The sequence below is a fragment of the Taurulus bubalis genome, assembly GCF_910589615.1.
Source record: "Taurulus bubalis genome assembly, chromosome: 2".
Classification (NCBI taxonomy): Eukaryota; Metazoa; Chordata; class Actinopteri; order Perciformes; family Cottidae; genus Taurulus; species Taurulus bubalis.
Window position 1 is genome coordinate 3,469,637 of NC_136590.1, and position 288,358 is coordinate 3,757,994.

General features: G+C 43.1%; 2 protein-coding genes across 3 annotated transcripts; one reads left to right on the forward strand and one right to left on the reverse strand.

Moving 5' to 3' along the window:
- Positions 1-47,899: 47,899 nt before the first annotated feature.
- On the forward strand, positions 47,900-165,028 carry dnah9 (dynein, axonemal, heavy chain 9; the record flags this gene model as incomplete). Of its 2 annotated transcripts, none has more annotated exons than XM_079235727.1 (78): positions 47,900-48,250; positions 49,908-50,101; positions 50,194-50,352; positions 51,975-52,105; positions 52,202-52,413; positions 55,292-55,525; positions 55,664-55,831; positions 56,218-56,334; positions 56,425-56,575; positions 57,505-57,619; positions 57,805-57,873; positions 59,626-59,752; positions 60,184-60,330; positions 62,978-63,086; positions 65,437-65,678; positions 65,788-65,923; positions 66,803-66,999; positions 67,558-67,814; positions 67,965-68,126; positions 69,081-69,303; positions 69,526-69,692; positions 70,518-70,661; positions 70,827-70,986; positions 71,677-71,832; positions 72,799-72,931; positions 73,022-73,299; positions 73,638-73,768; positions 73,886-74,012; positions 74,421-74,573; positions 75,030-75,155; positions 76,408-76,647; positions 76,849-77,009; positions 84,736-84,892; positions 85,852-85,956; positions 89,827-89,984; positions 90,937-91,075; positions 92,496-92,783; positions 95,198-95,408; positions 95,497-95,624; positions 96,392-96,500; positions 96,795-96,942; positions 97,361-97,535; positions 98,365-98,538; positions 98,974-99,181; positions 99,357-99,522; positions 100,998-101,100; positions 103,707-103,946; positions 109,503-109,664; positions 110,509-110,702; positions 112,034-112,196; positions 112,491-112,614; positions 113,864-114,006; positions 115,622-115,783; positions 115,990-116,223; positions 121,565-121,645; positions 121,924-122,103; positions 122,632-122,862; positions 123,603-123,797; positions 124,789-124,908; positions 126,131-126,319; positions 127,081-127,316; positions 127,397-127,519; positions 128,508-128,712; positions 133,141-133,305; positions 134,894-135,034; positions 135,866-136,036; positions 136,216-136,338; positions 137,942-138,135; positions 139,232-139,380; positions 141,540-141,667; positions 149,933-150,160; positions 152,197-152,388; positions 152,518-152,709; positions 154,805-154,975; positions 159,096-159,278; positions 162,819-163,072; positions 163,157-163,292; positions 164,801-165,028. In XM_079235727.1, 78 exons carry the CDS (start codon positions 47,900-47,902, stop codon positions 165,026-165,028), a joined length of 13,383 nt encoding a protein of 4,460 aa, XP_079091853.1. The 2 variants fall into 2 exon arrangements, with proteins under 2 accessions (XP_079091853.1, XP_079091854.1); XM_079235728.1 differs by having other exon boundaries at positions 48,179-48,250; positions 49,905-50,101; positions 57,517-57,619.
- A 13,991-nt stretch (positions 165,029-179,019) lies between these two features.
- On the reverse strand, positions 179,020-233,064 carry LOC306732869 (shisa family member 6; the record flags this gene model as incomplete). The annotated part of the gene is made up of 9 exons (XM_079214044.1): positions 179,020-179,871; positions 180,091-180,188; positions 182,324-182,476; positions 186,269-186,289; positions 187,432-187,494; positions 197,244-197,282; positions 225,148-225,249; positions 230,455-230,615; positions 232,538-233,064. 9 exons carry the CDS (start codon positions 233,062-233,064, stop codon positions 179,020-179,022), a joined length of 2,016 nt encoding a protein of 671 aa, XP_079070170.1.
- Between the last annotated feature and the right edge of the window lie 55,294 nt (positions 233,065-288,358).

Here is a 288,358-nt window from a genome sequence, read left to right on the forward strand (position 1 = left end):
TATGAAATGGTGAAATGTTTATGCAAATGTAATTAGCAAACTAATGGGCTCTCACATCAACAAATATTGATTGAGAACATCTGCTTGATGTGTGAGATCATTACATTCTTGGGGAAAGGTTGCATTACAACACCCATCGTCTAATCAGGCACAGTCAGCGATGTTCTGCCAAGTCAGAGCGAAAAACTCTTTCAGAAAATAATAGCTTGTCACCTTCTTTTCAGAGCAACTCTGAATCTGATTAGTGAGATCAGTGAGGTCTAAACTCAGGTTCACTCAGTGGCGGGCCGTGGATTTTCTACCTGGGCTTTCAGTGGATCAGCTGTTTGCGGCGCTAATAGGGGAAAATGATTATAATACATGTAGTGTATGTGTGAAAAACAATTAAATTATGAAATAGATATAACTTTTAATTATAAAAATATATATATATATTAAATTAAATAATGAAATAGATATCACTTTGTGATTCTGTTTAGGCCAGCAGAGGCTTAGCAGGCCCTGATGGCCCGCCACTGGTTTCATTCACTATCCAATTAAAACCTACTCCACAAACGTGTACCTTATGTGTATTTGCAGCCTTTGTGATCGCGGTCCACGGAGTCCCTTTAACAGTGGCCAGATGGGTGGGCACATTCCTATGGCGGCTCATTTTAAACTCTCACGATCACAAGTACAAGTGCATTAGAGGGGAACGCCAATAACTCCTCACTGATTTACTCTCATGTTATAGAAAGTCATAGCCATTTAATCATTATGCCAAATATGCTTTTAGTCACTGTTAACGCAGTCTGGTTCATTCAAAGACCCTGCAAAGGAATAACAGGGGAACCTTGTTGGATCAAAAAGATGAATCCATTCTGGGGCTAGATCCGATCCCAGAGGAGGCAGAGGTCACAATGGACAGGTCGCATAGAGACACACAATGAGCCTGGGGGACAGCATGCTACCTCCACACCGAGGGGCCCAACCCGGGGTTGAATGCAGGCCCCTCTGGATGTGAGGGGACAGTGCTACCAACACACCACTGTATGATATATATATATATATACAAAGTGAATGGCTATTGCTAAAACATACAAAAAAAGCTTCAAGACAGGAAAGAGAAAAATGTGTCCAAAATCCTCACCTAACAATGTTTCATGTTGTTGTTACGTAATTGAAATATTCCAAATAGTTGGAATAACTGTCTGTAGAAAACTAACCACATGATGTGTTGACTGATCCATCATCCAACACCATGTCCATGTCCCTGCACACCAGCTGCACCGGCTTCATTACACTGTCAGCTTGATATTATTGTATGGCTTGTGATGATCAGTGGCTGGATCTAGATAAGAAAAATAAAATCTAATGAAGTCTTTCGACAAATAGTGTCTGTTCTTTGATAGTGTGATTGATTGGAGAGTAAATGTAGCTGACTGCATTGATGTTTTCATACAAACTATTTCCTAAACCAAACCGGATCCTGTCAACCAAAGCGCAACATTGTTCCACATCCGAGCCTTTGAAGTCCGAGCGAGCCAGAGGCAGATGCTTTGCACAGGTATGAATATGAAAGTCAGGGAGAGATGGGCACTCAATGAAAGGTTAAAGAGACGAGAGCATCTCATTCTGAACATGGATTAAGTCTCATGAAGTCAATCCCTTTAAGCCATGTCACAGACCCACCAAAGTATTAGACAGATTCCGCCTCAAGAATTCATAATGACATCTAAAAAACATTTGTGCACAGCAGCAGAATAAACTCATTAAAGTTTGCCAAGGTGTTAACCTGCCAGATCTGTCGGTAATTCTATCTCCGGTCTTTTTGATGCCTCAGTCCAATTTTTGTATTCGGTACATCAAAATCTGACCTCCTCCATTGAAGGTTAGTGCCCATATTAGGAACTAGTGCTCCTCCTGGGCGTAATTTAAGCTTTAATTGCATGCTTTGACAGAGAAACGAGTAGAAACAAAAACACGTGTAGCGTGTAGGATAAGCTGAAAAAGCTGAAGACATACCTGTGTTGTTGCAGAAGCTTAGCTCAAGTCAGTTGCCGGCCTGTGTGGATTACCTCTAGTTTGATATCATGACTCTCCCTCACTTTCCTGATGCTGGATCCCTAGATGTCCGTCCGGTCTGCAGTCTCCTTGTTTCTTTGCTTTAGCCGCCCTGCTGTTCATCATGGGGATCATCCTGATGTTTGTACTTGACTGAGCAGGTGGCATTCTCCCATGTGTTGGTTGGTACGAGACATGTAAAGCAAAGGTTCCCTGATAACGTGCTGACTCAATGAGAGATCCAAAGGCCTCCTCTCTTCTAAAAGCCTTGTGGTTATCACACAGTACAATAATGCTACTGTGTGACTCCATCCTGCCAACACGCCAAAAGCACTCCCTGCTTTACATGGGACAACGCAATATATTTCACTTTGAATTTACAATATGTACAGAAGGTAGAAGAGATATGTGGCTATTAGCACATGCATATACTCTTCCAGGCTGAAATTTAAATAAGAGATGAACGAACTTGACAGCAGCTCTCACAATACCATGTAAAGTAACAAAAGCACAACTGCAGGATCAAAACAGATGTTCTACATCTGGACGGACTTCTGCATAATCTGAACACATTACTTATTATTGCAATTACTCGTGTCTTACAATGTAATTAGAAATCATAGGAAACCCATAGGCTGCATTTCAGCAACCCAAATTATGTACGATGCGTGTGCCAATTTAGTTTACTGGAACTCTAATTGGACACATGTGTAAAATGGTTCCAAGTGCTAATTCATGAGCAAACTCGTAACATGCAGCCGGTCTGGGTGGCATTCAGCTGCATGAACAGTCAATGAGAGGTTAAATAAAGGGCCCAACATAACCACAGGCTGACTAATATTGATTTTGCTATTTGTACAAATCATCTTAAATGGTGAGTTTACCTCTGGTGGTTTCTGTGCACATGCTTTTGGTTGTATCGCTCCACGTTGAGACATACTTGTCTCTTTGACAGTGAATGGAATTTAGAGAGAAAAACTTTGAGGCAATGTGTTTCTTTCTGTTAACTAGAGGTCTATTATCACTCAACGCAACCACATGCAAGTTTGTTCCCCTTCACGTCACACTGTTTGGCCTAATGCTATTTTTCTGATCAAATTACTTGGACCAACATACAATTCGCAAATAGTTTAAGTCAACAGTTTTTGGTCACAGTCTAGACATCACAAAGGTGACGACAGTCTGACTGTTACACAGATCAGTGCCACGTTGTTTGCATGTCCCTGATCACACAGTGGACTAATGACCGGGACATCAACACGTGAGTGTTCAGGGAATATGAGTGTTTCGAGGGAAGCCAAAGAGAGTGTTATCAGAGGGAGATAACAGGACGCACTACAGAGCAGCTGTTCCACAATTCAAATTACAACCCTTAATGTAAGGGCACTCATCAAGATCAACAGGGAAATAAATAAGACGCCATAATTAGCAGGTTAATTAGCAGGTTGAGATGACCGCCAGGCTGTGGACCAGAGTGGTACAGCCTTTTAATGCCAGGTCATCCAATAGATAGTGATTATGAAAACCAGTTCAGAGAAGAGAGCTCTTTGAAATACGAGCACAGCACTCAGGCTAAGCTCTAACGACTGACAATATAACCAGTCTATTTAAATGATTTGTGTCCTGCCATTTGAATGATTTGTCTCCTCGTGAAACTGGACACTGTGACTGCTGCCTGCTTTTATCTACGGTAGGTCACAACATGAGAGCAGCGGAGAACCTTACGCAGCTCGAGGCTGCTTCTCAGATATAACCGCAGTGTAAAAACTCCTCGTGAATTAGCTAAGAGACAAATGAGCTAAATCAAGAGTCTCCCAGGTCTCCTCTGGTTTTGAGAAGAGAAACATGAAGCATAACATTATTGTTACTTCAACTCAGAGGAACGAACAGACTCTAAATCAAGAAGACAAACCCAGAGAGAATGGTCCGGCCGTGAGGAGTCCTCCTGAACAAGCAAGCACACAGATACACACACAGACTGTGAAGCTTGTACACACTAAGAATAAATAAATACATGACAACATGACAAACTAGAGGGAAAATAAGTTGAAAAAGCACTTGGAAATGAAATTTACGATGAATTGCATAAAATAATAGTTGAATAAAAAGCTGAGTGATAATGTAACAGAAGACAAATTAACTTGTTTTATTGCTTTAGTACCAGGCCAACTGTGTATTTGACCTAATTTAATTTCTCTGCCTCTCAAAGTCACTAATCTGTTTCAACTATGGATTTAGCCAAGTGAATTACATTGCAGACTTATGATGACAACTGTTCAGTGAACTCTGAACAACTGAATACTGCCTCCTCTCCTGCAGAGGACAGATAGGACACATGTTCCTTGGAGTGCCATAACAATAGGAGGGTTTACAGCCGAGCGCGATAGATCATTTTTCTGGTTAGGAACAGGCTTATTGATGCCAAAATGCATCATTTGATTCATATTCAAGCCTCACTAAAAACTCTAGGCACATTACTCTGCCAGCTACTAAGTATTTATGGAATAAATCAAACTTAAAACTAGAACGGAAGCAGCTACAATGATCCATGGCACTGAGTGTGAAGCTGTACTACCGATGGACCCGGTGGACACAGCTGTGAGAATACACTCTGGGTGGTAGAAAGCCGTGACCATGAGGCTCTGAACGCCTCGGGGTTCATAGTGAAAACACCAACGGAACATGGAGGTCTCCTCGTAAATGACAATATATTTTAAATATAGACTCGTCTGTGCTTATTATTCACCGACCATTTAAGCAAATTACTACGAGCAACCACAGACCCATTTGGATGAAAGGCACCAGAACCCTTCATCAGGAGCTCTTCCTCACTCTCCAAGTCCTTGTACTCCCATAAATCGATACCAAAGCCACTGATGTGACAAAGCAAAAAAAACTGCAAAGCCTGGCCTTACAAGAGCATATGCGTCCATTATACATGTTTATAACACAATTCAACCATAAGTATTAACATAAATCATAAATATGACTCGAGAGGACTCGAAAGTGACTCGAAAGAGCTCCCCAAGTTATGGAAAAAGCGATTTTCAAAGCTTACGACCTACAGAATCCGGCAATTGCCCCCAAACCACTGTCAGACAAAGCCTCAGCGAAATACCAACTACGTTCCATCCAAAAAACTGAAGTATAACTTGCTTATGGATGAAACAATATTCCACACGGCTTTGCTTGGTATGTATTGGTGCATCTGCTTGAGCAGAGGTCATCTGTGTTCGAACCAGAGGCATTCAAGGTCAAGGAAGAAAGTTAGGGCATTTTTGCTTTCAGCGGATATTTAACTTCACTTAATCAAATTCAAACTTTGCAGGGATACTGTTAACACATAGTGCTATTTTATGGAAGAAAAAAAAGTGATGATGCATAATTAAAAAGAGGAAATACATCCTGGAATACATCCTTTTCCTTTTTTTCTTTCCTGTGTTCTATCATCAACCAATAAACCAGTAACACATCTACTGCTATATGAACCGCTTACCTAGTTTCACAAGTGTTTTCTGTATATTATACCTTTTGAAATTATTCAAATAGCCCTAAGAGATATTCTATATTCAGTATGGGTATGCAAAACAATTCTGAATTTTTGAGAACAATGTCTGGGGCTGAACTGGGGTTAAACGAGTTAACACGGCCACTCGTTACGCTCAAACCCGTGTTGCTCTGAAACGCTCACGATCCTGTCGGCTCTGTAGAACTTCTGTTGGGATATCGCTCCTGACCACGGGACATGAGAGACAACATTTGAATGTTGTGACAGATTTCAATGAGTGCGTGTAGCATTAAAGGCGACAGTTGCAGCCTCAGAATGCTTGAGACTAATATTTCTGAGAACATCTCTACTTCAACAATAGTTAAATGATTAAAATGTGACAAACATCCCATGTGTTGATTGTTCATTGTGCGCGCCACATGTAGCACTGCTCCCCACATGCTGTCCTAAACGGTGCTCTGGAGGAGGAGAAAGACACTTCTCAAGAGCCTGTACTCAAACTTTGCACCGTAGTTGAGGCCTATAAATAGAGCATCATGCACTGAAGTGTTTTATCTGTAAAGTAACACACTGCTTACGTTTCCTCAATGCACAGTGCTGCAGTTATCAGGAACACAAAAGCTTTTCCTCACAGCGACTGCGCTGACCTGCAAACGGCCGAAGCAAGTGAGAATTATTTTATTTTCTGGAAAAATCACACGGGTAATGTTTGTTTTCAGTTGGGCTACAGCAGGCTGTGGAACCAGGACACTTCCTCACAGATCTCTTAAAACTCCAAAACGTAAACTGTATCATTACTTTAAATTGGCTTTTGCCTCATGCCCATAATAGTAAGTAAACAAGTTCCAAATCCACGAAAATATATGAAAACGCTGCGGCCTTAGCTCGCACTGCCATGCCGCAATCATGTTATTAATGGAAGAATCCAGATTGTTTGGATATCATATCCCCATGATAATTAAATCCAAATGTTTTGAAACGAAAGCTTATCCAGTACATGACTGTTGGCTGTATCACAGATGAATTGATTCAGTGTCCGTAAATAAACACACGGATAAGAGGGTTTGTTCGCGACTAACCTTGTTTTTCTGTAAATCCACAGAGGCGAGTTATCGTGTTGTTATGATATCAGAATACCCTCATGGAGCATGAGTTAACCAAGACAAAAAAAAAGAAAGACAATCAGATGTAGGCCTCCGACGTTACTATTACTCCCAAACACAACACGCCACGAGCTTTTTCAGTCTTCTGGCTTGTCGATGTGTATTTGTGCACACATGAAAGACTCAAATAACCATTGTGTTGTACAGACCTCCGCATTGGCTTCATGCTTCTACCCAACAAATGCTGCTCGGCCAGCTGCTTTCCATAAACAGTAATTGGATTCACTTGTTTTAATTTACTTCACTACTGTGGGCTCGATCCATAACTCACCTCAGATTTGTGATTATTCTAACATTTTTCGTCCAAATTGCTGTGCAGTAATTCCTCAGAGCAGAGAGTCCACACCGGCTGCTCGCATGTCCAACACTTGCTCAGCATGCAAAGCTCTCAGCCGGCCTCCTGTCTGGTTTGCATAATGCAGATCTGACATGGACTTCCTTCCTGTTACTGGTATCATAGCTAAATGTCTCTTGGAATATTGCTGGCTGACATAATCATGTGGCAGCAGGGGCAATAGTTTAGCATTGAGAAAGTCTTTGGGTTATGACTTTTACTTACAATGAGCTTCCTGATTATAAGTGACTTCCACACGTTCTGTTTTTCTATCTAGAGAGGCCTCAGGCCAGAAGCCTGTAAATGGTTTTAAATACCACTCTATGGTTCCAGCCAACTGAAGGCCTAACCAGGGTTTCAGAAATAGGATTAGGAAGTTCACTCAAAACCTGGAGAATACCGTGTGCTTGTAAAAACAAGAATGCAGCACTTAATACATTGTGGATAGGTGTCAGTTTGCATGCAATGTGTATGTAGTAAAATGAGTATGGTGAAGGCTACGATGACAAGATCACATGATGAGGTTGATGTAGACATTTGCATAAAAACATAACTGGACATACGTTCACTGTTGCCTTTGAGAGTTGTCAGATACATTATTAACATTTGTGTTATTGTCTATGACGTGACAGGACTCCTTCTTCAGGCCTTCAGTTGGGTTGGTGACTCTGATTATGATTCACATAATATTCATTATTCATAATTATTGATTTAACATCCTCCTTCATACAGTAACCTGTACTAGTTATTCATTGTAACACTTCATCACTTTTGGACACTTGGTCACTTTATTCACTGTGGACACTTTAATTGCACTCACCTGGTGAAATATAAATACGTTTAAGTACTTCTATATACTCTCATTCCGTCTGTATATTTAATTGAACGTTGATACTGTATTCTTCTTACTGTTTTACTACTGTTTATTGTTATTTTATTTATATTACTTGATTGTTCTACTATGTGTCTCTATTGTGTACAAGGCTGCTGTAATCGCGCAATTTCCCCATTGAGGGACTAATAAAGGATTATCTTATCTTACCTTATCTTAACATCCACAGCGATTCACACAGCGAGCTGAGCCTGTGACGTTTGTGTCGAGCTCCGCCTTTCACCGTGATTTGTCGATTTGTGTGTCCGTCAACATTTTCTGTGAAACTAACCAATGAACACTACCTACCTTACACCGCAAAAAGAAACTGCAGTTTTCAGTCAGAGAGACGACAGACCTACCCACCTTACACTGCAAAACAACACTGGCTTTCAGTCAGAGACAACTGTCCCTCTCACATTTTGGTGAAAGTAGTGACAGACAATACTCATATACTCATAAAAAATACTCATAAATACAATCAATACTCATAAAACAATAATACCAAATTTGGTATTAGACATGTATTACATCTACCATTCTTTTCATATATTCCACTGCTTTTATGAACCTAAGACCAATTACCAGTAAACCAATTTTAACCACTAAAACAGTTCGTAAAAGAAAAAAGGTATGTTTTCACAAGAGATTTGAAGAATTTCACAAATCAAGCTTAAATCTTTCAGCTTTAGAGCCATATTATCTCTTTACACTTGTGTGTTAGGACAATGGTGGCTCATTATATAGAGCTGAGATTGTTCTGCACAGTTTGATATACAACACATGAGTATGTATCATATGCCTTTAAAAAGGTGAATTTAAGAAATTGTGTAAAATTGAGAAAATGACCTCAGACCTCAGAGGGTTTTAAGTCATATCAAAGGTAATCTCTCCCCGACACAACCAATACAATAAATGCACGATGACGTCACCAAAACGTAAATGTGCATTACATCACACGCCGACTTTTAGTGGCTTTTGGAGTTGGTGTGCTCTATTTTCATTGGAAAGAGTTGGAAAGAGAGTCCAAACACTCAGCAGTCTGATAGCTTGTTGCTCTTGCTACCAGTCTAACATCAACAATGACTGAAAAAAGTGCATGCGGGTTGAAAATCAACCTCAACGTTCTGTTACAAAGAGCTGAGCTAGGGAAAAGTCAGCTAGATGCTAAGTTAATTCTATAGTGTAAAATGCTCTAGATTGAAAAGAAAAATGATAATTTGTACATCCATTACTCGCCCTTTGTTACCTTGGATTCTTGAAGGTTTTTTCTTGTGCCTCCACAGTGAATAGATCATCAAAAAACAGGGAAAAGTCTTGATGAATTAAATTAAATGGAGGGCAGGTAGGCTCAGTTCTTCCCAAAATAAAACCAAACTATTTAAAGAAATACTTCACCCACAAAATGACCAGTCATACATCAACTACTCGCCTCTCGTTACAATGAAACTACTTCAACAAGTAAAATGAAAACAAGGTTCAGTCCCAACAATAAATACAGATGACATGAAAACGCCCCGTAGCATCTGATATCGACCCACAAGTCACGCTCTAGTGCTCGCTTGAGTAGCTGCAATGTAAACCCATCCGTGTCCTTATTAGACATATACAGGCAATATCTGAACCAAACTGTCAGATGCACAGACAAGTGGAGCTCCTACCTGAGCTTCCCTGACTGACATGTTTACCATGGTTTACCCGCTGTCAGCAACCCTGTGTCAAATCAAGCGCACCATGTCTGTTTCACTGGAGAGGCGGTTTGCACCTGCAGACGTCATCAGCGCTCACAAGGATCATCGCATCCTTCTTGGACCCAAGACACAAACGCTTGAGTCTCACAACCGGTGGAGGTAAACTGACTGTGCAGGCAAATAGAAGCAATCTCCTATCGAGCGGCTGCAGATTAAACTGAGCTGTTGGCCAAAAGAACATGAACTGATGCTGTCTCTGCCGCCACAGTCCTGTTTGATGAGGGTTACGACGTGGAAACAACGGACACGGCTGCCAAACTAAACCAGTACTGCCAGAGATGTCAGAGAGGGTGTTGTCATCCGCCGCAGGACTTTTTGTAAACAGACTCGTCTCGACCATTTAACTAAATGAGTATATGGAACCGGTTTAGGCTGGCCTGAATAGTTGCTCCGATTAGCCTTTATGAACACAACAGGTTGAAAACGTAATCACCTATGTATGTTATGTTCAGAATTCAATTTACACCTTCAAAATCATTATCAGTATATATCGACTTCATTGAGGACGAGGCCAGCTGAGGTCTTGAGCCCCATCATCAGGAGGTCTTCCTCACTGTCCAAGTCCTCGTACTCAGCGGACCTAAACCTACGAAATGTGCACTAAATGAATTACTAAAAAGATTTAACTTCACTTAATCAAAGTCAAACTTTGCAGAGATACTGTTAACACATAGTGCTATTTTATAGTAGGAAAAGTGATGATATGCATAATTAAAAGAGAAAATACATCCTGGAAGTTTTTTTTTTTCTTTCCTGTGTTCTATCATCAACCAATAAACCAGTAACACATAAAATGCTATATGACCCTCTTAACTAGTCTCACAAGTGTTTTCTGTATATTATACTTTTTGAAATTATTGAAATAGCCCTTGTGGTTGAGGAGATATTCTGTATTTAGTATGGGTATGCAAACCATTCAGAATTCTTTAGAAAAATGGCTGTGGCTTAAAAAGGTTAAATGTTTGTTGTGATACTGACTGAAAAAGTAAACTTGCATGCTGCATGAAATAAATAAGTCATACATAATTTTCTCTGCTGTGCCGCTAGCACATTTTGTTATATTTGGTCAGGCCTGAAGAGTGAGGTTCATGTTGCCTTACTGCCTCCAGTAAACTGCCCTGTGGAGGGGAAATGATCCATTTGTCTGTTTCATGGAGAAGGAGGTGCAGTTCATGATACTCTGTTTCTCTAAAGGGCTTCAGGTTTTAACAATGTATTTGATTATGTTGTGAATTCTATCTCGTTCATAAAAAACATTGTATAACAAAAGAAAATGGCATGAGTTCCTAACCTGAACGGCCAGATGGTCGTTGGAAATGTTGTTGGAAAAGGGCAGGCGCGTTAAAAAAAGATGTGGAAGGTGATTGGATGAGCCATCTGTCAATCAAACTCTTACTGAAGACTTTGTGAGAAGAGAGAACACATTTTCTGTCTAGAAAAGGCTTCAGTGTCGTTCTCTTCTCTCTTTCAATGTAGAAATACTCTCCAGTTCTTAAGAACTGATGCTATAGCAGCAGCTACGCTAACCTCTTCAGGAGCCTAAGCCCCGCCCCTAGCTGCCATCAGCTCCTCGAATCTGAAGAGCAGGCGGCACTGTGCCTGGTTTTTGAAGATATTAAGATATAGTATTTCCAAAGCTGTCATTTTATGGTCAAAAATGGTCCTGTGTCTTCTCACTCAAATTATTGACGAGATAAAAATTTGATTGCCATGAGTTGTATTCAATCGTCTTATGGAAATGGAAGGACCTACTTACCTTGACATCCATCATCATCATCGACATCTCCATTGGTTGTATTTACGTGATACAGCCATCGCAATCAGTTAATCCCCGTAGACTGTATGCAAGAAGTGGACGCCACCCATTGGTTTGTGGACTGATGTTATGAAGTCAAATGGAAAGCGAAGGAGTGACGTATGTCGCTGGTAGTGGAAGAGACCTGTCAATCACAGTAAACCCCGCCCTAAAGCATCCTCTGCTTTAAGGTCTGGTTTGTCTCTTAATGACCATCAGTCATGGTATATTGAAGAAGACTTGAAACTAGAGATTGAGTCATAAACTCATGTTTACAATGTTTACTGAGGGAATAAATCAAGAGAAGTAGAGTCATTCATATAGACTTCTATACAACCAGACTTATTTTTGCAACCAGAAGAGTCGCCTCCTGCTGGCCAATGAGGATGCAAACGTGAAGGCATTTCTGCATTGGCTTCACTCTGCAGAACTGGAGGTTGCTGCCTAGTTAATCCCCCTCGAGGCTCCGCCTCCTGGGGTTAGAGTTCACGGTTGGCAGCATGCTACGCTGAAGCTGCGGTCTGCAGACCACAGAAAGACTCCGTTTCTGCTCAAGCTGGGAGTTAGCTAGTTAGATAGCATCCTGCCAAAGTAGGGAAGTCCAAGAAATTGTCCAGGATGGAAATGGGATACTGATTCTGAGCTAAACATCTCCTCTGTCCCAAATGAAAGCTTGAATGCTCGTTGCCAGTATTTGAACACAGACATCAGAGCACAACATGGATGCACAAAAAGCACAAGCCCCGCTGAGCGCCCAGGGCCAAGTCTGTTCACAACAAAAATGTTGTGAATTTAGGATTGCAACCTACGTTGTGTGACATCAGCGCCGTAGAAGACTTACTCCAAGATGAGATGGGAGTGTTCGTAATGCACAGGACCAAGAGTACGGCATTTATAAAGTTTGTTCTGGCACCTCACTCCAAGAGGAGGAAAAGGAAGATATCGGTGATTGCCCTCATTGTCTTAGTTTACTACCCCAGACATATGGATGGAGGCCTGCAGACGCTACACGTTGCTGCCATAAGAGCTTCAAATGGGGAAGTCATTATCATCTTTTATTGCACATCTTCAAACACATGTTATCGTCTTGTCTTTGATTCTGTCTTTTACCTCATTTTATTTAACATATCTTTTTTAAATCTCCTTGTAATCCCCTTTTGTATCCATCTTCCATTATTTGTACAGTTTTACGATGTCCTCTAAAAACATTTTGTAAACTAGGACTTTAGAGATGTATTACATAAAAACAATTCCCTATTAAGTGAGCATTGTCATGATTCTTTGGTCCTCCTGTTGTTTATTAGCAGTGCTTTGCCTCATGGAGATCACCGACCTCGGCTGGGAGATTACCCACCTCTTCATTTCAAACTACATCACTAGTTGGACCAAACACTTGAAGAAATTGGAAGCATGTGTTTTTCTGCATGTTTCATTATGTCTCCGCCTGGCATACCAACCACCACATTATCCTGTTATATGTACGCGCTACTTTTCACTCATGTGCAAACAAATGTTAAAGACGTGCTGTCAAGAGCTGGGGAAAGGCATGGAGCTGGTCCACGAGGGGCCAAAGTAAAACAAAGACATCTGAACGACGAGGAATTCTGATCAGACTGCTCAGCTTCACCTGCAGGACGGTAATATCAAACCATCTGTTTTAACGAGAAGCAGATTTATGTGGATGCTAAGAGTTCCCCCCTTTGATTGAATCAGGTCAATGAGCTGCAGATCAGATTTTTGATGAGAACATAGGGGTGGATAGTATGGGGTAACGTCACTGCATACTTTGTGGTGAGTCATAGGCTGGAGGGTAGAGGGATAAAAGAGGGGGTAAGGAGTGACCTTATGATGTTGTAATTCAACGTAGAGCATGTCACTTTTTTTCTAAAAATAATAGCCTGTTCGGACCAAAATAGCAGCTCTATTTCTGTGTGGTGTTTCTGTTGGACGCCTCTGGTGCGCTCTCCTCTGGGGTGTGCATGTGAGTGGGAGGAAGGGAGAGAATGTGTTGTTTTGTTTTTCATTCTTTCCCCCCTAAAAGAGGAGGAGAGCTCTGGAAGAAGGCCGAAACCTTTTTAATCATCGCTGCAAACTACCTGCAGTTGTCTCTAAACCATTAAACTCCCAGTCTTCCCTTTCAGTGACAAACACGGAGGAGATCCTTTTGTGGTAAAGCTGGTCATTTGATTTAAGACTGGGGTCCCAGAGATCTTGGCTCGACAGCATCCCAGTCAACAATGTGCTCTAATGACTGGGAGCAAATTGATACCAGTCGTCTGGGAAAGCTCCCCTCGGCCTGGAACAGCAGGTTTAAGCTTACAGCTAAGCTCTCGGTGTGTTACATGATTACAATGGAGGTCAAGAATTATATCATTTTTCATTATGATTCTTTTTGGGCAGTCCAGTTGGAGACGGAGGGCTGCATTATGAATCATTGCAATGAGAATATATTGCTCATTCTCCTTAAACTGACTCCCCCCCCCATCCGCTCTGGTCCACATGCAGCTGATGTGCTTTTCTTCAAGGAACCCCTGTTTAGGTTGACTTGCCTTTTAAAAGCCTCGCAGCTATAACAACTTCCTCGAGCCTTTTTCTGTCCCAAACACAGACGGAGGAATGTGTGTTTTACAAAAACAGACTAAGTCCACCATGCAGGATACCATGCCACAACATGGATGTGTTGTATGGGCAGTACAACAACCGCATGTTTCCATATGTGAATATGCAACACTGCTTCCTGAAAGCCATGTTCATATATAATGGATTACATTTTTTAACCTTAAAAAATGACCACCAACGCGAAATGCTCATTCTGAAGAAACATGCAAACATCCCCCGTTACATTTCTCCTTTGTTTTCCCTGGAATATCTGCTCCTGGACTTTAATAAAGCACAATACATATGTTATGGTTATGTTCGGGATCCCAGAGTCAATGCTGATTTGACGCATCTCAATCTAACTCTGAACTTAAAGCTGCACTGCTCGATTTCTTTGTCCACTTGGGGGCAGCAAAACTAAATTGAACATGTTGCCTTTGATGTCATTTAGCAGCTTAATAATGTCTTTTGTTTGTATTTTCAAATATGTCACTTCATTGTTTTTAGAACAAGGAGCCACGGCTGAAAATGATTCTCTTTCTGCATTTTTATGTAATGTCATGAAATGTACTCTCGGTGTGTAATTTGCAGGATCTTATGTGTTTGTTTGTGTTAACAGGAAAATGTTTTCCAATTGAACATTCATTCAATTTTCTGACGCTCTTCCTAAAGTGACTGAGCACCTCCTTCAGCACCTTTGACAGAACACTTGAGTGGTGAGACTTAAAGAGCTTCAGTGGCCTAAATGAACAACAAGTCAAAGTCATATATATATGTGTGTGTGTGTTTTGTAGGAGGGTTAGAATATGGTGGGCATTCCAGGGATTATGGTTACAACAATGTCAAACACGTTCAGAAGGCAATAGTGCAGAGTTTATTTTCAGCTGAGGCTTAATTTGTTTTCTTTCATGAGTCAAATAACCAGCTGAAGGATCTGCACCGGCCTGCTTGTTAAGCACTGTATATGTATCTTATGCAATCTCACCTTCACGCGGGCAGAACTTCTCATCCATTTCACAACAGTCCTTTCTCAAATCCTCTCGTTCTCTCCCTCTATATCTTCCTAGACATCTCTTCATTAATAAAAGTGTCAGGTGAGAAAATAAAGTCGATTTTTTGTTAGCTGTAACACCATCCGTGTGTAAAAATTGTGCAGAAAAATCAGCGCTAAGTGATTATTTAGTCTATATTATGAGAAATATTGATGTGAAACTCCATCACCTGGTTTAATTATGAGCCACTTCCTCTGCCAGTGCTGGTCTGAAAGAGAACCTTCAGATGCCAATTGAGTGAGGGACTCCGTCATGGGATGGTGACAGGATTAGATCGGCCTGATCTCCACCATCGCTTAAAAACGCATTATGTGGTGGTGGCACGTAATCACCGCCAAGGAAACAATGCCAATGGAAAGGAAACTCAGACCCTTTGTTGTGGTGGAATCACAAATCCCAGAAGTATGTTTTAATCGAGAAGGGAGGAGGTGACCTGTTGTTGGTGTTCATGTGATTCATTTTAAATGACGTAAGTTCATTTAAAATGACCTAATAAAGGTATTTATTTCAACACAAACTATGACAGGGTTCTTACAGTCATGGAAAACCTAGAAAAGTCATGGAATTTTAAAATGGTTATTTGCAGGCCTGTAAAAGTCCTTGAAACAAACAAAGTCTCAAAAGTTGACATGTGTTCATGTGTTCATTTACGCTGAGTTTGAAATAATTAATATGCTTTTAAAAGAAAGATGCTCCAAATATAAGCAGGCATACATACAGGCATCTATATAAATGTTTATTCTTTTAATCAAACTATTGTCTCATTCATTTGTGTCATTTAAGGTTTACTGTATGCTTTGTATTCTCATTGTTAGTTTAAATCCTACATTTACTCACTTTTTACTGTTTACACCCAGATTTCACAACATGTTTGGTCATGGAAATTTGGTTTAAAGTCATGGAAAAGTCAACATGTGTATGAACCCTGTGTGACCTTTTCTCTCCTAAACCAAGTAGTGTTGCCTAAAGCACATTTAACCCCTGTTAGAGGTCGTGGTTGTTTCACGTGTAAAAGTGAGATGGCGCTGGACTAGATTGACTTGAGAGCTTGGAGAGGTTCATGTCTGACTTCATGTGTGCCAAAACGCACTATTGCCAGACGTGTAATCACTGTATGGATGTTGCATTGTGGGAGAAATGGTGCAGTGCACCAGGTCAGCGTTGAAAAGTCGGATTGGAACAACTCAATGGTGGCTCATCGTTCTCTAGAGCGAGATCCCTCTGTGATCTCATCGCTAAGGATAACTGACTCCACTCCAAACACGAGCCGGGTGAGAGATTAAACCGCTACGAGCACCTCCATGCAGCTACAGTGAGCCATGATGTAACTCCTCTCAGAAGCAGCAGGGTGGGGTCTAAACACATGAAAGTCCAGGGCCAATTGGAAACAGATTGGACCTGACAAGTGTGATTGTGGCCTGTTGTTCCAAGACCGACCAGTGTGTGTGTGTGTGCGTGTGTGAGAGAGGAGAGATAACGCTGGGAGTTAGGTGGCGGGCCTCAAATTTCTTTTTACCATCTATGAAATCCACAAACACGGCGCAGCCAGGGAGTCTTAAGAGATGGAGACGAGCCTCGAGGTGCAGCTGATGAACGCGCGGAACCGGCCAAGCAACATAAAACGAGAGATCTGTGAAGCCATTGAAGTGAATTTCAACCAGTTGTTTCTAATTAGGTCCGGCTCCTGGGATCAGCCCAGAAGATACGTTGCTCCTGAACGTCTCTGCTTCTATAAACAACCCTCCTCTGGCTCTTGAGCTGCCGGGGCCTCAGACCGGGCCCCCGACGCTCGCCGAGGCCAACAAGTCTACATGGCCTCGCTGCTGGCTGCTCTTTGGACTAATAATATTCACATTTGGAATACTTGTTGATGTCATACAGTAACAATTCTGTTCACCTTAACCGATCCGTGTTCATTCTGGCCACTGACTTTGGCTCAGTCTAATCACATCTCAGTCATGTGATGTTTGTACGTTTTCGTCTGGTTTTTGAAGCTCACCGGCGTTACCACAGCCGTGCGGCGTGCGGTCCTTCAGCACTTTGTTCACTGAAACACTTTCCCCCGTCTGGGCTGGAGCTGCTCGTAGCCACACAACGGGGAGCCAGCTGGAGCTAACGTTAGCCTTACTTCCACGTCCACGGCTCACTTGTTTAGCTGCTTCTTGCCGATGTTTCAGAAGAATTAAAGAACAACGGAGCCCATGAAGCTGTTTGTTCTTTCCTCAAAGAACAACAGATAACATTGACTGACTGAAACTGAATTTCGTTGTATCTTTTTACGATGACAGTAAACATCCTTATACTGAAATGTAAGTGCAACAGGTGAAGAAGCTACATCTTCTAGCGAGCAGAAACTGTTTAAATTAAACTAAGGAGCCACGGTGACACAGGTCCTTTAAATGTTCTGGAAAGTTCCATATACAGCTTTATCCTTGATTATAACTCATAAAGTCCCTGAGTGACGCCTACTGAACATCTTGGTGGGTCATGTGACAGGTCATGTGATTTTGTGTTCCCATAACAACCTTTCCAAGATGGCTGCTCCAGGTTGTGACAGATCTGAAGGAAATGCTCAATTTAAAAAGCTTGTTTTTCGTTGTTAAAGGTAAGATTCACCCGTTTAATAATTATAATGCTTAATCAACATGTCCTTTAATTTATTGAACCTGCTGTGAGCACATTTCTTAAAGAAACTGATATAAAACAAATCAGATAAAAATCGTTGTGACACATACGTGACATCGGGAATTGAACCTAAAAATACAAAAATGATGATCTGCTCAGTTAATTTGGCTTATTCAATGATATTTAGCTAACATATTTATATTGTTCAATCCAAAGCATATTAAAACAAATGCAAACCAAAAAATCATGTTATAATTATTTAATTATGAATACAATTTTGTTACCATTAACTCCCAATGTGACATATATGTAACATTTCAAATATTTGACACTATATTGAAAACAATATCAGAAATGTGGTCTATTTAGTCTGTATTATGTCCCCCATAATGTTCCTTGAAGGAGAAATGGTTCCGTGTTCTTATGGGTTGCACTAACTGAAAGAATTTGCATTAAAATGTAACATGCAGTTATTATTTTGTTTATCCATCTTACTTTTCATTGTGAAGCTCCTACATATTTTCTGTGTGAAAAAGAACAGTTTGACAATGAATATGTTTCCTTGACCGGATGAGCAGCAGCTGTAAGCAGCATGCAGTGTTTCTGAGATTGAGACAGAAGTGCTGCATCATCACAGCAGGCTGCTGCTGCCATCGGTCATCTCTCTATGTTTCACTCCTCTACCAACCTAAAGCACCGCTGTGTCTTTATTCCTCCTCATCCCTTGGTTTCACTGCTGCCTTTCGGTCCTCTACAGACTAACGGACACCTCTCCCTTCGTGTTACAAAAGCAAGTTCACCTTTGCATTATCACCCCAAACGTCTGCTCAAGTTGTTATCGCCTCCTTGAGTTCCACAGTTATGAATCTTAATAGTGCATCCCTTTGAAGCCAGAACCACAATGCATGCTGAAGTGAAATATCTCCCCTCACTTTGATCACCAAGTAGGAGTGAAGCACAACAACTGTTACAAGAAGGAGCAGAGGACCGGCCGTGCAATCCTTTATGAATGACACGGTGCAATATTGTTTCCCTGTTATTTATGTTTTACCTTTGCTATTCCAGATTGCTTCACTTTATTTAGCTGAAGCTGTGAATTAAAAATAACCCGCAGAGTATTGTAATTCTGTTATGATTTAGCCTCAGTCCGCTCCTGAAGGGAAGATGAAAGAAGATATATTGCATAACTCACACGGACCCGTTGGTGGAAGCTTGATTCAGCTGCGGGGTAATCCTGATCCAGAGAGGGGGGTGTCCTCACCGGACCCTGCTGCTGCACATGGACAACTCTCACCGAGTGTGTGTGTATGTGTGTGTGTGTGTTCTCTCCTCCCAGCAGTCTGAAGCAGTCTTTAAAGCTATTTATATTCAAGGTTTTTGTTTGCAGACTGGGTTGTTACCACCATTGCTTATCTTGCTATTTAAGTTATTTGATAGAGTATAGAGTGACTTCTCCGAGACCAGTGTGCAGAAACTGGGAATTGATGAGTTCCAGTGGCTCTGTGATCATCCAGAGAGGCTTAACCACTTCTTCATTCCATCTTCCTTGATCTCACCCAGCCACCGTACTGGACTCATGAGGGAAAGATGCTCGGTGTCCTCATGAAACTCTGTGATCACCTTTTAAAGAATTCATAGTGTGGCGTTCACACTGCAAGATGTTTCCCTCATCTGTCACATGAAGAGAATTATAAATAGTAAAGTCCTCGTTTTTAGATTGTGTATATTGACTGGAATCATAATATAAAGATTTACTTTTTTAACAGGAGAAAAACTCCCTTGAGATTTCTAAAAACCTACAAATGTCATGAAGAGCGTGGCGCTGCTTTCCTCCTCATTTGTGATTTACAAGATGGTTGTTTGAACAGTACAATGTCCCTTTGTGATTCATTTCACACTATATATGCATCTGTCTGTCTATTTATTTGTATTCGCTTGTTTTGGATATCATATCATTTTCTATAATGTCAAACTTGGAGTCTTATGCAATTATTTTATAAAATCTTTTTTTTTTTTTATCGGTTTGACAGACAGTCCGGCTCCTGGGAAAAGTGGCATTGCGGCAAGGTGGAAGGCATTAAGAGCTTTCCGCGACGCCCCGAGGCCGGCTCATGTGATCCCCTGTGAGAGAAGGGCTAATATTTTACAGTCAGCTCGGTATTTAGCAGAAGCTCGTAACGTTCACCTCAGATCAAGAGCGAAGTATCAAAACATTCTGAGGATGAGCACTGAAGCAGCTCCCCGGCTCTCTTCCGAGGACCGGGGCTCCTGTGCTTATCTACCGGTGGTCAGCCGCTGGTCGCCTGGAGCACAAAGAGAACCCCGGACGGCCAACATGACGTGGAAGTTAGGCATCTCAATGATGACACCACACAACTGTTGGCCCGTAAGCCGTGATACATAGCTGTAAAATGTAGAAAATCCGCTTTTGTAAAACACGAGAGGGAGAAGTCAGACAGTTTGATTGATGGAATTGTTACAGAGTCTACTTAACAATCCTCTAAATTTAGATGTGATTTGGTTTCCCTGTTGGCCTGCGACCAGGCATTACCTCAGCGTGAGTGCGGTGTGCTTGAAGACTGGGCAGAGAGGCTGCTGTCATCCAGTCGAAATAGCAAGCATTGGTATGTTTCACTGAGCTCAGCCTGGAGTGTAATGGCAAAACAAGCACAGTTGTTCACATCCACATATATTCTTCCTGCTGCTGCAAACTGAAAACATGCTCATGTTAGTGCCTGTTCACGCAGGGAGGTACAGAGGTGGTCTGGGTTTCCTCAAAGCGGCTTTCACTCGTATATCTTTATTTGCATTTTGACAAATGTTCCTGTTGTTGGGAATAAAGAGTGCACCGGGTCCACGTTATGAGCTGGAGGTTGATGGAAGTGAAGAGAGAAAGGAGAGATGATGACATGTGCACCTTCATTGGGCTTTGATTTGAGTTAAAGGATACGGACAGGGACTCAAACGTCAAGAGCAGTTGTTCACGTTGATTATGGAACCAGGATAAGAAGGATAAAAATACTAAATATCAGTTTGTCCCACGACGACTTCTGTTTAGCTAGAAAAGGCCTTTTGCATGCAGTACCTTAAATTAAACATATGAGGCTGCAGGAATCCTTGTTTAGCAGCTAAAATATATTTTTTTCTCAGGTGAGACCAGATGAATATTGGACTATTTGGACCAGGACATCTGTAAATAAGTAACTGTTAGCTTGTTATGCAAAACAAATCTACTATTCCAGGTTAATCTTTCTTCCCATCATTCCTCTCAGTAACAATAAGTGTGCACTCACCAGGGCCGTTGGGTCTGGGAAGGGGAAGCCAGTGGAAGATCAAACAAAGCTAAGCTTTGGAAACGTCCATCCCAGTGTCCACGTCTTCATGGTTCAGCTCCCTGGGGTTGGAGCATACGCATTAGTTTTGTGCGATGAGAATGAATGAAGTGGTTTTGATAATCTGGTTAAACTGTTAGCTCATTTACAGCTCTGACTTCTCATGGGATTGGCCCTGGTGGACTTTCCAGACCTCAGCCGTTACTTTGGTGAGTACAGCGCTGTCTCGGTAGGAAAAATGGCCATAACTATGTAAATGAGACCAAAGTTGTAATAAATCTGAATTATCCTTTAACCGTGTGGATTTGGACCCCTCATGTTCCTCCTTCCACTGACTGAACCGCGCTGCCTCCCACAAACTCAACCCAACCCCACTAACTAAATACAGATGCAGAGTAATACCTTCAGCAGGGGCCCAACACCAGCGCCCGTAGAAGCAAGGAGAGAATGGAGCAAAGGACTAGGGCCACATTATCAGGAGTTCTCTGCTCTCTTTCTCAGGCCTCGCTCAACGAATAAGTGACACTGCAAAGTTGTATAGAGTATTGCCGTTCCCCGTCAGAATGCACCTGATCTCCAGAGTGTTCACTCTGTGTCGAAGCTGCAGAGCGAGCAGCTCGCCGTGTGCTCGAGCAGCTCAAAGGAAGTGCCTTTCATCCTCACGGGACATGCATGCACAGGAGGTGTATCCAATAAAGAAGCGCATGTTTCAGGTTATAGCCAGTGTCATGAAATGAGATTAACGAGTGTGGTAATTCATGCATTGTCAACATGTACCACTTTCAACATAGGTATGCGGTCTTGTTCTGTCAGACCTGCTGTTGTTCCATGGTTCCTTTCTATCACTTTTACTGCACACATTCACACTTCAAACAGATGAAAGAATTCAGTGTTAACACGTACAGAGACTCCATGTAAGGAATACTTCTTTTTCTATAATGTGCATATTTCAGGCTGTTTCATGTCAGGAGAGGCAAGTCTTTTATTTTTAGAACAGCAAACAGATCGTTCACACGTTCCATAAATGACATGAATATTGCATGACCTGACTCGTGTAATGAACACATTTCATCACGCTTCTTGATTTGAGCCGCACGTGAAACGCAGGAGGCACAATGTGCTACTTACATCAGGCAGGACTTTCAAAATAAGCACGCTTCCATTTCCCATGAAACAGGGTTTTGGGGCTTGAACAGCTCAAACACAGGATTTTTACGGGTTATCTAACAGCAGCGCTGGCGGCCAAAGGATTACTCATCTGAATGTTCCTGATAATATGACAAAGACGGAGAAAATTATCAAATTACCAATAAATTAATCCTTGTTTTGGCTAAGCATTCAGGAGATACAGTAAGTCGTTCTGTTTTATAACATTGGTTTGACCTTCAGTTAGAAAAGAAATGCAGAGTAGACACAAGGGTCCATGGGAAATCAAAGGACACAATGTTATGAACTCTCTCAGACATTTCAAAGCCCATTTTCCATCGAAATATCAAAAATATGATATTGAAAGATTCCACAAACCCCAAACGTAAAATATCTTATCTTTATTTGAGATTTTTTGCCTTTAAAGCACTGACATCAAACCAGGAGAAAAAGGGATTTGATCCACCGAGCTTTCACCTGCGTGTGTAAACAGCCCAGCAGTGTCTTTAATACATCAAATGAAGTTTGATGCATATTCTTTTTCAGCCAACATAAACATTACGCTGTTGCTTTTAAATGGAGGAGCATCTCTTGGGACAGCCAGCCAGGGTGTAGAGATTACAGGGAAACTAATTTATGATGCCTTTCTGGTCTGACTCGGTAGCTTCAGGCCCGAAGAGAAGCCTCAGCCAGCAGGTAGTTACAGTCGCTGTTCTTTTCGGAACCATTGGGATGAATTTAAAGTCAACATGAACGTGTGCTCAACTTACAGATGGTCAACCTTCTGTCTGTACTCCATGACACTTCTCTCTCAATCCTTTATCTGATGATGTGGTCATGATATGACATGATATCAGTCTGTTGCTGCTGCTCGTCCCAACACCTTTCACACCACAAGTGTAATGCTGGATAATATATAATATACATAATGTAGAAAAGCATGCCGTCATCTGTACTGTAGATTTGGGTTTACCTGGTACTGGGTCGTCCTTCACACAGAGGACCGGCGGTTTGATCCCCGGCTCCGCTAGCCTATGTTGATGTGTCCTTGGGGAAGACACTTAACCCCAAAGAGCTCCCGTAGCTACGCCTGCTGTGTATGAATGTGTGTATTCATGTTAGATACTCCTGATGGGCAGGTGGAACCTTAGCCCCTCCCATCAGTGTGTGAATGATGACAAGTAGTGTGAAAGCGCTTTGAGTGGTTGGAAAACGAGAAAAGATTGATACAAGTACAGATCCATCCATTCTGAGATCTTTTGAGTAATTCTGAAATATGAATTTGATCAAAAGTGAGAAGGCCTGGGTGGAGCTGATGGTGGACGGGTGGCTGCCACCTCAGGGAGAACACATCCTAAAGCATACCTAATCTCACTCTATGTTGGCTGCTGAGGAGAAGAACTAGCTTGCTAGCTGGCTAACGTGTTCACAAACAACATCCGGCGGACAGGAAGCAACACTTTGAGTTTCTGTGGTGCTTCTGGCCACCTCACCAATGTTTGTTTAACATGTACTGCTTCTAGCTCGGCTTTGGTCTCCACCAGCTTCTCATGGAATCACGTGAGGCTTCCTTCACAAGCTCACTGCTAACATTGTCTGCCATCACATTGGCATTGCATCCAGTGACAATATGAAAATACTTGATTGCAGTAATTAACACAATTGTGATGTGAATGTGGTCGAGCTTCAGCAGGCTGATGAGGTAACACGTGCTGATGGGAGCGTAGCCCTTTATCCCTAACCCTAACCCCTATTCCTATTTATTGTTTGAGTTGTGTTTAGAGGTTGTACATCGGGATTATATATTATTGTAGCCCTGATTTTTATGTTTAATTTGATACCTAACATGTTTGTTTTTTTTTGGGGGGGGGAGGGATTTATACCATGATTTTTTCTTGATTTTCCTGATATAACTCAACAGGCTCAACAGGTTAACTGACTTGCACATCGGAAGAAAAAACTTTTATTGGTATTGCGTGACTTTGAGTCTTTATTGAAGTCGTATAGACGCTCGCTATAGATTATAATACTTTGTTTTGATCCATCATCATCCATATTGTGTGTTAAGGGAACACATAACACGCTCATGCAGTCCAACACATCCTCAACACCACGGACCAAAAGGTGGTTAGATTGTACCAACGCTCATGAAGTTCATGAAGACCGAGGAAGAGGATGAGCTTTGAGTCCTTCGGGGCCAGACATAGCACTGATTGTAACGGTGTGGTAATGAAATAAGACATCTGTCACGGTCTCTGCTGCCATTATCTCCAGCCATGGATACCCGACACACACATGCACCTTTAAGACGAGCACGCGCCATCCAGCGGGTTTTTAGTGAGTGGAGAGGGCTGAAGGAAATGATCCATCACTCAGAGTAAACTCTAAACAGCCTAATGACACGTGGCAATATAAAATGGAAAATTCAAATAAACACCAGTGGGCCTGTTTGGAGGCACTCGTGGTACAATAGCCCAAACACTGGGCATTTGAGTAATCATTACTAGTCATAACTCAGCACAGTGGAGATGTTAAATAAACAGTATACTTCTGTAAGGCATATACAACAAGGCCCACATTTACTTTAGCCGTATCACAGGAATCTGTGAGGTAAAGGACACTCACCAGCCATGCCAGAGACAGTATCTTTTAATGTCATGTCACGTCCTTTCATCAACAGCGAGCCGTCCTGTTAGCCTCAGAAGATCCTAATGCTGGATGCCTTGGTGGCCTCTGAGCTGATTTGTGGCCGTTGCATGACATAACAAGAAACCCACACTGTCTGTACATAGTCTGATTTATAACACATCTGGGCCTCAAACAGCGCTATAGGACATATTGTATCACCATTTTCCACCACTCTTGTTTTGCCAGCACTACCACTATGCTTCAGTTCAACTGGAGAAAAAACAAGTCGAAAATCATTTTCCTTATAAGCGAGCTTGTTCGGAGCCCAGAAATAAGTTATAAAACCATAATCTGGTAAACATCCAGGACTGAAGTGGACGCTGACCTCATAGGTGAAAACCTGCCTCTAATTGGCTCCTAATTGGACTTGATTACATGCTATTAGGAAGGTTCTCTGAACCCGACCAGGCCGAGCCCCATGGCGGGTTCACACTGCTGCCAGACACCGTTATGAAGCCCAGGTAAGGTGTCAGTGCAGGGCTAAAACCCAGTGGGCCCACAGTTAGAGCTCAAATTGAGGCTATTACATTACTGCTATTCATGAGTACAATTTTATGCAATTTAAATACAGACGAAGAGTAATAATCGCTCAATAAATGATGTTCTTAAAGGATTACAGAGTGGTTACTGAAAACGACCTCATGCTGCAGAACAGTAGTCTGTAACTCTGTGGACTCTTTGCTTATGTCTTCATCACTGAAAATCTTCCAGATGTGAAAGATATACGTGAACACACAGTTTTGCCTCTCTGGAGTTAATCTCTCTATAACATAACTTTTCCTTCCAAGATAACAGAACATGTTCTTTTGCCAAGTGATTAATCATAATTATTATCCTGCGAAGTCTGTTATCTAGAGAAAGGTCAGGCATGATACAACAAGTATTAGCTGTGATGTGTCACATTAATAACTTTCTTTGCTTTTGCATTGAGGACAGTTTCAGGAATTATCTTTGGAAATCACACCCTACTTCATGTAAAATGTATAAATAGAAATATCTGGATGCATAGAGAAGAGCATGTCCAGTGTCTTCATCTCCATTTTTCGTGCCAAGGTGCATTTACCACACTTTAAACAACAATTTGAAAGAATACCCTTTTTACAATTGACTGAGGTGGCAGTCATCACCGCAGCCTCCTGATTTATTTTGCTTTCAGGGTTCAAGATACGAGGCTGGGAGCCTTTCGATCGCTTCTCAACATGGCCACGGCGAGCTAGCAGCTCACAGCTAACGATGCTAACAGTGTTCAGCTGACGGGGAACAGCAGGGTTGCTGCGCTGTGGGTCGAGAAGCCGTTCGTGTTCAGCGGCTTTTTAGAGCTTTTTCTTTGAAAACAGCCGAAGACATCGCTATGAGAGGTGAGGGGGAACCAACAGGGCCGGAGCGCTAAATAGTGAGCTCAAGCTAGCTATAAGGCTCAGGAAAGCTGAGAGGAGCTCCGATTCTGGTGACATGCTCTGTATGTTCATCACCATAAGCGACCCCTGACCTCACCGCTCACCTGCTGTTATACAGTATGTTCTTCTGCCAAGGTTTAATGTCAGATGGCTGGAGAACCTACTAATGTTGTCAATGCACCAACTCCTAGCATTCACGTTGTGGATAGAGATGCACGTCAAGTCACTTCTTCTTTTGTTGTTTTTCAGAAAATTCGGTTAAACATTCAATTCAAATTTGAAATACTTTTAAAACTCCATATTGGGAAAGAAGCAGTTCTATAGTGTGCAAGGTCAAAACATGTGATCAATGTGTTCAATCCTGCACTAACTGCCCTATTCCATACATGCTAAAACGTCTGATCGCTCTCGATGCATGTGTGAAAAAAGCCTTACATGTATGTCATCCTGCGGTCCCCTGACAGCCATCACTAACCCAATATCCTGTTTCAGAGAGAGCGAGCCTCCAGCATGTTGCTTTTGGCCTCCCACCAAATCCCGAAAGTATGAAAATGACCCATCCAGTCATGGCCTGCAGCTCTTTAAAAGCCATCAGCGTTCCTTTTGACAAACCTCCACACGGCTCAGAGGCCAGACCTGACAGAACACAACTCTGCCCACCGACCACAAAGCCAAGTAAGCGGGGTCATTCCAAACCGTTTGTGAGGCCACATAATTCAACGACCGCGAGGCCTGGCGATTACAGCTCTGCAGAGAGCCCAGATAAACAGCATCGGCTTCCTCTCGGCTCGTTATCAGCTTTCTCATACGCTGGCTGGCCTGAGCTCTCTCCCGCCTCGCTCAACGTGTCACATCCCTCTGAGTGTCGGGGCCCAGAAATAGCTTGACGTGATGTCCCTGGGTGTGCGCTCCCTCTCTTTTTGTTAGGATGTGACTAGTATGCTGCTCGCATGCATTTCCATCATTGTAGTGGCTTCCAAATGTGTAAACTCAGACAGGCACGGTAGGACCACTTGTGCTTCGAGTGCTGCATAATAATACGTTGTCAACCAAGTTCAGAAAGGCTTTCAAGAGAAGCAGCATTGCGTCACAACGGACAAATACGAGAAAAACAGCCAAAGTTATGAATAGTTATTTAGTTCTGGATAGACCGAGTCCAGTATGATTAATGCTGCTGCTGTTGACATGAAGTGAACAAATGAATCACGCTCCATCCAAACCAAGAAGGAAAGGCATCTTTCAGAAGCCGTCGGGATTACCGGCATTCCCACGAGGCCGAGGTATTTGCCAGATTCCTCAAATACATTCATGCACAGACAGCGTCAGGTGTCAGGTGCTGCTCTCCGTCCTGCCAGTGTCAGGTTAGGATCGTTAAGAACGTCAGGCTCGGAGCGGCAACTGGCACGGTACCAGGCAGCCGGCTTTCTCTGAAACAGATGCTCGCCTTCATGAACTGTGACTTATCCCCGGTACCAGACTTTGCGTCACATTTCTGGGTCGGCCAGCTTCGCCAGGACTAGAACTTGACTTGGAACGGCTGTATGAAAGCAATCCTGCTACATAACTCATGCACAGTGTGCGCGTGGTGTGTGTGTGTGTGTGTGTGTGTGTGTGGGATGGTTCACATGCAGAGTGACAGTGTGCACATGAATGAAAGATGGACTTAGAAAAGTATTTAGCTCCAGAGTTCTGATCTGACAAATAAGTGAGTCCAGACGCATCAAACTTCAAGGATAACGCCGCATAATAACTTGGTTGTGATTATGTTTTGCTCATTATGAAACATACTGGTCAGACCTGGGGAGACGCCAAGCAACGTGAAGTGGTTTAGCACTCACACTGTTGCAGGCAGGTGCTGGACCAAAAGAAGGCAGCGATGGAAAAAAGCTAGGGTTGGTAATCAAAAACATTTCATCAATCAATGAATCAAATGCTCTGACAAAAAGGAAAATACATCTAGTTTCTGTGGCTGTCGCAGGACTGTAATAAGGTACACGCATAATTCATGTTGAGAGAAAGAACACAATACTTCTTCCAGTGAGTAGCCAGCTCACCACAGGCAAAGCATCCCTATGGACCCATGTTACCCTGCGACCAGAGCCAATGTATTATTTAAAGCACTTTATTTGGAGCTTAACAGTTTAGAGTGACAGCGCCACACTCGGAATGATGTCGCAAAGGTTGCAATAAAACAGAGCTATCCTTGAACATGTTTAATACAGCGGTTAATGTCTGCACACAGGCCTCACCGTCTTCATAACTCATAACTGTGAAGACATGCTGTTGTCTTTCATACCTGAAATCATCAAGAGAGATTTGGACGTGGATCATTTGGAAACTTCAGTTCGACACGGAGGAATGTCTGCAGGCCCAGATTGTTGATATTGTATGAGTAAGTTAACTTGTGGTAATACATAAGTGACTCACATTTTCTTCATGTAGACCCTTTTGATGCCTGGCCGTGTTCCAACCTGTGAACTCAGGCTAGCTGTAGTGGAGACGATGAGGATGTGTCGATGGATAGTTTACGGCAAATACCGTAATTCTCCTCCCTCACTCTGGTGCTGTTGCACATCTGAAAGTAATACAACAAGGAAGAGATTGGTGAATAAAGAGTTTGAACTAGTTAAAATACCTTGTTATACTCTACCTGTGACTCCTATACTAGACTCTACCTCTAGACTGTGTCGGCCGACAGTTGTGTCAGATGGTTCAGTCAAACTTCTTCTCTTTTGTTTCATAACTTAATAAAGGAAAATGTTTTCACTTTTAACAATAAAATAAAAAGGCTTTCTCCTAATCCGTGCCGTCATGATACTATTTGTCGAAAGTCTCACAGAAGCATGACATATTATAAGAACTTGACTGACCTCTGCTGGTGAGAGTAAGGAAGTACAATAGCAAGAATCTCATGTTCTGACTTTATTTCGGCCATATTAAATATCATAAGTATAATATTTTGTCCACTTCCCATTGGTATAAATGTGGTGGACAAAATATTAGAAAAATCTCTCAGTGGCAGGAAGAAGAACATTTTAGAAGGGACATTTTAAACCATTTTTTTCAAGACATGTCTAGTTGACTGCGGCTTTGTTAAACTTTGCTGTCTTTTCTAACAGTCTTTCTTTAATCCTGCAGCTGATCTAAAGATCTTTTGGAGGTCGACATTCCAGGTTTAAGCGTCTCGGTGTCCAGCTTGTTTGAGTCTGAAATGGAAAGTCTTTGTTCTGTCATGTATTAATGACCACTGGCTCCTTTCAGATTTCAGATATCAGCACAACACACATCAATTACATGGCTGTGGATCACAGGTAGAGCATCCAGCCGTTTTGATGCAGACTTCATAAATATTTTACCACTTGAGGCCTTCCGATATGTCTCGTCAAATGTAAGTCTGGGCAGCTGAATTCTAGATGTGTTGTCGTTTGTTGATGGTCGTGGTGGATGTGCCGTACAGGATGCTGCAGTGGTCCAGTCCAGAGGTGATGAAGGCGAGTATGAGTGTTTCAGCGGGGAAAGAGGAGAGGGAGGGGCTTAGACGGGCGATGCTTTCAGAAAGAAAGGTGTTTTTTTTGTGGTGTGCTTGACGTGGCGTTCAAAGCTGTCGGGCAGGACCAGAGTCCAGATATGGCCACGACTCATGGAAACCTGTGAGGCGAGAAAGCTCAGAGACTACGGGGAAGAAGCAGAGTTATGATATTTATTGATGGGACATGAATTCATAAAAGGAGAGAGAGAAGAGAGAGGAGCTCAGTGTATCCTATGATGGCGCCAGCAGTCTCGGCCTGTAGCAGCATCTCTAGAGACCAACACAGTTGTTACATATTTTGCTCCGCAAACATAAAAATGACATCATCAGCAGTCTTTTCTCGCTGTTGATAATTGTGTTTTGGTGAGTGGACTCGTTTTTGCAGCATGTCAAGCAGCGTTTTTTTCTCTGTCTATTAATGGTGTCAGTTTTAATAAGAGCCTCATAACAGCTTTACAATCATTTGGCCCATTGACACTATTAGACGTCTTTTCAAAGGCTGTTCTGACTACTTCTGTGTTATTTGGCCGTTTGATAATCGAGAGCAACAGCTGGTATTTACTAAATTATTAATTTATATGAATGAAAATCGAATATGATAAATCATCTTTCTCCCAACATTAAAAAGATTAAATTAAATTAATGAAACTATATTTCTGAATTCCTAGAATTATTCAAATCATCACAAAATAACACACGCTTTGTTTTCTGCAGAATCTGAACTTCCATTTCAGCTCATAAAACCTTGTCAGAAAGACTCTAAAGGAACAACATGGAAACATCAAAGTGACAGAAGGTGAGACGGTCACTGTTGCAGCTCAACACAGTTCACTTACTGACAGTTTGATCCAAACTGGTTTCATTTATTTTAAGAATGATAATATGATCTGAAGTGAACGCTGCTGTTCCTTTCCTGCTAGTTACATTTCGTAACCAGACTTCTGTCACTTTGTTTTTCAAAAATACTTGAGAATCCATCGGTGCAAGTTCAAACCAGAGTTTGACATTTGACCTATAAAGTCTCACTAATATCTTTCACCATAGCTTCATGTTTGCAGGTTTTTAATTAGTGAGCCGTAGAGATGACTTTGATGAAAGTATTTCTCTGAATGCTTCTTAATAGTGTTGACTCAGGTTATTTATGTTGGATATGAGCTGCTCTACACAATGAATTTACATTTAATTTACTTGTATTATCTTGTTAATTGTGTATAATAGCTAAGAAATGGTCTTAACCCTTAGAAATCTGCAATCACGGATCCGCGCTATACAATTTTTACGTTTTGAAAATATTAATTTCTTCGCGGTAATTCTGCACAAAAATAAAAATAAAATTCTCAAAGATTCAGTAGAATTTCCGCTTCCGGTGCCTTCCTCCCGCAAGATCCTACGAGATTAGCAACGTTAGCAGGTAACTCGTGTCGGATGTCGTCTTACGTGTCTAAGACTGAACGGTGCATAATCAACTTTTGTCCCTAACACCGTTAACTTTCTTTCAGTGAACTTAGTCTGTCTAGTACTAAGTTCTACAGGGTACAGGGTGTCTATAAGACTGATAGGCGGGTAATCACATATTGTGGCTATCCTCGTTAACTTTCTTTCAGTGAATTTAGTACGCCTAGTAGTGTTGGATCTCCGTTAATCCTTACTACCATAGTATTTATGTACGTTAGCATTTTTAGCTCATGCAATGAGCATAGCTGGATCTCTGTTAGCTCAGCAACGTAGATCATCATCCAGTGTCTTGAACATAGTCAGTGTTGGATCTCTCTTAGGTGTCGGTGTGTAATCGTTACTTTCTTTCAGTGAACTTATACTGACGAGTAGTAATGTATTTTACAGAGAGGATTCATAGCTGCGAGGGTCCAGAGGACAACATGCAGCATCGCTGCAGCAGCATCCCAGTCCGTCTGCCTGCCAACAGATCACCACCGCCGGCCACAACGACAGCCACAGCACATCATCCCCACCATTTAATAATAACTTTGGGTTTTTGTGAACCTAAGACCTTCGATAAACCAATGTCAAGCACCAAAATGTTTCTTCCACATGATAAAAGTTATGTTTTCACAAGAGATATGAAGAATTTCCAAAATCGAGATTACATTTTTCAGCTTTAGTCATATTTTCTCTTTACACTTTTGCCTTAGGACAATGGTGCCTCTTTATATAGAGCTGAGATTGTTCTGCAATTTTAGATATCATATGCAAGTGCCTTTAACACTTACCCCGCTGCGAGACATAAGCGTTGCAAATATATTAGACAAGTTAAATGCGTCAGTGTTGGGAAAATGTATCGGCTAATTTGAAGTGCTTCATCCCCCAAATCAATCAGATTATATTTATTTAAATGTACCTGCTGACAGTAGTAGATGAATAAATATATATATATATATATATATATATATATATATATATATATATATATATGAGGATGTATGTATTGTATGTGTCTATGTATCATGTACTATATATATGTATATACATGTATGTGTAGATTATCATATAACTTGGAGTTTGAATATGTGTATGGGTGGATCAGTATGTATGTATTATTCATAATCAGAAATTCAATCAATTGAAGCAGTGAAAAGAAATTGTGTATTCTTCTTACCAATTGGCGAGCTTATCCAATGAATTTCAGTTAGTCTGCGCTGGAGCAAGTTCAAACTATGGAGATTTTTAATTGATATTGCTAAGATTACTGTACTTAATATTTGTAACTGTCCATTGACAAGGGGTTCTGAATACAAGGCGCGCTGACCGATTGCGCCAATGGAGCTTACTTTCATATTTCTAGCATATGAAAATTAAGCTAAATCTGTGATAACTTTGAGTGTGTGATGGTGAGGTTGCTGCTGGTTTGATAATGGGTTGTGTTTTGTCCGTAGTGGGAGGAATGGCTTACTATCTCCTCCCATTTCCATTAAAAACCAAGTGTGCCTGCACCTGGAACATTGATGTTTCAATAAGAGATTTGGCAAATTGAAGTCACGAGTGACTTTTTTACTGTGAAAATTGTATTTTTGAAATGCTAAACGGCAACAAATAGGAGTTGAATTAAATTGATCTGTAACTGTCCAGGAATACATACTTCAACCATAATGTATATGAATGTAAAGATTAAAGCAGTAAACCAAAATAAAGGAATAATGCAAACTATTCTCTAACGTCTGAGAATGAATTGATATAGCTAAATTTTACATGGGGTTTACTATACTTAGTATTTGTAACTGTCCATTGACAAGGGGTTCTGAACACAACTATTGCTGGACAACACACTAATTATTCAACAAATTATAGAATTGCTCCAGGTGAGGCTTGAACTCACAACCTCAGCATGGCTCTGCAGTGAACTGTCTTATAAGTACCGTACACTGACCGATTGCACCACTGAAGAGCTGTTTCATATTTCTTACATATGAAAGTGAAGCTACATCTGTGATAACTTTGAGTGTGTGAGGTTGCTGCTGGTTTGATACATTGTTGTGTTTTGTCCGTAGTGGGAGGAATGGCTTACTGTCACCTCCCATTTCCATTAAAAATCAGGTGTACCTGCACCTGGAACATTGATGATTAATAAGGGATTTGGCAAATTGAAGTAACAAATTACTTTTATACTGTGAACATTTTTTTTTTGAAATGCTAAACGGCAACAAATATGAGTTGAATTAAATTCATCTGCAACTGTCCAGGAAGACAGACTTCAACCATAATTCATATAAATGTAAAGATTAAAGCAGTAAACTAACATAAAGAAGGAAGCATCCAAATATTCTCTAAAATCTGAGAATGATTTGATATTGCTGAGTTTTACAATACTTAGTATTTGTAACTGTCCATTGACAAGGGATTCTGAATACAACTATTGCTGGATAACAATGTATTGTTCAACAAATTATAGAAATGCTCCAGGTGAGGCTTGAACTCACAACCTCGGCATGGCTCTGCAGTGAACTGTCTTATAAGTACCGCGCGCTGACCGATTGCGCCACTGGAGCTCTTTTTCATGTTTCTTATATATGAAAATGAAGCTAAATCTGTGATAACTTTGAGTGTGTGACGGTGAGGTTGCTGCTGGTTTGATAATGGGTTGTGTTTTGTCCGTAGTGGGAGGAATGGCTTACTTTCTCCTCCCATTTCCATAAAAAATCAGGTGTACCTGCACCTGGAACATTGATGTTTCAATCAGGGATTTGGAAAATTGAAGTCACAAGTGACTTTTTTACAGTGTAAATTGTATTTTTTAAACGCTAAACGCCAACAAATATTGAATTAAATTGATCTGCAACTGTCCAGGAAGGCAGACTTCAACCATAATTCATATGAATGTAAAGATTAATGCAGTAAACTAACATAAAGAAAGAAGCATCCAAATATTCTTTAAAATCTGAGAATGGTTTGATATTGCTGAGTTTTACATGGTGTTAACTGTACTTAGTATTTGTAACTGCCCATTGACAAGGGGTTCTGAATACAACTATTGCTAGACAACGCACTAATTATTAACAATGTATACACATTTAAGTTTCTTACATATGAAAATGAAGCTAAATCTGTGATAACTGAGTGTGTGATGGTGAGGTTGCTGCTGGTTTGATACTGGGTTGTGTTTTGTCCATAGTGGGAGGAAAGACTTACTATCTCCTCCCATTTCCAATAAAAAACAGGTGTGCCTGCACCTGGAACATTGATGTTTTAATAAGGGATTTGACAAATTGACGTCGCAGTGACTTTTTTACAGTGTCACTTGTATTTTTGAAATGCTAAACAGTAACAAATATGAATTGTATTAAATTGATCTGCAACGGTCCAGGAATACAGACTTCAACCATAATTAATATTAATGTAAAGATTAAAGCAGTAAACTAACATAAAGTAAGAAGCTACAAAATATTCATTAAAATCGCAGAATGATTTCATATTGCTGAGTTTTACATGGTGTTAACTGTACTTAGTATTTGTAACTGCCCATTGACAAGGGGTTCTGAATACAACTATTGCTGGACAACGCACAAATTATTAACAATGTATACACATTTAAGTTTCTTACATATGGAAATTAAGCTAAATCTGTGATAACTTTGAGTGTGTGATGGTGAGGTTGCTGCTGGTTTCATGCTGGGTTGTGTTTTGGACGTAGTGGGAGGAATGGGAAAGTGACAGTTTAGTTTTTGAAAGGCTAAACGCTAACAAATATATTGAAGTAAAATATTCTATCAGCTAAATTCTTTTTGTGATCTTTTGACATTTTTCCATCTTACTTCTTCATGAATGTTGTATTTTTGTATTTTACAAAGCTCTGGAGTTATTGAATATGTTTCAATACTTCTTATCAGAACCAAGTCTGAAACAATCCAACAAAGCCACCACTGGAATCACATTCTACAAATACTATAAAACATGTAAAATATCAACACTTTGTATGAAGCTTCAACTATTCAGGAACAATCCATAATTGTTTTATTCTGGTGAGTTTCATGTTATTGTTACTTTATTTACTATTTATCACTGACCTTTGATAGGTTGCTGAATAGAGTGGTGGCTTTCCAGAGCAGGGGCGTATTGTTCGTACGTGGTTCAACAAAATTGAGCAAATGTCCTATTATCCAGCTTTAATTAGCGAGATGATTAACATCAGGCTAATTCGGTTTCTCTACGGAAGATCCGTGCTGAAACGGTCTCGTTAATTCTAACCAGACGTCAGTCATCTGGATAAATGTTCGCGCCCGATCCTCTTCAGAAGGGATAATAATCAAGCACTGACACCATGATGTTCTAACAGTACGATGGCTAATAAACTCAGAGGAACCTTTTTTTTCCTCTCCGCTGAGAAGCAGGAGATGATCATGAACGCATATGAGGAAGTCAATCTTAATTAAGTCAACCTTAATCATTCACAGCAAAAACGTTGCGAACATTCGCAACCTTTTTGCAACGTTTTTGGTGTAAACGCAGCTTAACACCGCCGCGGCTGCGAGACACAGGCAATGCAAATATATCAGACAATTTAAATGCGTCAGTGTTGGGAAAATGTATCGGCTAATTTTAAGGGCTTCATCACCCAAATCAATCAGATTATATTTATTTAAATGTGCCTGCTGGCAGTAGTGTACAAATAAATATATACTTATGAGGATATATGTACTGTATGCGCAATACATGCACAATATATGTGTATATTCATGTAGGTGTAGATTAGCATATAACTAGGAGTTTGAATATGTGTATGAACGGATCGGTATGTATATATTTTTCATAATCAGAAATACAATCAATTGAAGCAGTGAAAAGATATTGTGTGTGATTCGCTGTATTCTTATCACGATCACCTTGATCATTTTCTACAATAATGATATGTACGGTGTACTAATAACACTGTCATATGAATATGAGTACTTTCAACACATCCATAAGTTTCTTAAGCGCTAAATAAACTTAAGAACAGCGGGACATGCAGCGGATGATGGTCTCTTCTAAACAGCCTGTGAGACGGTTAATCGCGCGCTGACCGATTGCGCCACTGGAGCTCTTTTTCATGTTTCTTACATATGAAAATGAAGCTAAATCTGTGATAACTTTGAGTATGTGATGGTAAGGTTGCTGCTTGTTTGATACTGGGTTGTGTTTTGTCCGTAGTGGGAGGAATGGCTTACTGTCTCCTCCCATTTGCATTAAAAATCAGGTGTGCCTGCACCTGGAACATTGATGTTTAAATGGGGGATTTGGCAAGTTGAAGTCGCAAGTGACCTTTATCAGTGTAAATTGTATTTTTGAAATGCTAAACGCCAACAAATATGAAGTGAATTAAATTCATCTGCAATGGTCCAGGAATACAGACTTCAAACATAATTCATATCAATGTAAAGATTAAAGCAGTAAACTAACATAAAGGAAGAATCCAAATAATACCTACCATCTGAGAATGATTTGATATTGCTGAGTTTTACATTACTTAGTATTTTTAACTGTCCATTGACAAGGGATTCTGAATGCAACTATTGCTGAACAAACACACTCATTATTTGCAATGTATTGTTCAACAAATTATAGAAATGCTCCAGGTGAGGCTTGAACTCACAACCTCAGCATGGCTCTGCATTGAACTGTCTTATAAGTACCGCGCGCTGACCGATTGCGCCACTGGAGCTCTTTTTCATGTTTCTTACATATGAAAATGAAGCTAAATCTGTGATAACTTTGAGTGTGTGAGGTTGCTGCTGGTTTGATACTGGGTTGTGTTTTGTCCGTAGTGGGAGGAATGGCTTACTGTCTCCTCCCATTTGCATTAAAAATCAGGTGTGCCTGCACCTGGAACATTGATGTTTAAATGGGGGATTTGGCAAGTTGAAGTCGCAAGTGACCTTTATCAGTGTAAATTGTATTTTTGAAATGCTAAACGCCAACAAATATGAAGTGAATTAAATTCATCTGCAATGGTCCAGGAATACAGACTTCAAACATAATTCATATCAATGTAAAGATTAAAGCAGTAAACTAACATAAAGGAAGAATCCAAATAATACCTACCATCTGAGAATGATTTGATATTGCTGAGTTTTACATTACTTAGTATTTTTAACTGTCCATTGACAAGGGATTCTGAATGCAACTATTGCTGAACAAACACACTCATTATTTGCAATGTATTGTTCAACAAATTATAGAAATGCTCCAGGTGAGGCTTGAACTCACAACCTCGGCATGGCTCTGCAGTGAACTGTCTTATAAGTACCGCGCGCTGACCAATTGCGCCACTGGAGCTCTTTTTCATGTTTCTTACATATGAAAATGAAGCTAAATCTGTGATAACTTTAAGTGTGTGATGGTAAGGTTGCTGCTGGTTTGATACTGGGTTGTGTTTTGTCCGTAGTGGGAGGAATGGCACAGTGACAGTTTAGTTTTTAAAAGGGTAAACGCTAACAAATATATTGAAGTAAAATATTCTATCAGCTAAATTCTCTTTCATGATTTTTGGACATCTTTAAATCTTACTTCTTCATGAATGATGTATTTTTGTATTTTACAAAGCTCTGGAGTTATTGAATATGTTTCAATAATTCTTATCAGAACCAAGTCTGAAACAATTCAACAAAGCCACCACTGGAATCACATTCTACAAATACTATAAAACATGTAAAACTCCAAGACTTTGTGTGAAGCTTCAACTATTCAGGAACAATCCATAATTGTCTTATTCTGGTGAGTTTCATGTTATTGTTCCTGTATTTACTATTTATCACTGACCTTTGATGGGGTGCTGAATAGAGTGGTGGCTTTCCAGAGCAGGTAACATTAACAATGTATTGTTCAACAAATTATAGAAATGCTCCAGGTGAGGCTTGAACTCACAACCTTGGCATGGCTCTGCAGTGAACTGTCTTATAAGTACCGAGCGCTGACCTATTGCACCACTGGAGCTCACTTTCATGTTTCTTACATATGAAAATGAAGCTAAATCTGTGATAACTTTGAGTGTGTGTTGGTGAGGTTGCTGCTGGTTTGATACTGGGTTGTGTTTTGTCCGTAGTGGGAGGAATGGCTTACTGTCTCCTCCCATTTGCATTAAAAATCAGGTGTACCTGCACCTGGAACATTGATGTTTAAATGGGGGATTTGGCAAGTTGAAGTCGCAAGTGACCTTAATCAGTGTAAATTGTATTTTTGAAATGCTAAACGCCAACAAATATGAGTTGAATTAAATTCATCTGCAATGGTCCAGGAATACAGACTTCAAACATAATTCATATCAATGTAAAGATTAAAGCAGTAAACTAACATAAAGGAAGAATCCAAATAATACCTACCATATGAGAATGATTTGATATTGCTGAGTTTTACATTACTTAGTATTTTTAACTGTCCATTGACAAGGGATTCTGAATACAACTATTGCTGGACAACACACAAATTATAGAAATGCTCCAGGTGAGGCTTGAACTCACAACCTCGGCATGGCTCTGCAGTGAACTGTCTTATAAGTACCGCGCGCTGACCGATTGCGCCACTGGAGCTCTTTTTCATGTTTCTTACATATGAAAATGAAGCTAAATCTGTGATAACTTTGAGTGTGTGAGGTTGCTGCTGGTTTAAAACTGGGTTGTGTTTTGTCCGTAGTGGGAGGAATGGCTTACTTTCTCCTCCCATTTCCATAAAAATTCAGGTGTACCTGCACCTGGAACATTGATGTTTCAATCAGGGATTTGGCAAGTTGAAGTCGCAAGTGACCTTTATCAGTGTAAATTGTATTTTTGAAATGCTAAACGCCAACAAATATGAGTTGAATTAAATTCATCTGCAATGGTCCAGGAATACAGACTTCAAACATAATTCATATCAATGTAAAGATTAAAGCAGTAAACTAACATAAAGGAAGAATCCAAATAATACCTACCATCTGAGAATGATTTGATATTGCTGAGTTTTACATTACTTAGTATTTTTAACTGTCCATTGACAAGGGATTCTGAATGCAACTATTGCTGAACAAACACACTCATTATTTGCAATGTATTGTTCAACAAATTATAGAAATGCTCCAGGTGAGGCTTGAACTCACAACCTCGGCATGGCTCTGCAGTGAACTGTCTTATAAGTACCGCGCGCTGACCGATTGCACCACTGGAGCTCTTTTTCATGTTTCTTACATATGAAAATGAAGCTAAATCTGTGATAACTTTAAGTGTGTGATGGTGAGGTTGCTGCTGGTTTGATACTGGGTTGTGTTTTGTCCGTAGTGGGAGGAATGGCACGGTGACAGTTTAGTTTTTGAAAGGGTAAACGCTAACAAATATATTGAAGTAAAATATTCTATCAGCTAAATTCTTTTTCATGATTTTTGGACATCTTTAAATCTTACTTCTTCATGAATGATGTATTTTTGTATTTTACAAAGCTCTGGAGTTATTGAATATGTTTCAATAATTCTTATCAGAACCAAGTCTGAAACAATTCAACAAAGCCACCACTGGAATCACATTCTACAAATACTATAAAACATGTAAAACTCCAAGACTTTGTGTGAAGCTTCAACTATTCAGGAACAATCCATAATTGTCTTATTCTGGTGAGTTTCATGTTATTGTTCCTGTATTTACTATTTATCACTGACCTTTGATGGGGTGCTGAATAGAGTGGTGGCTTTCCAGAGCAGGTAACATTAACAATGTATTGTTCAACAAATTATAGAAATGCTCCAGGTGAGGCTTGAACTCACAACCTTGGCATGGCTCTGCAGTGAACTGTCTCATAAGTACCTCACGCTGACCGATTGCACCACTGGAGCTCACTTTCATGTTTCTTACATATGAAAATGAAACTAAATCTGTGATAACTTTGAGCGTGTGATGGTGAGGTTGCTGCTGGTTTTATACTGGGTTGTGTTTTGTCCGTAGTGGGAGGAAAGACTTACTATCTCCTCCCATTTCCATTAAAAATCAGGTGTGCCTGCACCTGGAACATTGATGTTTTAATAAGGGATTTGGAAAATTGAAGTCACAAGTGACTTTTTTACAGTGTAAATTGTATTTTTGAAACGCTAAACGCCAATAAATATGAGTTAAATGAAATTGATCTGTAACTGTCCAGGAAGACAAACTTCAACCATAATTCATATAAATGTAAAGATTAATGCAGTAAACTAACATAAAGAAAGAAACATCCAAATATTTTTTTAATCTGAGAATGATTTGATATTGCTGAGTTTTACATGGTGTTAACTGTACTTAGTATTTGTAACTGTCCATTGACAAGGGATTCTGAATACGACTATTGCTGGACAACACACTAATTATAGAAATGCTCCAGGTGAGGCTTGAACTCACAACCTCGGCATGGCTCTGCAGTGAACTGTCTTATAAGTACCGCGCGCTGACCGATTGCGCCACTGGAGCTCTTTTTCATGTTTCTTACATATGAAAATGAAGCTAAATCTGTGATCACTTTGAGTGTGTGATGGTAAGGTTGCTGCTGGTTTGATACTGGGTTGTGTTTTGTCCGTAGTGGGAGGAATGGCACAGTGACAGTTTAGTTTTTGAAAGGCTAAACGCCAACAAATATATTGAAGTAAAATATTCTATCAGCTAAATTCTTTTTCATGATTTTTGGACATCTTTAAATCTTACTTCTTCATGAATGTTGTATTTTTGTATTTTACAATGCTCTGGAGTTATTGAATATGTTTCAATAATTCTTATCAGAACCAAGTCTGAAACAATTCAACAAAGCCACCACTGGAATCACATTCTACAAATACTATAAAACATGTAAAACTCCAAGACTTTGTGTGAAGCTTCAACTATTCAGGAACAATCCATAATTGTCTTATTCTGGTGAGTTTCATGTTATTGTTCCTGTATTTACTATTTATCACTGACCTTTGATGGGGTGCTGAATAGAGTGGTGGCTTTCCAGAGCAGGTAAAATTAACAATGTATTGTTCAACAAATTATAGAAATGCTCCAGGTGAGGCTTGAACTCACAACCTCGGCATGGCTCTGCAGTGAACTGTCTTATAAGTACCACGCGCTGACCGATTGCGCCACTGGAGCTCTTTTTCATGTTTCTTACAAATGAAAATGAAGCTAAATCTGTGATCACTTTGAGTGCGTGATGGTGAGGTTGCTGCTGGTTTGATACTGGGTTGTGTTTTGTCCATAGTGGGAGGAAAGACTTACTATCTCTTCCCATTTCCATTGAAAATCAGGTGTGCCTGCATCTGGAACATTGATGTTTTCATAAAGGATTTGGAAAATTGAAGTCACAAGGGACTTTTTTACAGTGTAAATTGTATTTTTTTAAACGCTAAACGCCAATAAATATGAGTTAAATGAAATTGATCTGTAACTGTCCAGGAAGACAGACTTCAACCATAATTCATATAAATGTAAAGATTAATGCAGTAAACTAACATAAAGAAAGAAACATCCAAATATTTTTTACAGTGTAAATTGTATTTTTGAAATGCTAAACGCCAACACATATGGATTGAATTAAATTGATCTGCAACTGTCGAGGAATATAGACTTCAACCATAATTCATATAAATGTAAAGCAGTATTAAAGCAGCATTAAAGCAGTAAACTAACATAAAGAAAAAAGCATCCAAATATTTATTAAAATCAGAGAATGATTTGATATTGCTGAGTTTTACATGACCTAGTACATAGTATTTTTAACTGTCCATTGACAAGGGGTTCTGAATACAACTATTGCTGGATAACACACTAATTATTAACAATGTATTGTTCAACAAATTACAGGTGAGGCTTGAACTCACAACCTTGGCATGGCTTTGCAGTGAACTGTCTTATAAGTATCGCGTGCTGACCGACTGCGCCACTGGAGCTCTTTTTCATGTTTTTAAACGCTAACAAATATATTGAAGTAAAATATTCTAACAGCTAAATAATTTTTGTGACCTTTGTACATTTGTACATCTTACTTCTTCATGAATGTTGTCTTTTTGTATTTTACAAAGCTCTGGAGTTATTGAATATGTTTCAATAATTCATATCAGAACCAAGTCTGAAACAATCAAATGGGTTACTATCGCCCCCATTTCCATTAAAAAGCAGGTGTTCCTGCACCTTGAACATTGATGTTTTTGTTGAGGATTGGGTTATGTAAAATACAAGTTCTTTCTCTTTTCTTTTCTTTTCTAAGTACTTTTCATTCTAAGTTCTTTTCATTTTCTCTTCATGCATTATAACTAAATTGTTTTGAGTGAAATAGTCTTTTATCACGATGCATTATAACTAGAATGTTTTGAGTAAATTAGTCTTTTATCTTTATGCATTATAACCAGAATGTTTTGAGTGAAATAGTCTTTTGTCACGGTGCATTATAACTAAATTGTTTCGAGTGAATGAGTCTTTTATCCCGATGCATTATAACTAAACTGTTTTGAGCGAAATAGTTTTTTATCACCTTGCATTATGCTAATTGTTTTGAGTGAAATTGTCTTCCATCACGCTTAATACGCTGTAGTACATTCCTGTTTATTATGACATTTATATATCACATGACACAAGTCTAAATATGGTCATAAGTAGATCCTATGCCTTGCAGCTGACCTTTGTGTTATTTTTATCGGTATTCTTGTAGCTGTGGCTACGTACACTGTTGAACCTGTGATCAGGTTCAGGGGATGTTGAACCACAGACACCGATTAATCACAATGTCTCAAGTACACGTAATCTGTCTGATACCTGTTCAGCTAAACACGACCCCATGACCCCCAGACAGCATCGGCAGGTCCCACCTGTCAAATCCGCGTACAAGGCGCCAGTTAGTCCCACCAAAATGTTTCTAGGATACATAAATCTGTCTGACACTTGTCTTGAAGTTGCTCTGAAACGATAACTACAAACACTTTTGAACGTGTGACCGAAGTCAAAGCATGTTGTAATCACACGCCCCTGCTACTCAGTCACTCCCACTGTCTTGATAGGGATCTTCCCACACACTTGCCTATATATACTGTGATAAACTGGGCACACTTCAGTTCCTCTTGGGCTGTGTCTCTGAGATGGAACCACTTTTATTTGAGAAATCAATGTAATTACTGGTAACTGTTTCTAAGCACTGAGGGGCCATCCTCCAAGACAAAAAAGAAACGGTTGATGAATTACAATGTGACTTTTACTCGTAAAGCTTTTTAAACATATGGTACTGGTGAACTGACTCTTAGCTACTGAGGGGATTTTCTCCAACTAAAGACAAATACTCAGTTATGGTACTGTGTGTATAATAACTCTTGTTGAAATACAATATATACTCTAAAATAAGAGTGTAGAACTCTACTCAATGGGGACTCCCGTTCAATGGAATAAGATAACTTCCAGGTTTTTCGAGACGAAGAAGGTAACACCGGGCCGAGGCCATTGGCCAGGGAACACAATCCAGCACGATCCTACCTCGTTTCCAGATCCAGACAAATGTAAGTAATCGTTTGGGTTGCACTGTGTGTGAAATGGTTCATTTTCCGTTTCTAATAGAGAAGACAGTTCAGTGGAGACCTGGCTCAATAGTACAGGTAGGCCACAGGGAAACTGAACGAATGGTGTTTTTAACATCCGTCATTGTCTCTATAAATTGTAATCGAAAGCAAACTGAGAGGGAAACCTCAGGGTTCTAAAACGGGCCCTCCTTACACGGCTGGCGTAAGGAGTAGGCGCTCTCCCTAAGTTCTGACCAGGTCAGGGCTGGTCCCGTTACATCTTAATAAGGGATTTGGCAAATTAAAGTTGCAAATTACTTTTTTACAGTGTCAATTGTATTTTTGAAATGCTAAACGCCAACGCATATGGATTGAATTAAATTGATCTGCCACTGTCAAGGAAGACAGACTTCAACCATAATTCATATAAATGTAAAGATTAAAGCAGTAAACTAACATGAAGAAAGGACCATCCAAATATTCACAAAAATCAGAGAACGATTTGATATTGCTGAGTTTTACATGGTGTTAACTGTACTTAGTATTTGTAACTGTCCATTGACAAGGGGGTTCTGAAGACAACTATTGCTGAACAAACACACTCATTATTTGCAATGTATTGTTCAACAAATTATAGAAATGCTCCAGGTGAGGCTTGAACTCACAACCTCGGCATGGCTCTGCAGTGAACTGTCTTATAAGTACCACGCGCTGACCAATTGCGCCACTGGAGCTCACTTTCATATTTCTTCCATATGAAAATGAAGCTAAATCTGTGATAACTTTGAGTGCGTGATGGTGAGGTTGCTGCTGGTTTGATAGGGCCCTATTTCTCGTACGTGGTTCAACAAAGTCAATCAATTGTCCTATTATCCAGCTGAAATTAGCGAGATGATTGACGTCAACGGCAGATCCGTGGTGAAACGGTCTCGTTAATTCTAACCAGACATCAGTCATCTGGATAAGTGCGCACGCCCGCTCCTCTTCAGAAGGGATAAAAATCGAGCACTGACACCACGATGTTCTAACAGTACAATGGCAAATAAACTCAGAGGAACCTTCTTTTTTTTCTACGCTGAGAAGCAGGAGGTGATCATGAACGCATATGAGAAAGTCAAGACCATAATAAGTCTAATGTTGCATTCACAGCAAACACCATAATAAGTCTAATGTTGCATTCACAGCAAACGCGTTGCGAATGTTCGTTTTTGGTGTGAACGCAGCTTAAAAGGTGAATTTAAGAAATTATGTAAAATTGAGAAAATGACCCCGACTCCAGAGGGTTGAAAATGGTCCTAAACTTAAATTCATACTTGAGCCCATTCAGACAGGATGTATTATGCCTTTTTTTTTCATCTAATCCGTCTGTGATCTCTCCACATTAATAAAGCCTGCAGTTATTCAGAGACACTTTGCATTTTAAAGGTCTTCATACATAGATTATGTTTACTGAGTTTCATCATTTTAGGTCTCAGTAAGACAACTGAAGTAATATAAAAAGACGTTAGGGATCAACTCGTTATCAGTCAACTCACACAATGGGGGAAATAGAAATTACTGGTGAATAATGCTACTATAAAAACTATTTTTAAACCCCTCATTGATGAAGATTACATGTTTTTTTTTACTGTAGAATATAATTGTTTATTATAGAACCAGCTCCTGTTGTTAACCTAAAATACCATTTGGAACTTCTTTTATGACGTAACATTGATCATTTTATTGATCAGCTTCAGTTTAGTTAAAATCACAACTAAACAGATATCAGATATTTCTTCTTTTTAGTCACCATCATGTCATGCAATTGTATTAATACAATATATATATATATATATATATATATATATATATATATATATATATATATATATATATATATATATATATTAATTGAAGCAGAGAGGCAGAAACATTCATTTGATTTTGCATTCATTTAATTTGATTTTGTGTTTGAAAAGGATACACATGATCATCAGGATAAACCCTTTCATGATTTATTAAAATTGATAATTTAGAGTTTCCAATTAGCCAAAAGTGAACATATATATATATATATATATATATATATATATATATATATGTATATATATATATATATACATATATATATATATATATATATATATATATATATATATATATATATGTATATATATATATATATATATATATATATATATATATATATATATATATATATGTTCTTTTTGTGGGAGGAAACCTGAGTACCAGGGGAAAACCCACACAGACACAGAGAATACACAAACTCCAGACAGACAGAAAGAGGAAAGAATCTGGGTATGGAGCCAGATCCAGGCAAAAGTTTTGAACCTGAAAAGTTCAAGTTTTGGTCTTAAAATTCATCAAAAAAGTTGAAAAGTTGTTTAATATAGTTGTAAGTATACCCAAAACAACTTTTCAACTTGTTCATTCAATATATGCGTGTATAAATGAAGAGAGACTCTTTATTCATACATATCAAATAATTTAAATTTTCAAAATTATTTTCTAACAGTTTGAGAAATACTGTCCAGAGCCCAATTAAGATACTGGAGTAAATCATATTCAGAAAAAAAGTACAAAAGAATATCTGCATTTTTAGCTTAATTTTACTTAGTGAGAGGGGTTTGCCAGGCCTTCAGAACCCAGACGCTCTTAAACTGGAGGTCGTCCCGTTTGAGACGGAGTCTTCCAACTGAGTGTGAACCCTGAGCAGGTATCATGGATCAGAGGAAACCTTTCAGGTCAGGTATGATATCTTTGTCAAGAAAAAAAACATCAAATGTGAATCATGTACTGAACCCTGTTCTACAAAGTCACTGCTGCTCAATGGAACAGTGGAGTACTGCCACCTTGTGGCCAACTATGGCACTCACATCTTTCTGAATCTACCAAAACTACATGGATACAAATAAAAGTTATCATAAAACCATTCAAATAAAAGGTTATTATATGGCTAATATTTACTTAAACAATGTTTTAGTAGAATTATCTGGCCCATTGTGCTGATGATGAAGGTAATAATGTTGATTTTAGCCTGGTAGTGTTAAACCCATTCAGATTTCTTGAGCTAATAATAGTTCTCAGTCTTACTAAAGGGATATTTTTCATTGAAATATATCCTCATCAACATGCCTCTAAAATTATAATACAGAATTAGTTTGAAAACACAAGTTGAATACCTACTTTTTAGAATCAGAATCAGCTTTATTTAGCTGGACAATAATTGTATTCAAATAAAGGTAATTGTATTGCCGTACAATTTTTCACAAAATAGCATGTTTGCTTATAATCTATATGAAATAACCACATGTTACATACCCTTGTATTCATTCTTGATGGTTTGTGTCTGAAGGAGTTTGTGTGGTTTATCATCCGGCAGTAAAACACATGCAGGTCCTGTCTCAGGGCCGGTCTGCTAGCTGCTGATGTCATAGGCCTCTCCACAGAGATGCAGGTCCAGGTCTGACACCTCTGCTCCTCTGCTCTCCTCCGTCAGGGTTCTCCTGGTTCACAGGAGTCTGGCCCTCCTGATGGAGGCCGAGTTGATGAAGCTGCCTGAGTTTTGCAGTACAGCAGAGTTTATTGTTTCTGTATGTGCAGAGGGTTTTGATGGAAGATGTCACAGTGCCAGCTGCAGCCAATCAGCAGTCTATCACTATTAAAGTGACACAAATGTTGGCTAGGGGAATAAAAGCTTTTAATTGATTTAAAACCAAATGTAATCCATTTGCTCTTGAACTTTCCTCCTTTTTTAATTTAATATTTTATTTCATGTCACTTCTCTTTTCTCCTCTCTCCTGAGCAGTGTCCTTGTCATGGTCATTTATTTATTTGGAAGAACATGAGCTGCATATTTCACATGATGAAGAGCTGCAGTTAAGATGTGGTGTGAACACAATGCGTCGTTAGTGGACACACACGTTGACAACAACTCCCCCCTGACAGACACACAGAGACCGCAGGGGAACCCCGGGGCCAGCTTGAGGCCCTGGTCCCGGGTCGGCTCCTGGTCGCTCATGTCCCCTCAGCAACGGCCTGATTAAAGCAAACACCGCGTTACTATGGAGGCCGGGACACAATCAGTTCAGCGCCCAGTGACCCGGGACCGCAGAGCGACCTGCCGCCATGGAGGAGCCGCCAGCCGAGGACCGACGACTGGACTTCATAGCGGGCTACGTGCGCAGGACTCTGAACGTGAAGCAGGGCACGTGGCTGAAATGTGTGTCCTGCGAGGAGAACCGGCAGCTGCTGCAGGAGTTCCTGGACGGCGCCGAGCGGAGGACCCTGGTGCTGTCCGTGACCGCGGCCGGACTGCTGCAGCCCGCCGCCGCCTTCACGGCCGGCTCCCGCAGCAAGGCGGTGTACTTCGTGAAGCCCGGCAGGACCGCGCTGCGGGCGGACTCCATGAAGGAGGACCTGGTCTACGGGGACCTGTCCTCCGCGCCGCTGGACCAGTTCTCCGCTCTGGTGGAGGAGGTGAGCGGGGCAGCCGGTGCTTATTGTCGGCGGCATGGGGGACGTGCGCAGCGCGCGCGCAGACTCACTTTAAGGACTTTCACTTTGTCTGAATGGCATTTACACTAAATCACTGTCGAGCATTCTTATGTACTTTACTCGAATACTTAACTGTAGATAGACCTCTTCCCCCTGTGTTTGAGTAGAACCCCAAATTAATTCCAATACTTGTGTTTATTGGATGTATTTGTTCAGCAAAGTCTTGGGAAAAAAAATCTATAAAAAAAAAAAGATATTTTGATCATAACTATAAACATCATCCAGCATGAGTATGAGCAAGGTGTATCAAAAAGGACTATTGTCCAACATAACAACATCCCACAGACTAATAGTGCACCTTTTTTTTAGAAAGATTAAGAGGTTAAGATCTAAAGCATCGACATCTGCAAATGCTGAACTCTGTTCTCCACCAGGGTCACCATGAGCCGTGACCCTGGTGACCCCTCCCCCTCTCATTTGCCTACAGTAGGCCTGTTTACTTCATTACATGTCAGAGCAGCATCTCCACATGTATTCCACAGGTGTGGTTACCAGCAAGACAATGAGGTTCATCGTGACCAGGTTAGACGTTGAGACACAGAAGTGACCGGATGTACCTTCGTACCACATTGTGATACATTACCTTGGCTGATAATACTTCAGTAGATCTGTATTTGACAGTGTTCTTACTTCACCACTGGTGAAGTTTGTAGTAACTCCATTGTTAACATTATTATTGTCTTAGTATAAACTTATGAGATGGATTAGGCACAGATGTATTCAGTGAAAAGTGTTTCCCTTCTTTTTTGTCCTCTAGGGCCTCTGGTAATAACCCAGTACTCCTCTTTAGTACATTACAGTGAGCTACTACTGAAGATATGTTATCTATCAAAGTGTGTCCACCTGAACTACACAGCACAGATAACTGAGGTAGCATGCTGTAAGCATAATATATACTAAAACAATAAAAGCTTTAAATAGGTTCTTAATAGGGCCGCTCTGAAAGAGGGATTGATGGCCTGAAAGCCCCCTAACTGTTAATGGTGCATAAAGTACTTTGAAAAATGTCCGGATACATCCGTCTGTGCGTCTGTGCCTTTTGACACACGTCAATAATTCAGCGTAATGTGGAGTTTTTTCTTTTTTTATGTACTTTATATTTGTTTTTTTGCCGGTCGTATCATTTTATTTCGTCATATGTATCCACTACACCGGGAACATATTGTCTTACACCAAACCGGTCCGTGACACACACACACACACACACACACACACACACACACACACACACACACACACACACACACACACACACACACACACACACACACACAGTTCTGCAATACAGTTCTCCTAATTGGAACTTCTGGACTGTTGGGATCTGACTCGTCACTTCAGTGGTGGGTGATCATTTTCTGGAAGAGTTTGAGAGAAGCCACGGTCAGCCATCCTCTTTATTTGACTCATAATCTAATAAAATAGGATATTTCCTTACATAACACCAACATGGATCATTGCAGTATAATGGGTACTTTGCAAAAGTTTCACTTGGACCTTCACTGAGGTGGAAGACGTGCACACTTCCTCCACTACTCAAATGTTTCCTCCAAAGCAAACATGTTTCCTTCTCCTCCAGGTTGTGGCCCCTCTGCTGTCTAACAGCAGGAACCACTCTGAATGGCCCCAGGTCGTGACTCAGGACGTCAGGCGCCACGTCCACTCCCTCAGGACCGATGTGTTCGTGGTGTCCGGCCAAGTCCAGGGCAAGACGCTGCTGCCTCTCCCCGCAGGCTCCGAGACACTGGAGCAGGCTGCCTTGGAGACAGATAAAAGGCAAACGAGCTCAGGAGACGGAGAGGTTGGTGTCAATGCGTCCTTGTTTCTCCCACGGTGAAAGTAATCGGTTCCCTTGTGAAACTTCACAGGGGGGAAGTGGTGGATCAGAGCATCATCCACTCCTTGGAGTCAGCAGTGATCGAGTGGAGCCATCAGATTCGTGGCGTCCTGAAGAAAGACTCCTCTGAGGCTCTGCTGGAGGGCAGAAACCCCACACCGCACACCGAGCTGCTCTTCTGGAAGAACAGGTTACACACTCTGAATATCCAGCGGCAGCTTCGGAGAAGCACTCGCTCCAGTGCCGTGATTGTGTGAACGTAACACGGCCCCACAGGGCCTCAAAGTCCAATTGTTTTAGAAGTTTTTGCTGGTGAAACTAATTATTTCAGATCCAGAACACCTGTGCTATCAAGTGAAAAATGTAATTTGGAGCCCAGTGCTCTCTTTTAACTTTTCTGTTGTACTTACGCAGCAGAATGATGTCTTAAGAGGCCAATATCCTCTCCTTTTATCATTAGTTTTTCCTCTGCACTAATGTGATGAAAGCGTGTTACTTCTCTGTTTTCTACTTTAACATGTGCGCTTACGGACTGCATCCACTCCGGTTGCACAAACGCTGGATAATATGTTGTAATTGACTCATGTTTAATCACTGAATTAAACTGACACATGCTAAATAAATTACTCCCAGAGATTTCTAACAGCTCTCAAAGTGGACAGTTTTATACGGATGTTTGATCAGAAGTACATGTTGCCATGAAAATAGTAGATGGGTAATTCTGTGGATTTTCTGTTCAGATTCATTGTATTGGGTATGGATTCTCCAAAGAGATGTTGCCTTTTAAATGCTCTTTTAAAGTGCTGTGAGCATCACACATTAATATTCATTCATGTACAGAACATAACATAGACCTGGAGGAGAGAGGCCGCAGTGTATTTGAGGGGGAAAAGTTCATCTCCATAAGGAATGAAGTCCCACAATACAACAGTTCTACCTGCCAAGTCACATTTAGTTATAACAAAACAATCCAACAAAACTAAAACACTGCACACACACACAGACACACACACACAAGACATCTCAGCGCAGAGGGGAGAGAAAATAAGCTAATAGGGAAAAATAATTATAATACATGTAGTGTATTTGTGAAAAGTAATTCAATTATAAAATAGCTATAACTTTGTGATTCTGTTCAGGCCAGCAGTAAAGGCTTAGACGGCCATGATGGCCCACCATTGCAACACAATAATACCTCAAATAATGAATATGCATAATTGAAATTATGGCGTCTGTGTTGATACAATCTTTTCACTCGACGAATTCATCATTTTAATTCACAGAAACAGAGAAAAACCCTGTCCATGCATAAAGATCCTCCATCTACTAAAGTCAAATGTTTTTGTTGTTACATCCTGTCGACATATTTTGTTATTTTCTTTAATGAATATATGATTGGCTGTATATGAGAAGTCATCCATGTTCACAATAATGCCTTTTCTGGTGATACTGTGAAACGTCCCCGTGAGAATAAAGGTGACATGGCAGAAGAAAGTACTTTAGACTTTCCAGAGTAAACAGATCCCCACTGACCACTGTGTGCCAGATGAGTTGACTGTAGCCTTTACAGTAAGTGGTACAACACATAACTGTACACTTGTGTGACAGCTTACCTGTCGGAAGTGTAGAAAAATACAAAATGTAATTTTTCGTTTGATCCTGACTGACCCAGTCCACATGTCGGGAATACTCTGTTAATACATAACACAGGAGGTTAAAACAGCTTGTGGTTTAGAACTCACTGTAGGAAGGACTTCACACAAACCAGTGGCCTCTACAAATGTGACATAAATCGTTCTTTCTCCCTTGAAGATATGCAGATCTTGAGTGCATCCACGGCCAGCTCAAAGCCTCCAAGGTGAGGAAGATGGCGATGCTGTTGGAGGCTGTGGAGAGCAGCTATTCCCCTGCGTTTACTAGCATGCAGCAGGATGTGCAAGCAGGTGATGACAGCATCTATGCACCTGACCATGTTTGACCACTTTTTTCACACGTAGTATTTTGGGGTTGCATTGATGTCATCACATTTCCCTCCCCAGCCCTGGAGGAGGCAAAGGACACCTGCACCTACCTGAGGCCGCTGCAGCGTCTGTTTGAGGACATGGAGAGCGCAGACTTCCCTGATGTGCGGCGTCAGATCGTCCCTCTGATGCACACAGTGTGCTTGGTGTGGGTCAACTCCAGATACTACAACACCCCAGCGCGCCTCCTGGTTCTGCTGCAGGAGACCTCCAACCTCCTCATACAGCAGGTCCACTGCAGTCTCAATCTATTCCAAGAGCTTGTTTCCCTTTAGTTTGATGTTTGTGGTTACCATCTTTGTTTCTAAGAAGTCATTCATTCAATTCAATTCAGTTTATTTTGTATCGCCCCAAAGACATAAATTACAAGTTTGCCTGTGAAAGCTTTACAATCTGAACCATTCGACATCCTCTGACCTTTGACCCTCACAACAGTTCAGGAAAAACTCCCCCAAAAAAACCTTTAAGAGGAGAAAAAGGGAAGAAACCTTCAGGAGAGCAACAGAGGAGGATCCTCTATCAGGATGGACAGAAGCAACAGATGTCATGTGTACAGAATGAACAACGTAACAGAGTTACAGCACATTACATGAAATGACATTCATATAATGTAGTAGGCATGATGAAACAAATTACAACTACCAACTACTATGACAGTGGTTATAGTAGAATAATAATGCTAATAAAAGCACTATCAGTAATGCTAATTACAATGTCATTTAAATAATAATAATAATAATAGCAGTAGGTGTCGAGCAGGACCAGGGTCCAGATAAAACCACAATCCATGTGAACCTGTGAGACGAGAGAGTACAAAGACTCCGGGGGAGAAGTAGAGTTAGTAATGTGCATGAATGGAGCATGAATTCATAGAGAAGGAGAGGGGAGAGTGGGCGTTGGTAGGGCCATGGCAGGCAGCAGGAGGCAGGAGGCAGGAGGCAGGAGGCAGAAAGCGGAAGGAAGGAAGCGGGAGGCAGGAAGCAGGAGGCGTGACGGCAGGAAGCAGGAGGCGTGACGGCAGGAAGCAGGAGGCAGAAAGCAGGAAGCAGGAGGCAGAAAGCAGGAAGCAGGAGGCAGAAAGCAGTATGCAGGAAGCATAATGCAGGAAGCAGAAGGCAGAAAGCAGTAGGCAGGAAGCAGGAGCCAGGAAGCAGGAGGCAGAAAGCAGGAGGCAGGAAGCAGGAGGCAGAAAGCAGAGGCAGGAAGCAGGAGGCAAGAGGCAGGAAGCAGGAGGCGGGAGGCAAGAAGCAGGAGGCAGGGGGCAGGAAGCAGGAAGCAGAAAGCAGGAAGCAGAAAGCAGGAGACAGGAAGCAGGCGGCAGGAAGCAGGAGGCAGGAAGCTGGAGGCAAGAGGCAGGAAGCAGGAGGCAAGAGGCAGGAAGCAGGAGGCGGGAGGCAAGAAGCAGGAGGCAGGGGGCAGGAAGCAGGAGGCAGGAGGCAGGAGGAAGAAAGCAGGAGGCAGAAAGCGGAAGGAAGGAAGCGGGAGGCAGGAAGCAGGAGGCGTGACGGCAGGAAGCAGGAGGCAGAAAGCAGGAAGCAGGAGGCAGAAAGCAGGAAGCAGGAGGCAGAAAGCAGTATGCAGGAAGCAGAAAGCAGAAGGCAGAAAGCAGTAGGCAGGAAGCAGGAGGCAAGAAGCAGGAGGCAGAAAGCAGGAGGCAGGAAGCAGGAGGCAGAAAGCAGGAGGCAAGAGGCAGGAAGCAAGAGGCAGAAAGCAGAGGCAGGAAGCAGGAGGAAAGAGGCAGGAAGCAGGAGGCAGGAAGCAAGAAGCAGGAGGCAGGGGGCAGGAAGCAGGATGCAGGAAGCAGGAAGCAGAAAGCAGGAGGCAGGAAGCAGGCGGCAGGGAGCAGGGGGCAGGAAGCAGGAGGCAAGAGGCAGGAAGCAGGAGGCGGGAGGCAAGAAGCAGGAGGCAGGGGGCAGGAAGCAGGAAGCAGGAGGCAGGAGGAAGGAAGCAGGAGGCAGAAAGCGGAAGGAAGGAAGCGGGAGGCAGGAAGCAGGAGGCGTGACGGCAGGAAGCAGGAGACAAAAAGCAGGGAGCAGGAGGCAGAAAGCAGTATGCAGGAAGCAGAAAGCAGGAAGCAGAAGGCAGAAAGCAGTAGGCAGGAAGCAGGAGGCAAGAAGCAGGAGGCAGAAAGCAGGAGGCAGGAAGCAGGAGGCAAGAGGCAGGAAGCAGGAGGCAGAAAGCAGAGGCAGGAAGCAGGAGGCAAGAGGCAGGAAACAGGAGGCGGGAGGCAAGAAGCAGGAGGCAGAGGGCAGGAAGCAGGAAGCAGGAAGCAGAAAGCAGGAGGCAGGAAGCAGGAGGCAGGAAGCAGGAGGCAGGGGGCAGGGGGCAGGAAGCAGGAAGCAGGAGGCAGGAGGCAAGAGGAAGGAAGCAGGAAGCAGAAAGCAGAAGGCAGAAAGCAGGAGGCAGAAAGCAGGAGGCAGGAGGCAAGAGGAAGGAAGCAGGAAGCAGAAAGCAGGAGGCAGAAAGCAGGAGGCAGGAAGCAGGAGGCAGGAAGCAGGAGGCAGGACCGGGTCCTATAACCACATTAACAGCTCTTGTCAGAGGTCCCCTGCAGCACAGAGTGGGTCCTGGGATCTGGTCCTGGGATCTGTTCTGTGGGTGGAACTCGTTTCTTTACTCTTCACTGTCCATGTTACCGTTCCCTTGTGTTCTGTTTTTGGAGGCAGATCCTTTTGTTGCTGTCAGAAATGTGAAGTGGAGCAGAACTTGTGTCCCGGGGGAATATTAACCCACTGGCTCTCACTCTCTCTGGGGTGTGAACGCATCGTGTGGCGTTTAAGTACCCACACTGCACATAGCAATATATCGAGAGCCAGGAGACAACTCACACACACACAGTGCTCGGCCAAGAAAAAGTTCATAATTTTTACATTTCAGTTTGTGTATGTTTTAAACTAACTAAATATAACATATTTTCCTCTTCTTAGCTTGAGAAAGAACCATGTACATGGCTCCTAAATATGCAATTGATAGTTTCATACATAGCAGACATGAGAGTCACTGAGTGGTTCGAGGTGTGCTGCTCTCTTGAATGGGGACTATTAGATAGACATGTATCTGTTACTATAGCAACAACTAATCCCTAACCTCACTGCTCTCCAACCCCAGGCCCGGGTGTACGTGGTGCCAGAGGAGGTTCTGAGAGGAGAAGCTTCAGAGAGTCTCCTGAAGGTGCAGACGAGCCTGGAGATCCTGCAGCTCTTCAGGAGCACTTACGAGGACCGGAGGGCCAATCTGAGCCAGTACCAGAGGAACGGGGGCTTTGTGAGGCCGTGGGACTTTTCCCCACTGCTGGCCTTCTCTGGACTTGACCGCTTCATAAACAGAATCAGGACCATTAAGGTGAGTATTGAACCATTATGCATGAGGTACTGTGTGTGTATTGAAAGGCCAAAGTTGAACTCGCCTTATGTGAAAGACCAGACCTTCCTTTGCGGCGATACTGCAGTTTAGCTTGATTAGCCTCCATTTCCCCGGCAGGACATCCTGCTGACGGCCGTAGACCTGCTGAAGCTCGAGAAATTGGAGATTGGGGGCGTCCGAGGCCGAGCCCTCAGCCTGCAGGTGCAGTCGCTCCACCAGGAGTTCGTGGACACTTTCAAACTGTTCACAGAGAAGCCCTACGACTGCTTGGACGTCAACAACAGGGTACGAAGGGTTAGGATCGCTTTGGTTCACTTTGGTTCACGGTTCTGTCGAGCAACTTTGACGGTCAGTTCATTTTCACAAAGGTTTTCTGAAACTATGCTCTTTTCTTCCTGCCGCCTGGTCACGCCAGCGCCTGTGGAGCAAGCGGTGTCTGCCTAAATGAAATGAAGTTTTTTTTTTCAGTGCCATCTAGTTGCTTAAGCAAGATGTTCCTGAGTCATAGCAAGAAAAGCAATTTAGTGTGCTTGTAAGAGCCAGTCAGTGCTCCCCGCTGGACGGCTTGGAGTCAGTGAGATGTGAAAAGGAATTTGCTGTGCTGGCTCTGCGTTAGTGAGCTCTGCTGTGTGCTGTGGGCCGGCGGTCTAGCTGAGCTATCTGCCCCGCAGGAGTATGAAGAAGATGTGAGGGAGTTCAAACTTAAGGTGGATGACACAGACCGCCGACTAGGAGCCGTCTTCTGTCAGGCCTTTGAGGACGCCTCCGGACTGGAGCACGCCTTCAAGGTCTGGGAACTTAATCTCTCTCTGCTTCTCTGTCACACACACATTCACACACATGTACTGAAAGCCCTTTGACTTATCTGACGTCTGCAGGTTCTGGATATGTTTGGTGGCTTGCTGGAGCGACCCTTAGTGGCCACAGATGCTCTGGAGAGATACCCTCTCCTGGTCTCCATGTTTGAGAAGGAGCTGGACTGCTGTAAACGCCTCTACAGCAAACACGTCCACACTGCAGAGGAGCTGGGTGAGAGTTACACAAGACTTCACCGAGAGACTGGGGGGTCAAGACACACACAGTATAGCCCGGTTCACACTAGCAATGTCGGGCCGCAGCACACAATTTTTCTTCTTTTCGTCACATTGATTTGCAGTAAATATTCATTGAGTTATGTTTTTGTGTGAAATTCATGTTTTGTTGATTTTGTTCTTTGAACACAGTGATTTTGTGTGCAAACTGATACATGGTTCATTTTGTGCACTAACAAAATATATACCTATGTTTTGAAGAAATCATATTTTATTTTTCCAATTACAAAGGGTTCGGTGAATGCACTGATGAAGCTTGCAGGGTTCAGTACCTCCAATAAGGTTAAGAACCACTGATCTAAACAAAAGCATCAATAAATTCAGCGGCAGCATTTTAATTTTTAATATTTTTCTTCAATTCACCTCCAATGTTTTGGGGTGGATGAATTGATAGCACTAGAGGTAATACATTTTTGTGATTTTTGTGGTTTGAGTGACAGGGGGCGGGGCGTTGTGGTGCCGCAGAGGTTTAAGAGTCCGGACTATAACCACATTTTGGGGTCCAGTATTGTTTCCTGCCATATCCATCTCCCCACATTTCCTTTCACAACTCTACTGGGACCTCTAATAAACACACAGACTGTGAGAACGCTACTTTCATCTCTAGCCAGCAGTGAGAACGCTTCAAGGACGCTGAACGGGCACGTTGGCTGTTGTAGAGATTAAACACACCCAGAGATGCTTTCTTGTCAGGACTGTGTGGGAGGGTAATTGGACTTGACAGACAGCTCCCTTGCTATCCTTTCACTTTGATTGACTGTGTTAGAGCGGGACAACTCACCCTCTTTACATTGACTTGTCTGATACACACAATGCCCTCATACTCTGTGGTTACAGCCAGTAACTGGTGATTGTTGATCTCCTCAGGTTGGACCCCAGTGACTAAGAATATGCCAGCAGTAGCTGGCGGGCTGAGATGGGCCCAGCAGCTACAGCAGCGCATCCAGAGCCCCTTCTCCAAATTCAGACTCCTGTCCCACCCGTGAGTCTCCTCCCTTGTCTCCAACGCAGCAGATTAAAACAAGAGTGTCGGTGCGCTCATGCATTTCCATCGGTCTCGGTGTGAATTTTAAAGGTCTCATAAAAACAATGTCATGGCATATTGACAGTGGAAAGCTTCTTGGATATGACCTTTGCATGCGCTGTATACTTCCGTCTTCCCTGCAGGTTCCTGGAGTCTGCAGAGGGAGCCAGGGTCACCCAGAAGTACGAGGAGATGATGCAACTGCTGGACAGGTGTGTGTGTGTGTGTGGATCTTATCTCAGTGTATTACACTGTATGTCATCAGGCTTACATGTAAGTGTTACTGAATGAAAATGACAAAAAGGAATATTAAACAGAATAGACAGTGACAGAATGGGACGACTCCTTATTGGACTGTAAATGTCATAAAAGCCAACATGAATCAGATATTCGCTCTCTGACACCTTTTCCCCTGTTCCTTTACAGCCGGGCTGTTTTATACCCAACCGTTGTGATTTAGTTAGTTGAGTGTATAACATTTATGAAGCAGCCCCTGTGGACTAGCATGTGGACATGCGGCTCCAGGCATGATTTATGTTCTCATTACTGTGGCGCTGCGCTGCAGATTATTTCACAGGACTCCTATAATCCCATAAACTCTGTGCTGCTCACGGATGCCAAGTGAGAAATGTTCTTTTAGACCACATCCAACATCACAACCTGCGAGAGGAAGCACCCCGCTGCTTTGATGGAGTCAGTGAGACAAGAGAGACAGAGATGTTTCATTTCTATGCTTGCCAAGAAAAGACGAGCCCAGTCCCCCAACATGAGCGTGTTCTGCCTCTCTGCCCTTTAAGGACACTTTAAGGTCACGATGGAACAATCATGGCTCGTAACTTGAGATTTTGGATCCTTTTGAATCATCATTACACACGTTTTGTTGTGGTTTACTTCGCTTGATACCAATCTTTACTGTCATTTTTGTTTATTTTTGGTAGCAGAACATAATGCATATGCCATCATCACCATTTGTTAGATGATTATTGGATGATTATTACTGTTACGGTTACAGTAATTGTTAAAATTGAGGAAGGTCAAAGGTTAGGGAATCAATCAAGCGTAAAGTCCTCACAAGTATGCGAACACAAGAGCCCAGAAGTCTTTTATGAATGGGATGAGATGCGTGCACACACAGATGACCCTACACACACCCAGGCAAACAGCTATTCTTTATGATTTGGAGCTCACTGTCCCGCCTCCTCCTTCATGTCCCCTCAGCAGAGTAATGGAATGATGAACAACACCCGTTCTGCCCTCAATTTACTCCCATCACAAATTAGAGCCCTTGTTATGCTGTAATAATCATCGCCGCTGCCTCCGATGAATACCTCCATTATTATACATATTCCAGTCAGGAGCTGGACGGGCATGCTCACTCATTACCCCCACAGACAAAATGCAGTGTGATTTATGGCCATGACCGAGGCATTTGATTGCCTCTGCGTCTGCGGTGCCACTATCAGGAAATGAAGCTCACAGCAGAAATCCAATAAGGAGCGCACAGTGCGCACTGAAGTTCTCATCATAATCGAGGCTATTTGCAGATTGATATAGCTGTACCGAGCCCTGACATATTCTCTGTTCCCAGTCTCTCTCAGATGAATCAGCGTTTATCCTCACATTACCCCCCCACCCCCCCCCCACGCCCATCAGACCCTCCTTCACCGCCTTATTGTGTGTGTGATAAGACGAGGCGATCACGCCTCTCATTCTGTTGACAACTTCGGGGATTGGAAAAAAAATGGCTCAATCATATGCCTTTTAGCTGCTTGTTTTATTTCTTAAACTTATTTTAATTTCTACAATGTGAACCGTTTTCACGCCTGTGAATGGAAAAAAAAAGTCCCAGACATTTAATGGGAATATGAATCGATGTTACACCCCGGTGGACAAGGTACAAATTGTTCTCCTGTGATAATTGATGTTATTTAGTTTGATTGTGTTCCCTGTGCTTGTTATTGCAGATACTCCACCAGCCTGTATGAGGCGTGGACAGAGTCCGTGGGCGAGAGTTCTCAGTACAACCTCAGCCTCCCATTAATCAGCAGGGACCGAGACACTCAGCTGATCTCAGTCAACTTCAACCCGCAGGTCTGAAGAATAGAAACTGATGCCGACAGGCTGATAGATGTGTCACTGCTTGTCATCCTTTTGAATACTGTGGACAGCATTTGAGTGATTTATTAGTTTGCTCACAAATCAAGATATCTCTTCCAGTAAGTGTCATATCTGCCTGCAGCTGCACATCTTTATATAGTTTAGCTTTTGAATTCATTGCATTTGTATTTCAATTTTTCATTCAAGGGCAGTTATGTTGGCTCACTTAAGAATTGCTAACATCTTCCACCAACATCGGAACTGTAGTACTGAATAAATACAATAATACATATTTTTTTGTGGGAAATTCAAACTGAAAAGTAAAGTTGTTGAATATTGGCAGCCTTGGCTGATAAAAATGGAAAACCCCAATTTGTCGTATATGTCTTCCAGTGCTTGTAATTTCCCTCTGTCCCTCTTCCTAGCTGGCGTCTGTGTTGAGGGAAGTGAAGTACTTGGAGGCCAGACAGACAGAGGCCGTCCCTGAACCTGCGGTGCAGCTCTACACCACCAGGGGGCAGCTGTGGCAGTACGTGGCCAACCTGGAGGTCACCGTGGGCCGATACAACAAGGTTGGCTTAGGTTCGGCTAAACGCAGAATGCTATTGCGCTGCAGCTCCATGCCTCTCCTCACAATAAAGCCCCTTGGATTTGTTTGTGCAATAACCCTGTCCAAATGATCCAACTGATACAAAGATGCTTTGTCGAGGGTGTGTTCGCTTTATTTCTTAGAGCGGCCCTGATAGTGGTACATCTGAAGCTTTTTGACCCATGATCCGTACAGATCCCCCTCACAGTTTGATACGCATGTCATTTGACAGTTTAAACCCTCTTAGTGTGAAATAAAGTTTGATTGCTCAGTAAAATGCGTTTTACAGCTGCACACAGAGTGAACGGTGGCTTTCTCGTGCTGGCTGAGCCCCGCCTTCCTGCCCCTTCCTAATGCTGCGTTCACGCCAAAAGAGTTGCGCATTATTCGCGCGAGTAGATTGCATGTAAAGTCAATGCACAGACGCAAATGGTTGCGAAAAAGCAACCACTGGTAGCGTCTTCATCCAGACACTCGTCCTGGAGGAGTCGGAGCTGTGTGCGACTACGGATAATATTATGAACCCAGACACGGGGCGGTTGATGTTCCCACGTGTGTGGGACTTCCTCAACACGTATAAAGCAGAACTAGTGGTTATTTACCTGGTGGATGGCAGAAATGGTAACTGTTTTCACGGAGTTAAGCCACGGAAAAGTCGCGCCCCCTTTCCGCCGCGAATGATGCAAATTGACCACATAATTCTTTGGGTGTGAACGCAGCTTAACGCATGGATGGTCTGCCCACATGTTAGGGAGTGAAGGTCAGGGTAATGTGGTAATAAAGTTCCTGATCGTCAGTGGTATTCTTGTTGACTTGAATATTACGATACTGCTGCAGGTCATACACCACATTAAGCGGCTCCGCTGCCCACCGGCATAAAGCAATCCTCCTGGCTGGGCCACTAACTCTAACTTACCCCGCTGACAAACACACTGTTTGTTCCCCTTCGGCACAGCCGAGAGGAGGCTGTGTAGCTATTACAGTAAAAGGAAAAGTACGGGTGGCGCACTGGTATTTACATGAACTATACTTTTCCAAATGTCATGAAGAAAGCAATATTATATCGCCTTGGAGGGAGGAAGTGGATGAACCAGGTTAAAGAGCTGAACAGCGGCCTCTGTACAGGGACCTTCTCTCTCATGTGGCAGTGGATTCTTCCATGCTCACAACTGTGGCAGCTGCAGGCCTACCTGTTGAGAGATCAAGTGTAATTGCTATGGGTCTGCCCCAAAGTGTGGTGGCAACGACCCAGAATGCAAGGGCATCATCCACTGGAGGCCCATATGCCGTTTAATGGACTATTAGCTTTGGAGCAGTGGTGTCTGGACCAGAAGAGTTCAGCGGACCCTCGTGGGATTCAGCACTGCTCTTTGTGCTCCCCCGTTTGAGCCCACTGAGTCTGGAGGTACCAGATTTATTTCATACAAATGGTCAATACACTGTACTGTATATCTCTTTTCTAGTCTTCCGACCACTCAAAGCTCTTTATCAGTCCATGTCATCATTCACACCCATTCACACGCTATTAATTAACCATCATAACTATTTAATTAATCATTAATTAACATCATAGTGTGAAATAAAGTGTTTAAAGACTGCACTGCTTTCCACTCTGACTTCGCAGGGCGGGGCATGACATGTTGATTTAATTGTTGATGCATTGATGTGTTCATCGCGTTAAAGTTGCAGCTGATAAAGGTGGCGCTAATTTCACTTTAAATAGTGTACTTCTGGGTAGTAATATCCATAACACATTATATATTTGTTTGAATTCATAGTCTGTATTATTCTAAGGTAACCAGAGCTGTTAGATAAATGTAGTGGAGCAAAAAGTACACCATAGTCGAAGTATAAAGTAGCTTAAGTACTGTACTCATCCCAGCACAGTGAATAATCATGGTCCTCAGAGGACCATTAGTCTTTAGTGCCACCCTCGAGGCATGTGTCAAACCTTTTACTCTAATATCAAAATCAACAGCTTAACATTTGCATTCATAAGCGACACATCTGAAATGATAATGGCTGGTTTACTGCACTAACCTTACCTGCAGCTGCTGTCATGGCTGGAGAAGCTGTTTCTGCTGCCAGACAAGCAAAGAAAATACATTTTACTCAACTGAATTACAGAGATGGCTGGGCATTCTAATGGAAAGACATATTTGATTGTTATTCTGCGATTATGCTAATGAAGATGTGCATTGTCTATGATTTTTACAAAATGATTTCAATGGTAGAATGAGTGCATAGCATATGCTTCTCTTAGCCACGAACACATCATTCTATTGTCGGTCTTCATGGGAACTGGGCACGGGGGCAAAATGGCAATTTCAATAATGTAGCATAAAACAAGAGCAATCACGGAAGTAATTAACTGAGCCTCTGAAAGGACAGCTCAACCACACGTAGCGCAGCTGATGATTGCATCTGAAAAAATACAGCACTGCATTGCTTCAGGTAGCTTAAAGTCATGGCAACATGGAAAGATACAGAAACAATGCCTTTAATGAGGATGACGTCCCGTCTGGATGCTCGGGGCTTGAAAAGCCACACAGAAGTTATTAAAATGATATTTCTGTAAACGCTTAATGGGAGCTGAAGATCTCATCACATCTTTCTCTGTTCCACTGCAGGTGATGCACTCTGTGCTCGACGTGGAGCAACCTCTGGTTCGGGGCCAGCTCAGGGACATTGATGCTCAGCTCAAAAAGACGGAGGAGAGCCTGACCTGGAACAGCCAAGGTCAGCACACTGATCATTATTATTAATAAGTACGATACAGGTGTGGGTGTAACGGTACATAGCATCGCCTCCAATCCGGCTCAATAGGAACACAACGTCCTCATTTTACACACGACTGCCACCAGCTCCAACATTCATCTGTGCACACCAGAGTGTGATGACGAGCACGCCACTCCGCTCCCTGTGCAGCATGTTGAGCGCTGATGCCGCGCTACGTGCATCACTACCACAGCAGCACTACAGCTGCGTGCTACTGTGACGGTTCAACATGCAAACACAAGCCTTTACAGCCTTAGATATGTGTGCATCCTTAATAGTTCAGTAATTTAATGAATATTTAAGATGAGGCAATCAATATCCGAGCTTAGCTTAGCTTAAAGACTTCCTAACATGCTTAAACAGCCAGCCTGGCTCTGTCCAACCTAAAAACATACGGCTACCAGCATCTCAAGCTGCAGAATAAAGAGCAAAAGAGAATCTTCCAAGATGATGAACTATTCCTTAAAGGGGGTTATCTACAACATGGGTTAGTTGTTGTTATCTTTGTTGACGTCTTGAATGCTAAGCCACCGATTACAAGGCTCTGTGACTTTCTTTTCTTTTCGTTTCTGCTCCTGCTACCAACCCCACATACTATTGCTGGAGCACGTCACTGTGGTGCAGAGGAACTGTTTCAAACAGCCAATATAAGAGCTTTCTGAATATATACGGCGTATGTGTTGAGTATATGATTTAATAATAGCAGTGTGAAGTTCTGAGATGTAAGATGAACAGAGGCTTTGCATTTGGAAAAAAAATGAAACAGGAGTAAGAGAGGTGTTCAATCATCAATAAGCTTTGATTGACAGTCTGCTGACACTGCTGTTAGTTTCTTTGACTCCAGCATTCCCAGAAGCTCGTAGCAGAAACCCTACCACACTACACGCGTCACGATGCGATATATATCACGATATATTGCAATATATGATATGATACATATTGTCATATATATTGCAATACGCTACTGAAAATACAACTTGCTGTGTACCACCTTGTTAATCTAATACTTACATCACATTATATTGATTACTCAGCAGACATCAAAAATATTTCAAAATGTATTTGCATTGGGACATGATATGGAAATAAAGTGCATCCTGTATTATTTTCTTATTGTGTCACTTGCCACTCTCAACTTAAATGTCATAAACGCCAAATGAAATAAAATGCATTACGTAAAGTTTCCACTGGCAGTACGGCTCTCGTGCGTTGCCCTTGTCTGCAGAAAACGATGTTGTGACACGTTTCTTCACATCCTGGTAACTCCTGCGCGCTGCTACAGCCATCATGTGTCGGCGAGTCAGGACCACAGAGCGTTCCATCCATAGTGTTTACTACATGCGTGAATTTGGCTTTTCATCAACGGCCGCTTGCTTGTGAGACGCCATGCTGTAATACTGGCCGAATCCTGTGACAGGCCAGGAGGTCACTGATGGAACTGTAAACAGAGCTGGTTATCATGGACGTGACTGTACTTATTATCTATAAACTCTGATGTTGTCTCTGTTAGAGAGTTGGTCAACTTCAAGCTTGCACACTTGAATGAATGAATGAATGAATATATACTTTAATAATCCCCAAGGGGAAATTTGGTGTCGAGTAGCAGCAATTTACAGACAAAAAATAAGATATGAAAACAGCAGGGATGAAAGATATATACAATAATAATACTAATAAAAATAAAATTAGCTGGGATGAAAGAAAAAAGAACAGAGTATTAATTTAGGAATTAAATTAAACTTAGTGCAAGTATGTATATTAAGTGTGTGAGGTGTAAATAAACAAACAATAACAAACAATAGGAGAGTGCAAAAATGCAAATGATGTATGTAATATGTGAAGCGTGAAGTGTAGGTAAACATAAACATGTACAGTGGTTAATCAGTCAGAGGATCTGTCAAGCAGTGACTTATTATAAAGTCGCAATGCCGTAGGCAGGAATGTTTTCCTGTAGCACTTATGTCTAAAGGTGCACTATATTTAGTGAGTCACTTACATAAGGTTACATAACGACTAGAACAAACAAAACGTATGAACACTTAAAGAGTCAATTCCTCAGGAATGTAGATCTGGTAGAATAAGAAGTGGGGTCAGGATAGACACCCAGTCGTGTTATCTACTCTGAGTCTATCGAGTCACTGTTGTTTTTACCAAATGTCAGTTTTTATCATCTTTCCGTCGACGTTCACTTTAATACTGTATATAAATTGCTTTATTATTCTTGTTTTAGTCACACACTCCCCTTCTATATTCATTTATTAAATATTGGCTATTATTTTGACCACCATCTCCATCATCCGTCCCCCTCCAGGTGTTTGGCAGTATATTCAGGAGGTGCGAGACTCCATCTGTGACCTGGAGAGCCGACTCCAGAGGACCAAAGATAACGTGGAGCAGATCCAGGGCTGCATGAGGTCCTGGGCCAGCCCCATGTTTGACAGGAAGGAGGGCAAAAAAGACGCACTGCTCAGTCTGGAGGACAGGGCCGAGAGGCTGGACAGGTTTTACAGTTTGATACGGTCCTCTGGAGAAAAGATCCACTTCCTGCTCAAGGTGATTCAACAAGGTTTCCTGGTGGATTTGCTTTGACTTTGTCTTCACAGTCATTACAAAACAGGACAGAGCTGATTGGTTATACGTGTCAGGTGTTGTCATGTCTTAGAGCAATCTGCAGCTGTTCAGAGCCGAGCAGACCTCTGAGGAGTGGAAGGCCTACGTCGAGTACGTCGACGACTCGGTCATAGACGGATTCTTCAACAGCATCGAGTGCTCTCTCAAGTTCTTCCTGGATAACACAGGTAGGAGTGCAATGAACACACGTGCACAGTCAAATCACATAAGTACTATTTGTAGTGATGTTAGTGGGGTTCCTACTGTTGTCTCAAAGCCAGAATGTTGCCAGCAAACACAAAGTTACTGCCTCTATTGTTACTGCCTGTGTTGTTACTGTCTGTATTGGCTCTGGACGTACAACATTGATCTGGCATGAGTTTTGTAAACCAGCGATTCAAGATTTGGTTGATTGTTGCCAGATTCCCACAGTTCTTCTTCCCCTCCTTATTGTACACGTTCTTTCACTCTTACGTCCTCCGTTTCTTCATCCTCTTTCCTTGTGAAGGTTCAAAAAGTCCTAAGTGAGGCAGGCAGTTATATAATATATAATATATTTATTTTATATATATTCATCTAGGTATATTAGTTTCAAAGACTTAGTTTTAAAATGAAAAAAGGACTCAATGGAGAATCCCTTGACTCCAGTGTTACGTTATGTCTGCCACATTATTAGGAACCTGTCGTTAGGGAAATCTATCTTTGTGTGTCACACATATCTATTGATGAAATCCCTGAAATGGATGATAAACCTGATAGGAATGATGTTCTCATAAAGGCTCAACTGAATACATACAACCTTCACTTTACTTATACCTCTTTACTTTTGCCCTTGTTCTGAAGCTTTTGGTCATATTGCATATTCCTCATCAGCATATGGCAGAGGTATGTTTTCAGTTTGGATAACACATTTGGGGAAGGTTTTGACATTAATGAAATAAATAAATACATTTCATATTTTGGCAGAATTCTCAAAGTAACAGAACTTGACAAATCCATGTGTTTTACTGTTGTAGAGTTTCAACCCGCAGCTTCAACCGTTTTCAATTCCTTCCCTTTGGGTCCAGATCAGAGAGCGGTAGCAGCCCCGCTGTTTGAGGCCCAGCTGGATCTGAAGGTTCCTGACATGGTGTTCACTCCATCGCTGGAGTTTGGGGCAGGAGACGGCTTCCTTGAGCTGGTGGAGAGCCTCATCAACGATGTGTTCAGAATCTCCTCACTGGTGCCGCGCCTCGCCCAGCACAGCCCCTCCCCCCACTACCAGGTACTGGTGCTCGGGTGCAGCCTCAACATCTAGACAGGGTTCTTACGGTCATGGAAAACCTGGAAAAGTCATGGAATTTTAAAATGGTTTTTTCCAGGCCTAGAAAGGTCCTTGGAAAGAAAAAAAAATCCCCAAAGTTTTGGAAAAGTCATGAAAATGTGTTATATTCATGTGTTCATGTCGTTCATTTACGCTGAGTTTGAAATAATTAAAATGCTTTTAAAAGAAAGACGCTCAAAATATAAGCAGGCATACATACAGGCATCTATATAAATGTTTATTCTTTTAATCAAACTATTGTCTAATTCATTTGAGTCATTTAAGGTTTACTGTATGCTTTGTATTCTCATTGTTAGTTTAAATACTACATTTACTCACTTTTTACTGTTTACACCCAGATTTCACAACATGTTTGGTCATGGACATTTGGTTTAAAGTCATGAAAATCCATTCGTCCAAATGTGTATGAACCCTCCTGCTAGAACTGAAGTGTCTGAAATGCAGATCACGACCATCACTATGCCACATGTTCAAGAAACTGCTCCAACCTCCCCTCAGGCTGACATGGAGGACATGGTTGACCTGGCAGACATGCGGCATCTCCTGATGGAACGCTTGCAGGGCGTCATGGTAACTTGCTGCGAGTTTCGCAACTCTCTGGAGCGTTACAGCTACCTGTATGTGGACGACAGGAAGGAGTTCATGCGCCAGTTCCTCCTGTACGGCCACATGGTCCCCAGCCAGGAGGCTTACGCTGACGACAGCGTCCCAGAGAGCCCACCATCCCTGGAGAACTTCAGAGAGCAGGTGGACAAGTGGGTATTGGTCAAGTGGAGCGTGAGTGTTTGTGTGTTTCTGTGGTCATTGTTCTGGTAATCCCTCTGTACAGAGTTGGTTTAGGTTTGAGTGAAGATCACGTTAGCGTCCCTTTACAAGGCTGAAGTCTGTCTGTCGTCATACTGCAGGTATGAGAAGATCTACGAGGAGGTGCAGGGCCTGGAGCTGGTGCATGTTTTCCTCGGGTGGATGAGGGTGGACGGCCGGAGCATGAAGAGCGCCTTGCTCAACATCATCAAAAAGTGGAGCTTCATGTTCAAACAGCACCTCATTGACCATGTGACCAACAGGTGAAGTACAACCAATCACAGTCAGGGGTTTCCATGCTGCAGACTTATTCCAGCAGCTCATTGTGGCGAATGTCAGCAAACTTTGAATGTTTTTTCTTGTGTATCTCGTCTGTACACGACTGAAATGGACCTGCCGTTAGCCTTTTGCTTCTTATTAGCCTGCCAGAGAAAATATACAGAACAAATTGTGAAACGGAGTAGTGTAGCTGCTTTAGGGAATAGGTCAGCGCTCAGGTCTGATGTGACAGAAAGGGTCGGTATGATTAATGATACAATATTATTCATTCCTTATTTTCCTTATTAACATATTTTTACTTGTCATTAACCAGTTAATAAACAATTTATCCCTCAATTACATCAATTACAAGGTTCAAAGCAGATATCTCCACTGATATCTGAATCATGCGATCTGACCGTTCAAATGTCCGCTTCTCTCAGCACCTTTCTGTCTGAATGCTGTGCATGTGTCGTTAAATTAGTGACGATCTTTGCCTTGTTTGCAGTGCGCTGAGCTCTCAGGGCCAGACAATGGTACAATACGTCTCCTGAAGAAACTACTTACTTATTGTCTGCAAGGCAACCGAGCTAGCTAGCAGCCAGCTAGCTTGAAGAGCAATTGTGGCTGACTAGCACATGGACTAGGTGTCCATGGGATATGGACATTGATAATTGACAATGATCTTAATCATGCCAAGTTGGGGCGACTGTGGCTAAGTGGTTAGCATGCCTGTCCTTCAATCAGAGGGTTGGTGGTTTGTGCCCCGGCTCTGCTAGTCCATGTCGTTGTGTCCTTGAGCAAGACACTTAACCCCTAATTGCTACCTGTTGCTGTGTCTACAGTATATAGAGCAAAAATGTAAGTTGCTTTGGATAAAAGTGTCAGCTAAATGTAATGTAATGTAAAAGTTTACACATCAAATGTTCCTTTGAACGATCATTGTCATCTATCCCCAGTCTGTCGGACCTGGAGGAGTTCATCGGTGTGGCTGAGGCCGGCCTTGGCCAGCAGGTGGAGGAGCGAGACTACGGTGGCCTGGTGGGGGTCCTGGGTCACCTGCTGGCTGTTAAGGAAAGACAAAACACCACGGATGCCATGTTTGAGCCCCTTCAACAAACCATCGCTCTACTGAAGGTCTATGAGCAGGAGCTGCCCGACGTGGTGTACAAACAGTTGGAGGTGAGGACTGATGTTCAGTCACTTGACATTTTTACTCGCACGCATTCTTTCTTCTGTTTATTTCGGCTGAGACAGAGCCATTTCTCTTACTGTTCCTTTGTGTCTTCCAACCCTGTTCTGTGCTCTTCCTCCTGGCAATTCATCATCTGTCACTCCTGCCCCCCTCGCTTTTATCGCCCACTCCTTATCTCCCTCTCTTTGTACCTATCTGTCGATCTGCAGGAGTTACCAGAAAAGTGGAACGATGTGAAAAAGCAGTCCGTGTTAGTCAAACAGCAGGTGGCGCCGTTGCAGGCCATCGAGGTGGCCAGCCTGCGTCGAAAGTGCGCTTCATTCGATGTGGAGCAACACACCTTCAGGGAGCACTTTCGCAACAACGGGCCCTTCAGGTAGAACACATACTGGCTCCTATTGCTCCTGGGAGTTGGTTTGGGATTTAAGTGTTTAGTAATGTACAATATATACATATATTCATAAGTTATCCCACATGATTCATTATGCATCAACATTAATGAGATATATAGTTATTCTAAAAGGGATTGCGCTGTGTGTTGTGTAGAGGGTGTGTGTGTGTGTGTGTGTGTGTGTGTGAGAGCAAAATCGTTCTGATCGCATTTTTTTCTCAAATTCGACAATAATAGCAAAGTAAGGTACAATGTAAGTAAATAATCTTCAGTAAATTTATGGAAAGTATGACAGCTTGTGTTGCATCCCTCCTACTGCCGTTTAAATGCACAGGATTATGGGTTCAAGGTGTGTATATGTATATATATATATACATATATATATATCTATAAAGATTCTGTAACTCAAGATAAGAATGTCACCTTTCTGCCTTCTCACCTGATAATAGAGATAATAGAGAAGTGTTATATCAAGGCTTTCACATCCAACAATGCTAATTGAATCTTAACTTGATGATAATTAATTCATAGGTAGAGATGCTTCATCATAATGTCTAAATGTCAGATTAGTTAAGTGTGTAATTGGTCTCTTAATAACCTGGTGATTATTTTCCCATTAATGCCATGGAAGTCATTGTTAATTGTCACAGTGTGCAGAGAGCGCGGGAGACTCTGGTCTGGTTATGCAGCCAAGTCAGGCTTGGCAAACTGCAGCCTCTCATTCCCTAAACACAGCCTGATTTATACTGGGCTTGTGCAAATGTGTGTGTGTTTCCATGGGTGACTGTGTGTGATCATGCATTGGTCCAGGTTTGACAGCGAGAACCCCCACCAGATGTTGGATGCCTTCCACCGGCAGATCCAGGAGCGGGAGGCAGTGATGGCCTCCCTGGTGGAGTCTGCCAGCCTATTCGAGGTCACCGTCTCCGAGTACAAACAGCTCCGACAATGCAGGTGAAGCCCAAAGCTGGAAGGAGAAAACACCACGAGCCTGTGCCAAATCCAAGACTAATGAGCCGTTAAAGCTGGGATGCTCTTTTACGTTCACATTCATTATCTGGAGAGTTCCCGTTTCCATGCTGGTGTAATTCACTCTGTCCGCTCTTCTCCACTCCCAAGGCGTGAGGTGGGCCTGCTGAAGGAGCTGTGGGACACGGTCAGCGTGGTGGAATCCAGCATGGCGGCATGGAGGATGACCCCCTGGAGAGAGATCCATGTGGAGGACATGGAGCTAGAGTGCAAGCGCCTCTCTAAAGATATACGGGGGCTGGATAAAGAGGTGAGGCAAGAGATCAGGATATCTAACTCGCTTAAAAAGGTTGGGAGGAAAAATACATCTTAGCCTTCGGCACAGCAGGCCCACCGATTTCTCCACATGTTGAAGAGGTGTGCAGGGGGCTGGAGTCAGGTCATTTTCTCTCACGTGACCCGCAACTGTTAGCATTCATGGCAAACAGCAGTAGTAACACAGCATCCCTTCCAAGGCCGAGGAGCGAGTCATTCATTCACTCCATCATGCTTATGATAGAAACGGGTGTGGAAGCTAGGCTCACGTTAGCGATCTGTCCTCTTTATTATATCTGTACACTCCGTCAACATTACCCAAGAGTGATAATGACTATGTGCTCAACACATCAGTCACTCTTTGGAATCATCTAGAATGATTTGATCTTGTTGTGTTCCATCCAAACAGGGTTCTGTTAACAGCTTAAATAGCGAGCGAGCTGCAGCTGATTGGAAATGAAGTGCCTTGCTCAAAGGCAAGGGGTTAGTGGGAGAAAGGAGAGCTTCCCTCTGTGTTTACTCTCAGCTGCAGGTGGGAATTTAAGGCCCTTTAAGTCCTGGAGGCTCTGCATGTGCAAATGCATGAACGACTTCGCTGGAATAAATGAGTCCTGAGCTGCAGCTTCAGGCTCCCTCGTCTCTGGCCAAAGCCCATGTCCTGATTCCTGGCCTATGCGTCTGATAGGTTCGAGCGTGGGAGGCCTTCACAGGTCTGGACTGCAGGGTGAAGAACCTGCTCACCTCCCTGCGGGCCGTGGCCGAGCTCCAGAACCCGGCCATCCGAGCCCGGCACTGGCATCAGCTGATGGCTGCGACTGGAGTCCGCTTCACCATGGACCAGGTTTCCAATTTATTTTTCGAGATAAGCAACAACACACTGCACCTATTTTTCAGTATTCGTGAGCTGTAAATTTGCTGCAGTTTCTGTTTTTAATATCTCAAACAACCAGTGTTGATAACACGCCGGTTATTTAAGGGCTGGATACACACAAAGCTGTCCCAGCTCTATCTGCATGATCCTCCCTGGGCTGGTTCATCTGCAGAAAGAAGATCAGATGTTTGTACTGTTCGTACTCATCCAGCGTTTTAGTTTGAACAAAAGTGTACTACAGAGACTAAAAAAGCCGTATATATACCCACAAACTCACAAACTCACTGATTGACATTTAGAAAGTTGCAGATTCTTGCTAAGCGCCATCGAAAGACACCATTATGACAAAGGTTTTTTACAACAGGCATTCCTTTTCATTCCATATTCATAAATATATCATAATCATGTAACTTTTCCTAATACTATCTTCGAATGGCTTAATCTTTCTCACATAATAAACAGTGTCTTGGTCAAGAAGCTGTGGCAAAGTGAAAGTTTAAGCTGATGGACGTTGATTTAATTCCGCTCAGTTGTAGATAATTGCTGTTAATTCCGTGACTTTGCTTCTCCTCGTTATTTGAAGCGGATTAGCTTGAAAGCTCTGAATTGAGACCTCAGGATTTGGGATCAGTCTGGGGACGCTAACAAAGCTTGAGCAGCAACATTGCAGAGTTGTATTATCAAATTATTGAAATTTAAATCGCAATATTGGTCAGATAAATTCCTCCTAAAACTCCCAGCTAGCGTCCTGTGGGTGGTGCAGGAGGTTAGCGCTGCCTCCTGCAGTCATGGTCTTTGCTTGTGGGAGATTGGGAGGAGACTGCAGCTGTGAACCCTCCACTGTTAGATCATAATGACTGCTTTCTCCATCTTCTCGTTAAACTGAACCGAGACCAACAATCACAGTATTAAGCTAGTGTGTGTTTCTGTGAGCAGGAGACCACTCTAGCTGACCTGCTGCAGCTGAACCTGCACTGCTTTGAGGATGAGGTGAGGGGCATCGTGGACAAGGCTGTGAAAGAGATGGGAATGGAAAAAGTCCTCTCTGAGCTCAACTCCACATGGGCAGGTACAGGAAGTACTAAACTGTCCTTTGGAGTTTTTCACCCTGCCATCCAGAGTTCCCGCCCCATCGACACATTGTATTGATCCCGTCCAGGTATGCAGTTCCAGTATGAGCCCCACCACCGGACCCAGGTGCCTCTGCTGCGCACCGACGAGGAGCTGATCGAGACGCTGGAAGACAACCAGGTGCAGCTGCAGAATCTCATGTCGTCCAAGTACATCGGCCACTTCCTGGAGGAAGTGTCGTCGTGGCAGAGCAAGCTGTCCGTGGCCGACTCGGTCATCTCCATCTGGTTCGAGGTGCAGCGGGCGTGGACGCACCTGGAAAGCATCTTCATTGGCTCGGAGGACATCCGCTCGCAGCTGCCTGAGGTTGCACACCGATAGAATCACGTTCATGCACGCGCGATTAATTACAGCTCCATAGGTATAGGTACATGACTGACGAGCTCACATGAATGCAGGCCTTGACCTGCGCCCTCGTGGTTGCCATGTGAACCCAGATAGCACGGCTCTGAGAGCGGGTAATTAAGAATGCGGTAATTGGCTCGTACTCTGAGTTTAGGAGCTGAGATTACACAACTATTTAATTGCTCCCGCGACGATCGGGTTGTGCTTAAACCCAGATGTTTGCTAAACCTCTGATTCCATCCTCTCTCTTGTGGGAACCTAAATCTCCTCACTGTGCTCCCTCGTGAAATCCTCCGCAGGACTCCAGACGCTTCGAAGCAATTGATGCTGATTTCAAAGAGCTGGCAAACGGCGTTCATCAAACGCCAAACGTAGTGGAGGCCACCAATAAACCGGGCCTGTTTGGTAAACTGGAGGACATCCAGAGCAGGTGAGAGTCGTCTCTTTTTCTACTCTTGATGTCCGTTATCAGGAGCACTCTTGTACAGGGATTGTGCTTCTTTCACTTGGATCCACATGCTGACTCACTCTGTGTGTTTCTCTGCAGGCTGTCTCTCTGTGAAAAGGCTCTGGCAGAATACCTGGACACCAAGCGCCTGGCCTTCCCCAGATTTTACTTCATCTCTTCGGCTGATCTGCTGGACATCCTGTCGAATGGGACCAACCCACACCAGGTGGCTATCCTAACCCTGTAGCAATGCATTTACTGCTTTTTTCACAGTTTTCTGAAACAATGTTCGATTGCACCATCTAGCTCTTTTGATGAGTGCAGACTCATGTAGTACCCACAGTGTCCACACAGGGGCAATGTTGCTTATAGTTTTGCCGCCTGCTACCAACCTCCATCACCAGGACATATTCTCATGCATTACCAGCATGCAGAAATAAATCACTGTTAAGCACAACTTGCTTCTAAATCTCTCTAAAGAGGAAGTTAGAAGGCATGCTGCAGAACATGGGCCCTGCCTGTCAATAAATGATTCAGAATAACGATAAGGAAACGTTATTCTTTTGCGCGGCAGCAGAGAAACCACCTGTCAAACAATTGAGCCGAGTCTGAATGTGCCTGTCTGTTTGCTCAGGTCCAGAAGCATCTGTCTAAGCTGTTTGACAACATGGCTAAGATGCGATTTGAAGCCGATGGAGAGGGGAATCCTTCTAAGACTGGTGTGGGCATGTACAGCAAAGAGGAAGAGTATGTCCCCTTTAAGCAGCCGTGTGACTGCACTGGACAGGTAAAATACAGCCGCAATCATTTATTCATGTCTCTGAAATTGTAATACCATAACTTGTGTAGGTTGAGCTAAATGCTAAAGACATTTATTATCTCCATTGGACTTACTGCTGACAGTGGCACTATGGCCGTCTGTAGATGAATGTAATAGATGAGGGAATTCACTTAGCTGCCCTTTTCTGTAATGGAAGACAATATCTATCAAATATAGATATCACAACCCACAATAAAGTCAGCAAATGAAATTAAGTCTGTCGTCGCCCCTGGGGTTTTGCATATCAAAGCCCATAAATCCATTAATTTTTCATTATATCCTATAGTATTTGCCTGACTCCACTTCCACTCTAATGCTTATTAATGACCTCATTAGAGTCCATTGATAAGAAAGCCCGCCGCTGCTCACGTGACCCACATCGCAATGTGTCCACGGGCCTTTGTCTTGTGTGCTTGCTGTCAGGTGGAGGTGTGGCTGAACCGGGTGCTGCTCAGCATGCGCTCCACGGTTCGCCACGAGATGACCGAGGCGGTGATGGCCTATGAGGACAAACCCAGAGAGCAGTGGCTGTTTGACTATCCGGCTCAGGTAAACAGGCTCAGCGGGATGTATGTAGAGATGTAACTGACAACACTGGGGATTTTTCCAGTTAGTCACTTTATCCCACACCTCATGGATTAGTTCCATAATCATGTCTATGCCTCTCATAGATATTACAATCCAGTGCACACTGTCACTAATGCTTCGCATACACAGTGCTCAGCCAAATTCTGTTGAGTATTTTAAACAGCGTAGGGCAGGGAGCGAGAACAAACATGTGTCTGTGATAATGGAACACATAATGGTCCACTTCTGGAAATGCTCATGTTTTTCTAAAAGTATTTAATGCTCTGAATGGGACAATGTTGTGCCTGTCACTAGTTCTAGTGTCTGAAAGTTTAAAACCAGCAAAGAACAAAAATAACTAAACGGTTCAGGAGCAGTGTTGAGATCAGTAGTGTTTACTTTATAAAAGCACAAGTATATAAATAATGTGTTGAATCCCTCATTTAGCCAACAGAGGACCACAGTCAAACTGTAAATCAGCGCAGCATTTTTTATTGACTGTACATTAACAACGCATCACTAAAGTCAGTTAAAGCCCAACGGTGTAAGGAGTTTGCTGCTGAGAGCCAGATGAAGGGAGGAAGGTGTTCTCAGCTTGGCATTTCCCAAAGCAGCAGCGAGCTCCAGTGGAGTGGAGGAAGGCTCCTTTTGAACAACTCTATACCTGAGAAAATGTTGTTACTCAAATGCTAATTGAAGATATTATTACGACTAACTTTAGAATATATAAAAAAGGGTATTTAATAAAAACAGCACTCACATTTCTTACAGTGTGTAAAATACATCCACAGCAGTGTATTATGTTGATCTGGTGTCAGTACTGCTAAACACACACACACACTATCCCTTTAAAGAACCGAGTACTGGAGAAAAATAATTTCAATATTTGGATGGAGAATGGAGAAGAAAAAACAAGATTATCCTATCGGCAGTTATTTTTAAATGTCATGCACATTAATGGGCACGGCACATAAAACCTGCTCAGCCCATCTCGTGTTCTTTGAAGCTGACAATCCACACTGCTCAGCAATAAGCGGCATGGCAGACGAATGTAAACTCTTGCAATCCAACTTTTCCCACTTAGATATAAAGAGAGCACTCTAGTTTGTGCAGGCAAAGGGTCTTTACTGGCTCAGTTCACACATTTGTTGGATACAAAGAAACATTAATACATTAATTAATCTACATAAATCCCATCAACTGCTTGTCATTTCTCGCATTACTTGTGATTCAGGTCGCGCTGACCTGCACTCAGATCTGGTGGACGTCTGACGTCTGCATGGCGTTCGTCCGCCTGGAGGAGGGCTATGACAACGCCATGAAGGAGTACTACAGGAAACAGGTGTCCCAGCTCAACACCCTCATCTCCATGCTGATTGGGCAGCTTACACCGGGCGATCGACAGAAGGTCATGACCATCTGCACCATCGACGTCCACGCCAGGGACGTGGTGGCCAAGATGGTCGCTCAGAAGGTGAGGGGGAATAAATCTAGCCAAGAACATGTATAGACTGAATACATTCTCATTCAGGCACGTGCTTGCTGCTGTATGTTGGAGATGCTATTACCAGTGAGTAATGCACTCGAGATATTCAAGCAAGGCATGTCATTATCAAAAGGAGAGGGTGGCTTTATTTCAATCCTGAACACTCTTGCGCTGTCGCTCTTCCTTTAGGTGGAGAACTCTCAGGCCTTCGTGTGGCTCTCCCAGCTGAGGCACCGTTGGGATGAGAAGGAGAAGCATTGTTTGGCCAACATTTGCGATGCCCAGTTTCTATACTCCTACGAATACCTGGGCAACACGCCACGATTAGTCATCACCCCTCTAACAGACAGGTAGGAGGCCATTCTCGGTGTCTTTGTTCAGACTGACAGGCAATCGAACATCATGATTGCTTGTCAAGTAAAGCTTTTTCATTTAGCAGGCTTCTCGTTTCTAACTGCCGACCCTCGATGGTTGAAAACATGGCTGACTTTTTGATGTCTTTAGCTCAGTGGTTTTAAAAACACAGGTCTTAATTTGCGTTTAGTGGTTGCATACATGCTATTCGGCTAAAAGGCTGATGTAAAGCCAAGGAAAAAGGTTCCTTACCACTTGATCCATGGAAACAAGCATAATAGGAACAAGGAGGAGGAGGAGGACGATGATATGTCACTCTCACCTGTCTTAAAAACTTGAGAGCCCTGCAAACTTATTTCATTGGGCTTCATGTTGTACTGTTCTTGTAGAATGAAGACTAACGGATGTGTGTGGTGACTTGGAGAACAGGCTCGGTTGGATTGTAAATGTAAAACTTAGCAGGACAGAGCGGCGCTAACATACTGTAAACTCCAATATAGCAGCACTTGGGACCGGCTTCCACGCACTGAGAAAATACTACACATGGATTGGCTTTTTGTGGTTCAGGCTTTTTTCAGCAGACACCATGTAGTTCCTTGTAGTTGCCTTGTTCCTTGGTCTTGGTATACGCTAGCTTAGGTCACTATCGTTAGCTAGGTAGCCAGACATGCTCGGGATTGCATCTTATGTTCAAGTCCTCCTTTTGCTCTTTTGGTTTAGGAAAGGTAAAACAAAAAGACATCATTCTACAAACTCAACACATTCTAAGTGTCTCTCTAACTACAGCCCCGTGCACACAACTCATTAAATATGCCAGTTTACATGAAGCCCATTCAAAACCCATTATAATTGCATTCTCAAAAATCTGTCTGTGTTGATGATTTTTTTCCCCTCTAATTGAAAAACTGACTGGAAGATACGAGCTCCTCGTCTAATGATGAGAAATGATAATGTGACGCGTTTTAAGGATGCTCATCTGAATCATTATGTACACCCACCACCTTTTAGAACAGCTTTGGAACATGGCGATTTGCCAACAGCTTGTTTGCTCACATGCACATTTTTCTGCAGCATCCCTGATAAAGTTTGAGCTGCACAGAGATGAATACCTGCCTCCCAGAGCCCTTTGGCAAACTGCAGCGTTTGACTGTGCGTTTCTCCACTGACCAGCATTCCCTTTGAAGCCGGAACAATCAGAAACAATGGGCTTTGATGGCCGCGTAGCAAGACTTCACCATATGGTGCAAGCCCTCGCTGAGGCTCACGCAGTTTGCCACTGGCTTTCATTTCAACAATGGACCATGCACTAGGGGGCTGGGTGTCAAATCCTTTAATCCAGGACTTGAGAGAACAGCTGAAAGCATGTTTGCTTCATGATATTGTAACACAACTTTCTTTGTCACAGAGCCAGCAACAGAGAAGACGCGGTCAAGTAAAAAAAAACGGATGTCACCAAAAACCACAGTAGCTGCGGATGAAAACCCAACAAAATAAACAGCAACATTGTTCACTCACTTCTGGGCACGTTTATAAAAAAAGAAAGGGCTTTGCTTTAGAGATAAAAATGCAATAAGGCAAGTTAGAAAAGAAACATGAGGCAGTATACAAGACATAAAGGTGACTTGAATGGATAAAAATAACATAAAGTTACAATAAAGAGCCCGATGTGTATTCAAAAGAATACAGAGGACCTGAGACATAGCGTACTGTAGCAGGAGATTACACATGTATTTTTTTCTGAGAAGCATTCAATGCTTCATAAGCCAATTTAGAAATCAGTTCTTTGACATTTAATGAACACTAACCTGAACAATCATCTAAACAGATATTAATGACACAGGTCATAGAGCAGGGTTGTCAAACATGCGGCCCGCGGACTAACCATTAGGCCAAAGTCGCAATTGGTTAGAAGACTGACTTTACTAAACATATTGCTCAACTGTGAGGGAATCTGCAGAGGAGAGCGCAGGCAGGTAAACAGTGGGCTGATGTCTGAATTGTTGGTCTTTATATTTCTAGTTTATTGTAGAAAGACCTTAAAATAAGGTTTATCATCCAAAAACCTTCATCAATGATTTAAACATAGAGAAATATTGTCATTATGTATGCGTTATTATGCTGTGATTTTACTGGTCCGGCCCACTTGAGATCAAAATGGGCAGAATTTGGGCCACATGCTGCCCATTTTGATAAATGGCTAAAATGAGTTTGACACCCCTGTCATAGAGGAATCGTCAAACCACACATGTGCAGTTGCTGTGAAAATACATTTAATGAATACAGGCAACACCGCACACACTGGCCAGCAGAGAGAGGAATGGGAGGAGGCAGACAGATATATAGCCCTTTTTTTTAAACACTGTAATAAAACAAGTCACCCTGTCACAGCCCCCCAGTTTAGCTTCACACTCGTCTTCTATCTGGCTTTAGTTATTCCATGCAGGACTTTCTCCTCCAGCCTCCGAGACGACTTTTGCCCATTTTTCAGGGGAGAGCCAACAGCATGCTGGCGCTCGTATCCGGATGATACACTGTGTACAGATGGGATCATTTGTCTTCTCTGAGCTTCTGTCTCTTGCTTTGCTTTCCAATATTTCCCCCTTTCCATACATCATCTATTAAGCAGCAGCTCATTAAAACCATTGCTGCGTAGATATTCAAGGCAAAGCATTGGGGTTATTACCCTGATCAATAAAGACCTGATTGTCTCCATCAGTTCATGTCCATGAAGCTGCTGGGTTTCATTGATACGAGACGGGCAGAGTGGTTGTTAGTCTTGACAGGTTCTGCAGGAGAAGCAATCACTGGTGGCGCTAATCAGCCTGCGTGATAATCAAAGCACAGGAGCAGATTCTATTATGATATAATGAGGTTATGTACGAGCCGACACCAAGACACTGTCAGTGCTGGTTATGACAGCGTCTATTCAGGGTTTGTCATTTGTACTGTGTGCAGTTTTAGTTATGCTGCTGGAGAAAACATTTTCCAAGGAGCATTTATTGAAAGTCAGTCTGGATCAGTTAAAGAGGGAACTCAGCATCCAGCTGTGTAGATGCTGAGCTATTCTCAGTTTCCTGTCTGAAATAGATCCCTTTAGTTTGAAGAACTGGGACTTCTTACCTTAACATATGTTTGATTTTAAACACAGAACTGGAGATAAGGAATCATGGATTGTTGTTTCTTCTGTTTTTCCCTTCACATCTGTATTACATTATCTGATAGTATTGTAGTTAGAAGAGGAAAAACAAGGTGACTTGCGTGGTTTCCTGCAGGGATTTTGTCCGGAGAAAGAGATCGATGTTTGTGAGAAATACCAGGAGCTCTGTTCCTCTATTCCCATCATGCATTTTTACAGAGACAGTAAACAGTAAGGAGTATGCCACCAGACTAATGATTTGTCACTGTGTCAGTGTTTGAAAAGCAATTATGAACGGATTTATTAAACTTGCATTTAAATGATGCATTAATAAATTAAAACTGAAAAACAGAATAAATATACATTTACATTTTCGAAGAAATAACTTTGTTCCCTTAATCTATAAAACAAATAGTTTAACATTTTGAACTACTTTCATACTATTTTCACTTGGCAATGTTTCCATTCAAGTATTTTTATGTTATTATGTTAGAAAAGTTGCAGTCGATGGCCAAATGACTTGTTTTGTTTCCAGCTTGCAACCTCTCCTTCTTCTTCTCTGTTTACTGGCAAATGACAGCCTCAAGCACCAACTTCTGAATAAACTACAGTGTATCAAAGTATATTAATATCACTCTCATGCCTGTATGTTAAGTACAGGGCAAGAGTCAAGAAGCATAAAGTGTGGAAGCAGAGGGAAACCGCTCGCCTGTCAAAGTGTGTGTGACCATAATGCGTCTTTCTCTGGCAGAAAAGCGTTGACAGGGCTTGAACCATATACATTTTATACGCTGTAAATACAGCGTATAAAATAAAGTAAATACAAGGATCTTTTATTGTCTTTCTACAACACAATGCAGTACAATGCAGCTGTAGTCCTCTTGCGCTACCATAGAGAAACAAAACAAAGATTACATTTAAAAATTAAAATCAGGAGGAATGTAACAGCAACAGCGAACACACCGGGGAATTCTCCCCGCAGATGGTCTGCATCCTCACATTAAACATTTGATCAAGAAAAATGATGAATCGACTTTGTCTATGTTTGAGCACCAATGATGTAAACATAGATGCAATGGAGTCTCTGTAAAGATGCTTCCACAACAATCTCTGATTTCCTCTTGCTAGCCTGATTTATTTCCTCCATTGTATTTGCCTGCCACCAGTTATTAGACAGAAGCAGTGGAAGAGCCTTAGGTCCATGCTGGGTTATCTTTTAGTGTCACGTCTCCAAGGTCCAGATCCTTGAGCGCTCTCTATCGCCCCCAGCAGCTGCAACTCCAAACCAATATCTTTGTGGTTTAATCATAGTAAGCATGTACCTGGTTCCCAACATATCCTTCCTCTGTTAGTATGTTCTGTTTGCTGCATCTTGGAATTTCATATAAGTGAGTCATTGACAAGAAGTTCAGCTTAAGCTCTGTTTGTTCTTTTTTTCGTACCGTAATTTGAGAGTCTCAAGTGATTTAGTTAGAAAGCCTGGTTGCTGTAGTGCTTTTTGTTTTGCTATACACCTGCAATGATCCCCAGTCTCCTGCTTCTTATGTACTTGGGTCTTCTCTGCACTCTGACAGCAAGAGTCTGCCAACAGTGGAAACAGCACAAAGACATCAGTGCGCGCTATGCAGTAAGTATAGTAATATTAAAAGAATAAGACTAGAAAAAAATGAATAATAACAGCAGCAGTGGATATAATAGACTAATAATGATAATACAATCAGTAATAGCAGTAGTAATAGTAGTAGATATGTGAGTAATGATAGTAACAATAGTGTCAGAAGGTATGAGGCGGGACCAGGGTCCAGGTATAACCAGGATCCATATAAACCTGTGAGGAGAGGAAGCACAAAGACTCCGGGGATGAAGCAAAGTTAGTAATGTGCATTAATAATAATAATAATAATAATAATAATAATAATAATAATAATAATAATGCATTCAATTTTTAACGCACTTTTCTTTCAAAAGAATCTCAGAGTGCCACAGAGCCAATATTTAGTGAAACAAATAAAAACATAGTTAAAGCAACCCATAATCCCAAATGAATAGCTGACAATGAAGTAACACCCTTGTGTTAATTCATTGTCAGCTGTTAAAAAATGCCTTCCTGAATAAAAAGGTTTTTAGGCCAGTCTTAAAAGAGTTCAGTGTCTGAGTTGCCCGTAGGTGGTCAGAGAGTTGTTCCATAGGTGGCACTGCCCAGCAAAAGGCCCGGTCGCCCATGGTGCGGAGCTTGGTGTTGGGGACTCGGAGGAGCGAGCGGTTTGTAGATCTGAGGGTAATGGGACATGAATTCATACAGAAGGAGAGAGGAGAGGAGAGAGGAGCTCAGTGTATCCTCAGAAGGAAGCCCCCCGGTTCCATAGGAGCTTGTTTCATTCTCCAGCAGCAGACATTGTCTGGAACACAGAGGCCAACAGCCCAAGCTGCTGCATTTCCCATGCAGCCAAGCACAGCGTCCCACATTGTAACAGCTTGCGTCGTCCTCAGCCCTCAGGAGAGTCAGAGGCTCAGGATGGTTTGCTCCTTCTACTGTGGAGCTTTAGGACGCCATCTGCCTAAAACTGCCAAAACCAAAGACCCGTCAGGTTATCTCATCTGCATCACTTTCCTGGGAAGATTTGGTTGACCCTAGTGCAGCAGGTTTTTTCCCCTTTTCACCTTGAAGAATCTTAAATTTCCCCTTATTTCACAGTTTAGTTCACACCAAACTCCTGTTACTCGGGGGAGTTTACTCTCGGGATCATTTTGTGGTTATTTGCGTTATTCGCTTCATTCGTGCTAAACGCAACGGAGAGGGGGAGTTGCTTATCTCCATGGAAACTGAGTCATTTATTTCCTCTATCAATCTATATAATATTAATATTCTTGCCGTGTTTGTGGCTCTGGTGCAATAAAGAGGTCTGAATAAGAGCCATGGGTATTAGCTGTCACTTTTCCTGTTATCAGGACCTGGTATGCAGATCAGCCCACAGATTAGAGGCTCAAGCCTTACGTCCAAGAGTTATTAGGACGTTGGCAACTGCAATCTTCGGGTGATAAAGGAGGCCCTTAAGGATTTGCGTCACTGACTGGAGGGGGCTAAACATCCATTGATGGTCTGGACTGACCGAATCTTGCCGGCATCAAAGCAGCCAAGCATCAACACTCATGTCAAGCTAGTTGGGCGTTTTCTTGACTCCAGCAATGTTCTACGATCGCCAAGGCTCTGCCGGAAGTATGATACATCCCCAAACCAGATCCTAATAAACGGTCCCAAGCTCCAACACTCTTCCTGCTTGACAGGAGATCCGGGGTATGGAGAAATCCAATTCCTCAGAAGGCACTTTGGTGGCCATTTACCAGGGTGTGTGCCACCCATCACAAGCCACCCCAAAAAGCGCCCTCGCAACTCTTCCATCCTCTCTCTGTCCTGACGCCCCTGGTTTCAACCACCCATAGACTTCCCTCATTAGGTGAACTGTTATTCTTGTTATAGTAAATCAATTGTATAAAGCCGCACATTGCATTGCCTTTCCCAAACTGCCATCAGCGAACCTGTCATCTGGTTTTCCAATCTAATGTCGGTCCGAGAGAGTGAATCAGGAGCAGGAGACAACTCTCTGATGCCTCTTGTCATTTAACCTTTCACATGGAGCTCCCAGCTGCTGTGGGCCGAATCAGCTCTTCATTCTCTCCTGTCGTGGTCCACCGGTATGTCCCCATTTGAGTGTCAGCTGGACTATCAACCATCACTCTTTACATAACAGGAGGCTGTGGCCACCGCGAGGGACTTTGTGCGTCGCTGTAGGACCACCTGGAGACGAGGCACAGGCACTGTTGCTCTCGGCTCCTCCACACTCAGCAGGGCAACCAACCACGGCGCCCCTCGAGTCCAGCCGGACTAGAGGAAACACGGTTTCTTTTCATTTACACCTGCCATCATCTCAGAAAAATCCAGTGACTTGTCCTCTGTCACCAACTCTCCAGCCTCCTCTTCCAATCCACCTCGAAGGGGAGATGGCCAGCATTTACTCTTCTTGGATTCCTAGAATACCTAGTGGACTTGGAGGGTTATGGTCCATGATTTAGTTAGAAACAAAACTCCTGAAACTGTTCACAGTCTCCTGTTTCTTGCTGCACTATTACATTCGGTGGCGTCGAGCTGGATGTTTGATATGGTGGGCGGTGATTGTCTCAAGGTCCAGTACGCTTAATCCAATCCCCACGCTTCCTTCTCTGATGTTGAAGTTATCATAGTCAATATGTGCTCAAGTAACAGAAGCAAAAAGACAACATAATAGGTTTTAATTTTTTTTTTAAATATCGATAGAACAAATCAATTTAGACTGCATAGAAAAGGTCAAAACAGAATAAAATGTCAGTGCCAGGAAGTGCACTTCTCCCTGTGAGGCGACGACGATAACCCCTGAGCTAACGTGTTGCCATAGATGTGTAAAACAGAACTAAAATGTGTGTAGTCAAGCTCCTCACTGTGAATGAACAAAAGTGGCCGTTTGCCAATCTTTATAGATGAAATCAGTCAAAAGCATGTTTTTTCCATGCCTCATCAGTGAAGCATGTGTGTGCATCTCCACTATCTGTAGATGCTACATCACCCTGACCCAGTCCCTTCACCTCACCATGAGTGGAGCTCCAGCAGGGCCTGCAGGCACCGGGAAGACTGAGACGACCAAAGACTTGGGGAGAGCCCTTGGCATCATGGTCTATGTGTTTAACTGCTCGGAGCAGATGGACTACAAGGTGAGTATCTGCATTTGAGCCTGTGCACGTAGCCCACATTGTCCATGCTTCTTTTCATCTTCGCCTTTGTTAGCAATATGGTATGCATTTCTCATTAAAGTTGTCAACCCACCTTAATGCCCTTCTCTTTTCATCTTTCATCTTTCTTTCTTTTCATCTTTTGTTTCACTGTTTCCTTCTTGAAGGTAGAGCTGATTAGTTAAACCCGGATTGTTTTTTCTTAATTACAGCTTGTCAAACGTCCCTCTCTGTACCCAGCCTCCACCTCGCGTTATTATGCACTTTTCTATACTTTTGCACACATACTTTCTGCATATTGAATGCTCACGATTAAACATAATCGTGTGATCCGACTCGCTCCTGCTTCCCCCAGACAGAGGCATCATTACAGTATAGCGGCGCACAGCACCCCCGGCTATACACACATCGCAAAAAAAGTGGCAAAGAGAAGTGCTAATATACTCCAGGAGGAACACAGGCACTAGAAGCTGGCTTCAGAGCCCCACACTGTTACTCATATTCAGTTATGCACACACACACACACACACACACACACACACACACACACACGCTGAATCAATCCACCAGTCGGCTCCGGTTTGCGTCAGAGAAGGTTTCCTCGGCCCTGTAATTGGACAGAGAAGTCATCCTGGTCCAGCTGCTCTCCGGAGGGCTGTTCACCTGCTCTAAGGTTGATGTTGGGAAAACTAAACTGTGGGTTGAAAACATTGCAGCCGTTCTCTCTGTTTTATTAGTGAGTCCTAGTGTGTGTATCAGCCTGCTGTGGTGCTGCACTCTGATAACTGCAATGGAGGTTTTTCCATAAACAGTAGGTGCTGTGTAATTGTCTGTTTCACCACATCAGTCAGTCGGACCAGGTCTCCTCCTGTGAGCCAGCCTGGCTGCCTGTCCTGCAGAGACCATCTGAACGTCTGTTTCTCTCTGTCTCTGTCCACAAGTCCTGTGGGAACATCTACAAAGGCCTGGCTCAGACGGGGGCATGGGGCTGCTTTGACGAATTCAACAGGATCTCAGTGGAGGTGCTGTCTGTGGTGGCTGTACAGGTAAGAACAAGTCCAGTTCCTCGGCCTCAGGTACTCCACGAATCCCTTCAGGTCGAGACGCAGCTTGTGTGTCTTTTAACCCCAAGCGATGGAGCTAAATGTGTGAGTTGCCATCTTATCTGCAAAGTGGTCTATCCAAATCAAGTTGTGGTCAAAACAAGCCCTTGAAACAGCTCTGCAGAAGTGAATAGCCTCTTTATCACTGATTGCAAGCGTAAATTGCTTCAGCTATGAGACTAATCCACCCAGGCTGGCACCTTTGCACCCAAGAGCTTCTTCATAATTGGAGCCTTCTCTGATCTGGTTTGAGAGTGAAGGATGGAAACCCGCCTCCGTTGCTCACATCTTTCAACACTAATAACAGCAACTCTGAGTGGACCAACTTGAAACTCTCAAAGGACGTGCTACGATCATGTGGTGGATTAGTATTTGCTCAGTGCTCGTCCAATCTTGATTGACACATGTACAAATAGCATATTTGTAATTTTGAGTTGTTTTTTCTTCAAATCAATCATCTTTGTGAACCATCTCTTCTTCCCGTGATGTCAGCTTGACAAGTTTCCATTTTTTCCTTAATCGAGTTTTTTTGTCCATCCCATATTGTGTCAATCATTACAATACAATAAATAAAACCACAATGGAATATACAAAACAGAAAGACTGAAAAGGTATTGGTAGAAGCATAATGCTATCTTTTAATATGTATTAAAAGATCAATGCGTTTTAGTTTGGGAAAATACACCTGCATCCAGAAAACAGTTAACGGTTTAGCTTAATAACAATTATCAATAATGATTTCAGAGCCATGATCTGAATGGACATTTAACATGCCATTCTTAATTCTACTAATAATGAAGACAATGAGGCTGGAGGATATGGCCCACATCTTGTATTTACTCTTGTGTGAATTAAGTACGTGTCAAATGAAAAGTACTGAGTATTTTCTCTTTAGCAAAATAATCAGATTTTTTTAAAATTTGTGGACAAAGTCCTTATGTATCACAATATCTGATTTCATTTTGCTATGATTCCACTGAAAGACGCACACGAGACGAGCTGGTGAACGAAGTGGAGCATTTAGCAGCTCAACAAAAGAGTTGCTGACCAAAACAGAACTAAAAGGACTGAACTGAATGGATCATTATGGCTTTGCCTTCCATTCTCCTTCTCTATCTTCCCTTCATGTGTTCTGTACTTCTGACACATACAGTGATTCTCTCCACACTGAACTGGGGATACTCTGCGTGACCTACAGCAGCTAGCCCTTTGATGACGGGAGCCTGTGTGCTTCAGCTGCTTTTCTGCGACCTTGCGTTCTGTTATCCCAGATCAAACAGATCCTCTCCCTGTGGTTTCTTACGTCTCTAGTGTCTAGCGTATTCAAACCGTGCATGCTGCCGCCCCAGTTGCTATCTTCATGCATGTGCAATACTAGTCATTGCAAAATGCATACAGCTGATAAAGACGCTGATCATGATCATGATGATAATGGAGATGCAGCTCCTCAAAGGATCATTATTCATCGCTAGATTTAACACGCGCTTCTCTGCCCTTCCTTCCTTCTCTCTTAAGCAGCGATGAAAGTCTTCTTCCGTAATCTGTGGAAGCCTATGCTACTTAAAAGAATGAATAGGTGTTGTGGTGCGTGATAAATTATAAATCACGGTGGCTTATACGTGGAGAAGTAGACCATGAGAACAGAGGAGCGTCAAACTCCCACTGTGACAGCTGGCAGCCCGCTTCAGGGCTCCGCTCGCTTCAGAGGAGCCAACGCCGAGCGTCTCCCACCGCCGCACACAGCCAAGCCATCCTCTTCGAGGGGGAGCAGCTAGCATTGCATGGCGACATCCTCTCCGCTAACACAGGTGGCGGGACCAGTTGTACATTAGATAACACAGGGACAAACAGAAGGCCGCCAGACATAACAACATGGAGATAAATTGGTGAGGTTCGGCCTCCGTTACGGCCAACACAAGCCTGGACTGTGAACATGTTGTGCATTCAAAGAGACAGCGAATAGTGGAGCCAGACCCCACTGGATCACACCTTTCAGAACACTGTCTGATCGGGATCTTTTTAAACATTATTTTTGGCGTCTTCCCTCCTTTTGTATCCCTGTAGGCTAGCAGCGGATGGCCACTGTCGTTCCACATAAAAAACAAGGCCCACTGATGTTCTCATGAAAACTTTTTCTGTGTGCTGCAGCTGCACTGTTAGTTTTTGCATTTTCCCCTGCTTTCCTCTCCCTGTTGTGTTAGTATGACTGAGTGGTCTGTAGCCGAGTACTCATCCATGAAGAGATGTTCCTCCTCTTCCCAGCTGCCGACTCGCTACGCTCCTTTACCACACGCATGTTCAATTCATAAAGCCTCTTACAGGCTGGGAGTCAGAGTTTTAGGCCAAGACACACACAAAGTTCTTTTCTGATATCTCTTTCAATCATAATATAGACAGGTGGAGCCAGTAAACCCTGGTAGATGGCATGCTCACATTATTGATGGAATTGTGTCCCTGAAAGTTGCCAGTGAAGGTGCCAGTGCATACCAATGTGACAGTTTGTTACAAATGGACTATGGTATGTGCTTAGTGATATGAACGATATCATGAGTGAAACAAAACTTTCTCAGGTGTGAGGGTCGCACTAATTGGAAGCGTCTTTTCGGATGGCTAACTGACGGTAACTAGGAATGACTAGGAGTGCTAAAGTTAGTCCAGAGCCACCTTTAGCCATGCTAGTGGTGCCATGCTAGTGGTACCATGCTAGTGGTGCCATGCTAGTGGTGGCACCATGCTAGTGGTACTATGCTAGTGATGCCATGCTAGTGGTACTATGCTAGTGATGCCATGCTAGTGGTGCCATGCTAGTGGTACTATGCTAGTGATGCCATGCTAGTGATGCCATGCTAGTGGTACCATGCTAGTGATGCCATGCTAGTGGTGCTAGTGATGCAGCTGTAGGGACGGTTCAATGACTACAGAGTGACATGCCGAAGCAAATATCGGATGGATCGCCATGACATTTTGTATTTACATTCATGGTCCCCAGAGGATGAATCTTATTGACTTGATGATCATCTGACTTTTTCTTTAGTGCCACTAACAGGTCAGATGTTTTACTTATGGTGTGAAATATCTCTACTCCCTCAGGATGAATTGTATTAACTTTGGTGAACTTTGGGCATCAAAGTGTGTTTCCAGGTGTTGACTGCATCTGTGAAAAATGTTATAAAGCCTTTCGTGTCTCCAGAGGGATACATTGCCTGAAGTGATGTCACTTGGGTCAGCATAGGTTTGGTTTGAAGACTGCAAGTTACAAATGAAACATCTTGAGGTGTGTGGATTTTTCCAGACCTCCTCTGCATCTCTACTGCAGGCTTGCTAGTCTGGAGCTGTACCCACATCGGCTTCCTGGCAGAACGCCTTGAGGGCAAACTTCTCCCGTTGCCTACACGACACTACAAGCTACCAGCACAACACACCTGCATCAGACCAAACAGATGGCGGTGTAGTTGCAGTGCTGGTCATGTGGGCGGCAGGTTTAAACAAGAAAGACACAAGTGTGGAATCAAGAAAGTTATATCTCTTGATTTTAACTTTTTTTTTTACAACATTTCCATAGACAGTTCAACAATGTTATCAGAGCGCTTTAACTGTTCTTATTTATAACTGGTCCTGTAGCACCATTAGTAGTTGAGGCATGGTAAATATAGCATGTTAATATTGTTATTGTGAGCATGTCAGCATTTAGATTTCATTTAACGAACAATTTAACAGCTTTTTCATCCGCAGTATTATTAATTTTATGGTTGGTATCAAAAAGGTATGAAGATCGGATAGCATTTCATTCTAACCTGTATTCTGTACATGCAGGTTAAAAGCATCCAGGACGCCATTCGAGACAAGAAGCAGCGGTTTAACTTCATGGGAGAGGAGGTGAATCTTTGCCCCACAGTTGGCATCTTCATCACGATGAATCCAGGCTACGCTGGCAGGACGGAGCTTCCTGAGAATCTCAAGGCTCTGTTCAGGTGGGCCAAAGTCACACTGCTGTCGTTCAATATATAATGCCTCACATGTTTTGATCCAGCAGCCAAGCTGCATAGTGTTGCGGTTCAAGAGCATTTTTATCGAATCTGGCAACTGCATGTCGTCAAATCTATTTAGAATTGGTTGCAATATTGAAGTGATATATGAAAAAGACGTCTTCTACTAAACCTGTGGTGGATCTGTGTGTGGGAGCTGTGACTCTCAACCGGATAAGTAGACATGGACGAATTAAAATGTATTTCAATAGATTGGAACATGACAATATCGGCAAAATAGTTGTTTTTTTCTCTTCAAAAAATAAAGCCTCATACTTTTATAATCTAATGTTCCCAAATAAAATGGTTCACCCACATTTCAAAAATAGGGATTTAGGGACTATTTAAAACAATCTAAATCAATTGAAAACGGTCAACAATGACGTCTGTGGATGATTGTATTAGTAACAGATACACTTGATTGTTGCTGTTGAAATCTTAATGCCTTTGAGAAAAACAACTCAAATATGGTAATCTGCAGATGGAATTGTATCTAGCATACCAGAAGAAAACACCCTCATATGATTACGTATATATTTACTTTCAATTTACAAACACTCAAATCCAAATGAGCACACATATGAATCACGATCTACGCCACAGTAGATCAAGAAGAATCTATTGACAATAAGTGCCACAATGCTCAGTTTCAAATCCCACAAGGTGGACTTGCAGTGTGTGTGCGCGTGTGTGTGTGTGTGTGTGTGTGTGTGTGTGTGTGTGTGTGCGTAGGTGAGAAAGAGAGACAAAGAACGAAGGAGAGAGAGTCTGTTGTATCAGTAGTTCCACTGAAGAGGTTGAGGGAAAGATGGCTAGTATGATTGTGGACATAAAGGGCAGATGAACAACACATCTGTTCATGATTATGAACTACAAGTGAGCTCCTCTTTCTCCACAGACCATGTGCCATGGTGGTGCCAGACTTCGAGCTGATCTGTGAGATCATGCTGGTGGCTGAGGGCTTCCTAAACGCCCGGGTCCTGGCGAGGAAGTTCATCACCCTGTACACACTGTGTAAAGAGCTGCTGTCCAAACAGGTGCAGTCTGCCGTCTTCAATGTGACACATCTGACATGTTTAGAACAACTGACTTCAAGTTGTTTCTACAGACACCACAAGAGCTTTTTACCTGAGCTGCCTGAGTGAAGTGCTACATACACATGAATACGGGTTTGGATGCTACTCCGTCTAAAATGGTCTTTAATTTGTTTTATTTACATCATGCTATTATCTTAATTAGTTAAAAAGCTAAATAAATGACACAGTGTTGAATAATAGAGCGATACATTGAAGCTCCTCGACTTAGGTAAGTGATTTTATTGGCCCTCAGTTCTGGATGAATTCCCCATGCCACAGACCCATTTCAGTGTCATAGCACACTTCTCCCATTTTATGGCCATTTTTATGAAGCTGTGGTTCTTCTGACGTTTTTAAATACCCTCATTACACATTTTGGCTGCTCCAAAGTTGTTTCATTGCACGTTGTCCAGCATTAGCAACTCAGTGTTAATGACATGAAATGATAATGAACAGACTGCTTCTCCAAGCTATATTCACAAATGCTGAATTTGCAAATCAATATAAAGTACAGATTCAGTTAACTACTTTCTTGAGTTAAACAAGTGCTACGTAATTGTGGATGTAATATTACATACGCTCTGCTGCTGGTCCTGTGCAGCACCACCCTGCTGTAGACACCAGTGCATGCTGGGAGAGCACAGTGGAAATATACTCCTTGAAATCAGAATCTGCAAGGAGCTGAACTAAAGTGTGAATAAGAGTGTGTGGCCTCTAGTTTCATGGCAGTAACACGTCTGATCTACAGAGCCTCTCCCAGTCCCTATACAAGTAATATCTCATGAGAAAACTCACTGTTGAGGAGTTAGTTACTTACAGAAATAGCTCGACGCTGTACATGATAGATACATGGAAAGATACGTCTGTTCATCGATCCATCTATCCATCATCTCTCCATCCATTCATCTATCTCCCATTCAAGAATCTAGAGCAGGTTAAGCTTACTGTAAAACCACTAACTCCTACCAGCTAAGCTCTCTGTCCAGACATGGATACATTATGAATATTAAACAGGACTTCAAATCATTAAGTAAGGTAATTAGTTCTCTAATCATGTTTTTTGTATTTATCTGTATGTGTGTGTGTGTGTGTGTGTTTCACCCTGATTCCTGGAAAGCCATTGGTTCAGACGTAAAGATTCCCAGTCCCTCAGACTAAGAGTCCACACCTCTGCTAGCAGCTCTCTGAGGCTATAGATAGCTACAGCTTTGAGCTACAGGCTAACATTACTGCTAATAGTAAGAATGCTAGCATGCTAACGGAGTTAGATACTAAAATGCTATGGATAGCTTTATTTTAAATGAGCCATCACGTTATAATCTTACTGCCAGCTCTGCAGTGTGTATTCTCCTCTGCTCACAGTCTCTGCTCTTTCCCAAAGGACCACTATGACTGGGGCCTCCGAGCCATCAAGTCAGTCCTGGTGGTGGCCGGCTCTCTGAAGAGAGGAGACCCCGGGCGAGCAGAAGACCAGGTGCTGATGCGAGCTCTGAGAGACTTCAACATCCCCAAGATTGTGACAGATGACATGCCTGTGTTCATGGGGCTGATAGGAGACCTGTTTCCTGCTCTGGACGTCCCCAGGAAGAGAGACCTGGACTTTGAGAAGCACGTGAAGGAGTCCATTTTGGACTTGAAGTTACAGGCTGAGGACAATTTCGTCCTGAAGGTAAGATAAACATGAATCTCCGATAGCCTCCTGTGACGCTTGTTGCCAAGGACGAAAGGCAAACGCAATCACAGCTTGTCTGTAAGGCAGGAGCTAAATCCCCAAATGGAGTTTCATCTTTAACAATGGAGACAGATATTACAGTTGTAGCACTTTCATTTAGATTTATAGTAGTTCTTTCCAAAAGCTATTTACCTCACGTCATAATGTTCCGCTGGGAAATACACATTAGTGTCAAACAAGTCTGCAGGATCTGGATGAATCGGACAAATATAGCAGTTGGCTGCGATGAGAGTTCAGGTGCCCGAGCCGCTGACCTAATTCAACTCATTATATTACGTACAGATACACACACGCATGCACAATGGAAGGCGTTATATGTCAGAGACAGATGAACGCAGGACCAGGGGAAATAAGTGCAATCTGCCTCAGGTCAAATAGACACGGGAACCACATAATAACAGTCCATCAGCGGACGCTGCTGCTGCACCGTGCCACTTAACCCTGACATTGTGAGAGACAGAAATAAACAAAGAGGAGGAGAAACATTGCGAGCGAGAGAGTGAGAATGGCGGAGCGGTCAATAACAAGCATCCTCCCCCAGAGCCTGAACTTTTACTGTCTTTGTTTGTGCGGCCAACCTTTTGATTTCAGACAACGAGGGGGAGCAGGGGAGGGGAGGCAGGCGGCATACCGTAAGCCTGTAGCCGGTGCTAGCGCTAGTCCTCCCCACATCAAAGCGGTAATCAGCCGAGGCCTTTGAGGGGGTAAAGCCGGCTGGGCTCTGGCTGAATGGATGAGGAGTAGGCGCCCCGAGGAGCCGGTCGATGGCATTGATTGAGCTCGCCATCTGTATGTTTGAGTGGAATTCACTCTGTCTCCCTTTTGCTCTCTGTCACACACTCTGTAATGTCACCTGGCATACATGGATTGTCAGAATGTTACACTGCAAGTCCAGGAAAAAGGGTGAGCGTTCACTTCACTTTTGAGGGGTTCCCACCGACAACCCCAAACAAGTGCAAATGGAGGGGAGGGATGCATCATTCATACTGAAGGAAAAGAGAACTCTTCATAGTAATAGTAATTCTTCGTTGGTGTTTAAAGCTGTCTGTGCTTTTCTTCATCAGGCAACTAAAAATGATTCACACACACAGACTTGCCATAATTACATTATTTTTCTTTCTCTTCTTTCTTTCTTTTGTTGTCTATCTTTACATTTTAAATATTATATAGGTGGAGGCTTCAAATAAGCCCAGTTGGCTTTTTGTCTCTTCCTGCACTGTGATATCCATTTTCTGTTATGATTTTTTTTTATTTTATTGTTTGAATTGTGCAAAATAAAATAAAAACAATTATAATAATTCTGATTATAGTGATTATCAATATAGTAAACTATTCAAATGTCACACTGATTCATGATATAGTGAACTATTAATGTAAACGTTACACTGATTCATGAAATAGTGAACTATTAATGTAAACGTTACACTGATTCATGATATAGTGAACTATTAATGTAAACGTTACACTGATTCATGATATAGTGAACTATTAATGTAAACGTTACACTGATTCATGATATAGTGAACTATTAATGTAAACGTTACACTGATTCATAGTATAGTGAACTATTAATGTAAACGTTACACTGATTCATGATATAGTGAACTATTAATGTAAACGTTACACTGATTCATAGTATAGTGAACTATTAATGTAATAATGTATACCCTTCATTTTGTCGCTTGTCCAGCATGAACACACTACAGACTAACAAGTAGTATGGAATATGGAATTGAGACATGCCATAAGTGCTGAAACAGGGCTGAGACAGTCATGTGATCAGTCATGTGATCAGCCATGTGATCAGTCATGTGATTGTCCATCTGCTCATTCAGCAAATCACTTCACAGTTTGTCAGCCTGACAGAGACCAGGACTGTGTGGGGAAAGTGACTTCATGAAATGTAATAAAACAAAGTAACATTTTATGATCTGGAGCTCGAAGGAGTTTATTTATGTATTTAAATGAGCACTTTTGGTCTCTATAGAAACATGAGGAGACATTAGAAGACATTAAACAACCACCGAGGACTTGTCACCATGGCACATAGGCTGATCTGTGTTGTGTATAAGCGAAGTGGTGATGAGGATGCAGACCTCTGTCCCTCCAGAGGACCACTGCTGTCCTTTGTTGTTGTGAACAGAACAGGGTACCACTGCAGCGGCCCGCTGTCAGCCTGCATCCTTTATATTCACCATGAACAGCAGCATTGAGAAAGACACGCTGTAGAAGACTGAGTGGTCCAGTGTAGTGGCCCATGAAATGTTATATAAAGGTCAGACTCACACGTATAACATGTCACCTGATGTAAACGAAGCATATTCTATTTTCCCTCTGAACGTGTGTCTTAGGTGGTGCAGCTGGAGGAGCTGCTGGCGGTGCGCCACTCTGTGTTTGTGATCGGGAACGCAGGCACGGGAAAGAGTCAGGTGATGAGGTCACTCCAACGGACCTATCAGAACATGAAGCGCAGACCCGTGTGGGCGGACCTTAATCCAAAGGCCGTGACTAATGACGAGCTTTTTGGCATCATCAACCCGGCAACCAGAGAGTGGAAAGATGGTGATAACACAGTCCTCAGGATGTTTGATCAGCACAAAGTGTTTTATAACCTGAGTCAAATATGCAAAATGTGAACTTCTTCCTTCAGGCCTGTTCTCTAATATCATGCGTGAACTGGCCAATGTGAGTCACAACGGACCCAAGTGGATTGTCTTGGATGGAGACATTGACCCGATGTGGATTGAGTCACTCAACACAGTCATGGACGACAACAAGGTGTGTGTGTGTGTGTGCGTGTGTGTGTGTGTGAATAATAACTTTATTCAGTATCAAAATGACAAAGGTTACACATTTCCACTGTCTGTTCCTGAATCAGCATCCAGATTTGAATAAGAAGATGTGGTTGACTCATCACTGACGGGAGAGAGTAGTAAACTATTTGTTCTCAGTGGATGAGAGAATACATGACAGTGTGTGCATGTGATGCTGACAGGAAAAGAGCCGAGAGTAGCAGGGGACACAATCCAGGCAAAGGCAACACACTCCTGTTCAGTCATATCTCACAACTCTGACTGTCTGCGTTTCTGTTGCGGAAGCAGAAGCACGCGATCCAGGGAAACTTCAGCAACACTTTAGCAACCAGGAGAAATATGCATAAACCTACCTGACAGCTTTTGTGCATTATTTGGTGTTATTAATAACTGCCAATGCAAAAGACCACCATTTATGTTAATCCATTTTAGAATCAGCAAAACAACACATTTTGAACGTCGCTTTAGCTGTGAGGAATATGAAGTGCCAAGCGTGTTGCCTGTGATCCCGTCTGCTGACAGCAGCCTCATGGACGTGATATTTGATCATTTCTCCCCAAAAATGTGTTCAAGCTAATTGTCTGGAGCGGAGACAGACGCTACATCCTGTGAGCAGTCGGAGGCCACCAGCCTTCTGTAGCGCAGCAATGTTAAACATAGAAGTAAAGTCAATGATCAGTTACAGAGCAGCCGTTTGAACCCGAGTACTCTCTCTCTCTCTGTTTCTGGAAGGTTCTGACTCTGGCCAGTAATGAGCGGATCCCTCTGAACCCCACCATGAGGCTGGTGTTTGAGATCAGCCACCTTCGCACTGCGACCCCCGCTACAGTTTCCAGAGCAGGTGGTCCTCGCTCTTTGACTCATCCTTTTCTTGTCTATTGTTGTATTTTGGACATATTTTCAAATGCCTTTGCTGCAAGCCAGGGTTACCAACCGGGCAAAGCGGGCTCCGTGACTAATTGCTAGTTGACAAGTTTGTTCAAATCATGTTCCAGCATAATGGCGCAGCCATGTATCGGCAGCTTTCTGCTACTTCCTGCATTCTACTTGGCGCCGGGGGTCAAAGAAAGCCTTCATTTTAGCCCCAGGGTGCTGTAGCCACCACATGTCTGATATTCCCTCTGTCTCCATCCAGGCATCCTGTACATAAACCCAGCAGACCTCGGCTGGAACCCGCTCGTGTCCAGCTGGATTGACAGGAGGGAGGTCCAATCAGAGAAGGCCAACCTGACCATACTGTTCGACAAGTACCTCCCGTCTTGCCTGGACGGCCTCAGATCAAGGTAACGCCGCTCCCATCATCACTAGGATGACAGTCTCACAGTCGTGTCCAGCTGACGCATGATGGCGTGGAGCGTAACGCGAGGAGGGACGGGAGCAAACAGGAACTGACTCAGAAGAACTGGATGCCATCCTGCATTCTATTATACAGGACCAGTCGCATACTCCAACACCTCCATCACCAGAGGAGGAGGAGGAAGACAGAGACAAATCCAGAAAAGGCTCCTTCATAGAGTCCCATAATGCCACGGAGCTTATACATATATCCACAACAAATGTTGTCAAAAAGAAGCTCTATTTATTCTGTTCAATTCATTTCAAAAGGACATGAAACAATACTTTATTTTATGTGCTGAATGAGAAACTCAATTCAGCAGTCAGACTTGAATCCAGGGATGTAAAGTGTGTGTCTTTGTTCAGATTCAAGAAGATCATCCCTATCCCTGAGCAGAGCATGGTCCAGATGCTCTGCTACTTGCTGGAGTGTCTCCTGACTCCAGAAAACACCCCGCCGGACTGTGCCAAGGAACTTTACGAGCTCTATTTCGTCTTCGCTGCGGTCTGGGCCTTTGGGGGAGCCATGTTCCAGGACCAGGTACGACGTGGGCCTCCGGCCGTGTGAGACGCTTACTAAGTGGTTGCATAAAGGGCAAAAAAATGAACAGCTGAAGGATTTTTTTTTTCTCTCTTCTCATAACTTCTTCCTGAAAGAGATTTGCACTTGCATTATGGGCATTCCTTGGTATAATTCAAGCCCTGATGGCTCTTATGCAACTCAACTCTGTGTCTCTCTTCATCAAAAGTCATTTGAAAGTTACTTTCACTTGAAAATAAGGCAGTTTAAAAAAGAAAAGGTTGAGATCTCCATCTAAAAATGAAGTGGACTCAATTCCCGCTCAACAACTCACAGGCCGGCTGAATTTAAATCAGCAGGAGAGCCGTGGCGAGCAGTTGCTAAGCAATCCAGTTAACGCCGTACAGTAAGTGCGTCCGTCTAAGTTATGGGATAGAACTGCTCTCCCCTTGGTACAAATGTACTCCACTTTATTTTCCCATCACAAATGCATTTAAATACTAAGTGGTTTTATTGACTGGAGTTGCAAGTGAAGAGAGGAGACAGGTACCAAGGGGTGGGAGGCAGGGAGGAAGGCGAGGAGCTGCCAACCAGCAGGTGATGAGGCTCCTTCCCCGTCTGATGGATAGATAGGCCTGCCATCTCTCATTCTCTACCCTTCAACTGCTGTGGCCGTATCTCTATGTTGTTTCCATTTATTTGTCCTCTGGCTTGTATTCACACAGTGTAAATCAAACGCACAGATCCATAGCTACTGTACGGGGGAGAGGGAGCAGAGCGGAAGTCATTTTAGAGTATTGACCGCTCGCCTCCCGCCTGTGTCTCTGCGTGTGTCTCTGTGTGAGCGTAGCTGGTCGACTACAGAGTGGAGTTCAGCAAGTGGTGGGTGGCCGAGTTCAAAACCATCAAGTTCCCCTCCCAGGGCACCGTGTTTGATTACTGCATCGACACCGAGAGCAAGAAGTTTGAACCATGGACCAAGATGGTGCCCAAGTTTGAGATGGATACAGACACACCTCTTCAGGTACAGCAGGTGGTTTCACAGCCCACTTCATCCCCTGGGCTTTTTCTTCAATTAAATAACAGCTTTTGATTTGCTTAATACCTAGTTTAAAGCTAGTTTTGTATTAAACAATTGGTCAATCGCTCTCCATAGATCATACTGAGAAGTTGTTGGCAGTAACACAGCTAGTTACGTCGCTTGAGACCCAGAAACATTTCAGCTTTTCTATTGTATGTCATTGTCTACAAGTTTAATCTGACGACTTTGTCAAAGACATTTAACGTACAAAGACATTCATTGATTATTCTGAAACAAATATTTGGCATATGAATTTATAATCATCAGTTGCAGCCCTATAGCCCTGTAGTATTGTGCCCCTACTATATGTTTTTATATATGTGTGTGTGTGTGTGTGTGTGTGTGTGTGTGTGTGTGTGTGTGTGTGTGTATGCGCAGGCGTGTCTGGTCCACACTACGGAGACCATTCGAGTCCGTTACTTCATGGACCGGCTCCTGGAGCATCGTCGGCCCGTCATGCTGGTCGGGAACGCTGGGACAGGGAAGTCTGTCTTGGTCGGGGACAAACTGGGATCGTTGGATGCAGAGAAATACATGATCAAAAATGTCCCCTTTAACTATTACACCACATCTGAGATGCTCCAAGGTAGGAACCGTGCATGGGAAAGATGTGTTTCTGTTAAAACGGTGTCTTGACTGATGTACTCTTCCAGTTGAATCAAATGTCTCCACACTGACTCGTGACTCTCTCACTCTAAACCACGACATACATCTTGCTCTTCCATCGCTCCTTTCATTCCTCCTGCTCCTCTCCCACACAGCTGTGCTGGAAAAGCCCCTTGAGAAGAAAGCTGGGCGCAACTACGGCCCTCCAGGCAGCAGGAGGCTGATCTACTTCATCGACGACATGAATATGCCCGAGGTGGACACGTACGGGACGGTGCAACCTCACACACTCATACGCCAGCACATGGACTACAACCACTGGTAGGCCTCAATGACATGTAGCAATGCTATATATATATATATATATATATATATATATATACATATATATATACGTATATATATATATATATATATATATATATATATATATATATATATATATATATATATATATATATATGTATATACCAGTTGATGCAACCCCCCCCGCACCCGTCACAGCACAATTACGAGCATTGGAGGGAGGTCACACGCGGTGGACCGACCTGCGGAGCTATTTTAACCACTTTAACAAGAAAAAAAGGCGCGGCCACTCCGTGGACGTCCTGCCTGACCGACTTGACCAGCCCAAACCTGGCGGGTCAACAACAATGCAAGTTGTCCAAATAACCACCAAACAACCGGTCGCATTCAGTAATAACAAAACAATCCAACAAAATGAAAACACTGCACACACACACAAGACATCCAGCAGCTGCTGCACCGTGGAGGGAAGAGTCCCGGCTTACCAGCAGCAACAACAGCGCTGTGGCTTGTTTATGATTAAATGCGACTGCAGATGTAAAAAAAAAAAAGTAACACAGGCAGCATTTAACTCACCACATGCCTGTAATCCTCTGTGGAAAGGCGTCATCAGTAAAATTCACCAGCAAGGTAGCTTTTTGGTTCTAGGTAGCAGCTAGACGTTTCTCGTTTCGAGTAGCTTTGTGCCCCACTGACCAATCACAGCGCATGTTAATGGTCAAGCTTTTCCTTGAAACAAGCTGAACTGCTGCAGACTGAAGACTGCAGGCAGAGGAGGACAGGATCTGTGCAATGAGAAAATAAGCTGATAGGGAAAAATAATTGTAATACATGTAGTGTATTTGTGAAAAACAATTAAATTATAAAGGCCAGCAGTGACGGCCCACCACTGATATATACAGTATATGTATGAGCAAACACCAGAGCGTGTCTGTGCTGTTTAAAGAGGGTGGCATGCTGCAGAGACTGTCTCTCTGGGGGATCGCAGTGGAATTGTTCCTCACTTTGATTGCTTCAATGATGGACATGATGCCAGCAGCTGATCGGTGTAATACCCTCATAATTCTACTGATAACGTCTTTAGTATTCAGTGAGATCCCTGCCTCTGTATTAATATGGTACAACTTTTATAAGTCAAATCTCAGGGCCGGGTTGTATGATTCCCCTTAAAAGGATTGCTGTGCTCATCTCTCCGCCACCGTGAGGCCATTCTGAACATGGTTCCACTGTGTCAGACGCAGGCTGACTGGCTTGGACACGGTCAGCCCATTACAGATATGCTGGGAGGATTTCAGGTATGAAATTGAGAGGAAGGAAGATGCTACTAAGCCACGCCAGCTTAAATGGGAGCTAAGGCGCCATATCGGGGTGTGTGTGTGTGTGTGTGCGTGTACGTGTGCAGTCGGGTGTTTGTGTGCATGCAAGACTGTTAAATAATGATTTCTTTTCTGCGTGTGTGTGTGTGTGTGTGTGTGTGTGTGTACTCACAGGTATGACCGTAATAAGCTGCTTTTGAAGGAAATACACAGTGTTCAGTACGTGTCCTGCATGAACCCCACAGCCGGCAGCTTCACCATCAATCCACGGCTGCAGGTACACACACACACACACACACACACACACACACACACACACACACACACACACACACACACACACACACACACAGCCAGCACCACACTGGTTATGTGACATACTGCAGATGCTACATGTGCCCTAATCACAGAAATGTTTTTCTTTATATTTGCTTATTATTAAATCAGGTGACATTATGTGCTGCTTTACATTCATTCATTATATACGGACATATGTATTTTTGGGGCAAAACTTATTTTCGGAGTTTCTTTGTTCATTCATTTTGGAACTATGGAAGACAGAACCTCCATAGTGTATGGAACACGTCTCAACATTATGTTTCATATGTTTGTGCAATATCTCAGACTGATCTGATCTAGCAAAACTTTTGAGCACCAGAAAAAGAAAAGAAAATCTTCTCTCTACTGCTGCTCAGCTGTGTCAGCTGTGCCTGCATGTACCAGGATGCATTGCGTTCATTCTGTCTGATGAATAATACAAATAAACTCACAAAATGTCAATGAAGGAAATATTCTCACACCTGAACAGAAACGTTGATCTGACATCAGAATGAGACTCATCATAAAACACTTCATTCTAAATGGACAGAAACTAAATCAGACTCACTAAACACGTCTTGATTCATCATTCCACTGTTCTAAAGATCCTCAGTTCAGATTGAGATGTGAACATATGCCCTTCTCGCTGGTTCTTTCTGCGTCCAGCTGCCCGCTCAGCAGCGCTGGACCATTAAATCAGCTTATTATATTGACCAAAATCACACGTTCATATGTTCCTTCTGAAGATCTAAATCTAAACAAATGATTCACAAAAATATCGTTTTAGTTAGAACAGCTGGTCAATATAGTTTTTTAACAAATGCTACTCAAACAGGAGGGACATTTGCATTTGTTGGGGACATTCTCAGTGAGCGATTAATCCACATTTGGCGCTCTAGTGAGTTACAGGAAGAGAAAAGAGATGGATTTTCATTGTAGGGCTCTCGTACATGATTTTTTTGACATAAATGTAACTGTATTATCCAAATTCATTAGTGTCAACGGTGCTCACAGGTGAAAACATCCCGAGATGATAGTTCAGAGAATACACGTTCTCTCTCCATGCCTACCCCACTCTGATCAACACACACACAAACACAGAAGCGCACACACACTCTCACACTCATACAGAGAAACACACACACTTACACAGAGACACACACACATATAGATTAGATGAAGAAAGTTCACCTTTAAAACTGAGAAAAATGTGACATTTACAAAGAGTGCAGCTGTAGTTGTAGCTGTTGATAGATTGCACAGATGATTTGATCCGTTAAACGCTGTGTTGCGGCTGAACCAGTGAACCTGAGTGTGGGACACAGAGGAGGGAGGCTGGAGTTAGAATAAATAGAGATTGGACAGTGAAAGCAGCAGGAACAAAGAAATGTTTAAATCGTACGTATGGCTCAACTCAAACTGGGACTTATTTAAAACTGGAAGGATGTGTGCATAAGTACAACATAATGCGTGTGTCTGCCTCGTCATTCGGGTCCCTGGGCAATGCTACACCCTCCCATCACACGTCAAGGAGGCGGGGCCAGAAGTTTTTCATGAATCCTCCAACAAACCATAACCGCAAATAGCAGAGGTGATAAGGTCAGAGCTGTTTGTGTGCAAAGTGTATTGAGGTGCTCCTGTACTTATTCTAAGAACTGACCACATGGGATTTTCTTTCACTTGTTGGCTGCGTTTTACACTGAAGCATTTTATCCTCAACTATATTGATATTGACACTGCGACACAATGTCAGTTTGAATTACTTTTTGGTTACTGGCACGATCCAAGATGTTTTCCACAGGTCAGGGGCCGTGTCTGCATCTGTATACTGACACATTCACCGTCTTGCATGTGTAATTTTGGAGCCTCAGCCAAAAAGAAAATAAGCCTCGTCCTAACCTGTCCTCCAAACTGTGTGAACAGACAGTAGAGTTTGATCAGAAGCTGGGAAGTGATTAGAATCAAGTATAGAGTACATGATCTTCGACCGGGAATATGCAGCACACATAATTACCGTAAAATGCGGGTTATAAGCCGCGACTTTTTTTCTTCTATTTTGACCCATGCGGCTTAAATATCGGTGCGGCTAATTTGTGGATTTTTCTGATTCTAAATTTAGCAGCAGTTGCAGCGACATATGGTACAAAATCTGCACGAGGCGGTGCGATGGGAAACAGGTCTGACGACAAGGGTCCTAGAGGCAGGGATCCTAACTAGCGAGCTAGCGAGCGGGGAGCTAGCGAGCGGGGAGCTAGCGAGCGGGGAGCTAGCGCTGACAACAAGGTTGTTTACTTGAAGTAAGAATTTGTGGCGGCTTATAAACCGCCACGGCTTGTTTATGATTAAATAGCCTTTTTTCATTTATTAAGAAGATGCAGCTTTTAAAAGGGTGCGCCTTATAACCCGCTTTACGATGCTTGACTTTATGATTACAGACCAAACTTCACAATGGTCGTATTTAAAATGAAAAAAGGCCCACTTCTTTCCCTGATGGTCACCCACAAGGTGACCCTGGCATCATCCGTGTTCACTGTTGCCTTGTTAATGCTGCATCTCCCTCCACAGCGCCACTTCTCTGTCTTCGCCCTATCCTTTCCTGGAGCCGAGGCCTTGAGCACCATCTACACCTCCATCCTGGCTCAACACCTGAGAGGAGAGGGCTTCACCGGAGCCCTGCAGAAGAGCTGCCCCACCCTGGTCCACTTAGCCTTGGACCTGCACCAGCGCATGTCCTCCACCTTCCTCCCCACTGCAGTCAAGTTCCACTACATCTTCAACCTGCGAGACCTCTCCAACATATTTCAGGTGACACAGATACACAATATGCAGAAGAAGGATTTACACAGACATTCTTTGAGAAGGACGCCCTCAGGTTAATCTTTTCACAATGAAATGTCAGAAGTTACCTTGAGAAAGTTGTGTGCTTTTTCACATCACTCCCATTTCCATTTCAAACCTATTTCTGCCTTGATTCTCTATTTCTACGGCTCTGCTTCCCATGTGGAAAGAGCCAGACTTCTGTCACTAATTTCTCATCTAAATTATTATTGATTTAAGAGCTAGGTCTGAAAGCTAGAAATAAGTCTGAAATAAGTGTAACAGAAAATAGAATGGATTTGCACTTCCACGGGTGTTAGAGATGATTTAATGTATTTAAATGAATATACTATGAGAATGCAGAGACTTTCAAGGGAGACTAGACTCTTCGGGGGCAATGTTTCTGTCTAAATCCTCCACGGTATCATGGAGGGCAGACTCTCTCATTTAACTCACTCCATTGTAAAAGTAATGCTTTAAGCCACTGAGATATAGGAACTTTGAGATTTCATAATTCCATCTGTAAGTTTACAAAGGCAGCTCTGGGTTCTTACTATAGCCTCTATTACACAACGTATGGAATACATAGGTGTAGTGATATGCAATTTATATTCAGCGTTTTAAGGCTGCACTAATTCATATTATCTTACTCTACAATGGGACAATTTATTATATGTAATGTAAAAGGAGTAGGTGGTAGGTTAAAAGCAAAGACTGCTATGCCAAATATGCAGTCCGAGATTGATAACAGGACAAGCAACTAAACCCAAAGAAGCACAAGTTAAAAAAAGACTAACGCCCAGTCCCACCTGAGGCGCCCATCCCTGAACCCTCAGGGACTTCACTGACGCGAAGACGCTCCAAGGGCTCGAAATGGTCTGAATAGGAATGGGACAGCACTTTGTTACCATGATGACCCCAAAACAGTTGTGGGTTTCTATTTTATGTTTTTTTGACTTGATTTGACCTGTTTTGAACATATTCCAGGCTTGCCTCATGAGATGAGAGGTAGTTGTCAAATCATCTATTTACATTTTTTTATCGAAACAACTTCAACAACAAACGAAAATAAGTAATGGTTGATGAATAAACCAGCTGTAGAATATAGCCTCTGCTTGCATTCTTCATGCACTTTTATGTACCAGCTTTAATCCTTAATGTCAATGTTTCTGTTAAACTTTAATATGCTAGGCTGAACACATGTGCTGTCCTCTTTGTTAACCTTTTTTTATGCCTCTGAGCTTCCCTTTGAAACCCCGTGTTAAACGTCACAACGCTATGAATTGTGGGTAACTACCTCAGGCACAGTCTGCAGAAATGTGAGACGAAGTCTGCAGAATTGTGGACTGACGAAAAGTGTGCATAAAAGGCTCCAAATGTCTGCGACAGAGCCCTCAAGCACTTGATGATTTGACAGTGGAACAGCCTTAAACCCTCACGGACTTTGCCTCAAAGTCTGAGTCTGTGAGAGTGAACCGGTGAGATGTGTGGGCATCCAGCCTGAGAGGATGAAGCTTAAATAGCAGCGCTGTGAGTACTGTGAGCTAAAGGCTAACGTCAACATGCTAGCATGCTCACAATGGCAATGGGGACCTGCTGATGTTTAGCATGCTCACCTCTTAGTTTAGCGTGTTAGCATGCTAAGATTAGCTAACTAGCATTGGACACAAAGTACAGCTGAGGCTGATGGGAATGTCATACTTATTATACGTATTAGATCATCAAGTATTGACTTGATAATGAAGCTCGAGGAAATGTTACAGTGAATACACGTTTTATTACAAAAGAGAGACAAAAGAGAGACAAAGGAGGCACAAAAGAGAGACAAAAGAGAGACAAAAGAGAGACAAAGGAGGGACAAAGGAGGGACAAAAGATGAACAAAGGAAGGACAAAGGAGGCACAAAAGAGAGACAAAAGAGAGACAAAGGAGAGACAAACGTTGGACAAAGGAGAGACAAAAGAAACGGCGTCATTTCCTGTAGTTCATCACCTGAGATGGCTTACTTACTGGGCCTTTACTGCATCATAACACAGACTCAACTAATGCAGGATCAAGTTTATAGCCAACTATTCTCATAATCATTTGAGTGGAATAGCTTTTGCAGCCCTACCAAACAATTGGTCTCACACATCGCTGCCATGAAGCATTAGGACGTTCAGCCGCACCATAACACTCAGAGACCAGCGTTTGAAGAGCCCCCTCTGCCTGTTTGTTGTGCTGGACGTGAGAGGAAACCTTGTCAAAGCTCTGCGCTGCTCCTCTCTTCACCCATAGAGAGAAGAGAAGGAAGGTCGAAAAGGGACTCCTGGAGCTCGTTTGAAGTTTTTCTGCCTAACTTAATCAGCTCCTGGCTCTAACAGCTCAGGACAGCTGGGAAGAGGTGAGCAGCCTCGCAGCTCACAGCTCTGCCTCGGCTGTGATTCCCCCACCGTACCTCTGTGCCTTTGCACCTTCAGAAGTAAAGTATTGGCGAGACAGTACAAACTCGTCCTCTGATTTCGAGCGTGCGGCCTAAATGGTTGCCACTCAGTGTTTGCCGGCTTAACGTATTGGATGTTTGCCTCAGCTAAAATAATTGGGGACCCTTTGTGATCCACTTTGTTTTTCAAAACTTTGGCACTTGGAGATGGAGCCAAAGGCAACCGTCTCATTATGAACAACTCTAATGAGCCAGAAAACAGCTCAGAGACTCTGGGTGAGCGTGCAACAGCCCCTTGCAAAGGTGTTTTGAAATGTATCAAAAGGTTGCATCTTTGTGAGAGTATTCTTGCTCTTATTTGCCCACAAAATGCTCTCTTGTGTGGTGTTGTTGAATAGTAAGTAGAAGCTAAAAAAATATATTTTTTCTCCACTACTTTCTCCACTTTGTCCCTCACCGTTTACTTCGGTGAAGTACTCTGTCTTTCTCCTTCATGCTCTCTGTCTCCGTGAATCTGAAATCATGAAGCCAAATTCCACTCATAGGGCAAGACAAACAGTTGGGCATCCGCTGGGAGCATTGTCAAGAGCTCTGTTTGCCAATGTGCGTTCTCTGCAATGACCAGCGGGCATATCCGAGGGCCTGTCTTCCCCACATCAGCCTAAATGAGCTCCTCTGAGCTCAAGAGGCAAGGGAGGAGATGGGGGAAAGATGGACATGGTGAAAGAGAAGGACGGAGACAAGGGAAAGAGAAAGAAAGAGAATACATGAGACCCGCGGTGCTGAGAGAGTCTGAAGCCGAACTATACTGACTGCACAATATGTCTGTATGATGTTCCGTGGATAGTCAGCTGGGTGCATTTGTTAGCAGGGAAGCATTGTTCGGGGCTCAGAGCATCTGTCAGGCTACGAGGAAAGCGTGCCGGCTGCAGACAGCCTCACAGATAGACAGATACACACCGGCACCCACAACTCTCTAATCCCTCTCCTCTGACTCGAACAAAGCAGTGAAAGATCAGGGACCGAGGAGGAGATAGTCTGCCAAAGTCGGCTGGATGGAAGGAAAACTAAGTTTTGTCTCCTTCTCGGTTTGTTAGCAAAGTGCCGTTTGTTTGATTGGTACAACGAACAGCTAAGCTTCGCGTATAACTGTTATATAGAGTCGCCATATGGTGTTTTGTTTTGCTCAGGCACACGTTTACACGATAAATGTGGAGTGTCATGATTGACACCATTAAGCAATGAAATGGAGTAGAAAAAGACAGATCTATTAAAATTCAAAGGATTAGAGCGTTCGCACACGCTCTGGAAAAACATCTCGACGTTTGTAGATCTAGAGTAGCGGCGATTATTCTGACTCAGTTTGAATCTTCAGTACACACATCCATGCAAATATTCACACACAGGCACACACCACCCATCTACACCATTACACAGAGGATTTAGCAGCCAATTGTCACATTCAGCAGGCTCAGATATGAAGGCAGATCAGATTGAGCTGACTTTACCCCCAGAGATGGCTCTGTTGATGGGAATAACTTCTGGGGCTGGAAACACACAACATCTGCTTGCTCTGCCTCTGCCTCCTGGGTGACAGTGCGCAAAGGGGAACAAACAGTGCCTGGGCGCCTCTTTGTCCTCTCCCTCATCCTATACAGCACCTGTTATGTGGCACCTAGATTGCATGAAGTTCTGCCTGGCTGCACAATGAGCGGCCCTGTGGGAAAGCCGACGCGTCACACAGGCTCCTCTAGAGACACATTAATCATCCATCATCCACCAAACACTCATCTGCTCATTGTCATGATTTTCTGTTTTTATTTGGGATTTTTTAGGTTTAAGAGATGAGTGAAATCCAAGCAGAAAAACAGATCTGTTTTCACAGCTAGCTGTGTGGCTATATAGATGCTAACATCAGTCAGATCACCAGGATGGCATTTTTGTTTTGTGGTGAAATAATGGATAGATGCCATACAATATGGTAAAGATATTCACAGTCCCCAGAAGATGTATCATAATGCCCTTTTCTTTTGTAGTACCTCCAACATGACGTTTCACTGTGTGGTTGTAATACAGACAATGAAGAAAATGTAGCCGACTGCCCACACTGAGGTTAACCGTTGTCTTCTGATTCATTCAGTAACGCTGGTGACTTCCATCTCGAGCCGTTAGATCAGTTTGTGCACTGCTTTGGTTCATCACCAAATATACATCGTACCTGAGAGGCCAGTGGCAGTTCAATCAGCCTCAGCTGTACTTTGTAGGTCTTTGTCAGACCTGGTGAAGCGTGTTGACATTAGCACTAGCTTAGCCTAACAGAGCTGCTAGCGTGGCTGGAGACTCTTATACTGCATGGGGACTGTTTGTTTACTGCTTACATTGTTACTTTGAGTCAAATTGTTCTTTCATAGTTTCCATTTGTATTCTCTTCTTATTTCTTACTTTATTTTATTATGACCTTAATCTTTTTCTGTCCTTGTGCTGCCGCAGCGCTTGGGTGTCCCCTCTGGTGATCCATAAAGGCTTATCTTATCTTAAACCCTCCATATTTTACTCTATAGTGAACAGAAATTGAGATTTCAGACACTTGTGAATTATCGTAATGTTTGGTGATCACTGATATCACATGTATGAAATGCAACACATTGTTATCAAAAAATAAACACCACTTTTTCATTCCATGTGGGAATTCTCCAGGGCACAATGGAGGATGTAAAACCATAACCCAGAAAAGGGACTGGTGGCCGACAGCAAGTGTAGTGTAGTGTATAGTTTAATGGGGCGCTTTCAGACAGAGCCATACTTTAGTTTGACATTAAACACTGGAAGCAATACAGTCACACACAGACACCCTCCTCGATTTTTCCTAATTCTTCCATCCAACAAATGCCCACAGAACTAATCTCCACATGCAGCAATACCTCTGAGACAGCGAGGTGAAAGAAACATGTCGCCATTATTTGCTGAGTTTCTCTGACACACCTACTAACAGCTTTCCCACTCAATATCTATTGATTTACCCACAGTGACTGTGCTATATTCCCCTCCTTGTTGTTGCGTAAATGGACCAAATCAGCCTCTGAATGAAACCCGAAGCCTTCTTCTCTCCCCTCTCCGCCCAGGGCATTCTATTCTGTACCGCCGAGTGTCTGAAAGCCCCTCCGGACCTGCTGAAAATCTATCTGCACGAGTCCAACCGGGTGTACCGAGACAAGCTGGTGGAGGTGCAGGACTTCCAGGCCTTTGATAAGCTGCAGGCGGACACAGTGAAAAAGTTCTACGAGGTGAGAGTTTTACAAAGTTCAGCAGAGGAAGACAAGAGCGGCAGGCTGGAGGATGGGGGGAGGAGGGGGGAATCATTAGGCTGCCTGCTCTCTGTCTGGACCTGGACATCAGTGGCCAACACAGCGAGGAGAAAGAGGAGAGGAGGAAAAAGGAATGCTGGGGTGGGGGTATGATATTAATCAGTGTGGTGTGGGGGTCTGGCTGTCAGGGTCTGCGCTGTCAGCCCGGCAAATTGGAAAACATTTTAATGGTTTTCTGTCCACTGCTCCGCTCACTACCCGCTCTGCCTTTATCGGATGCACACTAGTCATGCCACGGTGAAGAACCTGACAAGTATATGTGTACACACACCCACAGAAGGAGAAGGAGAAAGAATAACACTAACCACTCTAGAATATATTATATTATTCAGAGTGGGCACCTTCTGTAAACTTAGGACACTTTGCCCCTGTGCCACAGAGCAATATGCAGCATGTTTTCTTGCTATTTTTACATGCAAATAAGAAAGTCTTTAGAGACTGATGCACTGTAAGAAAGTCCACTTGACACCATGACAATGAAGACTGCAGCAGAACATAATAAAGATAAAAACACTTCCTTCATCACACCTACTTCAGCTGTATTCCAGTGACAGTTAGCAAAGAACACCAGCATCCCTCAGAGGCACAGCCCCCCAGTGAAATATTGGGGGCCCAACCTTTGCCAGGGTGAAAATGAACGAGGTCACCCTCTGCACAGCTGTGATATTCTGTCCGGACTGTTTAAGCTTATCATTAATGGTATGCTGACAGGGGTGGTGTGTGGTTTACCGCTGCAACGTGTGTGTGCACCTCCCTCCCCAAGGACATGGAGGAGACTCTAGAGGCCAGGGAGATGAACCTGTACTGCCACTTTGCCCGTGGGCTCGGGGAGTCCAGGTACATGGCCGCGGAGTCCTGGGCCTGCCTCAATAAAACCCTGCTGGAGGTGCTAGACAACTACAACGAGGTCAACGCCACGCTAAACCTGGTGCTGTTTGAGGACGCCATGGCTCACATGTGAGTGGAAGCTTTGAAACCCTGGGTGTGTGTGTTTTCTGTCACTAACTTTATCGTCTGTCAAGGGAATGAACTAGCGTACCAGATACTTTAAGATTTAAAGTTCTATTTTACAGACTGTCATAAGCAGCGACAGGCCAATCTAAATGATCCAGCATACATCATGACGGCTAACAAAGATGCAGAGAACAGATTAGGTTTGGCTTCAGTCTAAAAGACTCTTAACCCTTCACATCTAGTGTTTTTCCTTTTAATTGCCCGAAAGTTGTGCCTACTGTTTGACATTATCATGGACTACTAAGCTATTTCATACTTTCACTGGTTTAAATAAGAGCCGAACAGCTGATCCACTGAAGCGCAGGTAGAAAATCCACGGCCCGCCATTGGGTTTCAACAGTGTGTTTAAAACATATCAATGAGTCACACTGGGTGACTTATCATCAACATGGACTTTGCAGGTTTTAAAAAACAAAAGGAACTGAATAGTTCCATTTTTGAAGAGAGCCATAGACAGGTTCGGGAAATAATATGTGTTCTCAAATTATTGTAAATGGAAGCATATCAAATATATTGTGGTGTTTGAAGTGGAAGGGCCTGGTTTCTTTAGCAAGAGAAGGGGAAAGGTTAAGGGATACAGTGCTTTATATTCTAAAGACAAACCTCACATACTATTTTATGTTTTCATATTCATAAATCCACAATTCATAATAAATAACCCTATTAACTTCATATTGTAAAATAAAGTGTTAGCATGGACCTGAATGTTCCGTCAACCAGATCAGTCAAATTGACATTATAATAATGGAATGAGAAGATGACTTCACTTATTAATCATAAGTATGTGCTCTGAGTGTGTAAGTGCATAAAGTAGCGGAATTGTCTGTTGAGCAGTAAAAGTTGAAGGTAATTGAAATGTCAGTTGAAGTAGAAAGTTGAGGTGCATTCAATGTCAGTCGGTATGTAAATACTGACAGCTGTGGAAATGTTAGTTGAAGTGTGCTGAATTGCTTTTGGCAGCAACCTCAAATGAAGCAACACAAATGACAATGAAGTCAATTAATATTAAACATGGTCGCAGGAGGACCATTCAAATAGTTTTACATTCTCAGAAGAACGCTGCCATTCCTTGCCGGTACGTCTGAATGAAACAGGCGGAGGTGGTGATGGCAGGCGGTGCAGAAGCAGAGGAGATGGATTCTCTTTGTTTGTCTGTTGCTGTTTGTCCTATGAGTCAGAGATTGTCTTCATCCGGCTTTCCTCCTCCTACATTTTGACGGTATCTAACCCTTCCGCTGATTCCTCCCTCTCACCTCTCCCTCCCCCGAATGTAGCTGCCGTATAAACCGCATCCTGGAGTCTCCGCGGGGGAACGCGCTGCTGGTCGGAGTGGGCGGCAGCGGCAAGCAGAGTCTGACCCGGCTGGCCGCCTTCATCGCCAATCTGGAGGTTTTCCAGATCACCTTGAGAAAAGGATACAGTATCGCCGACCTTAAGGTTTGACGAGGATTACGTCGCAAAGAAATAGCACACCGCACAAAAACAACAACACAATCAACAACTCAATTAGTCACATATATATACGTTTTAAAAGGTTTCTCACAGCCGAGTGAGGTTTGAATTCAAACACGGAGGAGTATCTGGGTGAAATATAGACGCGGTACTGGTAATCCCCACAGTGATTCAGGTCTCAGGCACATATGTGTCACTGCAAAATATCAAATCACTCTCAACAACCCAATCTCATTAAGTGTGTCACTCTCTTCCTCCGTGTCTTCCTCTGTCACCCAGAGTGACCTGGCGTCCCTCTACATGAAAGCTGGCGTGAAGAACATTGGCACGGTGCTCCTGATGACGGACGCCCAAGTGGCAGATGAGAAGTTCCTGGTTCTGGTCAACGATCTGTTGGCATCGGGTAACACACTAACTGTGTGTCATGTTTCTGTGCTTCAGTAACTGTGCCGCATTACTCATCAACTACAAAACACCACCGTGAAGAACTGCACATCTGGATTTATACTCGACATTTGAAGAGTGCAATATGAATTTAGAATCATTCACTAAATGCTAATGTTGGCAGTGCAATAGTTTGGTAGTTATTATACAAAAATGAATGTAGTATATCGGCGTATCCCAACAGATGCCAGGACCACAACACAACAACAACTTTAGAACACATAAAGCAAAACCATGAAGAAAATGAATTCAATCTTCCCTTTTCCAAATAAATACTTTAATTCTGTGGCACACTGGCTCACTACCAGTAACTTACAGTGGCTAATGTTAGCTTTAGATAGCTTATTTTTTTACTTCATGACTTTACCTAACATTTACATGCTACTGTATATGTGGGCATGTCAAAGCTATCACAAAAGTAAAGCTAGAAGTGTTTCACCAGTAGACGTGTTTGCTGTTTCCTTGTGTGCTCAGCAGAACTAGCTAAGCTCTCGTGTAACGCTAGAAGTGCTGCTTGTATCTATCATTGTTTCTGCTGTTGTGCTCATTGACCGTTTGACCCGACAACCAACCTTACAGAATAGCATTGGATAGCAATGGGGAGGTCATCCCACTGTGCCAGAGGCTGCTGTGATTTGACTCACAGAAATATCATCTCATGAATCCTTTCCTTGATTGTCATGGAACATGTGGAGTTCACTGCTGCTGGGAGCTCAGCAGTGTCTGTGTGTTAACTGAAAATCTCAAACAAAGATGAGCAAACATGAGCACAACTTCAGCCTGAATGATGAATCAATCAGTCTGGTTACCGGACCGGTCCAGAGGTGATCGGGGTTTATCTTTTAGCCTGGCCTTGAGCTAACCAGAGGGGTGTTAGGGTAAAAGTCGAGAGCACATCTGTACTGGATGCTCAGGCGGTGTGTAGTCCCTATGTGTCAGCAGTCCGTGCTCTGCTCCGTGAGGCTGTGACTTAAAGCAGCTCTGCATTAGCATAAGCCCTCTGTATGAACTCCTGCTGCCACCACCTCTATTAACACAGCTACATTTGATAAGACGTCTCAGTGTCAGTTCAGATCTCAAGATAAGAAAGTTCTGCAGCGTTCTTGCACAAGTTTAGCTCTTTAACAGAAATACATCACAATGACTGCTTCCCACAGTCTGGTCTTCCCCTCCCCCAGTGGTAACGTGGCTGCTTTTACTCATTCAAGGAGAGATTCCTGACTTGTTCCCGGACGACGAGATGGAGAACATCATTGGCAGCGTGAGGTCAGAGGTCCGTGGCTCGGGATTGATGGATACAAGGGAAAACTGCTGGAAGTTCTTCATCGACCGGGTTCGCAGACAGCTCAAGGTGAACCAGTCTGATAGTCAAGTACAGGACCGAAAGATGTGTGTTCTGCACTTCACTACTAATCATCCAGAGAAAGTTGCTCTCAGGAAAAAGGAAAGGTTTGCCATTAATCTCTCCCATAGGACTGTCTGTATATCATCTCCACCGTCTCCTAATATAGTAATAGCGTGCCACCTCACACTCTAATTCCAAATAACAAAACAAAACCCCTCATACTTTGAAAACCTCTGCTTCATAATGAAGCCTTTCCCTAGACGATGTTATGCCCTGACATTCTGAGAAGAACTTGAGGTGCTTTTGGAGGCAGTGGACGTTGTTATACATCACGACTTGAGCAGAACAGCCTCCGTTTAGCTGCGGATAATTTCACCAGCATGGAGCCGGCTTTGTTCCCCCAGGGAGAGAGGGATTCTGGGGGTTTGGTTATCCTGTCATTATTACAGTGTCCACCACCACCGCTGACATCCTGCACCCTCGCCTCGCTCTCAGCTCAAGCCGGCCTGTGTTGGAGAGTGAATAAATTGGGAAGGCAATACCATGGGCACGGGGTTGTAAAGGAGTGGATATCTAACTGTGTGGCTGTCTGGATGGAAAGGGTCATGTTGGTAATATGATTCAGAGCAACTCTGCATGATGAGCACCAGTTTAAATCCTGAGCCAGACATATACATCATTATTCCAATGTCAAAACTTTCTACCACCCAAAATTCGACTTTGCCTTGTGAAATACTACATTTTTTAACCGTTCACGACATAAAAAGTGAAAATCAAACCCTGAATAAACTGCTCCAGAGTCCCCGAAATGCCCCACACTCCATGTGTGTGTTGGTTTATTTGGCTGCATAATTCTCAAGATGGGTTCTGCATTATCTGGGGTACCTTTCTTGCAGAGGAGCCAACTATCTGTGTGAAAATCTGGTTTTAAGACCTTAATGACCTCAGTTGGTATTGTGGTTAAAATGTGCTCATTCACAAATAAATGGGCCTTTTTTCAAATATCCACAAAATATTGGATACATGGGGAACCTGCTGCCAGGAATAGCAGTACTGTGGGGAACATGTAAAGAGTCTGTCTGTATTGTGAGAATTGCATTGGGGGTACAGAACCCATGACAGGCTTTATATGAAGGGTCACTGGCAAAAAAGGTGGCAGACAAGCTGGGTGAGATGTGTTGCTGTAATGGCGCTGAAGCAGCTCGTTGAGTCTCAGTGTGTGAAGCCATTTTCAGAGGAAATGTAAGACAAGTATGCCGCCACTTCCTTCTTCAGACTTGATTATCATCAGAAGTGTCTTTGGGTGTGCTTCTGCATGTTTGTTTCTCATGGTGTCGAGCATCTGGCTGCTTCTCAACAAGCCAGCTGTTCAGCCCGACACACTCTTTTAATTCACAAGCTTGCTGCAGGCTTTATTTGCTTAATGATGTAGCTGCAAATAATTAATTCACAGTTCTCCATTCCCCCTCCTGACCACAAAGAAGTGCTAGTCAGAGCAGGATTCCCCTGCCTTCTTTTCTCAGTGTGGCTGTGGCTCCAGTTGTGGTCACAGGGAAAGAAGAGGGGTATGATCTGCTGCTGTTTGACCTCATGAGTGTGTCTGTGTCTTCTTGTGTTGCAGGTGGCTCTGTGTTTCTCTCCAGTGGGTAGTAAGCTGAGGGTTCGCAGCAGGAAGTTCCCTGCAGTGGTGAACTGCACGGCCATCGACTGGTTCCACGAGTGGCCACAGGAGGCGCTGGAGTCGGTCAGCTTCAAGTTCCTCCAGGAGGTGGAGAATATTGATGTGAGAACGGATCATACTTTAATATACTCACAGGAATGAAGCCACCCACAACAATGATGTTCACACTCCAAAAATATCATTTCAAATGTGTTCAAAAGCAGACCAGAGTCCCTGGAAGTTAAATTCAGGAAAATATTGCTTTCCAGACAATTCTGCACAGCTTCTTTTGTCGTGAAGTAACCAGTTGTATCATTTGTAACTCTCAGCTCCAAGTGAAGGCGTCGGTCAGTAAGTTCATGGCATACGTCCACATGAGTGTCAATCGGACGTCAGGGGAGTACCTGGCCAACGAGCGGCGCTACAATTACACCACGCCCAAGTCCTTCCTGGAGCAGATCAAGCTGTATCGCAGCCTGCTGGGCCAGAAGAGCAAAGACCTCACCACCAAGATGGAGCGGCTGGAGAACGGCCTGCAGAAGCTGAACAGCACCTCTGCTCAGGTACGGTCCACCGGCTGCCATTTAAAACTCGCCCCAGGATTTAGACAAAATGTTCAGAGCATTATGTCACACAGACATCCCGTGTGTCCGTGGCCATGATGGGCAGGGTAATGTCAATGTATTATGTTTTTCTTTCCATATTTACATCCCAGAATTCCCATGACTTTTGCAGTTGAACAGCTGATCTTAAAAGTATAGCAGTTGACAAACTAATCTCACCACGCAGTCCATTTAGTAGCAACTCAGAAGCTTCTGCTCGTATCACATGATCTTCCCCAGTAAATGGAGTTGGAGACATGGCATTTCAAACATTCTTTTTCCTTCTGGTTCATCTTGGATTACCAGTTGATCTTTGGACACAGCAGCCGACTAAATAATGTCACCACAGGGTCCATTTTAGTAGCCGCTCTGAATAAATTCAGATTTCAGTTTTAAAGGCGCTCAATGCATATTATATATATTGATTGCCTCCACAAGGCTCTCAACATGGCGACTGCTCAGCCGGCGGCTCGCAGCTGACGGCGCTAACAGTGCAAACCATTGCTGACAGAGCGGACAGCGTTTACCTGAGGGGGAGCTAGAGGGCGGGCTTTACGCTTGAGTGACCAAGACGTCGGCCCGTCACGGCCTGGCCGCAGGAGTAAAGAACAGAGAAGCTGAGATTACGACACGGAGGGAGACCGACTGCATCCTCTGCTCCGGCAGACTTTACGACACGATATCTTCACAGTGCACATCGTTGTTTGATGATATATAAATGCTCTGAATACCATATAGGAAACTTCTAATCAGTATAAATAGATACCGTAAAAGCCGGGTTATAAGCCGCTACTACCTTCGGTGGTTGTCCCCGCTGTAGCAAGCTAGCGCTGCTGCTAGCTCCCCGCTGATGCTGCTACTGCCCGCACCCCCTCTGCCCGAGTCGGGCGTCGAGCGGCTGGTCCCGCTACCTTCGGTGGTTGTCGGGGGACCAGCGAGAGCTCGCGGAAGTTAGCGGGGAACTAGCAGCAGCGCTAGCTGGCTACAGCGGGGAACTAGCGGGGAACTAGCGGGGACTCCCACCAAACGTAGTAGCGGCTTGTAACCCGACTTTTACGGTACTTCAAATCTAATGACACATTTTAAACCAGCATGAATTACAAGTCTAATTGTTCAGAAAAAAATAGAAATTTGAACACAAGTCCATCACAACTAACTCTATCTGCTGCTGATTGGCCTCATGGTCAGATTGGGAGGTTTTAGAGATTTGTGACGCAATATCTCTTTGCTATTTTCAAGATCATGGAAGGAGCTCCAAATGGATTGCATAGCAATCCTAAAACTAACCCCAAAACTTAAAATAATACCTGAAATAAATATCAGTGGTGTTCTTTTAGAAAGTGGCTTCATTTAACCTCAGGTATGTATGCACACACACAATAATATATACATTTTTGTGTTAAGATATAATGTGTAATGTAATGTAATATGTAATGATCCGCAGTATTTTTCATGCTGGGTCTTATTCTCATAACGGTATCTGTTCCTACAGTGGGCCACGCAATCTGCATTTATGCAAAGCTGTAACACGGAGGTGGGGAATGCAGAGTTAGTTACACTGCTGCAGACCCCGTCACCCACTTTTACTTACTTTTTACTTGCTTTGCAGTTTCTCAGAGTGTTACAAACTACACACGAATGTTTTCTCGTCCCAGATTTCCTCTGTGAAGCGTGAACTCTCGACTGCTTCAGAACAGTCTTCCACCAAACATCCAGATCACTGGCCCCGTTTCTGTTTTCATACCCTGCATCATAACATATTTTATAGAATCTCTGACCGACTAGAAGACATGCTGCGGTTTGCATGACACAGATCTACCATGTGACCTCCAGTTGGTCCCTGCTCTAACGTTCTCTTTCATCTCTTTGTTCTCTCCTTTGTAAAATCATATTTGGCTGTTGTATTTCATATTTCTTTTTTATTGTATCCTATTTTTAGTTTAAACTTTCTACTGACTATCACGGTAGTAGCCTTAGTAATATAGTGGTGGTAATAGTAGTAATAGCAGTAGTAGTAGTCAAAGTACTAGTAGAAGCATTAATAATATAGTAGTAGGAAGGTAAACCAGCAGAAACAGGAGTAGAAGTAGAAATATTAATGATTATAGTAGTCTATTATCATTAATATTTCTACTTCTACTCCTGTTTCTGCTGGTTTACCTAACAGTAGTAGAATGTAATGGTATTAATAGTTGCTTGAACAGTCATGTGGAGGCGTGGCTTACTCTATACTCGGCATAGTGAAGCTGGGCGGGCGCGGTCACATGACTGTCACAAAGAGTTTGGGGATGAAAGCTTTTGTTACATGTCTAGGGATCACACAAAGAAGGGCAATCTGCTTTTAGATGCTTGAGAAAAAGGAGGTCTTCATAATCGACATTTGAGTAAATATTTTGACGCCAAATCAAATTGTTTTCAGGATATTTAACCTTTGTTTCTTTTAGTGCATTTAATACTTAACGTTTTTCTTTACAAGGCTTGTACACAGGCAATAAAGTATTTCATGAATATGTGATATGAGTTTAACAATTATAATCCCCTGCTTTTTGCCGGTAACACCTAAAGTCTATGAGCATATCTATGACTTACACTCATTGTCTTTTTCATTGCTCACCGTTCATCTTTTCGGACGCCCTCTGGCGTTTGTGATCATGCTCGGAGGCTGACAGAGCGCCAGCTGACCACGAGCAGAGAGATGAATTATCCAAATGTAAAGGAATAAAAGCAATGACTCAAGTAAGAGTACGAAGTATCTTGCATTAAAACTACTCTGACAAGTTCAATTGACTCCATGAGAACGTGTAACGCAGTAAATGTAACCAGCTGGGAATCCGTCCATCTGCCGCTCACCTCACTCAGCTAGACGGAGATTAGAACAATACCTCGACTATTTGTCCTTTTCTTTATTTTGGCACTTCATGTTTCCATCTTTTAAAATCTACACCTGAATCCGTTTGTCCAAATGTTTACCATCTCCACACCTTTGCAGAAAAGAGACATATGAATAATGCAAAACAGGGTTTGTGTGTGAAGCAGCCATAATTATAGTGGTTCTACTACACAGTGCAACTGAATGTAACATCACACACATACATCATGTCACCTCTGCACACGGTGCATCTCCATTGCTCTGCATAAACATGCCCACACACACCCACACAAGATCACACACATACACAAACAGCCCTTCCACATAAGTGACATCAATGTATTGAAAGCCAGAGTGGCCTCTCACACACACACACACACATACATATATATATATATATATATATATATATATATATATATATATATATATATATATATATATATATATATATATATATATATATATATATATATATATATATATAGGGGCTGTATGCTAATAGAGAAGCCATCTAATTAGAGAGCATGTTGTTTCCAGCAGCCAGCCACCATTACTGCTCCCTGTGTTTGTTAGTGCATCCACACTGATAGCCGCGCTACTATAAGTACTGTTATTTAACATTCTGGGCAAGAGGATCCGTGGCTCACCAGGGGCTGCTGTGGTCATGAAAAACAAACAGAGTGTGTGTGTGTGTGTGTGTGTGGTGGGGGTTGTAGGAGATGCTGTGTGTAAGCGTATGAGTCATCTGCTCCCCAGAGGACACATTAGTTCCATGGTTGTTGTCCGCTTTAATTTTAGCGGAGGCTGTGTCCTTTCCAGTCTTGTGGTAATATTAGTAAAAGGAGTAGTGCTGGTAGTACTAGTCTCAGTGTAAGTAGTAATACTAGTATAAATGCTAGTCGCAGTTAGTTGTTTAAATAGAATCAGTTGCACCAGCTGAGAAAAATAGCAGGTTTCCCTGAAAAGGATAAGAAATGGCAAAACAAATGTCCCTTCAAACACACACATGTCTCGCTGCCTCTCTTATACTGACTGACATCACGCGTGCATGAGCAGCGGTAGCCTCTCGCTTTGGTATTCGATGTGAGCAGGGAGTGAGAGCGGGTTCTTTCTGCAGTCAGGAGCAGAAACATGGATTTCTATCTGCAGTGGATGAACACAGAAGTATTGAATATAGAATATCACACACGTCTCCCACCAATTAGTTTGTCCTTCTCCCCTCTGTCTATTCATCATGTTGATGGCTCACTCGGTGCTCGTCTAGTGTTCGACACAATCTTTTGCGCAGAATGGCCGCAACCCGGTTGGGGCTGTCTTCTCTCCGGCCTGATTTCCTGTTTGTTTTTTTTTAGCTGAAAGACAAGCATGACAAACAGTTTTTATTTCCCCAGTGCAACATTCCGATGGAGCCGGACGGTAGTGCAGAGCCCCATTTGTCGGGGCGTTATGAGGAGTTTGTAACAGCTTTCATTTCTCTTTACGACCGACCTTGTTCTGTGCATTTATGTGTGTGTGTGTGTGTGTGTGTGTGTGTGTGTGTGTGTGTGTGTGTGTGTGTGTGTGTGTGTGTGTGTGTGCTGATAGCAGCTCTTGATCCTCAAGCTCTTATTTTCTTTCCAGATATGCATGGCCGTTCTTTCTTTCTGGCCCTTTATCGACTTGGACAGACTTGGTTTTTTCATAGTAATGGATGAAAGGTCAAATGCATGGTTCATGGCACAATCCTGCAGGGCACAGAATTGTATCCGCAAAGGTTTAGGGCCCCTTTGTGAAGCTGATTTGTTCCACTTTCCTAAAGCACAGAGTCCTCTTTATGCTTTGAAGAATTGAGGAGATGTTTAGGTTTCAATTAAATTGCCATCGGCTCGATCAGTGATTGTATTACTAATAAGATCCAACGAGGATACAAACAACAAAACAAATGATCGGCCTTTCAAACCCGCTTGAGAGATTCAATTAGATGATAGCGATAGATTCATTAGTGCCCATGATATGCACACTGATCGCTGCTTATATCATTTAATGAGACAAAAATAGATTGTTGTCAGCAGCCCACCCCGTGCTCTATCGAATACTCAACTCATATCAGTGGATGTGCTCTTTCCTTCCTCCATCCAAGCAGCTGCACACACACAAAGGAACATCTTGGGAAATTTGATGAATTGATCAAGTACTTGTTCCTGAAGCTTAAATGTAATGTTTTCCAGGTTAGCTTTCAGTTTGAAATAAGGGTTTATTGACGAGTCTACATACGACAGTGAAATATATATATATATATATATATATATATATATATATATATATATATATATATATATATATACAGTAAATAGAGAGAGACTATCTCATTCTGGTCTCGTGAGCGTGATTCAGTCTTGGCTGTGTCATCCAGTCACATCTTCCTGACCTCGTGGCCTCATCCTCTGGTAGGTGGATGACCTCAAGGCCAAGCTTGCTGCTCAGGAAGTGGAACTCAAGCAGAAGAACGAGGACGCGGACAAGCTGATCCAGGCAAGAACTTGTGTTATTTATTAGACACAAAAAGGAATATCATTGTTGAGTGTTGGTATTTCCTCACGTACAAGTATCTCACGTATCTGTTGAGGTTTGTGGAACTTTCGTTGCTGCCGCTTGAAGTTGCCCACTGCAAAGTATTACAATGTTCCTAATGAGTCACATGTAATGCCACCTTTTTTCCTCTTCTTCAAGATACAGCTAGACAACTTGTTTGTTATTTCTGCATTGTGTCCACCATCAGCCCAGCATTAAATCCTGTGCGCTTCCCCCAGGTGGTTGGGATCGAAACTGAGAAGGTGTCCAAGGAGAAGGCGGTCGCTGATGAGGAAGAGCAAAAGGTGGCGGCCATTGCTGTGGTGGTCAGCGGCAAACAGAGAGACTGTGAGGAGGACTTGACCAAGGCTGAACCGGCTCTGCTCGCTGCTCAGGACGCCCTCAATACTCTCAACAAGGTCAGCTCCTCTCATATCCCCGCCATGCCTTATTGATTTGCTCCATTACAACCTTCTCTCTTTGTTCTCTTCTTTTTAAAGAGTGTGTTCTTTTCTCTTTTTTAGATTCCCTATTTCCAGCTTCAGGAATACGTTATGTCCACACAGGCCTCGAACTGTAGAGAAGATTATTGAATCACAGGCTTTAGCTGAAATAATGTCTTCTTTATGTTCTGCAGGCATTTTACTTCATCCTCACATCCTGTGTAGGTTTATGAGCAGCCTCTGGGATTTATAAAACCCCCTCTGTGTTTAAAGGTGCTACCTGTTCAAACAAGCAGAACAGACAGTTCAATCACCGCTCAGAGCTCTCTAAAGATGCCCTAATTAGAATTCTCTGTTGCCGTCCCAAAGTCAGCACAGGTTCTTCTTTCTTTAGTCTAATCCTCTCTCCTTTCCTCTCTCTTTCCCCCCAGCAGACAGCAGAGATATGCAGTTGTTCAACTAAATCACAGCTCTTTCATTCCCCTTCTGTCTGGCCCCGCTCAGAACAACCTGACGGAGTTGAAGTCGTTCGGCTCTCCGGTGGCGGCGGTGACCAACGTTACAGCCGCAGTCATGGTCCTGTCAGCGCCGGGCGGCAAAATCCCAAAAGATCGCAGCTGGAAGGCCGCAAAGGTGATGATGGCCAAAGTGGACGCCTTCCTGGACTCTCTGATCAACTTCAACAAGGAGAAGATCCCAGAGGCTTGCCTCAAAGCTATTCAGCCTTACCTGCAGGTGAGCATCTCCAGGGTTCATACGCTCATGGAAAGTCATGGAAGTCATGGAATCTTTTAAATGGTTATTTCCAGGCCTGGAAAAGTCCTTGAAAAAATATTAAAAAAAGGGAATGGGAATGGAGTGGCCTCGACTCACCAGCCTCTTTGCTCATTCACTGCTGAAGCCTCCCGTCAGTTAGCAGAGAAAGCAGGAGAGATAATTTCACCTCAATGTGACTTCAAACCACAGGATATCAGGAACCGGGATATGTGGGTTTTGTGGCAGGCGCTGTAACCCTTCGCCTGCCGAGGAGCTCCTTTTCCTATACGTGTTTTGGGGATTTAAAAGCCTGTGCCGGCCAATATCTTCCACAGCCATACAAGCATATAAGCAGCCATACATACAGGCATCTATATAAATGTTTATTCTTTTAATCAAACTATTGTCTCATTCATTTGTGTCATTTAAGGTTTACTGTATGCTTTGTATTTTCTCACTTTTTCATGTTTACACCAAAATGTTTGGTCATGGAAATTTGGTTTAAAGTCATGGAAATCCATTGGTGAAGATGTGTATGAACCCTGCATCTCATCCATTGACGTGACGGCCATGACAGTGGTGCATTATGGCTGCTGAGCACCACACTATGGATGTAACAGGTTATTAGATGTCTGTTTAAAGAGCTTTCATTTAAACAAGCCTTAAATGATGTTCATTATCGCCGCTTTATTATTTGGTATTTGTCCATCTTGTCTCAGGATCCAGACTTCCAGCCAGACCTGGTGGCCTCCAAGTCGAACGCGGCGGCCGGCCTGTGCTCCTGGGTTTTAAACATCGTCAAGTTCTACCAGGTTTACTGCGAGGTGGAGCCCAAGCGGCAGGCTCTGAGCAAGGCCAACGCAGAGCTGGCTGCTGCACAGGAGAAGCTCGGCTCCATCAAGAGCAAGATCAATGTGAGCCATCACGCTGGAATGAGGATGCAGGAAATGAAAAGTTGATTTGCTACACGCCAAAAGGAGGCAATTTCAATATCTAAAACCCTGAGGATATAATATGAAAGAAAGGACTTGAAGTCACTGACAGAAACACAAAGGCGTGTCTTTACACTTCAGTTGGTGGGCTGATGTTTGTACAAAACAGATTGTGGGCTGCTGAGCAATGACTTGTGAAAGCCAGACATCAACAGCTCCATCAAACCCAGAAGATATGCAATGCACCAAGAATGTAATGCCACAGAAATAGAATAAAAACAACCAGCAGCTTTACGAAGGAGCAAAGATTCAGGATATGAGTTATTGTATCAAGGCTTGAGTGGCAGTTGACACATGAGCTCTGCCAGAAGTGATATACCACCAGCTTTTTATCAATACACCGCTGGTGTGAGTCCTATTAAAGGCTTTTACTGTTCATTAATCTAAAACCAAATCCATCAAACTAAAACCCTATTGATGAAAGCAGCTGTAAATAATAGTTTCTCCGTGGCTTCTGACATTCAGCCCATCCGCCCCAGCAGAGAGGGCTTCCTGCCGAGCGACGACTCGTAATAAGATCCAGCGCCACTTCTCGCTGTCATTTTTCAGCCCTCAGTCAGATCGCTTGAGTGGAGAGTGGGTTCAGAGCCAAGAGGAATTAGCAATGCTCAGACTAATCTACTGAACCTGTGTGCCTCTCCACCGATTAATCCTGTTTGTCCTTGTGCTAATTGCTTCCATATGCCAAATAAATCCATAGCAAAGGGAATGATAACTTTTACCCAACTGTTCACACACTCCCAAGTTTCTTTCATGGCGAGACTTTAGCCTCCACTGCTCTTTGTCTCTGACGTTTCTTTAGCACCACGCTGTATTTTAACAAGGGCCAATCTGTGTCTCTTCCTGTGTGTGTGTGTGTGTGTGTGTGTGTGTGTGTGTGTGTGTGTGTGTGTGTGTGTGTGTGGCCTATCAGCTCCTTAATGAGAACCTTGCCAAGCTGACAGCCAAGTTTGAGAAAGCCACTGCAGACAAGCTGAAGTGCCAACAGGAAGCAGAGTCAACAGCACGCACCATTTCCCTGGCCAACCGCCTGGTGAGGAGGGCCATAACGGGGTCAAACAGGGGGCACGCACACACACACACACACACACACACACACACACACACACACACACCCATCTGTCCCACTTGCTCCTTCCCTCAGATACAGTAGATACAGATGGTTACACACTTGTCTTGAAGGACATGTGTACCCAAACTACTTTTAGCTATCTATATGTTTAGTTTGGGTTAAAACCAACACAAAACAATATTATGAACTGATTGTGCAATTTGATAAATGACCTTAATATGTCTGCGGTTGTGACACAATTTACAATTGTCACACACATTCTTGTCAGAGTCAGAACTCATCACTTGCACCTTGCAACAGATAACTGAACCCTCTACTGGGGGGGTCCACGTGATGGACGTGCAGAGGTGTAGTCAGAAGAAAAGAGGCACTATTAATACACAGCATGCTCTTTATTGCGGAGTAATCCAGGTACAAACAGGAGCTGCTCGCACCCGAAGCAACGATTTATCCAAAATGTAGACAAAAGCAACCTGAAAACATGGGGATTTATGTACATGCATGGTTACATTATGCTGTCATACATATCATGTAAGCAGCTTGACTTATACAAACATATAAGAGGAGTATAAATGACATTATAGAAGCATTATAGATGATTTATAACAAAGTATAAATGTTAATAGAAAAAATTATAACGGACAAACAGAGAAAGATTGTAGCTTTTGCACGACACCACGAGCGTACCGACTTATATTTTAACACACGTACACCCAAAAGCTATTTTTACATATGCTTGTTAGTGCAGCTGTCTCTTTCTTAGGTGCACAGTACATATGTTTACACACACACACACACACACACACACACACACACACACACACACACACACACACACATAAATCCCACCATCAGCTGCCAGTGTGTAAATGTGCTGCTGACAGCAGCACAACATAAAGAGGAGTGTTGACACTGTTAGTATGATAATGTAAATTATGCAGAAGAAGATTTCAAAAGGCCTGACAGGAGCAACAAAGCATGAGGGGTTGTGCTCTGCTCGTCAGTCACAACTTGCTGAAGAGTACGGCGTCTCTGTGATGTATGCGGAGACGTTGCGGTCGGTGTCAGAGTTGGGAAGAGAGAGAATATAATATATAATATAATTTAGATCAGATTGTTCAGGATGCCTGTGGAGAATATGTTCCGGTAATGCAGGAGGAGTCAACGTACTCTCGGTCTGCAGGTGGGCGGTCTGGCGTCAGAGAACGTTCGCTGGGCGGAGGCTGTAGAAAACTTCAAGAAACAGGAGAGGACTCTGTGCGGGGACGTCCTCCTCATCACCGCCTTCATCTCCTACCTGGGATACTTCACCAAACGCTACCGACTCCAGCTCATGGACGACACCTGGAGGCCCTATCTCAGCCAGCTGGAGGTGGGTGGCCTCACTGGTGATGACGTACCTATATGTCAGGTCTGCAGCGCTTAGGGAGAGACCACATGGAGCCCTTAAGAACGATCTGATGCACTGAGCATGAACACAACATTCAAGGAAACAGAAGTATTAGCTTCATTCCTGTGGGTTATTATAACGCTGAACTTACCAAAGTAAACACATTGCTGACAATCAGACTGGGCAACAAGCACAAGCAGTTGTCTTTCTCCTTCTCAACTCTCAGACTTTATATTGAGATGATGTCACATTTTAATATGAGAAAGTTTGACGACTGTATTGCCTTTATGGATTTCAAAAAATATTATTACAAAGACTAATAATTTACCTTGTTTGCAGCTTGAAGTGTCCTGTCAACAGTTTTCCAGGCATCTCTTTTATAATGGGGATCTGTGGTGAAATACAGGGGTTTTGTGTCCAGCCCTCTTCGTGCATCTATGGGTTTACATCCCCGTGATGGAGTTATGCACACTCAGGATTTTGTTATGCAGCTTCATGACCTGTCGGAGCTTCTCCCTGCGATCGGTCAACATGAGCTGCTTATGTTTTATGTTTTTCTCTTGCAATATTCGGATTCTGATGGAAATCAGATGAACAATGAACCCAACCCCACGTGTGCAATCATGTTAACTGCATGTGTCCACAATACCTTTTGCATCTGTCACAGACACACTTGTATGCCTACAAATTAATTTAGTAGTATTTAATAATGCACATTTGTACTCGTCGCTGTCATCTGTAAGGTTCCCATCCCGGTGACCCCTGACCTCGACCCTCTGACCATGCTGACAGACGACGCCGACATCGCGGCGTGGCAGAACGAGGGGCTGCCCGCTGACGGGATGTCCACCGAGAACGCCACGATTCTCACTTCCTGCCAGCGCTGGCCCCTCATGGTGGACCCCCAGCTACAAGGGATCAAGTGGATCAAAGCCAAATACGGCGAAAACCTACGCATCATCCGCATGGGACAGAGAGGGTAAGCGGCTTCACGGTGAGATGTCGCGCTCCTCTTGGGAGGGAGATCCTGACCGAGCGATTCTGCGGTCTTGTCCTCAGGTACCTGGACGCCGTAGAGAGAGCACTGGCAGCAGGTGATGTGGTTCTGATAGAGAACTTGGAGGAAACGGTGGATCCCGTTCTTGGTCCTCTGCTGGGAAGAGAAACCATCAAGAAGGGCCGGTAAGGAAGACTTCAACCTTTTCAAAACGCCTTCACAAGGTGTTGAACCTTACCTGCTAACAAGATAATCTCAACTCAAGGTCCTTTCATGGAAATGTAGATTTAAAAATGCATTATTTTATGGAAACAGTAGTTCACAAAAGGCTCTCACCTGGAGGTAGCTGTATGGTGTGGGACTCTAATGCATGTCTACATAAACCCTCAGCACACTGGATTCAAAGTGTTTCATATGCCCACCAGTGTAGAATCACTGCTCTAGAGCACCACGTGTGTTTATATCTGAAACTGAAAATAATCCCCAACAAAAGCACCATTTCCTCCTGGTTGACGCTTCCTGAACATTACAGCAGTCAGCTGTTTTTAAAGTCACTACGAGGAACTTGTGGTTGTGAAACACTCTAAATGCAACACTGATTCCTCTACATGAGCGACAGAAGTAAACCAGACTACTGGCTCTTTCTGTTTGGTCATCAGGTCCAATCCCCTCCGAAATCTGACAAAACGATTGACTCCTATGCAGGATCTTTATAGGACCAACGTAGGTTTACTTTAGGAATTCTGTTGTTTGTAAACCCAATAGTTCTGTCCACAGGGAACACCAAAATCATCCCCAGATGAAAGTTCTGTTAAAAAAATGAAAGAATGTGTTTGTGGTCTGTATTTAAAGTATTCAGTAGGGACCAATGAGCTTGGAGCTGCGAGTCGAGGACATATAGGGAAGTCAGAAAGTATTGAGAGATTATTCTGATGTTTTTGTGGGATTTGTTGACAATCAGAAACATATAGAATAACAGCAGCCTAGCACTTCAATTGATAGTGACCTGGTTTTATTAATAAAGGAAAAAGGCCCTTGCAGTATAAAACATTGCAGTTATTGATGTATCCCCTTATCTGGTGTCTGCTTTGATAACACCTTCCTATTTTAGAATCCCTTCCTCCATTTAGTGACTTCTCAATGATCAGAAGCTTTCTGGCCCCCGTTTACCAGGTACATAAAGATCGGGGACAAGGAGTGCGAGTACAACCCCAGTTTCCGTCTCATCCTACACACCAAGCTCGCCAGCCCTCATTACCAGCCGGAGCTGCAGGCCCAGTGCACCTTGATCAACTTCACCGTGACCAGAGACGGGCTGGAGGACCAGCTGCTGGCCGGCGTGGTCAGCATGGAGAGACCCGACCTGGAACAGCTGAAGGTGAGGGAGTCAGAGTTATCAGTGGATGCAGAGAGATACACGACCTGATACAGATGTGGAACGACATTTTCAACAGTGTCTCTTTTCATCTGATGTCGCAGGAATGTAGAAGTGAACCTGAGCAGACATGAAAGCAGTATCTGTCACACTCTTTATGCGCTATCAGAGAACAAACAACCGTCCCACGCTGCACTCTGTTGAGTTCCACTCCTCCCGTCTCCTCTGTGCAGGTGTAATTAAAAGGAACAGTGAGAGCCGGGCGTAGCTCTCTCATTACCATCTTTAACGGCGCACGTCTGCAGGAAAACATCGTCCGTCTAAACATCACAAGAGGCTGCAGTCCGGGCTCTTTGACTCCGAAACAATCAGCCGGTGCCTTTGATTAATGGCAAACTAAGTGGGTGTGTGATAATTGTGGGGCTTTGGGTCCCTCTCTTCAGGAGATGGGAACACTGCTGTGGGTGCATGTGTGTGGAGAGATTCTGCAACACTGCTGCAAAGTGATTTCAGATGGCACGCTGGTATTCCTGCAGCAGAAGAGGTGTGATGTGTGTGTGTGTGTGTGTGTGTGTGTGTGTTTGGTGTTCCGTCTTGTTTCTGGGTCTGGGTTGAGATCTGGTGACTTTAATGCTCATCAAAGTATATATATATATATATATATATATATATATATATATACAACAATGAATGTATGTGGCCACAACAGTGGCAAGTTCATTACCCGCTCTACTGTTTGGCTTTCAGACGCTTTATTGGGGTTCAAATTGAAACTGAATTTCTTGTCTGCCGCTGCGGTTCAAATTCCCGTGAGCTAAAACGATGAAACTTGGTCCAATAACTGGAAATGATGTGCAAGTGCTGCCCAATAAATACGAAGTTGTGAGAAGGCCACGTCCCTCACGCCGTATGGTTTGACTAATTTAAAGCACATGTCCAGCTACATGTGCTCTGACTAGACTTCATTTAGAATGTTTAGAAAAACACATCTCCTTTTGTAGGACATTTTCTGTGGATCATTTTGGATTCATATTATAAACGCTTGTTGATATCTTTGTTAGTTTTCTAGATATTGACCAATGAACTTCAAAAGGGAGTAGTTCAGCTCATAAATAGACACACATATTGGGCTATAGCGCTACAAATGCAGACAAAAATGCAGAATCTAAATCAGAACGTGTATATATATATATACTCACCGAATATATTTCACAACAAAGTTGGGTGTGTGTTTGATTACTGCAGACGGAGGGTATTATGGGAAACACTTCTCACTCACATACGCATTCATAACAGGCTGCTACAGTTACTAACTGTCTTTGCTAGGATGTCATGTATTAACTGATGTAAGAACACTTTATTTCTGTCCATCACTTCTCTCCCCGCTTTATGCATTCCTTTGGTCCAGCACTTATCCAGATGTTACACACTCATTACTACCTGTGCAACAAAGAGAAAATCCCAAAGTGTCCCTGATCTGGTTAGTTTGAAGTATCACCATCTTAGATAATGATTGACAATATCAAGACATAAAGTAAAGTCTGGAACACCGTTATGTCGCAGTCACCCTGGACACGCTTCCTGCTGCACTCTTCTGTTCATTATCAGGCTCCAGGAATGTGTAATTGTGTCTCCACGCGGTCCTCAAAGGAGCCTTCTCTTCTCTTTTTATCATTCATTTATGTTCACACGTCCACGTCTCCACAATCAAAGGAGAGGCAGAAAGGAGACTCTTTGAGTTGTATTTTTCTTTTTAATGTCTTTGCTGTGAGGACCCTGGACTGTGAGGAGCAGGAGCGTTGATGACCTGTCACCAGCTGGAGCTGTGAGTGTGTGTGTCACTGCTGGTCAGTACAGTACAGCAGACTGTGGAGCAGTAATGAGCAGCCGATAGTTGGGAGAGCCACAGTATGGTGTGAATGTAAATGTTCGTAATTACGTGAAAATTGACTTGGATCAAAGCTCCAGCGTCTAATGATGCCTCGCGCTTCGTCTCGTCGACAATCTGTGCTTTTCATGTCAGCTGTTTGAAATTGGATTAGCCGCTGGTGCTACTGTACCGCGGCAATTAGACAACACACTGACACACTTCCACTGTTCCCTAAATGCGTGGCTTGTTAATCCAGTTGAAAGGAAAAGCAGAAGTCCCTCTCCACTGGTCTAGCTGACGGCGGAGGATAATGTGGCCCATCTGTTCCCGGGTCAGATTTACTCTCACACAGTGCTATTTGCATTTCGATGGTTTTCAGGATGGTTTCCTTGTTTGCGCCTGGACTCTACTCGGACCTGTAGGCTTTCATCCGTGGACAAATCCGCATTATTAATAAATGGAGAGCTGGAGTTATTCCAGAGTTATTTTAAGCCTTGTGTCCCCTCAGCAAAAAGAGAAATGTGATTTAATGAAGCTTGTTTAATTAGCATTTCTGCGAGATCGGAGGAGGAGAAAAAAAAACAAGATCTGGAACTCACTTATCATTTTAATTAACACTGAAAGTTGAAGGTGGGTGAGGGGGGTGTTCACTCCAAGCAGCTTCCAATCAAAACATGGCCCGTAGAATGGAGCGCTGAATGGCTTTTTGTTGCCAGTAAACAAGCCGCCCTGATAAGATCAGCAGACTGATAGCGGAGTGTAAATTGGCTGTACCTGTTTATATTCTCAGGATGACTCGCTGCCATTAGACCTTTAATGAGGTTAGCGTTGCTACTCAGCCGTGAGGCGGCGGCCGGGTGAAAGAGCTCTCATTTAGGGCTCAGGAGCTTAAGATGTCAGCTCCCCTGTTTGGAGAGAGCACAGGGGATCAGTCCACAGACGTTTACCACAATAACTTCCTGCTCCGGTCCTCCCCGTGCACATACGAGAGTGCACGTGAACATCCTGGTGTGTCGTCTTTGCTTACACCGACCTTCCGTGGTAATGAGAGCTAAAATGCTCCACTTCCCAAATTACCTTAACAGGGCTGCTCTGTGGAACTCGGTAATCATTTGCCTAAAAAAATGAAAGATGTAATATCTCATTTTAATCCCAATTAGAGTGTTCTGCTGACTGGTTAATTGTTTGTTTTTCCCAAGCAAGGGTAATTACAAGTACAATGTGCCAGAGGAAAGCTAATCATTAGAAAGGGACTCATTACTGGGTCCAGTTGGGAATGTTTCAGTGCGGATGGCGCTCCCCTCAGGAGCTCTGAGTGTGGAAGTAGAAGGTCACGGTTGAGTCACACAGGCGAGATCCCAGTTAAATGTCCAGCATTCTGGGATCTCTCTCTGCTCGATGACACATGTCAAGTCTTTCCTCAAAATGCCTCAAATTGCAGCAGTTTTTTTTTTCAGTTTTGGCAGAGGAGAACTTTTGGGAAATAACGTGAAATTCAGAGCATGTAAGACTTAACAAGGCAGAGGCTCAATTAGTTTTAACAATGGTGTAAAATATTTCCCATCACCGCAATAGGAAATACTGTCATAAAGAGACCAATTAAGCAGTGTGATCTCCTAAACTATCTGCTCCCCTGGTGCGATCTGAGCTAACTATGTCTTTTGTCATGGGAGCATGATGCCTCAGAGAGGAGGACTAGCTCCGCCCACACTGCCAGGAACCTATTAGCACCGTCTGTCGGGGATCACGCCACTCAAAACCCCTCTGCTATCATGAGTCACCGGCAACATTAGAGCGGGCAAATCTCACAACAGCCCGCCCTCCCGTAATTACAACAACGCAAAGGTCACAGAGGGAAACTTCAATAAAACAGAGTCAATAAGGAGCAGAAACAAAGAGCTGCAACAGACCATAATGAAGGACAAAGCAGGGTGAAGCCACAAAGAAGTGCACTTTGTTCTCCAACAGCAGGCTTTGAACGAGTGAAAGTTTCTGTCAGGCACTTCTGTTTTTTTCAGTCCGAACAAAGACAGAAACAAAGTGTTTGAGTGGAGTTTTATTAGAGGACGGGATCCACCAGTCCATATGTGAGGTGTCAGATAGAGCCATTATGAATCCTGTGCATATGGCTGAATGTTCTGCATTGATTCATAATTGAATACTTGGTATTTCGTAGCAGTGGATTCATAGAAGATGAAGATGAGTGTGTGTTGTGGTTCACCATCAAAGCTGCTTCTCTCCTTGCTGGGATCGACGGTCTCATCCCATCCCGGGTGAGGAACGCCCGGCAGAGGTTTGATGTTGGCAACCAGACGGAAGCCGGCTAATCCCGCCCAGAGCGCTCCCTTCATGGGTCCAGAGCATATCGATTGGTTCCGCCTTTGAGGCGCCCTTTAGTATTCATGTTCCCGTATTGACCCGCACCTTCAGCGTCTCCCACCGCCTCCATTATGATGATGAGGCCAGAAAGGAACCTGACAACAACAAGCATATATCTGAGAAACCTCTGACTTGTGCATTGGGTCACGGTGACGTTGTTGTGTGTTCGTGTGTTTTATTAGTCGGACCTGACGAAGCAGCAGAACGGTTTCAAGATCACTCTGAAGACGCTGGAGGATAACCTGCTGTCCCGCCTGTCCTCTGCTTCTGGAAACTTCCTGGGGGACACGGAGCTGGTGGAGAACCTGGAGACGACCAAACGCACAGCAGCTGAGATCGAAGAGAAGGTTCTGTTCTTTCTTTTGTCTTTACAGCTCTGTACACCGATACATGATCAAACACACAAGGACAGAATACTGTAGGGAGTAACAACTTTGTGTTTAAGAGCCGCTTGTTCACAGCTTTTTTTTTTTGTAATCACAGTGTCGGTTTTCTTGATTTTAAACTTGATCTAACGCAAAATATGAGAAACTCTCCCAGTCCTCATCACTCAGATGTACATCCACGGCTAGCCAAGGCCATGGATGATTAAAGAGAACCGGACACAGCGCTGGTCTTATGAAAGGCTGCTCAGTGGCGCATGACGCAAAAAGAGTTTGACTTCAGAGTATAAGTCCTTTCTTCCTGCTGCTGTCAGGCTGCACAATAAGCCAAGCTCTCAGTAAACCACTAACACTTCACTTTAATCACTGTGGACACATTGGCTGCACTCATCTGGTGTAATATAAATACATTTAAGTACTTTTATATACTTTTTATTCCGTCTGTATATTTAATTTAAAACTGCTACTGTATTCTTCTTCTTTAATGTTTTGTATTACTGTTACTGTTATTTATATTATAGATTTTTTTCTTACAAGGCTGCTGTAATCCTGCAATTTCCCCACCGCGGGACTAATAAACTATTTTATTTTATTTTAAAATTAGGATTATATAATTAGGGTTGTCATTGTGGGGCCCATAAAGTAGCGTACTAGAGTGTCCTTTAGCCCCGCCTCCCAGCCTCGTTCTTATTCACATGAACGGACGAAGGAAAATAACTCTGGATTCAGCTATTAGTGCATTTCTACACTTCTAGAACCTGATTATTTTAATAAGGGCTGTTTAAGTGTTCTTATTTGAAGTTCATTGACCTTCAAATAAACAATGAGTTACAGACGTCTCTTTCCTAATCTGAGTCTATGGGAATATGTAGTTTGGGCCCAATGACGTCACATGATGGGCCCAAAGGTTGTAATGTCCGCGTTTGGCTTCAAAGCCCGGCTCTCTTCCTGGAGGCGTGGCCCAGGCCCACGAGATGCTCACATACTTTCACCAACATGCTAATAACATGCTAATATCCACAAGGGAACATGCCATTGAGGCGCTCCCTGATCTTCCATATGCCATGTCCTTATTATTATGAGTGGTGTTGCTATTATTTACAATATTTCTATAGCTATTGTATTTTTCCTATTCATCATGTTTTATATGACATTTTTTAATCGTTATTTTGACTCAGTGAAAGTGTCACACACAGTTTGGATTCTTTTCAAAAAGGTACAATCAGAGGACAGCAGGCTGGTCTCCTGTCTTTAGCCTGTAATTATGTATTATGTCATTTATGTAAATTGTTTTTAGCTCCCTTCTGAACGCAGATGTTAACCCCTTATCATTCTTAAGCCTGCATTTGTCTGGTTAAAAAAAAAAAAAAAACGGCACATAATTGTCGTGTTCCACGCAGTGTCAGAACATTTTGTCTGGAACCGTGAAATTAGAATAGCTCTGCTCCGCACTGAGGGTGTTTTATTGAATGGTGACTGATGAACCCTGAGTGCATGCATGTCCGTGTCTGTGAGTGTCATCCTGTCCGTGTGTGCTCTGTCTTTAATGTAGGTAAAAGAAGCCAAGGTGACAGAGGCCAAAATCAATGAGGCTCGGGAGCACTACAGACCAGCAGCGGCACGGGCTTCCTTATTGTACTTCATAATGAACGACCTCAATAAAATCCACCCCATGTACCAGTTCTCTCTCAAGGTAGCCTGTCTATTGACGTGCCGTGTTTCCTCCCCGTCTCCCGGGCCCTCACCGAGAGCCCTCTTTACACTCACGTCTCCGTTCCTCCCCTCGTTCTTCCATTTGCTCACTGTGTTTTATGCTCTTTGCCCTGCTTTTATTGTGTTTGTGGCTCCCTAATGTGGTTATGTAGAGCGTAATGTCTTTCATATTGTCAGCCAGAGAGGAGGCTGCCTGAGATATGGTTCGCAATCACTCCCGGCTCCGCAGGTAGCTGCCCTGGCCCAAGATATTTCCCGACATAATCAAATGAAAACACATTCAGAATATATATGTATTTATATATATATATATATATACACACACATAACATTGACCTTGAGAATAAAATGAAGCACGTTATAATATGTATTCTTCACACAGTGTTGGAGCAAAGTGTGACAGAAATGAAACCAGAGAAGATAAATTATTTTTAGGATGCAATTACATTTTCAGCCTATTCACATAATAATGTTGTCAATGTGTTTCTGCTGATGTATAAGCCCAGAATTGATTGCAACACCCCTGTTTAAATGTAACAATCTCCGACCATAATAACACGTTCATGGAGACTTGCTTTCCAGTGAAGGGCTTTCCATAAGTAGCATTGATTTGTACATCTTTTGACTGAACCACATAACCATGCCAGGGGTACATTACATGATGATATCTAGTTCATAATTAAAGGCCAATATGAGCCAGTTATTGCTTGATCGATCATAGGTCTGTAGTGACTGTTCAGCATAGTTTCATTGGTGCGTGTAACACTGTGATGTCAGACACTGAGCCAGTGAGTGGTCCTCTGGTCCCCAGGCGTTCAGCGTGGTCTTCCAGAAAGCGGTTCTGAAGGCGGAGCCGGACGAGGTGCTGACGCAGCGGGTGTCCAACTTAATTGACAGCATCACTTCCTCGGTCTTCCAGTACACCACCAGAGGCCTGTTTGAATGTGACAAGCTCACGTACATCGCTCAGCTTGCCTTCCAGGTAGGGAAGGAGGCCGGTTTCATCTTCTGCATGGTTTGTTTTGACAACAAGCTTGCCATTGAATCATCAGTTGCTCCTGAGACCAGCGGCCCTGTTTGGATCTAATCATGTGGAAAGGAAATGCTGTTTGTGCTGAAAATACAACAATTCAAAGTCATTCCTGTTTGTCGTGTCTCCAGATCCTGCTGATGAATAAAGAAATAAATACTGCAGAGCTGGACTTCCTTCTGAGATACCCAATCCAGCCAGGTGTCATGTCCCCAGTGGACTTCTTATCCAACCACTCCTGGGGAGGCATCAAGGTACAGAGAGAGGCGGAGATGAATGCCACTGAAATGTATTGATGTGAAATACAAAGGGCTAAGCTATGAAGGCTTAGTGTCAAAGGTCCTTTTGATCATATCTAGTCAACTACATCTGGTCACGTTTTAGATACGATGCATTACTTGTAAAATTCAGGGCCAACAACAACAACTTAGAAACAATTTGACCAATACCAATGTTGCTGTTATTTATTCCCATTTTGTGCAATGGGAACAAGAGACACCTTTATTGTAAAGAAAATAATGAAATGCATTCAGCATTTCGTCACACTCTTTGAACGAGCACAAATTGGCAGCGTAGCGTCGATGGACAGTTTAGCTTGGTTCCAGAGAGAAGGTTTGGGACTTCTGCTGGCAGCGTCGTGTGAAGTTCAATCCTGGCTGGGAGAATGAGATAGGAGCTTCTGATGAGGTCATTGCAACGATCATTTGTTCTATTCAGAGAACCGGGGTTACACAAGTAACCTAACGTTGTCTTTGTTTCACACAGACCTCCTCTGTGATTCCCTGAGCTCGGCTCTGCTCCGTGACCCCGTGTGTTTTAACATTGAAAGGGCAGCAGCAGAACTCTGCACAGTGTTTCTTCCTAAAGAACAGCCGTCTGGCCGTGCAGCCCTGTGGCCGTCGAGCAGCAGAGGTTCCTCTCTTGTCAGATCAGTTTAGCAGATAGCTAAACCCTAACGGCAGCATGGTTTTTCAGCCGCTCATGCATTTTTCAATCTGTATAGCCTAGAATATTAACTTAACCTAAACCCCTCTGAGGGTTTGGCGACAGCTTTCTCCAACTGCACTCAACCCACTGTGAATGTTTACGGCCCTGCTAATCAAATTCTGTCACCTGATTTTCTTATCGCAATTAGAAACATAATCAGTTGGAAAGCTTTAAAGGAAGGTAATATCCTGATTGTCTGGCTCTCTTGATGATATTAGCAGAGCATGAATCCCATGGGACCCGGTGTATTCTCCCCTCACCGGGGCTCGGAGGTTGACAACCTCCTGTGGTAATTACACAAACTGAGCTGAAGTGATGGACTGTGTGCGGAGCCTCTTGGTCTCACTCTACCTCACCACCTCATGCCCAATGAGCATTTGTAGAAACGCAGATTTGATGGATTCCAAGACTCCTTGTTCTCTGTGTGTCTGCTGTTGGAGGGTTTCAGGACCCTGGACAGGTTAGACAGCGTGCACACTGTGTGTGTGTGTGTGTGTGTGTGTCTATACTTGTCAGTGTGTGCATCTGCTGGAGGCTGCACTGTGACTCTGCTGTTCTCCACAGATGAGATATGGAGTCTGTCAGCTGGGGCTCACAATGAAGCCCCTACTGGTTCTGCAACGGATGCATATTCAGTCCCCCGTCCCGTTATGAAAGGGAACGTGTTTACTCAGCATTTCCGTTTGAATAAATATTATTTATATTGGCGTGAGGAAAGATAATAACTGCTCTCTGTCTTTTGGGCTCTTTTTTTTCCTACTAAGTTTTGCAAACAAAGTTTGTCATTTTGCTGTGTATTGAGAAAGGTTTCTGAAGTGGTCAAACTATGAAATGTGCCTCACTGATCGCGGTTCTTTCCCCAACCACCAGTCCCTGTGCTCCATGGAAGAGTTCAGGAACCTGGACCGAGACATCGAGGGCTCGGCCAAACGCTGGAAGAAGTTTGTGGAGTCTGAATGTCCCGAAAAAGAGAAATTTCCACAGGAATGGAAGAACAAAAGCTCTCTCCAGAGGCTGTGCATGACGAGGGCCCTGAGGCCCGACCGCATGACGTACGCTGTCAGGTGAGCGCTGGAGTCATAGCTCGGCCTTTGCTCTGTGATCTGTGAAGGGACCTGTGCTGCTTGCTGGAAGGGTAAAGGTTAACCATCTTGACCTGTGGCGTATCGTTTGAGTTGACAGGCCACCTGTGCTCACTGCAGCTGCTGTGTGTGTGTGTGTGTGTGTGTGTGTGTGTGTTGGTTAGTAGAGCAACATGATACAGCTCTGAAAATCACAATCATTAGCCCTCCAGCTGCTGTCTAGGAGCGTCATCATACCAAACGTAGATCCCATTCTCACCTGGTATTAACATGCCATCTCTACTTGGATATCTTATTTGAATATTAAACCAAAAAGAGATTAATGAAGCAACTGGGAGCAAAACATGTTGGAGAGAACTAGTATTGAAGCTATGAATCAAAATGTTTATGGAATAGCTGATAAAATGTGTAACAGAACTCTGCATCTTTCTCGGCTCTTCAGAGCATCGGAATCTTTTTCTTTTATGACCCCCCACTCTACCGTTTTGGTTCCCTCTCATGGCTCTCATGAGCCCTGTACTGGAAACTGTTGTACTAAAAGCCTCTGTGCACTACCTGCTTAGCACCAACAGAAGGTAGAGGCTAGCTGGTGACCAGAGGCCTGCTGGAAATGAGCTGGTTTATACTTTATAAAGCATGTGCAGGCGGCTGCAGCCCTCTATGTAATGCACCTGTATATTTGAGGTGTGACTCATGCATAATTGAAGCTAGTTATCAATGACAACAGTTATAGCTTGCAACATCATGAAAGCATTTGACATCACGTTTAAAATTGCTGTGATTTTGATTCATCCATCAACATAGAATTGATGTTAACTTTGCATAGCTGTAGTAATGATGTACATATAGAACATATGCAATGTCTGTTTATAGAAGAGTATGTGTTTGGTTGGAGCAGCAGTAAGAAAGCCATGATGTTTTAAAGGCTGAGGGGTTGAAAGGACCCACTGACACAGTTCATATAAGCAGCTGTCCGTCTAATGCAATGCACTGCAGAACCCTCTTCAACTCATTCAGCTACCGGTCAAAGATGATAATACAATGTGTTGAGGAGAACTGAGTCACATTCTCCCCGCAGAGACTTTGTGGAGGAGAAACTGGGAAGCAAGTACGTGATTGTCAGATCACTGGACTTCGCGGTCTCCTTTGAAGAGTCGGGTCCAGCCACACCCATGTTCTTCATCCTCTCTCCTGGAGTCGATCCTTTGAAGGATGTGGAGAAACATGGTAATGCTCTCGGTTGTTTTATGTTTAATAAGCTGTAAAATTCAGCCGCAGAGTGTGTTCTGGACTTTTATCAGAGCATACGTATTGCCAATGTATCTGTCTTTTCTTCATGTCTAGGGAACATGCAGGGTTTTCATGAAATAGCCTATTGAAGTCCATTGAAGGCATACCTGCATGCATGATTTCCACTTTGATAGCGACTGCATAGGATTATCAGTCAGAACAGCAGTCGTCCCATCACATCTGTTCTGAGTCTCTGCTGTGATATCAGCCATCACTGCCAATGCACAACAGGCTCTGGGTAGATTGAAGGGATTATACTAAAGGTCACAAATATATGAGACGACACCACTGGCGTGTTGGGGCAGCAGAAAGTAAATGTCAATGGTTTTGGAGTTGCTTTACAACCCTGAATGAATAATGCGGAAGGCAGCAGGACATGCTGTTTAGATTTTTGACCACAAATATGCCAAAAGTCAAAGTGTTTTTTACTGACCTGGAACGTGGCTCCATCACTGCTTGACACTTCTGAATCGGCTGCCAAATAATTCAGTCTGTGGGTATTTGAAGTCAGCTGCATGAAATATTCAGATTGCAGGGATTGTATCAGTTTACTGCAACAAAGAGATTTCAACAGTGTTCCCACTACATTTTCACACAATGTGTTATTAATTCACAGTTTGAGTTTGGATTGACTTTTTTGGATTTATGTTTCTTCTTAATAGTCCAAAATGAATCCGTACCACATATTCATTTCAGCATGGCTGTCAAATGCAGTCATTGCAAATTGTCGATGCTGCAAGTTTACAAAGAGGTGGATCCCAGGCAGCAGCAGGTGGTTAAATGAGCCATAGCCAGACCTTTGGCCCAAGTGAAATCCCCTATCCTCTCCTAATGCGATAAGAGGGAGCCGTCCCTCTGGAACTGCCTGTAAGGGGTGTGATTATGGATTATCAACACTCTCACTTTGAGCGCAGTCAATCACATCAAAGCTAAAAGTAAGCAATCAGTGCTGCTGTAGAGGGAGCAGCAGCCGCACTACACTGAACCACAAAGAGGTGCTTTTCCATTATCGCTGTGACTATTGGGTTCCTCATTGGTATTAAGCGACGACTGGATTTTCATTAGAGGGATGATGTGGTTTAGTTTGCTCTGCAGGGAACCAATATCCCTGAGACCAAACCTCCCTAACTACCAGGCTCCAGGTTGGAGTTTTAATGGATTCCAAAAGAATTGTAATGTTTGACTTAAATCTAAAGTCATTGACCATCTGCTGATTATGATGATAAACGCAGTCTGTGACTTTTGGGAATTAGAAATTAGATCATTATCATGTCATCTGTGTGTTCAGTACAGCTGGAGCTTTCTCATCAGAATGTCACGAGATCCCGCTAGAGTCCAGTTAACTATCACGACACCTTGCCCACGGTTATGCCGTATCATGATACTGGGATACTCAATACATTGCAAGACAACAATCCACGCTACAGTATCTTTGTAAATAAAATATACAAACGCAAAAAGCAGGAATTAGGTATTTATTCCCTGCACTGTGGGGTCAGTTTCACAGAAATGGACAACTGAGATGAAACAATATACAACAAGGTGCAAAGTGCCTCTTCAACACATACAGACTGTAACCCGTCTATGTGCCATCCCTCTATTGTAAGATGACCACAAACCACTTTCTGGGGTTTAAGTGGTTCAAGAAAGATACTGCTATGCCTCAATCAACTCGTTCTCTTCTCAAATGACGTCTCCCTCATAAGGTTTTCAAAGTGAAAAGAACAATGTGCCAGGCAGCCTCTCAGACCTGGGTCAGTGTGGTGTGGCTTGGAGTAGCCACATGACCTCTGTGCTAAAGAGGCTAGCATCGCTAACTGGTCTCTGTTCATCCGTCCCAACCGGCTGTTAGGGGCACCCACATGTTTTATTAAATTAACGATATTTGGAGCCAGTGTATGGAAACGGATTAAGTGGAAGTATTCAAATATTTAGTCCCACCCTTCTATTATATATCAGGTGAGTGCTGCTCACAGACTGATTACATTGATCTTCTCATCGAAAATAAGCAAGTTTTTTTTAGACCACAATTTGAGTTATAATAATGTGTCAGAAGAATTTTTTGTTTGAAATGTTACTTTTGTGTTTTCTTTCAGGGAAGAGGCTGGGTTTCACGTTTGACAACAAGAACTTCCACAATGTTTCTTTGGGTCAGGGTCAGGAGGTTATAGCTGAACAAGCCCTGGATCTGGCAGCTAGAGACGGCCACTGGGTGATATTACAGGTACAGTCTACACATATACCGTACACACAGTCTACACATATACCGTACACACAGTCTACACATATACCGTACACACAGTCTACACATATACCGTACACACAGTCTACACATATACCGTACACACAGTCTACACATACACATATACCGTACACACAGTCTACACATACACATATACCGTACACACAGTCTACACATACACATATACCGTACACACAGTCTACACATACACAAACACACAGTCTACACCAGGGGTGCCCACACTTTTTTGGCTCACAAGCTACTTTTAAAATGACCAAGTCAAAAAGATCTACCTACATTAATAATGCTTATATCTATATAAAGCATTATTAATGTATAAATATACAGAGTATACTTTATATTTACAATATTGGTGTACCTTGCATAACTGCATGAACCCTTATGACTAGGGTTGGGTACCAACACGTCCGGTACCTACCGGACCGAAAAGCAACGCAGATTTCGGTGCTTCCTTCCGGTGCCTGAGCCGATTTAATTTAATTTTTTTTTACACTACTCTGTAAAGTTGCACGGTATATAGTTACTAAAAAGGTAGCGCGGTGCCCGCACGCTAAAAACGATTATTAAAATAGCGCGGATCAGAGCGCACTGCTGCTCTGCTCTCTGTCTGCCTGCATGCAGAGCGGGGCTCGAGGGGGCGGGGCTTCCAGCGCTCACACACACACACAGCGCGCGCACACAGATCGCTGCAGACACGAGCACGAGCTTTTGAACGTCCGTCCTCGGCTTGATGGAACAAATCTCTCCAGTTGATATGAATGATGACGTGTAGTCCAGTAAAGCAGCAGTTTTAGGATCCAACAGTGTCTGAGTTCTGTTGCACACGGTCCCATCAGAACACCTGATGCTTGTGTCTGTTCTTTTTTAAATATATATTTTTATATTTTGAACTTAAAAGGTTTGACGCTGTAGTTTGAAGCGTGTTTTGTATGTACTTATTTATTTATATCTATAGTATACTTTAAACAGTTAATAATATTGTTCAATTTGAAGAAAAAAAAAATTGCCTTGGCAATAAAAAAGCATCGGTTCAGGCACCGGTATCGTTTTAAAAGTATCGGTTTAGCACCGGTATCGGAAAAAACCCAAACGATACCCATCCCTACTTATGACACAATACAATTTTGTACATTTTTGGTCATTACATTTTACTCTGATGACTTCACTGCATGGAACCAGCAGGGTTGCATAGTCTGGACAGCAGCTGCTGGTAGTCAGCGTCAGGCAGACCAAATGGTCATCAGTCATGGTGGAACGGTGTTTGGACTTAATCTTTTTCATGTGGGAAAAGGCTGACTCTAGGGCTGCAACTAACGATTATTTTCATAAACGACTAATCTATCGACTATTTTTTTTGATTAATCGACTAATCTAGTGACTATATTCCCATAGCAAATTAAGAATAGTAACTCAAAATGTTGGAATTTGAACTTCAAATGTATTTGAGTAACAAGATCTGAACATCAGAACATCATCATAACAAATAAATTAAATAGTAATACAAATTAAAGTGCAAATATGCTTTAAAAGTAAAGAAAAAGTACAAATAAAGCTTTAAAGGTAACTCAACATAGCAATCAAGCCTCTGAAAGTGCAAAATAACTAAAGAATAACTGGGCTGCAAGTGCCATTCAAAGTCCAAAAGTAAAAAAAAATTGGCCATCCTACCCGATAATTAAAGCGCAAGGGTTTAAAAGTAAATCAAAATGACTCATTACAGTCCCACGTCTTGCTGCTCCCTCCTTCAGGGGAACACACAATTTACACACGTTTTAAATGGTAATTCAGAAACGTGAGCATATTGACATACTCTTAGTTGGTTGTATTCTGCATGTTTAACAACATGGAGAAACTCCTGTATCTCCGGACAGAGCTCTATCAGCGTCTCACATCAGTGTGCAGCAGGAAGTCAGAGTGGCTGCAGTCCTTCTCCAGATGCGCACAGAACATCCGTCTTTGAAGAGCTCTCGCTCGATTAGACGATCTTTGTTGCCACATCCGTGATCTCTTTCATGTTTAGCGTTGTAGCGCATAATGCTTGTTGGTGTATTATGCAGTGGTAATTAAGGAAGTCGGGGAAAACATCTCCCTGTACTTGGCAATACATCCATTCAAGCGGCCAACCATTGCGGGCGCAGCGTTCGTAGTGATTGACATTCATTTGCACACTGGGAGCTGGGTTTTGTCGCTAAAGTTTTTTAAATTTTTTTTAATTATTATTATTTTTTAAATGGCATGCGATCTACCCGCACTACCTCCGCGATCGACTGGTAGATCGCGATCGACTGGTAGATCGCGATCGACGTATTGGGCACCCCTGATCTACACATACACAAACACACAGTCTACACATACATACAGTCAACACATACACAAACACACAGTCTACACATACACAAACACACAGTCTACACATACACAAACACACAGTCTACACATACACAAACACACAGTCTACACATACACAAACACACAGTCTACACATACACAAACACACAGTCTACACATACACAAACACACAGTCTACACATACATACAGTCAACACATACACAAACACACAGTCTACACATACACAAACACACAGTCTACACATACACAAACACACAGTCTACACATACACATTCACACAGTCAACAGTAGCTCACGTGAAGTGTAATGCACAACACACATTGCTGTGTATTTCACTCTCATCACATCCTTTTACAGAGAGCCCCGACACCACCTCCTTTGTTTTCATGAGCACATTCATATCACGTAGATCCAATTATAGTGAACACTAACGTGAATGTGTGGTGTGTGTGATTGTGCAACATTCTGGCTCTCATTGAATTGTCCATTCAGTGTCCATTGCCCAAAACCTCGGACAAAAGGAGCCAATGCATTAAAACGGTGGTGAGGTTGCAATGGAAAATGGCATACAGACACTGACAAAAAAAGGTTTATGGAAAACACAGTTAGCAGAATGAATACAGGGTTCATTTAGTTTTTTTAGTATTTTCTATTCAACAGTGGCTTTAGGTGGCATTTCTTTTATCTGTGCATGTTGTGAATGCGGTATGTTATCACATTGTTTTTCATGGCACACTCCACGGGATGATTACTTTCCTCCCAGGTTTGTCTCCATGGAAAAAAGAATTTAATTTTCTGTGGAAATTTCCTAACTGAAAGGGCATTATACCATACAATATCTACGTGGTGTCTGTTCTCCTCTTATCTGGAGGGCAAGGCCAGCGTTTGCATTTTAAGTGGAAACCTTGGTGGAATTCTAATGGGCCGTATCGACAGATATGAACCGCAGACCGGGCACTGCGGGACCCCCTTTTCATTTATTGCACTCAGCTGGTAGAAATCCCCCCCTCCCAAAAGAAAGATCGGGACGCCATCAGTTTCTGCTCCAGTCCCAGGATAGCAAAGACAAGCAGTTGTTTAATTACCTTTGCATAAGAATCTCAATCGATAGGCTTTAAAAAGGCCTTGTCCCCCTGGCAACCAACCTCCCACTCGCTTTATCATCAGCTGTCTGTTTGTCTGCCCGCTGAGAGCCACCCCCGTGGTACCGGCCAGGGAGGGAGAGGGATCGGGGGGAGGGGAGGTGTCATGTTCTCGTCTCTCTCCTGTTTTCACCAACAGTATCATCTCCTCATATGATGCTCTATCTCCTGTCTTCTATTCCTCTTCTCGCCCTCTCATTCCGACACATAACTTTCATACTCAAGTCTCACTTCTTCAGAGCACATCGTCACGTCCTCCCACCTTCCTCGTTCCCCTGCTATCTCTCCGTCACCTCCTCACCTTCTCGTTGCAGCTATCCACCTACCAATCCCCCCTCCTCTCTCGGTCCACCTCTACTCCCCGCTGCCAGGCCCGGCTCCATCAGCGGAGGGCCGGGTCAATAGCAGGTTCCCCCTCGCTGACGGGTAATTACACTGCAGAACAGTAGCTCCGAGGAGACAGAGATGCAGAAACTTTGAAAGCAGCCCACTGGCAGGGAGAATGGGGGTGGAGAGGCAATCAATCGGGCAGATTGGAGTTGAATATCCCACATGGGCCAGGGAGTGGGAATGGAGTGGCCTCGACTCACCAGCCTCTTTGCTCATTCACTGCTGAAGCCTCCCGTCAGTTAGCAGAGAAAGCAGGAGAGATCATTTCACCTCAATGTGACTTCAAACCACAGGATATCAGGAACCGGGATATGTGGGTTTTGTGGCAGGCGCTGTAACCCTTCGCCTGCCGAGGAGCTCCTTTTCCTATACGTGTTTTGGGGATTTAAAAGCCTGTGCCGGCCAATATCTTCCACAGCGCTTAGCCCACCATTGTTAGTTCCCAGAAGTGGGTTTCTAGAACCTCCTTCCCAATGACACCATGCTAGTCGTGAGAGATGGAGAGCTGTGATTGGACATGTCGCCCTTTATGTCTCTCGGCTGAGTCATCTACTATTGACAAAAGAATAGTGTAGTCTGAACCCGGACTAAGGGAGAAGTACAGGGTTGTTACGGCCATGGAAGACCTGGAGAACTCATGGCATTTTAAAATGGTTATTTCCAGGCATGGAAAAGTTCTTGAAAAAAATAAAATCCCAAAGGTTTTGGAGAAGTCATGTAAATGTGTTATATTCATGTGTTCATGATGTTCATTTACGCTGAGTTTGAAATCATTAATATGCTTTAAAAAGAAAGACGCTCAAAATATAAGCAGCCATACATTCCATAGCTTTGGTATTCTCATTGTTAGTTTAAATTCTACATTTTCTCACTTTTTCATGTAAACGCTAAGATTTCACAAAATGTTTGGTCATGGAAATGTGGTTTAAAGTCATGGAAAAGTCATGGAAATACATGATGTGTATGAACCCTGTAGTCAGCTTTGCTATTCTTTTGAAACTTGAGTCCTGCATTTTTTGATTTTACATCAGGGCGACTGTGGCTCAGTAATAGATTCAATCAAAGGATCGGTGGTTCGATCCCCAGCTCCGCTAGTCCATGTCGATGTTTCCTCGGGCAACATTACCTAACCCCAAATTGTTGGGTATGCCTACGGTGTATGAATTTGTGGGACTGAATGAGTTTAGTCGTGATGGGAAGGTGGGCCTGTCATCAGTGTGTGAATGGGTGAATGATGACATGAAGTGCTAAAGAGCTTTGAGTGGTCTGAAGCTATACAAGTACAAGTCCATTTGCTTATTGATGACCCTTTCTTATACTACGGGGATGGTTAGGATCAAATGGAATAATGCCAATCGTCCCTTAAGACCCACTGTGTGTGTGGTGGTGTCTGTATCTGCAGAGACGCTGCCTTATGCCTGGGTTTTCTTACTCGACTGATTTCAAGACATCTCTGGCCGTTAACCTCTAAAAACGTGAGCACACGTGCAAGAGGGAGCTCCAAAAATAGAAGACAGTACCAAAAAAATATAGCGAAGGCAAAAAGCCAAACGGACAATGCTTGTTCTAAAACGAGAGTGAATCTGGGGTTGGCTCTCACTTTGGCTGCCGTGTGATGCTGCAGCTGGTGCACCGGGCTACACCATGGGGGGGATTCTGGAGCCGGGGACTCGGGGCCAACTTTGAATGTTGTGTTTACATACGCAAATGGGAAAGCTACTCATTCTGCCTTTAAGAAATTAGAGTGAAGTGAATTGTCTTGCAGAGAACGAGTACATCCTATTAAGCCACATTTGATAGTCTTTGTAATGGAGTTGAAATGGGAGAAGCTCCACTCTGTAAATCCCAGTTTTATAGTTTTCTTCTACTGATATCCTCAGTGTTCATCAACACAAAAACACATTAATGTTAATAACAAAGACAAAAATGTCAAGGAATTGATCATTTCTATCAAATAATTATGTCTTCTGATTTTGGTGGAAAAGGCTCAAAGCATCAGAGCAACAACAAGGGTTCTGCTGGAAGAACGAATAACAAGTGCAGAAACGTGGAACTAGACCAAACACGTATCCCATAAAAAGGTCAGGGAGGTGGAGGGAGTTTGAATCCAGATGCACGACTCCGAGACGAGCAGGTACTGTACAAGATCTCCTTTACCTGTGGTCCAAAACACACTAAAGTCCAAACCAGGCAAACTTTTGTGAAAAGAGGTCGGGCTGAAGTCAAAGGGTCAGGCTGGGTCATCAGGCTGGGTCAGGCAGACAGGAAAAGAATGCTGATGATGGGAACAGGTAAGCAGGTGAGCAGGAAAGACAGGAAATGGGTTTCAATGACAGGACAAAAGAAACGCCAGAGCAGACAAGAGAATGAATAGGAGAGGGTTGGAGTTGTGACAGAGAGCTGCAGCAGCAAACAGCATTGGCTTGAGCGTCAGCACCCGGCCACACGGCTGTAGCTGAGGCAGTCGTCATGCAGATGGATGAACAAGCCTCAACACCACATAGCTTCACTGTTTGCACTTTGTTTGTAAGGGACGTCATCTCTGCTCAGCTGTCTGCTCTGAGCGGATCCCCTCCGTTCATTTGGATTGGCCGGCTAATAAGAAGCTAAAGGCTAACGGCAGCCGCGTGCATCACTTTAAAGTGTCCCCTGGAAAACAGTTTCTGTTGCAGCACGTTTCTCTGTTTGAAGCCTTTTCCTAAATGCTGTGCAGAGACTTCACGGCCTCCAACACTCAAACTGTGTCCTGCGTATTTTTGAATATATTTTCAAATCTGGAAAGTCTCTCGCCGTCAGTGTCGGCAGCGAATGTCCTTCTGCTCGTGTGGAAGGGAATATTGTGTGTGTGCACTTGCGTGTGTTTGTGTGTGTGTGTGTATGTGTGTATGTGTGTGTGTGTATGTGTGTGTGTGTATGTGTGTGTGTGTGTGTGTGTGTGTGTGTGTGTGTGTGTGTGTGTGTGTGTGTGTGTGTGTGTGTGTGACAAGCAGTTCCATGTGCCGTTGTGCTTTCCCTCAGGTTGTGTTTGATAGCAATGCATCAAAGACCTTGCCAGTGGTGTCATCTAATGGGTTTTTAGATTCCACTTTTATATTATTATGTAAATAGTCGACTCTGTGAAGTAGCATCAGTGCATCATCACAGGGGCTGGAAGGCCCTTGTCAAGAAGACGTGGAGGGAACAAAAAATGTTGCACCTGAAAGTTAATTAAAAAGCCATAAAATAGTGTCTGCTGCTCTATCTTGTTTGTTTGTCTGTGGGCCTGCTGGTCTCTCTCTCTCTCTCTCTCTCTCTCTCTCTCTCTCTCTCTCTCTCTCTCTCTCTCTTTCCTATTCCCCTTGCAGCCACAGGATGAATGGTTTCATTACAGTGACAAGTTCTGAGGCCGTCTCTGACTCTGTCTCTGTTGGCTCTTTATTGCCAAACTATTTACATGCCAAGAGGAAGGCGTGTACTGGCTTGATGAAAAAGCACTTGAATTGAGACTTTTAATTTGTAAACAATTCATTATTCTCTCAGGCATTAAGATGCAAACTAACTTATCCCCTTCTCAGCTTCGAGCTCCTCCCGGACGTCTCTCTCCGGAGTGTAAAACTTTTCTCTCCTCTTTCTCTTTTTTTACAACGACTCTCCCAAAAATTGACGTTCCTCTCCCTGACATGTCCCGTCGTTCGGAAAGAAGGCTAGCTTCAACACTCATAAGGAAGATTAAATACGGAGAGCAAAGGGAAATGAGAAATTAAAGAGGCTTATGAATTAATGACTGGAGTTATTAGTGCTGTAATTAGATTTAAGGAATGGGCAGCGCTGCATGGTGAGATGAGGCTGACTCCTTATCATTCACAGGATATCCTGTAAGTGTCGGGACAGTTGAGATGGAAAATTGAGCTCATCCATGCTTGTGTGATAGTACAAGTCAGCTCCACTGCCCGAGAGATGAATGTGCAGAAAAGTCAGGCTGAAGTTACGCCAGAGAACGGACGCCTAATGTCAGCGACCGAGAAAAGGCTTTCAAGTGCTATGTACCATTTAATTTGGTGGCACATCAAAGTCAAAGTGAAGAGAGGAGAATATGCAACATTTTAATTGCTCCTTTTTGCTAGTTGTCATTACAAACATAAATTATATGGGCAATTCCAGCATCAAGTACCGTATTAAGCTATTATGTGTTATCCATTAAAGCCCAGACTTTCACAGATATCCAACAGAAAACATTATCTGGGTGTAGATTAGGCTCTAGCCTCTCAGAGGAGAATTCATTTTGCCTCTCAACTCGCCTGTCGCCGACCGATAACATGCTATTTTCCCTTTTAACCCTGTGCTTGCTGATCCTGCTTCCCGTAGAACATCCACTTGGTGGCTCGCTGGCTGGGTTCTTTGGAGAAACTTCTGGAGCAGCACGCAGAAGGAAGCCACGAGAACTTCAGGGTGTTTGTCAGCGCGGAGCCCTCCTCCACCCCCGAGGGCCACATCATCCCGCAGGGCATTCTGGAGAACTCCATCAAGATCACCAATGAACCGCCGACTGGCATGCACGCCAACCTGCACAAGGCCCTGGACAACTTCACCCAGGTACGACAGCCCGAGGTTGGATGATACTCCTGGATGTCATCTGATAAACAACTAGAACCCACTGGCTAACACAATTTATTCATGCAGCTTTAAAATCTCAACATGCTGCCGACGAGTCATTTGATTACACTCCAATTCTTAATGATATGAAGTATGTATTGTAATAGCAGTCTGTAAAGGTCCCATCAAATGATATTATTACTTCCTGAACATAAGTATTTCCTTTTAAAATCTCTAATTTATATATAAATAATCCAGTTTGATTTGATAGACCTCGGTGGAGGGTTAGTTGACATATCAGTGATCATTGTATTAATTAGACTCTTGAGTTACACCCACGAGAGCAGCACGAGGTCACATCTGAAGATGCACTGTTTTCTAAAGGAGCGATTCCATTAGCACTTAAAGTGCCCATTTCATGAATCTTTAATATGAGAGGGCTGCGGCTACTTGAAGGACTTATTTCCATGCTTTCCATGAGTGGCAGTTGAGGCAACACGTGGCAATTTTCACTCCAGCTTTCTCATCAAGTTGCCAATTTGCATAAATATAGGAGCGCGCAGATGGGGAGAGTCACCTTTCAGTCACTGTGGAATTGCCTCTAACCCACGGAGGAGCGATGTGACGGCGTCACACCTGTGTGCGCTTACGTTCTGCAGGGAGATGAGACGTTCCATGAGGACTGAGATCACAACAAAGTCTTGTTCTTGTTCTCCAGCCTCTGTAGTTAGAACGGATCAGTGCGCTGCAGCGGCCTCTCCCTTTCCTCCCCCTTATCAGTCCTCCTTTCTATCTAAGCCCTCCCATTACCCCGATGCTTCGCTGCCAATGCATCTTCCTCTGCAACATTACCTGAGTGCTCAGCTTTCTCCCGGTCCATTTCCACCATTCTTAGTTTGCCGATGTCTATCTGCCTGATAAGCGCTACGTGCTTGTGAGCCCTGCCTCATGCGGACCCACAGCGAGCTCCAATATTCCAGTCATGTGTACTCAGTGAAAGCTAATCAATGTTAGGCTTAACTCTCTGTAATAGCCCACCCGCGTGGCTAAAGCCAGCGCTAAGCCAGAGAAATGACAGTTTCTTCCCTCTTGACCTTTTCACTGAGAGACGCAAACAGCTCTACTGCTGGTTTCCCCCCGAAGATATACGACGGCGTCTGGGAGGGCTGAAGTTAAAGTCTGCTTTTTACCCAGAAAACATTTGTACAATGCTTGTGTGAAATAAGCTGGAAAGGATTGGCAACTCCCTGTTTGCTGAAACTGATCGTTTAGTTTGTCATATCATTTTTTTCTGGTAATTCAGACTCATGCATATCCTGATGCTAATCTTTCACATCCGTCAGTTCAGAAATACTGAGGGACGTTTTTCAGCATATGTGCGTGTGTGTGTGTGTGTGTGTGTGTGTGTGTGTGTCCTCGTCTGCGGTCTCACTGGATGCCTTTTCTCTCCAGTCCACAGGTTATGAATAGGGAGGCTATGCATCTCTTTCAGCTGGGTTGAGCAGAGGAGTACCGAGCAGAATATTAACTAAATCTCTGAAAGGGTGTGTGTGTGTGTGTTGTGTGTGTGTGTGTGTTAGTCAGTCTTCACTGTACTTTTGTGCGTGTGCATCATAGGAGTCAGCTCCCCAGGGCACTGCAGCAGTGGAAGTGAGAGGGTCTTCACTGTGGCACTCACCATGACACATGCTGGAATAAAGAGAGTAGCCTTTCTATTTCCATAGGGGTTATTGGCATGATTCTTTAACCGTCTCTCCCCCAGAGATTACGTTGCCAGTTACATCCATTTTGCTTGTCTGGAATAATGAGCCCAGCAGACAGTTGGAGGCTGAAAGCGCCTGACAACTTGTGACAATTAAAAGAGAATCTCATAGTCGGCTTTATAGCCATCGAGTCATCCCATTGTCTGCCTGTTAGTCCGCATTGGGGATTTGACGAAATCAAAGCGATCACAGGGCTGCCTGCCACAACGTTTTACCTGGCTCAGTTGATGCAGCTGTACAGTTCAAGAGGCTCTGTGTCTTTTTGTGTTCCAGGACACGCTGGAGATGTGCGCGCGGGAGAATGAGTTTAAGAGCATTTTGTTCGCCCTGTGCTACTTCCATGCGGTGGTGGCAGAGAGGAGGAAGTTTGGTCCTCAGGGCTGGAACAGATCTTACCCTTTCAACACTGGAGACCTCACCATTTCTATCAATGTCCTCTACAACTACTTGGAGGCCAATCCTAAGGTAGATCTTTCTGTTTTTCTTTTATTCCTGGCCATTATATTGCAGAGACCTCCATTTGTAATCTTAATTGGAAATCTAAACACAACAAGCCATTTTCTAGCGAAACAGCAACCCCACTCTAATCACCAGGTGCCATATGATGACCTGCGCTACTTGTTCGGCGAGATCATGTACGGGGGTCACATCACAGACGACTGGGACCGCCGTCTCTGTCGGACCTACCTGGAGGAATTCATCAAGCCAGAGATGATGGAGGGAGAGCTGCACCTAGCACCTGGCTTCCCCTTACCTGGAAACATGGACTACAACGGCTACCACAAGGTGAGGCGCACTCGGACCAGTTCAGATGCAAGTAATACTGCAAGTGTATCAGATGTGTGTTTCGCTCTCACGTCTCACACAACAGATACGCTCCCATGTTGATGTCTGCAGATGTGTCTCGGTTCGGCTTTATGGGCCTAAGTGCAACTTGAAGTGTTTTATTTTATTCTGTTTTTTTGACAATATGTGTGTAGAAGTGAAGTTGATGCCCAATAAAAAAAGACACGGAATACCTTTCCACTGAGTTAGTTGCGCTGTTAGCTGATACTCAAACAGTGAAAGTGAGTAAATTGCTTCCCTCCTGGGTCTCTGGCCGCAGAGCAGCAGCTAAGAGGCAGCTCTGAGCTCTGACTCTGAAAGTCTCAATAAGTAGACGCCACAACATATTCATATCGATGCAGCATGAATGGTGTGAAGATTAAATTGTTTTTCCATCAGCTATGTAGCTCCGTAGTAAGTGGGCGAGCCTTTCCCAGCATGCCATAGACTTGCATGTTTTTGTTGCGTCTCACTTCTCTTATAAACCTGTCTGGAGCCACACCTGTCAACGGTTTGCATCACTCTGATAAACCCAGCAACGAGCCAAAGCAGAGCTAAAGGAGAGGAGCTCTTTCCTTCCAACCCAGTGAGGCGTTCAGGGTAACTAGGCTCCTAGATTGCATCACATTAGTCCCCAGTGTGATCACCCTTATTATTGTTGACATGTTCCAGCCTGACCTTGCTTTAGAGAACTTCAGTGGCTCCAGGCATCATCGGGTCACTGCTTCACCCCACACTGTCTCTTGTATTTGTTATTTATCATTGAACACAGACCTTGATTGACAGGAGGAAATCAGAAATGAGGTGGGTTGTTGTGTCAACTGCTGCACTGCACCATTCATATATTATTGATCAATCTGAAAGATGAATAAATAAGCAAGGCCCAGCCTATTGTGGTCATTTCAATTTTAAAATCTGGACTGTTTTTTTTTTTTAAAGCTTTATTCTCTGACAGCTGGAACCAGCATGAATATGAACAACAGTGGTTCAGAAAATGTGACAGTCCAGAGTCCTCCCACGAGGCCGAGGGAGCAGGCTGTGTATTTCATTTTGCCCCAGTCCGGCTGATGCTCAACGGGCTCCTCCTGGCTGTCATCGTGGCTCCGGTGGGAAGGACCGGAGGCTTCTCCATGTGGCTGTCAGCACTCAGTCGGGCCGAGGGCTCGCTGGTTGAGATGGGGGCGAAGAGCAGGGCTGTAAAGGCCTGCGGGTCTGCTCGGCCATCGCCTCCCTCAAAACCATCGGAGCAAACTTACAGTATATTTAGGAGGGAAGAGTTGTGGAAGAGGCACAGAGTAGGAAGCTGACTCAGCAGTTTTACTCCTCTAACGATATACAGGTGTATGCAATCAGTAAAAGTTAGCCAGCAAGTACAGAGGAGATCAAACAGGCGGACTACAAAGTGTTTCTGTAATAAAGGCCAATATATTTTCCATCAGGACATTATGATTAGAAGAGTTTTTTTATATAATGTAAGTGCCCCACAAAAAGGAGCCTTTTTCACTTGAGCTTCCACTTTCATCTGCACTAACTTAAAAGCATAGTGATATTCATTATGGACCAGCAGATGGAAAATGCCTCTTGTTATGGTCATTAACAGTCTGTCAATTGATCCTGTGTGTTTGAATCTTACCCAGAAATATCTCCTCATGCTTCCATTCTTGTCCTTTGTCAGCAGAACATTAGAAGAAACATCTGAGAAATAAAAAGGCTTTACTGTTCTGTCCAGAAGTGATTGCAGTTGCCAATCTTTATGCTGTTAATAAAATAATCTATTTAAACAAATGTTTAAATGTTGTCCAGTTCAGGTGAAAAACAGGGATTTACATTCATCCAGTATCCGAACCGCTTATCCTGTTTAGGTCCGCAGGGCGCTGGAGACGATCCCAGCTGTCATTGGGCGAAGGCGGGCTACACCTGTCGCCAGTCAATCACATGACCTTGACTTAAAAACCCTGAACTTTAAAATCTTGCATTTGAGGTTCAAGCAAAATTCTGGGTCACGATTTCTGATGACAAAGGTTTTCCTCACTGACATGGTTTTCTTCCGCTCCAGTGCATTGACCAAACCCTCCCTGCCGAGTCACCCTACCTGTACGGCCTTCATCCCAATGCTGAGATCGGCTTCCTCACTCAGACCTCGGAGAAGCTCTTCCGCACCGTGCTGGAGATGCAGCCCAGGGACGGAGGAGTCGGTGAGGGTGCTGGCACCACACGAGAGGAGAAGGTCAGTGTGTATGGTGTACTACAAGTCCAAAAGCATGTGGACAGCCACAAGGTACACTTAGAAGTGATTGTGAATACCTCGGCCTCCTCTCCCAGTCAAGGGTTCCGGTTCATCCCGGAGGTGCTGGATGGGGTTGAGGTCGGGCTCTGTTCCTCCGCACCAAATGGGGAAAAGGTTCATGTACTGACCTGGCTGAGTGCACAAAGGCACAGTCATGTTAAGGCATACTACACTCTACCATTGCATTAAGATTGCACTTAGTTGGGTCTGTGAGGCCGAGCAAAGCAGGAAACCACATGACAATATTCATCATCTGTTAATCTCCCAATCAATAGATTCCTCATTTGTCGATTCATATCAGAACACATTCCCTTTTTAATATCCCACAGCCCTTGGTGATGCATCCAGATGTCCTGTTTTATTTAACCATCAGTCCACAGAACAGAGATAAGACATTTTACATTTGACAAAGAAAAGCTGCTAATGCTCATTTTCTGTCAATGAATTAATACATGAATGGACTGTTTGTTTCAGCCCGAACAGTAAAACTCTTTTGGCCGTATGAAATATGTTTGATCAATCGACCTGATTACAATTTCAATATACTCTGATTCAGTGGCGGGCCGTCCATTTTCTACCTGGGCCTTCATAAATACGTGCATGACGGGATACTGCGTCAACAATCCAACAAAACCGCGGCACTAAAACACCGCACACTCAAGAGCACGAGCCACGATCAGAAGGAACGTTATAACTATAAAATATACACAACACCATAGACACACTTACGCAACGCTACTGCAGATGTAAAAACACAAACAGCTGTTCACTGAAAGACAAAGTCCATCCTCCTCTCTTTGTTAACAAACAGTTCAATGACGCGGTTGTACAGTTTATCGGTGCAGTTCAGTTCCAGTAACAGGTCCTTCTCCATGGCCATGGACCAGTGAGGACAGTCGAGCCTCCCAATTGGGTTTCTGGAATAAGTTTCCATGCGTTTTAGGGAATGTCAGCTGAAAATGTCAGCTCGACAGTGGCAGTCGATATTGGGATCGTCACCGCCAAACATGCCCATTAGCCTCCGTGAGAAAGGCGTTGTCAATAAATCCGCCACCAAGTCCGTTTCTCCTCCTCCTTCAGCCATTGATTGTTAAGAAAACTACACCAAGCAAAACACTAAAAATGTCAAAACTTCTCTTATGTTTCAGCCTTCTTACTCCTACTGAGTTCAGCTGGCAGCTAGCTAGCTTTCTGTTGACAAAAGTCACACTGGCCCACTGACCAATCACAGCGCATGTTAATGCTGACATACTTCCAGGCCACCCTGTGTACTTTAATCTGCAAAGGCCAGCGAGAAGGCCTCGGGCATCTCTTCTTCCATAGAGACGTAGAGGTGAAATCTGATTGGATACAAGCTCTCTTTAAAAAAAAGCTGCACTAGAAGCAGCGATGCAGGCTGGAAGCAGAGCAACAGAGGAAGACAGGAGCTGTGCAATAAGAAAATGAGCTAAAAGGGAAACATCATTATAATATATGTAGTGTATATGGCCCATCCCTGCTCAGATTACATTTGTCTTACTTTTGACTTATTTCCTTCAATTGTTCTGGGATCTGAAAGCTGCTTAGAACTATTTAGAAATGGTAACTAAAATCCTTATTCTTAATAAAATGTGTACATGGAAGAAAAGAGAGCAGGCCCCTAAAAGTGAAATATCATGTACTTTTATTTAATTAATCAAAAAAGACATGTGCTACCATTCAATATTTAATTTACCAATAATGAAACAATAATAGAAACATTCTAGATGTCTTGTGCATCCTTTTCTTAATTCAGCGTAACATGTTTCTTATGAAACTTTGTGTTGAGTTCTGTGTGCTGGAACAATGTCTGGCTGCACAGCATGACATTTGTTCTGAGCCACGAGCAGGTCAGTGAGGTCCGGGGCGTAAACTGCTGGCATTTGAACTGAAGTTATGATTCTGATGTGGTATTCAGTCTTGAAAAGCCAACCCCTCATTCAGACATGGCCGACCAAAGGCTTTTAACGGAGCCCTCCGCCTCACCAAACTCTGGGCTAGAGCGCCACATCTTTGCCGCATGGTGACAACAGGAGACATTAATGGAAAAATTAATCGCAGACCAACTGTTTGGGGCCTCTGACAGAACCCAGGGTGATTTTTACAGGGATGGCATATTTTCTGGTTCAGTAAATAAAGCTTATTTGAGGGTAAAAGCTAAAGCAAATATCAGAGAAAGTGCAGCCTCGCACACTCCCTCAATGGAGCAAGTGTCTCTTTTTAATCTCACAAATAAAGGTTGTGGTTGTCTGAGTGTTCGCTTTGTTAAAAAGTGATTTATGTTTACTGTTTACTTACGGTTTTAACTTTGATCACCATCAGCTGAATTTCTCCTCTAAAAGGGCATGGCTACTTTAATGCTTGTTTAAGATGAGGTGGTACCTCAGGCTGAAGCAATGTTACAATCAACCCAACAGACGAAAACCCACTGCACTGAGAACATCAGTCCAATTGATGACATGAATACTGCAGTTTTGTATTGTGATGTGTGACCTTTCTGGATTCTCTTGTTTTAACAGATGACAGCCATGCACAGTTTACCAACGAGGCTCACTCAGTATTCAACGTGCTCAGTAGCTGCCAAAGCCAGATCAGATATTTGAACAGAAAAATCCATAGATATGATGACCTCATATCCTTTGTTCGGCACCTAATCCGTTGATTGATCGCTAATGCTGGTTGCCTTGGGAAAGTCTTGACACGGGCATTAGCTTTCATCACTTACCCTCCAAAATATGATGTGAGCATTGATTTTCTGGAGGGATTAGACTGTTATTGAAAACAAAGAGCTGCCTTGCAAAATATATCTTCATGAATATTTATGGAACTGTCTATTTCAAACTGTAACACACTCTCAGGCTGTCAGCGTTTGCACCACTAAGTTTATCTGAAACAGATAACCCCAGTCTCTGATCTCTTTTACTTCTTGTCCTCAGTATCTTTAAGTGTGGCTGTAAGATGGACCAAACTACATTTTGTACTGATAACTCACTCACTCACTGACTCACTGACTAACTCACTCACTGACTGACTCACTCACTGACTCACTCACTCACTCACTCACTCACTCACTGACTAACTCACTCACTCACTGACTAACTCACTGACTAACTCACTCACTGACTCACTGACTAACTCACTCACTCACTCACTCACTCACTGACTAACTCACTCACTCACTGACTAACTCACTGACTAACTCACTCACTGACTCACTGACTAACTCACTCACTGACTCACTCACTCACTCACTGACTCACTCACTCACTGACTCACTCACTCACTCACTGACTCACTCACTGACTCACTCACTCACTCACTCACTCACTGACTAACTCACTCACTCACTGACTCACCCACTCACTGACTGACTCACTCACTGACTCACTAACTCACTCACTCACTGACTGACTCACTCACTCACTCACTCACTCACTCACTGACTAACTCACTCACTGACTAACTCACTCACTCACTGACTAACTCACTCACTCACTGACTGACTCACTCACTAACTCACTCACTGACTCACTCACTCACTCACTGACTCACTCACTCACTGACTCACTGACTCACTCACTGACTCACTCACTGACTCACTCACTGACTCACTCACTCACTGACTCACTCACTCACTCACTGACTCACTCACTGACTCACTCACTCACTCACTGACTAACTCACTCACTCACTCACTGACTCACCCACTCACTGACTGACTCACTCACTGACTCACTAACTCACTCACTCACTCACTGACTAACTCACTCACTCACTGACTCACCCACTCACTAACTCACTCACTCACTGACTCACTAACTCACTAACTCACTCACTGACTCACTCACTCACTCACTGACTCACTCACCCACTCACTCACCCTCTCACTCACCCTCTCACTCACTCACAAACTCACTAACTCACTCACTGACTCACTCACTCACTCACTGACTCACTCACCCTCTCACTCACCCTCTCACTCACTCACAAACTCTCTCACTCACTCACTCACTCACTCACCCTCTCACTCTGACATCATCAGGTGCGTGCCGTGCTGGAGGAGATCACGGAGAAGCTCCCGGAGGAGTTCAACATGGCCGAGCTGCTGATGAAGGCGGAGGAGAGGACTCCCTACCAGGTGGTGGCGCTGCAGGAGTGTGAGCGCATGAACCTCCTCACACAGGAGATCAGACGCTCCCTCTGCGAGCTCAGCCTGGGACTCAAGGTGAGGAGACTGACGGTCCACCAGAGATGGATTGAGCATAAGTGTGTTGTTTTTTTGTTCCTTCCCTCTTGTGACCCTCAGCACGCCACCACTGGAATATACCAACTGTAAATCAAGTAGTTCAGACGAGCTCCACTTCCAGCAGCTATAACTTTTAAGCTGTCACACATGCGAATGTACTTCTGTGCTTGGACTTACTGGACCGTTACTTGTGATGGAGTATTTGCACATTGTTCTACTGAAGTAAAGGCTCCTAGTAGTTCTTCCACCACTTCCAAATATCAAAGTGTACATGAGCTAATATCAGTTGTGACAGCTAACAATTTATCCAAGTTTATCATTTTTGGAATAGCAAAGTATAAACGCTCATAATAGTCCTAATCATGGTGAGGGTCTTCAACCTCACAAGAGTTGTTTTCGTTTTTACTTCAAAAGGAAAAGCTTCATCCTTCCCGTAATCTCATTAATTAGTCTCAATTGAGTAAAACTGATTTAATTTAAAACAATGTACAGTCGTTTGTTGTTGTTCATTTTATATGGTGGCAGAGGAACCCGCTGCCTATGTACACATCCAGCAACATCTGGAGTGATGTCGGCCACTGGACATCACTCTTGTTGCTCTGTTCAAGCGTGACATTCCCTCTGGGGCACGAGGGGTTCACGTCTCCTATTACCTAAAATCTAGAAATGTGTACCCTTCCCATATTTAGTCATATCGTCCACCAAAAGATAAAAGGCGTCTGTTTGTTCCCCTTAATATAACGTGTTAAACAGACTCCAAAGGTCACTGTTCTGTATCCTCCGCCAGCCACACGCAGATCTCTGATGCCCACGTTGATCATATTACATATGATCTAGTGTGTGTCACATATCTGTCAATCAAATGTATATACTAATAATCCAAGGTGCCGGAGCGTTCCGGCCCACTGATACCTGGTTCATGCTCTTTGAAAACTGTGTCTGTCAAAACGCACAGGTGCACATTATTACCAGTGTCGTAAAAATAGTTGTGAACAAAAATTTCAAATTAATTTAAATGCACTGCATGACATTTGGTTTTGGAAATGTGCTGCTGTATATATCAGCCTGTATATGTTAACATTTTGGCCGTGAAAGGGAATACGCTATTGCCAGTTGTTATTTGTACCAACGGATCTACAAATACTACTACTACTACTACTACTACTACTACTACTACTACTTTGATACTGAGGAAATGATCAAACACGATGATTCTCAGGCAGTCTTTTTCTATGATTTTCAAGATTACGATTATGATTTGTGGATATTTATTTGGAATGGATATCAGAGTTATGACATGCTAAAAAAGTCCCACATATTCATATGTGTTAAATGTCTGAGAAGAAGTATGGTTTTTGTCTTCCTCATGCAGAAGCTTCCTCTCGTGTCTTTGTCCTATTGAAAACCACATGCTGTAATTACTTGATGGGTCAAATTCCACCTGGAAATTGATTTATTAATTAACAGATGAGCACAGTTAGTATTTTATTTGATTCCCGTGTAGCGCTAATCTCATCCGATTGGGGTTTATTTCTCATTTGGTTGGGCCTCCACAGATCCCTTCTTGAGAAGCTCGGCCCAGCAGGGATGGCGCTAAAGCTCAGTATGTGTCATGTAAAACAAATGAACTGCAAGTGAACTGTTCCCTCAAAATCCACCACAAAACCCTCAATTATCCTCGACACCTATGATTCACCCTCGCTGGCTCGGCTGTGGTTGACTGCTGCATTAGTGTTCCTGCATAATTAAACCTATTTCTCTGTTGTTTGTCAGTCTCAGTCGTCAGAATGACTCAGACTTGGCTTCCAGAGGAGCCGAGAGGAATGAGACGTCTGTGTGTCAGGCCCGACTGAATCATGTGTTAACAACAGGGGCGGGAGTTATGAGGCTTCGATCTCCTGACACTACAAGCCTCAATAAATCGGCTCAGTGATTTAAAAGTCATGTTGACTATTGTACCAGCAAATATAATCATATTTGGTCTTTATAGTGGAATAAATAAGAGCTATCAGAATGTTAGCCTTAGTGAGACACTGCAGTCAGTGTAGTGAAGGTGAACGCTTCACTGTAACACACAGGTGTAGATACATGTACGGAATCTTATCAGCATCATAAAGAATTGTTATGAAAATGTAATATAAATATAAAATATGAGTATCTACACATCAGCAATACATCAGCTCCAGTATCAGTGGGTGAAGGACACCAGTTGTGTCTCATTACTCTTGTCTTGGCTATCTTACAGCGTGTTTCCTTATCTGGCGTGCTAGTCTCAGTGTGTGTGCACATCAGTAGTGAAGGTGGCGCCGTTCCACACCTGATGTGGCTGCTGGTCTCACGGTGACCAAGTCCACTTCTTATATTCAGCCTGTGTCAAGCCAGAGTGTTCTTATATCCACAAACCGCCTGCTCATTAAAGTACAGCAATGACTCTGGCAAACACATAGCTCTTGAATTGACTGTTCATGTCCTGTGCTCTCCTTTAATGCATGATATGTATGCACCCAAAATGGTGTCAAGCCTGGCACATCCTTTCATTCAATTCAAATCAATGCAGTAGTATTAGTAGTAGTAGTACACCTTGTCTGCAATGCTAATAAAATGCTGTTTGAACTTGAAGTTCAAGTTTGGTTATTGCTCAGCATCCCTAAAATAAATCCATGAAGATCATTTAACTTTGTTGCCCCTTTGATGCAACGAATTTCTGGAGCGTGTAGTGCTATGTGTCACGACTGGTTGCTGTCTTGGCTCCTCAATGGTGGAATGAGCTCCCATTGACATCAGGACAGCAGAAAGTCTCTACATCTTCCACCGTGAACTAAAAACACATCTCTTCTGGATACACCTTGAATAAAGAAAGTAGCACCATAGTAGCACTTTAGTAGCACTTAAATGGCACTTACTGATAGCACTTTTTAGTTAAACTTTATTGTACTTTCTTGATTCTTGTTGTTCTGAGTTTGTACTCATGGTTGAATCACCTTATTGTAAGTCCCTTTGGATAAAAGCGTCAGCTAAATGGAATATAATGCTATTGTAGCTTAGCCTTGTGCTACCATTAGCTTAGCCCTGTGCTACCATTAGCTTAGCCTTGTGCTACCATTAGCTTAGCCCTGTACCACCATTAGCTTAGCCCTGTGCTACCATTTGCTTAGCCCTGTGCTACCATTAGCTTAGCCCTGTGCTACCATTAGCTTAGCCCTGTGCTACCATTAGCTTAGCCGTGTGCTACCATTTGCTTAGCCCTGTGCCACCACTAGCTTAGCCTTGTGCTAGTCAATTTGCCCTGTCGGGTCGTCATGACTTGGCTAAGCTTTATAGCAAGGACACATGGATGGAATTCACTGTATCACTTCCTGGTGTGACCAGGGCCTACAGGAGCATCACTGATGGATCTGGTTTTTCTTCCTTTCCGCAATAAAAAATATTAACAATACACTTTTGAATTGTTTGGATAGTGATGCTTGACTGCAGAATGGATGGTTTCAGTTGTAAGTTGAATGTACCCCTTTCCTTCAGGGAGAGTTAACCATGACCAGTGACATGGAGAGCCTCCAGAATGCCATCTTCCTGGACATGGTGCCGGACAGTTGGACCAAACGGGCTTACCCCTCCATGTCTGGCCTGACCCTGTGGTTCACTGACCTGCTGGCCCGGATCAAGGAGCTGGAGGCCTGGTCAACGGACTTCGTGTTACCCTCTGTGGTGTGGCTCGCTGGCTTCTTCAACCCACAGTCCTTCCTCACTGCCATCATGCAGGCCATGGCTAGAAGGTGGGGTGGTTTTACATGCGGACATCAAGAGTGTAAATGTGATAGGAGCCACTTGGTGTGACACACCCTGTGTTTGAATGACAGGAATGAGTGGCCTCTGGACAGGATGTGTCTGCAGTGTGACGTCACCAAGAAGAGCCGTGAGGACATTTCTCTCCCGCCCCGTGAAGGGGCCTACGTACACGGGCTGTACATGGAGGGTGCCCGCTGGGACACACAGGTACACCAGTTATAACTGATTGCTTTGTTCAGCCGACTGTCACAGAGGTGAGGAATAGCTAGTGAGCCTTGTCTCTAGGGAAGGTGAAGCAACTAAATACAAAGCAGCACACTTGCCTTATACAGAAATCTTCCTTTACACACTACTTGCGGTGATGGATGACAGACTAACACATGAGCATAAGGTGAGCTACAAGCAAAATGCATCTTTAAACCGAGTCAAGTAAAGTAACTTTGATATTTGACCCCTGAGGGGCCTCCATGTTCTGCTTTGCATCCTTCATGCGTTCAGCTCTCAGAGCGCAGAGCATTGCTCAGCTTCCCAGGGCTCTATCTATCTACATGCACACAGCTACTGTATATGCAACCAGCTTTCAAGCAGTGTCCCTGTAGACTTCTTAATTAGGGAATGTGCAGAGTGTGCACTTGAACCCTTTAGAGGAGTGGCTCCTTTTTCTTCATTAAAGTTGGAGACGCAGGCAAAAAGACAGGCGGACAGGCGGGCCAGGCGGCGTCTTTCAACAACTCCTCCTCCTCCTCCTCCTCTCTTCACCTCCTCCTCCTCGCCCCAAAGCCAGTTCTGTGCCGCTTGTGTGGAGTATAGAGAGCAAGCAGCACTCCTTCAGGACACATCCCTGTGCAGCAATACAAGTCAAAGATGTATGATAAAGCTCCTCATCTATATTAATGAAGCTTGCATTCAGAGGAGTTTCACACACTCCAAAGACAGCTAGATAGTGTGTATGATAAACACAGAGTGTGCTGAATGGATATGCTAAAACATGCAGACACTACACAGGGGACACTTGTGTGTTTATGAGATGACACCAATAATGCTGATGAATACTCCATCTTTGTAATAAAATGTTTATTTTCTCAGTATGTTGAGAGATGATATAATAATACTAGATGTGTTACCGTGGTAGCAGTGTTTATACAGTGTTGTTAATCTAATGTACATGAACCTCAGTGAGCCCACATGGCCTGCTTTAAGATACCCATCATTTATATTTACCCCAACGGACATAAAGTTATTGGCGTTTAAGAGCTCTTTAAAGTTTTATAGTGAATGTAGAAGCAATTAAGGCTTTGTCCTTCGTGCTTTCCAAAGTCATCAGGATTTACATTCATTGCTGAGAGTCTGTGCATGCATGGTGAAACTTGTGTTTGTCAGCCACTAAGTGTGGAGGATTAATTAATGAGACAGACCGCTCGCTTTCAGTGTGTGTAGAGAGTGTGTATTCTTAGGCAGGGCAGCTTGACTTCCACTCAAACTCTGCTGACTTTCACCACTTTTCAAGGGGACCACAATATTGTGTTGTGCAGACAGTCCAACATTGTTTGTTTCAGACATCTACTTCTTCTTCAACCAAAGAACATTCTTTAATACTGCCTCAAAGGCAAGAACAGTCGGGACGAGGACTTTACTTTCAAACTTATTTCTGACTTCTATCCCCCCTCCCCCCCACACACACACACACTCTCCCTCCCCCCTTCTTTCTCTTTCAGACTGGCATGATTGTAGAAGCCCGCCTGAAGGAGCTCACTCCGGCCGTGCCGGTGCTCTTCATCAGGGCCATTCCTGTGGACAAACAGGACAGCAGGAATGTGTACCAGTGTCCGGTCTATAAGACCCGCCAGAGGGGGCCCACCTACGTCTGGACCTTCAACCTGAAAACCAAAGAAAATCCCTCCAAGTGGACTTTAGCCGGAGTGGCTTTGCTTCTGCAGATCTAGCAGGAGTTGATTGTGGAGGTTATGGTGCCAACAGGGTCATGGGTTCTGTTCACTTTGGACCCAATATTTTAAAGTGAGACTATGTAACTTTTGAAAGAAGAAATAATGCGGTTGTCCTTTGCAAATGAAAAGTTTAGTTCATAAGGAATAAAAATGCATCCTTTACTATTCAATACAGGAAACTATAGTCTTACTCTACTCGATGACTGGTCTTTACTTGTGCTATTGTTACACTAAGAAGAAGTAAACACTGTAGCTTTATATATCATAGAGACATGTTTCTTGTTTACAGCTTGTGGTCACATTCCTCATGGGAGACATGTTGACTGGCGGGACCTGCAGGGCGAGGGTCACATGACAGAGACCGCTGAAATGAGCCAAACTCACGACACCAAAAAGCACGACCTTATCACTTTGTTTCAAACCTATGCAAAACATTTTCAAATATAAAGACTCAATGTCTTTCTCCACAATATGACATTATACCCTCCATGGACAGTCGTGCAATCCTACATCTCGTTCATCAGACAGAAGAAAGGATCCGCTCAGTGCCACACTGTGCGGTCCTGGAGAGTCTCATTCACCTGAATGGAAACCACCCGACTCAAGCAGGCCTTTGGAAACTAGAAAGGTGCCTCAGTGGAGTGCAGATGTGCAGCAGATGTGTTTGCAAAAATACAACAATTTGCATCCCTCTCAAAGAATGGTAACTGTGTCCCGAAATCAAAGTGTTTACCTCGTTGTTATCATCTATTAGTGGCTTAATGAAAACATTAAAATGTTGAGGAAATGACTAATTATATTTATTTTGCTAGCCCTATAGAAGGAATCTCACACTAAAAGATACAGAATGAACAGAATTATTATATCTGAGTTAACTCTGAGAAAAGTTTCGTAAAATGTAAACGCTGACCAAACACATGGTCTATTATCCTGGGACGCCATTAGTCTCGAGCCTTGTTTTAAGACCACTACTGTAATGTTTGATTTAATTAATACAAACCACAATGTACATACCTAGGCATGTACATCTGGACTGGAGCCATTTCTAATACAAGGTTTCAAACTGAAGCCTTTAATGATGACTTTGATGGGATTTACCCTTAGCGAAGGGTGTTCATAGAATTCACTTATGCTGATGATGTCAAGGTAAGTAGCTCCTCCCATTTCCATAAAAAGATCGAATACAACTCGTGAGTGAGAGACAATGAAGTAAACTGAGCTTTGTATTCGTGTTTTTGACCACAAGATGACAGCTTGTTTGGTAACTTTTATTAATATCTTCAAAAACCTGCCAGAAAAAACAGCTGTCCAAATGTCATCGAGCCGTCCAGCGCTGTAATCTAGATCCTTCATTTGTAAGCATGTAGAAATCATTTAATTGATTTTGTAGTTGTAGCCATAGACTGCACATCGTAGAGAAGAATAGTTGGAGAATCACCACAACCAGAAGAGGTCTGCGTATTGTCGGCAATGAGCAACACAAAAGTTGCATGAAGGATTAGCACGCACAACCAAACATATCTATGTTTTTTTAAATGATAATTATCTGGGTTTGAGGAGAAATTCTAACAATAGCATCTATCTGTGACTCACTTTATGAGGAGGTGTAGAAAGCTGCAGCTGGTTAGGGAATATCTCAGAATAAATGGAACAATTTCACACGTTTGATCCAAACCTGCGACACTACCTCCACTAAGAACGCATTATCTAATATTTAACAATTTATCAATCGGTCAAATGCAGTATTTTTTGGAAACAACGTATTTAACATTAATTTCCACATGAGTAAAGATGCTTTATCTCGTCTTTGTGGATCGTGCATTTGATTTATGATATATCCCAACCTGCAGCAGTCCCCTGTCTCCCGTTTCCAGTCTCCCAGTCCGGCCTCCTCTCCAACTCCCTCCTCCTTCCACCTCCCTCCTTCCTTCTTCCCTCCTCCCCATGTGAGAGTAAAGACCCTCCAAAGTGGGGAGTCTCAGATTGATCCCCAACAACACGTTCGCCCACACTCAGCCAGCTCTTTCTTTCTCCCGGGTTCTCTCGCTCTCAGCCCCGGTTCCCCAGCGCCTCCTTTATCTGGTTATTGGAGAGCCTTAACAATGCACAGAGGCAGAGGTGTGAGGAGGAGGAGCAGGTGAGGGGAAGGAGGAGGATATAATGATGCAGGGAGAGGCATTCATGTAGAAATAGATGCTGCTTGTGTACACATGCACATTAATGCAGCCGTGGTGTGGTTTGCACATGAGACGTTCTGTGTTCTCGCCTGCAGTGCAGCACTGGTGCTGTGAAGATGTGTTGAAGTATTAGGAACGTATCCAGTTGACCCTTGCTGAGCTCTGACCCCCTTAGTTACTGTTGCTATGCCATGCAAGCTTCCTGTTCGAGCGCGGCACATGCAGTTACAGTGATAACGGTGGCCGGTTTACACCCAAACAATGAGTCTGAGATTCACACAGAAGTAAACAGACGCAGCTTTTAAAATCCAGCCCAAGTATTAGCTATTTGATCTTCTGCAACAATCGTTTTTATTGTTTCCAGGTAGCAAGATCTAAAGGAGAACCCAGTAAAAAGCACACAAAGCGCTTGACAGCTGCAGACATGGAATCATGTTAATAGGGTAAAGCTGCATGTAAAGCAGGCACAGAGCAGCACGGCACCAGTTAATGAACCAGCGATAAGACATGGAGTAAAGGAGCAGCCTGGTTCTAGTGGTGCAGTCAGTGAACCAGTGTTATACATGCTAATGCTAATGCTAATGCTACTTGTTCTCCCCGAGCTCTGTCTGGATGCTTTCTGTAGGCATACTGTAAACACTCAGCAGGGAATGTCAACCTTCTGGGCCATCAGGTGACGCCATTGGACCCAAAAAAAAAAGTTTCCCAACAGACTTAGCTACAAGCTGGGAAAGAGACGTTCGTCTCCCAGCATTTAGTTTAAATCAACTTCTCGGTAACAACTCCTGAATGGACATTATTTTAATCAGTAGGTCCTAAAAGCTGTAAAATACACTAATAGCTAATTCCAGAGTCATGAGAACAAGACTGGACCAAGGGCTGGAGCTGAAGGAGTGTAGTGTGCATGATGCGGGGCCCATGGATGCAGGAGATCACCAGAAAATGTGTCATGTTGTTAGCTAACGCTTTTATCCAAAGCGACTTACATGTTTGCTCTATACACCGTAGACACAGCAACGGGGAGCAATTCAGGGTTATGTGTCTTGCTCAAGGACACATCGACGTAGACTAGCGAAGCCGGGGCTCGAACCACCGATCGATCCTTTGATTGAAAGACGGGCATGCTAACCCCTGAGCCACAGTCATCATGTCATCATTCACAACCACAGACTGTCTGTGGTCTGAGCTAAGAGTTCATCACAGCTAGCATGCCATCTCAGTGTTGTGTGTTAGCATGCTAGCTGCCTTAAACACACATTACAGATGGGGAGGATGGGATTAGTTTTGCAGGAATGTATTTCTCATTCTTAGAAAACTTAAAGCGTTGACCTGACTGTGGAGCTAAAGGAAAGATGGAGAGGTGCAGGCCCGGCATGTGAACCAGATTCACAGCTCATATTTGTAGTAATACAAGTGTTCTTTGCGTACGACTGAGCAGAGAACGCTGCAGTCAAAGGGGTGGAGGGATCTATCAAAGGGTTCATGCTCGGAATGGAAAGGAAGGTAGCTTTAATCATCTGCTTGGGTGAGACGTCAGGCGGTTGCTAGGTTACAGGTCAGTGCAGAGAAGCTTCTCGTGTGAATGCTGTAGAGATGCCTGGGTGTGTATAATATGTAAGCATGCAGAGATCTAATTTCAGCGAGATGCGATAATGTGATTGCAGAGCTCAACAATAACTAATAACCATGGAGATAATGCCTTGAAATTCCACCTTGGTTTTCTGAATGCATGTGCGATCCACCACATCCTTCTTCACATGTCACACACTCATCAGCCTCACAGAGATCATCTCACTGAAGGGAGTCTAATTAGTGTTGCCTTCACGAGCTGGAAGACAGACTGCGATCACCACTTTTTTACACTTTTTCTTCCTCCCGGCTGAATCCTTCTTACTAGGCGGTCACTTCTGTGCTGTTTTTGTTCTCCACTTCCCAGAGATCACTTGTCAGCCAAACAATCTGTCCTCCCAGCCTCACAAAATTCCCATTACACTCCCTCTGAGCGCTGAGAAATGTGCTGTCGTGACAACCAAAAGTGCTGCCGAGACACCTAGAGCAGTCATTTTCACAACAGGCGTGAAATGCTGATAAACAGCACAATGTTGTCTCAGCCTGTAATTCTATCTGGCCCATTCTCTGCTCTGACCCACGAGGCGCCGTCAGAATGGCCGGGTTAGCGGCTCTGGTCCTGGACAGAGCGCGGCTTCGGCCCGCTCCCAGTCGGCTGCTGTGCAGACCGACTGGGAGGCAGCAGCTCCGTGGCCAATTAGCTTTGACAGAGCTGATGAGTTGCTAATTAAATGTTTATCTGAATATGGCATCTGTCGTAAAACAAATGCCTGTTAGCTGGCTACAATCTGTGGATTATCACAAATAAGTGGGGTTGGGTCCTGCATGCAGGGAGATAAGCGGGTCGCATAGAGGACAGCTGTCACAGGACGAGTCCCAGCAGCAGCACCTACTGTGTGCCCGGCAGGAGCTTAGTGTGACTCATAATGCCGTGATTATCTCCATCCACATTCAAGCTGGGATTGGTGTACCAACACACTGACATCTTTTGTGACGAGAGTTGCACTTATCATTATGTTTCATTCATCGTTTTGAACTTTCAACCTATCAAGCTAGTCATTTTGGGAAGTTAAAAGCCAATAATTACCAAATCTATTTCAATTTTAGACGTGTTTAAAGAATCAGCACACGGTTGGTGAACAATAAGGTTCAGTGTGTTCTGCTCAATACAACGGAGTGTTGGCAGCGGCGCAGTGTCCACAGCAGCTCTCACTCATAAACATGAGGAATATAAATCCATCCCTTTGTTTGTCTTCTCACAGCTCATCTCACAAGAACTGGGTTTTGGACATGAACGCTTTCAACCTCCTTGGGTTTGCAGGCCAGAGGGAACAAATCACACAAGTACTAAGGGGAACTGTTGAGTTATGACTGAGTGCATCCACGTTGGTGTGAAATCTGATTTCTAAAAGTGTGTGTTCAGAATCTGTGTGTAATCTGATTTGTAAATGTTTAATAAAATCTCCAAATTTGTATTTAGATTTGAAAGTGTTATGAGATTTGTAAATCTGTAAATGCATACATAAATATATTAATGCATTTGTCGATGTGAAAGTGTGTAAAATAATCAGTAAATGCACATATAACTGTAATATGTAGATGAATATATATTAATGGCTAAAGTGTTTTTGTTAAAGAGCTAGGAATGCAGACTCAGTTTTGAGACTTTTGAGATCTTCATAAGAGGAGATGTGTCTGCCGCTCCGGTTGGGATGCGGCCGCGGCCACTTCCATATGACGATGGTGTTCCTATGGAAACCGCACTCATGCGGGTCCTGCAAAACATGACAGCTCCAGCAGCCTGAGGAGAGCGATGTGGGCTCTGGATCTGAGAGCTTTCCTCTTCATCAGACCACAAAGGAGACTGTGGCTCCACTGGGAGGAGACTGTGGCTCCACTGGGAGGAGACTGTGGCTCCACTGGGAGTCCACTCTGCTGGGACTCAAACCTTTAGTTAGCGCATGGAGCAACTAAACCCCCCTTTGCTCTGTATTGGTTGTAGCGTGTAGCTGGTAGCAGATTTAATAAATAATAATTAATAAATATCAAGATATGCAATGATTATTAATAATTCAGTTATGATTTATGAACCCATGAATTAGTAAAGAGAATGATGGTACTCAGCTGACGCCATAAGCCACCATTAATTAATTACTGACAGAATTTAATAGAAAATTTGATTGAGGACGCCACACAATTTTGGAAAAATAGGAAAAACTTTAAAATGTGATATTAATCAATTACATCTTAACCTCAGGGTTGCCACGGAGTCCTTCTCAACGTGGACAGGGACCTAATATTTCATACACACAAATCAAATGATCAAGTTCTGTATAAATGGAATATGTATGAGACTAACTACAGACTAAACTACTCAACAGGACATAATAAACAAACCAAAATGAAGGGGATGAATAAAAAATATGATGAACGGTACAATTAATAACAATAAACCATAAATCAAATGAGGGATTGCATGTGACCGGGACTGTCACTCATATCAATGATTAATGTCTTTTAATTAAATCTGCCGTTTGCCGTTTTACTTTACATTTTGTTGAAAACACATAATGCACCATTTAGAATGTTTATGAAGCGCCAGGAAAGATTGTGAAGAGGCTTTATATTAGTTTTAATTTCAATTTAATTTAGATATTTAGGTCTAAGATATTTCTATCTCAGATTATTTTATTACCTGACTTCAATTTATCATATATATATGAATGAAACAACATAGATAGACATTGGTATTATGATGCAGACATAGCTATGTAGATAAACACGTGAACTAAATGCATTGCTAGGATTAAACACAACATTTCAGCACACATTAGTGTCCTGGTGCTGCTGTTAAGATCAAGTTACAGGCCGAGCAATACACATCCACTTGATGTGGCAGGAAACGTATCATGGACTTAACGATACATAACTTTTCTAAACTTTTCTAAACTCAGATGTTTAAATATATATATATATATACATTTTAATATGGCCATATGGTAGCCCATACAGTGGGCTGGAGGTTCCTGAGGCACTCAGGACCAGGTTTATTAGTGCAGACTGCGTCATAGACTTTAGTTTTATCAAGAGAATTCTGTGGCTGTTTGCTTGCAGTTATTACAACTTCCCCTTGCTTTGTTGACATGTCCGGGCGGCCGCACATGCTCTCAGGGCATTTGCACTCCATAGAGATGGTTCCCAGGTGGTTTTCAGCTGTACTTTGTTCTGTTGAATTGTTAGCACTGTTACCGGTTTGTGTTCGACATGTTGAGCTGCTGAGGGCCAATCAAAACGCACATGTTCTTTTAATTCTCTATTAATTAATTTGCTTGTTGCCTCCCATGTTTTATTATGTATTATAATTTGGCAAATAAATCAGCAAATTAAGTGTACAAGCATTATTGACTGTAGATATGCAGAGTGCCCCCATGCCACAGTGTTCTTAAACCTGGATCCCTAGAGAAGTCCTAAGTCACAGACAGATCACATCCAGGTCTCTCCGATCACATGAAGACAATATGAGCAGAGAGGTGGACACATCTGTCTCTTGTCTTTCTGAAAGTGTCTCTTATCAGATGAATCCTTCAGGCTGCATGCTGTGGTGTATTAATATGAATGACCTAGTAAGTTCAGGTGTGTTGACCTCTTCACTTGGTCCTGAGGTAGACCGTCTGTGTTGGTACAATGCAGCAGTTGTGCGTTTTCTACTTTTGTTAAAGCATGAAGAGTTAAATGTACACTGCTTGTACACCGTTTGAATATGTACATACAACAGAGAACAGGGGCAGCAGTAGTTCTAAAGGATGATATAGGTGTACATTTGATTAAAAATACAGCAGTATAACGGTTCTCTGATGTGGCGGCTGACTTCAGGCACAGTGTCTGAAACCGGAGCTTCTGCTAGCGCTATTTGAAAGCCATAAAGTTATTGTTTCACCTGCTGTAGCTTCATCTACAGAGTGCAAACATCATGTTAAACAAGCAAGATACTGTAAGGATCTGAAACTGATTTTTTGATTGAATTCTGTGCAGTTTGTGGCAATGGAAGCTCAGAGAGCTTGACGGAGAAGCAGCTTAGCAAAGGTTCCATTGATCCTCCTGCCTGAGCTGTAACTGATGAGCTGTCAGCTACTGGAGCAAACTATTCCACGTTCCTGCCATTGACATCTCTGTACACGTTCACAGATGTGTCTACACATTCATCTCAGTACGCAGTTAGAGATGCTTTTAGACATTTACATATCCGATTATGCACACACACACACACACACACACACATTTGCAAATAGTTTTGCTACAATTATGCCCCCATAGGAAATATTAAATATAATGTTAATCAAAGCAGAGCAACTTTATAGCGAGAAAGAAGAAATTCAGGCTGCGTTGCTTCTTTGTTAGTCAAAAGTACATCCTCGTAATGTCACTGCCTAACTTTCTGAGCATCCAAAGTGAAAATGTCTTTCTATTTCGGATCCAGTAATGCCTCTCTGACAGCACCGCTGGGACACATGGGAAACTAAAGCTGGTGCAGATTCAATGTTCAACCAACACAATAAGCTGTCTGGCCCTGGATCATGTTTGCTTTAAAAGTGGAAGAGATGGGTAATGAAATACATTGTTGAATAAATGTGTGCCATATGAGAAGAAGAAAAGTTTGAAAGCTGCTGATTATTTTATTGAAAGCCCAGTTCTTGGGTTGCAGTGCTCGTCCTATGCCACTGTAGCCATCTTACCTCTAATGCTTCAGCTGCTCTCTCATCTATAGATTATTTTTGATTGCAGACCCATATTTTCATTTAAATGCTGATGGGTTGAGGATCAGTGTAAATTGGAAAGCCAAACATATTCCGCTATTTCCTTGTCTGTTTGTAGAGGAGTGCAATTGCAGGCGCCGCTGTTTGCTGTAAGAATTGCTGTTCGCACTCTTGGATTTCCATGAATTTAAAGAAGGTCTGAAATTGCACTGACCAGCATTAAAGTCAAACATATTAATTCAGATGTCAAATTGAAGTACTGCCCCGGCCAACACTGGTACATATCATGATGAAACTGTCATTTTAAATTGTGCTACTGACTGTAACATCCTGTCAGATAAGGTGTATAACCCCCAGTTCTGTAAAATCAAACCTTGGCGGACTGGAGATGTAATTACATAAATATTTTTCTGAGGCAGAGCTGTTCTAGAGCAGCGGTCCACAATCTTTGGTTTGGTGTTAGACAATATGTTCCCGGACTGGCCCTCAAGGTGTGGGGGATACATATGACGAAATAAAATGATGCGACCGGAATAAAGTATAGTATATAGTACATACAAAAATACAACTCTACATTACGCTGAATTATCGACACATATTAAGCAGTGCAGGTGCATGAGAATCACCTGTAGCGGTTACCCATATTTTATGTAGGACTCCTGATATTGTATTTCAAATGCAGCTTTATCTTTTTTTGCTAGCTCGTGGGCTTCATATTTGGGGTAACGTATCATGTGACCGAGACGAGCGTCTTGACGTGTGTCAAGAGGCACAGACTGATGTGGTCTTTTTTAAAAATTAAACATCTTTCAGACCGTGATAATAAATCAAATTTTTGGGGACCACTGTTCTAGAGGAAGAGATAATCTCATTGGCTGTGTTACACTTCAGTGGGTAGGTACAAAAATGACTTCTACACACCGCAAGCTCACTGGAGGTTATGAACTATCTTTGTAACTATCCTAAATTTAAAAAAAAATTAGTCAAACTGTTTAAAAGTACAAGATCCAAGATCGGGAGCATTTGGATTGCATGTCGACAGCAAGCCAGTGGCTCATTGCTAACGGTGCTAACAGAGCTAAGTGCAATCTAGCTAAAGTGCTGACAGAGCTAGCCGAGTTTACCTGAGGGGTCGGCACGGTGCTATCAGCTGCTATCGCCTTATGAGAGCAGTGCAGAGCAGCAGCTGTGAGCTAACTCATTTCTATGGAAAGCAAAACTGCCGACCTGCAACTTCCGAATGTTAAACACAGAAAGATTATTTTTAATAAGTTATTGTACTCTGCCCCGAACAGCTTAGCAACAAATGATCTGAAGACATTGTTACTCTGGATGGCATTGCCCTGGCCAGCAGCAACACAGGAAGGAATCTTTGAGTTATCTTAGATCAGGATACGTCTTTTAACTCCAACATGAAACAGAACTGCCTTATTCACTTACATAGCATTGCAAAAATCCAGCCCTGCAACTAAGAGACCAACTAACTAAGAACTAAAAAAATAGGTCACATTAGCCCTGTATTAGCTGCTCTGCACTGGCTCCCTGTAAAATAGTAGAATTTTAAATCTTCTTCCTCACCTATATAGCCTTAATTGGTGATGCACCATCATATCTTAAGGAGCTCATAGTACCATATTCCCCCACTAGAGAGCTCATAGTACCATATTACCCCACTAGAGAGCTTATAGTACCATATTACCCCATTAGAGAGTTTATAGTACCATATTACCCCACTAGAGAGCTTGTAGTACCATATTACCCCACTAGAGAGTTTATAGTACCATATTACCCCACTAGAGAGCTTGTAGTACCATATTACCCCACTAGAGAGTTTATAGTACCATATTACCCCACTAGAGAGCTTATAGTACCATATTGCCCCAGTAGAGAGTTCATAGTACCATATTACCCCACTAGAGAGCTTATAGTACCATATTACCCCACTAGAGAGCTTATAGTACCATATTGCCCCAGTAGAGAGTTCATAGTACCATATTACCCCAGTAGAGAGTTTATAGTACCATATTACCCCACTAGCGAGCTCATAGTACCGTATTCCCCCTCTAGAGAGTTTATAGTACCATATTGCCCCAGTAGAGAGTTCATAGTACCATATTACCCCACTAGAGAGCTTATAGTACCATATTGCCCCAGTAGAGAGTTCATAGTACCATATTACCCCACTAGAGAGCTTATAGTACCATATTACCCCACTAGAGAGCTTATAGTACCATATTACCCCACTAGAGAGCTTATAGTACCATATTACCCCACTAGAGAGTTTATAGTACCATATTACCCCACTAGAGAGCTTGTAGTACCATATTACCCCACTAGAGAGTTTATAGTACCATATTACCCCACTAGAGAGCTTATAGTACCATATTGCCCCAGTAGAGAGTTCATAGTACCATATTACCCCACTAGAGAGCTTATAGTACCATATTACCCCACTAGAGAGCTTATAGTACCATATTGCCCCAGTAGAGAGTTCATAGTACCATATTACCCCAGTAGAGAGTTTATAGTACCATATTACCCCACTAGCGAGCTCATAGTACCGTATTCCCCCTCTAGAGAGTTTATAGTACCACATTGCCCCAGTAGAGAGTTCATAGTACCATATTACCCCACTAGAGAGTTTATAGTACCATATTGCCCCAGTAGAGAGTTCATAGTACCATATTACCCCACTAGAGAGCTTATAGTACCATATTGCCCCAGTAGAGAGTTCATAGTACCATATTACCCCACTAGAGAGCTTATAGTACCATATTACCCCACTAGAGAGCTTATAGTACCATATTACCCCACTAGAGAGCTCATAGTACCATAATACCCCAGTAGAGAGCTCATAGGACTCTATTACCCCAGTAGAGAGCTGCGCTCACTGAACTTACTTGTGGTTCCCAGAGTCTTAAAAAGTAGGACAGGGCCCAGAGCCTTCAGTTATCAAGCTCCTCTTCTGTGGAACCAGCTTCTGCTTTCAGTCCGGGGGGCAGACACACCTCATTTAAGAGTAGACTCAAGACTTTCCTTTTGTATTGTTTGGGCTGGCTCAGGTGAGCCCTGAACCATCCCTTAATTGTGTTGCTATAGACCTGGACTGCCAAGAGACTTCCCGTGATGCACTGATATCCTCTCTCCTCCTCCCTCTCCATATGCATGTTCATCCCTTTAATGCATGTTACAAACTTGATTTCTCTCTCCCGTAGTTTTCTGCTTTCTCATATCTCTCCTCCCTCCGCTGTGGCTTTCTGCAGGTGTTTCTAACTCTGGTGCTGTAGAGTCTAGATCTCCGATTACAAGCTCTTGCTCAACACCTTCTGTTACAGCAATTATTATTAGTCCAACCCAACCAGTCGAGGCAGATGGCCGCCCACCCAGAGCCCGGTTCTGCTCAAGGTTTCTGCCTGTTTAAAGGGTGCTTTTTTCTAGCTACTGTTGCTAAGTGCATGTTTATGATGAGAATTGTTGGGTCTCCGTAAATAATATTATTAAGTGCCCTGAGATAACTTCTGTTTAGATTTGGCGCTATATAAATCAAATTAAGTGTCACAGACCTCTAAAAACCCAAACTTGATCCTTAAGTTCCGAACCTTTTGGCCTGTAAATGACCAAATCAGTTACTTTATTACTATCTTGTGTCCAAGACTCAGAAGTTCATTCAGTGAGTGATTTAGGATGCCAAAGTGTTCGACTGAACGAAGGTTTTTAGTTGTGGTTTTTAGATTTAAATTTGAGCACCTTTCTATGTCGGTCATGTGTCTTGTTTCATATGGCATTTTCTGGTGTTCTTTGTAATGTGTTTTTTGTCTGCTGTGCATTGTGGACCTTGTCTGTTGTTGTCTGTATGAGTTTATTGTTGTCTTTGGTGACAAATGAGTTTCCTCACTGGGGATTAATACAAGTTTTCTATCTATCTATCTATCTATCAACCAACCTTTACTTTGATTACGTATCACACTGACGACAATGTTTCCTTATCTTAACAAAGCCGTTTTTGTTGGCCTAGTTTGATGGTGTGACTTCATCTTACCAATGGGACTCCAGGTCAGTGAAGCACTGGTAAGTTGGTAGTTACCTCGACCCCATCCCCATCAGGTTGACGTACCTCCTTGATTGCACCCAGCCTTATTTACAGGGATTTAGTGTCTACCTAACACTCACATTGGCAAAGAAATGTATAAGTCTTTTGAAGTAAAAACAAACACAGACATCTCTCAAGGAACCATATTGAATGTTTAGAAAAATATGGATGGTTTATTTGACCCTACTATACAAGCATTATAATCCATTTCCATGAATATTTTCCATGTTCAACTTCTCTGATGTCAATGGAACACAGTCTACATCCAAATATGAACATTGGTATCTGTTATCAACAACACATTCATTCGCTTCTCTTCCTACAAACAGTTTTGCAAAGACACACACACACAGTATAGTATTAATGTATCCTGTCAAATACTTGGTTAGTGGGTTTCTATTCTGAACTCACGAAACAGTGATGATTTATAGTTGTTTTTTAAGAATCTATTGAAAACAGACAGTCTAATACAAAGTCCATCCAGCACAGACTTGTCCATAGTACTGCTTCTAAAATAGCTTATTTACAATCTACTGGAAGCAAACAAAAAACTGCCATTGCTTTAAGAACAAAACAAGCTAGCCGTCACTATTCAAACTTAAAAAGGAATCATAAACAGAACAGAATATTTTTTATTGATTGTGCTTTGTAACCCACAAAACCAGTTCATTTTTAGAAATGGAACATCTGTCAGAGGCACCAAATAGAAGTGCTAATAACATCCATTTCAATTTCTCTCATTGAGATTCACAACAGCTATGAGTAGGACAGGGAGTACAAATGGTTGTTTTTTATTCATTTATTTATATATTTATAAAGTTATTACAGGCTCAACCTAGTTCATCTCCTGTGGTGGTGTTGTGTTGCACAACAGAAGTCAGAGGAGTCGCTCTCTGTGTTTAACCATGCAAAAGCCCTTTAAGATTTGCCAGAAAAGGTCACAGGATAGATTTGTTGGACAAAGGGTAGCGATAAAGGCTTTAACAGACACAGTCAGTGTTTTCTTACTAAAACATACACAGAGTGAGGCCGTAGCCTGTGGATGAAAAGGGTAATCAAGTCAGTGTAAATAATAGGCAAGTTAGCTGGATAACCAGACCCCCCTCCCCCCCCCCCCCCCCCCCCCAACCCCACCCCTCCCCCATCCACGACCCTCTCTGGCTTCAGGTCTAACTGGGCCAGTGTCTGCAGTGTACAGTGTAGCGCGTTTTCCCGGTCTCTCACTTTAAGCTTGTGGATGTTCTTGGTCCTGGAATCTCTGACTTTTAGTTAAAGACAGTGATCTTGCCACCATCCTACTCTAAAAGAAGGCCAGTGTGCCCATGTACTGCTATCAACCCCACCTCCTTGCGCACAACAGTGCTCCTTCCATACAGTTCAGGTAGGCCTTCGCTGGCCTTACACCGTCACCTCAGTCTTGCTACCCGTGCGGTAGTGCTGTGGGTGTTGTTGCTGCTGGTGGTGTGGTGGCACGTAGTGGAGCTGTTCCATTGTGTGAGTCCGTCTGGAGGCAAACGCCTGCCTCTTTGTTGATGTCTGGTTCATGGATAAAGTGTTGGAGTGCCCGGTGCTTCCTGCTCCCGGCGCCCCGCTGCCACCGCCATTGTTAGAGGCACTGGGATGGGAGTGCATTTTGGTCATCTTGTAGCGGTCCATAAGCGGTGTGGTGGGCACGAACACGTCTGTGTGTGAGATGGCCCGTGACATTGACTTGTCGCTGCCACGAAACCCGCCAGAGGCGCTGCTCACCATGCCGCGCTTCAGCGACATCATCATCTTGTCCGGCGAGAGCAGAGGATCCTGGGATAGGAGGCGGTCTTGTGAGTACAGGCGATCTTGTGAATAGAGGCGGTCTTGAGAGTAGTGGCGGTCTTTTGAGTACAGGTGATCCTGCGACATGAGTCGGTCCTTGGAGTATATGCGGTCCTTGGAGTACAAGCGATCTTGGGAGGTGTGGCGGTCCTGCGGAAGAAGACGCTCCTGGGATCGAAGACGTTCAGCAGACAGGAGCTGTTCGTCGGAGAGGATCCTGCCTCCGTACGGGGACATGCCATTAGAAGACATGCTGTAATCCGGCTCTGGGGCTCTCTCTGGGGACAGGACGCGGTCCTGGGACATGGCCCTCTGGACGCGACGGGGCCTCTGCCTTTGCTGAGACTGTTGCTGTGAGGACTGGGGAGCGACTTGGGAGATGGAGGACTGCGGGGGCTGCTGGCTCTGGAGCTGCTGCTGCTGCTGCTGTTCCCGGTGCTGTTGAGCAAAAGATGAATGAGGTGAGTAATTCAAAAGCTGAGGGGTAAACGCTCTGCCACCCACCACCGCCGGGAGAAGAAAAAGACCAGCTATAGCTTCTAACAAATTCAAATCTGGAGACTCAGATAGCACACTTGCTTTGCCTCTTTGATGCATGAAAGGCTAAGCATCAACGTGTGACACTTGCATGCTGAAATCAAGCACTTATGTACCCACCTGGTCAATTTTGAGAACATGCAACGGAAGAGTGCCTCTTGCTGCCAGGTCGGGCAGGTGGCGCTTACGAGTATAGTAGTCGTCCACGTCTTTATCTGCTGCAGAGGGGACGGCAATAAAAAAGAGAAGCAAGAGGTGAAGCTTCAGGGAGGGAAAGCAAGAGGAAACATGGGGAGGTGCTAGAATGGAGGGGAGAAATCGTATAAAGTGAACATTGCACACAATGCAGAGAACAGTGTTGGCAGACCCATCTGTGTTTCACCTTTCCAAGCTCACAGAGGGGAATAGGAAACAGAAAGCGACAGAGGAACAGTCAGACTGTATTACATGCGAGGCACATAACATCCACACATCCAGGCTTCATCCGGGATTCTACAGGCAGCTCTGGCTGTGGAAGCAAACTTTTCAAAGGTCATGTGAAAGTCTATAAACATGATATCAGACAGATGTGGAGGGAAGCACGCAGACACTTCATATGTGCATGCTGGAAAGCAAATTCTATTATTGAACTCATTGTCACGCCACACCGAGAACTGTGTCTTAATGTTCTTGAGAGGATGTTTTGTCACGTGTACAAACAACTTCCACATGCACTCTGAAGCAGATCGCAAAGACAACAGTACATTTCCAGAGACAGTCGTGTGTGGGAGTGAACGTAGCATCAACTGCATGCCACAACACAAACACATGCAGAAAGATTGTCTTTGAGTACAAAACCACACACATAGTGACGCACATTCACAAAACTCACATTTTGCAAGTCCGTTGTTGTGAATTCGCACAATCTTTTTTCTTTCTGAACACCATCATTAATGTTTAACCAGCCTGCTAAGTCAAGGTGTCATATATATATGGTGGGAATAGATCACGGAGAGCAGACCTCTCCACCCCTTACAGTTTGTAGATGTCTTTTTCAATAATGGGTGCCGCAGCGTTCCCACCACCTGTCAAGGATCCCCTTCAGCAGCGAGCCATGGGTGCTCGCTGCAAATCGATTCATTATGAGAGATAATAAAAACAAGATATTCCTTTCTCAAGCATAACAGTCTTCAGGATTTGGGCAGGGCATTGCAAACTCATCAACTATATTACCATGGAGGGACATGATGAACATCTTGTGATGTATACTGTCCTGTGCTGCAATGAGCTAAACACTTTTCTTCAGTTTGATACCAATTTGCATTAATAAGCAGGGGCATTCTTCTCTTTTATTATCCCGACAATGAAGACGCTGCTCTATCTTCCCTCCAGCACAATCCAACATGATCTATCAGTGTGCACACTCTAGTTGAGCAACACAAAGAAGCTGCAGAGCCTTTTTGCTGCAACAAATAATTTGCTCTGGAAGCAGAAAGAAAGTTGGGAAGGACATTGCCGAGGGATATGTTTCCATTTCAGCACTGTCTCCTCTGTGGGCTTCTATCTCTGACAAATGAATTCATTTGGTTTTGTTTTACACCCTAAACTATTACGTTAATTCTTCCCACAAAAAGACGGTAATGTTCTTCTGTTTTGTCTCCCAATGCAACTGAAGACCAGCAAATAGATCAGCATCCTACAAACCTGGTTTGCCATTTAGTTCGAAATGGTGCCTGGCAGCAACGAGTGGGAGCCAGTGTGGAGTGAGCCCTGACGGGATGACTTATTGATCGTCATCCTTCACTCTGACTGCAGGCCAGCAGTGAAGTGGGGGCAGTCATGATGAAATTACACAAGCCTTAAGGAATATTTGCGTTCCACTCTGAGAATATCATGAGATGAGACCTCATTACGCAGCAGAAATCCAGCGTAGCACCACTAAATCAATACCGAGCCGGGCCGGGCCCAAGAAGCGGCTTAATGTACTTATACGCTTCAAGAGGAATAGTGGCTGCAGCCTTTAAGTGGAGACAAGGGGAGCATGGAATATCAATGACTCATAGTTCCTTGAGATGACTTGGCTGATTTCATGAAGGATCAGAGTTGAGCAATGGGTATTTTCTGATTCTGATTCAAGGCCCTCTCCTTCCACTGAACGATCAATGGGGAGTTGCCAAAATATCCCCAAAAATGGCCTTTTTTTGACTGTTTGATGTCCTCCGTACAGCAAGCTAATCATTTTCACAGCTGAAACACTCCGGAGCCACTCAGTACGTCCCAGCCAGGAGTCAGGGAAGCAGACTTAGTGCAGTGTTTTTTCATGCAGGGCATCAGGGAGCCTACTCTTGCATTAGTGCAGTGAACTTGGACCTACTGAGTTTCTTCAGGGACGAGAACCGGTTGAGGTCGGCTTTGACGGCCGCCTCATAGGAGGGCGGCAGGTGTGACAGGCTCTGGAAGGAGCGTGAGAAAGACAGGTCGTAGGGCTCCGTCTGCGAGGTCAGGATGCCGCTTATCCGATTGTTTTCTGGAGACATACATACATACATATACAGACACAGAAAAGGAAAGAGAAGAAATGGGCAGGCGGGCTTCTCCTACCCCCCGCCCCACAACAAGCTAGCCAGGATCAGGCCAGCATGGAAGGCCCCCTGAGGTAGAGAGGGAGGGATGGGAGCTGGAGCTTTAGTGTTACAAACATTTCCTGCAGCCAGAGATGCTCTGAACCAATCTCAGGTAAAACAATGAGAAATCTTAATGGTTGGAATTGAGGAAGTATACTTTTTGTTGTGCAAGAAAATTCAGATTCAAATATTTCAAAATACATAGACCAGAATTTCTTCAGACCTGTGAGAGAGTTTAAATAATTCATTGTTGTTGCCAGGCTGTAGCTATCATTGAGGGCATCGAGGACATGTCCATCTCTAGTGCTGTAACAACCTGAGGAGAAATTAAAATATTAATATGTTTGCTACATTTTACATCTAAGTTTTAAAGGCTTGTTTTGGTATTTTAGTTTTAGAGTGTAGTACGGTTATGGTTTAAATAGCCTTTTATCTTCATTTTTAAAACACATTATTTGCCAGGAGTTATTGGCTCTAAATATTGGACATATTACTTCTAAGTGTACAACTGATATAATATACATGTTTGACTGGAAGATACCGCTATCATGAAATTCACATGGTCGATCCTTCGATCATTTGACTGGAGAAAAGTCAACTCGTTGGTCTTCGATGTCAGAGGAGGGCTTCATCGTGGATCTGTGGCTGACCCAGTAACTACAAGTTGGCTACTTACACTTTTAATGTTAATGAGCTTCAGCATATTTTAGCGCTGCCACTTTTTATTAGAAAAATGAAATATTCAACAGCGTTCAAATTAAAATGTCTCCTTGTACAGCACAACAGTTCAGCTTGTTCTCCAGCTTGTTCTCCAGCTTGTTCTCCTCACTAAAAGGTCTCTAGTGCCGTGTTAGTAAACTAGCTTCTTGAGGCAGCAGAGGAACCCAGCATGTTCACTGCAACACGTTCTAATGCAGCAGCTTGGTTAGAGGCTGCTCTTCAAACTATGACACTCTGGTTCCTCCAGCGGTGGTCTTGCCGCCTGTTAGTATCCCCTCATTTATTGCATCCACTGTATTTTTTAAATAGACTTCCGTTTTCACGGGGAACAACATGGTTAGTGCTCGGTGTTGACAAGTCTAGAGTGAGACCGGGCAGTTTTTTTTTTGACAAGCAGAAGTGACTGTCAGTAAAGATGAGAGGCCAGCTAACTGAATGTTTTGTTCTCTGTTTTGCTGATGAAACAGAACAAGGAGATGTAAAGATTTAATAATTGTTAGCCGACTGTATACAAAATGAGACTTTTTAGAGCAGAAGCTAAATAGAAAAGGGACTTGGTACATCTCCACCAGAATGATATCCTCACATTGTGGGTCTTGAACATGCATTTCGACACATGATGCAGGAAGGCAGTATTTCTAAAAGTTTGGCTCATGGTTGTTGGCTTCACAGTTTAAAGTTACCCTCACATGCACAAGGAATCTTGGTCTCTTTCCTCTTGCCTTCTAATTTTAACTTAACAAAAAAAAAGAGGGTCTTTGCCTGAGCTTGAACTCAGCCAGTGAGTTGAGTGTCAGCCTTTGAGAAATGGTTGCATATCTAAAACTCCAACTTGCCGGTGGCAGCGATGGGGGAGTACAGGCGGTCACATCAGGCACTCAGTGAGCGTTTGTTGTTGGACTGACTTGACAGGTGACGTGGTGTTTTGACGGGAGGAAACAGTGGTCCAAAAAAAGAAAACGAAAAAAAAAACGAGACATCACACCAAACAACAGATGTGTTCTGCAGCGTGACCGTGCTCGTGGCAGAGCCCGGCCGTGGTCTGGGGCCGGGCGGGGGGGCAATCGTCTGTCGCTGATTTGAGGAGATATGATGCCAGGGGGGGGGGGGGGGGGGGCTGGACCAAAGCCTTCTTTTATTTTCCGTCTACTCTTTATCTCCCTTCCTCACACATGCACACAAACATCCGCAGTCTGTCCCTCTCACTGCTGTCTTCCTTGCTCCGTCAATCTTATCTGTCCTACCATGCTGCCACCCACTTTCCTTCGCTCCTTAATTCTCTCTTGTCCATTCAGTATTCCCCTCTCTCATTTTCTTCCTCACTTCTGCTCTATCTCGCCTTCCCCAGTGGGCTGTGAGTCTGTCACGCAGTGCAGAGCAGTGGGCATGGGTGCGGCTCCACACCAGCCTCCCATGGGCCGATAAAAATAGAGCTTTGGTAACTGCTGCAGGATGGAGAGAAGGGAATGAAAGAGGAGAAGAGATGGAGATAAGAGAATCTAAAGGGGAAAAAAGAGACTGAAATACAAGGAGGAAAGAATTTAGGAATGAAGCGAGAAGGGAAGGTTGGGAGAGTTGTACGAAGGGCCGGGCGGCAGCTGGGGGTCCTGGGAGTGTCGGCCACACTGCATCAGTGAGGGTCTCCGCTGTGGCATGCTGTTAGCGCTCTCAACAGACAACACACGTCACGGCTTCATCACGATGGACATTACAACCACACAGACCTGACTCAAGAAGTCTTTGCATATCTCTTTTTTCTTATTGGCAACAAATTCAAGGACAACAGCAAAAACAACAAATATTGCCTCTCTCGCCAAAGGCTGGCACTGGGTAGCGTGTTCCCACGGTTCCTACATTTAGATAAACAAGGACACATACACTTACCCTGATAATCTGACTGAATCGCCATTTTGCTTTGCTTCATTCATTCTGCTTGAAGGGGGTTCATTAGTTTTGCTCCTGGTTTTCAACTTCATCAAAACTGTCAATGGAAACAGTTTCAGACGGAGCTAGCTTCATTGATACCACACAGTTGTCATCCTAGCTATAATCGTTGCTTTCGGGGTAAAACAGTGTGGCGGTATGACGCATCAACACGGTGTTGTACGTGCAGACGTTGGTTGCGTTACTTTTGTAGTGGCTCTTCCCTGCTTGTTTGCGTTTTTCGTTCTGTCACTATTTGTCATGGGTTTAGTTCGGTAGCTAGCAAGTTACAGCAGAGCTCTGACTGGTCGACTGTTTCTCCATTCAGGCGAAACGGACACCAATGAGCACAACAACAGAGCTATGTAACTCTCTGAACTGCAGATGTGGGCGGCCATTCAAAGGTGTGAAAGCAGGCTCGTCTAAGCAGCCCTGGTGCCATTCATTCTCACTAGCTCACGTAATGTGTATTCATCCACGGATAAATATAGTCCCCAACAAAGGCACTATGTTCTCCTGTTTAGGTAAGGTTTGCTAAAAACTACAGGGCCCAGCTGCTTTTAGAAATGTTTTAACATTTCTATAAAAAAATGTAAACTATGTTGGTGACCCCTGTTCAAAGAGTGACAACTTCAGAAGGAACCAATGGGTTTGGGTCTGAGTGCCACAGATGGGTAGGGGAGTCAGAAAGTGGTGAGACACTGTTTTGTTGGCCTTTTTGTGGTATTTGTTTACAATCAGGAATAATACAAATTAAACTCTGTTGTACCTTTTTCATGAACTTACTATTGACTTTGATGTACTTTCATGGGTCAGGAGGATTCTTTGATTCCCCCCCACATGACAAATAAAACAAATGTTCTTGTTCGAACAAACAGCGAGAAGTATTTGCAAATGCTACTTAAATCAGGTCTGAAAACAAACCAATTCAAGTGGAAGACAGGAAGCCACAAACAAAATGGGTTGTGTTGGTTTGTGGTGCTTTTGAACACAATGTGTGCTGGAATGTGATGAATGACTTTTTACACTATTGTATGTATGACTTGACTTACCACGTCTCAATGATCGGTGAGCTACCAACCCAAGTGAAAAACAAAATATTTCAGAGACACGTTGATGATGAGAACAACAGACCCAACAGAACCTACAACGACCTTCTCCATATTCCGCATGACCCCTCCCCCCCTACACACACACAACACAGGAACAAATATCCTGAGGCATGTGATGTACACTTGTGTGTATGATCGTGCAGTTCCTCTACAACTGCATCTCCTGGTTGTTTCAGTCCCAAAATGTCAGTGGGTATTTTCTAGAAAAATACACTGCGTTGAAATTGGAAGCCTTTCAGGGAGCCTGTGATCAAAGTATCTGTGTTAGATGTGTTGTTGAAATGGATTTTTCATGTTTGCCTTAGATCTCCAAGGCATTTCTCTATAGCAATTTGCTTATCGCTCTGCATGTGTGAGTGTGTGTGTGTGTGTGTGTGTGTGTGTGTGTGTGAAATGGACCACATGATCAATTCTGTCCAGAAACAGGGGCCATTCTTGCTGCAGTATTGAAGCTTAGCCCCTGAATGCCTGAGAGCAAGCAAGTCCTTTTTTATATTTGTGGCTGAAACAAACAGAATATAAATCAAACGGCAAGATCAGAGTGATTTCATAAATACAAAAGGCAGTGAATATTCAGCGTATGGCCTCCTTTCTTTCCTTTTATCTCTGCTGTCTTTCCTCTCTTCAGCCTCCACCTTCATCCTTACACAACCTCCACTCTCCACATCTGCCAGTCTGCGACCTCGGGCTCGCTCATAAGAACTGTTCAAACGAGCAGCTGCATGACATCAGTAATAAAAAGCGATTCACGGTGATGCTCCTCACGGGGAGCACGAGGTTATGGTGATAACTTTCACACGTTTTTTTCAACCAGACGACTGGAGGACCTCGACAGCACTTGGTATGCCGACTGTATTCCCTTTATGAAAAGAGAAGGCCAGCGACTGTGGTCTGATCCCACTTACAGAACAATGCTCATGACTACGGGAAGTGACACTTCTACGATTCAATCTTCAATGAAAAAGCTTAATTTTCAATAACAGAATAGATGGTGGGGCGAATTGAAAAGAGGGCCGTGTCAAGTGTTTTTCTAACATCCATGTCCACTAAATTCAAGTTCATCTCCAACACTGAACGCAGCTGTGAATTCTAGTGTGTCTTACCATTCTTAGGTGTGCGTGTCGGGCTACCTAGAGCCACATGGTTATAGTTGTGCTGATGAGTACCTGCAATGACAAAAGCAATGACATTTCTGATCAGTGTCCATAAGGAAGGCTCTGTATCAGATCAAAAACAGACTGTCAGCAGTGTGAGGGTGACAATTAAAGAGATCATTCACCAATTTGGAGAAATGCGTTTCATATAATTCACAAAATGCAGATTCATGTAAAGAATGTTGTGCATTTAAAAATACCTTTTATATTGTACACAAAGCCACATTACCATTGTATTGCTGCCAAACATATTAGTGGGTGAAATATCCCTTTAACCCAATCAAGTGAATGAACATTAAAAGAGATGATAGACATTTTGGGATGAGTGAATGCCGCTCAGTGTTCGCCTGCAGTTCACATCAAAGAGAGTCCAGAAAGTCATGAGCTCCAGCATAAAACACAGGTCTGTTGACCACAGTCATCACATCCTTGAACATTCTCTCCCATAAGAGAGTAAAGACACAGAAAGTACATCCATGTGCGTTCATCATGAAATAATGTGATTCCACTGTGGCTAAACAATTCAGCTAAAGAAAGCACAAGCAAACGTCAGAGCAAAAGCACATGATACACATATGTATCACCTTGGCAACACACACAAAACATTTCAAGAAAGGTGACATCCACACATGGGCAGCACACAAACATGCATTGAAAATCCAGTTATAGTGGCTTAAAGAAGCATTCTTATTATTTTGCAGGCTCATTTGTTTGCAGACCCATATAGCATCCGCTTCAAGTATTTCCTAGTTTCTATGAAATCATCCCATGTTTTGTTTGTGGGCGGGTCTAAACAATACCCATGAGCCTCAGCCTCAGAGGCTCAATCACAGCTGTAGCCCAAAAAGAACCAGAACCAGAACCATGAAGCAGACGTATGTCAGATGCTGAGATAAACCTCTCAGGTGGAAGATAACTCTGGGCCTTTGCAGCACAAACAGCGCTCTCAACGGGAAGCATTGTCTGTATTTGATGTTTGTTTAGTGCTGGATGAGGTTCTACATGTTTTGTGACACTGTCAAAGTGGCAAAGATCTTTTCTACTTGTTTTCCTGAGTTGCAGTCCTGTGAGCTCTCAGCAGCGGTAACTTCTTCAGAACATTCACACATGCCCGTCTCCGGTCATTGCCCTCTCTTCTCTGGCTCTCTGTGTGCGCGAGGACGGTCTAATCAGCAGTAGCAGTCGTCTGTGTTGTCATCTGGGAGTAGCGGAGCCATTTTAATTTCCAACTCAGAGAATAAACAACAGTTTCACCCAATCATCTCTCCATCCTACTGTGCAGGAGTGTTTGCGGTTGACAGGAAATGTGATGAGGTGGTACAGAGCTCTGCTGGGCACCGCAGTGTGGTGGTGCTTTAGTTGAAGGATGGGACCTTTACGGAGCCCATTGTACTGAGAAAGTTGATGAATGACAGCTATTCTCAGCAGTGTGTAGGACCGTGTGTGTGTGTGTGTGTGTGTGTGTGTGGGGGGGGGTTTGTATGTTTGTATGTGAGAAGGAGGCAGCGATAGATGGAGACCCCGTCGGAGAGTGTTGCCGTCGCGACACGTTCATTTGCTGTCTGCTGCTGTGCCTGTTTAAAAATGCATTAGAGCCAACTGCTGAAACATCCATTTACATCTGTCACAGGCGGGAAGGAGGAGCGGGAGGCCCTCACATCATGGGTTTCAATATTTGCTCGAGTTATGGAGATAGATGAGATGTGTCTTCTGTGTGTTCCTTCACTGGCTTCCTCTGTTTCATATCAACGCTTAACAGTGATTCTCACAGAAGAGATCCTTCAAAGGGGGAATTCATAGTGATACTGTGTCTCTTGAATATATGAGAGGAGCAGCATTAAGATGTAAAGCTCTGTTTAGTTATATCGGCTGTGAAACAAGAGATGTAAAAGCTTTTAGTTGCTGTTCCTGCACTCACAGAAAGTGTTGTATATTATGTTTCTAACGGCAAGAAACACTTGCTAAAAGTGCTGAAAATAATATGCTGTGGTAATTTGAGGTAACTTGAATTTGAATTTTTTTGTGAATGTCATTTTCTATTTAACAAGTCTGCCACGTCTGTCGTTTCTCTAATAAAAATCCTTTCCAAATAGCAATACATCTAATAATTCAGTCCTTAGAAACGGCTAATTCTTTGGAACCACTGATAATTTGTATGTGTGTAAATAAATATTAAACTGGTTTCTCTTTTGAAAGACCACATTTAAAATAGTTTGCGTTACGACACAGTATAACTACAATGTCTGATATGTATATGAACATGAATACTTCAAAATCAACTGTTCACAAGTTCGGAGCACATGAAAACTAAATTTGACGGTTTTCTTCTACAAAATAGATTTATATATTAGTAATATACAGCAGTTGAATGAAATGTAATCATTGTAATGGCCTTCAGTTTATTTTTCAAGGGACAGCACACAAACAAAAGTAATTGCACGAGCGCTGTCCCCGGGTAAGGTCGACTAAAAACAGGCTGCCACAGTTTTCCCAAAGAGGAAGGTTAACATTCACATGGACATGAATGGATATTTATTGTGTGTGTAGCAGCACACAAAAATAAAAAATGGACATAAATATCCATCTAAATCCACTCCAGCCTCTCCTCATCTCCCACTGCATTCACTGTGAACCTTCGAGGAAGAACAGCCTTCCTCATATTTTCTTCTTGACTCAGCTTGAATATTTTTGGTTAATTACCATCAGCTGAGCCGGTTGTCTTATTCGTCTCCAGAGCAACCGCCTGACCCGACCTGACCCGACCCGACCCGACCCGACTGACCGACCCGACCCGACCCGACCGACCCGACCCGACCCGCAAACCACCAACTCATTATTATAGCAGCACAGTTGTCAGGATTGGGACAGACAGCTCAGCAGTGCGGCACAAGGTGTGTGTGTGTGTGTGTGTGTGTGTGTGTGTGTGTGTGTGTGTGTGTGTGTGTGTGTGTGTGTTTGAGTGACTGAGAGAGTGGAAGTAAAAGTGAACTATTGTACGCAATGTAATTGTAACTTATTAATAACTTAACTGCTTGATCACCCCAGGGCTGGGTCAACAAATCATATACATATCATATTAATCATAACTATATATATACATATATATATATGTATATATATATATACATATATATATATATATATATATATATATATATATATATATATATATATATATATATATATATATATATATATATATATATATATGCCGAGCTGAACGGCCCACTGAGGACGACTGGAGCTCATTAACCCTCGTGTTGTCTTGGGGTCAAAATGACCCATCAACACACATACATATACACTCGTACACGGGTCATTTTGACCCCCAAGACAACACAAGGGTTAAGAACCTGGACAGCCACTCAGTTCTCCCCTGTAATCTGGGGGCCAATTAGCCGCATTCGAGAAAAGAGTCCCAGTACAACCAGTATCGCGACCTCTCAGAAATACGAGGCTGCTTATCAGCTCGGACCAGCCCACCGCTCTGCCACCCGCCTCGCCTCTAAGAGCTGAGAGCTGACATCGCAAAATAACCTCCACACGCATGTTACCACGAAGCAGCTGCTGAAAGTGTCTGAAGGGAGCTTACTGCGAGGGGGAGACCCCCAGATACACTCTTGTCCTTTCATTATAGCTTCCGTTGCCTTACATGGACACATAGATGCAGAGCCAGTGCTGTCTAATCATATAGTGGGTTGAGTATTTATGATTGACATGCTCTCCAGATTGTTGGGTTAAACAGGGTCCCTATCTAAATTGCTAAGTGGATGTTTTTCTGTCGGTATGTTGATGACGCAGCGGTGTGTTTGTCAGATGGTGTCAATCAGATTTAGTGTCTGAATCAACCATATAGCTATGATGGTATTAGACGTCGTCTGTACACAGTCGCCCTCACCTCCGCGTGAGCATTACTCACGTTATATTTCCCTTTGCTTATAACCAATCCCTAGAGAATACCTCCATGGCGAGTTTGCATAATAGCATCCAGATGGCACACAAGTGACTCAGTTATCTGACATTTGGCGTGGCATTTTGTTTCACATCACACTTCCAAACATCACATCTACATACAGCCCACAGGGGAGGCAAGAGAAAGCATGCTGAGCCAGCCAAAAACCACCTTCAACACAGTGCCAAGGTTAAATGAGCATTTGCAGAATCGATCGCGCTCACACGCTCAGAACATTGATTTCTCAGAATTTGCATTCTGTGTCCAACAACTGAACATCCAAATGATAATATGCAGTCAGCTCTCTGGATGCTTTGTGTGAGTCTGGTTTTTTTTTTACGAATAGGGTAGTCATTGGTCGATTCAAATCTTTAGGAGAACTACAAGGGAGCAACAAACCTACAAATATGCAAACAAACATGAATACATGAGTGGTGCAATGAGGAATGCAGATGCTTGAATAACATCTGGGACAGTTGAGCTTCATACTTCTTACTTTTATATTTTTATACTTATACTATATACCCTGCTATGAAAATGCAAACTGTTAGTTGATATGGTGGGAATCGAAGCGGACAAAGACAGACCTCAAAACATTGACAGACGGACAGGAACAATGTAATGGAACTAAAGGCTCAGGATCTCCCAACCGTAAAGGGGGTAGAGGGTTAAAGTGACACAGGCAGCAGATAAGAAGAGGAAAAGTATGAAAAAAAGAGTCTGTGTTGGGCCGGTGGGATGAAAAGAGGAGAGAAACAGCAACACGGGCCAGTGATCACAAGGCAGCCCTCCAAACCGCCCACCCCAGATCTATTAGAGAGCCTCCTCAGCTCTCTGCTCCACTCTCCTCACGACATGCCTCTCTAAAACCAACAGCCCTGCCATCCCATTAGCCCTGCCAAGAGGAGCTACTGGAGTTATAAAAGGCCCAGAGGAGGTGGAGGTGGTGGGGGTCCAGCGTGCAATGTGCATGTGTGCAAAATGTGTGTGACAGGTATGGATGTGGATGTCTCCGTCCTATTGGCTGTGCTGACAGCCCGGCGGTACCAACGCGTCCCGGTCCTCCTCTCGCAGCAAAGGAAGCGGAGGAAAGGGAAGCCACCGTGGGCTTGACATTTAACAACTGACAAAGAGTGTTCACATTTAATCGCTAAATGTTAACTGCCATAATAGCCCCACTTCACTCGGTTATAGGGGACAAAGCTTTAGGCCCTTGGACAGATGTATCTCCCACCTCCTCATTGATTTTACTGGCAGAGCAGGAGGCTTAACTCTGACCCAATTGCACCACTGCTGATAATGCTTATACGCTATATTTATTGCACTTCTAGCTCTGCTAATTTTAACTGCTACTGCTCATTCCTAACTGACTGACTACTGTGAGTCAGAGTTTGGTCTTAGTTAAGAACATGAATTAGCTCTGAGAAACAGTTTAACCTGTCGTTAATAAAGGTCTCACTTCCATCATACAAATCTGTTTGGTTGCTGTTACTGTTTGACATGAGTCAACCTATTTCAGAGAAGATTGTGTCATGGCAACTTGATTGGAAGACGTAAAAGAGGACCTGGGCAGTCAAGGATCAGCAGTAACTATAATAATGATAACAAGAAGGACGCCGCCCACAGACACTCAAACTCATCAGCAGATATGACACAGCACTGACACTGTAAACGCTGCACAACAATACTGTATTTAACCAGAGCCATCATGTTAATAAAGCAACATTTCATTTGAAAAGCTACTGTGGCATAGCACTGTGTGCTTGTTACCAAAGGTGTCAATAATATCAAAGGAAATACTACTCAAGCATCAATACTTGCAAATCTAAATTTGAATGTGCAATGAAAATAGAAAACAATAATTTAGAATCTCCTCAGCTACAACACACTGTGCAACTGCAAGACTGAAAGTCCCTTGCACATTATTAACTAATCTTTATGTATTTTTATGGCATTGCTTGTATTATTCAGAATTGTTTTAATTGGCAGAGCGTTTGTTTTGATTTCTGCGTGTTCATGTCAGGGTCCTTTTGTCACTTTTGTCACATTTGTTCTCCACCACCAACAAATCAAGCTTTTCTAAAACTCCTTAAACAAGTGTGAGGTTATCGCTGCTGATCCTGAATTCTTCTAGGCAGATTATTGATGACCTTCTGGACGCTCATCTAGACCTTTTGCATTAACCGATTCAAAACAGATGTATTTTTTAAGCATACCTCTGCTGAGTATATCTCTGCAACCACAAGGTGTATTTGTATAATATTGATGTTATAATAAAGGGAACACTTGTGAGATGTGTTCAGATGTCTACATATTAGTATATATGTTACTGGTTAAGAATATATAAAGATGCACAGCACAGCACAAATAAAAAAGTTTCAGGTTTGCCAAAAAAAAAGCACTTTCAGGATGATGATTGTCCCTTTGGAACGATGCAGCTGCAGCTCTAAACCTTTACAAAATCACAGCACAATATGTGAACATTCGTCCTTCAAAGGTTGACTTTGATAAACTGAAGCAGAACAAAAATTTGAATTTTCTGTACAGACAAGGTCTCCAAAATGTCCATTTTGACACCATCTGTGCCAAAAGAATTTTCTAATGTACCAAACTATATCATTCACTTGTATATCCCTAATGGTGTTCAATACTTCCACATAGAGGAGTAACACACATGATGCAAAACAAACTAAGCTGCTAAACTGCTAAATTGATCTGTGTCATCATGGTAAATAATAAATATGCATTTTTTTCACTACGCAAGCTGCATGTGATCACGCCAGGCTGACTCTCCAAACGGATTGGTCGATTTGAGTGAATGACATCTCATTTGAATCGTTAGAGCCAATAGATTGAGCCATACCCACCAAATGAGATGGACAACACTGTTAGACACATAATCAGCAAGGCGCCGTCCTGTGTGAAACACATGCTCTTGTTCACGAAGATGTTCATCCTCCCACTGATTTGAGTGTAACACAGGATATAGGTTGAACATATGTCAGTGCGTATTTACCGGCTAAACATCTCAAGGTAAGACCAATTTAACAACAATCTTCTGATGAAGCGATTTCTGTAGCTGGTGGTCTTTGGATCATATCTCTCTGATGCTTTGGTTTAGAGAGATTTGATGTATATGTGGGAAATCTGTGGACTGTGCTTTCCTTTGAGACATCGGTTGTGTTTGTAGCATGGCCCGGAAACCTGATATTGATTTAGATATGTAGTCATTCATTTAGTTGCGTTGTGTTTGGAGCATGGCTTATATATGTGTAGCCCAGGCTCTGTTAGCATTATATTCTTTTGTGATTTGTGCATCCAATTGCAACATTCATATAAATATATTGATTGTTGCAAATGTTCCTGTTTCCCTATTCGTATTGTGCATTGCATTCAGTGGGACTGCAGGAAGCTGTAAAGTGAGTACTGAAAAGACCAACACAATCCAGTTAGGACTCATTATGACGTTGTGCATGCTGCTTAACCATTTGTATACATACAGTCTGCATCCAGCAGACAGTACGCTGCTAAATGTCTGTGCTTGTCGGTTGATCTACATCTCATGTTGGCTAATGAGTGAGAACCAATTAACATACGTTTTGAATTGGTTGAAATGAATAGCTACACTGAACTACTCAGATATCATTATGCATTCATAGATAACTCCAATAATGAGTCACTAGAGCTGCAGATTGCAAAGCTCCTGTGTTCTTCCAAGTGCAATAAAATCCCAGTCCAGACTGTTTCCATCTATATTGCCAGTAAGTATCACTCTTTATCTCATAACTCACAATCACCCCGAAGACACCAAAGGCCAAGTAGTTACTTGACATGTCACTGCCTCTGCAGCTTGACAAATGTGCCACGGTCGTCTCAGCAGGGAGGAGGAAGGGCCGGAGGTTGAGATGGACTTCATATCCAGTTCATTTTGAAGTGTGATAGACAGTGAACCCGCCGTGATCTACTGTGACCCTGTGTGTTAAAAGGCAATAACAGATCCATTTTATTGAAGTAATGCTTCATGATGTTCCTACAGAGCTCATCTGCTTTCACTCTGTTCTCTCACTGCAAAGCCGAGGTGACTCTGGCTTTAAAGGTAATAAATAATCTGTCCTGAAAATCAAACAGTGGAACAGTATGGCATTTTCATGGGATGTAACATCGTAGGAATGAAAAAGCCATTTCTCCCAACAGTTGAATGACATACCAACCGACTCTGTTTGTGGACTGTTGAAAAGCAGACTTCCTTTGAGAGGAGGTGGAGGACGAGGAAGAGGAGGAAGAGGAGGGTCCGTATATCTTAAGCAAGGATAAGCACAGATTTATCTGATGTCTTCTTAAAATAGAAGAAGTAACATCATCAAAACTGCCTTTATCCATGCCTTTATAGACCAGCCCTCCTCTCCACTGAGACGGACAGAGTCGACGACCACGCACGCCAGAGGTTAGGACATTCATTTCAGTAAAGTGGGCAACACAGAAAAAGCTTCAGTGAAACAGTTCAAAACATACATTTCAAAGGGCAGGGATTAGAACAGAGGAGTGAAATGGGACCAGTTTGGTTTTAAGGCACAACACGATGAAAGAAACAACAATGTGGGCCAGCTGCAACGAACATCAAGAGGTACAGAGTGTCTTGTTTACGTTCACTATGTCCTAGTTTGGTTAGTTTCTCATTAATTAGGCCCAAACTCTACTCATTCTACTCATAGAATGGGAGTGTTGGTTGAATACAAAACTCTAGTACAACTCTTTACAATGTTTCCTTAACGGCGAGCCCACATCTCCACATCATTGATTAGAACAGAACCAGATAGGGGTGCAACGGTTCATGTGTGTGCCCAGAATTGTGGTTCGGTTCAGTGTACTTGTCAAATAAGCTAAAAAAACATCTAATTTGGTTTGAGTACATGGGAACTACTGTGTTGTTTGTCAGCTAGATGATGCCAGTTGGCTGAGCCGCTGGATGTAAAGCTCATAACATAAATGAGTGTGTATTTAAGGCTAAGTTTCTCCCTGAGCTACAGCAACACTGGACAAAGACAGCTGGATCGGACACAAACTATGTATGTGGAACCGAAGTGGAATTACATGCTTGGTTAAACTATTTGCAATGGCATTAGTCCATTACAGGGCTAAAGGGCCCTATTCCTTAACATGTGCCTGCTCTGAAAAGCAGCACAGGCGACACTCATTCAGGACATGTCCTCTACCGGGGCGTCACTCGACAGCGTGACCAGACAGAGTGACGTAGTGCAGCTCATTCTGGACAAACAGTTTATCGACCTAGCGCTTGCAACCTCATTGTGACAACAAGCTGCCAGCTGTCGTTTGTCGTTGCAGCTTCTTCGTAAAACCACGCTGTCGTTTTTACATTTCTTTTTGTGTTTGTGTGAATTAAACATGAGGTAATATGTGTCACTGTAATCAGTGTGCGGCGTTTTTGTGCTTCTGAGCTAACTGCGTGAAGTGTACGTTCTTCAAAAACCTGCAAGCAGTTTTTACTGAACCGTCATTTGTGTATACCGTTCCACCCCTAGAACCAGCACACAGAGCAGACTGCACACATGTACCATCACAGACAGGAGAGCTAGATGTCAGGGGGAAATACACAGGTTAGGTCTAAAGATACATTGAGGTTAATGGGAAGGCACCACTACAATTAACAGGCCAGGTGGAAGCTGCCTCCAAACACTGATCACATATTACTCCAGACTACCACTATTAATCATCAACAGAGAAATATAGAAATCATAAAGAAGTGGTTAGAGGCAACTTTGACCCTTTAACAAAGAACAGCCATCCCTACCATGGTGACTCTGGGAACGGACCGGCCAATGTTTTTCTCCTAGAAAACAGAATCAAGTGGTTATTTATTAAGATTGCGCTGTTTGAAATAAAACAAAAACATACAATCACAGAGCAACCAGCAGTTATTGTATTTGCACTGAAAAGCAGGGGCAGGATTATATGAAATTGTGTATTTTTGTGAAAATATGATGATTATAATGCTGAACAATAGCTTGATTGTATGACTCAAATATTGCCCATGTTACAGCAACAGATATGTGGACACGTGGTGCAGAAGACTGCTGTGAAAGAGAAACATTTTAGTGTTCGTATATTGATTGTGGCTGATGTCAACTGACACCCTGACACAAAGCATCAAATCACCTCTATCTCACACACACACACACACACACACACACACACACACACACACACACACACACACACACACACACACACACACACATAAGAAGTAAGTGAGAGGAGTTTGAATTTCAAGATAAAGAGAGAGAATTGCAGTCGGAGGAGAGGATAATAAGAAGCGGGGGAGGGGCACGGAGCCGTTGTTCCCCGCACCCTGACACCGCAGGGCTCCAGCCATGCGGCACTTTGATCCATCACTATCGATTTGCCATCAGCTTCTCATCGCCGCTGCCTCGCACACGGCTACACACAGCACAGGGATGCGTTCCCCGGCTGAACGATACGTGCACCAGTTTTGACCTTAAACCCGGGGACCACATACACCAGCGGTGGCTGCGGTGGATACGCTGATGAGCAGGAATTGCAGATTTTTCCAGATCGGCGTGCTGATAGCAGCCGGAGGTTTACATGAAATCCGCTGTGAGAGAAATATGCAAACAGATCACATCTCTGTACCCGAATGCTTAAGTACACATAACAGATGCACAATGCGATGTTTTATTCTATCCACTATAGTTCACACTGTTTTCTTTTCAGCTAAGCCGGCTCATCTAAGCACGAATATCTTTTGTACATTAAAGTATGACCTTTACAAGACACGCATGCAAGCAGCAAAACACACTCTTTTCAATACGTTCATTGGTTGTTCTGCTACTGGTGTGGTATGACCTCTAATGTGAGCTAATATTAGCAAACATTATAGATGTTTATAGATAAATAAATAATATAAATATTGCAGTGATTTTGTAGAAATATGGCAATAATTGATTCCTTTTATATTTCAATTTAAATTATTTTGATTTAATATTGGCCGCTGTGATCTTCCGCAGATTCATAGATCTTGATAGCAACTTTTAGATTTATGATGGTCCTTTTGACCTCATGAGGCAGTGCATTCTGTACTCATTGCACCTTCGAGGAACAGGAACGACCACTGAGGTCATGTGTGTACGTGAAGCAGGACTACTGGACATTCCTACAGGATGACCTTGTGTCTTATTCTAGTCATATTGACTAAATCCATCTGAAATGTAATGCAAGGCTGACATAGTGCTTCCGCCAGAGGACACTCTGTCATCTCCTGCATCCTTCGTTTGGTGAGGGGGGGTGATGAGGACGATGCAGACGTCCTCCTGTCGTGAGGGTCTTGCTGGACCCAGTGAACTCTATAGGCTAAGGCTTGGGGACATCTGTGGCTGCCATAAACCCTCAGCTGTAGTAGTGGCATTGTCTTTGCTTTGGTTGAGGCAATGCAGGTAATTCTCCCGTTAGTGATCCTGCTATATGAGCTGCAAAAGGCTGCCGTTGGCTGCCTATTTCAGCCACGATCTGCTACGTTGCCCCGTTGCTGCATCCTGTGCTGCCCAAGACGAGTGGGATTGGTGTTAAGAAATACAAACAACCCGGAGAGTTTTCCCCCAATAGCAGAGTGACGATGTGTGGAGCCAGACTGTGGAGAGAGGTCTGCATATGCAATAAAAACAAAAGACTAAAGTCATCCATTTGTGGCCTGAATGTCCCCGCATGGTTATTTAGAACTAAAATGTCACAAGAAGCCTTGATGCCCATGCAGCGGTTTCCCTGACTCAACATTATGCTGTATATGTACGATGTGTGCAGCAGCTCAGTCAACAGAAACGTGTAAGGTTGAACAGTTCTCCAGGAAGATTCAGCATTTCCTTCAGCGCTGCACAAGAAAACAATTGTCTCATTTCACAGTGTTGCCATATGAAGTTATTTTGACGGACAATGTTCTTGTAATGCAGGCAGAGGAGGAAAATTCAGAGGTTTAAAACTGACTGTCAGTGTAGGGATGCAATTCTTAAAGATGAGACTTTTAAAGGTGGGCTTGAAATGACATTAGTGTAGTTGGCAGTTCAATTGTAAACAGCATTGGTTATGCTCCTTAATTGGAATAGGACTGTGTTTACACTGCTACACCTCCATATAGTCAGCAGTGATGTTGGCAGACATCTCTGACTTTCTGGTGCAGCACTACTAAGGGGAAGGATAACCTCGAGAGGAAATGTGTAGAGGAGTCAGGGAGGAGACCTTCTCGGGGCGAATTCACTTGCCAGCATGCCCTCCATCAGCACTTAACAATGTTTGCTCAGATTTTCAGCCCAAGGTAACTGCTTCTACAAGGGCTCCGCTGCATTTCCAGCCAGCCTTAGCCCGGCTGGCCTTGACACATCAGCAGGGCAATGATATGGACTCAGCCCACGTCAGCCGCAAACGTGTCATGTGTTCACAACATGCACACTTTTTATTTTACGAGTCTTCAAGAACCAAATTCAGCCAGAAACACTTTGCTCTTGTGTAGGAATACGTGTGGCTGAAACCTACCACTCTTTATTGAGCTGTATGCCGATGCCATTTGCAAATCACCTAAAAGAAAATCTATTTTTGCTAAGACTAACAATCTTAGAGGTGAGTTGTATTGATGGTAAACAGCATTCTCCAGGGGCTGCTGCCATGCTGTAATGTATGTCTCAATGAAGCTAAATGCTTTTTTATGACTCTAAGACTTCACATACTCTTGAATTTCATATCAACACGTAATGTAGCATATGTAATATCTCATAAACCATATTTGCTAATGGTGCCGATGCATTCAGCTCATGAGTCTGCAGCTGAAACCTCATTCAAACAAAGCGCTCATTAATTCAGCCATACATGTATCATTGTAATGTGCTAACTCTGAGCTTTAAATGTAGCATGCAACGCTTCTGTTAACAAACTAAATGCTACACAATGTGAGGAGGAAGAACCATACAGTTGTATTTAAAGAATACTCCCAGTTTCGTACAGCTTGGGTCTTTTTTTTTTTAGTTGTTTGCCATCATTTCTCTTGGTAGTAATGAAGTTGAAAGTGATTTGAGAATATGACGGAAAGGGAACAACAAATATCCCATTGCCCCCAAATAATGAGCTGGTGAACATAGTGGAGTGTTTAAAGAGTCAGATATTACCCTCAGGAGTTGGTGGAGACAAGATCACCATTTCATCTGAATACGGTGCTAACTTGGAGCTAGCCACGTTCAGATGAAATGGTAAAAAGTGGTAAAAAGAAAATCAGTTTCTGCAGGTTTAACATGTATATTGTTTGTTGTTTAAGGATGCATACAATACAAGCGGTCAGATAATCATACAAACTCCTAAATACAAACGTGTATTGGTTCAAATGATGATGTCATCAATGATCAGATGATGCTGTACTTGACATTTCCTCTTTCAATCTTATATTATGGACAATCTGAATTTATTATTTACCCTTTGGCCTTTAATTACAATAAAGAGTTCTAAGTTTTGATTTCCAAAATGTTCATTTCTTTCTCATCCGCCGCCTCAGTTGTTGATTTCTTTCAATCAACACCTCACTGAGCGAAGACGCGCTCAGTTCTTGTCTTTGCTAATCACGCTACATTAGCATATTAACAAATCAATTGGCAGGCAAAAAAGTTCTTCTCCCTGTACCTGTGGCAGAACACTGGGTGCAATATTATGCAGCGTACTGAATGTGTGTTTCACCCCCCAAACCCCTCACCCGACACACACACACACACACACACACACTACCGCTCCCCTGCTGGGTGTGTTGGATTGCTATCAGTCCCTGAGAAAGCTGCTTACATAACCACGCTGCCAGCACCAGCCCACGTCAGCCTCCATATTAGATGATAGCATCTTAAATGGCTCTTTGACAATGTTGCATCTCACTTGCAGTGTACGAAGACAAGGCCACTTATGAGTGTGTGCATGAGAGCGAGGGCCGTGCTAATGCTGCTTTGCCTGTAAATGAGTACAAGAACATGGTGTGTAATGAAAAGGAATAAAAGGGAGTGATTTTGTTGGGATTTTTTTTCACAGAAAAGGCCGGAGCAGAAATCAGTCCAGAGTAATTTGTGTTGACGCACTATTTTCAGGGGCTTCAAAATAAATGTTAAATATGTATGCTTAAGTGGTTCATGGGTTGTAAAGCATGAAAGCCGATCGAGACACGATTAACACAAGCAGAGTACAAAGTTGCCAGAGTTTACCAGGCTTCGTGCAGGGGAGAAAAAAAAAGGTTTCTTCATTAACTCTCCATCTCATACAGCAATCCCCCAAGCTCAGATAGAGCAGGGCGAGCGAGCAAGGGAAAGATTAAGAGAGGGAGAGAACGAGAGCAAAGATTCGATAAAGAAGGGTAGAGTCTTATTTCAGTGCTTCGCACACTGCTGGATGATCAAAGAAGAAAATGCTGTTTTAATTCCAAGAATCATATCTCATCTCCTGTCCACAAGCTCATTATGGAGAATAATGCTGCAGGACAGAGGGGAAGAGAAGAAGAGAAGAATGGAGACAGGAGGCACAAGGAGAACTCCCCAAAATCCAGCTCGTCTACTACAGTGAACTTAATACAATTTTGCCAAACACTGTACAGCTAACCTTTCTCCACCTGTTTGGGGGTTCTGATGGTGTTATTAGCAACCCGAATGCATGTCCCAGTGGTGTGCCCCAGTAGACGGCCACCTTGATTAGAGCATAATTTAAAATGGATATTGTTAAACAAAATGGAAGTAAAAGCTACATTAGTAATTTTATCGCTCAACCACCACAACCACACGTAGCGGTGCAACGGATCAGAAAACAAATGGTTCAGATCGGTTTACCAATCGGATCAGCACAGAAAAAACTGAGCAAATAACTTTGATGTCATTGATATTGGCCGATACAGATTCCTTTGTTGTTTGATTATACAGCTGGTCTACCAGGATTCAGACCAATTATGTATTTTTTGCCTCAACCGCTGTCATCGGACATTATAAATGTTATCCTTTTACGTTGTTATAGTAATAGTAGTATATGGACTTATCATCTTAAAAGACTTAAAAGATTGTATTTTTATTAAATAAAACTAATCATGTTATTAACGGCTCTCCTGTCAGTTTAACCATTGATTATTTTTTTTTACAGTGTAACATTATTCCAGATCGGATCACTACAACTGGAACTTCTTTGTGCAACCATGTGTTGTGTGAATGACAATAAGCAAACCGATTATACTGTTAGACTCCCTGGTGACTTTACTTCACGCTAGGGGAGCTGTAGCATGAAACACTTGTCTCCATTCAGACACACACGTCTTCTCTTCTTCCCCTTGTGTGGAGTAGATCTACACGTTCCTCTGCAGACGCCATGTTTCTTTGCTGGGGTCATAGGAACGCTGTGATTACCTCGACATTGCCGGCCCTGAGGCTGATGTTTGGTACCTGACTTTGGTCTCACATTTGTGCCGGCTGGGCCAGGAGTTGTCTTTTGCATCGGCAGCCCTAAGGTGTTGTTTTCCTCCCGGAACATGGAGCATCTTAAGAAACCTTCTCCGGAGTGGCAAATCTTAAAATGCCGGCACTGTGTTTTACTATGGAGGAGAAAAACTGAGCTCATGGAAAAGAGACGACACTCTGCGCTCACTCACATTTTAATGTCACAAGATTTTGTCTGATGACTAAAATAGTGAGGAGATACTGTATGTAATGTTAATATGTTACATACAGTAATGTTAATAGCGCAGGAGTTACTGTTCACCTGGTTAACGGGTAACGTTAAAGAGCCGCAATCCAATCACCAGGTGAGAGCAGCAGGGCTTCAGTTGGGTTTGTTGGTTGTTTCAGTCCCTCATATGTGGCTATAGTCTTTGCTACCTTACAGCACTGAATGGGTTACTGGCCAAAACGACACCAAAAGGAAATATTAGTCAACTCTTTAATGAAAGTATCCATATCTACATGTTTAGACATAACATGGATTAGTTTGGACAGAGTCTAATGCCCCCAGCTGACTGAGGCCACAGCTTTACCAGCTGATGTCTGCTTGATATTTAAAAAATCCCACTAAAACCAATCCTCTAAGTAGATGAATGGCCCTAGGACAGCACCTGATGTCATGTTGTACAGCAGGAACAAGGCAGGACTGTCCCCGAAAAGCACCCTCCCAGTTCTGCCAGCGCTTGTAATTTTCCTATAGCGAGCGAGCGACAGACCCAGATACCTTCCCACGTGTGCACACGTGTTATGCACGTGCAGCCATACATTACTCCTCCAGCTCCCCATTCAACAGCACAATCAGGCTCAGCAGGGGCTCCAGTCATTACAGCCAGTTAATTCTAAACTCATTAACAATGGAGCCATAACAATAGTGTGCACAAAAGCAGAAGGTGTGGGTGGACTGCCTTCACGCAGGAGAAAAAAAGAGAAGAAATGTTGGGTTTTTCATAATCAACTGCCAGTCATTTACTAAGATAAAGGCTTCTTTAGTCTGCATAGGGGACAGAAGCCCACAGTTGCAATTTAATTACCATTTTGCTGGAGTTTTACAAAAGAAACATAAGTATGCAGTGTCATGACTATGGAGGATTGGCTTCATGAATAGAAATGTTTCTACAAAAGACAGAGGAGAGAGTTGAATTAAAACCCTGACATATTCATTGAGAGTTAGCGGTTTTCTGTCTCCTATGGCCTCTGGTTGAATAAGGAATAGAAAGACAAAAGATTGGCTGAATATTAACCAGTCTTCTGTATACTGTGGGGAAATCTTGGTGACCTTTCACGCCCTCTAGGATTTTTCTCACCGACTACCACTTGGATCAGCTTTAGGTAATTTTTCAATTATAAGTCAAAAAGTGAATTCTTTTGGAGCTTCAGAGGCACCTCACATGGGGCAGACAGGATATCCTGCTTCACCGGCAGCTTGCTGCACAGCCTGAAGGACAAAAGCCGACAGCACTTGACAAGGTGTCCACAATTTGCTTCAGTCAGACAAATCTGAATATTGATTGAGTCCATTTAATCCACATCGGTGCCTATTGATACGTCAATCCTCCTGCCAAATCTAGGAAAGCCTATCAGTTTCACAAGCAGAACAAGGACACCTCTCCTTTCTGTCATGTTTTAATTGCTGTTGGCACTGCACGCAGTGACTCATGGTAATGAGTTAATGAAGTCATTGAGATTTAGTGAGCAGCCACAGGCCACGGACTTCCTGCAGAGAATAGGGCTCCATTCTATGTGGCTTTATTAACATTTCAGAAAAGTGCCACGAGTCATGAGCACAGCAATTGTTATTAATTTCGTAGCCTGCCAGATTGAACCGGAGGGGCTAGATGGGTCGGGTAACTTGGGATGAGGTTTATGGAACCATATTATTGGCAAGTTAATATTTCCTCATGATTGAACCCCACAGAGAAGTAGATCCCTTTCTCTTTTTGCTATTGAACAATCCATACCATATTCACTGCCAGTAATAAGTACTAACTTTGCTTTGGAAGTTTTCATGTTTCATCCACCACTCTGATCTGGATTGAATTATCTAACTTAACTTAACTATGTGATGGATTATTATCAGGGCTCTCAAGTGTCACGCATTGAGCGTGACTGTCACGCATTTCGGTCTTAAGTCACGCCCTCCCGCCACACATCATATTTCTCACGCTGAAAAAAAACTTTAGGCTATTTAATGTGCCGCAGCGCGCAAACATGACCTGGTCGCGCTGCCCTCACCATGGAGGAATCAAGTACGTCTCCCCCGAATCCCCTGGACTCATCAGCCAATCAAAAAAAAGAAATGGGCTACACGAATAGCCAATCAGAAAAACGTATCTGTTGTATCTGGGTGAAATGTAATCCAGCAACCAATGAAAATGAAGCTAATAATAATAATATGAGGGAGGGGGGCTAGTCTGTGGGCGTACGGAGGCGCGGCCGGAGGGGGGAAAGAGAAGACTCTTACCTGTCTTAAAAACTTGAGAGCCCTGTATTATGTTTTTGCATAGATATCCGTAATGCCAAAACGATGAATCCTAAAGACTGTAGTGATCCTCTGAATCTTCATTCCGTCACCATCAGGCTAAATGACTAAAGTGTTTAGTACTTATGCTAAAAGCCAGCATGCTAACATGCTAAACTGAGAGGGTGAACATGGTAAACGTTGCTAAACACACATGTATGCATTGTCATTGTGAACACGTTAGCATATTGATGTTATTAGCACAAAGCACAGCTGTGCCTCAGTAGCCTCATAGCGTTTGACATTTTCAACCAACATAGACCTTCATGTGTAAAAACAGATCACTATCGTAAACGTCGGGTTACGAGCCGCTCCTACGGCCGGTCAGTGTCCCCGCTGTAGCAAGCTAGTAGCAGCTCTAGCTAGCGCTGCTGCTAGCTAGCGCTGCTGCTAGCTACCGGCCACTGCTGCTGCTACTGCCCACTGCTGCTGCTACTGCCCGCATCCCCTCTGCCCAAGTCGGGTGTCGAGCCTGGTCCCGCTACCTTCGATGGTTTTTGGGGAGCTAGCGGAAATTAGCGGATGAAGTAACGGAGCGTTAGCAGGAGCCCCAGCTGGCTACAGCGGGGAGCTAACAGGGACACTGACCGAAGGAAGTAGCGGCTCGTAACCCAACGTTTACGGTACACTGATCTAATTCATCAAATATCAAACACAAGATTCCTGTGTGCATATACAATCCCTCCCTTTAGTAGAATCACCTCTGATGCAGACTATTTGCTTTAGAAGTCACACAATTATTAAAATGGAGATCATCTGTGTGTAGTCTATTGATTGTAAATTGGGCTGTATTTAGAAATAATGGGTGATGGAAGTCATTGAATGGATTCCAGAACACCTCTAAGGTACAGAACATCCTTTCAGTAAAATGAACCGTTAAAAAATGGAAAGCGTTTGGCACGGCTGTAAATCTACAGGATGCCCTTCAAATACATGAAGACTAGTGTGGGAGGACACCAAGAAACCTACGGCAACTCTAGACTGTTCTCTCAAGAAAAAACATCAATCACTTCAGCAGATGCCCCACAAAAAACAATGTTTACGCTCAAGTGCCGAAGCCTTTTAGCGGCCGTAGGAATCACTGTCACCACGAGACGAAAACCAGGAAAACCACAACATAGTTGTTCCTTAACCTGAACTAAGCTGTTATTATTGCAACCATAACGACACAAATGTTTCCCGAAATCTAACCAATTCATACTGAACCCAAACCTAGGCCAACCCTACCCACCGTGTTGTCAGAAACAGACATTACAGGATGTTCTGATATAGCACTCTGTTAATAATCTGCACACTTTCAGCACATCATAATCATGGCAACGTCATAAAGTGCGGCGGGGATCCTTCCTTTTAATAAATCGGTTTTAATTTGATTGCTGTGCTCTCTAATGAGCTGTAAAAGTTGAAGATTTTAATTCCATCGAACCTTGCAAAACAGTGACTCACCTCACAGCAACAAGGGAATAAAGGTAAAAACAGGTTTTGTGGACACGTATTCATGTATTATTTCAGATTTGATGAAGGTAATTGGCTAAAGCCATCAGTATTCTATGTGAGCGACTGAGGAAAGGCAGGCGAGTATCTGACAGAGCCTTCCTCCGATCTAATTAAGTAATAACTTAGCTGAGAGAAAAACAGAATGAGCAGAGAGGAAAATCTATAGAATTCATTTGCAGAGATGCTGTAGCAATTTGTTTCAAAGTGACAAACATTGTATTCGTTAGATGTACAAAAACATAAATCATCATCTGGATTTGTTATTGGGTGAAGGGCCCCGTTTGACATTGTTGGTCATTGTGCTTTGCTAAACTGGTGCTTGTTAAAAGAAAGCGTGTCTATGTCCTCTACTGTTTTTTCACTTGATGTTTTTGTCCAGCTTCAGTTTACTGAACTAGCACATTCCAGGCTTCTTGCACAAATATGTTTGGGCACCTGTTGAGATTACCAACATGCAGCATAATGAGAGGCCCTTTGGAGAGGAGGCCAGCCTGCAGACTGCGAGTGATGGGACTGAAGACTCCTGTGGCTGGAGAGGAAACATCCCCTTTTGAGTGAAATTACACGCACAACGTGCACAATCAAAACTGCAACGCAAACACCTTCAGATCTCACAGATTTGTAAAGCAAACCAGGGAATCTGTCCTGCTCCCCTTCATAATCAACCCGTCACAAGCATGTGAGGACGCCCGCTTGTGGCTTTAGTTTGGGCGGAACACATCAAACTCCTCGACAAATAGTTTTTTGATGGTGTGCAAGTGAGGTATTTCTTTCTTCTGCCACTATTACTCTGTTGATATCTTGTGGGGAAACAAATTGAAAGATGACTGAAGTGGAAAATGACTGTTAGTAGGCCTACATTGTAATTCTGTATGAACTGGTGAAGCATTGTAATTATGCACTGGAGCCAAGCATGAAATGTTTACCCAGGGAAACATCTTTAGAAATGTGCAACACGTACGTGTCAGTGGATGAAATACAATGGGCCTTTTATGGGTGTGTTTAATTATTACATTCTGCAGCTCCGGAGCCAACGAGCTCCCTCTGCCTTTGACAAAGTGTCATATTTCACGTTGGCATGCGTTTCAGTCAAATGAGAGCGAGTCAGTTTGATAGATGGAGGGTCTGTAGAGATGATGCATTTCCCCTGTGATTGCTTTCATAGCCATTACTCACAGCACAGGGTGATTAGTAGGCCGGCGGCTGACACCTTTGCTTGCGCTTGTGCGACAGAGCCGTCTCATAGGAGGGTCCGGTTACCTCTGCCACAACACTGATCTTTGATTGCTGGGCTCAATTAATGGGCCAAAATAATGGATTATGCACATCACTATCAATCAGCCTAAGGGGAAGGAAGTCGTGAAGGACAGACGGCAGCCGTGCTATTTATGAAAGAGGCTGCAGGACTTTAGGAAATATCACTCACATTCTGTCCTCCTGGATGTCATCGTGTTACCTGTCAAAGTCGTTTTGGGAGGAATATGTCTGTGCTGACCTTGAGTAGCCTCTGCATGAGTCTAGCTTCACCTTTAACTGAGGGAACGTTTGCTGACACCAGCCTGTGAGAGATTTATGCTTCTGGGGCTGTCACTTTTTCAAGCGAGCCAGTTGGAGCGAATGACATTTCACACATACAATATACTAAACAGATTAATTTGCATGCAACCCATGTAGCCTTATCCTAAACTAGTTCCTTCATAGCTGCCTCACTGAGTGACAAGCTGACAGAGGTTTTTTTCCAATGCTAGTGTGGAAGAACACAGAGCTTTGCAATATGCAGCTCTCGTGACTCATTATTGGAGTCATCTATGAATGCATAATACTTATTAAAGGTAACAAACCGCCTTTAATCATGTGGCAGTTGAAGGGTTGTTTGGTGAAATCTGATGAAATCATACCATCATATCATGATGAGGGAGGTTAGCTTTTGAGTTTTTTAGGGTAAATAAGAGAGTAATAAATAATATCTGATGTTTTTCCATCCTTGATTGGTTCGGTAACACTTTATAATAACTGCACGCTATGAAGCATTAGTTAATACTTCATTCATCTTTCATAAAGTGTGGAACAATGCTTTATAAATGATGATGAATTAAGTGTTTACTCATACTTAACTGATGCTTCATAGCATGCAGTTATTATAAAGTGTTGCCATTGGTTCTTACATAGTGTGTAGAGACTCGTATGGCTTATACTCAGAGATAAATAAAGACATGGGATACAATACTACACACAATAGACAGGTGTGCACATTTGTTTTTTAAGTGCAATGGGGTAGAGGCAGTGAGGATAATTTAACAAAAACTCCAGCATGACAAAAAGCAATCACTCATCTCCTGATACTGCAGCTCTCTAATTGTTGGATGATGGAAGGAATATGATATGTGTAAAAGAGTAGTTTTTCGAAGCACATCTGCTCCAGCCAAATTGCATAGTCTAATTGAATTAGAACAAATTAGAGTACATTAGTTATGCCCTGTTACATGATTAGGGGGAGTAACTTCAAAGAACACTTACATAAGACCTGTTTTTTAAATAAATATATCCTTTAGATCTTTTGCCATGCAAATTTGTGGCCAATCAAATTGAGAAGATGTATTTCTCTTAAGTAAATGGGAAGATGACTTTTCATCAATTAGTCTTCTTAAAATAGAGTCCAAGATGGCAGCCTGGGGTTATTGCATTGGACAAGATTGTTAGACAGCTTAGCCGCATTCCAGAAATAGGCCGTGCCCTCGGTCGGTCCCTTTGCTCTGTTGGCTCAACAAAAACAACCAATTTAGACATTAAGTCTGTCACATGACCCGTGTGCATTAATCACTATCAATTTCCACTCGTTGACACCACAATATACACTGTGGGTTATGAGATTATCTTTTCAGGCCATTCATTAAAAGCAGGATAGTTTAACATCAGCACACTTATGGAGCCACCGGGGTGTGCAGAGTCAGTAATAGCTAAAAGGCTAATGAGCTAGCTAAAAGGCTTGAAGCTAATGAGCTGCCAGCACTGTAGATATCATCCTCTATACACACTTTCCATCTTTTACTATATTTCCCAGGGGGCATCGGGGCACGGCTAATTCCTCCTGGTATAATTTAATATTGTCATGTTTCCCTAGATTTCTGTGTCTGCCAGATGAACCACCTCGACCAAGAGAGAGATGGAGGAGAAGAAGGAAAAGTCAGGTGGAGTTTGGGCCAAAATCTGGTCCAATTGTGTTCCAGACGACAGAGCTGGACGGCATCAACTCCCTCCGCTCTCAGGTGGGCTGGAGTGCTCGGAGGTAATTCTTGAGATAATTCAATGTAACTTCTGGCGAGCAAACATTGACTTGCTCTTGTGTAAACATTTCATTTTCTCAGAGCAGCTGATTCCGGGTGATGAAAGGACCAAATACTAATTAAGGGGGTTACTAATTAAAGGCGATTAATAATGCAAAAGTCACTTTTTGCACAACCCAAGAGTATCATTTCTTCACCTCTTGGCAGAAAAAGAAAGAATCGGATTTCTTTTGTCCCTCGGTGTACAAAATAGAGCGATAAGGTGAGTTCAGCCATCATGTGACTGTCCTCGGCGAGGGAATGAAGACAGGCAAGATTTGTATTACCTCTCCCTGGATCGACTGCAAACGAGTTCTGAGCTGTTTAGACTGAACCTGATGCAATATTGATGGTGCGGGCCAGGCTGCACAGAAAATGCTCTGAGCAGACGGATCAATGCCACATCAAGGGAATAGAGGCAGTTTAGTGAAGGGAGCCAAATTGAAATGGAGGAACTGTGTGGTTTAAAATGGACAGAAACTATACACGGTGGGCTACAACATGGAGCCTCAGTAGACTGTGTATTATCAGGAGAACTGAAGAGCCTTTAAAGGACACTGAGCAGACATGGCTGAGAAGGCTCCTTTACGTCCAGTCCAGCTAAGTGTTGCAGCTTCACAACATCTCACATCAGTGTCACGCTGCTGCTGTCTCCCTGCATTGTTTGCCCACAATCAGCTGACCATTATAATTAAAAGACTGAGCAAGCAAACATGGGCTCGGGGAGTAGAGTGCTGTAATGGACACAGAAACAGTTCTTACACTAACACCTCGGGTGCTTAGCTGTCAGCCTTTGCGGTCCATTGCCCGCACCTGCAGGAGTCAATTCTCTCTGCAGGGTCTTTTTGTGCTTTTCCACTGTCAACTAACTTGGAGAAAACACTGGCTGAATTGCCACATTAGTACATTAGTCTTTTATTTTAAGTTTCTACCCAACTGGAGTAATTAAATCTAATGAAGGACCTAAGTGCCCTTAAGTGAACGGCACCCTGTGGCGTATGAACACCAGCTGAAAGGATTTTGTTTAATTCTGGTGTTTGATTGGTGTACTGTTGACAGTGGTTGTGATCCTGCAGCCATTTTAAAGCCGAGTAAGAACATGTTTTATAATATATAATGCATGATGGTGTTCAGAGCTACTGCTGCATGCTACATACGGCTATGTGGAAACAAACTGTTGAGTCTTTAAACCCAGAGTGAGCATTTCCATGTAGCACCGGTTGACTAAAAGGGGAGGAGACACAATGTCGGCTTGGTCTCCCATACAAAACATGGGAGACCATGCGTTTGCATTCACTCTGTCAGCACTGATCCCCACTATACTTGCATTGTATGCTTTTTGAACAACCGTTGAGTTATTGTTGACATTAGAGACAGAGGGATGTATAGCTAGCAATAGCTGCTTCTTCCAGCTATCGGGGTATACTTCTGCAATTATTATTATACAATACAATGTCGAGAGAGAGAGAGAGAGAGAACTCAGCAAAACTGGCATTTCAGTAAAGCTTAGATATAAACATAGTTCTACATTAGCCTATGTTCTGAACACTGACCATGACTTTGCAGTCCCAGTCTAGAGCTTCTGAGACGTCCCTGTTTTGCTTCTCCTACTGTCAGCATTCCTGGAGGGGTTGGAGTTTTGTGCAAAATAAAACAGAGCAGCCAGTTCACAATATCTCCAAAGAAAAAAAGGGAGCGAGAGACTGAGAGCATCTCCACACTGAATATCTTCTGTTTTACGCCGGCGTTTGGATGTTTCAATTGTGCCATATGTGCCTGAGGGGAATTCTCCCTTGAGCTAGCTCTTCCTCTTTCTTCTGCTCCTCCTTGGGGATCTCGGGCCTCCTCCACCACCACTCCTGTCATCCCAGGCATGCTCGCCGGGAGCCTTTTCTCCACTGCATCCTCCCCTGGCTTCTGTCACCAACCGCTGTCTGAGTGTCTCAGCTGAGTTCCTAACTCCCCGCGGCTCCCGCTAGCTCTGCAGTGCACTGTGCCAAATGTGAGGTAATTAAGACACAGAAAACTCCTCCACTCAGTTGGGAAGAGGATTGAAAAGCTCATAACTGTCAGAGGCGGCAGCATGCTGCTTATTTTGCCTGATTTGAAAGTGCTTCAAGGGTGTGCCAATTACTATGTGCGTATTCTATAGGCAGCGGCATGTGACATGCATGGCAGGGATGTGTCTGGGGAAAAGAAAAGCTGGCTTGCATCTTGATGCTGTTCCTCCTCTGCCACAAAGCAGTGCACCACATACGGTTATGGTTGGATATTTACCTTTTTACTAAACATCCGATAGCAGCCAGTCATGATACCTTATTAATTATGATATCAGCCATCATGTTGGGCGTCTGATAAGATGAAGGTGTCTCCTTGACAATAGCTACATGAAAACTGAAATTAATAAAAATGCAATTGAAATAATTAATTTCCCTTTAAATGGAATGCATCCCACAGAGAATAGACAGGGTGGGTCACTCTGATGTGTGTGCTGTCTAAACCCTGAATAGAAGTTCTTAAGCGTATCTCAGTCGGTTTAGTGTCACACCATGAACTAAACACTATTGTGGAAAAAGGTTAAAAAATGTCAGGTCCATACCAGTGTTACTGCACATTTCAGCACTTTAACTGCAAATAATGCATATTATAATACACTGCAATACATAGTGTTTGATTTTTGGATGTTCTTCTACCCTTTCACTTTCAGGCAGCTATTGGTCTATATTCATTTATGTACAGTATTTATCATCAATAAGCAAGCTTTTGAAACTTGGTTGAGTTATGTTTTTTCATTAATTTGAAAAATCTGCATTCCAATACTGATGAATTGACTTTAGTGCTTGATGTTCACTGTGATGACACACTTGACGTAAGGTTTAGCAGTTACACTGTCAGATAATGAATGTTAACCAACGGCTACCACTCCAGTCTTTTCTGCATGCTATAAAATAAAATGTTCAATTATTCCAGTATTTGCAACAAATGACTGAACAGTGACCTTTACATTAACTTTTCTTCCAATATTAATGGAAAGAAATTGTTGGAATGTGAGTAAAAAAAAGAAAACGTAGTGAAAAATGGTTACTTATATACTTTGTAGTACATGGGCTATAACACTGGTATGATCCTTTATTTCTTAACTCATGACGGAAATTATAATGTCAGTAAATAACACCTTAGCTTACAGAAATACCAGAGTTGTTCCGGTTGATTCATAATGCAGCAGTGTGAATGACTCCCTGGTTTTCACACCTGTATAATATTCCCTCCATGCCTCACTCAGCGTGGGGTTAACAGGCTGGCTCGATATATGTGAGAACACCTCCCTTCATCCGACACTCTCCCTTCCCCAAACCTAATGGCCCCGAGGGAAACTTCATTATTTATCGCTATTGAAGGGGCCTTTCAATTATAATAGCTCAACCCCCTGTCTATTACCCCACAGTATGGCCGTGTAGATTGAATGCTGGTAGCCTCAATAAGTGGTAATTCAAGCGACCTGCCATGGGAAAAGTTCACAGAACCTACACCGGAGACAATATGGAGACAATGTGGGAGAATGCCGGGAACACTGTGGTGGGGGATGGAGTCCGTGACAGCAGAAACATGTACACATGGCTCTTCAACCAGCAGCTCATGGAACAGAGCTGCTCTCAGCAAGCCAAGTCTCTCGCGTATCCCGTGAGTTTTGAAATTGGAGCCGAATGCCAAGTTTCACAAGGTGTTGGTCCCTCGTCCCTCCAGCACGCATGTTGCGTGAACAACAGTGTGAAATGGATGAAAACACCACCTGCTTTATAGAGGCAGAGGGACACGGTGTTTGCTTGTTGATGAATTTATTGCAGAGATAATAAAAAGGTATGTTTAAAAGTTTGAGTGGATTGGATTATCACAGGATTCATTTACTGAGAGCAACAAGCCCTGTAATGGTTTACATTTATGAATGTCAATTTAGCCAATAGTTAAGGTGTTCAAGAAACAATTTCACTGTAAATTGATAATGATTACTTATTATCACAACAGCAGGATACACGTATCAGCCTCTACAGTAAGAGCACAGTCCTGGCCATTGCAGGGGGTTGTTGTTTTGCCTATAGGTGGATAGGTACTTACTATGTACTCCGGTATTGGCTAAGTTACAGGTCATGTTCAGGTCATGGTAACTCTAAAGACATTCAAAGAAAGCATTTCAAATATGCATGTCTATACTGAAGAGTTGGAGTCAACAAGCTCTAGGGTCCCCTAGGTCTTCTACTACAGCTCTATTGTCCTTGATCTCTAACGAATCCGCAACTCCTTGCCTTTAAAAATGAATAAATAATTATGATTTAACTTATTTTCTGCATAAATATGATCAAAAGTCATGAGTCTGAGCAAAAAATGACTCCTCGATTGTATTGTTCGGTGCCTTCCTATCATCCCCCAGAGTAATACTGCACATCTTTATAAATATTAAGACCTTAAGCATCTAAATATGCAATATTAATTACAATAAACACAAGCATTGACGTGTTATGAAGCATATTCAGTCCAAAAAAAGCGTGTTTTTCGGTTCCAAAATTGAAAAATGACCTACTTTGACCTGAATCTTACTCGCACCATAACATACTTGGTATGTAACTGACCGTCTCCTTCCGTATGTGTCATCTGACACGCTTTCAGACGAGTCTGAGAACCAATGAGAACGCAGGACATCGAAACGCCCAAACATTTTGACTGAAAGCCGTCATTGTTAGGGGTACTTACGAGTGTTTTAGTGGAACGTTATAATCGCTTAGTCATGTTGAGGAGCTTACGAAACCGACAAGTATCTTCTCACAAGGGCTACAGTACTTTAGCAATTTAAATGAATTAGATCGAAACTGTGGATGAGGAGAAAGAATATTTTATTTTTTTCCGTGAGATCAGAAAAAAGATGGTGTGGCTTATTAAAGCATTACCTCTGCCCCAACAGACTCACTACTAACTCCTAACATTGGGCCAGAATCGATAAAAAAACAAGAAAAGCGGACGGTGAAAATTAACAACGAACCTGAAACACACGCTCCCCTTTGCCTTTTCCATTTTTCATCTGCTGGAAATAGATTTAGAGATGGATCCCAACCTAGAGCTGAAACATTTTAATTTGATACCTCCCATGCATCATTATTTGCACAATGCAACTGGCAGTCATAGCTTGTGTGCTCTGAATAGCAAGTCTACATTCAAATTCTGCACAGAATACAAAATCCCCCCATACAACAAAAGGCAATCATTCCATTTGTTTTCCCACACAATGGCCTCTGGATAATAGTAATACGGGGGTTGGGGGTGGATGGAGGAAAAAGCGACCAAGTTATCTGCCTTTCCCAGTCTCCGTCTCTGCCTCTTCGTTATGAATAATAGATTACAGATGAGAGCAGGAGTTTGCCTTGCAGGGAGGTGGGTATTCAGCTGCTGGAGGTCAGCGCTGCAAAGCCAACAGCAGCCTTTTACCAGGCCTTTCTAAAACACTTGGAAAAAGTATCCTCAGAATGCTCTTAGCAGAACTATTTATATCAACTGTTTTGTCACTCAAAGCAACTCTGTGAAGGACATGGCGGTTCAAAACACAATGTCATGCTTTCCAATATGATAAACAGGCTGGGCCTGCTATTTTTGGTGCTTCTCTTCTTAAAGATTCCCTCCTATTCTGGCCTTTATGCTTGACATGTTGGACTCTTAGCTGGTGACCAGTTAGAGGTACTCTGAGAATAACTGCCACTGTGTACTTTAATAAATGTAGCCAGGACCGAGAGGCATGTTAATGGGAAAGGTTGAAAGGAAAAGGCTGTTTGACTCAAAGGCTCCTTTTAGCAGTGGATTAACAGCTCTCAGATCTGCACCCATGTCTCTAATCAGAGAGGGTGTTCACTGCTCACGTTCGGTCATAAAAAAATCAATTAAAACTAAACATTGGATTCAATTCCCAGTGTGTACGCTGTGAAGCAGAAGAGGAAGAACAAGGGGAGAAAGCCCCAGTGTGGAGAAGCTTGAAATTCAAAGACTGGGACCAGAACCAAAAGACAATTCAGCCGCTCATGCCAACCTCCTTTCATCTCTAATGCGTCCGCAAGGGAGGCAAATTGGTCCTCGAGGATGGATATTTGGGGCAAAGTTCACGAGTTAATTTGATGTCAGAGCAACTAAGTCGTCTTCTCAGTGTTGGGTGGACGTGCAGAAGTGAGTGTGGCGGTGGGAAAGCAAAGAAGGTGTGGATTCAAAGTTTTTAAATGTTCTTTCCATCAGGGAATCGTCTCGGAGGAAGACCTGGAGGACGGAAACACGGCGTTTGTTCTCCGCTGTAAAGAGCGACACATATTCTCTTGTAAAAAGGAGTTCCACACGTTACCCTCCTTTGATTCAAGTTTAAAGGAAACGTCTTCATAAACAACTGTCGGAGGGTTAGATATATTATACAGTTGTACTTATTCCTGAGCTTGCTAAATAAACTTAAGCTGCCGTAGCAATCCATAGATGTGATGCTTCAGCACATGGCGGCTTCCAGATTCATCATGCGCACAGACTCCACTTTATTTGTGTACAGGACCCCGTTGATCAAAGATGATGAATAACGAATCTAAAGGGGGGAAATTAGCATGAAAAAGTCCTTGCATTCCAACTGATGCATAAAATATCTGCACTTACTTTAATGAGCAGCAGTAAAAGTTGCCATGCTGTGCGATGGGCAGCATCTTGATTGATGCTGCACATTAAGAGTATGCTTCTGTGCCCAAACAAACATCCCAGCAGCGCTGTCAAGCTATTGTTCCCAACTACCTGCCTGATAGGACTCTCTATCTCTTCTACTGGCATTTTACCTGCCAAACTCCTGCTCTCAGAATCTCTTTTCTTGTTTAACTCGCTCACTTTTTACCACTCAGATATTCTGTCTGCGCTACATTTCTTGCATATTCCCCTTCTCTCGTCTCGCTCCGAGATAAAAGCCCTCCTTCCCTTCCCTCCAGCGTACCTCGCTGCCAGACAAATAGCTCCACTTGTTTCAAAGTGGCCACAACAGAAGGACAATGATAAGAGAGCTGTCTCCCAACTGTCATTTCCTCTGTCTGCCCCCACATCTCACATCACTGTAATTGACTGCAGTGGATGTGGAGGTGCTATTGTTCCTCAGGATACCCAAGAGTCTTGTCAGGAATTGTAGGGTAGCTTGTCATTCACTGACCTCAACTTGAGTTCTGATGGTATTTTGAGAAATGCTACAAGGTGTTTGTCGCATGTGTTCATTTCTCAACACCCAGACATAGTCATTCATTTAGTCCTCGGGACGCCAAGGATCTCTCGGTTGTGTGGATGCTATTAACCGTCAGTCACACTTTACCAATTTCCTTCCCGCTCCTCTCTGCTTCAAAGTGAATGATAAAACAGGCATGTTACTCTTTCTGAGCAACACACTGTTAATCAAACTCATCAGCCAGTAGGTTTAAACCCGGCTCTTTTCCTCTTTCACATACTGAAGCACACTTTGTCCCCTCTATCCCTGCCATGGCACCGCCTGCATGTTCCGTAAAGGAGGCTCCAGCAACAGGCCAGAGGGATAGAGATGTCCAGCCGTCTGTCCATATTGTGTGCGAGATAAATCTGTCTTGATCGGTCTTTCCCGCTAATGAGTGCCCCGTCCCGTCCCTGCGCTCTCTAGGACCTGATTAACACTTCCTTATTGGTTATTCCGCAGAGTGCTTGGCCAGCAGGTCAGCCGTGCCACCTCCCTGGACCTCACCAGCAATCTGTATTGAGCAAGTACACTAGGAGCGAGCTGCCAATCAAAAACAGCCAGCGAGCGAAAAGTGAGCAGTCTGGCCAGATTTACAGCCACTAAATCTGATTTGGGGCCACAGATTGGTCCCTGAAGTGGGACCTGGTTTCAAAGCCAACTCTTCTTATCTTCGCAGACAAAGACCAATATCTTTGAAAATCGAGGATTCTCTACTCTCATCTGATGGACTTCTAAAAGGTGTAAGTGATGGACAGAGGCTACTTTGCAGCAGTCTTGCTTGACAACTTCACTTTTTATTTGCAAATGTTGTATTGTGATTACGAGAGAGACAAAGACTACTGAATGGGAAATTGAACCTTTCATGGATAGTTACGCTAACATAACCTCTACTTGTTCTAATTTTGAAAGTATTGATTCCTATATACATACGGTTTTCATCTCCAAACAAGCCATTGCTGGTGTGACTTGTAAATAAAGGACTTTAGCTTTCACCAGTTACATGATGAAATTATAATTACTGAAAGAAGTATTCAGCCCATTTTTAATAAATAGAAAGATGTATTTTCACCTGCCTGTGCTGATATCAACTTTTCTAAAAGTTATAGCTAGTTTATAATTACATCAATTTGTATATAATTAAAAGTTATATCTATTTTATAATGTAATTGTTTTTCACAAATACACTACATGTATTATAATACGCGCAAACAGCTGATCCACTGAAGGCCCAGTTAGAAAATCCACAGCCCGCCAATCAATGAAATGAAATGAATGTATCTTAATTGCATGTTTGGTTCTGTCTATTAACACTCTCTGTGTACGTTTCGTGGCCAAAACACTCTTTTACAATGTCATGTGTGTTAGTGTGTTTTATTGAATCATCCATTTGCAATGATTGAAATGTTTGTTCATATGTAATCATAAGCTAGAAGGTAATGTTCACATTCAGACTGTGGAGGTCAGGCGGTTATTCTCAGCATGTTCCTCACGACAAGCAACCCTTTACACATTACACAAAGTCCTATGTTCCATAGTTCATAAAACAGTATGAATGCAGTCGTATCATAATAATCTCAAAGACTTTTGTTTAAATAAATGTTAAGTAATGTAAACATGAAACCCAACATACTGAAGAACATAATGTATAACCATATATATTTACAGGAATATGAGCTGGGTGTCTGTGGCAACATTATGTCATTATGTCGTATTAAATTAGTGTTCATGCGAACCGAAGATGTCCGACTGCTGCAGCTTCACTACTCAGACACCAATTGGCTTTATTATATTAAGTAGTCACAGGAAAGGCACCGTGAATGTCAGTGGGCTTCACACTGACCGCTGCGCGTCTTAAAAACAAGACAGCGGTCATTCTGCTAATTCCATGACAGCTGATCAGTTTGAAATATGTTGGGGAGTAATGGAGAGACAGACGCAGCCACAGTGAGCTGCTGGAAGAAGAGCTGCAGAGAAGGTAACCGACTGCTCTCACTGTCGCCGGGCAGACTGGTGCGGTGTGCAGCATGAAATCAGCTCACGGACGCTCACAGAATGATGGAAAAAGACCAATTATAGCCTGACCTTTTATTAGAATGACAATAGTCTGGGATTGGGAAGCTGCATTTAACATTCTGAACATTAATTTAACTACTACCTATGTAAAGATATGGTGTCATAATGTCTACCTGAGCAGAGAGTGAAGTCTCTCTCCCTCTGTGTTGACAGCAAGGCTTCTGTGTTCTTTGTTGATTTAGCCGGTCTACCGCTTGTACTTTTAGTGCATGTTAGTGCATGTGAGCGTCGTCATGGAGAGAGAGCCCACCCTCTGGTTGGCTCTGTTAGCGGTTTGTACTGTTAGCGCTGTTAGCACCGTTAGCAGTTGCTATAGTTAACTGGCACAAGCCTCCATCTGGCATATGACGCTTGCAGCTGTCCTTCAACACTCTTCTGTATAGTTATGTTAGATAGTATACAATAATAATTTTGACAAAACGTACTATCATGTATTCTGTGGTTTTATTCCGTAGATATTTGTCAGTATGAAGTAAAAGGCGTTGCAAGTCTCAATAGTGGAGCTACAACCTGACACAACAACTCCCGGTCCTGGACACATGCACACACCATCATTGAGTCAGTAGCAGCTGACAAAGTCAACAGACCGATGAAGTGAGTGACTGGTACACATTTGATTCGCTGGAAAATGTGAGTTCTGCGTCAGAGATTTCATTTTCCATCTCTGGTTTGTTGAGGCGTGGGAGCTTTTGGTGGTCACTGTATGAATCAGTTCCTGTCTGGGCTTGTTTTTCCTTGTGTACCTTAAACAACACCAAAGGTTTTCACGGGCGGATGTTTTCATCTTGTGCCTCATCAGCCTGGAGTGTTGATTACACGGGCTGGAAATGATACTGCCTGTGGGCTTGTTGTTCAGCGGCATCTGATTCATTCAGAGAAACAGGAGATGACTGTTTCACAATCAGAGGGAAGAACTGAGACGCAGAAGGGCTTTTCATACCCTGTCATCAAGTTCTTCACAAAAGGTAAACAGAAAGGACAAATTAGAGGCAAACAGCTGTTAGAAGGCAACAGCAGAACCAAATGATCAGTGTGTGTGCTTTGTTAGATCCTTTCTCCTGATAGTCCCTACGGCCTCTTAGCACTGCTCTGTTGTACAGTAAACTTGCCACATAAGGAGCACACCAATTAGTGGCTCTTCCACTCGTTAATGTGCTGAAATTGCACAGTAAATAAAAGTTCTCTGGGAACATCCCCCCACTAATTTTGCTGCTACATCCCCATATATCCACCATTCCAGACGCATCATATTCATAAAAAACATAATTGCCTGCCATGAAAACCAATTTGACTTCCTGCATAGGGCAGAATTAAAAGTTGGGCTTAGCAAGGTAATGAAGTATGGCACACACACTAAATCAAGGAAGGAGGCTTTGTCTGAAGTAATCACTTCTCCGGATGCTGTGGCTTGGCAGCGCTTCACATCAACACGACTGACATATGGAAAAATAATTAAAATGGACGCATTCAACCAATAACAGCCGGCAAGCTGCATTTTTAATACACTATCAAATGTGCTGTCAATCCACCCTCCTGTCTGAAGCAGAACATTCCAATCAACCAAGGTGTTAGAGTTGTAATCCAGAGACATCAACGGCAGGGATCCTCAATCCGAACCGCCTAAACATACAAATATGTGTGACAATGTGGCTGATTACTGAGCACAGCTCTGCTCCTGACAGAGAGCAAAGAGAAAAGGCAGTTCTTCTGTGACAGGAACAATTAATGTAAGCCATGTGATTGGGCTTCAGTCGACGTAGGCTACAGGCCATGTGGGCTGGAGCGCCTTGTCTTTCACATAACGTGTCTGCACACTGGAGACTCTGCAGCTTAACAACTGAGTTCTGCAGGTTTTACACCCAAGGCAGTGTAACACACAAACACACACACACACACACACACACACACACACACACACACACACACACACACACACACACACACACACACACACACACACACACAGGGGACAGGAGCAAGGTGAGCAGCTGTGCATGCTGAATAAAGTTTAACATAAATATTACTAAAAAATTGTCACAAAAGAAGAAAAAAAACAAGTTAAAATATTTGGAGAAAAAATAAAAATACATGACCTGTGTGCCATTAAATCTCCCCTTAAAAATGCAAAGAAAAATAAAGCATGCACATTAAAATGCCAAATCCAAACCTCTGTAGTATTTCTGGATGTACATCCCTGTAAGGACAAACCCGGGACATTGAGTAAAGGGAAACCATGCAGGGAACCACCCACACTCACGCTGCACCTCACGCTTTACAGAAGCAGAAGGAGTCATGAAATTGTGAAAAATGAAATGTTCTGTGCTGGAGGATTGGTTCTCCCTCTGAGGAGCCGTTAGGAGTCTTGCTCTCCTCCATGTAACATTGCACATAGTGATGATTCATCCAGAATGCAACAGCAGAGACCGCGCACATGACTGATGCTGACTTAAGAGTTTTCACATGTGCTCTCATGTTTTACATGTAATATGTCAATGATCCTGCTCAACATATGCCTATGAATGTAGCACATGTGAAACTCATGTTTCCACGTCATCTACAGCCAAGCGCTGTGTCCTAATAACTAACTCTCACAACGAGTCCACTGTCTTCACACTTGTGTTGTTGTACTTTTAGAAGAGAGAGAGAGACGGTCGTCAAAGTCTGCCAATGATTTCTTGCTTTTTTTTAGTCTTTTTACAATATCTTCCTGTCTGTCAACATGATTGAACTACGCAGCAGATTCAGCAGTCCTTCAATTTCAGACTGCTTAGATTATACAACTCGTATAAATGTACCTTTCTTTTCATAAAAGATGGTATAGCGTTTTATTCCTGAACTTAACTACTTCTTATGTTGCATTGTGGGATCATTTGAGTGCACTAGACTGTACACTAATTCATAATCACTGCTCCATTTCCCTTGATGACAGATACATTGTATTTCCTATAGCTGCTTCACAATAAAAGCCTAGTTTTGTCACTTTCCAGTGTGAACACACACCGTGTTTAGAATCAGATTAAAACTCCATCTCTGTGTAACCTAGAGATGTTCAACACCAGTTCATGACCAGTCTCTAAAGGTTGCTGAAATGTATTATCATTTGGAGAAATGTAGGATACCAATTACTAAAGAAAAATGACTGAGCTGAAAGCCAAAAGATACAACACACTCTTGGACTGCAGATGAGCAGATTTCATTTAGAGTTCAGCAAAGGCTTGTTTTGGACCCGCCACACAGATGTGAAGCATCCAGCTGCTCTGACGCTAAGCAACACTCTCTGACCTCACCTGTTCTCCCCGAGGGCTGCGCTGCAAACACACACACACACACACACACACACACACACACACACGCACACACACACACAGCTTGCCATATAATTAACAACCAAACACACTTTCCTCCTGTATAATTAACCACCGTAAGAGACAGCATGCTTACCCAGGCCGGAGGACTACGCCATAACTCCTAAGCCTTGTTCTGTCAGTGTGGCAGAAATATATATATATATATTATATACTACACAAAAGTGAGAAGAAGATAACTGCCTCCAGATTAATGTGGAAACTAAATGTTTCCACTGACAGGCCGACGAATGTCTGTTTGCACTCTTTTTTCCAGCGTTCTTACTCTCTGCCAGAGCAAACCAAGCTGTGCAAACCACTTCAAAAATAATGAGGCTCAGTATGACTTTGATTCAACCGGACTGTTTACTGACTGTTAACCTTAACGTGACTCCATCGCATCACTGCCAGTTCACATCAGTGCACGGGTTCACCGTGCTGCGTGTTAAAATCCATCCACAGATTTCAAATGAAGTAATAAACCATTCAACTGGAAACACACTGTCAAAAACACTGCATTTATTGAAGGTGTACCTAAGTTATATCCTGCAATCAAGCAGGTAGAGCAGTGCAATATACTGTAGCCGAAGCCATTCTGCTTGTGTGCATATGAAGAGTGCTAGTGAAGAGACATGAGAGAGCGGGGGAGGCTTGGTAAAACTGTTGGTTTCCCTCCACCACCTTGAAGTGATTGTACTTGTGAAACGCTAAAGATAATACCAAGCAGCAACAATAGCCAAACCAAACCTCAGACCAGTGTTTCATTGATTTTAGGATTCCATCCACATAAAGCTGCCTCTGGGCACCGGAGATGTTGGAAAGAAGAATACCGTTAAGCAAATGTAGCCCCTGCACATGCATACCATACTTTTTTCTGCAAGAAATCTTATCCTCAGCAGACTTTTCCAAGATCTCAATCTGTCACGTTTCATTTGTTTTGCAGCAGAGGAATCAAAGACTACCCGCTGCAGGAAAACACAGATTTCACTGCACAGATGCTGAATGCTCAACCACACCCTATGCTGTTGTTGAGGCTAATGTATAGATGCTGCTATGATCTTTGCATGGAGGGGGAAATCTATTTAAAAGTATCAGCATTCGTAAAACCTCATCATTTTTTTTCTTTTCTGCTGTAGAGATTGTGTGTGTGTGTGTGTGTGTGTGTGTGTGTGTGTGTGTGTGTGTGTGTGTGTGTGTGTGTGCATCTGAATATGTTTGTGGAAGTGGACTCCCTCTGGGGAGGAAAACAAACAAAGCAAAAAGCAAAAAAAAACCCTACTAATTTCATGTGAACATTAATGTGATGGTTCCATGAGGAACAAACAGGGAGAAGCTTGCAGTTCTTCACTTGAAAACAAAGCACGATGCTTTGTAAAAAAAAAAAAAAGCTCTGTTCCTGCACACACACACACACACACACACCTGTAAAGCAACACCTACATCTATTTAATTAAGCAGTGTGTATGCTGCAGTGAAACCAAAGGACATTTAAATCCTGTAGATCTGACTAAAGCAGTCGGCCACCATAAAGCATTACGAGCATTCTCAGTCTGGCACACACACATTCAATTAAACATTCGAAAGCAGTATCAGGTAAAGGAGTTCACCTCACAACCCCAGTGTGGTCACACACACACACACACACACACACACACACACACACACACACACACACACACACACACATACTGATTTGTGGAGCCAAAATGGATGGGAATAAATCACAAGAGCTCAGCCAACATGGCTGCATACTAAGCAGTGTATTACCCATGGGAAAACTCTGCCCCCTGACTAATGGCTGCGTGTGTGTGTGCGTGTGTGTGTGTGTGTGTGTGTGTGTGTGTGTGTGTGTGTGTGTGTGTGTGTGTGTGTGTGTGTGTGTGTGTTTTGTGTGCGAGTTTGGAGTCACCTTCTCCCATCAGCAGCAGTAATTGTGTGGTTGCTTGTATTTAATTGCAAAACGCAGAGGCAGGAGTTCATCTGAATTGTTCGGGAGAGAAATTGAAACGAGAAACATTTCACCTTTGTCGGTTCCTTGTTGTTGATCGCCGGTGTTGCAAGCGGAACGGCGTGCGGCCATTTAGCATTCAGCAAGTATGCGGCACAGTGTTCCTAGATAAGTGGAGTTAATTCAATCTCCTGGGAGAGAAAGGAGAGGAAAGGAAAGGAGAAAAGGTACTTCACCTTTCTGATGGCCTCGACCCAACGTCACAAAACCAGAGGAGATGAAGTTGTGAACGTCAGCGCCTCCACTGCTGCGGACGCTCTCCTTCCCATAGTGGAGACCTGTTACCACACACACACACACACACATGGGCATGCAGAGCAACCACACACACATAGACAGGGATTCGATCAGTCAGGCAGAGATATGCACACAGTGTCAGTATTATTATGCATTATCATCAGCAGCATCATCAGCAGCTGAATCTGTGTTCCCAAAGTGAGGGTCGGGACCCTCCCAGGGAGTCACAACATAAATCCAAGGGGTCACAAACATTTATGCTGTGTTTTCTTTTTCATAAAACAATACTACGCATTTCATTTGACCTTTGTTAACGAGTGTCCTGACAAGGATATAGGCAGCAATAACAACGGGTAACAGACAAGACTGACAAAATGAATCATCACATTAACATTTCTAATCCAATCGTGTAAAGGTTTCCATCCAAAACCCTCCTTACCACATCACAATAACTAAGACTAAACCCACACAATAAACCCTCGAGACGCAGCCCTCCACAGGCCGGCCAGCTACGACTCAACGCTTCTCATTCTGCTCCGAGATAACCGGCGGCATCTGTGTGTTTTCCCTTCAGCAATGGAGGCATGCCTTCACTTGAAACAACATGGCGGAGAAGCTCAGTGTCAACAGACTCCGCAAAGCATCAAATCCAAACAACTGAAAATGAATCGGCCACTTATTTGACACTTAATTCATCCACTAAGTGTTGCAGCTGTAATGACAGGACTTCACCTTTAAAGGGCCACACTCCACAGCTGGGTTCAGCGCTCCCGTTCCCAACAGGGAAGCAGCGGCGGGGCTTTTCCACCGCGCTCTCGGTGGCCCAGTCGTATCTGTTTCACGGTGTCACATTGAACACTTCTCCGCCGTGTCTTTCCCCTCAGGCACAGATAAGAGGGGAAATGGTGGCAAAGTGAACCATGCAAGCAAACACAGAGCAACGATCCTCACGAAGAAAAAAAAGCAATATGTTCCAGCCACCCACATACCAATGCACTCTGAACTCAATCACACCTCTCCCCACTCTGCTGTCACAGCTGCAGATAGAGGATCTGCTGGGGTTATTTTCCCATTCAATCATTCCAGCAATTCCGTGTGTGACACACGCTATTGTTGTCTTCCTTTGTCAACTCTGTCATTTGGAGGCCACTCCACGACCCACTGCGACAGCCCTCCAATGTGAGAGACCCTTCAAAAGCAATCCCCTGCATTCCTGCGGCTCCGGTTCCCAGCTCATTAAGTGAGGGAGCGTGAAGAGCCTGCAGGGGGAAGGCTACGCATTATGAATTTATCCTCCTTGATACAATGAAAATCGTGACTCTCACCTCAACGATGTGCCATGGAAATGAACGGGAGCCGCTGATGGTAATAGTTTTTTAATCAGACTTCTTCACCGGACACCTACACCTCTGAATTACCTCAGAGCGGGAAAATGAGAATAATAAGATAATGATGTGATGAACTGAGCCGGATGTGGTACTGTGCGGCTGGCGTCAGGGAGGTCACCCGACTCCAAGGTCGATTACGTTTAAAAGCAGCCAGGCAGAGGTCATTTGCACAGTTTACTAATTTGATAGCGTTTGCATCAGATGCCACTCAGCTGAGTGGACATGGAGCTGTGTTCATCATGGGGATGAAGTCATTCAGCTCGGCATCACATGTCTTTATATCTTTATCTTCCTCTGAGCTGGAGATAACCGCGGCAGATATTAAATGACATCTTGGCAAACACGGTACATGGCCTGTTCTTTTAACCCTGCCTGCCCTCCCATAACACTAATGGTGCAGTGCAATAAGTCCTGATCCATACCAGCTCATAATTAACTGGTACAGCTGATGGATCCCTGCCTCATACCTGAAACCTCTTCACACACACACACACACACACACACACACACACACACACACACACACACACACACACACACGCACACGTACTCCAGCTGTATAATAAGGGGCAATAATGAGATCTAGGACAGGAGACAATTAGCAGGTCTCTCAGATGCTGAGGTTTAACACAGGTGCCCTCATGATGATGCAGCCAAGTGTGTGTGTATGTGTGTGTGGTGGGGGCTCATAACATATGATTATAAAATTGCCTTTTGGCAAATAATTTGAGTAATTAAATCACGTTTTTGTTTTCTAGGCAAAACTTCTCGTGTGGGCGACTCACATCTCACACAACTACACACACACACAAACACACACACACATACACACACACACACATACACACACGCACACAAAGCTTCGTGCTTTAAAAATATCTGAAGGTCATGTCAACGCTGCTAAATAGCTGGAAATGTTATTCTATCATCACAACCTCTAATTGTCGGGAGCAGCTGACCTTTAAGCGCACGAGGCCGCTCATCTAAAACCAGATCCCTCCAGTGCTGTATAGGAGCTCAGATACCGCATGAGCACACACTCTAACATCGTCGTTCTTCTTATTCTGCCTGTTCTCATTCTTCTGCTACAGTAAACACAGACCCACAACTCATAGTATAATTTGCCTATTCTTTAGTTTTTTGTGCAGAAGTGCTCTATGGGAGTATTTGTTTTTTCTTAGTTCTCTATTGAACAAACTGAGACAGAGGAAACAGCTACTCTCTTCACCACCTGAAAACTATATTTCATCATTTTGCGCATTAAGAAAATGTCAGAGAGGAAAAAAAAGAGGCAAATCTTTGCCTGTGGTGTGCGGTAAATAAATCAACGTCATCGGAGGAGAGCTGTGGGCCAAACTGCATTACTCAGAGAAGTGGTTATTGTTTACTTTAACCGAGGGCGAACTCTTGTAAAGGTATCTACTCCCTCTCAAGGTCTGCTCCTTGTTGTGGCCGTGGGGCGCTCTGTGTTTACACCCCGACCTAAAACAGGATCTGAGCCCACAACAATGCAGAGTGGTTGGGAATAAAAATAGCAGCACTTGCGCTGGTATCATATTATGCTGTCTGCACTGTTTTGCTTTAGGCTCTGTTTGAAACGAATATATTGGTCTAAAAATGCAAGGACGTTTTGCAATGCACCAAGGGTACCATGTCACTACACAAGGCGTGCAATGGAGAACACATTTATTTAATTTTTTTTTTTAGAATTGAGCCGAAACTTTGGTCAGGAAGTGATTACTGCTGAGAGAAAGTGGGCATCAATGCATGTTGAGGATCAACAAAGAAATGGATGTTCTTCCCACTTGACATATGTTGATAGCATCCTCATGGGCTCTTTAGCCTCCTGCTTTATGAGGTTTATCCACCTGATTTAAAAGGGTCTGAGAAAAGCCTCAGGATGTGAAGTGCCATTCTCAGCAGTGATGCTCCAGCCGAGGACCCTCTCCACGAGAGGCCTGCCAACCCGCTCGGTGCCAAATGCACATTTAGGTGCACATGAATATGCATTTCCTATGAGAGCGAGTGTGCTCCCTCTCCACAGCACCTTGGAGCCAGTAGAGGCATTGAGCGGAGCTCCCAATTTATACACACATTAAGCACGCTTTGGTCCGGGCTGTCACCGCCTTTCATGTCCAACCCCATCAGGACCGCTGTGGTCCCCTGATAGAGGGGGCTGTGGTACACTGAGCCGGAATGAGTTGTGTTTGCGTTGCAGTGATTGTGTGCAAGCATGCAAAGTAGTCTCAGCTGAGACAGATAAACAGAATAGAAATGCCTGCAAGGTCGTTGTGAAGGCGGCCGGCCGCGTGCAGCTGCGTAGTCGTGTCCCCGGCTAGTGACCAGTAGGAATCGACTGGCAAATGAGGGAGGGAGACGCTAAGTGAATGAAGGCAGACTGGGGTCGACACCAACACTGAGCTGCCGGAAAATGTTCCCAGCAAATATATGATAGACAGCGATGTGGCAGAAAGAGGCCAACTTTACATGACACACCAGAGTCTGTATGCTTGAACAGAGCTGAAAGTACGCACTATCTATTATTTAGGGAACAACACGCAACAATATTTTTGCTGTTCTGTATCAACCGTAACAACGACATGCACAGTCTCAGGCGCCGGGATGTTTGGGTTCAGTTCAGTCTGCAGTTCAGATGCAACCAGTAGAGGTCAATAACAACCAGTTAACCCAGTACTGCACACCCCTGCTCTGAGGCAACAGAAAGCCTTTACTCTAAATATTTAGAGGAGGGGAGGAGCTCCTTCCATCAATTGCAGGCTGATGAATAGCATGCTCAATGATGGAGATGTAACTGTAAGATGACGATGACACAGATACATCTTGTGGTCTCGAGGCAGGACGCAACCTGATCAGGTGGTTTGGGTCTTTTCAGCGTCATGAGAGTGAACAGAGCCACCAATCCATACACATGCCAACATGTCATCAGGCTGCAGAATCAACACCTATACAGTTTTAATTCCACTTCAATTCAGTTTATTTTGTATAGCCCAAAAGCACAAATTTCAAATTCGCCTCAGAGGGCTTTACAATCTGTACACATAACATCCCTGTCCCGGGACCTCACATTGGATCAGGAAAAACTCCCCCAAAAAACACTTTTAACAGGGAGAAAAAAGGAAGAAGCCTTCAGGAGAGCAACAGAGGAGGATCCCTCTCCCCGGATGGACAGAAGCAGTAGATGTCATGTGTACAGAATGAACAACGTAACAGAGTTACAGCACATTACATGAATATGACAGAAATGATTCAAAATATTACCATTGGATTATTTCTTTATTCACCCTGTTTGTCTTTCTATCACACCGATTTATTTGTGCTTCTTATACATCATTATTTTAGAGCGCCTCTGCCTCCTTCCATCTGATGACAGCTGCGTTGTTGAGGAACCTGCCGACCCGGACTGACTTCCCTCGGATGCCTGTTTTTCCTGCGCAGTTTTCAGCCATTTCTACCGATTTATGCTCCCTCCCGTTTCTCTGGATCGTGGGACTAAATCACGCCCTCTGATTCACCCACTGAGTGGCTGAGGCCATCACTTCCAGCCTGTCAGAGACTGCAGGGCCCGCTACCTTGCCAGCCTGTAATTATCTCCAGCAGGCCCCTCTTTCTCTCTGTCGCTCTCGTGCTCAAATCGGATGATTACTGGATGTTAACATTGGAGATTACACTGCTGAAAGGGTGAGCACAGTGGGGGCTCTTCGGAGGGGAATGCACAATTTTTGATCAGAAATAATCAATGTATCACAAATGCGACACACAGAGTGATGTGGTAGGACCAACAGTCATGACACATGAACGAGTGAATGCTTGTGGGCGGGGAGAGAGAAGAACTCTTACCGTGGTTGGACTTGGAGGCGTGAACGGGGGTGTAGTGGTTCTTGGATGAGGTTCTGACTGGTGTGTTGTCTTTGGGTGAGCCGTTCATTGCTGCGAAATTCTCACAGTCGTATTGCGATATGGGGATGGGCCCCTGCTGCCTCAGGATGTCTGCAAGGGCTCTGGAAACCGAAAACACAAGAGTGGCTGTGAATACTGCACAACGTTTTTCTTCTTGTCTTCTCTTTTCCTCTCTAAAAATGAAAGGATATCAAGTCTGTTTTCTGCACACCACATGGCTGATAATTGTTAAGACTGTGGCTCAGTGGTGAGCAGGGTCGTCCTTCAATCAGCGGATCGGCGGTTTGATCCCCGGCTCCGAAAGCCCATGACGATGTGTCCTTGGCAAAGACCCTTAACCCCAAAGAGTCCCGTAGCTGCGCCTACGGTGTATGAATGTATACTCCTGATGGGCAGGTGGAACCTTAGCCCCTCCCATCAGTGTGTGAATGGGTGAATGATGACAAGTAGTGTGAAAGCGCTTTGAGTGGGCGGAAGACTAGAAAAGTGCTGTACATTTACCATTTAAGACAGTGTTGCGCTAGTATGGGTAATTCAGGGCTGCTCTGTTTCTTTTATTTCCACGTCTGGGAACATGACGAATGTTCATTTGCAAGAGAAACAACATTGCATGTGTGAGTATCCTGTCTAATTGGGTTGAATTTGAATGTTTTTCAGACCGCACCAGGTGCATATGGAGGGATGGAGCCCTAGAGGGGAGGAGAGTGGAAGAGAGGGAGAAGCAATCATGATGAAAGAAAGTTCAAAAAGTGTTTGTTTGCTTTTTCTGGCATTGCTTTTGAAAAAGGAAATCAAATTACTTTTGCAGCACTGCAGTAGCTCAAAGCTTTTGTACGACAAATGTACCGCCGACCGTAACCTTTGCTTTTAAATTAATATTTTAGCTTCACCCCCTCCTTCCTGGTCCTTATTGAATGTGCAGCGGTGCATGCTTGTCACACGACCTTGATACAGCCAACGTTAACACTATCCATTATTCACAGTCTTAAGATTGCTAAAGTGTTGAATAATGCATCCAATAAAAAAAAAGCTATTCAATCTTGAGGAAATAATATGTGTCAGCATTTGTTCACTGATGTCGGTACAACCTACAACATGTGGTCCACTTTCGTGGGATAATTCTCATATGATGAAGCTCCAGGAGGGAAAGGGCGCCAGCTGAGGAGCTGCGTTGTGTTAACCCCTCTCTGCTAAAGAATCTGAACAGCAGGAAGCATGTGCTGAGGTGCAGGGAGGAGGACTGCGTGTAGGTCGCAGTAGGATGTTTGACAGCTGGCTGCCTTGACTCTGTCGTCTCATGGGGCAAATATCTGGGCTGATTCTAACGTGCCAGACGCCATTTTTATATCAGCATTAAGAAAAAAAGAACAATTGTGTCTGTTATGTAAACTAACGAAGCTCCAATATAAATGTTGGGCATCAGTCCTTCTCGCTCCCACACATAACAGATGCACGCACACACACACACACACACACACACACACACACACACACACACACACACACACACACACACACACACACACACACACACACACACACACACACACACACACACACACACACACACACACACACACACACGCTCCTCTCTCTCCCTCTACGAGCACCAGACTACCACAATCACAGTTCTTTCTCAACTCCTGCGTAATTATTTTGTGTCTTTCATTCCCATACACTGCTTCTGGATTGAACATCTGCTGGAAGTATCATAGCGTCTGAAACGTGCTCCTCAGTTTGGCTTTGGAATATCACTCACATTGTCAGCCTGGTTTATAGTTCGTCATTTCGGATATATGGAAATAAACACTAAACTTAAGATAACAATAACATTATCCGTAGCCTTTTATGATACATTACAAAGTACTGCGCAGGTATACTTGTTTCTAACATGAGGGTTGCCCTTTGCCAGAAATGATGAGCTAGTCGGCTATGGACTTTGTTTTTAAAGAAGTGATTGAGTGCATATTTGTTCTGCAAACATGGCATCACAAGTCATTCTCACACGTCTTCCCCCACTCACCTATGTATGTTCATCTCCTGAGGCGGCTCTGTGGCTTTGTCGTACGCGACTTTGACCGACACTCCCAGCACGATGATGAAGGCAATGATCCCACAGGTGATGTAGACCGCCGTGCTGGTCTGGTCCATGCTCTGATCGTACGTCTCCCCGGTCGGGATGGGCGACGGGGCGGACGTCTGCACCCACACCGGCGTCTGGTAGTTCGTACAAGCTTTCTGGTCCAGCCAATCTTTCTTGTACTCGCAGCAGAAGCGCACGTAGCACGTGCCGCAGCAGTACCGGTGGTTGGTGTTGTTGCACTCGAACTGTTTGTCATACTGCCCGCTCACGTCGAAGTAGCCCAGGCATATGGCGTGGTTGCTGGCGGGCGCCGGCTGCGAGGTCGTCTGCGGGACGACCGTGGGGACCGCGGTGGCTTTGGGAGCCTTCCTGGGCGCAGGCTTGGCTTTTTTACCGCCTGTAGAGGCGCTCAGCACGCATAGCGGGTCCAGGTAAATCAGCAGCAACAACATGTGCCTTATCCCCATGGTGGTGTAAAGAACTCAAGTCTTACGTTTTGGCAAAGACACTTCAACTCTGGACATGCGAGGCTTTAGTCTTGTGCAAGTTTCTCCACCGCGTCTTCCCCTACTCGCTCAGTCTCCTGTGCCGCCGTCATGCTGAGTACAACTCTCTGTAGATGGTTGTCAAGGGCATTTCTCGGCTGATGGAGTGGACAACCTAAATACAAATGCAAGCCACCGAAGAGCCGTGGCAGGAGAGCACCATGTTCAGACCGGGAGGAGAGCTGATGGGTGCCCGGGCTCTGCGCGCTCTCCCTCGGCTGAGCTGCGTGTGAGAGCCGCGCTGCGTCGCTGTCCAAGGTGCTGATTCCTGGAGTCCCAGTCAGTTGTGCTCAAGTCAAAGTTAGGCTGGAGAAACAAATAAGGCAAACGGCTCATTAGCTATTATCCTCACGTCAGAGCTACGTCATGTATTCATTAGTGTGGCTTCTACACGTCCAAATAACTTGACAGGTTTTTAGCCGTGAAACGCCACGTTTGAAGTCATTCTCGCAGTTTGCACGACGCATTCAACTTGGAACATGACACCCAAAAACACATTCATGTCTTCCAAATGAATGTGGCGTTGTATCTTTATGTTAAGCATTTACACTCTAACATCGCACAAACAGGAAAAATCCCGTTAATGTTTACACATCCAAATCAAATGTACTGTTTCATTTTTCTTGATTTCTACAGAGAGTGGGAGTAAGAAAAGACAGCCTACCTCAGTTAGGATACCCGCTGGGGAGTTACTCTCTGTCTGGGTCTCCGAAAGTGAGGAGAATATCAGAGCTGAATGCCCCCCAACCCCCAACTCTCTCTCTCTCTCTCTCTCTCTCTCTCTCTCTCTCTCTCTCTCTCTCTCTCTCTCTCTCTCTCTCTATCTCTCTCTATCTCTCCTCCTCCTCGGCTTTCTCCCTCCCTCAGTCTCTTACATCATTTCAGTGCTGGCGTCAGAACTCAGTCAAGTATCGGTAAACCTCCCCTTCTTTCCTCCTGCTCCTCCAAGCAAGAAGGCACGCCTGGTTATTGGCATTAACATTCCTAAATGAAATGGAACATGACACACACACACACACACGCACACAAAAACACACACACACACACACACACTCTGTGTGTCTTAACACTCGCATGTTTATTTGTATTAACAATTTCTCGACCGTTTGTCCAGCTGGCTGTTATCATGCCCATAAACCAGCATGGGTTTCAGGAGTAAACAGTAATTGTCTGTGCCCTCGGCATTATTACACTCATTATTTCAGCTAAAGTCGTTCATATTGGTCTGAAAGCCAAACCATGGCACCTGTGGGGATTATGGAGAGCTGATATGTCTCAACACTGCTACACTGAAATGAGCCGGAGCTGTGTGCAGCACACTACGCCCAGCTCAGTCCTTGTTACACATGCCTGTTGTTCTTCTTCTGTGGCCATTTGTATCCATGGTCACCAATGAAACCATGTATATTTATGTGGAAGTCTTTCCAAATAAACCAATGAACACACCTGTCACCAGACGGGAGGACAAAGCAGCAGGTAATGGTCCTGGTTATGATGACAAAGTGCTCTCGGTGGCACTTTGTGGCAGAGCACAGAGGTATATTGCAGCGTATTTGCACTCAGCACAAGCTGCCGAGGTTGTCTCCACATCAGCAGAGAGGTGTAGAAGCTGCAGGCTGAGAATGAGCCGCCTTGGTGGTTGGCTGTAACATGATGACCATGCAGCGCATTGTTTCTGTCAGAAAGCGGGCCGTAATGATGTGGGTCAAAGGAACACGAAAGAACAGAACCGAGAGAGAAATCAAATGGGCGTTTATTGTAGTTATTGCATGTGATTGTGTTTATGAAGTTCAATGGAAACCTATTACATTTTCAAAATGAATTTCTAAGGATTCTTATCACAAGATTAACTCCTGGTTGTAAGAGACAACGGAAAACGGAACAATGCAGAAGCTTCAGACGTACGGAGCATTAGAAAGTCCTTCCTCCTCTTTTTTTAAGTTCAGTTATGGCCGTTGAAATTTCTTGTTGAGAGTTGAGGCTTTAACATGAGCACACCAAATGATTACTTGATTCTAATTCAAATATGTTTCCCTGCTCAATTTGGAGCAATTTTAGCTACCAAAAATATAAAATGCAACTGACCATGTTAGAAGAAAAACTTATTTACTCTTAAATCAACTACTGTTTCACAGTTATATTATTAATCATATACTGTATAAAGGCTTGTGACTTCGCATTTGACCTCCTCTCCTGTTAAAACATACGTATGCTTTAACAGTGACCTTCTGATGGAGTCTTGAGACTGTGGATGCCTACATGTCTCTGTTTGAAGAACATGGTGTTCCTTGTTATCATGACCATGCCGATGTAAGCGCATCTAAAGATGTCATGTGCGCTTCTGTGATTGTGTCATTAATGTATTTAAGAGGTAACTCTCTGCTCATTCATTGAGCAGTCCAGGATACGCAATTGACATATAATGTTGTGATGCTGACTCTGCTCCTTCTTCGAAGAATAAATGTTCCTGATCAATGATTTTACCTCAAGGTGTCGAGTTAATTTTTCTATCAGACCACCACTGAGGACATGATCTTTGCCTGAGTGCTCCTTTCCAACAGTTGCTAAACATCTTTGCAGTGAGGTTGTTTGCATGTAAACTGGAGAGCACTCAGCAGGTCAGGAGACCTAGAGTCACAACACAGTATTGCAACTATTCTATATTTTATAATATTCCTGTTCCGGCTTACATATCATGTTAAAAGAAAAAGCCTGTCTGTATTCTTTATTTACGTTATTGTCAATCAATTGCATGAAAAGCACAAAACTACCAAAGAATGTGTCTTTTCTAGTGTGTTTAAACTTCTGTGCCATAGAACTGCATTTATGTCCACAGACTATTAACAACACATCAGTGAGCCACATTGTTGCACTGGGTGACATGTTCATTACCATGAAGGAACACTGTATCCCACATACACTGCCCTGCTGCTAATCCGCCGCTGAAAATAGTCCCCAAACAAATTCCTCCTTGCTCGTTTGCTTCAGTGTCCAGCTGTTGTGGGAAATTACAGTTTAAAAAAATGGAACTATATATTTGTGCCCCTTTTTATAAAATCATCATTCCACAGAGGAACAATGGGTTCAGTGTTCTAAACCCTCGTTAACTTTGTTCTGCTTCAGTTTATCAAAGTCAACCTTTGCAGAGAGAATGTTCACATTTTGTGCTATAATTTAGGTTAGAGAATGTTCACATATTGTGTTATGATTTGGGTTAGAGAATGTTCACATATTGTGCTATAATTTGGATTAGTGAATGTTCACATATTGTATTATGATTTGGGTTAGAGTTGGACTTTACAGCTGGATCATTTCAAAGAAATAATCATCCTGAAAGTGATTTTTTTCTAGGCGGACCTGAAACCTTTTCAATTGCTTCTGTGTGTCATCTTCATTTACTCTAAACCAGTAACATATAGACTGATATTTACACATCTGAACAAAATCTCACATTTGTACCTTTTATTAAAACCAAAATTATTCAAATAGCCCTAGTGGTTGCAGAGATACACCCTTTTTAGTTTGGGTATGACATTTTCGAGGAAAGGGCCTAAAAATAGGTGTTTTTTTTATGTAAATAAAGAAATATGTAGTAAATGTAGTCAAATCCTTAAAATAGTATTACCAAAACTACATTTATTACAAAATATATGGGGAAAATTATTCTTATTGAGCCATTTAACTTTTGAAAAACAAAGAAAATTACTATTATGGGGCCTTTAAAAGTTGCTTGAAACCACCTCCATCAGCACCGCCTGTCAAAGCTTTGCAGGAACAGCCAGCGGTGCCAGATCAGATATCGCTGCTTGCAGATGGAGGTCGTACAGCTGACCGCCGCCTTGCAATCATATGACATTGTGGATAAAACAGAGGAATCTCAAACTCAAGTACGACTTCTCTATAAGCTGGGAGCAGAGGACTTTTCCTGACTGTGGCACTTTCAGTGCTGTCATCCTTCAGTCGCTAACCCTCCCTGCTTCCCCTCCGGAGGAAAGACTGAATGAAGGTGGAATGCCAGCTCTCATTAGAAAAGGGATTTCAAAAGCTGCCTGACAGGAACAGTAGGGGGGAATGCTTTGCATAAGCATCTTTTTCACTATCACCACTGGTGTGACTGGCAGCGTTAGGGTACCAAAAGATCCTAATTTAAAGCCTTCCTCATAAAACTTACAGTAGCTCTTGAATGGCTGATACACCTTCAGCATGGCAGCCTGAAGTTTGGACTGAATTAGAAAACAAATTAGTCCTTCAGAAGACTTAATTGAAAGAAGTTGTGATCAAAAAGCATGTTGTTTATTCTTGTACTACTAAATGAATCCCCTCACTAAAGGTTTGAACACTGAGGAACATGCAGGAGGAAAAGAGAGCGCGATGATTGTCTGAATCTCAAACCAACAACGCCGCTGATTGGGAGGTTGTGAAGCAGTTGCTTGGTAACCACGTTTTACGATGCCATCCATAGTAGTTGTGATAAAAAATGTAAACTCCTCACTACTGAACTATTCTCTGGGATTTCACCATGAGATATATCCTCTTCTCTCTCTCCTTCTGGATCAATTGTTGTCTCTTCAATGCACATTACTAACTCTACTTCTTCATGGGAGCCTCTGTCGTTCTGCCTCCTACCTCCTACCTCCTGCCTCCTACCCCCTACCTCCTACCCCCTACCTCCTGCCATGGGGATGCCCGTCCTCTCTACCACCTTCTGCTGACATGGATCGTGGTTATCTGGATCGTGGTCCATGCCTACTGCTCATTATATGAATAATTTCTGTTATATTCATGTAACGTGCTGTAACTCTGTTAAGTTATTCATTCTGGTCACATGACATCTATTGCTTCTGTCCATCCGGGGAGAGGGATCCTCCTCTGTTGCTCACCTGAAGGTTTCTTCCTTTTTTCCCTGTGAAAGGGTTTTTACTGTCTTTATTGGGGGGAGTTTTTCCTGATCTGATGTGAGGTCCCGGGACAGTAACATATGTGTACAGATTGTAAAGCCCTCTGAGGCAAATTTGTATTTGTGATTTTGGGCTATACAAAATGAACTGAATTAAATTAGATGTGCTCTGAGACATATGGATCAGGGTCAGCGAGGATGAAATAAAAGAACACAGTGGAGCAAAATATACAAACACAGAGCAGGATTATGTTTCCACGTCTCATGATTCGTGTTACTGTATCTCCAAATACATACATGGCCTGAAGCTAAGCAGCCAAAATGCATAGAAAGAAGGGAATGTTGTCGCTGGAGTCCTCTACATCTGTGTGGTGCGGGTTGTGACCGACTGGGATGAGGTTCCATTAATGTTTTAGATCCATTTATGTTCTTGCCATAAACATGATTGAGGATGCATCCTGTTGGCAGCATTTGGTTTTATAACTACGTCTATGTTTCACCTAGTAGTATTATTGTATTGATTAATACATATTTTTATCACACATTCTATTCAACACTTTATTACCCCCTCATTATTTTTCAATTATCAATTATAATATGTTAAAACACACTGTAATGTAGTCGTCAGCAAATAAAAGGACATTTGTAAAGAAACAGGATGAAACCACATTCATCCTGCTTCAAATATAAAGTTGCTCAGTGCTTGTGATATTGTTTCACTACATGTTGCTATTATGCAGGAATGTTAAGGGACTTTGATTTGTAATTTGATGACTAGCCCCAGTAACGCTCTGTCACTCTGACGTCTGGAGGTCGGCTTGTTGGCTGTGTTACAGGAAGCTGGTGTCAGCCTGGTCTCTCTGCTCAGTGACACAGTGGGAGCTGGAGGGTGGTGAGCCTCCACCAGAAGATGAAAAACATCACTCCTGGTCATTTCAAAGTTGTCTTTTTCACATGTTGTGTAGCTGGCTTTGTTTCTTCGCTTTGTGACCAGTTGGATGGCGTGTGACTCCCTCAGCTGAGGTCAGGACTTCTGGATGGCTGTGTGCATCACCGAGGCTAAGCTTTACTGGATGCTCAGTAAACCCCTCTAATATGTAAACAGAATGTTTTTCTATTTCTAAACATCAAATACAAAAGATGTGATGTGTGGGCGTGAGTGTTGTTCAGAGGGGTCTTTGAAGGAGCTGGAATGAGGAAGTTAAGCTCACATCTTTGCTGCTTAGTAATCAGTAAAGTACTGTACTCACATTCTTTTGAGTTTTCAAGTAACTTGCCAAACTCTGGTCTTTAAATACATGTATAACCATTTTAAACCTGCCTATAAAGGATTTCTACATGTCACACTTTAAGGATTTGTTCAGTAATCATATTTAAGATGTTTTTTTTGCTTTATGTGTTACCCCATTCTGTTCTGCTCTGTCCTCCATGGCACAAGGTAACGGTGGAGTCAACCATTCAAGGTGCTAGTTAAAAAGCTTCTGCGTTTCTGTTTGTGTTGTCACAAGTTAAGAAGTAACCAGCTGAGCAGAATGAAGGCTTCTTAACTGATTTGAGTGCCTTGGATCTCTTTTTTGCCTCTGTAATTTTAAGCTTGCAATTATGACTAGCCATGCAGAATAAAGGCATCAGACACGTTTTCAGAGTGCCTTGGATTTCTTTTTTCCACATCCCAAAATGCTTTGAACTTTACAATCATTAGAGGCTAAGACACACTTTCAGCTTCTTATTTGTTTATGAAGTGACCCAGGATCAGCTGTCCTGAGATGATGCACATTACCTAGATGGGGGGGAAACAGAAAAGCAGGCTGAGGAAAACCAATTTTTCTCAGCCTGCTTTTCAAGACTTTACTGTTGTGTCACTGACAGAGCAATGAAGCGCGGCCCCGTCTGAGCCCGCCACCATTGTTCTTGACTTCTTCTTGGTCTCTCTCCAGGCTCCATCCTTTATGCGAGGCATGTTCTTCTGCCATTACCATGACCTCATTTCTTTTGAAAACTGTGTTTCCCAAATTGCAGAAAGAGCCGAGGCTGGTACAAGAGCTTTTAAGAGAAACTGTCCCCTTGAGTTTAACTATGCGTGCTGCTTAGTCCTACTGCAGAAAGGGCTTTCTCAAGAATGTCTGATAATGCTCAGTGTTTTGCCCACCGGGCAACAAGGTTGAGCCATAGGCTTTGGGCTGGTGGAGTGTCGAGCTGGGCAGAGAATGTAAAAGGCAGCTTATCTAATATGGAAGCAGAGCACTTCCCAAAAAGGGTCAGTCACGCATGCTGTCAATAAAAGTGAGTAATCCACACATTCTCCTTCCTGGATTGTGTGCGAATGCCAAAGGAAACCAAGTGAATGGATTCCATCCCTTTTGCGATAACCAAAAGGTTTGAACCCTGTCGATATTTCTCTTAGCTTTTAGTCGTTTACCAGCCGCCTCCTCAGAATGAATAGTGTGTCACGTCTGGAGTAATGACACTTGCCAGCATGCTGTCATCACTTCCCATAACTGTCTTGTTAGTCTAAAGCCCTGTCCCGGCTCCCGTCCCTGGCAGCGGCACTAGCACACTATAATTTCTCACTAATTTACAGCCAGACTTACAACTGAATGAGCTTGTTTGATGTTCAGTGTTGGCTTCTGATCAGGCCATATATTCAGAGAGCTCAGCGGTTGGGGTTATAAATGATTATTACTGTCGTGATGCTTTCTAAAATAGAGTGAAAGGGAGTTGATGGGTGGAGAATTGGTGCCTGGGGAATGCTGCCCTCATATAGGAATTAAAAGCTTTCAAACTGTGATCAGTTATAGATTATGATATGATGGGATATTCCATTCTACACTATAAAAGAAATGACAAACAAAGGGTTTGTGGTATTGTAGTTGTGAGAAGACATTTTGAGCAGGGTGGATTCAGGTGAGATGTCGGAGCTGAATGGCAGGCCTTTCAATCATCCAAATTACTTTTCTAACAGCTGCATGAATATTTATTTGTATATTAACAGGGGATCAAATGGCAATGGGTCTATGTAGTGATGGACCCACAGAGAATTATCAGCCAACCCCTCAGCTTTTTTTAGTGTCTTTCAGCTAAACTTATTGTTTAGATTTTTGGGGCCGCAACTCCACATCCATCAATCTCAAATCCTTAGGCAGCAAGCAGCTGTCTTCAGCAAACACTGCACCTCCTGTCCACTCCCTGGTCACCACCTGGTCAGCACCTGGTCAGCACCTGGTCACCTGGTCAACACCTGTCCACCACCTGGTCAGCACCTGGTCAGCACCTGTCCAGCACCTGTCCACCACCTGGTCACCACCTGGTCACCTGGTCAGCACCTGGTCACCACCTGGTCACCTGGTCAGCACCTGTCCACTCCCTGGTCACCACCTGGTCAGCACCTGTCCACCACCTGGTCACCTGGTCAGTACCTGGTCACCACCTGGTCACCTGGTCAGCACCTGTCCACCACCTGGTCACCTGGTCACCACCTGTCCACTCCCTGGTCACCACCTGGTCAGCACCTGTCCACTACCTGGTCACCTGTAAAGGGCTTTTTTTTCATGGAAAAAGAAAGTAGAGTTAGTAATTGAAGAGACAATTTATCCAGAATGAGAGAAAGAGGAAGAGAAGAGGAGCTCAGTGTATCCTAAGATGTCCTCCAGCAGTCTAGGCCTATAGCAGCATATCTAGGGGCTGGACCAGGGCAAACCTGAGCCAGCCCTAACTATAAGCCTGAAACAGCCCTATCTATAAGTGCTATTAAAGAGGAAAGTCTACTTATGCTGCCCTCAGTATATGTGCTGTGATACACCTTGACAGTTAGACAAACTCCTTGACATCACGACTCTGAAGACAGTTGCCCGTTGTCCACAGGTTTATTGACGTAAGAAAGAGTAAAACAAAAACACACAAAAGGCATAATGAATACAAATCAAATGCTTTCTCATTAACCTTACACATACACAATGTCAATATACTGATGCTTCAGTGACATACATTGCTTTGTTTTTAACCGCTATTTTCTATGTATTTACCTACATATGTTCCTGTAAACCACTGTATTTTAACATATCAACTATTTATTCATATTTACTTGTATTTATTCTGTCATATGAACTTCAACAAGAGTCATAGCGGAGTAGTCATTAACGATAATGACTTGATGGACTTTGTTCATAAAACTTCCCAAAACTAAACATTGTCACAAAAATAATCATCTGCGATCATAAGTAACAATAAAACAAATCAATACATACCATAAGATGCAGGCAGACTCTTCCTTAATCACTTTCTGATAATAAGTCACCTGTCAAGTTACAGGACATTTCCTGTTTCAAAATAAAATGTGTTTCAAAATAAAATGTATAACATTCTGATTTAACAATTGTAACAAAACACTCCCCGCCTGGCGTGAATACACGCCACTAAATACATCCTAAAGAATGCTTTCAGCACCTTGTTGAATCAATGCCACGTAGAATTAAGGCAGTTCTGAAGGCGAAAGGGGGTCAAACACAGTATTAGTATGGTGTTCCTAATAATCATTTAGGTGAGTGTATAACTCCCTTGCAAAAACAACTAATGTTGTGTAGTGTGTATAGATGTATTTTTATTTTTTTTCTTTACATAATTTCTCATTATTTTAACTCACCATTGAATTTGTTTGGCCCTAAATATTGCAAACAATTTAACAAGGTGACTCCTTCACCATCGGACAGAGAAAGCTGGACTGATCAATGTCATCAGATCAGCTTCAGCTTTGAGCGTCCGTGTCTGCTCGTAACATGCATGCTGTCTTTTCAAAGTGAACTTCTGTCTTCACAGGAACTTAGCTTTAGGTAAGAGGGTCAGAAAAAGAGCCAGGTTGACGTTAACCTGACTGTTTAGCGACTCCCGTGAGTCGGAAATTATGAATGACTAACGAATCACATGACTGACGTGACAAAATATGTCAACAATACTTATTGTTTCTCATGGGACACAAACAGCGGTCTCCAGGGTGAAGGTCCTGTGTGTGTTTGACCCATCCAGCTCCGCTCTCACTCACCCTGTATGGACCATCTCGCTCTCTACACTACGTCAGTTGTTCGGAGCGACGATAATGAGGCGCTGGGTTTACAGTGAAGTTAGTTGAAAGCCTGGTGAGACTCAAACAGATATTAAAGACGCAGAGGGACACGGACCAAGCCGCAGTGTTTGATGAGTTGTGAGTGAGACACTTTGCACCCATTGATAAAAACATCACAGGGTTGGTAATCATCACCTCGCTTGTGTGTAGTCCACTGACATCACATTAGGAACTGAAAAGCACATTTTAGTACTGTGGGAACTCCGGCCCCCTCATGGAGGCATCAGCATATGAAGCACACTTTTAAATGGATCATTTATTCCCATTTATAAACTGCACTGACAGACTGACTTAAAAAGCGTCTGTGATCTTGTTTTTCTACAGTGAGAAATGGTTTCCAAGCTGGTGTTTGCAATCAGATTAATAACACCATTCTATTTCATGTTGTCTCTTAATTGGTCACCTTTCTCAAAAGCACCACCGTGTCATGTATGATACCACTGGACACACCACAATCACGCGGTTGTTATTGGGACACATTTAAAACGCCATCACGAATGTGTGCATTGAAATGTGATTTCTTTCTGTGTGAGCACTTTATGCAACCATAAGCTGAGCTTGCAGAATATGTTAGGGAATTTTTCTTTAAACATCTAAAACCACAAACAAGTCCATCACAACTTGGTTGACGTTTGTCGACTCAGCTGAGCCTTAGGGAACTCAAATGCCCCTCCTTCACTCCTGAGGAGACACTTAAACTAGAGTTAAACATTAATGTGCAATTATTTATGCATTGTGTGGTCTCACATGCCTCCTTACAGTACGGTACAGTACGTTCCTCAGCTCCCTACGCAGGTCTGCTTATATGTTTCGCCAATTAGCTGTGCAGCCATCAGTTGCCACGGCGAACACACTGGGAAGTCACCGAGCAGAGCACTGCACTACCAAAGTTATGGGAAACGCAGTGAGCCCCCGCAAATCATGTCAATGCCTCCCAAAGGACGACTTTTCCAGATGCCTCTGTTTTCCTCTTCACTGATGCATTACAGCATGCGTGGGCGTGTGTGTGTGTGTGTGTGTGTGTGTGTGTGTGTGTGTGTGTGTGTGTGTGTGTGTGGGTAGCGTGAGTATAAATGTGTAGAAGTGGGTCACAGCTGCCAGTATAAGACCATTTTCTCATAGCATGGGCTTTCCTTGAGCAGAGAGGAAAAAGGAAACGAGTGCTTCAACCTTGTCCAGCCCGGGTTCTCACCACAGGCTCCTTCCAATGGAAGCGAGAGGAACATGGAGGCAATAATAGAGCACAGACTTTCCAAATAGGCTATCATACTGATGTGCATCCTTCTTTCTATCTCTCACAGGCCTTTCAACTACCCCTCCATTTCTCTCTGATATCTGCTCTGTCTCCCAACCCCCACCAAAGCTGTTTCCCAGGTTGGCCTTATCTTTGTTGTTGAGAAAAATCCATTTCAGAGTCTTGCATTTTCAATTTCTGCTCTAGTTATCATTGGGCTGAGAATATTTTCTGAATATTCCACTTGTTTTTCATTTTCTTCAAACACCCCCCTGCATTAGCAGGGGGGTGTTTGAAACCACACGGTGCTTTTACAAAGCAGACATTCTCCGTCTACACTTGAAGATTGAACATTGTTACAACAACATGTACCTCAGATGAGGATTCTTGCTCATTTAGGTTTGTTTAAGGGCAAATTTCTCTTTATTACATAACACAGGCATCAAGATAACATGCAAGTGAAAGAACCCTCCTTTCTCTCGGCTCACTGTCTGTCGCTCTGCTTTAGGTTTGCATATTCAAACAGCCTCAGTGAGGTACAGACAAGTGAACGGTCAGCAAGGAGAGGCCAAAACTGAGGCCGGAGCGACACACTTTTCTTCCAGCCAGACATGTTCACGTCAGGGTGGCCAGTGACCGTCAACATTATCAATGCAGTTTTCCAGCTCATTACCCAGAGTTCTTTTTCTGGGAGGTGCTTTAGTGTATCTCTCGAACTGTATATGCACATGAATTGAGCAACATTGTGGACATTGATCATTAGAGAGAGAGAAAACAAACAGTAGCTGAGGCTGAATGTAAAAAGCTTCCATGTGTTATGGTTTGTAGGATACTAATAATGAGCGCTCCAGGCTCTCTTTTCCTGCATCATCCATATGTCCGGGGCCATATTCACATGTAAACTGCATCAGTTACTGTATTTCCCATCAACTGCTTCTCTCTCACTGCTGTGGGGATTGAAAGTTGCCCGAGGACTGCCACAAACTCAACGCTATTCAGCCGCTGGTCTTTCTCAGTGCTCCAAGCATATTTTCAGTTTTCCTGCTTGTTATTCAAACTGATGAAAAGATATGGTCCATCCTGTTTTTTTCTTCTCAGGCATAGATATCTATAAATTAGAATGAAAAGAATTATTATTATTTATTTATAAGATTAAATTAATGTCAAAAAGGAATAAATGTATATTTTGTATTATGTGGTTTCATAATGGAGTATGTGTTTCTACTAGTTGGTAGAAAGTTGGCTGTGTACTAAAATGTGTAAGGTTATTGACATGTTCATCCTTATTCTGGGATGGCATGTATGCACTACATAGGGCCCTTACAAGTGAACACTACGTTCTGCTCACAATGCAATGTGTGGCATGTTTTAGGTTTGAGAATTACAGTCAGTGATGATGCAACCTGACAGTTATTGATTGCACTTTATAATAACTACACACTATTTAGCATTGGTAAAGATGAAATTAATTAAGTGTTTAGGCATGAGTAAACACTTAAATCATCATTTATAAAGCATTGTTCCAACATGAACACTCATTAGTATGCAATTCATAAACATAGTTACACATGTTTTATTCTTGATTAATAAGCTTGACTATTATGCATTTCATACTTTATAAATTATGGATTCCCCATTTGTAAATTGAGTAATAGGAGAGGAGGACACTGAAGAAATGGTTGTCCATATTGAATAACCCGGACCACCATCTCCACCACCTACTGCAGGACAGCAGAGCCCTTCCTCCAACAGACTCATCCAGCTCCGCTGTCACAAGGACCGATACAGGAGAACATTCCCGCCCACTGCTATTAGACTTTATAATAAATCACCTCTGGCCAGATCCTCCGTCAATTGATTCAACATCATCAATAGCCCTTGCACTGCTTTTTTGTTTAGTTAGTCACTGCACATACATTACATTTTTGCACTTTCTTTGTTGTTTAATTTTTTTAATTTAATACGCTCTACATTTTTGTTGTATATATTGAGTATTTTGCATTCCTGATATTCTTTTGCATCTTTTATGTGTTTATCTATCTATCTATCTATCTATCTATCTATCTATCTATCTATCTATCTATCTATCTATCTATCTATCTATCTATCTATCTATCTAGTTGTTAGTTAGGTATTTTGTGTGACCTCATCTAAAGTGAGGACTATCTATGCTTTACATCACATTTATAAATGACATTGAAAGGCCAGCAGAGCCTCAAAGCTAACACAAGTCCCAGTTATCTTCTCAACAGAAAAGGTAAATAGACACAACACAAAGTGTTAAAGAACGTCCATATGATGGTGGCGGGGGGTGATGCCCGTCAGAGGCACGAGTGTTTTATAGTTTGCTGGCACATACATATTATTGATGATTGATTATGAGTATTTAGCTAGCTAGCTGTGACTTGTTTGCTAGCTAGCCGGCTAGCAAGCTCGTCAATCACTAGAGGTCCTGAGACAGCATGCGCCACCTCAGTTTTAAATAGACCAATACAGGTGATAGCTAGATCCTCATAATTAATAATATGAAAATGCCCCAAAACTATAAAACATACTCAACACGCATGCAGGGCTCTCAAGTGTCACGCATTGAGCGTGACTGTCACGCATTTCGGTCTTAAGTCACGCCCTCCCGCCACACATCGTATTTCTCACGCTGAAAAAAAACTCTAGGCTATTTAATGTGCCGCAGCGCACAAACATGACCTGGTCGCGTTGCCCTCACCATGGAGGAATCAAGCACGTCTCCCCGAATCCCCTGCCAATCAATAAAAAGAAATGGGCTACACGAATAGCCAATCAGAAAAACGTATCTGTTGTATCTGGGTGAAATGTAAATCTGGCCCTCCGTCCGGGAGGGGAGAGAGAGAGAGAGAGAGAGAGAGAGAGAGAGAGAGAGAGAGAGAGAGAGATGTCACTCTTACCTGGCATCGCCTCACATCATCTGGCCGGTGTTATTTCTGGCCCGGTTTACGCTCTGCGCTCGGTTTACGCTCTAGCACACCGGGTCCTAGAGCATAATAAACACGCGTCCCACAGTGGTGACACGTCATCACCATGGGACACGCCGGGTCAGAAATAACGCCATAATATGTATGTGCCAGCAAACTATAAAACACTCGTGACTCTGACGGGCATCGCCCACCGCCACCATCATATGGATGTTCTTTATCACTTTGTGTTGTGTCTATTTACCTTTTCTGTTGAGAAGCCTTTGACACCATTAACCACTCAATCCTCCTCTCCCATCTTGAGTCCTCCCTCCACATTACTGGCACAGCCCTCTACACGTTCAAGTCATAGCTCTCTGAACGCAAGCAGTTCATTAGTATCAATAAATTCAAGTCTGACACAGCGCCAGTCTCTCAAGGTGTCCTCCAAGGTTCAGTGCTCGGCCCCCTCTTCTTTATTCTCTACTTGCTCCCGCTCGGCAACATCATAGACCACCACAGTCTCCATATCACTGCTACGCTGATGACACGCAGCTCTACATCTCCACCGAATCCCAGTACCTAACTAACCTAACTGCCTCACAGATAGAAAGACCTGGATGCAAACCAACTTTCTGAAATCCTCATCATCGGCCCCAAATCACGAAACAAATCCCACCACAACTTCTCCCTCTGCATCGATGGCACCATTGTTCCTGCTTCCACACATATCCTTAACCTTGATATCATTTTTTATCAAACCCTCTCCCTCGAACGTCAAGTCAATAAAAAAAAGAACAACACACTCTTACCTGCAACCTCAGATCCGCCAACGCCAACCTCCTTTCCACAACAAGTATGAAGCAGAAAGAGTGGTTATTTCCATGGTGGATGGCGGAAATGAAAACTGCACGGAGATAAGCCCCGCCCCCTCGCCGGCGCATCCAGCTCTAATGAAGTGACTATGTAGAATGAAATACAAACAGTAATACAAACAGTTCAGTTTGTCAGGTGCAACATTTATGACATGTTGGTCAGTTTGTCTGCTTGACAATCACATTTTGCTGCAGTAAAAATGATTGAAGTGAGATGAACAGACTGAAAACTTTGTCTGATTAGATCAAATATGTTGACAAGGTTTTCCTTTGTGGACAATTTTTGGTGGAAAACATGGAATAAATCGCAATACCCAATATATCGCAGTGTCGTGATAGAATCGCAGTATCGTGATAGTATCGAATCGGAACCCAAGTATCGTGATAAATCGAATCGTGGGACCTCCGTTGATTCCCACCCCTCCCTTTTCAAGCATTTTTGAGAACTACGGTGGCCTTCAAGTAGGGATAGTTTTCTTTAGGATTTTAGTACAGCTAGAATCTCTACTCTCATCAATACTCCGTTCATATTTGTGATTAAATAATTGCTTTTACAAACATGTATAGAATTTTTAAAACAAATACATTCAGAACCTGATTAAAATTCAGTTGAAAATGTATCTAAATATTGTTTATAGAGCAGCAAACAGCAAATTCACTATATCAAGTAATTCATATTTCACTGGTAAGAAATGTGAAATTGTTATAAAATGAATAACATTCCTGAGTGATGTTTAAAAAGAATGAAGTACACAGACATCCATCAGTCCTTCCTCCGGCCGCCTTTCCTCCCAGCTACTTTGTCTCCATCAGCAGAGAAATTTAAAAGCTTTTGGCCGATGCTGTGCTTGTAAACGTAGCGACGCTGACTGATTGGATTAGGTTTCACTTTCTTTGAGATGTTCATACATGTATTGATCTCTACAGCTCTCAAATGTTTTGTTGCACGTACAGTAACAAGGGAAGTTGCTGTCAACTCGAGTATCCTTCACTTCACTCGGTTCCCTTCATCACAGAGGCCTATCTGCGCTCCGTGTGTGTGTTTGTGTCTATGTGTACATGGTAAATGGACTGTACGCGTATAGCACTTTTCTAGTCTTCTGACCACTCAAAGCGCTTTGTGTGTGTGTAGTTGGAGGAGCTCAGCCCGGCAGAGAGAGCAGAGCAGATGACTGCAGCGTGATAATAAATGATTTCAAAACATTAAAGGGCCCGTTTAATACAGAGTTTTGGAACATATCACTTCCTTCAGATTACATTAAACAAGAATGCCTCGTGCCAAAGCCAGTGTCTGTTCTGGGCTGCTGAAACATGACGGCAGTCTCGGTGGAAGACGACTCTCTATGTAGATATAAATGGCTTTATCTAAGCTAACGAAAACACTACAAGTCTTAGCTTCAGGTGATTATACACTGATTAAAATATCGTTGAATGAATATTATAGATTCCATTGCTGCCAATTAATCCTTCTAAAGAAACCAGGTGACATTTTGTCTATAATCTATGAATATAATGTGATGACTAAAGCTGTTTACATTGACTAAAGCTATATTTACGAAAATAGTTAGGATGGTCTAAGAGAAGATTTAAATGCCCAGAATTTAAATCAACTGAAGCTTAATAAAATAAAAAAAAAGGATGAGGTTGACCAAATATGATAAAAACAAAGATATTTGACACAGGACTAAATAAAAAAGAATAGCGGACAATATTGACCTGCGACACTGGGGTCAATATTGTCAACTATTATTTTGTATTTCGATCAGTCAGTCTATGTCAGACTATAAGGCCGGCAGTGGAGGTGACCCTCTTGCCCAAGCACTCAGAAGCCAGAGTAACAGGAGCGTTGTGCTTCCTTTTCTTCCTATTGCTTCCCATTATGTGTGCAGCATAGGCTACAGGTGCAAGCGGGAGCTTTTGTACATTGTGTCTTGGTCTGCCTCCCGGCTTGGTGTCATCAAACACATACACCGGCTGGCTCACTCAGAGGCTTTGAGACTAACAAAGCATTTTGATATATATCCAAAAAAAAATAATTTCTCTCTCAATAATTAAAAAAAGTAATACCATTTGACTGACTAGTTCTGAATTTAGTTGGACTTGAAAAAGGGTTTGGCTTGAACTCTCCATTTGGCCATTATGGGATCCTGATTGAGGCACAAACAGAAGCTCTTGGAAAGGCAGAAAGAGAAAGAGAGGCAGCGAAAGAGACAGAAAGGGAGAGCTGAGATCAAAGGTTGTACCCATGAGTGATGCTGGGAAACGACCTCTTCTGCCTGGATGGCCATGATCACATCAAACCGAGCCACAGCTGTGCTGAGCTGGCTTTGTGTCACTGGAAATGCGTATGTGTCTGCATGCATGCATCATTGTTTGTTCCGTCTGCATACTTTTCACTTGTGTGTGCTTGTGTGCATGTTGTTATGTGTTTGGGAGTATATATATAGCTCTGTGTTATGTGCAGTAGGTGTGTGTGTGTGCGTGTGTGTGTGTGCGTGTGTGTGTGCGCGTGTGTGTGTGTGTGTGTGTGTGTGTCATGTCGGGGACAAACAGTAGCTCCCTGTTGAACGTCCAGAGAATGAGGACCGGGGATTGACCTTCATTATGAGTCCATGTAAAGAGGGTGACTCTGCCTCTTATGGGGAAACATTGAAATGACACAGTGAGCGATAGAGACTTTTCACTGCAGTAATCCAACACCAGAATACTGTGTATACATGGATATACAACATACATTGCACACATGTTCACTCAAGTTCTTTATATATGTTCAAACACAATTGAACTCATTATTGACTTTAAAATGTTACATTCTAGCTGTTGAATCAATTGTATTCAAAGCAAGGAAGCAAATACAAATGACGGTGTTTCAAGCAAACAGTGATTTATTAAAATAACTCAACTGCTGGAAGCAGAGCTGAAGCTTGACACTGTAAAGAACAGCTTAGCTACAAGCTAAGAAACTCCATTTATAGATACACTTACTGTAACTGTAAAATGTATTAACAATACATAACGTAAAAGCAAAGATGTGACTACAATAACAATAGTTCTAGGCCATCGACAGTGTGGCAGTGAGCCCGAAGCTGCAGCTAAATGGAATCCAGCCAACTATCTGGAAGTCAAAACGTCTTGCTTGAAAAAGTTTGAATTCTAATGTGAAAAGTAAATACTTTAAATACTGAAAAAGTACACAAAAGCAGAGTCAGCATCATTACCTCCCTCTGCAAATATTGCAACATCAACTAAATATACAGTTTCTTTCTCCATGTAAAAAAACTAATCCTGATTTTTCTGGGAAGCGTTTGCATGCAAAAAAATATACATTGGTAACAAAGTGTGCATGTGCTAAATATTGTATCAGGTAGAAAATGGATAATACAATGTGATGAAATATTAATAACTGCTCACACACATGTAAGGCCGTACATGAAAGTGTTTGAAGCCCGCAGGTCCCTCCATGCGCATTGTGATTCAAGGCCTGGTAGAACATTGCACCCAGGGGTCCTTGGGGGAAGGTCCTGGGAACAGGGAAAGGTCCTTTTTTTGGATCACTGCTACATAACACAAAAAAGGACCCTTTCTCTGGTCCCCAGACTGCTCTGCTGCTGTTTTAAAACTGAAGGACACAGAAATGGCCCACTCATCCCAAATACCGCCCAGCTCATCAAAACGGCCCTGAGACGACTTGATGTTGGAACATAGCACACTTTTCTTACCGGAATAAAAAATGCGCATATGGCCGCCTCAGCATTCTTACAGGCCCTGCTCAGGGATCAATGTCATTGATATGTATGGGCTGCTCTGTAAGCCTCCGGGCTTCATCTTCAGCACTTTTCTATGTGGAATCATCAGAAAGAAAAGTCAAAGTAAAATCTCCATCTTTTTATTCATTGTGTTTCTGCGAGGGAGATGAGGATGAAGACGTATTCCAGTCCATCTGTGTTTAATCTTACTTCATCATTATTTTATCCAGCCTAAGCTCCAATGAATGTTGTTGGTAAAGATAAGCGAGGCTCGGTTTGGATGCATTCATGTGATGGATGAGGCTGTTGCACTTTACAGAGCAGAGGACACCTTCAGCAGAGTTCTTGTCCTTAGATTAACTGCATCTTCTTTCCCGAATTATCCTGCTAAAAGCTCTGACGCAGGACTTGAAGGAGGATGTTTTTTTGTGTAGCTGAAATTGCCCTGGGTGTCTTGGCTGCACAAGCAGACTGAAGGAACTAAACTGGAAAACAAACTTGCTGCAGAAAATGGATTTGTTTCTCGCTCTGTATCTTCTGTTGCAGATACATTTCCATGCTCACATTTACAGGGTAAACGATCTTAAGGGTTTGATGTAATTAAATGTAGATGTAAAGCTTGTGGGTTTGAGATCAGGGGAACAGATACTCATACACTTATAACAGTGAGCCACAAAAACACTAGTAATACAATCAGCTTAATAGTTGGTGGGTTTCTTGTTCAGGTTTCTTGGAAAATCATATGTCTTACAATGATTCATTGAGTCATGGACTGCAAGTATCAGACACACACACACACACACACACACACACACACACACACACACACACACACACACACACACAGGTACACATAGCAAGTGGATAACAGGAACCCAATGACAGCTGCTATGTGTATATATGTGTATATGTACACACATACACATATACAAAACCCCTGACAGACACAGATTCTGAGGGAGGATGGAGGAGAGCTTTAATTTGAAGCTTAGCAGAGCCCAGCCTGTAATTAAGAGGACATTTGGGGTCATAAAGTCTCAGAGGCCACCTTATTCAAGGTGCTGGATGTTAGGCCCAAGTTGTGATAAAAGTGATATCATATATTATACTGTAATCTGTCCCAGCTCTGTTGTCAGTGTGTCGATATGTCTACAGAGGTTCTGACGTAGAGTCACAGGAGGCGTGTTGGGTCACTGGCTTTATTTCAGACGCTGCCACATTGCTCAGAGTTTGCTCAGAGGGCCACTCCAACATGAGTGATCTCGCACTCGAGATGGGATGCAATCTGTCTTCTCCCAGGGCTCTTTGTCTAATACTGCTAATTAGAGAAAGAGAGAGAAGAGTGTCAATCCTCTCTGTGTGCTCTCTCTCTTTCTCTCTCTCTCTTGCTTACTCGCTCATTCTCTCTCTCTCTCTCTCTCTTTATGCTGCTCATTCACTCTACCAATTACTGGATTAGAAGGCACACTACCAGGAGTCACTTAGAAACCCGGGCGTCCATGTGCTGTCACTACCAATCTAGGGCTTAATGGCGACTGTAACAGCCTTGAAGAGCCCTGTGGTTTGTGCCCAAAGTTAGCCATTAGCTGATTACTGCAGTTTATGTAGAGCAGCAGGCAAATACAAGCTTTTAATCTTTTTTCAGATTCACTCCTAAAACTAAGATACCACTAATAAACACAGACACAGCATGTTTGTCTAAATGGCATGAGAGATAAATCTGACTCTGATTGTAAAAGAGATTTCTTAGAAGAACAACCAAATGAACCATCCAGATGGTGTATAAGACATTGCATACATAGCAATATAATTTGGCTCTGCTCCTGTGCTTCTTTTTATGCCGTTTGCTCTCTACACATAATTTTTTAGACATGTAAAAGAATAGGCATCTCAATCAAAGGTTGTTTTCCAGCCAACAAAATGCTGCCAAAACTCACCATCTGTTCCTTTTTGGGAGCGGAGGTAGTAGCGCAGTGTATTAAAGCAACTGCAACCTTTCCTTGGCTGGTGTGATTAGAAGTTGCTCCTAGCCACTCAATCAATCACATGGCCTCAACGTTAACCTTCCCAATACCTTTGCTTCAGATTAGCAGCTATCTGCATGGATGTGATGTACGGGTATACGTATGAAACACAACAGATGACAGATTGTCAAATAACGCCATAGAATATACGAGGTGTGATAGAAGTGTGAGATGCGATCTGCAGCCTGATCCTCCTGGAGGGTGATTCTGCATACTCTAATCATGTTGGCATCTGTCGTTTAGGTACAAGATCTTTTAGTCTCAACCGTGTACAGCATCAGGCCGAGATGATGACACTACTTCCCTTGGCAACGATTGGAACCGCAGAGCAACTAGACAGGACAGAACTCCACTAGAAACAGACTTTCCTGCCATGATGACTCACGCATAGGACGATTTTCATGGGAAGATGGCTCTCTTGCTCAGCACTTCGGTAGAGAAATATGTGGATTTTCTGGCTGAGCTTTTTTTATGCTTTGCCTCACGAGCAACCATAACTTTTGCCTGAATAAATTGTGAGCTTAAATCAAGCCTCTTTTGAAGAGGAAAGTCCTATCCCTCCTCCTTTCTGCTTGTCAGCCAGCCAGCGGCTTGACAGTCTTTAATTGATAAAACTATGAATGCCTTCGAAGGCTCAGCTCCACCAAGAGATGCAGTGCAGACACCATATGGGTGGCAGGCAACAGCAGAGAGCCCCAAATCTCCAAATTGACTCACAAGAGCTAGAGAATATGGTGTTGATTATATAATTGTGTGCATGCCGACTCCAGTGAGTCTCATTGACTCAAGCTTTCATGCAGCACTCCTATCGTCAAAAGCACATTTACGTTCCCATGATGTGGGTCTGTCTGTGTGTGTGTGTGTGTGTGTGTGTGTGTGTGTGTGTGTGTGTGTGTGTGTGTGTGTGTGTCTGCGTCTTTCGTATGAAACTTTTCTGTTTGCCCGCTTCCATTTGATCTGCCAACACTGTTGTGTGTATTTGTGCCAGAGGAGGCTTGTTAGCTGGGATTGTTTATTGCCCTGAGAGGCCCAGTTTCGTTGTAGCGTTGCTCAACAACTCAGCAGCTGCCGAGTGGCTTCTTGATAAATTGACCTAAATTATGTATGCTTTCTTGAGCTGGTGCGAAAGGGTCCGTGACATCAGGGAATCAGAACAGGAGTCAAATATAAAAACATTGAATTGTTTTACAACTAAGTCCATTTTTGACAGGGATCAACAGAAAAATACCTTCTGATGTAAATGAAGAGTGGCAGGTAACTACAATAACTACACACTATTTAGCATTAGTAAAGCATGCATAAACACTTAATTCATCATTTAAAAAGCTTTGCTCCAACATGAATACCCATTAGTAACTCCTTAGTATGCAATTCATAAACAGTTATGATGTGAGTTGTGTTTGATGTTGGTGTGTGTTGGTGTGTGAGTCTGGGGGGAATGGATGTAAAACAATACAATACTAACAATGATAATACCAATAATTATAATGGTAGTAATACATAAATAAATTACACTAATGGATATATCATTACCACCACCGAAGCTACTGTAAAAAACAAGGGGATGAATCCTAATGATTTTGGTGATCCCCTTTCATCTAGTGCCATCAGCAGGTGAAAAGTTGAATATGTCACTTCAGTGTATGACCAAATATCTTTAAACCTAATGACATTCAGCCTCAGCTGTACTTTGTCTTACTGCTAATTTTAGAAGGTGATCAGATTCAGATTCTACGCGAATGGTTGCGAAAAATTTGCTTTTTCGCCGGGCGGTGCGATAGAGGTGAAAAGGCGATGCGAATATTCGCTTTTCTGTGCGGAGCTGTGTGCGACTACGGATAATATTATGACCCCAGACACGGGGCGTTTGATGTTCCGACGTGTGTGGGACTTCCTCAACAAGTATAAAGCAGAACTAGTGGTTATTTCAATGGTGGATGGCGGAAATGGTAAATGTTTTCACGGAGTAAAGCCACGGAGATAAGCCACGCCCCCTTACCCCAGCGAATGTTTGCGAAAAAGCGGAAAAGGGAATTAACCACATAAAGTCGAGCGAGTAAAGTCAGGCGAAAAAGCATTGCGAAAATTCACAACTCTTTTGGTGTGAACACGGCATAAGAGTCGCTTCCTCTTTTCCATCCATTGTTCGGTACCTTGGAGGTCGTCTTGTATCCATTTCCTACTTGTGCTTTTCCATCACCTTGCTTGGAGTGCAAAAGTTCCTTTGTCTTTATAGGTTTAAGGGTTTTGTCACATGAATACAGACTTCTATAGACAAAAGTAATTATTTGACTTCTAAAACCCAATGGCTGCACCAAAGATCATTCAGATGCATTCTATTAAAGAAGATAAATAAACTGTAAATGCAAACATGTATTCTGTATTTCCCTTGAGATCTTTTTTCATTTTGACGTTCAGTATAAAAAAAACTACATGAAATCGACTTTGATTCAATGTTGTATAACATAAATTGTGAAGTTTTCCAAGGTGGAAATTTGATCTTTGTCACTGCAGGGAATCTCTCCAAGGCCCGTGTTGGAATACACCCCACACACACAGTAGATGGAGTGTCTGGCCAAGCCAACTACAATCAGAATTTGATGAAGTATGCATGCAAAACAATTTATTTCCTCTTGTTACTGGCTGACGGGGGCGAGTGTTGGAAGGATGCCACTGCTGAGAATCTTTAGAGGGATTACCAAGCAGTGCTTAATAAAGAATATGGATAATTAGTTTCATCCATGGCAGTTGCCAATTGTTATTTATGTAATTTTGACAAGCTTGATTAACAGATGCAGATTCCACATAATCCATATACAGTATATGCACACCAGCCGGTTTGCAAGCTCCCACTGACAGTTTGACTCCTGGTTTACAATTCTAATCATAAAGGCGGGACTCATTTCTCAAAAGAAATCGCAGAGGAGTCGACCCTCTGTCAAAGCTGTCACATGATTTGTCATACCGGCTGGGTTGCTGGCATATATTCTGCCACCAATTAAAGTGCCCATTTGATAATGAATAACCAGTGTTTACGCAGATTCAATACCACGCATTCATCCAGCGTGTGTTTATACTATACTTCATTTATTCTCCCTCTTTCTCCAAAGTTTGAGTCTTCAAAGTTTATGATGCATGGCTGGGAAATTTTCTATTAGCTCAAACGCCTGTAAATCTACCTGCTCAGATTTGAGCAGAGGTTTGTGTTTGTGAAAGGGGGGGATGAGAGAGGCTTTTACCTATTTTACAAGGTTTAAGGACATCAGATTGATGTTCAGGATGCAAGATCCTGAAAGATAAAGTACATTAACATCTTCTGTGTTCTTTAGTCTGAATCAAAGTTGAGAGAGTTGACTTTGTTGCACTTGTGTCGATGCTTTAGGTTCACTCAATATAAGCATATATTTATCACTAGAAAGTGTGAAAAATCATCATAGCAAATCTTATTTTTGCTCTTGTAGATCTTTCTGACCTTTTCTTATGCAAAGGCCAAAGCTTTTTAGGGTTAAGTGTCTTGCTCAAGGACACAACGACATGGGCTAACAGAGCCGGGGATCAAACTGCCGATCCTCTGCTTGAAGGACGACCCCGCTCACCACTGAGCCAGTCGCAGGGGAGTTTGTTTCCTACTAGACCTGCGATTGACCATAATCAAAGTCCTAACCATAACCGTTGTCATGTGCAGATATTATATTAAGTGACAATTTAAAAAAATATGAAGTTTGACTAACTTAGAGCTTTGTCTAAACCTATCTGCCTGAGCGTGTTTCTTGTTTCTCTTATATTGAACATAATTGTATTGATTGCCACATTCCAAAATTCTCAGCATTTACTTTGCTGAATAAAATATTGCCATAACCAATTGAAAGAATGGCCAAACCAACGAAAATAAAACAAGATGTCTTTAAACAGGAATTATCCTTTTAAAGTCTCACACTATATGACGAATAGGCATTGTCTGACTTAGGAGACGTATCAGAAAAGATACTATGGATCCATGGGCTAAAAGCTACACATACACCAGCTGTCAACAGATGTCACATCTTGACAGGATTTCATGTCAATCATAATTTAAATGATTCTATAATCACATCCAGTTCTCTTAAAGTATGCTGGTAAATTAGAATCATTGATCTTCGACCTTTAAATGACTGGGCTAGAACTCATTATAACATGTTACTTCCTCTCTCCTGATTATGTGCACTTGAAAGGTGGCCACGGTCTTCTTTCCTTTTCCAAGCGTCTCAGTGTAAGTGTTTGGTGGTCCCTGAGATTGAATTACCATGTTCTCAATAACAATCTTAAGAAAAGGGGTAAACACTGCAGAGTTTAAAGAAACACTGCTGTTAGTACCAAAGATTTCAGAATGATGAAATGCGCAAGAAACTGCTCTCAGCACTGATGAAAATGGTGTGTAGATAAATATAGTTCCGATTCAATGATACACCAAAGACAGCGAGTCGTTTCCCTTCACCGAGAGTGGGGCTGATTCAGTGGAGCAGACGAGTTGAGCTGGAAGAAAGTGGAGCTAGATTCCACTCAGAGAAAGGTAGCCCTGGAGATTTAGGGGCGAGAATTTGCTGCATGCATCGTTTGCTTCTTTAATTTAAGGATCCTAACAGGAAGAGTGGTGCTGTATGGCTGAGCGATTCCATCCCTCATTATAAAATGGCTGCTTGTCTCAGTCCATAGGCTCGGTCCTATTACTTCCACTGTTGCAGAATCAGGTTATTATAAAGCTCTGCAACTTATTCACAACAGGGCTGTCGTTGGGGAGTGGCTTCTAGTTTAATAATTTAAAAAGTTTGCCACAGGTTCTTTGTATGTGGCCATCGATGTCTGTGTAGAAGTGGGCTACCTTGATGTTAGCATGACGGCGTTTAAACCTGTGCGTGGGATGTTTGTATTGAGAGGTACCACTCTGCCATGTAAACCATCCTCATGTCATCACCCTGAATCATTTTATGCTTTTCCTCTCAGTCCTTTCACTTTGTGCACGTAGGGTACTTATAAAGAATATTTTTCTGCTCTCATCTCTTGACATCCAAGTGTAGTAAAAGTGCTGTATTTGATCATATATCACTGGTTCAGCTCACGCCCCCCATGCCTGATTCCTCTTGGTTTTCAATCACTTTGCTCTGGGATCCGATCCAAACCCCAGCCGCAGCCAGAGGGAGATAATGCAACCAGATAATGCATCCAGACAGTCTATTACTCTGATGGCCAGCACAATGATGCCTCTGAGATTTCTGACCAATTTCAGGCTCTCATAACTCTTGATTTGTACTGTGGGCTCACAGCAACAACGGCGCAATGAGGGGAGAAACAGCATGTTAGTGTCCAAAAACAAAATGGACTACCTGTGTTTTGTTTCCAAGCTGCAAGCTTGGAAACAGTTTGTTGCTGCTTGCTTTCATCAGCCTGTAAACACAGTGATGAAACTAACACTCCAGCAGTCCTGCATCTCTCCAGCTGACAGGCCATCCAGATATTAGCATCAGTTATTCCTGCTCACTCACTCTGCTTCGTCTCACTTGACCTGTTTTGTCTGGCTGTCTTTATATTTGCATTTCCCCTTCCCTCCTTAGCTGTGTATCACTCTCTTTCACCATTGTGCACCCTACAGCCCAGCCAGCTGATGTCAGGAATTATCTCAAGACATATTTAGTCCAAAGAAGAAAATGGTTTGGACTGCTGGTGCTCCATCAGCGAAGTTGTTGCCCAAAAAATAGTAAAGGGACAGAGCAATAGTGTGAACAAGCAGCCAAGTGTCTCTGGCACCTCACAATTTAAATGACATTTGAAGGCCTGGTGACGGGAACTGTGCGCCCTGTATGTAGAGGTGTTGTGGTTGTGGGAGGGTGTGTAGCACGTTTGACTTCCATGCAGCAGGCCACAGTTTGCGTCCTATCACAGAGCTGCAGTTATCATTTGCTTTTGTATGAACCCTAACCAATACTTCTCAACGCTTCCTGGCGTCTGATTGGTTTTCGCAACTCAGCGTCGGGCGAATTCTTCACCAGAGTTGAAATATTTCAACTCGCTTTTTCCCCTTTATTCGGCCGGTGAACAATTCGCTTTTTCGCAACCATTCGCGTCTGTGCATTGACTTAACATGTAATCAACTCGCGCGAATATTTCGCAACTCTTTTGGTGTGAACACGGCATTACATCGGTTACAAAGAAAACAATCTCACAACTGACAAGGGAAAGACACAGGGTGCATCCCAAGTCTCTAAATTGCATCCCCGTTTTAACCAGATGGTGAATAAGAAAACACTCAATCGAGGAGCGAGGTAACGACAATTTAGAGACTTGGGAAGCACCCACAGACTATATATAACCAGTGTTGGGGGTAACGAGTTACAAAGTAATGGATTACAGTAACAATATTACTATTATAGGTAACGAAGTAAAGTAACGCATTACACTCAAAATATTGGTAACTACACTACTTTACTAGACCCAGGCATGAAAACGGGTCAGGGGTGAAAAGGGTGAGAAGGATACCTGGGGAGAGCTGGAGAAACTTAACTTCAGCCATGAGTCAAAAAGTATTATGGCCTGCTTACTAAGTATTATGCAAGCCATTTCATGCCAGCCTGTCATTGGGTCTAACATTTACAGCCAGACCTGCAAACTCATGAGGAGAGAAAAGGGTGACACCAGCGGGGCGAGGGGGCAGTGACGGGAGAGTCAGTGCCGAACAGCGTCACTCGTCGAGAAGCTGACAAACTATGATCATTATGGGTTTTAATTCTTCTTTTGACAATACCCAAGTGTACATATATATATACACACATATACATACACACACATACACTACCGTTCAAAAGTTTGGGGTCACCCAGACAAATGTTCAGCAATTTCTCTCATGGAATAGCCTTCATCTCTAAGAACAAGAATAGACTGGCGAGTTTCACATGAAAGTTCTCTTTTTCTGGCCATTTTGAAAATATAATGGAACCCACACATGTGATGCTATGCATAGGAAGGCCAGTTGTAAAGCTTCTCTCACCAGCATAACTGTTTTAAGTTGTGCTAACATGATTGCACAAGGGTTTACTAATCATCCATTAGTCTTCTATGCGATGACAAACACAATGTACCACTAGAACACTGAGTGATAGTTGCTGGAAATAGGCCTCTATACACCTATGTAGATATTTAATTAAAAACCAGATGTTTCCACCTAGAATAGTCATTTACTCCTCACTTCCTACAGATTCTTCAGAATAAAATTATCCTAGCCTTCTATTTGCCAAGAATCTTTAAGGGAGCTGTATGAACATTACTATAGCAGCAAGCATTTATCGTCTATGTACAGCTATAGAGGATTCATATCCACCTGAGCAGAGAATGAAGTCCTTCTCTCTGTATGTTGTCATCAGAGCTTCTCCTTGCTTTGTTGACCAGGCCGGCCATGCATGCTTTTAGTGCACGTCCCTGTTAGCTAACAGCCGCAACTCTGCACTGCTCTCATACGACGGTAACACCAGACCGATCCTTTTCAGTTGACACAGACAGGTGGGTGCTCCGATTCCATTGCGGAAGCAGAGCACCCACCCTTTGGTTCCCTGTCAGGTAAACACGGTTGGCTCTGTCAGCACTTCCACCGTAGTTTGCAATTAGTGCTGTTAGCACCATTAGCTGTGAGCCACTAGCTCCCAATCTCGTATTTTGCACCATTAAAGTAAAAAAAATATAATCTGCCTTGAATTTGAGGTTTTTATTTTATTTGAGGTTTAATTATCAGTAGCTTAACACTGATTGAGAAAAACAGCAAAACGGAGAGACTGGAATTAACTGGTGAATGAAATAGCTCTGTGTCTGAAATCGCTCCCTATTAACTACTGGTGTATTACATTTACTGTCTGCCATTCTATTTGAGGGTCTGAATTCTTAGTGTGTAATTTTACAAGTGTCCTCAAAAGTTCCACAATTGAACAAAATGAAGCAGTGTGGACATGACGAGTTTGCTACTTTCTGCCAACAATCCCATTATGGTGCATTAGATTACAAAAATGACACTAAAGTGGTTATTGATGAAGCTGAGCAGTAGGTGTCCTAAATCTCACCTTCCTTTGCACTGTAGAGTGGCTCTTGGGGTCTAGCAGACAGAGAGAAGTGAATGAGTGGACAAGAGAGTGACTGCATACACAGCCTACTAATTGGAGATGTGAGGAATTAATGTGAGGAATTAATTATTTATTTTACAAGACACTATTTAGCAGTTTTCTAATATTTTATTGCTGTGATTGGTTAAGTTTTAATTGCACACTAATTAATATTCTGCCTTCTAATTTCTCATAAAGGTGAAACCTTTTGAGTCGTCTGAATTATTGTCATGACAAAAAAACATTAATGCAATGTGATGACATTCAACATGTTATAACCAATTTCCATGCACGTATACACCCATATGCCTTCTCAGGCCAGAAAAATAGGGTTTTCTCACATTTCTTCTAATAAATAGAGACAAGAGCAGGACTAGCCTCTTTAGAACCTGGTTGTTATTCTCAGTTTAGAGCTGAGTCTTGTCACTAGTCTTCACTCTTGATGCTTTTAACCTACCTGTTCTTGTCATTGGGAATTAAGGGCACCAGTGGAGGGCAAGCAGCGTATAGTGGCTGGACTGAAGAGGGGAAGAGTGTATACAAACAAGTACCATGGAAATGTAGGGAAACAGCAGTCCTGACAGGTAGAAATGCATCCACATGAAAATAGATAGAAAACATACAAACAAACCATGGCCATTGTTCAATTCATTTTACATTTTTTTGCCCAGAATCACAAATTACAAATTTGTCTCAGAGGGCTTTACAATTTGTACACATACGGCATCCCTGTCCCAGGACCTCATATCAGATCAGGAAAAACTCCCCCAAAAAAAACAGAAAAAAAACTTTCACGGAAATAAAAAGGAAGAAACCTTCAGGGGAGCAACAGAGGAGGATCCCTCTCCCCGGATGGACAGACGCAATAGATGTCATGTGACCAGAATGTAACAGAGTTACAGCACATTACATGAATATGACAGAAATTATTCATATAATGAGTAGTAGGCATGGTCCATGATCCAGATAACCACGATCTATGTCGGCAGAAGGAGGTAGAGAGGAGGGGCATCAGTAGGGCCGCCATGGCAGGAGGGAGGAGGCAGGAGGTAGGAGGTAGGAGACAGGCAGGACCGGCTCCTGGCAAAGCAGCCACGATCCATGGAAACTAGAGGCGAGAAAGCACAGAGACTGCGGGGAAGAAGTAGAGTTAGTAATGTGCATTGAAGAGACATGCATTCATTCAGCAGGAGAGAGAGAAGAGGAAAGAGGAGCTCAGTATATCCTAAGATGTCCCCCAGCAGTCTAGGCCTATAGCAGCATATTGTTAATTTTAGTGGACTGTTTTATTTGAGAGACCTGACTGGATGTGCAAATGTCAGTTTTATCGAAATATAATTTAGAGCTGCAAGTAATAAGGTTTAGATTTCCATTATATCAAACCACATTATGGAAATGTTTATGTAATGCATTTCTGCAATGGCCATTTAATGTATTTACATTCAAAAGTAGTTTTCATTAAAGTAGCGGAGTCCACCACTACCAATGCATGCACAAAGGATTAACAGGAAACAATGTATGTACACTTTGAAATCCCATTTGCTAAATAACAGCCTCCCTGTTTACTGATCTCTCTGACTAGGTTAAAGCTAATCCAAACCAAACAACTCTCTTGCTTCACATAACAGACTGGACTTGCATTTGTATTGGGCCTTTCTCTGCATTTAACCCATCCTTAGCAGGAGCAGTGGGCTGCTGAAAAGCACTCGGGGAGCAATTAGGGGTTCACTGTCTTGCTCAAGGACACTTAGACACGCAAGCTATGGGGAGACTGGGGATCGAACCGTGAGCAGAACGACCACTCGTCCCCATGAGCAACAGCCGCAACAACACTAAGTCAACATTCATCCATTAACATTCATACGCTGATGACAGAGGCTGCCATGCAAAGTGCCACCTGCTCATAATTAGATAAACTAATGCACATTCTCTCTCTCACACACACACACACACACACACACACACACACACACACACACACACACACACACACACCAATGGAACAGCCTTCAGGAGCAATTTGGGATTCAGTATCTTGCCCAAGGATTCTTTAACATGCGCAATGGAGAAGCTGTGAACCCGCTCTACCTCCTGAGCCACAGCGTTCAACTGTAAAACCATGGAGTGTCTACCAAGGTTAGTTGTACTGTTGACAGTGTTATTGGTGGTTAACTCTGGGGGTGCAATTTAGGATCATTTTTAGAATCTACCGATTATTTTCTTGATTATTCAATTAATTGTTTGGTCTATAAAACATGTCCATCATGATTTACCAAAGCCCAAGTAAACATATTTAAATCAATTGTTTTGTTGGACAAAGAGTCCAAACTCCCAAGATTATCCTATTATTATAGAAGGAAACACAAAAACAGGAAATATTCACATTTGAGACGCTGAAACCTGTTAACATTTGGCATGTTCGCCTAAAAAATTACTCGAATGATTAATGATAGGCAAAATTTTTGCAGACCAATTTTACAGTGCCAGAGCAGTACAAGAAGAAACGATGACATTGAGCTGTTACTGTAGATGAAAAGCTGCAGACAACAGCTGGAAAACCACTCCTGCCATGTCCACAGCATGTGACCTGATCAGGATGGTTGATGGTGTCGGCGTGGGGAAGCCAGCCCAACAACTTACTGTCCTTTACTGAAACAATCTAACGCCATGAACCGTCCCAGCCCACAGTTTGTTTCTCATCTTCTGGCACATTTCTGCGTCTCAAGTTGTGTGTGTTGCCATCAGTGATCACAGTGGTCAATTCACACCACAAGTAACCTTAGGTGTTGCCAAATCAACCAAGATAACAATTTGCACTGGGGAATGGATTCTTCATCAGGAGCTCTTCCTTACTCTCAAGTCCTCGTACTTCCATGAATCGAAACCAAAGCCACAAAATAACTGCAACGCCTGGCCTTACAAGAACATATAAGTCAATTGTACATGTTTATAACACAATTCAACCATAAATATTAACATAAATATGTGATACATATGTAGTACTTTCGAAGTACTCGAAAGTGACTCGAGAGAACTCCCCCAGTTATGAAAATATATTTTTTTATATCCCTAGCTTGATGCCACACATGATTGGCGCACCTTTCTGGAAAGCTTACGACCTACGGAACCCGTCAATTGCAGCAAAACCACTGTCAGACAAAGCCTCAGTGAGATATTTTTTTCTAGCCCAAAAAACTGAAATATTACTTGGATGAATGATGGATGAAACGATACTTGCGTTGTATGTATTGGTGCATCTGCGTGAGCAGAGCCCCTCAGTTGTGGAACTAGATGTGTCCAATGTCTAGGAAGAAAGTTAGGGCAATTTTGCTTTGAGCGGACTGTAGTGTTTTTTAAGCTTAGTTAGTCACATTTGGACTTGCTCATCTATGTAAAATGAGTTGTTTGTGTGTACATTACAATGCATGAAATATGATAATTAATAAGGAATATTATTATGAGGGATTTGTAATTGTATGCATATGAAGGTCACTTTTATTACTATAGAATGATTGATGTGTGAATGACTGTTAGACAAATACTGCATGCTGCATGACATATTGACTACCGCCTTAAGGAGTTGTAGTTCTCTTGTTCGCCTGAGGGGGCGGAGCCGAATATTGACTTTTGAGACAATGGACCCTTTTTGGGGAAGAAGAAGAAGTCGACGACGACGAAGAAGGAGAATACTTCCGCCCATGAAACGGCAGTTCCAATAACATGGTTATATCCAAACGTAGATAAGCATTAACCAATAGGAAGGACTCTAAGTCCCGCGAATGAGTTGAAAACTAACCGGTACACGAACGCTCGGCCTCTTTTCCATTCGCCCAGCGAACCACTCGGACCTGTGTTCTGAGGTGCGCTGTGGATGTAAAGGGCCCGTGCGGGAGCATAAGCTGTCTATCATTTTTATTAAATATACTTTTACTATAACTCTTTTGGACCATGGACCTCATTTCCCACCACCTCTCAGGATCTGAACTATATCTCACAGGACCTAAACCTACGGTTCACGAAATCTGCACTAAATTAATTACTAGACATATTTACCTTCCCTTGATCAAAGTCAAACTTTGCAGAGACACTGTTAACATATTGTGCTATTTTATAGTAGAAAGAAAAGTGATTATATGCATAATTAAAAAGAAAAGTATTTTTTTCTTTTTTTTGTCTTTCTTGTGTTCTATCATCAACCAATAAACCAGTAACACATATACTGATATATGAACCTCTTAACTGGTCTCACAAGTGTTTTCTGTACAATATACCTTTTGAAATTATTCAAATTAAATTATTCAAATAGGTTAAGATACTCTGTATTTAATATGGGAGTTTGGAGTTTTTGAGAAAAATGGCTGGGGCTTTACTGGGGTTGAGCAACACTACACTCTACTCTTCTTAATAAATACATAAAGTATATGTTTGTCACTGTCCTAGTGTAGAACTGGTAATAATCTGTGACTAAGTGAACTTGCAACCAGAGTGAACTCGACATATTATGACTCTCTAAATTGGGACCTTTTGACTATGTATTGAAACCGAAGTTTTCACAACTTAAGAGTCAAGCGAGGATGACTTGGTCACATTGCTGGTGTCAGCACTCTGCCCACATAAGTGTTTCAGGCATTCATGCAGTCCCAACTAATTGATATGTGTTAGAGAGCGGGATATGCTGATGTGCCAAAGTCATTAGCTGAAATGTGAGGAATAATCATTTTGTTTCAGGGCCATGCCACAGCAAAAGAGAGAGGGGCCTCATTTTAATTCTCCAGCCAACTGGACGAGATCCAATAGTCCAGCTCTCCTTAGTTTATCAGAGACGGGCATCAATATCCTCCAGGCTGATTTCAATAGGTACACAGATCATTAAGCGAGGTCTCAGGAGTGACTTCAAATGAATCTACGATCAGTGTGATGAAATGCTTCAAAACACATTGCTCTCTGCCCATCTGCTTTGCAAAGTTGTCCCTTTTTAAAACTGCATTTGGATCAGTATGAGAAGACGTTATGGCTTATTATGGCTCTCTTGGCTTCATGTCCAAGAGTCTTGGCAGTGCATGCATAGATGTAAATCCCCATTTTAGTTTTAATATTGAAATCATTTGTGACTTTGTAAACTCTACCCTCACCACAGTGCGTTAGCATTTGAAAATCTCTTACTTTCCCAGTTCATCATTTAGCTTGAGTTAGTGTGACTATGTACAGTAGGCTACAATACCTGAGAAATACAGCCACTGTGGATTACCATAATCGGCTCTTATAATGATGTGATACAACTGGGCTCAATTCACATGGCACTGGTGATTACATTACAGCAATTTTGTGACGCTTTTCCACTTGCACAATTTGTCTCATGAAAAGGCTCTAAGCCCTGTGAAAAATTGCCTTTGTGCCTCATCTTTTTATGCTGCCTAAACCAGTAAAATTGGGTCACAGAAAAATATGAATGAAACAGAGAGAGAGTATTTGGTTGCCAAGGAGTCCCTGTGATTGTGAACTCATAGAGAAAAGCCAGCACGCAGAAAGTGCTTCCATGGAGGTATAGGTGCATTTAAAAGCATGATCCAAGGTTCATAATGATGGACCATGAGGGACTGAACCTAGTCAGTGTGACGGATCTAAGTTCCGATTTGACTCACCTTGCCCAATAATTTAGAAATTTGCTTAGAAATCATTTCTGGCTTACGTGAAAAACGAAATGAAAATTATTGTGGCCCCACGAGGGCTGCAAGGGTCAAAATGAGCTTCAGGCATTTAGTGCAGCCATCGTATCGAGCCTGCTATGTTCAGACTTTATTACTTGAACTGATTCTCTTGCCGTTATTGCCACCAACAACAGACAGACACTTTTGACACACACAAATCATTGTCCTACTCATCTCCGTGGCCCAGCGTGATCTGGACAACAACAAACAACCACAAAGAACATGCCGACCTGAAGAAGGGCACAAAATCAGGCTTCATGAACAGACTGAGGACCCGGGCACATGATCTGCCCTCGCCCAGTATTCTATTCACCAACGTCTAGTCTCTAGAGAACAAGCTGGATGACCTCAACGCCAGGATTAAGCACCAGAGAGACATATCATCATTTTTTAATTTTTTTTTTAGAAAACACTAAAAACTTGACCAAATGTAATCGGGGTGCACAGGCTGCTTCTAGATACTGCACAACAGGCATACTGTAATACCGGTCAAATTATGTTATGATTACTAATATTAGCTTCGAGTGAGATTTTCATTGACAAAAATGCTAACTAAATTGCTAGCTTAAAAGCTAGCTTCAAAATGCCATCTTGAAAAGCTTGTAAAATGGCTCACATTGTCTTTTGACTTAGGCAAAATAAAATGGCCAAAGTCACACTCTTGACATAGAGTTATACTACAGGGGTAGAATCACATGATCTGTTCAACTGAGGATGTAGGAGATTAGGCAAGAAAATATTTTTTGTCAAAAAATGACTTATTTTTAGGAAGGTGACAGTATGGGACTGTAACATATGCCTCACAGAAACATGGCTGACCCCCTTAGTACCAGACCTTGCCATCCAACCAGTGGAGCCAACAGTGGACTCTGGAAAATCAGCATCACCACCTGGTTTGGCGAACAGCACCATTTATTATGTCAGTTGTTATCACAAACAAGTGACACACTGTGAGCCTTGGGCTTCAGGACCCCTGGAAGTCTGGGCCAGTTAATCCCAATCTACTCGTCACACACCTTGACCTCTTGACATCTCTTATGTTTATGGTTAGGTCAACGGCCCTCAACATGTCAATGGCAAGCCAGTGGGTCGTAGCTAACGGTGCTAACAACGCTAACAGGTAGTTAGCAGGAGGAGTAGTTAACACTCCTGCTAACTACCTGTTAGCGTTGTTAGCACCGTATCTGAGGACGACGATGCTGTCGTTGGGGTCGGCGTTATCAGCTGTAACCACCTAAAGAGAATGTGCAGAGCGGCCATGAGGCAAGAGAAGCTCTGATAACAACACATTGAGGGAGAATGACTTCCTTCTCTGCTAAGGTCCTCTATATATTTACATGAATAATAGTTATTTGATGCTATATTAATGTTCAGAATGTTAAATACAACTCCTTTAAGTATGTTACGTTTGATAACCTTCGTAAGTAATGATGATGGTGGAGTTTTGGTTTCACACAGAACAGGAAAAGCAGTCTCCAGGGCCCTGTTTCTCGTACCTGGCTAAACAAAGTCAAGCAAATGTCCTAATCTCCACCTTAAATTAGCGAGATAATTGACATCAGGCTATCTGGTTTTCTTCACGGCTGATCCAAGCTGAAACAGTCTCGTTAATTCTAGCCAGACATCAGTCATCTGGATAAATGCGCGTGCATGCTCTTCTTCAGAAGGGATAATAATCAAGCACTGACACCACGATGTTCTAACAGTACAATGGCAAATAAACTCAGAGGAACCTCTTTTTATTCCTCTGCTGAGAAGCAGGAGATGATCATGAACGCATATGCGTTCATGATGCATCGCAAATATATCAGACAAGTTAAATGTGTCAGTGTTGGGAAAATGTATCGGCAAATTTTAAGTGCTTCATCACCCAAATCAATCAGATTATATTTACGAATAAATATATATACTTATGAGGATGTATGTACTGTATGCGCATATGAATCATGTACTATATATGTGTATATACATGTATGTGTAGATTACCATGTAACTAGGAGTTTGAATATGTGTATGGGCGGATCAGTATGTATGTATTATTCAAAATCAGAAATTCAATCAATTGAAGCAGTGAAAATAAATTGTGTGCGATTCTCTGTATTCTTATCACCTTAATCATGTTCTACAATAATGATATGAATGGTGTACTAATAACACTGTCATATAATTATGAGTGCTTTCAACACATCCATAAGTTTCTTAAGAGCTAAATAAACTTAAGAACGCATGCAGCGGCTGAGTCTATGTCTGTGAGACGGGCGATCAGCTGCGCCTGTAGTGTTCAATGTCCGCGGCTCGAGAAGCTATCGTAAATTAATTATTTCTTGTACAGGAAGTCATGATAATGTAAAGGATGGATCCTGGCGATCTGAAAGAACTCTCTCCCTATAAAACTAATATCGCTTCTTCATCAAGGAGTGAAAGTCCTGTGTTTGTTTGAGCCATCAAAAACCTCCTCCCTATGCGAGTGGATGATTGGATTGCCAGAGCAGTTGCTCTGAGTATCTATAATTTGATAAAAATCATTTTAACTCAAGGTTTATCTACAATCTTTCTTTAAATTGTATTTCTTAGTCTTTCTCTATTTGCAAGATTCTTTTGTCAAACTAACCAAGATCACTTGAGAGTCAAAATAGCAAACAAGATTGCAACTACAGCTTGTTACTATTTTAATTAATAATACAAAAAAGATCAAATTTTGAACGAATGTAACTTAAAAGGAGGGCCTATGTCAGCAGTGTTTCTTAGTGCTACAGTTATTGCATTCACACATCACAGTAAGCAGAACAAAAAGTCTGAAAGCTATCACATTTTTCAGTGTTCAAAGTGAACCAGAGTAAGCCTACTATACACATGGACACTGCTAAACTGCATTTCATCAGTAATCCTCTTCCCAGTTTAATTAAATCTACAGTTACGGTTGTAGAGCACAAATACAGCTCACGCACACAGAGGTGGTGGATAGCCAATTGGAGGATGGTGGGGAGGGGGAGTCCTTCTCTTTGAATGCCCCCCTCCCCCCCCCTATCACTTAGCAGGGATGGTCTGCAGTGGCTTGATAACTGGATGAATCATTTAAATTTTTTCATGATCCTCTCATTGCTGTCATTCTTGTATTGTTGCTGTCTAGGGGTGAAGGAAACAAAACTTATACATTCCCATTTTTACTGTCTAAACTTTTTAAGATAAAGAATCAGAATACGTTTATTTGCCAGGAATGTTTACACAAACGAGGAATTTTTCTAGGCGGAAGGTGCATACATTAGACATGAGACGTTAGACGAGACAAACAACAATCAACGACAATAACAGTGCAATGATATTAAATCAAGTATAAGATAAAGTGCTCAGACAAATAGATAACGTTAATGTAAGTGTATGTTAAAGTGATATGTGTCCATCCATCCATCCATTATCAGCCGCTTATCCGGGGTCGGGTCGTGGTGGCAGCAGGTTCAGCAGGCCGACCCAGGCTTCCCTATCACCCGCAACACTTTCCAGCTCATTCTGGGGGATCCCGAGGCGTTCCAAGGCCAGCCGGGAGATATAATCCCTCCAGCGTGTCCTCGGTCTTCCCCGGGGTCTCCTACCAGTTGGACGTGCCTGGAAAACCTCTAATGGGAGGCGTCCAGGAGGCATCCTGACTAGATGCCCGAACCACCTCAGCTGACTCCTTTCGACACGAAGGAGCAGCGACTCGACTCCAAGCTCCCTCCTGATGTCCGAGCTCCTTACCCTATCTCTAAGGGTGAGCCCGGCCACCCTGCGGAGGAAGCTCATTTCGGCCGCTTGTATTCGAGATCTCGTTCTTTCGGTCACGACCCAGAGTTCGTGACCATAGGTGAGGGTTGGAACATAGACCGACCAGTAAATGGAGAGCTTCGCCTTCCGGCTCAGCTCCCTCTTCACCAGGACGGACCGGTACAGCGCCTGTTTTATTGCTGCAGCCGCACCGATCCGTCTGTCGATCTCCCGCTCCACCTTACCCTCACTCGTGAACAAGACCCCGAGATACTTGAACTCCTTCGCTTGGGGTAGGCAGTTTGTCCCCACCTGGAGGGAGCAATCCACCGGTTTCCGGCAGAGCACCATGGCCTCAGATTTGGAGGCGCTAACTCTCATCCCTGCCGCTTCACACTCGGCTGCAAAACGCCCCAGTGAATGCTGGAGGTCACAGTCCGAGGAGGCAAACAGGACCACATCATCCGCGAACAGCAGAGAGGCGATCCCGAGACTCCCGAACCAGATCCTCTCCGCCCCCTGGCTGCGCCTAGATATCCTGTCCATGAAGGTCACGAACATGACCGGTGATAAAGGGCAGCCCTGGCGGAGGCCAACACCCACCGGGAACGTGTCTGACTTATTACCGAGGATACGAACACAGCTCCTACTGCAGGCGTACAAAGACCGGATAGCCCGTGCCAACGGGTCCGGCACCCCTTACTCCCGCAGCACCCCCCACAAAAACCCCCGAGGGACCCGGTCGAAAGCCTTCTCCAAGTCCACAAAGCACATGTAGACTGGTTGGGCAAACTCCCAGGACCCCTCCAGTAGTCTTGCAAGGGTAAAGAGCTGGTCCACTGTTCCACGACCGGGACGGAATCCGCACTGCTCGTCTTGAATCTGAGGTTCGACAAGCGGTCGGAGCCTCCTTTCCAGCACCCTGGTATAAGCTTTTCCCGGGAGGCTGAGCAGTGTGATGCCACGATAGTTTGAGCACACTCTCCGGTCCCCCTTCTTGAAGATGGGAACCACCACCCCGGTCTGCCAGTCCATGGGCACTGTTCCCGACCCCCATGCGACACTGAAAAGGCGTGTCAACCAAGACAGCCCAACAATGTCCAGCGCTTTCAGCATCTCAGGGCGGATCTCATCCACCCCTGGCGCCTTGCCACCAAGGAGCTTTTTGACTACCTTAGCGACCTCTGCCAGGGATATGGGAGAAACCACCCCAAAGACTTCCGGCGTTGCCCCCTCTCCGGGGGACATGTTAGCCGGGTTTAGGAGTTCCTCAAAGTGCTCTTTCCACCGCCCGACGATGTCCCCAGTCTGGGTCAGCAGTCCCCCCCCTCCCCTGCTGAGAACAGCCTGGGGTAGGTCCTGCTTTCCCTTCCTGAGCCGTCGGATGGTTTGCCAGAACTTCCTTGAGGCCAATCGAAAGTCCTTCTCCATGGCCTCCCCGAACTCCTCCCATGCCCGAGTTTTAGCATCCTTGACCATCGCAGCTGCAGCCCTTCTGGCCTGCCGGTACCCGTCAGCTGCTTCCGGAGACCCCTGGGCCAGCCAGGCCCGAAAGGCCTCCTTTTTCAGTTTGACGGCTTCCCTCACCCCCGGTGTCCACCACCGGGTTCTCGGGTTGCCGCCACAACAAGCACCGATGACCTTCCGGCCACAGCTCCGAGCAGCCGCGTCCACAATAGAGGCTTTGAACATGGTCCACTCGGGTTCCATGTCCCCAGCCTCCCTCGGGATTTGTGAGAAGTTCTTCCGGAGGTAGGAGTTGAAGACCTCCCGGACAGGATCCTCCGCCAGACGTTCCCAGTTCACCCTCACTACACGTTTGGGCTTGCCAGGTCTTTCTAGCCGACTCCCCCGCCATCTGATCCAACTCACCACCAGGTGGTGATCAGTTGACAGCTCTGCTCCTCTCTTCACCCGAGTGTCCAAGACATACGGCCGCAGATCAGATGATACGACTACAAAGTCGATCATTGATCTCCGGCCTAAGGTGTTCTGGTACCAGGTACACTTATGAGCCACCTTATGCTCGAACATGGTGTTTGTTATGGACAAACTGTGGCTAGCACAGAAGTCCAACAACAAAACACCATTCGGGTTCAGATCGGGCAAGCCGTTCCTCCCAATCACGCCCCGCCAGGTTTCTCTGTCATTGCCCACGTGAGCGTTGAAGTCTCCCAGGAGAACTATGGAGTCGGCAGACGGCGCCCTTTCCAGGACCCCTCCCACCGACTCCAAGAAGGCCGGATACTCCGAACTGCTGTTCGGTGCATAAGCACAAACAACAGTCAGAGCTTTACTCCCTGCAACCCGTAGGCGCAGGGAGGCTCCAACATAGCGGCGCTCAGCCGGGGGCTCGTGAGTATCCCCACTCCCGCCCGGCGCCTCTCACCCTGGGCAATTCCAGAAAAGGACAAAGTCCAACCCTTCTCCAGGAGCTTGGTTCCAGAGCCCACGCTGTGCGTGGAGGTGAGCCCAACTATATCTAGCTGGTACCGCTCCACCTCCTCCACCAGCTCCGGCTCTTTCCCCGCTAGCGAGGTGACGTTCCACGTCCCTAGAGCTAGTCTATGCTGCCGGCGATCGGCTCGCCCAGGTCTCCTGCCTGGCCCGCCGCCCGGTCTGCATAGCACCCGACCCCGATAATTCTCCCCACGGGTGGTGGGTCCACGGGGTGACTGCTGCTCCATGTTGTTTCTTCGGGCTGAGCCCGACCGGGCCCCATGGGCGAAAGCCCGGCCACCAGACGCTCGCCGACGAGCTCCCCTCCTGGGTCTGGCTCCGGGAGGGTGCCCCGGTTTCCCTTGTCCGGGCGAGGTAGCTATAGACCGTGGGCTGCTATTCATCAGGGTTTTTTGAACCGCTCTTAGTCTGGGCTCTCCCCCGAGACCTGTTTGCCTTGGGAGACCCTACCAGGGGCTGACGCCCCGGACAACATAGCTCCCAGGATCACTGAGCCACTCAAACTCCTCCACCACGTTAAGGTGGCAATTCATAGGAGGAGCTTTTGTTTAAGTTAAAGTGTATGTTAAGTGGCATGAGTGTTGAAATATGAAGTGTGCAGGGGAGTGACCGGTAAGAAGAAAGAAAAGAATAGGAAAGAAAAGAAAGAAAAAATAGTAAGAAGTGTCTCTGCAAAAAGAGAATATGTGCCTCACTAATACAGTAATGTCATCTCTTCAGCTCACTACACATCCCTTGTCTGTTTAATGAGATCACAAACAGAAATGTCAAAATAATATGAGTATGTATCTTTTTTCTTAATGAACAAGAGCATTGTGTTAATTAGTTAGCTTTGGATGGATGGATGCTTTAAAAATAACAGGGATGATAGATGCTCAATCTAAAAAGCAAAGCTCAATATGTACCACGAAACAGAAGAGATTATTACTTTAGGAAATTAAATTGAAACAATAAAGAAAGTGCAAAAATGCAAAGTATGTGTGGTGACGTGTATATGAAGTATATATAAACATGTACAGTGAGTAACAAACAACAAAAGTGGTCCAAGGGCTATTGATGTTAATTAATCTACATAGGCTCTGGCTAGAGGTGACTTATTGTGAAGTCTTATAGCCGTGGGCAGGAATGTTCTCCTGTAACGGTCCTTGTGACAGCGGAGCTGGATGAGTCTTTTGGAGAAAGTGCTCCGCTGTGCCTGCAGTAGGTGTTAACTGTTCCCCCTTGTATCAAGGCCGAGCTAGGCTAAACACAATTCGGCACCATAAGGCACAGGCAGGATTAATCCTTCTATCTCAGTCTCAAAAAGAAGTAAATTCCCCAAAATGTGGAACTGCTGCTTTACGTTTATATGTAATACCTCCTATATGCACAGAGAGTTCACAGCCACAAGAATGTTAAAATTGAAATGTCCTCACAGTTACATTTTAGCACCAACCAATATCCAAACATTATCAGGATAATTTGCTAGATTTCATGATTAATGTCATCAAAATCCAATAGCTGTTATGCCTATAGGTTACATTTGCGTGATACAAAACATATTACCAACATTAGCATTCTAATGCTAATTTCACTCGTCACTCATTCCATAGCTGTTAATTTATTTCTACTGTAAATACGACAGAATACGGTCACTTTTCATCAACAGAGTGTTTGTACAGAAAATATACTTCAGATCAACAGACTGCGTTGCCATCCATAAAGTCACAGCACTAGTGGGACGAAAACGGTGGCGGAAAAGCTGCTGCATCTTATCAGGCTTACACTTTACATCATGTGAGGGTGAGTGGCATATTGACACTGAAGAGAGATGCGAGACGCAGCTCGCCCTGCTGCTAAGGGCCCTCTCAGAAACATCACATGGACACGGTGAGCGTAGACAGCAGCCAACTGCTTCCCCAAGCCTCAAAAAACATTTTGCACATATCCTCCTGTCCCAGCTGAGGAATGACTTTGCTGCAAAAGTGAGACAGTGATAAATAGAAGTGCTCAGGTGACTCATAGGGAAGCCTCTAACAGCTTAGAGCAGGGTGGAAGTGCAGCACAACCACTTTAAAGAGCCTTTCTTTGTTGGTCTGAGTTTGTACTGTGCCTCTGGGGCCTTTGTAGTTGTTTCTGAGTCATTCCAACCTGGAACAAAGCTTACAGATAAGTGCCTCAGTTAAAGTACTGGTCTCCAAGAAATATTCTTTTGTTCTTTAAAAATGTCAAATGGTGTCTTGTGAAGAAGGATAAGTCAAAACGTGGCTCATAGCAGAGCTTCCTGTGCAAACCAGTGATAGAAATACCAGGAAACAGCACGAACGTATTTAAGGTGTATTGAAGCCTAAAGTTGGATTTCTTTGTTCTGTAACTACAGGAGAAAAGTTAACTTCATTGTATTTTTTTATTTAGAGATTACTACCAAATTACACGAGTATGAAGTAGATCGATTCATGAGAAGGATTGACCTGTATTCCTGCATGAGTTGAAATTTTGTAATTTTCTCGGCTCCTTGCCTTTGGTGATGTTGAAATTGTTTTTACAGAACCAAAACTAATCCATAGTGAGAGAGTAGCCTAAACACTGCAGATGTTAACTGAGAAGAACATGCCAAATGACAAAGAGTTCTGAACTGTTTTATTCATTTATTCAAGTTTTGTTTGCTGGCTTCAGCAATGTCAGACTTTACAACAGAGTTTTTATTTATTTAATTAAATGGTTTATTTGATAAGGGGACAGTCCACATTAATAAAAACATTTCAGTAAATGCGCCAGAGTTAGCCAATAGGCTATTTTCATTATGCAGGTGAGAGGATGAATTCATAAATATTTATAAATACTCCCGAGAGGCAGATGTTAAAAAAAACACCTAAAAACATGTTCTTGTGATGGCTGCCCTGCACATCCTTACTGGGTCTTAAAGGTGTAGTATTGCTCTTTCACCAGTTGGGGTGCTTGTGAGTCTACAGCTGTGTGGTTGACTGAGAGGTTATACAGCGAAGCTTTGAGCTAAAAAGCTAATATCAGCATGCTAACATGCTGACAATGACAATGCTAACAGGCTGATGTTCAGCTGGAATAATGTTCACCATGTTCTTAGTTGATCTTGTTAGCATGCCAGTTATTATTTTGTAATGCTAATTATCAACGACTACAGTTACAGCAGCAGTTGACAACTTTAATAAAAGTAACTTATACTGAAAAAATAACTTAACTAGACAATGTGCGGAGAGAATCGGGTTCCTCTGCGTCCTTTCAGTCATCAAGTTTCCACCGCGCCCGAGATGTACACAACCAATCAGAGGCGAGGATTCTCTCACGCTGTGTGCGTCACAGCTCCTGAAGCTTGGGAACTCTTGTTAAGGCTAGACACTTGTCAGATGCAGTGAAGCACATGAACGTGGGAGCAGTTTGTCGGCATGTAAAGTGGGGTCAGCAGCAGAAACCACAATGGCCGAATGTTTCCAGAGAAGCTCATGGATAAAACCCTGAAATAGAATCTACAGTGGCACAGCTCGTGCTTTTACTGCTGCAATCCCAACATCAACAGTAGTGGCACTATGTGTAGTTTACTTAGGATGGCCTGGACAAATTTAAAGTTTAAATACAACTAATTTGTGAAAGCAAATCACAATAATGTTGCAGCAGTCTAGGCAGCAGCATATCTAGGGGAGTTGCTCCCCTAGATAGGCTGCTATAGGTCTAGACTGCTGGGGGACATCCTAGGATACACTGAGCTCCTCTCTCCTTCTGGATGAATTCATGTCTCTTCACATCTTCACGTCGACATTTAAGTGTAGCAGTCAAGTAGCCATTAGAGACTGTTTGAACTGGTTATGAGCCATCCGTCTCTATGATTTCTGGCTCCATCCCAACACAAGAGAGGTGAAGAAACTTAGTTAAGTGATTTAAATAGAACTACTTTCGATCAAACAAATTTCTTTTTTTTTAAATCTGTCTAAATAAAACAAGTATCTGCATGAATAGATACCACCAGAGGTTTGCAAGATAATATGTTTTATTTTCTTATTTGAGTTGAGGGTGTCCCAACCCTTTACGGAAAAGGAAGCTCATAGATTAAAAAGTCATGAGAGAGAAGCCTACTTAAATGATGCGACCAGCAGGCACTGTCTGTCTGGATAAAGTCATGCAGTGTTCAATGTGCATTACCTGCAGGTGCCTGGGGGATTGCAATCCCCCAGGCAAGAGCTAGCTCACTGGATGACCTGTCCCATATTTCACCAGTTACCAGGTGGCCTCACCAAGATAGGAATAACAACCACAGTCTGCTGACACTGTGTGGGCTGCAAAGCATTTGATTTTGTGCAACACATTTAAACATTCAGTGTTAGTTTGCGTTGATCTGATAAGCCGACGACACATTCTGGTAAAACGAGTTCCGATGGAGAAATCTATTTTCTGACAGTGATGCCCTCCTCTACGCTGTGCTTTCAGGGAAACAGGATCTGACTGGATACCATAGTAACTAACGCCGACTTCCATCCTTTTCGAGCCTGACCTCCCACCTCTTTCCCCCCACTGTGTGCGCTCGTGTGCTGTGGGGGATGGGATGAGCACGCTGGTGAATGTATGCGCACGTCTGTGCATGCATGTGGGTTGTATGCATCACTGCAGGGGTTTCTGAGGGGTTTTCACTGTAGAAGCTGCAGGGTACAAAACACGCTAATGGATCCCAACAAACCCCTTTACAGAGCAGACTGTCAAACAATAACGTCTGAGGCTGGAAAAGCACTTGGTGGCCTTTTTGCAGCACAAAAATGGGCAGCAAACTGTTCACTCCCAAACGTCATGCTGGCATACCTACAGTATAAATATAGAAAGGGCACTCAAAATACAGGAAATTGATGAATTATTAATGCAGCCTACACTGGACAGGAGGAGGGCAGTTTCAATGAACAAACCCAATAGACAAAATCTTAGTTGCAGTCTGTATAATGATGTATAAAGTGCTCCTGAGCACATGTGATCTATGTCTCACTGATTGTTCCCTGCATTGTGCGTGTGTTCCTAATGGCGTTCTGAAGATGCTCGTGGCTGCACTGTATATGAGGATGTGAAGAACGCCCACACATTTTGGCACAGATAATGTCTCATCAAAGAGAAGTTGTCTCTTGCAGCTCTTATACACAACGTACGGTGAAATGGAGCGATGAAAGAGCAAAAATTACAGCTTTTCTGCCTTGATTTCTGTTTAAAGGAGCTTCTGGGTGTGTGTGCATTCTTTGAGTTGCAGACGTTGCAGAATCCAGGGCCTTTGAGGCAAAACACTTGTCTTGTTTACATGGGACTCATCGCATATTTATTCATTTTATTGGTATCAGTGACAGCTGATGAATATTTTAGTCTGCTATTCCACCTGGCCTCCAGGGTCATGCTGATGGTCCACTTCCCAAAAACTTCCCATTTTCTCCAGCTGACTGCATTAGCACTGCCACAGTGGAGCCCCACACTGAGAGCCTCCTGACCTGGTTGATGAAGGACTTCTGGAGAGAAGGAGGTGACATCATCAGACTCCTGGCTCGTTTCAACAACTTTAAAGTAAAAAATAAATAATAATATAATAAATGAAAATAAAATGTGTATAATAATAATAATTCACAAAAACTCAAAAATGTATATGTTAATTAATTTCTGCGGTGATAGAGCACCCCTTATCTTATTTTGGAAACCAGTTTGTTTTGTGAAATCATCTTTGTTTCTGTTGTGTTTTTGTTCCCGCCTATGTACACTGTAACAAGATTACTGTAGAATTTACAGTAAGTAGCTGGCAGCAAGTAGCTGCAGTATATTTTACAGTATGCTTACTGTAAAATTAATCACAGTACCTATGGAATACTCATTTTTACAGTAATAATCACAGTACCGTCATCGTTATTACAGTAGTTATGAAAATACTGTACTTGTCATCACAGTAACCATGTACATTTTACAGCAAATCCTAGATTACTGTAACATGCATCACTGTATTTATTTTAATACTGTAAATGAATACTGTAAAATGAAGACAGTTGTTTTCAACAAAAGTCATTTATTTTAATATTTCAACATTTTAAATAAAACATTTACATTTTGTTTTTAGCTTGTAGAAAAAACAAAAACAATTGTAAACAACAATTTAAACACGTTTTAAAGTAATTTGACAGTAAACAGTAAAATTCAAGGACTGGAAGCAATAAAATATTCAGGTCAAGGGGGAAATGTATGAAAACAATTTGAACTGAAACAAGTAATTGTAGTACAATAAAAAGTCCATGACTGACTTTACTGTATTGAACTGAATCCTCTCCCTGGACGGTCGTCTTTTCGATGAACTGGAGTCTCTTCATGAACTGGAGTCTTCTTCCATGCAGTAGACTGACAGAGAGACATTGGTTACCGATTCCCATTAGAAATACCACAATATGTTTCTACTATGACGATGTCCGCGTATGTGGTGTTTTGTCTGGTACTGGGATCTTACCAAGATGATGAGCCTTGAGGCTCAGCAGGGACACCTGGGCCTCAACATCAGCCTGGTGGAGGTTTCCTGCAACACAAAATAAACAGACAATAGTACCGTATTTATTAGGAGAGACATGAAAGAAACCCTTACTTTGATGATCCCGGTCAAATAAAGGTGTATATAGGGGGAAAGTGAGAAGATAAGCATTGTTTAGTCTGGAAGGTGTGGTTCACGTGGGGGTGACGGGCACATGAAGCAGGACAGAGATGGTTCCATAACAAACACCTGCTTTTATGTTTGAAGTTTGAAATGTGTACAACTTTATATATGGGGCTGCGAACAAATGTGTGTGTGTGCGTGTGTGTGTGTGTGTGTGTGTGTGTGTGTGTGTGTGTGTGTGTGTGTGTGTGCGTGTTTGTGTGTGCGTGTGAGAGAGGGGGAGAGTTAGCTCAGAAAACACACGCCATGTTGTGCTGTGTAAAAGTCTGACCTGACCTGTTGTCTACTTCTGGTTCACCTTCAGTGGTGCTCGGTAACGTTACCCACGTCACGTTGTGCCGCACGGTAGCTAGCAAGAGAGAAAAGAGTCAAAACTTCTCCATGGAGCTAGCCTTAGCTAACGCGCAGCAACACACACACACACACACACACACACACACACAAACACACACACACGACGACGGCGTCACACATAAACGATTCTAATTCATTTACACGTTACACTAAACGCATGCCATGTATCAACTATATGAAGCCAAATGATTTATATAACAATTTAAAGCGTAAATACTATATTTTGGTAATATTAGTAACACTAACGTTAGCTTACTAGTGCAGGAAAGTGTCCCTACTTCCCCCTTAAAGTCACGTAGCGTTACACGGTGACTTTACTTGAGAAGACTGTGCTGTCTGTATTTAATGTACATTTGCAAATTGCTGGCAAAAAGGAAACATGAAGGAATAATAATGAGCTTCGTTACCTTGCCGTTGCTGAAGTTGAAGTGGACTCTGGTCAGAAATGTTGTTGCTCTTGCTTCAAAATGTTGAGAAGCCTCTCCTTCCTCTCCTCGTCGAGAGAAGCAAGTGTCCATCGGCACACATTGTTATAGTCTACTGTCATCTTTTGTGTAACACAACGAAGGTATAACAATGTCGCTTTCCCCCTCTGTCTGAGTGACAGCTAGACCTAACGTCTGTGTTGAAAATAATGTTAAAACGAATGATGGTGTATTCCCGCTCAAAATTACTGTATTGTGATTCACAGCAACAGTTATTACTGTATTGTGAGTCACAGCAACATTTATTTACAGTAAGATTCACCCGGGAATGAATTTTGACCATGATGCATTGCAGATCGACAGCAACATGCTGTATAAGAGTTCTACAGTAAGAATATGGCCAGTATACAGTAATATTACTGTGAAAACTACAGAAACGTGTTACAGTGTAGCCATTAGGGTGTGTGTGTGTGTGTGTGTGTGTGTGTGTGTGTGTGTGTGTGTGTGTGTGTGTGTGTGTGTGTGTGTGTGGGTGTGTGTGGAATGCTCTGCAATTCTACAGGCAACCTAAACCAATCCTTGTCAATAACTCTAACCACAGAAGCGGGGCGCTATCATTTTAACAGGACTGACTATATACACCTTTGCTACTGCTAGCAATAAATAAATAAAAGGCATGGTCTGTATTCCAGCCTGTGAACCTGTGAGCTCTTTGTGGCTCTACGCCAACTCCTCGGGCAAAGGTAGTTTGGACCATTTCAGACCACAACTCATAGGCTTTTGTGTGTTAAATGTTAATGTGAGTATGATTTGTTATGTTTGCACACAGTTAAAAACATGAACTTTCACTATGGTATGACTGGTATGACAAAGAAGTTGTTCAATATAGAATCACACATGCAGGATTTACCTGAAGGTCAACGTACGGTTGAGAAAATGGCCTCTTAATTGTAGGTTTTCTTCTTACTGTAAGTCAATAGTAAAAGAAAATTTGATCATAGAAGACCCCTGGACTAGTATTATTTAACAGCAGTAACAATGCAAATATGTAATGTCTCCGTTCTGTATGCAGGTGAGGAAACCAAGCTCACCTTTGACACCTGGCTGCAGCAGTTGATGAAAGTCACAGTTCTGTTGATACAGCTGAGCTCTATCATTTACTATCACTGTAGCAATGGATATTCCCTAGAAATGAATAAAGTCCCAATTTTGCTTAAAAGTCTTTAACGTAGATGTACTGAAATAGTGAGGGCCATAGTACTTGTTGCAAAGCTCTTGATATATAAAATCAATATATACATTTATGGTGTAGTTTTCTGAAGTTCATCTAGAAAATGAAAATAAATATGAATAGCATCTGCCAGTGAGAACATGTTGGGTTGATGCATATTAATGTGTGTGTGTGTGTGTGTGTGTGTGTGTGTGTGTGTGTGTGTGTGTGTGTGTGTGTGTGTGTGTGTGTGTGTGTGTGTGTGTGTGTGCGTGTGTGTGTGTGTGTGTGTGTGTGTGTGTGTAGCTCAGCTCTCCATTATAGCTGTGATTAATGGCCTAAGTGAAACACAGTTTGGACGTGAGGGAGAATGAGATTCTATCTACTGCTCTCTCCCTGTGTCGCCTCTGTCTTCCTCTGCTCACTCTTTCATCATTTTCTTCTTTCAAATCGTTTATTAACTTGCACATCGCCGCCCTTCTTTTTGTTCTTTTGATTTCCTCTCTGTTTTTACTCAGCCATCAGTCTGTATTCTACGCTATACAAAACTATTTACAGTCATATCTTCGTTCACGTTGCTCAACCATACATTTATTCCCAACTGTCTTAGCACTGCTGTCATTTGCATACGGTTATCCAATGTCTTTAAGCTTGTCAGTTGCTGTCTGGGGAATGTTCAGTCCAGCCCCTTGAGGTTTTTCTATTCTACTGTTTATAATAATGTAACTTAAAGGGATGATGGGAATTATGTTTGATTACTTTCTTTCTGAGAGTGAGACGAGAAAATCAGCATCACGCTGGTGTCCGTGTGTTAAGTACAGAGCTGGAGTCAGGATGATAGCCTAGCTTAGCATAAAGAGTGGAAGTTAGAATGGCTGGAGAGCTAATCTGTTTCATTTATGTTTGCATGCAGGTTCAACAAGAATTTGTGCTTTTGGGGGATGTGTTGTGGCTAATTGTTGAAGAACAACAGCTATATATCTTCTGTCCTCTGATTGTGTGTGGATTAAACATAGATACAGGGTGTTAAATGGTGAGTTTAAGGTGTTTAATGTGTGCTTTTATCATTTGGTAGCCAGGCTAGGTCTTTCCCCCTGCCTTTGGTCTTCATGCTAAGCTAGGCTAATCACCTCCCAGCTTCATGTTGTACTTAATGCACATATAAGAGTTGTATCAATCTTCTCATCTCAGTTTTTAAAAGAAAGCTAAATAAACCACATCAACCTGTTAAAAACATGATTTTGACATGGAGCCCCACAGCCTCCGCCTCACTGTGTTTCCTCCTCTCTCTTTGTACCCCCTGCTTTACTCTGTGAGACTAGGCAGCAACCCCCTTTACAAACTGAAACACTTAGCTTCATTCTGACTGAGCACAGTGAACACACAGTAAATGAGCTGACCCAGCAGATACAGATCATGAGTGTTGTGAGCAGGAGGCTGTGTGGGAGTATTGGCAGTATCAGTTGGCAGCAGCGCACCTGAACGATGAAAAAAACGTAATTTCTAGTCAAGGTCACAAAGTGTCAGAAGAACAACGTCTACAAAATGTCTCGTTTAGAATGAACTGTTTTTATCATCATAGGATTTCACTGAAGTGTAAATGTGATACCGTGCTGTATCAATGAAAACATCTTCATCCTTTGTGGGTCAGCGCTGCAAGCTCTAAAAACAACATTGACAGTGTCACTTAAGAAAGTTATGTTGGCGATTGTCTTTGTATTTTCAAGGCGTGTTTCTGGTCACCTGTCCAATGAAAGTCTGATATGATGTCTGTCTTTTTGCTCTCTTTTGGTCTCCTCAAACTCTCGAACTGCTAAATGCTCCATCCTGTTCTCCAGCTAGTCTCTGACTCTGTCTGTCTGTGGCAGAAAACCACAAAAAGATGAATTCATCGTGAAGTTCAGTCAATTACCATACAAAAATCATGACAGTGATAAACAATCGATAATGTTAAAAGAGCATGTTCATGGGTTTGATGCTTTCTACTGAACTGATCATCAAGCTGCTTACTGAACACAGACCCCAGAGATATGATGCTCTCCGTGTTTGTTATGTGGACACCTGACACTCGACTTCTGACTGCAGCTTCCTTGTGGTGACGGTAAACGGCTCCCTGCTGCGTGTCGCCCCGCTGAAACAAGCGCTCCCTGGTCCCCGATGAATCTGTGAAGCTCATGCTCGTGTGAGTGGGGAGGGGGCCCGGCTGAGTATGAAGGCAATGCATCAAAACGCCTTTGCAGTGCCGCTGATAACACGGCGCTGCCTCAGGAATAATAGACCTGATTGAATTAGCCATCCATTTGTCTCCCCGCTCATACATCTCGCTGTGGCTTGATCCCACTGGCAGCCAAACGCTTGTGACTGAAGTGTCGGGGGAGGGGAGGGTGGACAGAAGAAGGAGAAAAAAAAGCAGGCAAAGTCAAGACGTGAGCGGACGAGTTTGAAAGATGAAGACTGAATGTGTGACCGTGGATGGATGACATATGAAGAGAGCATTTGAATGAGTTTGAGTTGGGCTGGAGGGCCGTCATGGACGCACACGCCTGTCTTCGGTCTCTTGTCCTTCAGACCTTGTCCTTCAGCCTCTGAAAAGGAAGAACTGTACAAAGCGATTTTCCTAATGGGAGCGTTCAACCATCAAACAGAATGAGGGGAATGAGTTCTTCTCCGTTCTGGACAATTAGAGACGCCCAACAAGAAAAAGTCCTTCACAATGATTAGAGAGTGTGCCACTTAATCAATCGTGTATTGAGAAGGAAGTGCGCTGTGGCATGTTTGAGAGCATTTCATCTGGAGGTTTCTGCGGTATGAAAGAAACATGTTACTCTTTGTATTCACCTCAGCACACACACAGGCAGAATATAAAGCATCAATGGTGGCCCCTCACAGAGGAGAGAGAGGGAAGAGGTGTCACTGTGGATCATGTAAGAGTCTACGGGCCCAGACTTTGAAAGGCACGGCTGCTTATTAATATTCCTGTCTCGCCACATGCTTTCATGGAGGCTGAGATGGGATTGCAGCGATAACTGAAGTACATGGCGTTGTATGCAATCCCCTGAATTACCTGGAACCTGACCAGCAAGCTAAGCCGCCCATAAGGCAGCCTGGAAGTAAATCAATGCCCGTAATTGGTTTGTTTCCCTACCTCGCTCATGCTCTCGCTCTCCCTCGCTAACTTCTCATGAACATAGTTGACACAGTCTCACATTGTTGTCTTTATTGTTGTTTATTATAGGAAGGAACCTGATACGTGCTGAGAGGGTGCCAGAGGGGGAGTTCTAGGAGAACTAGAATGTATGTATTTTTTTGCTCATCTATCTTTGTCGTATTTCTTCTTAAATATGCAGTCAGGGAAAGTCGTAGTTGTAGTCGTAGTGTGACTTGTAGACAATAAGAATGTTGTAACTTGAATAACTTATAATTAGAAATACAGTGAGTTGCTTTAATCCAAAGCTCAGAGGAAAAGATTCAGACTATAATATACTTTAAATTGAATAAATGATTAATGAACTGCTGGCCCTGTTGCACCTTGTTACTATATCTTTTAAGCCATGCTCTAAAATGTTTGTAAAAGATTAGTTATGTTTAGGTGTGCAGACTCTTCTACCTCCTCTTACTACTAAATGATGAAATAGGCTGTTTGCCAAGGCTTTCAAAAGTGACCCCAGCTGTCCAGCCCAGTACATCATGTTCATGTTTGTTATTCACGGTCAGTCAGATATATTTCAAAAGAAATTAGCACTTGGATTATAATGCCAACATGACGTGAATGTGATCAGTAAACTGCACACAATATATTCATGATTAGCAAAGCCTTTGGCCAAATATACAGAAGTAAAGATGCAACTATGGCTCATGAGAGTGAAAGAGTAAAACACATCTTCCATTTAAAGCTGAACAGAGTCTGCCTTTTAAAAAGCTGAGGAGCTGAAAGCCAATGTGACACCTTGAATGATCATAAAATATTCATCCGTTTCAGTTTGTCACTTGTTGTGTGCTCAGATTTACATCCAGTAGTTTGTGGACAAAACCAGTCAGGTAATGTTGAGGGGAGGATTTTAACCCGCTCTTCTTGTATGTGTACAATGATGTTACACACATGCTACTGATAGAGAAATTCTTCTTTTTTTTGAGAACATCATTTTTATGATGCGCTGAATCATGATTCAGAAACCACGATGACTCAACACATCGTCCTTATTGCTTGTTGAACCAGCAGCGTTGTGTCAGTCTGGATCGAGGACCAGCTTTTCCAATCTGCCACCTCTGAACTCAGTCGTTCACAGCAAAGAGCTGACCTTGGATCAGGGTTTACAGGTTTGCTCATTTGGTCTCTGTAGTTCTGCACAAAGATAAATGGCTCTCCCTATTTTCCGCTGTCTTAGGTTGAACAAGGCTGCAGTCGTGCTGAGATGAGACAGAGGGCGTTGATGTGCTCCTTCACCTCCTCCTCCTTTCTGCACTGCCTCTTTAGATTTATCACCGCCTCTGGTGAGCTCTAGGGCCCTGTCGCCGAGCACAGGCTGCGATCCACCTCATTTCTGAATGAGGTGACACCCACCTTGGCGGAGCTGACGTGAGGTCAGACGCAGTAGAATGAGACGCCGAGCTCATGTTGGTCTGCCTAAAACACATGGCAGAGGTGAAATGTGTGGCCGCATCACTGTCTTCATAATAACCCTCCAGGCTACCTATCTTTGGCGTGCTGCTGAAAGATACTTCCAGGGTTCTTATTTGTGTCCTGATGGTAATAGTGTTGACGCTTTTCCTTGGATTTTAAAAGGATCACTTCCAGTGGATTTCTCTCATCCCAAAGTTTGACCTTGAAAACAGGACTCTGGATAATTAGATCCTAAAGTAACATTGAGTTATTCTATCTTTGTCATCATGATATTGTGGACTAGTTGTTTGTGAAAGGGTTTTTACTCTCTTTATTTGGGGAGCTTTTCCTGATCTGATGTGAGGCCCCAGGACAGGGATGTTATGTGTACAGATTGCAAATTTTAATTTGTGATTTTGGGCTATATAAAATAACCTGAATTGAATTGAATATTCACACACTCCTCAATGCTGCGTTCACAATACACTTTACTTGCGTGAGTTTACACACCGGACTATTTGTGATGTGTTCGCTTCATTCCCAACCTTTTTTTAATTTATGTTATGTTAAAAAAGGCTGAAGTTATAAAATTATGTGTATTACCAGAGTATTACCTTGTGTGCAAAAGGGAATGTTTCTGTGTTTGGCATACTGTGATACTATCTCAGGTTCAAACTGTACCATATATTCATTAAATCAAATTGAGAAGTTGGAAATGTTCTATGCTTTGGATCTTGGCAGGTCATTCAGGGTGATGGTGAGTCCTGCAGACAGACCAGTTGAACCACTGCCCCAGACCACATGCATGTTCTTATTAGAGTTATGTCCTTCTCAACTGTGACAAAAAAGAGGGGCGTGCACCGAACAGCTCATCCACTGAACGCGCAGGTAGAAAATCCACGGCCCGCCACTGTACAGTTACAACCGGCCCTTTGAGGGCGACCATGATGCTGATGTGGACCGGGGTGAAAATGAGTTTGACACCCCTGATCTACACTGTCAAGCGCTGGCCTGAAGTTATTACCACCTGCAATTACAGGGAAGCAACATCTATTGTGAGCAAGCATCTTAGCATTGGCCTATTATTATTTCAGTGGTTTGAACTATTGTTGTAT